This window comes from Grampus griseus, assembly GCF_964374135.1.
Source record: "Grampus griseus genome assembly, chromosome: 1".
Classification (NCBI taxonomy): domain Eukaryota; kingdom Metazoa; phylum Chordata; class Mammalia; order Artiodactyla; family Delphinidae; genus Grampus; species Grampus griseus.
In genome coordinates this window covers 34,243,622-34,531,979 of record NC_139017.1, presented here as the reverse complement: position 1 = coordinate 34,531,979, position 288,358 = coordinate 34,243,622, and the positions used below count along the sequence as shown (strand labels likewise).

Sequence of the window (288,358 nt, the reverse complement as noted above, 5' to 3'; positions counted from 1 at the left end):
ACCTCCCTGGTGGTGCAGCGGTTAAGACTCTGAGATCCCAATGCAGGGGTCTGGGTTCGATCCCTGGTCAGGGAACTAGATCTCACATGCATGCTGCAACTAAGAGTTTGCACGCCACAACTAAGGAGCCCACCTGCTGCAACTAAGGAGCCAGTGAGCTTCAATTAAGGGGCCCGCCTGCCGCAACTCAGACCCAGCGCAACCAAATAAATAAATAAAATATTTTTATAAAAAGGAACTTACTCTCCCTTGTCCTTTATTTGTGTTGTCAATGCTTGTTCACGATGCAGATATTTACTCTTACCTTAGTACTGATTCTATGAGTATTAGGGGATGATTTCTAAGGCTTTTCTTCATGCTCATCCACATCAATACTGAATGTCCTAGAGTAGTTTTTAAAAAATATTGTGATACAGAGTAAGAATATACCTAATGTATGTGTCATCTCACGTAACAATTCTTACTTTTACTATGTGTAAAATATGTTGTTTGACCTCTGAAACCAGTTCATTGATTCCCTAGGTCACCTGCAGTGAGGAGGCACCTACCTTGCACACATACAAGCGAGCCTGTGTGCCTCTGACCTTGGTGCTGATAATGACCAGGTAAGCCTGGCTGGAGGTGCCTTCTGAGAATGCCTCGCTCATCGCTAACAGGAGGCCACCCTCTCTCCCACAACACACCAAGGACAGCTTGGGGCCCAGATGCTCTCCCAGCAGTGGGGGCAGTGAGGGTGTGTCTGGGATTCACACACTGCAAGTGACACACACATAATCCACCTTACCAATTCCTCTTGCCATCGTGGAAATGGCAGCGAGGGAGTGGAAAGGAATCTGTTTTAGTAGGAGAGTCTGGGTGAAGGGTTAGTGTTACGGAGCCACACTCTTGTCCCACTTCACATGTGGGTCCAACATGGCTCTTGTCCTCTCACCTGCTTTTCTCAAGTTGACACACTTGACTTCCGTGGATGACTGAATTGGGGAAGGCTCCTGCCCTTTGAGGGGCAGTGTCACAGATTCCAGGCCTAGGCATGCAAACCAAAGGGAAGGCTGTGACGGAAGCGGCTGGAAGCGGCTGAACTGAGAGCATGTGACACACTGAGTGTTTGCTTCCTCAGTGGTTAATTTATCAGTAAATTCAGAAATGCTGTCTCAAGGGGAAACCTCTCCAACCCATTATCGTGAATGCTCGTGTACCCTGGGAAGTGATTCCTCTGCTATTTTCTACAAGCTGAGAAATGTGCATTTTATGCAAGCAGAGAAACACAGAAAATTGCAGTATGGTTCTTGGAGAAATCCCTATTTATCTGAGCCTTGTTCGATCAAAAGCCACCTAGGTTCTGTTGATATTTGTGTTAAAAACCGTGCTATTTAGGCTCATATTTAAAGCTGTAGCGAAATTTCAATTGTATAAACACCAAGTGTGTGTGTACACTTCCTGAGAAGATGGCAAACCTTAAAGGCAGACACTGTATCTCATTCCTACTTTCTACCTCCTGCAAAACCAAGTGCCGTGCTGTACCATTTCTTGCCGTTCAATAAATATTTGTTAAATGAATGATGTAATTTGTGGCTTAACTCCTACAAATTTTAATCTCAAACCAGCTTTTCTCAACACTCAGCCCACTCCCTGCACCCCTCCCTGACTTCCCCATCAATGTGTGCTGAGGAAATGCAAACAAGACATAATTAGGAAGGTAAATGTACTTTGAAATGCACACATACAAACAAATGTAGGCCAAAGGCAAATTTAAATAGTTTTTTCAGAATTGTCTGTGGTTATTATCCCTTACCCTCTGCTGGCCCAATTTTAACAGACAATCAGGTTAGAGCTGATATCGGTTCTGTATTTCCACTTTAGAACAGAGGGGAAAGGTAGGAGGATGCTGTGAGGATGGTTCAGGAGAAAATAAAGTTAGAAAAACCCCAGAGTTGTGTTGAGTCGAAGACTCAAAAACAAAAGGGATAGTATATTTATTTTATTTTATTTTTTTAATTAATTAATTTTTTTAACATCTTTATTAGAGTATAATTGCTTTACAATGGTGTGTTAGTTTCTGCTTTATAACAAAGTGAATCAGCTATACATATACATATATCCCCATATCTCTTCCCTCTTGTGTCTCCCTCCCTCCACCTTCCCTATCCCACCCTTTTAGGTGGTCACAAAGCACCGAGCTGATCTAAAACGGATAGTATTTTTCTTAGCTGAAGGCTATGTCAATTTATATTCAGGCTACCCCTCTGCAAGCTCTAATTCTATTTGTTCTCTCATCTATTGTTCGTCTCATCTCTCAGGGCTGAGGCTGGGAATGGGTGGCAAGTAGGGTTTGTGAGACCAGAGCAGTTTGTTACCCAGACTAGTGTCATCTCCTCTGGGGATGATAAAACTTTGCCAGCCGCCCCAGGGAGCAGTTCTGCTTTATGCTTTTGCTACCACCCAAGCAACTCTCCCAGAAATTTGGGTTGCAGGCGAAAATACTCCTTCCCCTTCAGAGGGCAGTTTGTAGAGGCTGAAGCCTGGAGGGCCAGGGATTTTTGCAAAATTTAGGTCAGGGCTCTGGCTGGAAATTGTGTACTCAGTCTGGACCATTCGGAATCCCTCTATCTTGTCCAGCATTGCAGGGTGCACGGCACATAACAGATACTGAAAATGAATGAATGAATGGGTGAGTGCATGAATGAACTTGCTGAAAACAAAGTACTCCTGCCTTTTTGTCATTGGCCTACACATCCAATGACCCAGTGTACTCCCATTTAGTAGAGATGACTTGCCATGTACTTGCAGTTAGTGGACTGTGATATATGTTAGGTGGATACGTATTTGGTGTAAATCGAGGGACAGAAGTTTTTAATCTCCTTCAAAATATTGGGTCATCTCCCAATGATCCATTCCTTCGACCTGGTCTGAAATTCCCACCATAATTATCACTTAGGGGTTAGATAACAAAGCTGAAGAATTGAATTTGTTTAGGAAGTCACTGGAAAAGTGTAACATTGATTTATTTAAGAAGTCACAGATAATATAAATACTTTACTTAGGATTGGACTTTTAACCCTCTCTCAGGTTAGCTGGTTGATCCCTTTGTTAACAAGTATATGAGAGGGACTTCCCTGGTGGTCCAGTGGTAAAGAATCCGCCTTCCAATGCAGGGGATGTAGGTTCGATCCCTGGTCAGGGAACTAAGATCCCACATGCTGCGGGGCAACTGAGCCTGCGCACCACAATTATTGAGCTCTCGCGCCTCAACAAGAGAGCCTGCGTGCTGCAAACTATGGAGCCCATGTGTCCCGGAGCCCATGCGCTACAACTAGAGAAGAGAAAACCCACATGCTGCAACTAGAGAGAAAACCCAAGCGCTGCAACAAAGAGACTGCGTGCTGTAATGAAAAGATCCTGCATGCCTCAACAAAGATCCCGTGTGCCAAAAAAATAAGGAAAATAAATAAATAAATATTTAAAAAAACAAGTATATGAGTTATAAGGCAAGAGCTTTAAAAGCAGAGAATCCAGCAGTGATGAGGAAAGATCTAAGGGTGGACGACAGCTCAAGGTTTCAGCTCAAAAGTTGACTGGACTCCGACTCTGAAGGGGAGACCTTTGCCTCTGCCTCTTTAGATAGAGGGTACTACTTTCCAATTTTATCCAGACCTTGCCCCATCCCCAGCTGGAAGTCAAGATCCTTTTTTTTTTTGCGGTACGCGGGCCTCTCACTGTTGTGGCCTCTCCCTTTGCGGAGCACAGGGTCGGGACGCGCAGGCTCAGCGGCCATGGCTCACGGGCCCAGCCGCTCCGCGGCATGTGGGATCTTCCCGGACCGGGGCACGAACCCGCGTCCCCTGCATCGGCAGGCGGACTCTCAACCACTGCGCCACCAGGGAAGCCCTGCAGGAACCTTCTTTATGGTACACTTGGAGGGGCAAAAAGTTGCATTTGTCCCAAGGGAAGATTGGAATATGGCACGAGAGAAATGGTAACTCGGATCTGCTTTTTCTTCTGAGTCTGACACCTTGCTGCTGAATGAAATTTCCTAAAATGCAGCTGTTATGATGTCATAATTCTGCTCAAAGACATCCAGTGGTTGTTTTTTGTCCATCAACTCAAACTCCTACTATTCTACTCCATGACTCCAACTTCACTTTTTTGCCTTATTTGGGACAGAGCAACAGGTAGGGGAAGAAGAGGCCTAAATGTCATGTTGGACATACTTAACAGGGTTTCAAGAAAACATGACAGTATGACCGAATCACTTTGCTGTACACCTGAAAATAGCACAGTGTTGTTAATCAACTGTGCTCCAATATAAAATTAAAAATTAAAAAAAAGAAAACATGACAACCACATTGAGTACATTTATATGACAAATTTCTTACAAGGATTCACAATACATGTAATTTATTTATTAGAATTGGGAAGCTTGGAAAGAATATTTGACTGGGATTGGGAAAACTTGAATATGAATCCCAGCTCTACTATATTACTCACAATAAATCCTTAAATAATTTAGTTTCCTTCTGGTGTCTCCGTTTCCTCAAAGATACCTAGTCCACTGGGTTGTTGTGGTGATCAGAGTAGATAGCTGCAAAAGAGTCCTTTCAAACGCTAAATTCTCAATTCAAAGTTCTTTCAAACACGAAATTTCATCAATTAACAAAAATTAGAGATTTCATTAATTTTTAAGTAAAGTGTTATTCAGTTTTTTTTTTTTTGTACTTAATAAAATGAGAAAGCTAGTAAAAAGAATTTGGTCTTCCTGAGACACCTCTGAATCCAGGAACTCTATTTCATGGAGGCTGTGGAAATTAGAGGGTGGAAGATGCATCCTGCATCATCTGCAGGCAGAGTCCACCTGAGGTGGGACCTGGGGTCTTGACTAGAATACCACCCTGGACTGGCATCTCTTTCTCTCGAAAGGGAAGCCAAGAAGAATGATGCTCTTGGTTATATTTTAGGGCAGGAATGCTAAGGGGTCAGAGATTGGTGTGCTTATTAAAACACACAGGGACATGGGCTTCCCTGGTGGCGCAGTGGTTGAGAGTCTGCCTGCTGATGCAGGGGACACGGGTTCGTGCCCCTGTCCGGGAAGATCCCACATGCCGCGGAGCGGCTGGGCCCGTGAGCCATGGCCGCTGAGCCTGTGCGTCCGGAGCCTGTGCTCCGCAACGGGAGAGGCCACAGCAGTGAGAGGCCTGCGTACCATAAAAACACAACAAAAAAAACCCACACAGGGACAGAGTAACCCGATGATTTGTAGAGTGTATGTAGGGGCGCTGTTTGGGGGGTCAGGCTGGGGTGAGCGGTTACACCTGCTTCCTTCCATTTTCCAGGGCAAATGGCTTCAGCTGCTGCCCGGCAACAGCCAGCTCATCAAAGCCTTTGAGAACAGCTTTGAAAATGTGTTAGCCAATAGCCGGGCGGGACTGGCCTGGCAGCTGAGGGACCCCCTCGCTGGAGCAGAGACTTCCGAAGGAACAGATGGAGGCCTTTCTCCCCCTGGCTGGCTCTCAGGGCTTGTAGGCACGCAGGACTCAGACGCTCAGACCAAAGCAGCTTCTTACCACGTTTTCGCCCTTGGCCCACGGCTCCGGAAGGAGTCTTATACACCACTCTGCCGTTTTCCTTTGTGGGGTGTGAGGTGCCGGATCTTATCCAGGGCAGTCACCCTGCAAAGGTTTGCTCTCCCATTAAATTTGCCTTGAGTCTTCTCATGTGTCATTAATCAAGCAGCTGAACCAAGCGGGCACTGCTGGAGCACAACATTCATTATCGTCCCCAAGGGATTCCTTTGACTAGATTCCAGATCTTTTGGTTCTTGGAATAGAGATATCCATGCTGCCAGGAAGACCCAAGCCTGCAGCACGTTGCAGGCCACTCCAGGGACTTTCCCTGTGTCCTTGTCACAATCCCCAGGGTTCTGTGAATCCCCATGGATTCTCAAGGTCCCTGCAGCAAGCAAGCTGACTTTGGGAAGCAGCAGCCCAGGGAGAAGAGCCTCCAACAGGGCTCTATATGGGAGTTTCTGAGGACACAGCCATATGGCACGTATCTAGCCTGTTTTGTAAAATATTTTCCACTTTCCCTGTGGCAAGTGCTGGGATGATTCTGCCCTTTTCTTCTTCAGGACTGGTGCAGTTTTGAACACTGGAAAAGGAGTTTGCTCAGTTAGCAAATTCACCCTCACCTAAGTAACATTGCTGATACTTTTTCATCTTCAAAAAGGAGAAATCTTGGGGAAAGGTAGATGTGGCTTTAATCTTAGAGGGAAAATAATTATGCATCAGGGAAGTACTTAGGTTTCTCCTAGGACTTTATGGAAATGTTTTTTGGCTTTCCAGAGAGAAGGGATCATTTGTTCTTCAAGGAAATTTCAAGAAGATAATAATAATAATTAATAAATAACCTTATTGAGCATTTCTCTCTGGCAGGCATTACCGTAAGTATACTTAGTTATGATAACTTTTATGGGTGTAAAAACTGAGGCACAGCAGGGTTAAGTCACCTGCCTAAAGTCACACAGCTTTTAAGTGGTAGAGCTGGGATTCAAGCAAAAGCAGTCTGGCTCCAGAGTCTGCACTGTAATGGACACAGTAAAACAAATAAACAAACAAAAACCAGACAAAGAAGCCATGTAATGATTAGATGGTGCCAGCTCCTTATTCAAAGGTTATCCACTCATCTGTAGATTTTCATGGCTTTGGCTTCTTGATTTTGTATTTTTCTCCATTCTGTTGTCCAGCAGCCCCTGTGCCAGAGGGAAGCAGGGGAAGGGAGAGACAGGGAACTCAAATCCATCACTTTCAATCATCATGAGACATTCTAGTAAATGTCAAGCGGAAAACAATCGGTTAATTTGTGTCATCCTTTCCAGTAGTACCTCTAATTCCCTGAATTCGAGACGATGACACGTTGAAGTTTTTGGAAGCCTTATCATTTCTGAGGCCTTACTTTTCCCTGACTTCATTTGTATCATTTTCATAAGCAATGAGGGGTGGTGACCCACAACAACGTTTTCTCAGTTGTAAGATTCCATCCCTTGATTGAAAGAGGAATTATGTTTTTAATATAGCTTTATATTTTGAGGGGCATTGATGGGAGTGGCGGGGGGATTACCAGTCTTACCACATTATATGTACCTGCTGATTGTAAGACAACTGAGCTACAGAAATGTCAAAATGTGAGAAAAAAATGTATTTTAGAATTGAGAAAATATATTCTATTCCTATCATTCAACAAGGAATAAACCTTGTTAAGGTAGCATGTTGTAAAGATTCTTCTTAAGTGATCTTTCCTCTCTGGGTATCAGAATTTTGATTACAGTTGTCAGCTGGAGTTCAGCCTTGTTCAGATATCTATTTTTAGCAATAGCTGAAGGTTTTTTTTTTCATGACAAGAGGAGGATTACTTAAGAATAAGAGAACTGACTCATGGAAGGGGTCTGAGTTTCTTTCTTGTTAGGAAGGGGCTGGCTTCAGGGGTTGCCCCCCTAATGGGATAGGAATTGAGTGGAGATTCTTATCTGAGGCAGAAGAGTTGGAAAAGTCGGAGAGGTGAGCCAGGTTTGAGATCAGGGAAAGCAGAGAGATTCAAACTCCAGAAATAAATTCAAGCACCAAGACTGCAGTAGATTTGTCATAAAAATGACCCCGTTCTTCTATCTTTCCCTATATTCGTGCCTTTCTAATGTGACTTTGCAGCTCCTCTCATCAAGTGTGGCGTCTGTTTATCTCGCTCTTGAATCTCTGCTGGCCTTGTGACTTGGTTTGGCCAGTAAAGTATGGCAGAGTAAGGTTGTGGCAGTCCCAAGCCTGGGCTTCAAGAGGTCTTTGCACTTCTGGTCTTTTTTGGGGGGACCTTACCTCTGCCATAAAAAGCTTGGCTAGCCAGATGGTTGATAAGGGACATGTGCCCTGTCACCCTAGCCAACAGACATTCAAGTGCCAGGCATGCTGGCGAGACCATCCTAGACCAGCCAGGCCCTGCTGACCCACCAGTTGACTTTGGATTCATGAGCCAGCCTAGTGGAGATCAGCCCAGCCTGGCTCAAATCAGCAGAACCAGCCAGATGACTCAGAGATACATAATCAATAACAAATGGGGGTTATTTTAAGTCACTAAGTTATTGAGTGGCTTGTTTCACAGCAATAACTAACTGACATAAAGACCAAATACCAGATTGAAATTAAGGCACCAGACCTAAGGGTTTAGAATAAGACAGAGACTAGGTTTGGAGCAACAGCTGTTCAAAAACAAAAGATGGGCTTAGAGGATCATTGTTGAGAATGGCCTTGGGATGTCTGTGACTTACCTTCTTGAGTAGCTGGTCGATTCTTAAATTAGACTTTTTTAAAATTTATTGTATTTATTTTTATTTTTGGCTGCGCGCAGGCTTTCTCTACTTGCGGTGAGCGGGGTCTACTTTTCGTTGCGGTGTGCGGGCTTCTCACTGCGGTAGCTTCTCTTGTTGCGGAGCACGGGCTCTAGGCGTGTGGGCTTCAGTAGTTGTGGCACGCAGGCTCAGTAGTTGTGGCTCGCGGGCTCTAGAGCACAGGCTCAATAGCTGTGGTGCACGGGCTTAGTTGCTCTGCGGCATGTGGAATCTTCCCAGACCAGGGCTCGAACCCGTGTCGCCTGCATTGGCAGGCGGATTCTTAACCACTGCACCACCAGGGAAACCCTAATTAGATGGGTTTTGTCACAGGGCAGAGGCAGAGTAGGGAGAATGAAAACTAGACAATAAATCAAGATTGTTTTGTTTATAGAAGTATCCCAAGCATTGGTATCCTTAGCACAATGCCTGGCCCTAGGAGGTGATAAATAAATACAAGTTGATTAGATTAATAAGTAAATCTTCTCTCTCCTAGAAATTTCATTTGTTCATTCATTCATCCTTTCAACAGATTTTATACTGAGCACTATATATGGGTGTAGATGCTCATAAGTGGGCAGACATATGGGCATGATTCTGCACAGGTTTTGAAATTCCATATCTACCAGACACGGAGTGTATGTAAACAGTGTACTAAACATTCATCTTAAGCATGTGCATATGTACATCAAACTGCAGTGTATTCTGCTATTTACCTCCAAATCTCTCATATCTAAGGACTGGGTGTGGACTAGGAAATGTCTCTTCTGTTCAGGCTAGAACTCTCTTATTCTTTCTTCGACTTCTGCAAAGTCTATTGACCACATCTGGGTCTCAGGACATTCATGTCAGATATTAGTCTGGGATGTAGGGAATGCTTTCTTAAATAGCTGTTTAAGAGTGATTGTAGGTAGTTCTGCAGTTGCACAAAATCCAAATAGGATTCCTGAGCTCCAAAAGCTGCACAGTTCTGAGTGTGCTGAAATGTAGGAAAGTTTGTTTGCCTTCAAAGTGCTCCGTAAAATGTGAGTTGTAGCTAGTTATTGCACGTCTATTTTTGTGGTGCTGCAAATGTGTCTCACTTGGATCTACTGCCAGTGATGGGAGGGGTCAGGACCTGCTCCAGGAAAGGTTTCCAGAGTCAATATGAAAAAGGGCTAATCCCTTTAGCAGAAGTAATGAATGCTGAGATATCTCCTAGGTGTTCTTATCAAACACCTTCTCTGATCATGGTCTTTTATTATTCTACCGAGTATTTGTTTCATGTGTGCAATGATGCAGGCCAGTGGTTCCCAAATCCAGTCCAACTATAGATCCCAGTCAAAGATAAAGTTATCTCTAACCACAGAAAATGAAAGAAAAAGCTAACATGATCCAGTGTGTATGTGTGCATGTGTACCTGTGCATATGCATGTGTATGTGTGTATATATTTCTTTATATCAATTTCTAAGTACCTAAATGTGGATGCAAAGTTTCCAACTGGGCTTGCACGGGAAGAATTATCCTTCATTCTCAGATTATGTCCTTCATACTCTTCTTGGCATTAAGATTATTTTATAAAATAATGGCAACAGGGCTTCCCTGGTGGCACAGTGGTTGAGAGTTCGCCTGCTGATGCAGGGGACACGGGTTCGTGCCCCGGTCCGGGAAGATCCCACATGCCGCGGAGCGGCTGGGCCCGTGAGCCATGGCCGCTGAGCCTGCGCGTCCGGAGCCTGTGCTCCGCAAGGGGAGAGGCACAGTAGTGAGAGGCCCGCGTACTGCAAAAAAAAAAAAAAAAAAAAAAAAATAATGGCAACAGTAGATAACCATTTTTAATGTTCTTGTTTGAAAACATAAAAATTGATGATCCTGTGGTTGCTGCCTGGGAATTTTATAAATTTACCAGGGCCATGATTTACAGGTCTGGAAATCGCTGAAAGGCTGCACTAGGCACTGTGAAAGACAAAGAAGGATGACTTCTTGCTCTCCAAGAGTAAGCAATTCCTGTGGGACAATTAGACATTAGGACAAAACAGCTGGCAAAAAGTTATCTTACAAAGCTGTGTTCAATAAATGGACTGTGTCATGATAGGTGAGTGAATTAACATACCTCTTATATTCAAGAAAAATATTAACCAATCTGAGGCAAAGAAGGGTTGACGAAGGTTTCAGAAGAAACAAACACAAATCAGCTTTCTCATAAAGCCTGGATTTTATTAGTTGCCAATGACAATTTTACTCATTGATATTAGAAATGAAGTTGGGGTGGTGGATACATTAAAAATGGCTAGTGTGCAAGGAAAGGAGCTGGAAGTACCCAGAGTGGGTTTGAAATCTGGGCTGTATGGGTTTGAAATCCAGGATGTATGAGTGAGCTTTTGCTGTGTAACAAAATATCCTAAAACCGAATGGCTTAAAACAACAACCATTTATTAGGTCATAATTATGTGAGTCAGTCGGGCAGTCCTTCTGATTTGTACTGGTTTAGCTAATCTTGTTTGGGCTTGCTCATGTGTCAGTAGACAGCTGGTGGGTTGGCTGGTGGCTGGATCATCCACTATGACCTCACTCACATGTCTGGCATTAACTGGCTATTGGCTGGTTGGCTGGTACAGTAGTAGTGACTGGGTCACATGTTGCTATTCATCCAGTAAGCTGGTTCAAGCTTCTTCACATGGAGAATGTAGGACTCCAAGAGCAACAAGATAGAACAAGCCCCAACTTACAAGTGCTTTCCAAGCCTACTTGCACCCTATTTATTTCTGTATCTCTACATTGTTTCATTCCTTAAGCCAAAGCTTCCCAACTTGTTTGCCTAGTGTATACTGCCATGTACTCAGGTATTCCTTCCCTCAGAATTTGGGCGGAGTGGCAGAGCCATGGACCTCACTTACTCCAGTGCTCCATAAAAATTTTTATTATTTTTATTTTTTAAAACAAAAACAAATATATGATTTATTTCAAATAACCTAGAGAAATTTACCAGTGTAACATAATCAAACCAGAAAAATCACTTGCAGATTGGAGATAGTAATGAAACTTTTCAGAAAGGAAATCCAAGAGAAAAGGGTTGTATTTTGAATGCAAATGTGATTCATTGTTCTCATAAATTGCTACTTAATCATGCAAAATCTGAGATTCAGAAGGAAAAAAGTCTTGGGAAGGTTATGAACTCTTTTAGTGATCTTTTTGTTAAATAGATCCATCTTTAAACATTTTTATTGCAGTATATCTGACATATAACATTAGTTTCAGGTGTACAAATAATGGTTCAACATTTGTATGTATTGTGAAGTGATCACAACAATAATAGTTTAAATCCATTACCACAAATAGTTACAGTTTTTTTTTCTTGTGAGGAGAGAACTTTTAAGACTTCCCCTCTTAGCACCTTTCAAATATACAATACAGTATCATTAACTATAGTCACCATGCTGTACATTACATCACGCGACTCATTTATTTTACAACTAGAAGTTTGTGCCTTTTGACCCCCTTCACCCATTTCACTCAACCCCTACCTCCCACCTCTGGTAACCACCAATCTGTTCTCTGTATCTATGAGACTTTGTTTGTTTAGATTCCACATACAAGTAAGATCATATGGTATTTATCTTTCTCTGTCTGATTTATTCCACGTAGCATAATGCCCTCAAGGTCCATCCATGTTGTTGCAAATGGCAAGGTTTCATTCTTTTTAATGGCTGAATAGTATTCCATTGTGTGTGTGTATACACATTTCCATTCTATTATGTGTATATATGTATATATATACCACATTTTCTTTGTCCCTCATCCATTGATGAACATTTGTTTCCATATCTTGGCTACTGGTTTTTTTTTTAAGTTTTTATTTTTTAAAAATTTTATTGAAGTATAGTTGATTTACAATGTTGTGTTAATTTCTGCTGTACAGCAAAGTGACTCAGTTATAGATATATATTCTTTTTAATATTCTTTCTATTATGGTTTATCACAGGATATTTAATATAATTCCCTGTGCTATACAGTAGGACCTTGTTGTTTATCCAACCTGTATATACTAGTTTGCATCTGCTAATCCCAAACTCCCAGTCCTTCCCTCCCCCATCCCCCATCCCCCTTGGCAACCACAAGTCTGTTCTCTATGTCTGTGCACATCTTAGCTATTATAAATAGTGCTGCAGTGAACATGGAGGTTCAGATATCTTTTCAAGTTATTGTTTTATTTCTTTCAGATAAATATCCAGAAGTTGAATTGCTGGATCTCATGGTAGTTCTATTTTGAATTTTTTGACGAACCTCCATAAATGTTTCCCATAGCAGCTGCACCAATTTACATTCCTACCAACAATGCAAAGGTTCCCTTTTCTCCTCATCCTCACCAACACTTGGTATTTCTTGTCTTTTGGATAATAGCCATTCTAACAAGCATGAGGTGATATCTCACTATGGTTTTGATTTGCATTTCCCTGATGATTAGTGATGTTGAGCACTTTCATGTACCTGTTGGGCATCTGTACATCTTCTTTGGAAAAATGTCTATTCAGATCCTCTGCCCATTTTCAAATTGGACTGTTTGGTTTTCTGATACTGAGTTATATGAGTCTTTGTATAGTTTGGATATTAACCCCTTATATGATTTGCAACTATTTTCTCCCATTTGGTAGGTTGCCTTTTCACTCTGTTGATGGTTTCCTTTGCTGTCAAAAACTGTTTTCTGTGTTTGCCATGATGTGAAAATCTGGGCAGTAATACTCTAAGCCAGTAGTTGTCAGGTGTGGTCCTAGACATGCAACATCAGCATTGCTGGGAATTTGTTAGAAATGCAAATTCTCAGGACCCACCCTAGACTTACTGAATGGGAAAATCTGGGGGTGGAGCCCGTAGTTTATTTTTTCAAACCATTTTCTCAATGGTCACCAATTCAGCCTGAAATTCAAAGTCTGCCACCATCTTCATTTCAGTTATCACTCACGTTGACTTCCCCAAGGTATTTGACACCTGCTTCTCAAAAGCTCATCTTTCCTGTCTTCTATTACATTTCATTCCTCTGGTTTCCTTATCACTCACTCTGATAATATCTGATTGACTCCTCTTTCTCTCCTCCTCTTTTAAATATAGTCACTTCTCAAGGTTCTGCCCTCAGCCCCTCTCTTGAGTGATTTCATCTACTCCCATCTCTTATCTTCAAGGAGAGAGCTCCCAGCTTTCCACGCTTTTGCTAAGATCCAGCACTATATTTCCATCTCCTCTTCGTCTTCTTCCCTGGAATAGTAACAGGGCTCAAACAATCCCAAACCAAACACATTAGTTTTCCTGTTACCAGCCTACATCTGCTCTTTCTCTTGGGTCCCCTAGCTTTCAAAGCCTGTTTTCAAATGTAAGATTATAGATCCCATCTCCCTCCCATCCTTCCCCATTCTGAACTCTTCCATCCCTCACTTCAAATCAAGACCTGCTGATTCAGCCTTCACAGATCTCTGTACTTTGTTCATCCTCTCTCACCCAGGGATTTACAATAACTTTGATTGGCTTCATTTTCCTCCAATCTCTCTCTACTCAGTATCTCCTTAAAACTCAGATCTGGAGATTGGTTCAAGATGATGGAGTAGAAGGACGTGCACCCATCCCTCTTGCAACAGCACTGGAATCACAGCTAACTGCTGAACAATCGTTGACAGGAAGACACTGGAACTCACCAAAAAAGATACCCCATGTCCAAAGACAAAGGAGAAGCCGCAATGAGACGGTAGGAGGGGTGCAATCACAATAAAATCAAATCCCATAGCCGCTGGGTGGATAACTCACAAACTGCGGTAAACACTTATACCACAGAGGTCTGTCCACTGGAGTGAAGGTTCTGAGCCCCACATCAGGCTTCCCAACCTGGGAGTCCGGCAACGGGAGGAGGAATTCCCAGAGAGTCAGACTTTGAAGGCTAGTGGGATTTGATTGCAGACCTTCGACAGGACTGGAGGAAACAGAGACTCCACTCTTGAAGGACACACACATGGTAGTGTGTGCATTGGGACCCAGGGGGAAGGAGCAGTGACCATATAGGAGAATAAGCCAGGCCTGCCTGCTGGTGTTGGAGGGTCTCCTGCAGAGGCGGGGGTGGGGGGCAGCTGTGGCTCACTGCGGGGACAAGGACACTGGCAGCAGAAGTTCTGGGAAGTACTCCTTGGTGTGAACCCTCCCGGAGTCCACGATTACCCCCACCAAAGAGCCTGCAGGCTCCAGTGCTGGGTCGCCTCAGGCCAAACAACCAACAGGGAGGAAACTCAGCCCCACCCATCAGCAGACAAGTGGATTAAAGTTTTACTGAGCTCTGCCCACCAGAGCAACACCCACCTTTACCCACCACCAGTCCCTCCCATCAGGAAGCTTGCACAAGCCTCTTAGATAGCCTCATCCACCAGAAGGCAGACAGTAGAAGCAAGAAGAACTAAAGTCCTGCAGCCTGTGGAATGAAAACCACATTTCACAGATAGATAAAATGAAAAGGCAGAGGACTATGTACCGGATGAAGGAACAAGATAAAACCCCAGAAAAACAACTAAATGAAGTGGAGATAGGCAACCTTCCAAAAAAAGAATTCAGAATAATGATAGTGAAGATGATCCAGAACCTCAGAAAAAGAGTAAGACAAAGATTGAGAAGATGCAAAAAATATTTAACAAAGACCTAGAAGAATTAAAGAACAAACACCTAGAAAAATTAAAGAACAGAGGTGAACAATACAATAACTGAAATTAAAAATACACTAAAAGGAATCAATAGCAGAATAACTGAGGCAGAAGAATGGATAAGAGATCTGGAAGACAGAATGGTGTAATTCATTGCTGCAGAACAGAATAAAGAATAAAAAGAAATGAAGACAGCCTAAGAGACCTCTGGGACAACATTAAACACACCAACATTTTCATTACAGGGATCCCAGAAGGAGAAGAGAAAAAGGACCTGAGAAAATATTTGAAGAGATTATAGTTGAAAACTTCCCTAACACGGGAAAGGAAATAGCCACCCAAGTCCAGGAAGCACAGAGAGTCCCAGGCAGGATAAACCCAAGGAGGAACATGCTGAGACACATAGTAATCAAATGGATAAAAATTAAAGACAAAGAAAACTTATTAAAAGCAACAAGGGAAAAATGACAAATAACATACAAGGGAACTCCCATAAAGTTAAAAGCTGATTTCTCAGCAGAAACTCTACAGGCCAGAAGGGAGTGGCACAATATATTTAAAGTGATGAAAGGGAAGAACCTACAACCAAGATTACTCTACCTGGCAATGATCTCATTCAGATTTGACGGAGAAATCAAAAGTTTACAGACAAGCAAAACCTAAGAGAATTCAGCACCACCAAACCAGCTCTAAAACAAATGCTAAAGGAACTTCTCTAAGTGGGAAACACAAGAGAAGATAAAGACCTACAAAAACAAACCCAAGACAATTAAGAAAATGGTAATAGGAACATACATATTGATAATTACCTTAAGTGTGAATGGATTAAATGCTCCAACCAAAAGACACAGGCTTGCTGAATGGATACAAAAACAAGACCCATCTATATGCTGTCTACAAGAGACCCACTTCAGACCTACAGACTGAACGTGAGGGGATGGAAAAAGATATTCCATGCAACTGGAAATCAAAAGAAAGCTGGAGTAGCAATACTCATATCAGATAAAATAGACTTTAAAATAAAGAATGTTACAAGAGACAAGGAAGGACACTACATAATGATAAAGAGATCAATCCAAGAAGAAGATATAACAATTATAAATATATATGCACACAACACAGGAGCACCTCAATACATAAGGCAAATGCTAACAGTTATAAAAAAGGAAATCAAAAGTAAGACAATAATAGTGGGGAACTTTAGTCAGACTCCCTGATTTTAGACTATACTACAAAGCTACAGTAATCAAGACAATATGGTACTGGCACAAAAACAGAAATATAGATCAAAGGAACAGGATAGAAAGCCCAGAGATAAACCCATGCACCTATGGTCAACTAATTTATGACAAAGGAGGCAAGGATATACAGTGGAGAAAAGACAACCTCTTCAATAAGTGGTGCTGGGAAAACTGGACAGCTACATGTAAAAGAATGAAATTAGAACACTCCCTAACACCATACACAAAAATAAACTCAAAATGGATTAAAGACAAATGTAAGACCAGACGCTATAAAAATCTTAGAGGAAAACATAGGAAGAACACTTTTTGACATAAATCACAGCAAGATCTTTTTTGACCCACCTCCTAGAGAAAGGGAAATAAAAACAAGAATAAACAAATGGGACCTAATGAAACTTAAAAGCTTTTTTTTGCACAGCAAAGGGAACTACAAACAAGACAAAAAGACAACCCTCAGAATGGGAGAAAATATTTGCAAACGAATCAACAGACAAAGGATTAATCTCCAAAATGTATAAACAGCTCATGCAGCTCAATATTAAAAAAACAAACAACCCAATCCAAAAATGGGCAGAAGACCTAAATAGACATTTCTCTAAAGAAGACATACAGATGGCCAAGAGGAACATGAAAAGCTGCTCAACATCACTAATTATTAGAGAAGTGAAAATCAAAACTACAATGAGGTATCACCTCACACCTGTTAGAATGGGCATCATCAGAAAATCTACAAACTACAAATGCTGGAGCAGGTGTGGAGAAAAGGGAACCCTCTTGCACTGTTGGTGGGAATGTAAATTGATACAGCCACTGTGGAGAACAGTATAGAGGTTGCTTAAAAAACTAAAAATAAAATTACCATATGACCCAGCAATCCTACTGCTGGGCATATACCCATAGAAAACCACAATTCAAAAAGACACATGCACCCTAATGTTCATTACAGCACTATTTACAATAGCCAGGTCATGGAAGCAACCTAAATGCCCATCGACAGACGAATGGATAAAGAAGATGTGGTACATATATACAATGGAATATTACTCAGCCATAAAAGGGAACGAAATTGGGTCATTTGTAGAGATGTGGATGGACCTAGATAGAGACTGTCATACAGAGTGACGTAAGTTAGAAAGAGAAAAACAAATATCGTATATTAACGCATATATGTGGACACTAGAAAAATGGTACAGATGAACCCATTTGCAAGGCGGAAGTAGAGACACAGATGCAGAGAACAAAAGTATGGACACCAAGGGGGGAAAGCGGGGTGGGGGGGTGGGATGAACTGGGAGATTGGGATTGACATATATATACTAATATGTATAAAATAGATAACTAATAAGAACCTGCTGTATAAAAGATAAATAAAATAAAATTCAAAAAACCCCCAAAACTCAGATCTGATAATGCAAATGATTTGACCAACACTCCTTTATTTAAATTTTTTTTTTTTTACCATCTGGTTGCAATGTACCCATTAATGTACATCCTCCACTGCGGCCTCCTATCACACTTTACTTTCTTCTCCAGCCTCCCTAGGAAGAGCACTCACTGTTCCCCAAACACCTGGGGCACCTCTAGACTCTGTGCCTTTGCCCAGGCTGTTCCTCAGCCTTGAATTCTCCTCTCACTAAACTCCGCTCGTCAAAATCCACAGGTAACCTTCACCGTGCGGGTCAGATGAGGCTTCCTGTGAGAGGACAGCTCTGCTTTCTCACGTGGACCTGGTCTCTCCTCCCCCCAGTGTTTCTGTGTCACTCTTTGTGTCCTTAGTTCACTTATCTATACACTAGCATCACTTATTTAAATCTCTCTCTCCTTGGATCACCCGAGCCATGACAAGGATGTCTCAGTCATCTTTGCAACCCCACAGCACACAGTAGGCTCCAACGATTGTTTGAATTGCCCTGATTTTGTTGAATTGGGACAGTGTTTGATGCTGCAGTGAAATGGTGATCGTTACCCTTTTCAGAGGCACTGTCCTAACTGGAGCAACCATCCCCTGAGGGTCATCCGGGGCAGCGCTCATCAGGGCATCTGAAGGCAGACCTAAAGGAAAAGAACTAGCTTGTAGCGGGGAGGACGATTCTCTGGAAGTCTGTCGCAGTTCTTGGCCCCTGCATCCCGCCCCTCCCTCCGGAGAAGGCCCTCATTTGTGAGCTGTTTCCCTTCATTAGCTGTGCTTGTTGAGTCTCCGCAGCTGCACTTCCTTTGGTCTTCTCTGGCTTCACTGTTTGCTTGTTTCCCAGTCAGCCTCTTTCTCTGGCTGTGGTTGTAAATAGAGCCGATGACTGTCAGTTCAGGGACCTGTGCGGTGAACCGGCCGCATGTGGGCGGCAGGTAGAGTAGACTGGAGAATCCAATGCGAAGGGTTGTCCCTGACGCTCAGAAGCTGCTGCAGGTGCTGGCCCGAGCTGTCCAAAAGGTTTCGCTCTTCACCATCCAAATGGAACTTTACAGACAGAAGCATCCCGTGACATGCTCTCTCCATCCCCTCCTGGGCCTCCCTCTCGTTCCTGTTTTTGCCACCTCACACCCGTCACAGGTTGGGCCATGGTAAGAGGGGACACTCAGGCTTGCCTGTGGCGTGGAGTGAAAAATAACACGAAACTTTTCATGCACTGTACTCTTCTAGGCCTGATTTTTGTCTCCTCGTTGAGAAGTTTGGAATTGTGCTTGGTCTACGTTGCCCAGCCATTCTGAATTCCTAAGCCAGAGTGGCCTGGCTTGTTGGCCGTGGCAGGAGAGGGACCACCTTGAAGCCAGAGCAGGAGCAGGGCCTTTGTCTCTCGTGTCCAACCTGGTCTGTTCTTGAGCCAAAGCAGGTTCTTCTCTCTCCCTGATGCCAGTTACCCTGCTTCACCCCCTTCCTCGGTGTGCGACCCAGGGGATCTCCTCCCTCCCCAACCTCCACCCTCAGACCCCTCTGGGCTCTGCCTCTCTCTGAATTCTGCAGAGTGTCGGCCCCTCGGAGGCAGCTGCCAGTGAACAAACTGTCAGCAGGAGAGCCACAGAGGCAGTGCCACCCTGCTCGAGTCTGCGGTCCTCCCCCGACTCTGCGTGGCAGTGTGCATCATCTGTCAGAGTGCCCCCTCCCCTCCCGCCTCTTCCCCACCCCCTTCCCCTGGCGCTAGCTGCATTCTGGTTCATGAGCTGCAAAGCCAGGCAGGAGAGGAGCTGAGCTAGTGGGAGCCGCGTGTTGCAGCCGCTCTGCTAGGGGCCGAGGTGTGGTGAGCTGCCCCTCGGCCACCCTCTCCCATGTACCAGGAGGTGGCCGACTCTGTCACCCAGGGCTTCACCGAGCCATGCCCAGCTGGGGCTCACGCCAGTCACACCTTCCCAGCTGCACTGCCCACCGCCAGACAGGTAAGAGAGAGCAGCTCTTCCAGCAGGGCCTGAGTGGGGCCCTGAACACGTCGTCCTGAGCCACGAGTCTTGCTGGGAAGTGCAGAACAACCCAAGGCAGAAAAGGCGCTGTCCGCCAGTCATAATCCTCCTTCTTTCTCTAACAGAGCTCCTCAGAATGGGTTAAGTCAGTCACCCTTGCCAGGAACAAGGGTGCAGGAATATGCCCATTCTTCCCAGGTAGTGGGCGCTAAGCTGTAAATGTCCTTTTTTTGTTCTTCCTCCTCCTCGATCCCAACTCCCCAGGTCCCCTGAAACCTGCCTTCTGATCCAAAGGGATGCAGTATCTTCCCTCAGATCCCTTCGGGAACTCTGCGAATATGGTAGGTTGCTGTCTGGACCATGACGCTGTCTCTGTTAGTTTCATTCATGTTTTTTTCTGCTGTTGTTTTAAGCGGATCACCTGCACAGTAGTCTGGCTGCCCACAGGATCTCTTCTGTTTCCAGACAGCATGCAGGTCTCCCGTGTTGCTGGTGACTAACACGGGTGACACATTCCAACGCAGGAGGACTCACAATCACAATGAGTTTGAGGGAGATCAAAATACACTGGAGGTCACCAATTTCTTTTTTTTTCAGCTTTATTGAGATGTAATAACAAATAAAATTATAATAGGTTTAAAGTGCACAATGGGATGATTTGATGCATGTATACATGGTGAAAGAATTCCCACCGTCGAGTTAATTAACACATCCACTGGCAGGTCACCAATTTCTAGTTTAAAAATATTATTCCACCTTTTTATTATTATACATAATGCTGAAATAACATCATAGTTAAAATTTTGTTCACATTCTGGATTGTTTTCTTAGACATATTCTTAGAATGAGACTTGCTTGGACGATGTTTTTTTAAAATTGATACAAGTGACATATAACATTATTTTGGTTTTCAGGTATACAACATAACGATTTGATATATGTATATATTGTGAAAAGATCACCACAATTAAGTCCAGTTAACATCCATCACCACACATAGCTGCAGTTTTTTTTTTTTTTTTTTGGCAGGTCACCAATTTCTAAGCAGTGAGTCGAGGACACAGTTACCACCTACAGGAGGTGATGAATCTTTGGCATCAGCTAACTGGGTCCTTCTCAGAGCTGTCTAGGGGGGCCATGGAGGAGGAAGGTGGCTTTTCTCTGTGTTAGAGTCACTCGGTATCCGTCTATTGTTTCACTCCATACTCAAAACCTGCTTTTCAGGTCCTCATAGTCATTATCTTGGAAAGCATTCAATCTAATGAAATAGGAAGGAAAGCCTACCCCATCCTGCAACTTGGGTCATTTTTTTTTTTTTTTTTTTTTTTTTTTTTGCGGTGCGCGGGCCTCTTACTGCTGTGGCCTCTCCCGTTGCGGAGCACAGGCTCCGGACGCGCAGGCTCAGCGGCCATGGCTCACGGGCCCAGCAGCTCCGCGGCATGCAGGATCTTCCCAGACCGGGGCACGAACCCGTGTCCCCTGCATCGGCAGGCGGACTCTCAACCACTGCACGACCAGGGAAGCCCCACTTGGGTCATTTTTGAATTATTTGTTCCTACAGTTTTGGAAAACTCCAGGGTTGTCTTGGAAGATGCAAGAGGTGCTGGAATGTGGGGGAGTGAGGTAACTGTTATCATGAGCACATCTAAGTGCTTGGGGAAAGTTCAAAGCTCTAAACATGCAATGTGGTATTATGCTGATGACAGCTATTATTTTTAGTTTGGGCACAATAGCTCTATGAACACTCAATCAATCTGGCAAACTAGTTTTTATTAGCCATTTGCTCTCTGCTCAATCCTTAGAGTAGGTGTCCTAGAGGAAAGTTGATGGGAGTGGGGTGAGTGGGGATTGGAGTGTGTTGGGTGACTCCTAGCCCACCATGACCGGGCAGAGATAAGCTGCTCCTGGGGACCAGGTCCTTCTGGCATTTTTTTTTTTTTTTTTTTTTTGCGGTACGCGGGTCTCTCAGTGCCGTGGCCTCTCCCGCCGCGGAGCACAGGCTCCGGACGCGCAGGCTCAGCGGCCATGGCTCACGGGCCCAGCCGCTCCGCGGCACGCGGGATCTTCCCAGACCGGGGCACGAACCCACGTCCCCTGCATCGGCAGGCGGACTCTCAACCACTGCGCCACCAGGGAAGCCCTGGCATTTTTAAAAAAATTTCACACAGTGCCTTACACACGAAGGAATCTGAAAACTTCCTCATATTCTTTGTCCAGTTGAATTAGACCCGCTAACGAAGCCAAGGTGTTTCCCCTATGGGTCAGTGAGCTCTGGCCTGAAGAGCATGGTTCTTCAGCCACAAAAGCCATTTCACAAATGCCAGGAACTCCCGGGGGATTGAACAAGAGTGTGGATGGACGGCACAAATCCATCGTATTTCCATTTAAAAAACCGTCCAAATGTGGGTCTCAGGGAGAGGTCAGCAGCAGCAGCATTGAAAATGATGTGACGTTGTATAGAGTGGAAGAAGCCCTGGCTGTCCTGGGTTCGAGTCTCCCTAGGGTCATTAATTGAATTACCCTGTGCCCTTCACTCAGGGCTCCTGAATAGTTTTCATTTTGTAATTTGTAAAATGGGCACAAAAACAAGTGCCCAACTTACCTCGAAAGGTTTTTGTGAGGATCAACTGAAAAAAATAATGACAGCTCCCAATTATCAAGATTGCCGGGAAACTTTGCTAGGTACTTTCCTTACATGCTGCTGTTTAATCCTCCCGAATTCCCCAAACTGAGTCTCAAGGAGCTTAAGAAACCTGATCAGCTAAAGAAGTGAAAGCAGTCTGTAGGCTGTGACAGTGCCATACAACTGTAAGTTTTGTTGTGTATCATGATTTCATGGCTTAGAATACTTGTCCTGTTAATCCTATCCCAGGCTGTCTGTTTTGTGCTTTCTCATTTCCCCTTTGTCCAAATACCTACAGCTCCAGAGTCCCTAGAATTGCTCCTTGTGTCTCCTCTGTGCCTGGAGGATTAGAATATTTTTTGCTGTCCAAGAAGCATCAGCATTCTCATCAGAACATTTATCAGTGTTCTCTGCATGGAATTTCCACAAAGCTTTTGAATTCTTCAATAAAAGGTCCTAGACAGAAGAGGGTCTCAGAGAAGCTGCATGGCTTAAGGTAGATTCCCACCAGGGCCTTGTCTCTCAAGGAGAAGTGTCAGAATTCGCTCAGCATCTTTGTGCATCAGAACACACCCACACAACCCTGGTCCCTCCTCCCGCCCCCAGTGCAGGCATTAATGTGCACCCAGCACAGGCTCGAAAGCAAGGCATCTCATTTCCCAGAGAGCTCCGTGAAGGTAGTAGCAGATCCCAGCGGGAGAACTGTCCCCAGTCTCCACACCACTATTTCCTGCCGCTGTTGCGACCAGCCCCCGTCCCTAGGTCTGATGGCTCGTGGAGTTTCCTTTTTGCACGACTCTAGGTGGCTGGCTGGAATGTAGCTGGCAGGGAGGACATAAAAGCCATTGGCTGAAGTCATTAAAAATGGAGGATTAGAAAGAGCTTATTTTATATTCAGAGGAGGGGGAGAGTGCTGAAGCTGCTTTCTGTAGACCCTGATGGCAAATGGTAAAGCATTTGTTACTGCCTACGAAGGTGAAGAGATTGGTACCCAGCACCCTGGCACTGCGAGAAAGGAGGAGAGCCACATTTCACTTGTGGCAGTGCCTCGTGCGCTGACATCTCAGCCCCAGGGCTTTGAAAGCTAGGTCCTGTTGCCCTTTCCTCCGCAGCCTCCCCTCCACCCCTATTTGGTGCTGGGCCTCTGTCTTCTATGACTCGGATGCTCTCCATGTTTTCATAAGGCTGAAGAATTTACAATCCATGTTTGCTTATATATCTATTGAATTTTTGCAGTAACACAGGAAGTTGGCGTTGCCTTAGTATTCTGATTTCAGAGATGGGAAAGCAAGGTCTTAAGCCAAGATGACCCAGCCATGAAGGGGTGGAGTTGCAGTTTGAGCCCTTGTTACCGGACGCGGGAGCCCATGCTGTTTCTGTGACTCCATGCTGCCTCTTCCAGCCAGCATCATGCTCCTAACATAGTTTCGCTCACCCACCTGACGGCTGGTTCAGTGAAGTTCAACGAACATTTACTGAGCATCTTCTTGGGGCCAAGCTCTGGGCTACGTGTTGGTGATGTAGAGATGAAAAAACATTTTTTACCTGTGTAGTGTACATAGGTCATGTGATGGACCTATGCTGCCCGGTACATTGCGTGACCCACAGGAGATACCTAAATGTCAGTTGAATAAATGAATGAAAGAACGAATGAGAGGATATACTTTCCTATCCTTGGTGAACTTGAGAGAGTCTGGTTAGGAGAAGAGAGTTGCAGGCACTTCATCGTGCCAGGTGCTGAGGTTAGGGAAGTATGTCTGGGAGCACAGAGTAGGGCACTTGCGGAACCTGGCTGTACAGGGGAAGCTGCCTGGAGGAAGTGGTCCTGAAGTGCAGCTTGAAGGGTGAGTAGGCAGAGCGAATGGTAGAAACGAGGCCTAGAAACTTGGGGCCGTGGTGTGTGCTCAAGACTGTGAACAGCGTGGAGTCACCGGAGCATGAAGCAAAAGCCACAGGGGTGGTGGGTGACTCTCCAGGTAGGCAGGACCCAGCTCTCGGGGAGTTTATGTGTCAGAATCTTTATTTTCTTTTCTTTTTTTTTGGCTGCGTTGGGTCTTCGTTGCTGTGCGCAGGCTTTCTCTAGTTGCAGCGAGTGGGGGCTACTCTTAGTGGCGGTGCGCGGGCTTCTCCTTGCAGTAGCTTCTCTTGTTGTGGAGCACAGGCTCTAGGCACGCAGGCTTCAGTAGTTGTGGCTCGTGGGCTTCAGTAGTTGTGGCACGTGGGCTTCAGTAGTTGTGGCGTGCGGGATCTAGAGCGCAGGCTCAGTAGTTGTGGCACGCGGGCTTAGTTGCTCCGCGGCATGTGGGATCTTCCCGGACCAGGGCTCGAACCCGTGTCGCCTGCATTGGCAGGTGGATTCTTAACCACTGCGCCACCAGGGAAGTCTTATGTGTCAGAATCTTTATTCAAGCTCAAACTTTATCCTTAGGCTAGCGGGGCTTATAGGTTGTAAGGGGAAGGGAACATAATCACATTTGTGATTTAAACAGGAGATTATGGCTGCAGAATGGAGTTGAATTTAAGGAGGAATCCTGGATCCCAGATCACGAGGACAAGAACTAGGGACCACGAGCCAGGACATGAACCAGAGCAGTGGTAGTAAGGATGGAGTGGAGGCAGGTGTAAAAACTATGAAGGAGATTTAATCAGTATGATTTGGTAACTGGTTGACTATGAGAGATGACAGAAAAGGTGTCATCTCTAATTACTTCCCTATTTTTGGCTTGAGTTACTCAGTGGATGGTGGTGCCAGAAACTGAAACCAGGGCTTCCAGAGGAAGCCAAGATTTGTGTGTGTGGCAGGTAGGGTGGGGCATAAAATGGGTCAGGAAAAGAAAGGGATATGGTGTGCTCGATTTTTAGATACATTTGCATTTGTCGTACCTGGGGAATATCTGAGGGGTATGTTCAGCAACCCATGGGCTATAAGAATGTTTACACCTGGCAGGGGGCCCAGAATTAGAAGAAAGTATTTAGAGATGGTCAGTATAGCCGTGTAGTTAGGACTGTGGACAAGAATGAGATTGCTGAAGAATCATTTAAGGAGAGAAGGGCAGGGAGCCAAGGTTAGAGGGCAGGAGAGTATCAACATTTATGGGGGAGGAGGAGGCAGCAAAGGAGACCAAGGGACAGGGCAGTTAGGAGAGTGTAAGGTCGGGGAGGTGAAGAGAGTAGAGATGCTAGAAGTGAACGGTCACCGTGGTGAATGCAGTGAAGAGGTTCTTAAGGACAAGGGTCATTTGACCTCACAGGATGGGAGTCGCTCTTTCAAGGGAGTGGTAGGGATGGATGCCAATTGTGAAGGATTGAGGACGGGATAGGAAGCAGGGAAACGGGAGATTCTCTCAGACAGCTTTGCTGGCAAAGAGAGGAATACCCAAGAGAGAATGTTTTTTAAATGAAAGAGTATTTTTATTTGTAAGTATAATGGGAGAGAGAGAGAGAGAATAAAGATAGAGGCAAGAGTTGATAAAGCAAGGTAAGTGGGGAAGGAGGGGCTCGAAGCTAAGGAGGAAGAATTTGCCCTGAATAGACACATCTGAGAGGGGTGGATGTGTGTAAATGTGGACAGACTTGTAGGGGAGGAGATGGGGAAAGAGGCTGAGGTATTTTGTTCCTGAGGCCTGGATTATCTTGATGAAACAGGAGATGAGGCTGTGGGCGTGTGAAGGATTGTGTTACATGAGCCCTCTCTGTACTGTGGCTTCCTGCCCTTCAGCTGCCTTTACAGAAGTCAGCTGGCCACTGGGAAGCTGATTTGTAAAAACTGAGTTCGCTGTTTAAGGCTGAGGTCATAATAAGGACAGAGAAGTGTTGGGGAGGTAAGCGAACAGATCATCCTTTGCATCCTCAGCTGAGATTGACTTACTGCCCTCCTGGATTCTGGGTGTGTAGGTGAGCAGGTCAGCAGCAGGAAGAAAGGAGGTAGCTGGATTCTGCCCCAGCAGCTCTGGGCTTGAGTCCTGGCTATGACTCTAAGAAACGTGACTTTGGGCAAAGTCTTTAAAGTTTAGTTTCTGTAGGTGATAGCTAAGAGTATACCCACTCTAACCTCGATGAATTTTGGCACCTACTTCCTAGGAGTCAAATAATAGTTTTTTTGGAAAATTGATTTATTTATGGGGAAGAAAATTTACAATGGAAAATATACAGGAAGTCAATTCCCATTTAAATTGCACTTTTCTTCCGTATTTTGATTTCCTTGCACTAATAGTTTACACATGGTATGCTCATTTTACTACAGCACATATTGTTACTGGTCACACTACTTAAAACATTTTTTATGCATAATATCAAATATACACGAGTCAAGAAAATAGGACAATGATCCCCTCTGCACCTACCACTCAGCTTCGACCCCCTTGCAGTCCCCACCCTAGATGATTTTGAAGCAGTTCCCAGATAGCATATCATTTCAATGCTAAATATTTCCAAGTGTATTTCTAAAGAAGAAGGTTGCTTAAGGAAAAAAAGTCTCAATATCAATATCACACTAATGACAATATCTAATCAGGGCTCACATTTCCATACTTGTCTCATTATATTTTTATGGTTTTAATACGAATCAGGATGCAAATTAAATTCCATATACTACATTAGGTTGATGTGCTTCTTAAGATTTTTTTTTTTTTTTTACCACCGATGATCATTGTCTGAGAGATAGCCCTGTTATCCTACAATATCTCCTGATTTCATGTAATTTCCCCCAGTGTCGGTCTGCCATTTAATTTTAGATCCAAGGCACAATTGCAGTTTAGACACCAAAGCCTCCAAAGTTTCATTGTAAAGTTCCTCTAGACACACTTAGAAGGAGAAGTATAAAAATAATCAATAAAGAAAAGAGGCTAGAAAGAAGAAAAGGTGCAGGGAGCGGTAAGGAGACACATGAAGGCGCGAGAGGAACAAAAGAAAAGGAAAAAAGTAATAGAGACTTATGTAACCCACGATCCACCAAGGTTGAGAATCCTTACAGTTGTGTTTCATACACTTTTTGCTGTCACCTAGATTAGCGGGTGGCAAACGTTAATCTTTAAATAATAACATCTATTTATTTGGTGTGTTTTCCCAAACAGCTTATCAAATAGCTGAGCAGGTATCGTCGAAGTAATCCTCTTTGTAAAGTAGGGAAGCAGTAGGAATTCTAATTCCCATTTTACAGATGATGAGACAGTTGGTACGGCTAATAATAGTGGCTCACAGTCATTTGCCATTTGTCAAACATTGTGCTAAACTCGATGACATTATCTAATTTAATCCTTATAACAAGCTGATGACATTGGTATAAGGATCATTATAAGCCTTATAACAAGCCGATGACATTGGTATAAGGATCGTTACAATCCTTATAACAAGCCGATGACATGATGAAAATAACATTCAAGAGGGGGAGAGTAACTTGCCCACAGTTACAGATCTGGAAAATCAAGGAATGGGGATGGAAACTCCGGGCTGTCAAACCCACTGTTCTTTCTTTCCAGGTCAGTCTACTAAGTCATCAATCTTGTTTTGCATACACTTGCTCACTGGCAAAATTCCATTTAAAGAGAAGCTCAGAACATCACTAAATATAATAACAGGGTACAGTGTGCTGGAATTTGCAGAGCATTTTCCTTCCCACAGACTGTCTCTTTTCTTTCTTTTAACCATCTTGAAAAATAGGGCAGGTGTGTTAATTTGTGTTTTACAGATGAGGAAATGGAAATAAATGCAAAGCTTTTGATTATGTTAGTAATCAGGCAGCTAGTAAGGGCAGTTAGTATCACGGAGCTAGTTAATGGCAGAGTTAGGACCAGAGGCCCTTTCTTCTGACTCCACAACCCGTGCTTCTCGGGTCCTCTTTGCAAATCTCATGGGCCCACACCTTTGGCTGCTACTTTTTTCCACGTCCCCTCTGATGTTCCTTGTGCGAAGTCAAGCAGGCTTATTACAAATTAAATATCTGGATGCTTGAACTGATGAACAGGAAATGAGGCTGCTAATGCTCAGAGGAATGGAATCGAGATGCATTTTTTTAGCAGAATTTTGGGCCAAGTGGCCTCTTTCTGTCCTTCCTTTCCCTGTGTCCTTCCAGTCTCCATGGAAACCCCAAATCAATGTGGCATATGTTGATTCATGTTTCTACTGTTACTAGGAAGCTACAAACTGGAAATTGCTTTTAAAAGATTTGTGGAAAAGCTTTAGCATGCTCACCAGAATTCAAATCTAATATCAAAATGACTTTTTAAAAAAGCTTTTAATGTGGTCCTATCCTAGGTGGTATGTTGATTAAATAAGCACACAGGGGGCATTTGGCAATAAACCTCCTCTTCCACTGTCGTGGCTTTTAAAAATATTATACTGCAGGCTATAATTCCCTTTATCTTCAATGTAATTACATTTCTGTGGCCTGTGTGACAATGGCAGGTGTCCTTTTGCTCTTGATTAATTCCACTCTGCCCTGACCAGGCTGTTGGGAACAATAGTTTGCAGATGCTGTAGGTACCTGTGCTGCTGCCCCTGGGTGTCATTAGCATTAGACTGACTTCCTTCTTGACCTGGAGACTGCAGAATTCTGGTGTGTTTCTGCCATAAGGAATCCTTGGTGATTTTCCACATTTTCTCATGCACTCAAAATCAAATACAGCTGACATTTATTAAACACCTGCTCCATACAAGGCAATGAGAATTTATAGCAAGGGGAGTAAGTCAGAGAGCCTGTCTGTGCGGAGCACACAGTCATTTGGGAGCATCTGAAAACATAAATCACAAGGATAAACTACAGGCTGTGATGCAGGCTGTCAGAGAATCACACAGCACAGCGGTGGTGTTGGGATGGGGGGATTCCTCCTGATTGAGGAAGTTCTGGAAAAGCTTTGGAAAGGAGAAATTTTAGCTTGGAGGTATTGGGTTTTGAGAAGGAGCTAGGAGTTAAGAAGCAGACCCAGGGTGGGGACATTCGGGGCAGAGAGACCAGCAGAGGAATCAGGTGTGTGCTTGCGTGCATGCGTATGTTCTCTCTCTGTGTGTGTGTGTGTGTGCACGCACACGTGTGTGTATACAATGGGATATGAGACTGGATAGGTAAATGAGACCAAATTATTGGACCATCAGGCCGGACAGAGAGCTACAACGGAGCCCATCAAAGACTATTATACTGATGACCTGCTTTATGGTATCTATTCAGTGGGCAACTCTCATGGAAGTGGAGTGTACCAGGACGTTTGTGGGGAATGGGGGTGATGAAACGGGGGCAGGAAGATCAGCTCGTGAGGAGTGGGTGGAAGGGCATGCATTGTACTGGGTGCTGATAACCTCTGACATGGCAGTGTCAATGGATGGGAGAGGATGAAACTGAGAAATATATCAGAAATACAATGACAAGGTTTAAAAACCAATTCAGGGCTTCCCTGGTGGCGCAGTGGTTGAGAGTCTGCCTGCTGATGCAGGGGACGCGGGTTCGTGCCCCAGTCTGGGAAGATCCCACATGCCGTGGAGCGGCTGGGCCCGTGAGCCATGGCCGCTGAGCCTGCGCGTCCGGAGCCTGTGCTCCGCAGCGGGAGAGGCCACAACAGTGAGAGGCCCGTGTACCGCAAAAAAAAAAAAATTCAGCAAGGGGAATGGAGGAAAAGAAACCCAAAATACCTGCACTTGTTACCCTGAGGGGCTGGAACAGAGTGACGTCATGAACACTTGGAGGGGAAGGTGGTTGTTTTGGGGGCAGTCGAGTCTGTGGGGTCTGAGAGGGGTGGGGCTGTCTAGAAGACCTCTGGAAATGCAGCGTGCAGCTCAAGAGAGGCAGGACCAAAGCACTGATTCTGGAGAGAAGCCGTGGCCAGTGCCTGAGAGGACTGGGTGTCCCAGAGTAAAAGCAGAGGGGGATAAGCAACAAGGTACAGGGCAGCCCGTGATGCCAGAGCAGGGCTTATCATGACTGTTTTCCTGGGAAAAACCATGTGTCTCGAACAGCGGCAATGTTCTGCGCCCAGTCTTCAGCCAGCAACTCAGGAGCAGTAACCAGAGAAGGATCCAGAGCTCTGCATCCCTGGACCAGAGTCCAAATAGCGAGTGCCTTTCTCATTAGCCCTCCAACCTGCTTGCCTTTTCCTGCCTCTCTCCTTCAGGAAAGAAGACCATGCCAGGATGGCATGCCAGAAGACCATGCCAGGACCCCTTTGGTCCGGCTTAATTCCACGCCCCTCCCCGACCCCAGGTGTTCTTTATGTACCTGCCTCTATAGGAAGGAAGATTAAGTTAGAGTCCTCCCTTGAGAGGGGCCTGTACTAGGTCTGTACTGCTCAAACTGGGTGCTGTGTGCTTACACCTTGGTGTTTAGGAGAGTTTGGGTAAAAAAAAAAAAGTTTGGAATGCTTTTAATTTTCTTTTTACTCATGCTAGAGGCATGTCCACACACACTCTCAACCCTCTGCTCTTTATATTCCTGTTCTTTCTTTTTTTTTTTTTTTTTTTTGGCTGTACACGGGCCTCTCACTGTTGTGGCCTGTCCCATTGCGGAGCACAGGCTCCAGACGCGCAGGCTCAGCGGCCATGGCTCATGGGCCCAGCCGCTCCGCGGCATGTGGGATCTTCCCGGACCGGGGCACGAATCCAGGTCCCCTGCATTGGCAGGCGGACTCTCAACCACTGCGCCACCAGGGAAGCCCTGTTCTTTCTTTTAAAGCTTTATTCATGATGATATCTTTCCTTAAACATTTGGGTTGGCTTATGGACTTCCTGGTTAATATTAAGCAGCTTCCGCTTGAGACTTGGGCCCATCTGCAGCCCTGCTCTGTCTCCTTGGTGCCTTTAAAATCCTGGATACAGGACTGGGCAGCTTAAGACTTGGAAGAGTCCCTCATCCTATCATTTCAGTGCCGGTAGAGGTCCCACGATGACGCTGCCTTTGTGTTAAGGCGAGAGGTGGAACAGAGGCTGGAGGTATGGAGTTTGGTATCGGACACCAGCTCTACCACTTATAAATGACTTGTCTCTTTTCCCATCTGTAAAGTAGGGATGATAAAGATGCTGGCCTTGTAGGTTTGTTGTGCGAGTTAAATAAGATAATGAAGTGTGATGTTTAGCACAGTGTCTGGCACGTACTAAGTGCTCATTAAACATTGGCCCTGGGCAGGGAATCCAGGGGGGACCCACCTTATAATATAAGCTTATCTTGGATTAGCGAAGTGGTTACCAGTGGGCTTTTATTCTCCAGTTTATCTGTGTACCTCTTCCTTATGGTGCAGTACACCAGGAAAATGCCCAGAAGTGAAGGAGTCTCTTTATGCTTTAATTCTGAACCCCAGCTAACCTCAGCGTTCAAGACAGGAATTCTGAGGAATGGAAAACATTTCTTTCGCATCTCCTTTTATAACGCTAAGCTCCTTTTGCCTAACAGAGGGGCACCGTGGACATTTTCAGAGAGAGACAATGAGTGACTGTAGAGGCAGCATCAGAATTTTTATTTCCTCCTGTCTTCAGGCAATGTGTGCTTGCAGCAGAATCAGCGCACTGTGAGAGTACAGGCTATGCACCAATAGGTCTGCCAGGAAAGACTGGGTCCAGGTGTGACATAGTAGGAAAAGCTCTGCTCTAAGAGTCATAAGAAAACAAATTCTGGTCCTTGAGCTGCCTCTGACGTGTTGTGTCACTTTGAAAAAGGCAGGTCACCTTTTCTACCCTCAGTTCTCTGATCTGTGACACAGGGATAATAATACTCTCTCTGACTATGGCATGGGGCTGTCCAGTGACAATACATGACAATGCTTTCTACATTGTAAAAGGTTCAACAAATGGAATCTAGTATCTTTATTAGAAAAGCATCACTTTCCATAGAGATGTCTGCTGCCTTTAGCAAATGCTGCCTTCTGGGTTTCAGAAATGATTTGCCGCAAAGTCTAGGTACCTTTGGAGCTAGGTCCTGGGCGGGAGCAAGAGGCTGTGTCTTAGAGACCTACAGCGGAATGGGGAGAAGGTAGGTAAGCTTTATCGCAGGGCAGCGGTTTGTAAACTTTAGCATGCATTGGGATCACCCGGAAGGCTGAACCCATCCCCAGAGTTTCCAATTCTGTAGGTCTGGGGGTGGGGCCTGAGACTTTACATTTCTAACACATTCCCGGGTGAGGCTGACGCTGCCGGCCCAGGGACCACACTTGGAGAACCACTGTACTAGGGCAAGCAGGAAGAGAGAGTCCTCCTTCTGGAACTGAACCGGGCAGTGTGAAGATCCATGTGGGTAAGGTGATTTGGAAGAAAAAACTACAGAAGACAGAAAAATAGAGATAACGTGCAGATTGGGCAGAACAAAGGGAAAAGTCTCATTCCGTAACAAATGCAGGTAGGGGGAAGTTGCTAGGTGATGGATGAGGGAGAGAGGTGCATTTCCATTGTAGGGAAACCCAGGTGAGAGGCAGGAGCATCGATGTGGAAATACATGTGTCTGGGGAGGTGGAGATTTCTCATTAAGAAGTGAGGAGTGGTGTGGTGGGTGCTGGGGAGCGGGCCGGGCTGGGAGAGGAGTGCCACTGCAGAGTGAGAGGGACAGCTGAGATGTGGCAGAGCGGGGTAATTTCAGGGCTGTGTGGTCTGGCTCGGTAGCGCAGCACAATAGACATGGGGAGGAAGGGGGTGGAATCTGTATGTGTGACCTGCCCCGTGGCTTTCTTGCTGTCTGCATTTATCACATCACGTCACACCCAACAAGACAGCCCCCTCCTCCTGGTTCATTAGGAGATCTGATTCGGCTTGGCTTCTGCTGTCAGCAGCTGTCTGAGGCAAGATCTTTATCCTCCCTGCTCCCTGAGCAGCAGCCAGCCTTCAGCCCGCAGCAGAGCTTATGAGAAGAGGCCCCCTGGACCCTTGATGTTCAGCGTACTGGTGGCGGGAAAGAGTTAATACCTCTGGCTTCGTTGCCCCCTGGGCAGCCTCTGGGTGCAGAGGAGGGCAGCTCTGGGCTGTGGGGACTTCCCCCTGAGCTGCTGAGCTCCGGCCAGAGGAGCAGGGAAGCACTTAGTGAGGCTGAAGACGAAAGTGCGGGAGGAGTGCCAGGCGAGCTCTGCTCAGGGGCACCTCCTGTATCCTGCCAATGAGGATGGGCGTGCAGACTGTGCCTGGGAGCTGAGCCGCCGCCCGCTGGGTGTAGGCTGCTTCAGTATTTACCGAATGTGACAAGCAGAGAGAAGAGCTTTCGGTGGGGCCGCTTGCTGCCCGGCTCAAGTGGTGGGAGGTGTGCTGTGCACGTATGCAATGTGAATATGTGTGTTTGTGTGCGTGTGTGTGTGCGTGTGCAAGTGTGCCTCTGTGTTCATGCACACATGCCCTTCACCCGCCAAGGATTTGATTGCTAAGAGAAAGATCTACTCTTTCCCCAGAGCTCCTTACCCGCAACCTTTCTGACTATCCCGTTGGCAAAGACCCGCAGGCCATGAGGACTGGTCAAAGACGGTGAGTGTTGCTTTGGCTTCTCTCTTTCCTCTCCGGGTGCCCGTGTGGGCTGATTGCATTATCCATATTTAATTAACCTGTCTCTCCATGCATATTGATTGCTTTCTTCCCGCTGAGGCTCTTAGTTTCTCTTCCCCTCTTTATCAATCTTTGCTCTTTGCTTTTAACCATTTTTTTCCCTTGCGTATCCTCGCTTTCCAATATGTCCCATCCTGTCTGCCCCAGAGTCACCTGTAACTTGATGCCCACTTATTAGGGCACAGGTAGCATGGTGCCAGCATGCCCTCTGCCTTCCTGGGCTCTGAGTAACCCCGAACTCTGTCCCCTAGAAGTCGAGGGCCAAATGGGATAAGAGCCCCTAGGTGCTGGGATGAATGAGAAAGGTGGGGTCAGAGTATCTTGCAGATTCTTACTTAATCGACTCTAAGTTAATATAAGGGGTGGTGGAAGGGCTGAGGGGCATTGATGGCCAGTGCTGGGTTTGGAAGAGAGAGAGGCAGACATCTCAGCAGCTCTGGGAAGCCAGCGCGGACTAGCAGTGGGATGGGAAAAGCGACAAGGCAGTGACAGGAGACCAGGTGATAACTGCCCCAGGTGACCTTGCCTGCTGTGAATGTGGGTGGTAGCCCCTGGTTCTGCTGAGCCCCAAGGTAATAGAGGAGGCTTCCCCCTCCTCTGAGGCTATATCCCACAGGTCAGAGAAAACGAGGCTAAGGTACCCCAAACAATGATTTCTAGAGACCCTTACAGCTGTAAAGGGCTTTGATTTCCCGACTTCTGGGCAAGCAGGTGTATGCACGGTTAGGACGAAGATTGAGGAAATGTCCTCGCTGTCAGGGAACACAGCCCTGGCTCGGTCTCCCAGAGATGAGCCTTTACACGAAGTCTAACTAAATTTTTTTTCCCAGTTTTAACAAAGCAATCTTTTAATTTGATTGATTATAGTATTATTAGAGGAGGTTTTCTTCAAAAGTATTTGTGAAATGTTCTAGGTAATATCAAAATAATGTCACCTGCATAGATCATGTGGGAACCTGATCTATCTAAATTAAGTTTCTTTTAAAATAGATTCTATGTTTGGTGTCACGGTTCCCCAGGGGAACCCTTTATTGATGGGCTGCTCTCCTCATGTGTTTCTTCCTATCAGTTTCTTCTGTGGGAACAAAGGGTTTGATGCTCTGAGAATGGGACCCTCAGGAGAGACAGATTATTAGTCTATCAGGCCTCCACCTCAAGACCCCCTTTCCCCGATGCCCTTCCTGCTTCGGGTCGGGAACAGGCCAGTCTGCAGAATGTGGAAGGTCAGGCAGCCTCCATATGGGCAGGAAAGAGTGACTTGCATATTCATTTCTTCAGCCTGTGCCTGTGATCCCCGCAAAGGAGCAAACCTGAGTGGTGACAGTGCGTGACAAGCCTCCCTTGGAGTTCTTCCAACCTTCCTCCCGCTCACGCCCTCCCCAGGCACCGGCACTCCCACCTCTGGGACACGTTCCCTTGGAGGGAGGTGAGAAGCAGCCAATCAAAGGATTCTGGAGCAAGTGCTGACCACTCCGCCCCCACCCAGGGCTGGCTGGTCACTTGGGTCCCACTCGAGTAAGGCACAGAGAACTGTAATTTTTGGCTTGCCACGCCTGTGCTTTCCTCCTCGGGGGCTCGTGTCCCACTTTACGCTGATGGCCAGTGGCTGGGGAAGCAGGACCTCCTGACCAACAGGCAGCAAAGTGAAGCCACCCAACAACTGGTCCTTGTTCACCCCCGGTTGGTCACCCTTGCTCAGGACCAGCAGACATTCGTGGGGAACGGGTGTGTGTGTGTGTGGGCGGGGGAGGTATTCCGTTGGCAGAAAGTCACCTGCGAGGACTTGTAGTGCAGTCAGATAAGAGAGGGGGCCCGCTCTTACAGCAGATTCTTTGATTTTAGGTGAGAGGACGTGAAAGGGTAAATCCCTGTGCCCCGCAGTCTTATCTCCCGCCCTGACGTCCCTGCACACCAGCCAGAGGGTTAACCGTAAGCGGGTGCCTGTATGGCCGCTTTACTGATGCCACGCAGGTAACTGATGCTAACCTCTCTTCTCGTCTCTGCCACTTTCCTCTTCCTCCGCCTTCCCACCTCCCCTGCTGTCTGAGCCTGCTCCAAGCCTCCTAATGCCGTGGGTGGGCCACTGGCGTCCGTCCCCCAGGCCTCCTGTGTGGACGGCGCTGTCCTTCCCCGGGTGCTCCTTGCAAAGTTGGGGCCTTGCAAGCAGCATCTGCAAGGCCCTCCCGTACCCTGCCGGGACTTATGGGGTGGGACTGTGCATGAGTGTGCATTGAGCCATTTAGGGGTCTCTGAGTTTCCGGGGTAGAGAAGAAAGATGAGGGCAAGTCTAGTCTTTTTCTTAAGTGACCTTAACCTTCGACTCTTGCTTCTGCTCCTATTATTTCAGGCCTATCTAAAAGGTTAAGTCTCAGACAAGATGGAAAATAGAACGATTTTGCCCCAAAGAATATTTTGTGGAAGATTTTTGCAAACTATTTGGGAGACTTACTGCTGTCTTGGTAACAAGTAGCACACTTTACCCGGATCCCTGCTAAACCTTGTTAAATGGCTTGCATGGATGTGCCGTGTTTTGAAATCCTCTTAGTTGATCTTTAGGGGCATCGACCTGACTCTTCAATGATTGATGTTTCTGAGGCACCAAGGGATGAACCGACTCACTCTAAGTCGGTTCTGGCCTGTGGTGCAGCCTGGGCAGGACCTGCACTTGAATTCATGGGCCCTTAATCAGTTGCTACAATAGCCTTGAGTCATGTGATGACTCAAGGGCCCTTAATCAGTTGCTACAATAGCCTAGTGCTGGGGCCCCCCGTGATTTGTAACAGTGGGTGGACGTGAGATGCTCACTGTCAAGGAAGGGAGAGTGGCTGTAGCCAATATTTTGAAATGCCAGGAAGTCGATGGCTTCACAAAGCACCTGGCTGAGATGAGCAGTAGGGGCACAGATTGTGCAGAAGAGGAGATATTTCTGAAAACTTGAATGTTCTGGCCTTAAAAGACTCCTCAGAGATGGACTGTGGAGTCCAAGTGTCGTCCATCCCCGCCAAATGTAATACCATCCCCGTAGACATTTGTTGGATAAGATTTCTGTGAACAATTCCCAGGGTCAGGGATGAAAACCCATTTGAAGTAAAAGAAAGAGCTTGAATTGGATCTAACATCTCTGCTCAGGTCCAGGATTTGAGAAAATGAGGAAGGGAAAGCCAGGCTGGAAGAACTTCCTTTCAACAAAGAGAATGACATCTTCTAGGATAATTTCCATGGCAAACTGTTACCAGTGTGCATGTGGCAGGCCCCTGTTATCAGTCACTCTTAAGTCCTGACCATCCCAGACCCCTCCCTCTTAGCTTTACCCTCCATCCGAGGAGTTGCCATGGTTAAAGGCCAGGGGTCAGTAAACTTATTCTGTCAAGAGCCAGGGAGTAAATATTTTTGACTTCATGGGCCGTACAGTGTGTGTTGCAACCACCCAACTCTGCCCTTGTGTTCAAAAACAGCTTTAGACAATATATAAACAAATGGGGTGTTGCATTCCAATAAAACTTTATTTACACAAACATGTATCTTGCAGGGCTGTAGTTTGCCAATCTCGGTGAAAGGTAAAAGCGGCCTAATATTGAGAGTCAGAAAGAGACATTAGCATAATTTCTCATTGGATCTGCCACAACAAAAAACTACTAAGTGTCTGGTCCTTAGGAAAATAAAAAATATGAGAAATTTAAGCATGCATGTTACAATTTTAAATATGTTGATCGAGATCAACCAAAATATAAGTAGGTGTATGAGAGCTTAGTTAGGTGAAGGTGCTGACAAGGGGCACCCTGGTTCTTAAGTGCTGATTGTACCCACAGCTTCTCCCCACCCGTAGGCATCAGTCCTCGCTGGTCTGTAGCCATTCCTGTATATCCTCAGGTTTGTGGGATCGGTGGGAAGGACCTGAGGTAGAACTGACCTGCCCTGAAGCCCCATACTTTGTCTGTGCTCTGAGATTCTATGACATGCATCCCTGTATCATGCAATCATCCCTCTGCTCTCCATATGGGTACCACTGGGGCTCTGTAATCAGGATTTACTGCTGCTGCTACTGCTACTTTGCCCTCCTAGTGGGAGAGCAAAATGTGGATTGTTATTATGTCATCGCTGTATTTCCTTTCCCCACAGAGAATCCTAATTTAGAAATTCTTCCAAGCTAACGACCTTCATTGACTTACCATCAACTTGCATGTCAGCTTTAAAAAGCATTAAGCCTCCAGGGGTAGGGGACCTATTACTATTCCGGTAGTCAAGATGGGGAGTGAGTACTGCCCTTGATCCTCTAGGTGTTTCTCCTCTTGTTTATGAGATCTTCAGGGGCCACCTGGGGAAGGAGGGGAGGGGGCACTGCTGGCTCCTGCCACAGCAACCCCAGGGGCGCTTTATGGGGCTGACAGTTATTATTATGACAGTTCCCCATCCTTCTGCCCCCGTGCTTGTTGCAGGAACAAAGGGATGAGGACTCGACTGGGATGCCTGTCTCACAAGTCCGACTCGTGTAGTGATTTCACAGCTATTCTTCCCGACAAACCTAACCGTGCTCTAAAGTGAGTAATACGGCCACACAGCATTCCCGGGGTGCCGACCATGGGTTGCCCACTGTGGGACTGTACAGCCTCATCTTCTCTGGTAGATGGCTGAACAGATGAGCCGAGTGACAAGAATTTCCTGCCTCTCGGCAGCTCCTTTTATATCTCTGAACATGAATGAAAAAATGTTATATTCCTTTTCGAAGGGTATGGCTTAACGATCTCAGAATAGGTACCCTCCTTTTTCTCCTAAGAAAACCATACCATGCAGCTCCCTTATAAAGCTGCAGTGTAGGATACTTCTTGGTTCTATTGAGTTGTCATTCTGAGTTTCTCAGTTTGGAAACAAATTACTCAAATCTACTCTAACATTCTGCTTAGGTTCAGAGAATCTGGATTCAGTGCCTATACTGTGTTAAATGATGTCACAGATGGTACCTCATTTAACCCTCCCGGGGCTCTGTGATGGGTGCTGTTATTCCCATTACAGATGTGAGGAAACTAAGGTGACAGTAAGAGATGGAGTCAGGAGCTCAGCCTAACTTTTTCTAAGTCCAGTTTCTTTCCATTGTTACTGTGACATGTTAATTAATTCATTAATTAACTAGAAGTATAGTTGGTTTACAGCGACATCTTTATTTTTATTTTTTTAGATTTTTTTTTTTTTGGCTTGTGGGATCTTTGATCCCCGACCAGGAATTGAACCTGGGCCCTCAGCAGTGAAAGCGCAGAGTCTCAGCCACCGGATTGCCAGGGAATTCCCCATACAGTGACATCTTTAAGTGATGCACTTTCTTAGTTTTGCTTTTTAGACTGAAAACCAACATATTAAACTTACAGAATTCCAATCCTGAGATTTTTCCATCAGCTCCTTAAGAACATATACATTTATAGCGACAGAATTGTAGGAATCCAGCTATGATCTTCATTTGCCCTCCATTGTTTTGATTTATTCTCCTGAGCAAATCTTAGTGGTGGCTGAAGGAGAGGAGGTCGTTCCAGAAATATTCAAGACAGACGTTTCTTCTTTCCTAGGAGACTATCCACGGAAGAAGCTACGAGGTGGGCAGATTCCTTTGATGTGCTTCTCTCCCATAAGTGTAAGTAGGATTCAGGTTTCATCATGTCTCGGCAAATCATTCATTTTGTAAAAGAGGCACCAAACACCTGCCATGATCCAGGTACTGTGCCTGGTGTCCAAGACAGCTCCAGTCTCTGACCTCGCAGAGCCTCCTGGCTAGAGGGCCCGTAGACAAGAAAACATAATTTAAATGCAGTGGGAAGAGGGCCCTTATTTTGTTTTCTGAGCTGAAAGGATGGTCCCAAGGAGCCTTTACGTTCTCAGCAACTTTAACAAGAAAGAATCTGGCTTAGGGGGTTGCAGTGATGTGCTCGATGGGAATGACAGTCTAGATTCCATCCAAAGCTTGTTTTATAAACCGAGATGACCTCCCCCCAAGTCGCTGGAGAGCCTCAGGTTACTCAGCAGTCAAATGAATATTCTGTGCGTTTTGTTATTGACTTGAGTTGGCAGAGTTTTGAGTTTTCTTGTCCCTCCTTATTTGGGGGGTTTACTACCCCAGCTGTACTATACCCCTCAACTTCCGACCGGGTACGAGTTTTATTGTACACACGTCTGCTATCCCTCCTCTTCCGTTTTCCCCTTTCCTCACCTTGTATGCCTTCTGTTTCCCACAAAGGCAAAAAGAGTTGTGCCTTTTGCAGCGTGGGAAGGGCATTTTGATGGCGGCCAGACTCTTCAGCTCTTGCTTTTTTCTTATCATAAGCAAGTCCGAGTTCATTGGGCTTTACATCCTAGTGGCATGAAAAACATGGGAGTGGGAGAATAGGAGTAAGGAAGTGCGTTTTGAAGAGAAAAGAAGGTTTTACACAGACATTCAGTGTTCCCCATAAATTCGTCTTGCTAATATTAGAAGTCCTGATTGATCTGGGAGCAGAAGGCCTTCTTTTAGTTTAGAGCATTGTTTCCACTTACTTGGGGGACATCGTTTTGATACAACAAAGTGAAGGGCATTGGCTGGTACTCACGCTTGTGTTCTCGATTTTGACCCAGCTTGGCTACCAGATAGTTGATGGCCTTGATGGAGTCCCTCAGTCTTCAGAAAATGTCTTCAGAAGTGATTTTGCTTTCATCTGGATGAGCAGTCCCCTCTTACTATGCCCCTCATCCTAGTACTAATTAACGAATGCTTTTGACTAGATTTTAAAACTAAATGCAAAATTTAAGAATAAGCACATATTGTAGCAAGTGATTTTGTGAGACAAATAGTCATTTTCGTGTTCTATGGATTACACTTAGGAAAGAAAATAAAGCAGAAGAGATACAGCACATATGACATATGGCTATACCCCCAAACAGCAAACTTCTGTGGCGAATCTGTCGAGGTAATGGAACATGTACGATAGTACTTAGGATTTGATAGTTGTTTTTTATGGGGCGATTCTGACTTATTTTCTGGAATCACATTAGGCTAAATAAGTGTCACTATCAAGTTACACCTTCTTTTCTGGCTGGATTTGATTCAAGGTCATCTTGAAGTTTGATTTCTATTTCAGCCTCATGATTGACTCAGTTTAAGTCACTGAGGCCGTTTTCTCATTCTTTTTTTTTTTTTTTTTTTTGCGGTACGTGGGCCTCTCACTGTTGTGGCCTCTCACGTTGCGGAGCACAGGCTCCAGACGCGCAGGCTCAGCGGCCATGGCTCACGGGCCCAGCCGCTCCGCAGCATGTGGGATCCTCCTGGACCGGGGCACGAACCTGCGTCCCCTCCATCGGCAGGCGGACTCTCAACCACTGCGCCACCAGGGAAGCCCCGTTTTCTCATTCTTAAATGGGGATGGAAATACCTGTGTGCTACCTGTCACCTGGGTGTGAGAATCTTCATGAGAGGACAACTTTAGATGATTTTGGGTTCTCTATGCAAAGGTGTTTTGTAAGAATATGGTGGAATTTTTCAAAAATGTTGCTTGTATTTCTCAAATGAAAAATAACTGTGGCTTGAGAATAAAATTGCAAGTTTTGCTGCCAACGATTAACGTGAAGCCTCTATAGACAGAGTTTATGATGGTAAAATTAGTGGATGGAAGCTTACGGTATGTTTGGATTGCTGCAGTGGCAAGACCGGTGATTTAGAGGTTTAACTGTATTTGTTTGACTCAATGACTTTTAGAGCTAAAGACACTTGGTTCTGCTTCTATCAGGGGTGCTTTGGGTTTCCAGGAATGCAATCACAATTTTCTGAGCTGGGGATTCCACTAAGGGGTGTTACAAGCCAACACCAGATTGCTTTGCTTCTTTGTAAAAAAAAAAAAACAGTACAGAAATAAGCTTTTTGAACTTTGAAGTTCTGTGCTCCTTCTTGGAGTCTGATGTTCGTTTTTATTTCTGTTTAGTACGGAAATAAAAAGCCAACGGAGTGAATGTCTTTGAGAAGCAAGGGGCTTTTATTCAGGGGCCTCTGGCAGTATTGCAAAGTTCCCGAGAAGCTGTGGAGGGCCAGATCCCAGCCTACCTCCAAGAGTGTTGACAACTTTCTGCAAGTCTAATTAATTTGGGTTAGTACTGTGACTCAGTTGGGGCTGATTGAGCTTTTCCAAAGGGATTACACGTGTGCTGGTCTCTTACGAGGGACAGCAGTATCAGAGGTGTGCAGGGCTTTCAATTAAAACAACAAAGTGTCCTAAAAGAAAGGAGAATGACTGAACGACTGGGCTATGGAAAAACGTGTTAGTCTAGAGCCCACTCGCTGGTAATTCTCCAGGCAGCTGTCCTCCCTGAGTTTTCTATTTTGGAAAATTCAGATAATTGTTCTTGTTCCCATTCTCAGTTTACAGAGCATCTCTGCCATCCTGCTCTGCCTGGATGTTTAGGGCACTTATTTACTCTAAAAAAGGTGTCCTGAGTCTTCATTACGGACAAAATCTATGCTAAGCAGCTGATGGGAGAGGGGCCCCCAGATGAACCAGACAGTCCTTCCCTGGTGGAGAATGCAGGTTTCTGAGAAAACAGACATAGATACAGATAACACAAGAAATAAGGCCACGTGCTAAGACTAGGGGGCCTCAAGATTTCAAATAGAATCCTGACATTCAGTGTTCCTCTTAAATGCCACCTTGTCGACGTTAGAAGTCCTCACCGATCCTGAGCAGAAGGGCTGCTTTTGGTTTAGAGCATTGTTCCATTTAATCAGGGAGTGTACTTCTGCAGAATTAGGAATGCTGACTGGTAGTCAGACCTCTCGATTTTGACCCAGCTCTGCTGCTAAATAGCTGGGCAGCCCTGATGGAATCCTTCAGTGTCTTGGAAAATCTGTTTCCTCATCTCTACAGTGAAGGATCTGGATCCAGGGGGCTGGATTGAGCTCTGCCCTATTGTTCTAGGATGCTATCTGTAGCAACCACCAGGATTGGCAGTCACTAGTCACCTACGGCAGGTGGTTTGAGTCCATGCTGCCTGCAGGGTTATGTAAAACTGCTTGAGAGCTGAAATGGCTTGAGCAACCAGATGAGAGGCGAAGGTACCTGTGTTATGAAGCTTTCTCCTCTCCTTGGCAGGATCCCACTGGGAAGGGATGCACCTCGCGGGTTCAAATCTCAGGGAAAAAAGAAAGCAACTTTTACTATTTTTTAGAATTAAAAAATCTGGAATGTAAATATTTGGGGAGGAATTTTATTTCCAGTTACACTTGCTTACAAGTGCAGTGCAGAGCTAAAGACGCCCCGTGGAGGTCTGGGAGATAACCACTTGCTAAGTGCTCTTTTTTTTTTTTTAACCAACAAATGAAATTGAAAGTGCTGATGGCTTCATTAGATAGGGAGGGATTTCTAATGTGTGTTATTTTGGCATCTTTCTCCTGTTCATCCAGTGACAATTATAGACTTGCTGTCTGTGTTTGTGCACCTAGTCTGTCCCCAAGGGCATGTGTGCGTGCGCCCACCTCTGCAGTTCATACTCGGGAGAATGAAGGCTCTCAGCTTGTGGGAAATCTTTTCTGACAGGTTGCTGGAGAGCACAGAATTTTGTGTCTTCTGCTTTTATTCCTCATGAGGTTCAGGCATGTGCTTGTTATTTGTCCAGCTTTTAGTAGGACGTTCAGTCCTTAACTCTGAATCAATTCTCCCTCCTTCCCTCTGCCCCTCCTTCCTTTTTTTTTTTTTTTGACGTAAAAGTTGAAATTCATTCCAGTTTTCAGGTGAAGGTGTAGACAGGGTCTCTTCCCTCTTTCTTTCAGCTGATCCCCCACCGGGATGACAGAGCCCTTCACCCTGGGCCCCCATGTGGTCCTTAGCTTTGTTGCATTGTTTGCAGCGCGTGGAGGGTCCAGGCTGACATGTCCCCGCCAGGCCAAGGGAAGGCTAGGTTCATGGAATAGTGTACTTGAAAGCTGTTTTACATTTGCAGAGTTAGTATTCATCTCTGAGCAAAAGAGAGCAGTAAAGAAGCTTTTAGTTTTAAAAAAATTAGCCCCTTTGGGAAAATGATTGAGCTATAGAAAAATAGAATGAAGTGACCTGGGCACATAGCAACCAAGCAGAAAACCCCACACAAGCCAACACTAAAATTATCAGCTCATGAAATTCCTCACTTGTTCATGCAAATGGTCTTCAGCTCTAGAATGTACCGTTTAATAAACAGATTTCCACCTGTCACACAGCTCTCCTCACATCCCTCTGCAAGCCGAAAGGTTCTAGAACAGTGTTACTCAAAGTGGGATCCAAGGAAGGCAGCACCAGGAGCTGAGCAGCCGATGGGAGCCTGTGAGAAATGGAAGTTCTTGGGTCCCATCTCGTACCTACTGAATCAGAATCTCTGGGAGTGGGGACCAGCAGTCAGTTTTTGCTCAAGCCCCCCAGTAATGTTGACATGCACTGAAGCTTGAGAAACACTGCTCTAAAACACAAGTATGGGAAACTATGAACCTGGAGCCTCCTGGCGGGGCAGGTGGTCTGTGCTTTCGAAGAAACACACTCAAGACTGTACTGCCATTCTCCAAAGTTCTCAGGCAACGCATCCCTTTAATGGGACATCGTCCATATATTGCAGAGTCCACACATGTAGCAGGCGTGGTGGAGAGTGTTCACAGTAATTAAACAAATATGGCAGGTGTGCTTTCTGGATAAAGTGAGGATAAAAGTTAGAAAGAGATACTCAAATTAGAGATGGATAGAAAAGAAACTTCTCCTCCTTGCCACCCTCTCTATATTGCTGTAATTTTTATTTGCACCCAGGAACATGGATGCATTTAGCCTTTATAGAAGGAGTGACAAGAATATGTAAGGCAGCTATTAAAAGCTTGTTGAAGGGCTTCCCTGGTGGCACAGTAGTTGAGAGTCCGCCTGCCGATGCAGGGGACACGGGTTCGTGCCCCGGTCCGGGAAGATCCCACATGCCGCAGAGTGGCTGGGCCCGTGAGCCATGGCCGCTGAGCCTGCATGTCCGGAGCCTGTGCTCCGCAACGGGAGAGGCCACAACAGTGAGAGGCCCGCGTACCGCAAAAAAAAAAAAAAAAAAATGCTTGTTGAAGAAGGTTTGAATGAAAGCATTTGGACACGCATTCTCTTGCTTACCAGCTGTGACCTTTAGTAAATTATGTAAACTCTATAAACCTCACATTCCTCATCTGTAAAAGGGAATGCTTAGACTTACCTTGTAGATTTGTTGTGACGATTAAATGTGACTACGGTTGTGAAATGCTAGGCATGGTGACTGGTACATGGTGTGGGGCTCCATGAAGGATAAATATTCTTATTATTTTTATTATAACCCAACATTAAATTCATTGAGAACACATGCATTTCATGACTCCTATATACTAGAGATGGTGTCAGCTTCTTGATCCCATAGGCAGCTTGAGGTTCAACTCTGGGGGTAGGGTGGGGTTCACGTTAGCATCACCAGTGGACTTATTCCAATTTCATAATACCTCACCCCCTTTGCCACATGAGGTTTTGGCATCCCTTCTTCATACTGTCCCAACTTCCCCTCAATGTATGTGAGAGCATCCATCTGTGATGATGTAGTTTTTTTTTTTTTTTTTTTGCGATGTAGTTTTTAAAAGCCCAGTAGGTGAATCTGATATGTTTCCTCTTTGAGAGTCCCTGCAGTGTTGTTATATCAAACCAACCAGAAAAACATTCCTAAACACTTAATTTTTGAAATCTTTTAGGCTCTGGACTGGTGTACATGGGATTTGATAATACTTCTCTTGTTTTAAAGGAGTCATTTGTGAATGCTAAACTTTCACCCTATTTGGGGCACATCTCCTTTGTCACCCCTTTAATAAAAAATCCCTTGTCAATTTCTTATAATAGTTGCAGATACAGGCTCGACCACGTTTTTTCTGTTACTTGACTCAGTTTCTGCTTGATAAAATAAGAAGGAACATTGGACTAGGAGTTGTAAGACCCAGGCTCTCCTTCCTCTTCTGTGACCACGTCCTAGGAAGAACAAGCCATGCCACCCCAGGGCCTCACCATTTCCTTGTGTTCCATGTAGGCCTGGATCATAGGATGTCCCATGTGTTTTCTGACTCAGAGTCTAGCAACCAAGTCCTACTACTATCATAATCTATCATCTTGCGATATATATACTAACAAAGTAGAGATCATTGAAGAAAATTACGCGAATCACAAGACTGAAGTACAATTAGCATACTAATTGCTTGCCAGTAAATGTCAGTAACTGGAAATAGTTTGTTCTCTAAATAATCTTCCTACCTAAATCTTCTTAGCCCCAGTTATTTGCTTAAAAACCTTCATTTTATAGATAACATAAAAGAAAGCCTTTGATCCTGGTGCTATTCTCATCACAAATTTCAAATTAGTGAGCTTAGTTTCGAATCAAAGAGGTTTTGACTTCGTCATTAGTATATGTATCCTAGATTTCATGAATGTGTTTTCCTCTCCTCTCCTTCGTCTGACCTTGGATCCATTAACCAGCTTATTTTTTCCCAATTGATCAGGGACGCAACAAGAGGACTGTGGTCTTTGGGACTACACTTTCGCAAACAGAAAGCTAAAAAAATATATATATGTATATATCATTCTTGTGATCTTTTCTTTTTTTCCAAGCCTGGGAACTGAACTAGGCTCAAGCCCACCCCCAGTGCCAGCTAAATCAGGGCTCCTGGACCTTGAACTGTTACCTAAGCCACCCTCCCTGCTGCACCAGCTGCACGGGCTCATTCATAGTGACCCAGTTCCTTTTCTTATGTAAGCACCCTGCATCAAAGCACTAGAGGTAGGATGCCGGCAGCAGGCAGCGTGTGCGGCCACGGGAGTGCTCTTGCAGATGCAGTGCATGCTCGGGAGGTTGCCAAAGTTCTGTCCAGTGTTCCAGGAATTCTGGACACCATCCTTTCCTTTCCTGCGACTCAATAGACACTAATCTCAAAAATGTCTGATATCCTTAGTGTCTTGACTTAGAAGGTCACGCAGAGAAAGCCAAAGTGAAATAAAAATGAAATGAAATGAAAAAAAAAAAGGCAGATCCTCCTGTTTCTCTCTCATTCTCCTGAACGGTTTCTCACCCATCATCTTTAAGTTACCAGGGTCGTGTTTTGGTATTAGGCAGGTTATGTTCTGTCCAATGATTCCTTAAGCCAGCAAAGTACAGGAGTAATGATCACAAACACATGTGGAGCAATCCCTGTCTTAGTGTCAGGCTCTGCATGCTGTTTACGTGTATTAACTCACCTCATCCCCACGGCCCCATGGGGGAAGTACTGTTAGCATCTGCATTTCACAGAGGAGAGAACTGAGGCACAGAGAGCTTAAGCATCTTGCTCAAGGTCACACAGAGCCAGGACACAGTCCCAGGCAGAATGGCTTCAGGGGTCAGAGAGAAATCACTCTCCAGCAGCCTGGAATCTGTGGGGGTGGTGGAGGGGGGTCTCTACTTCTCTGAGTAGTGGGGAGGGATCTGAGTCTGGGATACCCCAGGGGGGTGAGTGGGTAAGGGAGGGGTGGATGGTGCCTGGCAGGTGTGGGCAAAGGAAGCACAGCTAACAAAGCAGCTGACTCTGAGAGATGCCAGTAAATGCTCATGAGCCTTTCAGAGATGAACCGGCATCCTGCATTGTAACCAACTGCAGTTTATGGACAAGCAGAAGGGAAGGAGAGGGTCCTGGTGGACAGAAGGGGAAAAATGGAAGGAGGAGTGAAAAGGGACAGAGGACAGAAGAAAAGGGAGAAGAGCGGGGGGGGGGGGGGGAGATGCTGAGGAGATTAGGGAGAGGACCAGACAAAAGGCTTGCTGGGAGGAGGTGGGAGGTGATAGAAGGGGGCGGAAAAGATGTAGATGGGAAGAAGGAATCCTGCTGGAGCCTCATACAATTCCTTTGCTAGGTCACGTGAGCAGGAAAGTTGGGCCAGGTTGGGGACAAGTGGTCTGTACACAGAGGCCCGCCGCGGCCATCTGCTCTGGGGCAGGGGAGGGGCTCCTGCAGCCATGGGGCGGTGGAGGGGGACTCCCACCCCATCTCACTTCCATTGTTCCGGGATGAAGTTTCTCTTTGCACAGTGACCCTCCACCCTGCGTTGCTCAGAGCCCGCCCTGGAAATATGAAAGGATGGGGGAGGGGCTGAGAGGGGAGGGCAAGCAGAGGAGGAGGGCTGTGATCCCCATGGTCTGCGCAGGCCTCCATGAGGTTTTCAGTGTGTCTTTGCTGCGATGCTGCTTCTTGGGTCCAGACCCTCCTAGGCCTTTCTCCCCTCCTTCCTCATCTCTCCTCAAGCTCGTCCCTTGAAATCCTGGTAAATTTCAAGTGCTACATTTTGCTTTGTTTGCCCTCCCACTCCCTCTGAAACCCGCCCTGGAAATGCAGGCAAACACAGTTTGGATCAAGGCTGCCGGTGACCGGAGGCACCTTTACAAGGTCACTCAGCTGTGCTCTGTTAGAGTGTCCCCGGGCCAGGGTGGGGGAGTATGCCTGTCTGCTCTCTGAGGTGCCCCCTGCATCCTGGGAGGGACACGTAGGGTGGGTATCAGAGCTGCGGAAAAGAAGAGAGTTCAGACAGATTCCAGGTTGAGTGGTACCTAATGGCCTCCATTGTCGCCACAGAGGAGGTGATGGCAGGTGTTGTCCTGCCGGAGAATCTCCAGCTCTGTGAGCCCAATGGTGTGTTTGCCCTGCTGTGGCGTACTTTCAGCATACTGTCTGATTTGGGGTTATTGCCCACCCCTCCTTTAGAGGAAGCGATAACGTGGGGTCTGCCAATGGTCACCAGAGGAGAGACAGGCGGAGTGGGCTCTGAAGTCGCGTAGATGTGTGTGTAAGTCCACCTCCCGCCCCTTACTGTCTAAGGGACCACAGACGTTTCACTTAAACTCTCCAAGGTGAGAAAGCCTCGGGCTTTGAGATGTTAAGGTGTTTTCCCCAGGTCACACAGGATTCAAACGCAGGCTGTCTGACTCCAGAGCCTCTGCCTTGATAATAGGGTTGGTGTAAGGGTTACGTGAGTTGATATGTAGATTGGATACCATAGAACTTGGCCTGGGGTAAGTCCTTGATGTATAATGTGAGAAAGAGGATGGAAAACCATCGTCTGAGAGCTGTGTGTGATGCAGACACATCAAGGTTGTGATGGGGGCACAGAGCAGAGCGCTGACCCTACCTGGGAGAGTTCATGAGAGCCACCACCCTCACTTTCCAGATGACGATGCTGAGACTCAGTGAGGTTGAATGTGCTAATTATGGGCAGCCTGCCTGTGATCAGAACTGGTGCTTCTGGGTGAGACAGTGGTGCTCCCATCCCAGGCGGGATGGGCAGGGTCAGTAGGCTGCCTCAACGGAGCTGCCAGACAATTGCAATCTGAGTATGAGCTCACCACACATTTTACTCCAAATCTCCATCCCCACTGAGTCAGTCTGAGCTGCTCTAATTCAGTTGGGTGCTACTGCCCATGCCCATTCTTCTCTCTATGTTGTTCTACTCTCCGATACTCCTCTGCCTCCCTCGGTGACTTTTTTCATTTCCTCCCCAACTCATCTGTCGCCCTCATTCCTGGAAATGTCGTCACTATTGTGTTGTTGCTTGAGGCCTCTTTGTCTCGTGCTGTGCAATGGCTCTCCCTCCCCTGCTCTCCAGTCATCACCGGCGCAGGCGTTCCTCAGGCCCCACCGTTGTGCAGAGCTGGAGAGTGGACCACTGTCTCACATAAGAATGCTGGCTCTAATCCCACTACTGGGCATATACCCTGAGAAAACCATAATTCAAACAGTCATGTACCAAAATGTTCATTGCAGCTCTATTTACAATAGCCTGGAGATGGAAACAACCTAAGTGTCCGTCATCGGATGAATGGATAAAGAAGATGTGGCACATATATACAATGGAATATTACTCAGCCATAAAAAGAAATGAAATTGAGCTATTTGTAGTGAGGTGGATAAGACCTAGAGTCTGTCATACAGAGTGAAGTAAGTCAGAAAGAGAAAGACAAATACCGTATGCTAACACATATATATGGAATTTAAGAAAAAAAAAATGTCCTGAAGAACCTAGGGGTAAGACAGGAATAAAGACACAGACCTACTAGAGAATGGAATTTAGGATACGGGGAGGGGGAAGGGTAAGCTGTGACAAAGTGAGAGAGATGCATGGACATATATACACTACCAAACTTAAGGTAGATAGCTAGTGGGAAGCAGCCGCATAGCACAGGGAGGTCAGCTCCGTGCTTTGTGACCACCTAGAGGGGTGGGATAAGGAGGGTGGGAGGGAGGAAGACGCAAGAGGGAAGAGATATGGGAATATATGTATATGTATAACTGATTCACTTTGTTATAAAGCAGAAACGAACACACCATTGTAAAGCAATTATACTCCAATAAAGATGTAAAAAAAAAAAAAAGAATGCTGGCTCTGCAGCTTGGCATCCTTGCTACTTGCTAACTGTGTGACCATTGGCAAGCTATTTAACTTCTCTAAGTTTCATTTTTCTCTACTGCGAAATGGTGAAACTATCAGGACCTATGCTGTAGATTTGCCACGAGGTTCACAATGCATTTGGTGCTGCACCTGGCCCCAAGTGAGTGCTCAATACCTATTTGCAGTGGTTATTTTAAAAATGCCTTCTCTAACTTCAACTTTTCTTTACCTCCAGCTTGGCCTCTTCCTTTTTTAGTGTCCCAACTGCTGGTGCCTTCCTGCTCTCCAGGTTCCATTTGCCAGCCTGGAGCTGATGCTCCTGTCTTTTTTTTTTTTTTTTTTAAATTTATTTATTTTTGGCTGTATTGGGTCTCCATTGCTGCGCATGGGCTTTCTCTAGTTGCGGTGAGCGGGGGCTACTCTTCATTGCACTGCGTGGGCTTCTCATTGCAGTGGCTTCTCTTGTTTTGGAACACAGCCTCTAGGTGCGCGGGCTTCAGTAGTTGTGGCACGCGGGCTCAGTAGTTGTGGCTCGCGGGCTCTAGAGTGCAGGCTCAATAGTTGTGGCACATGGGCTTAGTTGCTCCGCGGCATGTGGGATCTTCCTGGACCGGGGATTGAACCCATGTCACCTGCACTGGCAGGCAGATTCTTAACCACTGTGCCAGCAGGGAAGTCCCTATGCTCCTGTCTTTGAATGACGGGCACACCCCAAAGCTAAAAGGTCTTGCTCCTTTCCTGGTGCATCGTAACACTCTCCAGGAACTGAAATCTAGGTCTTCATAATGGTTTGCCTACTTCCTACCAGGGTCCTATTCTTTTTTCCAGAGTAGCTGTTCCCAGACTCTTTTCACTCTCATAGGTGTCCCCACCACAGTACATACTACATTTGTAATTATTCAATTAATTATTTTAAATGATTGCTTAATGTCTGTTACACTAGACTAGCTTGCAAGTTCTGTGAGGTGGTGACTTTATATGATTTGATTCTACCGTATCTCCAACATCTGGCACGTGGAGGCAGACCACCTGCAGGGCCTTCATCCCAAATTAATAAAGAAGATCAAAGCTGTTCAACCATGACACATCTCAAATATGTCCCTTCCTGGACCATTTCTCTCTATTGCCATCCGCCCCCCTCTCTTTCTCTACTTCTTTTTTTTTTGGCGGTACGCGGGCCTCTCACTGCTGTGGCCTCTCCTGTTGTGGAGCACAGGCTCCAGACACGCAGGCTCAGTGGCCATGGCTCACGGGCCCAGCCGCTCCGTGGCATGTGGGATCCTCCTGGACCGGGGCACGAACCCGTGTCCCCTGCATCGGCAGGCGGACTGTCAACCACTGCACCACCGGGGAAGCCCTCTTTCTCTACTTTTGACTTTCAGGAAGTCAAGTTCATCCACTTCTTCTTGGACCCTTTCCTTCTTTAGAATCTGCCTTTAACAGATACTGTTCTTTTGCCCCTTTAATTACTCTCTTCCCTTGCTCTTTCCCTTCTGCTTGCAAACACACCTGGAAAGATCTTGCTTCAGAGTCATATGGACAGTAGGGAAACTTGGCTGTTCTTGCCAGCTGTGGACTGGAAAATTTATCTGACTTCGTAAGTTTTAGTTTCTTCCTGTGGAAAATGAGAGTGGATCATTTGTGCTATCTATGGATCAGAGTTGCTGTGAAAATAAATTGAGCTGCTGTTTGTAAAATCTCCAGCAAAAATCATGGCATATAGTAAATAAATAAAACTCCCTTCCCCAGATGCTAAAGAAAGAAATAAAAACTGTATCATTTCCCTTTCCTACCACTTTCTCCAGCTAATATCAGATGGGAACTCCTTCAACATCCTGCACCCACACGAGAAACTTTCCTGCATCCACACGCAGCCTTTCCTCTTTTTCTCCATCACAATGCTGTTCTCAGGCCTATTTCTCCTACCTTCCTGGAGGCAACATATTATCAATGAAACTTTCTTTTCGTTAACTTCAACTCCTCCAGCTCAACAAGTCTTTTCTGGCCAGATCAACGTTTAATCATACCCAAGGCTATCTTACAAAAACCCCACGACACACACACACACACACACACACACACACACACACACACACACACACACACACACCCCAGACCATTTTCCTGACTTCTTGTTTCCCTCCAGCTGTGCTGTCTGATCTCTCAACTCCCCTTCTTGCAAGAGGCATCTGAATTCATTGTTTCAACATCTTCCCCCCTCATTCCCCACTATACTTACCACAATATGACTAGGGCTCTCATCACACCACGAAGACTGTTCTTGCCAGTGGTTGCGGAACCTTGTCGCCAAGTCTAAAGACCATCGCTTCTCAGACCGTATCTATCTTGTGACCTCTGGGTAGCGCTGGACACAGTGGCCACTTCCTACCTGAAATGTTCCCTTCCCTGGCCTTTTGGAATGCTGTGTTATCCCTCTGTCTCTGGCTCTTTCACAGGCCTCTTGGTGTATGTCTATCCTACAGGTAGGCTCAATAATTTTAGCATTATTATTATTATTATTAAACACTAGTCTTACTAAACTATTTCTGGTTACTCAAATAAACCTTTCTTAATTGTAGGCCTCCGTGCCTGTGGTTCCAGCTTTCTGCAAGTCTCTTCTTCCTCTTTCCCTTCCTTTTTCACTTAGCTTCCTTCTCCTCAGCTTCACATCTCAGCCTAGAAGCTTCTTCCTCCTATAAGACTTCCCTCTCCTCCTCAGCTCTGGCTCAGGCGCCCCACTCCGGGTACTTTCACAGCCACCTACGCTTTCCCTAGCATATCACTTATCATCTATACCATAATTACCGTAATTATGTTATCTTGGCTCAAATTGCTCTTTTACTGAAAGTTCTGTGAGCACTTAGTTGTGCCTGTCCCTTCTGCCCAGGCTCCTAGCGGAATGCCTGGGTCACATAATGGGTGAATGAATGAATGAGTGGAGATGGCCTTACTGCTGTGTTGGATTGGTAGTTAGGTTATCTTTTGGGTTTTTTTGTTTGTTTGTTTTTTGCGGTACGCGGGCCTCTCACTGCTGTGGCCTCTCCCGTTGCGGAGCACAGGCTCCGGACGCGCAGGCTCAGCGGCCATGGCTCACGGGCCTAGCCGCTCTGCGGCATGTGGGATCTTCCCGGACCAGGGCACGAACCCGTGTCCCCTGCATCGGCAGGCGGACTCTCAACCACTGCGCCACCAGGGAAGCCCTATCTTACGTTTTTAAATGCTGCATATTATTACTTGCGTGAACTCAGCCAATCCACTTCTCTAAGCATGTTTTCCTCATCTATAAAGTGGGAAGAAGTAAAGCAACGTTCCTGAGGATACTCTGCAGGTGTTATCTCCTTTAATCCACACAAAGACCCAGCAAAGCTGAGATCTGATGCAAGGCGATAATGTCTGTACCTTGGGTAGGGTAAGGCCACACAGTTTCCCTAGCAGGGCGACCCTCAGTAATAGCATCGAGGAAGGCAGAGAGGTAATTTTCTCCATTTCAGCTTGCTCACAAGCACCCATTTTTGCCTGATGGAAAGCACAACAAAATCTAACACAAACAGCAAACGAAGTTTTCAATTCAAAGAATTTAGGCTCATCTGGTTGAAAAACAACAGACTCTTCAGAGTCCCTCTTCTGAGTCACTTTACATTTGCCCCTTTAGATAAACGCATAGTGTTTTAGGGTTCCCCCAGCCCCGCACCTTTTCCTTCCCACACCCTGACAGCAGCGGGAAGGCAGCAGGGGAGGGCCCCTGGCCCGTGTCCTCCCTGTGTCATGGATCGTGTCCCTGGCTCTTGTCACCTGTGGATTGGTCATTGCTCCGAGGCCACCTTGCGGAAGCAGCCCCGCCCATGCCCCTTGGCTCTCCCGGGCAGAGTCTCCTCAGAGGCTTCCGCAGCTGCAGGTGGTTTTCTCTCCCACCTCTGCCTGTAGCCTCTGACGGGCATGCTAGCTCTCAAACCCCTGTTCTTTTAGAGCCTGAGGAAACTTCTAGAGCTCCTCTATGAGAACTTGGAGGAGACAAGACATGGCAAAAAGAGCACCCACGAGGGATTTTATGGACAGCGATTTTATGATTTGTTTTCTGATGTATCCCAAGATTTTGAACAGTACTTTGTTCATGAGTAGTATTTTTTTAAAAAAATTGTTGAATTGAATGAATGCTTTTCAGAACATCTCTCTGCCTAATTAGTGCCACGCCACTGCTTCACACTCACTTTGATTCTTAATTTATCTTGGACTTCTGTGCCCTCCTCTCAGTGTTTTGAACCCAGTGCAGGAAGGAGGGGCAGTGGGGCACTGAGCAGACCTTTCGTATGAGTCTAAACTGTATTACTCTCCTCCTGCCTGGCACAGGGACAATTTTATTTCCAACCTGCCTGATGGGAAACAACCTTATATCATATTCTGCTTTCTCCAGACTCCTTGTCTTACTGTTAAGGTGACCATGTGTCCTGATTTTTGCCTATGGTGGTCATGGTTTATGTCTGTTGTCCCTGTGTAATTAACAGAAGTGGCCCCCTTGACTCCCAGAAATGTCCTGGCTGGGGTGATAGATTTCATGGCCACCCCTACTTTTGTTAAACACTTTAAGCTCAGGCCTCCAAACTTAGATTTCTTTGTGATTTAACGTTTAGCTTTGGGATTTTCATCAACACCCTTTTCTCTCCCAAGTTCCTGGCTCTTACAATTAAAAGTCTTGACTTTTATAACTATGGTTCTAGTGTGGGCATTACGATGTCTATTTGGAAAGATAAACAATGACTTTTTAATTAGGAGAAATAAAAATGTTTCAGAAAAGTAAAAACAAACAGTTAAATATGTCAACCACATGGCACCATCAATCCATGGAATGATGGTGGACAGTGCCCGGGCCTAGCACCTATGGATGGACCTTCGATGCTCAGGGGAGTCCATCACCCAGAATTAAGAACTGTTAACATATTGTCCTTCTAGTAAATTTTAGAAAAGAAATAAAACATTATAACCAGAGTCTTTTTTTTTAATTAATTAATTTTATTTATTTATTATTTTTGGCTGCATTGGGTCTTCGTTGCCGCGCATGGGCTTCTCATTGTCGTGGCTTCTCTTGTTGCGGAGCACGGGCTCTAGGTGCGCGGGCTTCAGTAGTTGTGGCATGTGGGCTCAGTAGTTGTGGCTCGTGGGCTCTAGAGCGCAGGCTGAGTAGTTATGGTGCACCAGCTTAGTTGCTCCGCGGGTTGTGGGATCTTCCCGGACCAGGGCTCGAACCCGTATCCCCTGCATTGGCAGGTGGATTTTAAACTACTGCACCACCAGGGAAGCCCCCAGCCAGAGTCATTTTTAACCAATGCAGTCACTCCTTTATTTTAGGCTGTATCTGTCCTTCCTCTGAGGACAGTTGGTAGAAAGCTAGAGCTCTTATTTGATTTGAGGAGCATGCGTTAAAGGTTAAGATAATTTATCAAAACTATTTTAAAATAAAAACATCAGCTGAATACATAGGCTATCAATGAATGTTGTTTCCCTTTCCAAATCTATGTGATAACACTGCTCATCTTATTCCGATTGGAAGCTCTGTTTGGCAGTATGCGTGACATTGATTAAGAAAAATGCAAGGCTATGTTAATCATTAACTCATTTAGTAGAAAAATTATAATTCATCTTAATTAAAATGTATAATTTGATAGGCAAGATCTTTTAAAATAAAGCATCCACGGAATTAATCATTAAACTATGGGGCCTCAAAAGTTTTTTAAAAGAGGCTGAGAACCCCTTCCATATAACCGAATGGTTTTACAGACTGTATTTCAGTGGGTGTTTACTTTCAGACATTTTTCTGATAATAGTGAAAGATTTGCCCTGAGGCATTCACTCCCCCCCACCCCCCATCAGTTTGTCTTGTGACAGATTGTTTTTTCAGGTTGGTTGACTTGCATTGGTGCAGGGAATGGATTACGTATATTACTTTGGCCTCATTAGAAACACAGGCTCACCAGTAGACCCAGGGGACAGCCAACTCTGCATTAGGGGACAGGCAGTCACCACCGAGGGCTGATTAGAAGCGACCAGGCCTTCCCATAGTCATTATTCCTATGGCTTCCTAAACATTTCTCCAGAATATCACTATGATCCTTGAATGAGAAGCATGGCTTGCCTCTGACGGTACCTGTGTGTTTAAGAGAATGGAGTCTTCAAGAGGATGTGGAGGAGAGCAGTGAGGGCTGGACAATCAGGGCCACTCCTTTGTTTTTTTTGCGGTACGCCGGCCTCTCACTGCTGTGGCCTCTCCCGTTGCGGAGCACAGGCTCCGGACGCGCAGGCTCAGCGGCCATGGCTCACGGGCCCAGCAGCTCCGCGGCATGTGGGGTCCTCCCAGACCGGGGCACGAACCCGTGTCCCCTGCATCGGCAGGCAGACTCTCAACCACTGCGCCACCAGGGAAGCCCAGGGCCACTCTTGTGTTATGACTACCTTTCTTTCTTCTACAGTTCTTGGACTTAAGCCTCTTCCTATTTCCCTTCCTTTCCACTTCCCTCCACGTCCACAGATGGGGTGGCTGCGTTCCGCGCCTTCCTGAAGACGGAGTTCAGTGAAGAGAACCTGGAGTTCTGGTTGGCCTGTGAGGAGTTCAAGAAGACCAGGTCAACTGCAAAACTTGTCTCCAAGGCCCATAGGATCTTTGAAGAGTTTGTGGATGTGCAGGCTCCGCGGGAGGTGTGTTGGCGGTGGGGTCTTGTCAGACCTCCATCCATTGCTCTCTCTCCTTGCTGGGGTTTGAGCCAGGTTTGATGGGGACTTTCTTCTGAAATGAACCTCACTGCTCTGATGGCTCTGGATACAAAAGGGATCCCTTTTAAGGTGCAGAGCCCAAGGATTCTATAAAAAGGAGCTCTATTGGGAGTATTTTAGCTGTCTGTCAGTTAAACATGTGTCAGCAGGAACTGTGTTTCTATAGGGATTCTGCAAGATAGACGCCAGTAAGCCCATGTTAGTTTTCCTAGTGGAACGCAGCATGACTTGATGGAGTGAGCATGTACTTTGGAATCTTGTTCCAATATCAGCTCCACTACTTACTCGTTGTGTGATCTTGGTCAAGTTACCTGGTCTTTCTGAATCACATTTTCCCCAATGTAAAAGGCTATAATATCACCTTTCAAGACCACTCTGAGTATTAGGAGTCAAACACCTATTCAATATTTGTCACTGCTTATTAATGAGTAATTATATCATTTATATTATTTTATGATCATTTATTATAATTACTTATAATAATAATATGAATTTCTATGTACTGCTATTCTGAGTTATAAAACAGAGTTTTACCTGGGAGAGTTTTATAGGAGACAAATATTTGTTGTCTATGAGTTTAGGCGCATTCTATACCTAAAACTCTTCAGTTATGCTTCGACTTGGGATGCAGGAGGTCTTTGGCCAGTGGTCAGAAAGCTGCAGGCTCCTTATACATGCGGTTGGAACAGAGATGTACATTCTGAACATAGCCTTTCTCCCTGGGGTATTTGTTTCCTTAGCAGCTGAGAAAGGACAAAAGAGCAAGCCTACTTTAGGGAACCCACATTCATGCTTGTCTCTGGTTTAACTCTGCCTGACATTGCAAAGACCCATGGATTAAGAGTTGAGTAATTTGGGGGTTTGCCTTGGCTGTTACTAACTTTCCAGAGTAAATTAGACCAGCTTTTTAGTATCCCTTTTCTTCAGTATCTTTATCTATAAATTGGGATGAAGACTATCTGGTCTTCAGACCTCACAGCGTTCTTCCTGGGATCAAAAGGGATGACCTTCAGGAAAGCAGTTTATTAATAATTATTAATATAACAATTGGCCCTTGAGGACCTGTGACCATGCTCTCTGTTTGTGTCTCCAGGTAAACATAGACTTCCAGACCCGAGAAGCCACAAGGAAGAACATGCAGGAACCGTCCCTGACTTGCTTTGACCAAGCCCAGGGAAAAGTACACAGTCTCATGGAGAAAGACTCTTACCCCCGGTTCCTGAGGTCCAAAATGTACTTAGATTTGCTGTCCCAGAGCCAGAGGCGGCTCAGTTAGACCTCAGATGGGGACTCTTGGAGATCACCGGCTTTCCCCTCCCCTTGCTGCCAAGACCATATTCTAATGTGAAATGTCATAGGTGTTCAAAAGCAGTGGCCTTTAGGTTGGGAGCCCGGGAGTGAGGAACGGATGAAGGGCCATTCCAAAGTATGATCCAGCCACCAGAGCTCGGACTCTATTCCATTAACCCATGTTTGTGTTTTGGTTAGTGGTAGCACCTTGTCGCTGTCACCCTTCTCTGGGTCGGCAACTTGCCCTCCATAATGCCTTGGGTCATCTCCACTGAGAAGGCAGATATGCCATGCTGGGCTAATCTGTAAATAATGCAAATGCAATTTCCACCACTTCCACACCCTCCTCAGTTAGGACTCTCGACTCTCTTAACTTGTCCTATACTCTTATGAGGAAGAGCTAGAAGACTCTGGCTTACGTCTGTGATTTGCCGTCACAATGTAATAGCCGGTCCCGCGTGCTGGGACCTCACGGTTTAGGAGAGAGGTCTCAGTGGAATCCCAGGTTTCTAGCACTGTCACTGATAGGTGGCCTCTGAGAGAAGGGGCACACTCCATGGAGTTGGCTGTTTCTTCCATTTGCATAAGACCAGTGTCACTGTCCATCTCAGCCTAGGAGATTCACAGGACTCCCATACCCTTGCCATTCCAGAAAGGGTCTTGGGAGATGTCCTTCACCACTTCCGATGTGGAACTGCTATTGAGAAAGAGACAGCTTGCAAGTCTTCCTCAGTTCTACCAAGAAGTTTTCCCGAAGTTGAATGAGCAGGGAATGTAGCACCAGTAGATTTTTGTGCAGTGGGCCACCATATAACCTCTCTGTTGCTTAACGTATTCTCTGCCCTCACCTCCCTGTGGTATCACACATCACTGATCTCTTAGAACGATGGATGGCTTGGTAAAGGGAGGTGAATTCCCTTAGCATGGACAGCTCTCACAGTGCCTAATACTTCTCCTGTCTCTCCCTCTTCCCCCCTTCATGCAGGTCATGTAATTCCGATGGGGGAGAATGGGAACTTAGGCTGTAATTCTCTTTCCAGCTTGCTTCCTGGGAGCATGCTTTTTTAGAAAGGTTCCTCTCGTGAGGGCCATCTTGGCTGACCAACAGCTTCCTTCTTGACTTTTTGGGATTGAACGTGGAACAGGAGGTGAGGCTAAGAAGATCACTGTGAACATCTGGTTGTAGAGAACCTTCCTAAGACGTCTTCATGGTATCCCGGTGCTGCTTTTGGAAATACATCAGGAAACTTTTCCCTGGAAGATGAGCAAGACACAGGAAACTTACTCCAGCTGCCCGGGAAAAAGCTGACTTTGGCCCAAGACTGCAGTGCCGAGGAGATGAATCCTCAGCAGAGAGACCAGAATGTGGAAGAGGAGCCTGGGGGAGGCTGGTCCCTGGGTGGACTGAATCACAGAGAACATGCTGGAGGTACTATTGGGGTAACTCACAGCCGATGGATTTGGATTCACTGCAGATCTCCAAAACTTTCAGCTTGACTAAATGAAACAGCACATGATTAGGTGTAAGCTCTGGAATGCAGGCGATTGACAATTGGGCTGAAGCAGGCTCCTCGTGCAGCGGGGATGAGCCGTTTTAGATGTGCGGGTGTTCCAGTGCTTGCATTTCTGTCCAGTAACTTTATGAATCTCTTCCTTCCTTGGCTGCAGCTAGACAAAGCCAAGAAGGCTCTTGAGTCCCGCGGGCTGTTAGGGTCCGCTGCCCCGCCGTGTATCTGTGAGTATCTGTTAGTGAGAGCTGACGTGTCTGTACGAACCATCGAGGAGAGAGAGAACACAGGCCTCCTGAAGAGACCTGTGGAATTTCACGTTCAAGAACTCTGCAGCCTCTTGTGGGTGTTCCTAGTTAGATCAGATAGTATTCCCCCGCCCCCACTGGTGAAAAACCATCCTTAGTTTAAGCTGCTAGAATTATTTTAATGATCAAATTCCGGAACAGGGTATTTTCAATGTTGTTTACATATGAAATGTACGTCTGCTGCCAACTCTACTGTCCACTAGGAGGTGCCTATAAATGGGAACAGCACAGAGTTATGGAGGCCTGAAACGTCCTAAGAGGGGCCTTTTTACCACTTCCACTGTCCCCAGGAGAAAAGTCTGAACAAGAGTGTTTTGCGGTCGCCTTCTCTGGGGCCTAGAGTTCTTGCCAACTATTGGTGGAACGAAGGATGCAGATGGTGGTGTCATGGCACCTGGTGACTTCCTCCCACGATGGGGAGGTGTGAAGGATCCAGCTTGGGTATCCTGAGATTTGCCGCTAAGTGAGCGTCTGTGGGCGTATGTTCGTGTGTAGAGGAACGTGATAGTTATGTTTATGGTACTCCCGTGGAGTGTGTGTGTGTGTGTGTGTGAGACAGAAAGAATTATGAGCACTAGACTAGTACACCACAGAGATGGTCTTCCCACGGGGGGAGCTTTTCTCACACCCTTTATGTCCTGCTTCCACCAGGAGGCACAGAGCTCTCTGCTCTGATGATACTTTCAGGCACTTTGGTCATGCCAACCGAGATTTTGGTCTGTGACGAAACAAACAGATATGTTTACAACATCTAGAGCAATATCTAAGCATACCTCATCCCTGACCTTCCACATCGCCCTGCCCCGCCCTCTCCCTCAGCCTCTCCACAAGCCGTACTCCGCCTCGTTTGGTGGGCACCCACAGTGGCCGCTTCTCCACGTCTTCCTGGGTTCCTCACGCCGGGCTTGTGCTCTGGACTGCCTTCAGGGCACAAGGCTTGCTCTGTGCTTGGGACCTTTAAAGGCTCAAGGCAAGCCATGCAGTAGGCCGGGCAGAGCTGTGACTTTTAGGATTGCTCTCCATCCCTGAGTGGCCTTTCAGCCCCACGTGAGTATTAACCCGTTTGGGGGCTGGTGTGAGATTTCCTGTTGCCCTTGGCAAGCCAAATAGAACACGATCAGTAACGACCCTTCATAGCCCTGGGCACTTCTGGGGTGAGGAATGTTCCCTGAGCAGCGTTTATTATGAAAGTTGAGGATGTGCAGGGATCACCCGGAAAGCCTGTTATAAGTGCTAATTTCCAGGTTCCACACCCAGAGATGCTGATCTAATAGATCTGGGGTGGGATGCAGAAGTCTGCATTTTTAATAAGCTCCCAGGTGTGTAGTGGCCTGTGGACCAGACTTTGAAAAAAAGATGGTCTAAGACAGTGGTCTAAGACAGAGGCTCTCACCCTTGGTTGTTCAATGGAATCACCTGGGGAGTTAAAGAAACCCGAATGTCTGGGTCCCGCCCCAGAACATCTTGGGGTTGGAACTCAAGGCATCAGTTTTTTAACTACTCCACAGGTGGGTCCAATGTATAGATGAGGTTGGGATGCTGGGCCTGAGGAGTGAGGAACACAGCTAAGGGTAAAACACAGCTGTGTGAGCTGAGAGGGCTGGAGCACACCCAGACACAAACAAGCACAATAACCAGGAACCTGCCAGCCCTGAATTTGACTCTTAGGGTGGTTGCCTCTATGCCCTCTCTGACTTTTGAGATAAAAATGTTTCTGCCCCAGCTGAATGCGTTGTCAGGCAGTGGGTCCGCCAACAGTGGGGGCTGAAGGGGTCCTTGGGGCTTTCCTCGCCTGCCGGGTCTTGTTCACAGGGCTTCCTCCAATCTCTCCTCCTAGGCTGCTTCGCTGTTTGTTTTCATGTGCTCTCGTGCTTGGTCATTCCGTGTTAGGCCGTGCCTCTGTACCCAAGGCCACGCGACATGGTAGCTGGACTCAGGTAGTGGGTGAGGGGTGTGTAGTAGTAATAATAGCGGTAGCACAACAACTTCAAATTTCTCAAGGGACGGTGTTTTACCCTCAGAATAGCAAGCTCTTTGAGGCTTTCTTCTCCAGGGCCACCACGGGGTTTTGGGTGCTGCCCTAAGCCCTCACCATTCCCTTTGGTGTTAGGCTGGATGGGCAGCTAGAAGGTTCGAGTTGATTTTACGCTCTGGTGCTCTCCGCAGAACTGGCTGCTCTGGATTAACCAAAGCTGTGAAATGGCTCTCTGCTCAGGCTGCAGGCCCAGCCTCTGGGTGCAGGCCCTGGGCGCCTGTCCTCAGCAGGGCCGGGTGTCCGGGCGCTCCAGGCCCTGGGCTGTGAGGGAAAGGCATGAACTCACTGTGCGGAGAGCCGGACTGGGAATGGGGAAGACTGAAGAGGAAGGAGCGGGGGGAAAGACACGCAGCTCCCGTGGCATCTGCTTCTCCATAAACCAGAAGGGAGAGGTGATGAGTGGTGAGTTCAGAGGCAGGATCGTCTCCCATCAACAAGAGCACCCAGAGCTCTCCTGACCCTGTCAGTGCCCACTTCCAAGCAAGGCAGACGAATTACAATTTTCCATCCGAGGCTGTCCTTCAGTCTGCCAAGTGTCAGCCCTCTTCAAATCGGCATCCTCCGTTTTAGAAGCAAAGGAGGTGGCAAAGTCCCCCCTGGCGTGGGGAGCCTGTGCCACTTGGCATGAGACTGTGAAGGAAGAAGCCAAGAGCAGAGATGTCTTCCTGTCCCTGTGACCTCTTGGGATTCACAAGATGCTGTGGACCAAGATGAGAGATGGCAGGATGGGGCCACTGGCCTTCCCTGGTGTGGGGTCCTGGTCTTCTCAATAAACCGTTCTCTTCTTGATTCTTCCTCCCTTCCGCCCCTCTGCTCCCTCCCCTCTGCCAGGTACAGAGAAGGCGGCTGGGCTGATGTGCCCTCCAGGCGTGGTAGCACTCACCGAGTCACACGTGGCGGCACAGATCTGTAGCAGCTCATCTGCTGTAGAAACGCTTGGCTGATGGAGTCCTCATTGAGTTGTTTCATTACCATGCAAAGTGGAATAATGTCACTCACCTCTACTATAAACAAGGCTGTGAGGACATAATAAACAGAACCTGAACACGCTGCCCTTTGCTCTCTGCCCACATTTCTGGCCGGCTGACTCTTTATGAGGAAACACTTCCCATAACACATGGACTCCCCGGGAGGGGGCACGCGGCCTCTCCCTTGCAGAGAATGGCACGGGGCTGGCCATCAGGAAAAGCAGCAGTGTGGGTGGAAACGGGATGGGAATGACTTGGGATGAGTTTGGGGGTGGAGGGTGACTTTGGGATGTGAGAGTGGCTTTGAAACTGTAAAGTGCTATACGAACACGAGGTGGTATTTTTATTGGTGCCCCCTACTGCGTGAAAACGCAGGGAGAGAAAAGGCTGAGGGATGGTTTATATATTTGTTCAGCTGGAGCAATCTGAAGATGGAGTGGGTTGACCTTGCTTATGCCCCTACCTCCCTTTGTACAATCAGCGTGCCCCTGAAAGGACTGCGTGAGTCATCGAATCTTCCAGAGTCTCTGATGATGGGCCCCATGGAGGGGACCACAGGAGAATGAGCTGGAGGGCCTGCTCACAAAAGCTCAGTTTTCAGTTGTGGTGATGAGACAGAGATATACAAAATATCATTCATCCAAAACAATTAAAATGTACCAGAGAAGGTCTCTCTTTAAAGGAAAGCTGATGTTTCTTCAAAGGTGAATGCTTTGGGTTAAATGAAGAAGGCTTTGCCATGCAAATGAACCCCCCTCCCCAATCCCGGTTTTGGGCACTGGTCATGGGAGTCGGCAGCAGGCGGCTGCAGACAGGAGGCCCGCCCCTGGGGAGGGGATGGCACTGGCTCCTCTCTTCCCAGCTTTGCCCTTCTACTCCTTCCTACCCTGATTGCCACCTGGACTTTCTGACCCCGCCCCCAGGCCTGAGAAGAGCAGGGGAGGAGGTGAGGTGAGGGCGCAAGGGGCTCAGACCTGGGGCTCATGCCTCCTGCGATAGGCCTCTGGCTCTCTGAACCTGGGAGGACTCTGGTGGGTCGTTTCCGGGCTCATGGGAGACCCTGTCTCTGGGGGATTCCTCCAGCTCTCTCAACCAGGGTGAATGCTTTCCACCTCTGGCTGGTGGCTTGCTTCTTCCTGGGAGGTGCCCCGGCGTCTCTCTGCTGCAGTCTTGTTTGTCCCTCCAGGACGCCCTCTTGGACAGCTGCTTGGATGACCCTTTGCTAGTCTCTTTCTCTCAGAGACCCATGACTGGCCCATCCATTGGAAGCACTGGGGCCTCATTTGGCCCTAGAATTACCAGGCAGCAGCTGCTCTGCCTTTTCTCTGCAGCCAGAGCCTCCAGCCAGCCCACTGCTCATCTTTTCAGTTTTCCAGGCTGGAGTCAGACCCCCAGGCATCAGGAGGCACATGTCAGGCTCTCCAAGGGACCCACCGCCCCTGCTGTCCCTGGGGGCGAGGTGAGAGGCAGGCATTCAGCCCTACTTGCGTGGGGTGGGACTCACACTCCTCTAATATCTCTCTCCAAAAACTTTCACAAATTCTCTAGGCCTGACCTTTTTCCCTTGGAGACAGGCTTTGAGTGCCGTCCCTGGTTCTCCACTCCCTCCCTGCAGTGTTTGCTTCATCTGGAACCCTTCAGATCTCCTATCCATCTCCTAGGCCTTGACGGAAGCCTCTTACACAGACTTAACACTATGAGGGGCGTCTCATTAACATGCAGTAAATGTGGAAGAAAACAAGCAAAGTCCCTTCTGGACCTATTGTTTACATCAACAAAGTGAGATCCACAGCCTGAGGGAGACAAAGCAGGGGACATTGAGATAACGACCTCCCGTGGATACACTTCTTGGTTGGCGCCGTCTGTCTTGGTCCCCTGCCCAGGAGCTGTGGGACAAAGCCCTCCTGAAGGCAGGAGGGAAAGAGTGGGGCTCCATCATGGGAGTGCTTCCCCCTGTTCAGGCCTCATTCTACAGCATAGAGGGGAGTCCAGGTCCACCAGCCCCTGGCACAGCGGCTCGTGCCCAGCCAAGGAAACAGAGTCCCAAGCTTGGGAGAACTGTCTTTGATCAGGGTTTCATCACACACTCCTCCTCATATCTGGGGCTCTGATGCAGATTCTGAGTTTGAATCCCAGCTTTCACTCTTATAAGTTGTGTGAGCCTAGGAAAGTTACTTCGCTGTGCCTCAGTTTTCTCATCTGCAAGACTAAAATAACAGAGCCAACTGCTTGGGGCTGTTGTGAACATTATATAAGTTGACATAGAAGAGTGTTTATTATGATGCCTGGCACGTAGGCGCACAGTGCGTGCTAATTGGCATCTTCTCTCACACTGGGATCACCAGGACTCAAGCCAGCACCCCCTTCTTGATTGAAAAAGGAAACCACTCAAAGCAAATGATATGACAGGTTCAATGTCTCTTCCTTCCCTGCTAAACCATAAACTCCCTGAGGGCAGAGACTGTTTGCTTTGTTCCCTGCTCTAGTCCCTGAATATTTATTGAAAGAATATTGTACCTACAAATGTTTCTTGAGCACCTCTTATAAGTGAGGCACTGGGATTGTTTGGAAGTGAAGGCAAGAAATCCACAACCTGGGCCCTCAAAGAGCTTACTTCACTGTTACAGGAGCTTAACCCTTCCCAAGGCCTGGGAGACAGATCTCAGATACCAAAGAACTTAACAAATGGGTGGTAAAGGAAGTTAAGTGGCTGCATAGTCACGGTGGCAATACTTATAGAAAACACCTCGGGGGAGCCTAGAACTTTGCAGAGCAATTTAGATGCCTCATCTAGTTGAATCTGCACAACAATTCTATGAGGTAGTGTATTGGTTTGCTAGGGCTGCCATAACAAGGTACCACAGGCTGGGTGGTTTATAACAACAGAAATTTATTTCTCATGATTCTGGAGGCTGGAAGTCCAAGATCAAGGTGTAGTCAGGATTAATGTCTTCCAGGGCTTCTTTCCTTGGCTGGCAGATGGGACCTCCGCACTGTGTCCTCACGTGGTCTTTCCTCGGTTCTTACACCATTGGTGTCCCTTTCTCTTCTTATAAGGACACTAGTCAGCTTGGATTAGGTCCCACCCTAACAGCCTCATTTTGAGTTAATCACCCCTCTAACCACCTATCTCAAAATATAGTCACATTCCAAGGTACTAGGGGGTAAGGCTTTAACAGATGAATATTTGAGGGAGGGTATAATTCATCCCATAACAGGTAGACACTGTTACCTGTTATTATCCCCATTTACAGATGAGGAAAGAGAGCTTAAGTGACACACCAAAAGTCACACAACCTGCGGGTGGCAGAACAGGGATTTAGAGTCCTGTAAATTCAGAACCGATGCTCTTAACCTCTGCTATGCCAGCGGGCCAGAAGGGAATGTGGGGTTGGGGGCATGGGGTGGAGTGGGGACCTGAGGAGGTATGGGGGAGGGGAGGGAAGGCTGGAACGAAATGCTCATGGGCTGGGAAGGATGCATAGGCACACCAATGCAGGTGAGGTAGGGGTGAGGGTATGGGTGGAAATCTGGGCTCCTGGAGAAGCTGGAGGCCTGGTGGAAAATGATGGTGTCTGAAAGACACACCGCAGAGCCTGCTGGAAATTGGATTAGTCAATTATCTGCCTGAGCTGTCCCCTGGCCGTGGTTTGTTTTGTTGCTGCCCTGACCTTTGTACTTTCTCTCCATTCATGCGGTAAGTCCGCTGCTGTCTCACAGCACCACTCGGCCGTCACCCCTGAGCCCACCACTCTTCTGGGGGAGGCTGAGTCACGGCCCCGCCCACTGCCTGCAGAAAACCTTTGGCTCCGTCTCCTGCATCTGCCATGGGGTGAGCACATTTCTCCCAAGGAGGGAGAAATAGCCCCATCTTCTCAGGCACTGAGACCTACCTTGCAGGCACCGAAAGGGACAGGGGGCTCTTCCCCCAGCCACAGGGTGGGAAAGAATAAGAGATGTGGATGAACTAGCCCGAGACTGAATCCTGACACTGTTGCTTATTCTGTGTGTGTGACTCTGGGGAACTTAGCCTCTCCTAGCCTCTGTTTTCTTATTAGCAAAAGTGGGGGTAATAATGCCTACATTTCCAGGCAGGGTGGCTGTGAGGATTAGAGGTGATACGTGCAAAGCACCTGAGGCAGGAGCTGGTACAGATAGGGACTCAAACAATGGCAGCTCTAAGTATTAGAGATCCAGGCCCAAGGTTGCGGACATCCTGGTGCTAGGTCTCTAACTTTTTCTGGGGGCCAGAACTTGTCATGGAGCCGTTGGCCGTGGAAAGTCTATCGGGTCGAATATAAGTTGTACTTGCAGGAAAACAGGTTATCTGTCAGCTAGAAACAAAACAAGGTGGCTTTCGTTCAAGAGGGCGCTCTGCCCTGGCCAAGAGATTAGGACCGATCCACGGGTGCCCTGCGAGCTAAATGTAATAGGCCTCACTCGTCACACAGGCTTTTCAAAGGGCTCTCAAAAGGCAACAAACTAATTGGACTTTGAACTGGCAGAGTTAAAAAAGAACAACCCTGTGTCTTTCAAAACCAATTTAACTGATCAGGCGCCTCCAGTACACCGTTTTCTAATTAACCCCGGGACCAGAATTATACTCTTGACTTGTAGCTTTTGCAGAAACTCAGGAAAGGAAACTGATGTGGATAATCTCATTCAAGGTGCAGAGTATGTAAGTGGCTCTGGAGTAGATTAAAATGGAGCCTACCTCGACTACAGAATAGCTGTGTGGAGGTTTGCTAGGATATTAAGGGAAATCATTTCAATCATGTGCTTTAAAAGTGAAATCGTCAGGGTTTTCCAGTAAGTGCTTTATCAGGTCAGTTGTAACCAATAGCAAGGATGATGTCAATCTACAAGCCGGCAAGGCCTAGATTGGCAGCAAGTCCCAGGAAATGGCAAGGAAGGGGTGAGGAGCTAGGAAGGGGGCTTCTAGAACCTAAGACATCACAGTCACATTCAAATCACAGAAACCCTGGGTTTTCAGTAGCACGCTGGGTCGAGGCCAACTTCCTCTCCCTGCATCACGGGGAGAAAGGGAGTTGACTCCTGGGGAGATGAATAGGGGGCAATTACCCAAAAGTAATATCAGTCCTCACTGTGGCCTGGCCTTGGGGAAGACTGAACCCAGGCCAGAGGGCAAACAGGTTTCCTTTCCTGACTCGGGGCGGACAAGGCAGTTGCTAAGATACGGGGACTTTGCAAGAGAAGAGGGGAGCTAGTGCTTGTGGGCAGCCAGGGGAGTCCTGGGACCCTGGCCCCTTTCACTGGCCAATGGCTCTTGGCAGGCAGCTCTGCGGAGGACTTGTCTCGGCCAGGAGGAAACATTCTCATGCAGAGGGGTGGCATCTGGGCCTGCTCTGCAGCCACAGAGACAGTCTTGCTCTGTGGAAGGAGCAGCTGTCGGCCACCTGCTCAGCAGCCTGAGTTAAGTCCTCTTTTGAGCAGGAGCGAAGGAGGCTGGCCTCTAGAATGAAGGGCGCGTTCAGTGCTGCCTGCCCCGGCCATTGGCTTCGGGAGGTGAGCCGTGAGTGGGGCACGTGGCCTATGGTTCCACCTAAGGCCCCACACAGGGCTCCCTCTGGACGCTGGCAGCTGTCCCATCTGCGGGCCTTTTTGTCTCAGTGCCACGTGCCCCTGCCCCTCTGTCCCTGTCCCAGAGGAGGTGTCTGTCCCAGAGCCAGACAGGCTGGCAGCCGGCTGGGCAGAGAGATTCGGGGGTGCCAGCCCTTCCACTAGAATAAGTGCAGCCCCAGAGCAGGGCCAACCAACCACCTATGGGGTGTCTAAGCTTATGTAGGGAGGAGGTTTTGGAGGGTAGAGGAGCAGGGACATGTTCTATAAACTGTAGAAGAAAATGCCATGTGTACATATTCACCACCAATCAAGAAAGAAAGAAACAGACCCAGAGGTGAGGAAGGAACACATCCTGTAACCCTAGAGTTTGAGCAGAGAACTAGATGTAGAAATCGTCGCTCTTCACGAAGCACTTACTATATGCCTTACAAACACGGTTTAATCCTCCTGGCAGCCCTAGGAAGCAAGCATCCTCCTCCTGTTTTTTTTTTTGTTTTTTTTGTTTTGTTTTTTGCGGTACGCGGGCCTCTCACTGTTGTGGCCTCTCCCGTTGCGGAGCACAGGCTCCGGGCGTGCAGGCTCAGCGGCCGTGGCTCACGGGCCCAGCCGCTCCGCGGCATGTGGGATCTTCCTGGACCGGGGCACGAACCCGCGTCCCCTGCATCGGCAGGCGGACTCTCAACCACCGCACCACCAGGGAAGCCCCATCCTCCTGTTTTATAGAGAGGGGCATGAGGCTCCGAAGGGCTGGCAGGAGGGCACTGCAGACTCTGGCCCTGTGCTCTTAGTCCTGGCCTTTCGCAACCTCCTGCGTCTGTGCTCTGCCTTCCGAGAGGCAAAACCTCTCTAGACACCTCTCCTAGGAGAGACCTAAGCCATTTATTTAACTTTTCATCTGTTGTTCATTTTCTCTCTTTTTATCCAGAATATAAGCTTTCCAAGGGCAAGAGCCAAATCTGATACTTCTTGGCAGGCAGCTCCTCTGCCCAGGGCACTTGGATGCTGCACACTGAGCGCCCAGATGCTCTCTGATGATCCAAGATCACACTGGCTGTCCTTCCCGCGTGAGATGATCGCCCTGACCCTCTCTCTGTAGGGCTTCAGTGTGAGATAGTTTTCCCAGTTGGGTCCCACACTCGTTCTCCTAATCACCTTCAGCAAATTCCATTGTAAGGTGAAGGTCTGAGCGAGGACAGGTCTGCAGCCTTGGGAAAGAATGAGGCCTCAGTCCAGAGAAACAGGATCTGTGCCTGGGGGCCCTGTGAGGAGGGTTTTTTTTTTTTTTTTTACATCTTTATTGGAGTATAACTGCTTCACAATGGTGTGTTAGTTTCTGCTGTGTAACAAAGTGAATCAGCTATACATATACATACATCTCCATATCTCCTCCCTCTTGTGTCTCCCTCCCACCCTCCCTATCCCACCCCTCTAGGTGGTCACAAAGCACCAAGCTGATCTCCCTGTGCTATGCAGCTGCTTCCCGCTAGCTATCTATTTTACGTTTGGTAGTGTATATATGTCCATGCCACTCTCTCGCTTTGTCACAGCTTACCCTTCCCCCTCCCCATATCCTCAAGTCCATTCTCTAGAAAACCATAATTCAAAAAGAGTCACGTACCACAATGTTCATTGCAGCTCTGTTTACAATAGCCAGGAGATGGAAGCAGCCTAAGTGTCCATCACCGGATGAATGGATAAAGAAGATGTGGCACATATATACAATGGAGTATTACTCAGCCATAAAAAGAAACGAAATTGAGCTATTTGTAGTGAGGTGGATGGACCTAGAGTCTGTCATACAGAGTGAAGTAAGTCAGAAAGAGAAAGACAAATACCGTATGCTAACACATATATATGGAATTTAAGAAAAAAAAATGTCATGAAGAACCTAGGGGTAAGACAGGAATAAAGACACAGACCTACTAGAGAATGAAGAGGGATTTTATGGGCCCTGCCATTACTTAAACATACACAGATCTGTGAATCCTGTAAGCCTGGAGCCAGCGAACAGCTGGCCTGCCGAGGGCATATTTGCCTGGTAATTCTAATTTTTATTTGAATGCCCATCTGCCCAATCGCTGACATCACAGGGCAGCTGCAGGTCTTGTTTTCCCTTCCTGTTGTCTGCGCCTGTGATGTGGCCTTGATCTGGGGATGATTAAATGGCTCTGTGGGTGGCCTCACCCCATAGTGTGTGAGCATGGGGTAGGGGTGGGAGAATACTCCTCATAACTCCTTTCCCCTACTTTTTCCTCACCTTCTGCTCTTCATAACAGTCCTGGATTCAAATCCTGGACCTGGTTATTTGCTAGTTGTGTGATCTTGAACAGTTTCCTTAAGCTCGCTAAGCCTCAGATTCCTTATCTGTAAAGTGGGCCCAGCATTTCCACCCCTAGGCATATAAATCTCAGAGACAGTCTTATCCGAGGACACCAGTGGACACAAGAGTGTTCTTAGCAGCACTGTTTGCAATAGCCAAAGGCTGGATACCACACACCAGGCCTTAGAAAGAAGAATGAATAAATTGTGGAACGGTCACACAGTGGAATACCATCTAGCTGTGACAGTGAACAGACGGCAGTGGTATTGCAGTAACCGTATGGATGAATTTAGCAAAACAACGTTGAGCTAAAAAAGAAGGTCCTTTTATTAAAATTTAAATATAACCAAAATAAACAGTGTATTCTGAGATTTCCATATATATGTAATAAAACTAAAAACGAGCAAGGGAATGATAGGCGAGGTGGTTGACTTAGGTAAGGGGAGGTCGGAGAGGAACGGGAAGGAGCACATGAGTAAATGTAATTTAGCATCAGTGTCTTAATTCTCGGCTTGGATGTGAGTTCAAGGGTGCTCATCATATCACTAAAATTAGTGATTGAAAGAATTAGAAAATAAATAAGTAGGGAACAAGCATGGATCAATAAGGATAGTATGAAATGAATCCAAAAATTGTAAAGATTAATTCAATTTTGCACACTGATTCCATTAAAAAATATGATTGCAGGATTCCATGAAATGAGATAATATTCATAACAACCACTGTCTGGCATCCAGTAGGTACTCAAGAAATTAAGTTAATCCCTCAATTCTCCCAGCCACCCAGGGATCTTATCTTGCTCCCCATAAGTAAGGATTCTTAGTGCTTTGATCCTCTATGGCTGAATCCTACATCACTCACTAATTTTCTTCTACTTCCTTCCTCCCTCCCCCTACTCTCCTCTCCCTCCCCAGAGCAAATAAAGCTTATTTATCCTATGTCACAGGGTTATGGGGATACTATATAAGAGAAGGCTTTGAGATTGTTAAGTGTCCCCAGTAAACTGTCACTTTCCTATGTGCCCTGCATTCTATCAGTGAGAGAAAACAACAAGACAGAACTCTTGAGCTGGGCAGCTTCTGTAAGTGAAATGGACCCGTGGCCATGCAGTTGATGTTTGGGGAGGAGAGAGACTGATGTGATCTCTAATATTCTAGGGGGATGCTGCAGGAGGTGGCCAGGCGTTGTCCCTGTAATGGCATCTGTGATTGAATGGAAAGAACCCTGGACTTGGACTTGGAGCTATAAAACCTAGGTTAGAATCCTGACCTTCCCACTCATTGGCTGTAGGTAGGCGAGTTACTCAGTATCACTGAGTCCTGCTTCCCTTATCTGTACAATGCACGTTGAATGTAAATTAAACAGACACACACACAGAATCAGTACAATGCTTGCCTGACACATAGCAGACATTCAAAAACTACTTGCTGAATCTGAATCCTATATCGTCTCCAGAGCCCAAGTTTCTTGCTGGGGCACTGGGATACTCACTTCAGCCAGAGTGAAAATGGCTTAATCCAGATCTGACAAGAAAGCATCATTTTGAGGTTCAGTGCTGATGAATTGGTGGGATAGATAGGTGACATTTATCAAGGGGTTGGAAGCAGTTCCTTGATCCCCTTACTTACTTCCTGAGCCCTAACCATTGGTGCAGGATGACTGGAAAAGATAAAACAAATCACATGTACTGGTGGCTCTTTTCTCAACTTTTCTGTCAGATGGAACCAAGGGAAGGAGACAACCAGAGGGAAAATAAGTTGCTGGATATCGATTCTGGAGAACCCTAATAGAGGTGGAAGTCGGGAGGAAGATTTAAGGGTACAGGTAATTTACATCCTATAGGCCTTTTAAAAATTGTTAAGCTTGGCCTGAGAAAGCTATCTCCTTTTTCCTCAAAAAAATGACTTAGCCCAGCCCAGCCCATGATTAATTCTAGGTCTGTGAAATAGACCGGAAGCCTGGGGTAAACTCTGAAACTTACTTTCAAAACAGAGGTTATTGAATACCTATTATGTGCTAGCACTGTGCAAAGCTTTTTATGTACTTCAAAAAGCAATCTTTACGGTATCTAGCCAATATGTCTCTAAATCTTCATTTTCTAGACTTGAGATGACTTCTTAGATTAGATGGGGTTACCCAGAGATAAGTAGTGAAAATGTGAGGGCAGAAACCAGGCGTCAGGGTGGAGGTGGCTGCCACAGACAGGAAGAGAGGGCATCCTGTATCTTAGGTCACAGCTGCCCGTCTACCTCAGAGACAGGGGTGATGTCTGCGGATTCTGACCAGAGCACAGTTGTGAGACTTGGGAGGGAGACCCTGGGGGCCCCTAGCTTTCCAGCTGGAACTATCTCCTGGCAATACTGACCTTTCCACACAGCCCATCTTGCCACACCATGTGGAGAAAGGAGATGAGTAACATTGGCCTGTCACCCCAGCAGAATCTGCATTTAACTGGGATGAAAGACTTAGCCTGAAGGGATAGAGCTTGGTGAGATTCTGAGCATCAGTAGGAATTTGGGGGGAGGGAGGGTTTTAAAAGGACCCCTTGGGTGCCCTTCCCTTTACTCCAAAGTGCAGAATTTTGTCCTATTTGGAAATGTGGCCAGTCTCCTCACTCCCCCCACCCTCCCATAGACTTGAAACTCTAGGGTATTTGCTTGTCTTTGTGAGTAGGGGCAGGCTTTTACATTTAGGAACATTTTTGTGGGGAGATAAGGTATATGAAAGGGTTTTATAAATAGTAAAAGGTTACATAAGCGTAAGGTGATGCTTTTCCTACTGCTTCCTGTGGAGACTGATGCAAGCAGAGGTCTCTGATCTCACTCCCACTGGGAGCCTTTCTCCCTTCCTTGGAGCCCGACCCAGATTTGAAGCCCAGGAATACATCTTATGTAAGACTTGGCTAAAGTGATAGAGCCCCTCTTCCCAGTTCAAATTTCGTTAGATTTTTATCAATTAAAGTTTTTAAATTAAGCGTTTACAGTGTGCCCAGGCACTCTGCATAGCTGAAAACATTAAGAATAATATATGCATGATTCCTGTATTCAAGGAACTTATAGTTCAGGACTGGCTAAATAAAGGGGAGGGGGCATGGAATCTTATTGTTAAATGAAATTTTAATTAAAAACCTCAATACGTAACGTGAAGAGGGGCTGGGCTGCTTTGATTGAGGTGGAGATAGAGGAAGGAAGGGGTGAAAGAGGTAGAAGGTCAGAGGTCATGTTGGCCGGACCTCACCATGTCCCCTTGAGGCCCTTCTAGGGTTTTTCAGAGGCCAGCTCAAAAGGCAATAATTTCCATAAGGCTTCTAGAAGAAAACAGAACACTTTCCTGGCTTGAAGATAGACCCAAAAGCCCTAAGTATAAAAGGAAAAAATGATAAATTAGAGAATATCGAAGTTTAAAACTTCAGCTCATGAAATGACAATCGCTAAAATAAATAGGGAAACCAGAGTGGGAGACCATATTTGCAATACTTATGTCGGACAGTAAATCTGTATCCAGAAAATGTGAAGAACTCCCACAACTCAATAAAAAACAAACAAAAAACAATATAAAACATTGGTCAAAAGACTTACACATACACTTCACAAATGAATAGTACATTACTGGCGGGTAAACCAAATTAAAAAACGAGTCAATCATTCGGGGAGTATAAATTGGCAGCTTGACAACAGTTTTCTTTTAAATAGCAGTGCCACCATTTGAAATGGCTTTGTGTGTGTCCTTAACAGTTCCACGGATTCCCAAGTGCTTTTTCTTATTTCAGTTATAAAACTTTTTCTCATATCCCTTCTCTGCCTCCAAATTATTTTTATCCATAGCACTAAAGTCATGAAGATACAGCTAGATGGCCCATAGATGTCAACGGTTTTGTAATCCTTCATTAATGGCCTCCGAGGGCTCTTTTCTAAGTTCAGAAATGACATATTAATATTTCTGTTTGCCAGGGAGCGATCTCCCAGTGGGCTGCAGTCACCATCCTCTGTAAACATGCAAACTCGCGTTACTACTAGTATAGCACCTTAACGATTTTCTCTTGCCCGTAAACAGCTACACTTGTGAAGTACAAGTGACACCCAAAAAGAGTGCTAAGAGACTCCTGTCCAGGGCTCTAACATGCTCTTCCAGGGACTAGGGAACACTTGGAAAAATTATGGCAAAACCCACAGTGATATACGCCCACCAGACATGTAAAATGAAAATCTTGGTCACACAAGGGTTCGCAAGGATGTGGAATAACTGGAATTCTTATAAAGTGCTGGTGTGAATGCAAAATGGTACAAGGCGCTTCAGAAAGCAGTTTGTCAGTTTCTTATAAAGCTAACATATGTAACATATATATAAGTAACTTATAACTTTCTTATAAAGCTAACCCTATGGCCCAGCTACCTTACTCAAGGAGTTTTCATATCTGAAAACATATGTCCACAAAAAGACGTGCACACATATGTACATAGCAGCTGTATTCACAATAGGCAAAAATTCGAAACAACCCAAATAAGCAGGACAATGCAGGATAAGCAAACCGTGGTGTAGTCATACATGGAAAATACTACTCAACAGTTAAAAGGAATGTACTATTGATACATGTAACAACACGGATGACTCAAAAACATACTGAGCTAAGGAAGGCAGACACACAGTACTCTATCCTGTATGATTCTGTTTATGTGAAATTCTACAACGGGCAAACTCATGTATGGTTTTTAAAAAATCAAAAAAAATAAGAGCCCGGTTGGGGATGGATGGAGTGGGATGGTAGCAGGAAACTGGGAAGGGCCACAAGGGAACTATCTGGGGTGACGGGAATGTTCTAGATCTTAATAGCGATGTGGGTAACATAGGTGAGTGCATTTGTCAATACTCCTTGAACTAAAACAGTTAAGATCTGTGTATTGGGTTGGCCAAGAAGTTTGTTCGTCCTTTTCCGTACCATCTTATGGAAAACCCAAACAAACTTTTTGGTCATCCCCAAATTTTGCTGTATGTAAATTACATCTCAATAAAAATGCGAGGCAAAGAAATCACTACTTTCCAATTTCGATAAGGCAGAGTAAAGACCTTTTTGTACCCCTCTTCTCTCAAAAACAACTCACAGCTAGGAAAACAGCAAACAGCAAAATAAACTGAGGCTCAGTGAAACTAGGTAGCATCTGGAACCCACAATAATACACAGAGAGCAGAGGGGGGAATGACAAGTGATTTAGCAGAGAGGATAGAAGCCAGATCTGAGCCCTGAGGGGTAGGGGTGAAGAGCAGGATGTTGGTTGATTGACAAGCGTCAAGTTCAGTGGCCTGCAGAAATCCAGAAAGGCTCTGGTGCTAGAGGAATCAGGAGGGGTGTGTGGAATGGGGACGCTGGAGCAGGACTGTTTGAGAGACTGGTGAGAAGTGTTTGCTACAGCCTCCCCACTACTGCCCTAGGACACCATCGCTATGAACCCACAAACTCCTCCTTTTACTTTTCTGTAATCCTGAATCCTTCTCAAGGTTTAGGGTCTGGGAAATCCAAAGCCAGGAAGATCAACGGTCTATTTCTATTTTCTTGCTCTGTACAACCCTCCTCTGACAAAAGAAGGTACAAAGTAGCTTATTTGCTTGAAGAGAGGAAGCGAGAGAGGAAATTTTTATTTTTTTGTTTTTTGATAGGTAAGAAGTGGATTTATTTAGAGAGAAACACACTCCACAGAGTATGGGCCATCTCAGAAGGTGACAAAGGCCTTGGGAGAAACACGCTCCTCAGACAGAATGTGGGCCATCTCAGAAGGTGACAAAGGCCGAAAGAGGAAATTTTAGGTAGGGGAAGAAAACCCCAAATTAATATGGCCAAGTATCCTTTAGCTACTTATACATGCACTTGCACTCTCTGTTTTCGAGTACTATAACTTATATTGTATTTCCTCTATAAGAGAATCTGTGAGGTAGTGAAGACACTAGTATTCCCCATCTAACTGATAAGGGAAACTGAGGCACAGAAGAATTATATGAGCCGTCCAAGGTCACATGACCTGTTACTGTCTACTCAGAACAACGGCCCTGGTCCCTTGGCTCCAAAATGATTATTCTCTCACTATTCAATGATGACTGTGTGCTGCTCTTCAAAAATACAGGCAAACAGGCAAAAGAAGAGAATATACTGTGATTCCCTTTATATACAATTCTAGAAAATATAAACTAATCCATACAGCCCTCAGAGAGCAGCTCAGTGGTTACCTGGGGAATGAGAGGGCAGCACAAAGTGAGAAGCAGAGATTCCAAGGAGATGAGAGAGACTTTGGGGGGCAATGGATGTGCTCACTGTTTGACTGTGATGATTGCACTGGGTTTACATATGTCAAAACATCAGATTTTACTAAATATGTACACTTTATTGTATGTTGATTACTCCTTAATAGAGCTGTTTACAAAAATATGGGCAGAAATGAATCAGTTGCTGGGAGGCCCTGCAATTACCATTTCTACTTTTCAAACCTCTATAAAACACCCACAAATATGCTAGACATACGGAATAATATACACCCTGACTTCATGGGGATAATTCTTAAAAGAAGAGGACTTCCAAAAAGGGAGTCCAGTGAATAAAGATTTACTGAGTGTCTGTTATGAACTGCGTGTTCAAGTCTCCCCCAAACTGATATGTTGAAACTCTAACCCCCAATGGGACAGTATTAGGAGGTGGGACCGTTGGGAGGTGATTAGGTAAAGATGAGGCCATGAGGGTGGAGTCCCCATGATGGGATTAGTTTCCTTAATCCCATTAAGGGATTAAGAGGGAAAGAGGCTAGAGATGGCTGCTCTCTGGGCCATGTGGGGACTTAGTGAGAAGGCGGCTGTCTACTGGGTCTGCCGGTGCCTTAAACTTGGACTTCCCAGCCTCCAGAACTGTGAGAAATACACATCTCTTGTTTAAGTCACCTAGTGTATGATATCTTTGTTATAGCAGCCCAAACTGACTAAGACAAAATCTAACACGTGATCTGTAAAAGTTTTCACTAAACCCTATGTGTTGGCTATTACCATCATATCCATCTTACTGGTAAGAAGTTCTCAACGCAGCAACAGTTGGGGTTTGGGGGACACCCCCTTTTCCCACTCGCTTTCTGAGTTCTGAACCCTTTGTCTGACTCAGGAGTCAGACACACAATGACGAAAATATCAACTTCATTACGGATAAAAGCTGGTTTGGAAGGCTTGCCTGAGAAGTGCTGCTAAATGGTTCTGTTAATAGGTTCTTCTGACCTGACCCGAACTCTCAAATTTCAGGCTTTCCCTCAGGCCCCACTCAACTTAGCAAAGAGTAGGGATTTCAGGCTTCCTGGGGACAGGCCACTTCAGAAGCTGCTGCTTCCATGGGTAGGACTGAATCAGGTTGGGGAGAGAGGCCACAAGTATAACTTTGAGGGAGTCCCTTAACATGAAAACACAAGGAATCAGAAATAAGTATTCCCCCCAACAGTCAGGTGGAATTCAGACACAGGTCCACATGCCAAAGCATTTACTACATCAGTGGGCTTCATTCTAAGAGTTGTGTGCAGAAATCATTTCTGTGCACTGAGTCCTGTGTTAAAAGGACTAAGGGAACTTCGATTTAAAGAAACCCAGGGGTAAACTTTTCATTAATTGGATAACTTTCTATATTCTTTCACTCACTTAAATACTTTCTGTGCACTTAGTCTGTAGGCCTTTGAGCCCATGACTAGGCAGGCTAAGCTAAATGTCATGGTCCCTGTCCTCAGGGAGCTCAAAGATTGACCAGCCATTCCTAAGTTATAGCTCCTGCCTCAACTTTCCTTTTCAGTATATCTCCCATTGATCGATTTTGCGCCTCCTGTTAAAAACAAACAGGATTTCTCCTTGGGGCTCCTATAGATGCACTCCATACCCTTCCCCATCTCTTGCCTTTACTTATGTTATTCCTTTGGCCTGGAATCCAATTCAATTAAGCATAAAAATTGAGCATCTGCTCTTTTAGGACTGTGGGAGCTGGAGCTACAAAGAGAGGAACACTATCTGGCTACTGGACATTGTAAAGCTTGGCCTTTAAATGTCTAAATCCTATCCACCCTTTAAGGTCCACTTCTTCTGTGAAGCCTTCCCAGGTTTCCCAACGAGCCGTGCTCTCTGATCTTTGCCTCCCTGGAAGTTTTTCAATTGTAGCTTTGAATGGTGCGTCTACCTGCCGATTGGTGACCCTTCAGCCACACTTACCTAGGGGAACACAATGGAAACACCCCATAATTGCGTGATCATCTCCATAGCAGAGTCCCCGAAAAGCTGGTATTTCATTCTCTTGTCCCCAAATGTTGCTGCCTAGCATATAATGGGCAGGAAAGGACATAGTCAGTGATGGCAAAGGCTACTACTGGTTGGCCTACCCCTGCATCTAGCGTGACCCACCTTTGCTTTGTGGCTACTGCCCCTCCTTCTTCACCTGGCTGTTGCCACGGCTGTCGGGTGTCCCTGCCTTCCCCTCACATCCTCCCACTGAAGCCTCTGCACTTCAAGTTTGAATAAACTCAGCCGCAGATGCCCTCACCTTCCTCCAGAGCCCAGGACTTCAGCCTTTTCTGTCCATCCTGAAGTCCAAGTCCTTCCCAGGAAGCCAGAGCTGCTCTGTCTTGGGCCCAGAGCCAGATTACATCTCAATGCAACCCTAGGGACTCCTTTGGGTTTTTCCAAGTTTAGACTCACCCAGTGTCTCACCAGACCAGGGAATATGATCAGATCTTCCTTTTTTTCCTGCTGTGTATACAAGAGCAAGGAAGACAGGAGGGCCGCCTCTATTACAAAAGAAATTTTGGTTGGCGACATAAATTCAACTCAAACCAGCGTGAATAAAAGGGGGACTTGGCCAGAGTATGGGGCATCCCATGGAATCTAGACGGGGATGCAGCCCAGCTGGCATCAGAAACAGTGAGCAGAGCTGTAGGGAGCCCGGAAGCCCTGTTTCTCCTCCCCTCTGTTTCTCTCTGTGCACCTGCCGCATCCTTTTCTCTTCTTGCAGACTGTTTTCCTCTGTTTCCCAGTTCACATGGCAAAAAATGGCTGGTAGCTGCCATGTTTACGTATCAGTCCTAACACCAAGACATGGAGAGGAGCCCATTCTGTCTCTCAGTCTCAGGTCAAAAAACCCCCAGACTGACTGGCCCAAATTGATTTGGATGTGCTCCCCTGGGCCAAGGAGGCAAGCTCGCTTTATCAGAACACAGCTTCTGCTGCAACTGTGTGGAAGCAGGAGGGGAAAGGGAAATTTTTAGAGAAGGGGGTACTGGGGCCACAATCCAGAAGGTGTCCCCCAGACCGTCTCATGGAGCACGTACTGACAGGTTCTCCCTCTAGGAAACTAGTCCCCTCCAATTCCGCATCCAGCCACCTGGACACTGGTGCTGGTAATATGCTTATTTATGGGTGCATCTTCTGGCCCACTCCCTACCCCCTCCTTAAGCTCCTGGAGGGCAGGGACAGGGTTAGTGGCAGCCCCCCCGCCCCACTGCCTATCCAGTGCCTGCACTTGGCAGATGTCCCTAGTGGTTGCTGAGAGAATATAATACTTACATGTACCAAGAATTGCCCTGAGCCCTGTACACATTAACTTATTTAATCCTTGAAATAACCCTACGAGGTAGGAACATTTGAGGAGACCGAGGGGGTAAGTTGCCTGTCCCAAATGACATAGTTAGTCGGTGGCTGAGTCAGGATTCAAACCCAGTTAGAGTGACGCTCAGGTTCGGGATCCTAACCAGCAGATCCTACCAACCTCTTCATGAGTGTTTGGTGAGTTTCTGCTTTGCTTCTCAGGTTTCTCAAGTGAGCCACATCTGAATACACACACTGGCAGCAGTGACCCCGGGTAAGGGGGGCAGGGGGGTAGAAGTCAGGAATTTCTTGGCCCTCCCTTCTTAGGTAGAATTGGCTACTCTCTTTTATGCCCATGTCTTACCTGTACACACGTAGCACCTGTAACTCTTTCCTGTACTGATCTGTTTATGTGTCTGTTTCACATATATGACCAGTGGGGCACATTTTTAATATTCACTTAACATACTTTTATTTTAAATAAAAATATTGCTGGGAAATGAGTTGTAAGTTATAGATGTAGAAAAAACACAATAGGGAATTCCCTGGCGGTCCAGGGGTTAGGACTCCGTGCTCTCACTGTCAAGGGCCTGGGTTCAATCCCTGGTCAGGGAACTATAGGATCCCACAAGCCATGTGACATGGCCAAAAATAAATAAATAAATACACAAATAAATAAGTAAATAGGCAAACATCATTATAAAAAAAAAAAAAGAAAAAACACAATAAAAACTGTCTCTTATTCCCCTCCCCTCTGCCCCAGCCCCCTTTCCACAGAGAAAACCACTGTCAATGCAGCGTTAAGTTCTTTATCTGGTGATTTCCTGTATACTTCTAACTCACGGCACTCCCTCTTGATTCATCAATTTTAGACGTCAGTTCTAGACTTCTCATTACGGTAGTGAGGATTCTAAACTCATGTACTTTCCCCTCTTGTCTTCTTCTAGGTCTCCCCAGTTTCTGGTTAACAATGCTTTTGTTATCATGATTGTATAGATATTGTTTACTGTTAAGACAATTAATATATTTTAATTACATATCCATTACTGCACAGTTCTTCCCCCGGGGATTAATAATTGCCTCAATTTTCATCTGTTTAGTGTTCTATCAACACCTGGTTGCATCTTCCCACGTGCTCCCACAGCTGTAAAACACTGCCCAATGACACCTCCACATTGTCCAGTCTGTCAGACAATCCCCACACCCCACTTCACCACCCTAACTGTCTCTCCTGGAGTCCTCTGACCCCCTTATTAGGGATCGGTTGCTGCCTCAGTCTGCCGTTTAGATGTTGTGGCCCTTTCCTTTGCTGACTTCCTGGGAATTCCTTTCACCTCTCTCGTCTCCTAATTCCCGTCTCCCAGCCCATCCTCTCTCTTCTTATTTTCTTATTTTTGTTTCAACAGATCACACTTTCCGGTAGTAGCTTTCTAAGAAAGGGTGCATGGGAGATAATTTTTGGAAACATTTTTTACTAAAAATCTCATCTCTGCTCACCTTTGATTTGAGTGGTACAGAATTCCAGGTTGAAAATTGTTTCCACTTAGAACTTTGGAGGCAGTACTCTTGTTTTCTGTTTTCAATGTTGCCGTTAAGAAGGATTATTTTGATTCCCGTGTATCATTTGTGGTCTCCTTCACCCTGGTTTCTCAACTTATAGGATCTTTTCTGTTTGTTTCAGCGTTCTGAATTTACAATGATGTGGGGCTTTTTCCATTCATGTGAGCACGCAGTAGGCCTTGACAATTTGGAGAAGACTCATGCTTCACTTTGGGGATGGTTTGCTTATGTTATTTCTTTGATGATTTCTTCCCCATTGTTTTCTCTGTTTTTTTTTCTGGCACTCCTATTAGTTAGAAATGACACTCCTTGGCTTTATCCCCTAATGGTCTTATTCACTTCTTTTTATTGTCCTTTGCTTTATCTTTTTTTCTACTTTCTGGGAGATTTCCTCAACATTGCCTTTGGACACTTTTGTTGGTTGTTTTTGTTTGTTTGTTTTGCTATTGTAGTTTTGATTGCCAAGAGCTTGTGTTTTTTTTCTCTGATTAGTCCTCAGAAAGCAAAATTCTGTTCTTATTTCCTGATGCAATATTTTCTCCTACTTGTCTGAGGATATTAATGATGAGTTTTGTTTTGTTTACTTTTCTTTCCATTCCCTGCATTGTTTCTGTTTCTCCCAGGATCCATGTTCTTATTTGTTTTAGTCTCTCTCTTTCATGTTTGAGACTTTGCTCTAAGGTCTGGTGATCCTTGGTTTTTCCCTCACATTTAAGAGTGAAGCACTAAGAATGTGACTAAAAGCTCTGTGTGCGTAAGTGGGGCTTTTTCTGTGGGAAACCCCAAATGTCAGCATCTGTAAGTCTCCTCTCTGGAGCAGTTTGACCTCTCCATTGGAAAGTGATTCCCCTGGGGCCAGGCCAGGAAGGAATAAATGGCTGCTGGGTCATCAAAGCAGAGGAGGCCTGGGACCTGTTCTCCAGGGGTGTCCCCAGGGAGGCAGCAAGACCCTGAGAGTCATGGCCGGGAGGGCAAGGGGTCCATAGACAGTACTTCCAAAGGTTGCTGTTCAGCAAGAGAAGTTACGAAGCAGCAGCTGCTGCTGGACCTGACTGTGGATGGGGATTGTGGCTGTCTGAGCAAAAACCTGAGCGGACAGAGGACCAAGGACAAGAGGGCCACTCACTCCCACTACCTGATGCCTCAGTGTTGTATGAAGGCTTATCCCCCTGGTAACATTTCAGGGAGAGGTACCTCAGTAGGTCTGATTCCTTGTTTTGTTTTTGCTTCTCTAGCAGTTTGCAGAACAGGTGCTTAAACTGAGAAATTAGGTTAACCTATAGGAAATAAAGAAAATAGTAAAAAAGAAAGAAAGAAAAAGAAAATAGTAGGTTGAGGACTGGAATTCACAGCAGGTATGTGTACATTTGCAGATAAATCAACACCAAGTGTACCACATAGTGATGACATAAAATAAATTCCTAGACCCCAAATGCAGGAGTTCTGGATAGGCTTCTGTTGGCTCCCTGGCATCCCTCAGCCTCTCATTGTAAGTCTAACCTGAATCCATCATTGGAGGAAGCTAAAGAATGATTCTACCCTGTACCATCCCACTCATGTATCATCAGGGAATCACCAACCCTCCAATGGGAAAGTCAGATCAATGCAGCTGAAACTGCTGACATATTTGGAGAGAATTTCAGTCCTGTAGCTTAGGAATCACACATGCGTGTGCACACATGTACACATGCATACACATATGGACTGGGTTCCTAACTCAAGGGATCGGGGGAGAGATGAGGGAACCATGGGGCTCATTTCCAGTCCAATTCCTGCCCAGAACTCTCCAGACAGAGCCTCAGTGCCTCTGGAGATGTAATCGCAGTCCCAAACAGGTGTCAGGTGCAGCTGGGGGCCAGCCCGACTTCTTAGAACCCAAGAACTTCTTGGGTTCTTAGAGTCTGACAGTTCCAGAAAGACAGGGTGGAGAAGAGAGACGGTGGCAGGGCATGGAGGCACACAAGAGGGCGGTGGTGGGGACTGGACTGGTGAGAAACAACCCTCCCTCCCTCCCCTCCCCCACTTCCCTGAGAGCCCCAGGGCTGAGGCAACGTGTCACCATATTTTTAGTTATTCTGCTAAGTTGTGTCTCGGGGAAGTGAAAGACAAATCTCCAGAGGTTTGCGTGTTTGATTCACACCTAACACGCCGCTGTCTACTGCCAGGGGAAGTACTGCTGTGCAGATTTCTAGCAGCAGACTGAGACTGAGTCTTCAACTTTATAGCTGTTTTGCCTGTCTTATTGTTGGGCCTTGCGGAAGAGTGTCGATGATGCAATGCCAGCCCTCCTTGCTAGGGATGACTCAGCACTTTGGGAAAATAGAAACCCAGGGGAGAGCACTTAGCTAAGAGTGGCAGCAACCTGTTCATCATACCCAGAGGTGAGATGCTGCTCTCTTAGATGTATGCAGTTGCATTCGAATAATACTTCGTGAGATGCTGCTCTCTTAGATGTATGCAGTTGCATTCGAATAATACTTCGTGCTCATCTCAAAGGGCCTTAACCAGAGAGCTTCATTAAAATCTCATGAGAGCCTCATGAAATATACAAAAACTCCGTGCTCTGTATTTCAAAGAGAGAAACTGAGTCCTGAATGGCCAGCTGGGTGGCCCATGAGTAACCAGCAACAAAAAGAGCAAGAAATTCATTTCATTCTCATTGCTCTCTCTTTCTCTCTCCAGATTAATTAATTTAACCAAATCACCCATTTTAAAAGTACTGATTTATTACTACACCTCTAAGTATATACATGCAATCTGATGAATAAAAACCAAGAAGAAAAAATCCAGTTCACAATACGAATGTCTTCGGGGATGATCTTTCTTATTAAAAAGCATTTTTTTTTCACTTAATAAGATGATTTCCCTTGGGAGTCCATTCATGGTGAGCTTCGCTGGTACACTTATTTCTTTATTTTTATTATTAATATTTTTTAACATCTTTATTGGACTATAATTGCTTCACAATGTTGTGTCAGTTTCTGCTGTATAACAAAGTGAATCAGCTATACATACACATATATCCCCATATCCCCTTCCTCTTGCGTCTCCCTCCCACCCTTGATATCCCACCCCTCTAGGTGTCACAAAGCACTGAGCTGATCTCCCTGGGCCATATGGCTGCTTCCCACTAGCTATTTTACACTTGGTAGTGTATATATGTCCATGCCACTCTCTCACTTCGTCCCAGCTTACCATTCCCCCTCCCCGTGTCCTCAAGTCCATTCTATACGTCTGCGTCTTTATTCCTGTCCTTCCCCTAGGTTCTTCAGAACTCTTTTTTTTTTTTTTTTTAGGTTCCATATATATGTGTTAGCATACAGTATTTGTTTTTCTCTTTCTGAATTACTTCACTCTGTAGGACAGACTCTAGGTCCATCCACCTCACTACAAATAACTCAATTTCGTTTCTTTTTATGGCTGAGTAATATTCCATTGTATATATGTGCCACATCTTCTTTATCCGTTCATCTGTCGATGGACACTTAGGTTGCTTCCATGTTCTGACTATTGTAAATACAGCTGCAATGAACACTGTGGTACATGATTCTTTTTGAATTACGGTTTTCTCAGGGTATATGCCCAGTAGTGGGATTGCTGGATCATATGGTAGTTCTATTTTTAGTTCTTAAGGAACCTCCATACTGTTCTCCATGGTGGCTGTACCAATTTACATTCCCACCAACAGTGCAAGAGGGTACCCTTTTCTCCACACCCTCTCCAGCATTTATTGTTTGTAGACTTTTTGATGATGGCCATTCTGACTGGTGTGAAGTGATACCTCATTGTAGGTTTTTTTGTGTGTGTGTGTGGTACATGGTCCTCTCACTGCCGTGGCCTCTCCCATCGCGGAGCACAGGCTCCGGATGCGCAGGCCCAGTGGCCATGGCTCACGGGCCCAGCCACTCTACGGCACGTGGGATCCTCCCGGACCGGGGCACGAACCCATGTCCCCTGCATCAGCAGGCGGACTCTCAACCACTGCACCACCAGGGAAGCCCCCTCATTGTAGTTTTGATTTGCATTTCTCTAATGATTGGTGTTGTTGAGCATCCCCTCATATGTTTGTTGCCAATCTGTACATATTCTTTAGAGAAATGTCTATTTAGGTCTTCTGCCCATTTTTGGATTGGGTTGTTTGTTTTTTTGGATATTGAGCTGCATGAGCTGCTTGTAAATTTTGGAGATTAATCCTTTGTCAGTTGCTTCATTTGCAAATATTTTCTCCCATTCTGAGGGTTGTCTTTTGGTCTTGTTTATGGTTTCCTTTGCTGTACAAAAGCTTTTAAGTTTCATTAGGTCCCATTTGCTTATTTTTGTTTTTATTTCCATTTTTCTAGGAGGTGGGTCAAAAAGGATCTTGCTGTGATTTATGTCATAGAGTGTTCTGCCTATATTTTTCTCTAAGAGTTTGATAGTGTCTGGCCTTACATTTAGGTCTTTAATCCATTTTGAGTTTATTTTTGTGTATGGTGTTAGGGAATGTTCTAATTTCATTCTTTTACATGTAGCTGTCCAGTTTTCCCAGCACCACTTATTGAAGAGGCTGTCTTTTCTCCATTGTATATTCTTGCCTCCTTTATCAAAGATAAGGTGACCGTATGTGCATGGGTTTACCTCTGGGCTTTCTATCCTGTTCCATTGATCTATATTTCTGTTTTTGTTCCAGTACCATATTGTCTTGATTACAGTAGCTTTGTAGTATAGTCTGAAGTCAGGGACCCTGATTCCTCCAACTCTGTTTTTCTTTTTTAAGATTGCTTTGGCTCTTTGGGGTCTTTTGTGTTTCCATACAAATTGTGAAATTTTTTGTTCTAGTTCTGTGAAAAATTCCAGTGGTAATTTGATAGGGATTGCATTGAATCTGTAGATTGTTTTGGGTAGTATAGTCATTTTCACAATGTTGATTCTTCCAATCCAAGAACATGGTATTTCTCTCCATCTGTTTGTATCATCTTTAATTTCTTTTGTCAGTGTCTTATAGTTTTCTGCATATGGGTCTTTTGTCTCCTTAAGTATGTTTGTTCCTCGGTATTTTATTCTTTTTGTTGCAGTGGTAAATGGGAGTGTTTCTTTAATATCTTTTTCAGATTTTTCATCATTAGTGTATAGGAATGCAAGGGATTTCTGTGCATTAATTTTGTATCCTGATACTTTACCAGATTCATCGATTAACTCTAGTAGTTTTCTGGTAGCAAATTTAGGATTCTCTATGTATAGTATCATGTCATCTGCAAGTAGTGACAGTTTTACTTCTTCTTTTCCAATTTGGATTCCTTTTATTTCTTTTTCTCTGATTGCTGTGGCTAAAACTTTCAAAACTGTGTTGAATAATAGCAGTGAGAGTGGACATCCTTGTCTTTTTCCTGATCTCAGTGGAACTGGTTGCAGTTTTTCACCATTGAGAATGATGTTGGCTGTGGGTTTGTCATATATGGCCTTTATTATGTTGAGGAAAGTTCCGTGTATGCCTACTTTCTGGAGAGTTTTTATCATAAATAGGTGTTGAATTTTGTCAAAAGCTTTTTCTGCATCTATTGAGATTATCATATGGTTTTTCTCCTTCAATTTGTTAATATGGTTTATCACACTGATTGATTTGCATATATTGAAGAATCCTTGCATTCCTGGGATAAACCCCACTTGATCATGGTGTATGATTCTTTTAATGTGCTGTTGGATTCTGTTTGCTAGTATTTTCTTGAGGATTTTTGCACCTATGTTCATCAGTGATATTGGCCTGTAGATTTCTTCTTTTGTGACATCTTTGCCTGGTTTTGGTATCAGGGTGATGGTGGCCTCATAGAATGAGTTCGGGAGTGTTCTTCCCTCTGCTATATTTTGGAAGAGTTTGAGAAGGATAGGTGTTAGCTCTTCTCTAAATGTTTGATAGAATTTGCCTGTGAAGCCATCTGGTCCTGGGCGTTTGTTTGAAGATTTTTAATCACAGTTTCAACTTCAGTGCTTGTGACTGGTCTGTTTATATTTTCTATTTCTTCCTGGTTCAGTCTTGGAAGTTTGTGCTTTTCTAACAATTTGTCCCATTTCTTCCAGGTTGTCCATTTTATTGGCATATAGTTTGTAGTAATATAGCTTGTAGTAATCTCTCATGAGTGTTTGTATTTCTGCAGTGTCAGTTGTTACTTCGCCTTTTTCATTTCTAATTCTGTTGATTTGAGTCTTCTCCCTTTTTTTTTCTTGATGAATCTGGCTAATGGTTTATCAATTTTGTTTATTTTCTCAAAGAACCAGCTTTTAGTTTTATTGATCTTTGTTATTGTTTCCTTCATTTCTTTTTCATTTATTTCTGATCTGATTTTTATGATTTCTTTCCTTCTACTAACTTTGGGGTTTTTTCGTTCTTCTCTCTCTAATTGCTTTAGATGTAAGGTTAGGTTATTTGAGATTTTTCTTTTTTCTTGAAGTAGGATTGTATTGCTATAAACTTTCCTCTTAGAACTGCTTTTTCTGCATCCCTTAGGTTTTGGGTCATAGTGTTTTCATTGTCATTTGTTTCTAGGTAATTTTTATTTCCCCTTTGATTTATTCAGTGATCTCTTGGTTATTTAGTAGTGTACTGTTTAACCTCCATGTGTTTGTATCTTTTACAGTTTTTTTCCTGTAATTGATATCTAGTCTCATAACGTTGTGGTCGGAAAAGATACTTGATACGATTCCAAATTTCTTAAATTTACCAAGGCTTGATTTGTGACCCAAGATATGATCTATCCTGGAAAATGTTCCATGAGCACTTGAGAAGAAAGTGTATTCTGTTATTTTTGGATGGAATGTCTTATAAATATCAATTAAGCCCATCTTGTTTAATGTGTCATTTAAAGCTTGTGTTTCCTTATTTATTTTCATTTTGGATGATCTGTCCATTGGTAAAAGTGGGGTGTTAAAGTCCCCTATGGTTATTGTGTTACTGAGGATTTCCCCTTTTATGGCTGTTAGCATTCACCTTATGTATTGAGGTGCTCCTATGTTGGGTGCATAAATATTTACAATTGTTATATCTTCTTCTTGGATTGATCCCTTGATCATTATGTAGTGTCCTTCTTTGTCTTTTGTAATAGTCTTTATTTTAAAGTCTACTTTTTCTGATATGTGTACTGCTACTCCAGCTTTCTTTTGATTTCCATTTGCATGGAATATCTTTTTCCATCCCCTCACTTTCAGTCTGTATGTGTCCCTAGGTCTGAAGTGGGTCTCTTGTAGACTGCATATATATGGGTCTCATTTTTTATATCCATTCAACCAGTCTATGTCTTTTGGTTGGAGCATTTAATCCATTTACATTTAAGGTCATTATCGATATGTTTGTTCCTATTACCATTTTCTTAATTGTTTTGGATTTGTTATTGTAGGTCTTTTCCTTGTCTTGTGTTTCCTGCCTAGAGAAGTTCCTTTAGCATTTGTTGTAAAGCTGGTTTGGTGGTGCTGAATTCTCTTAGCTTTTGCTTGTTGTAAAGCTTTTAATTTCTCCATCGAATCTGAATGAGATCCTTGCTGGGTAGAGTAATCTTGGTTGTAGATTTTTCTCTTTCAAGACTTTAAATATGTCCTGCCACTCCCTTCTGGCTTGCAGAGTTTCTGCTGAAAGATCAGCTGTTAACCTTATGGGGATTCCCTTATATGTTATATGTTGCTTTTCCCTTGCTGCTTTTAATATTTTTTCTTTGTATTTAATTTTGATAGTTCGATTAATATGTGTCTTGGCGTGTTTCTCCTTGGATTTATCCTGTATGGGACTCTCTACGCTTCCTGGACTTGATTGACTATTTCCTTTCCCATTTTAAGGAAGTTTTCAACTATAATCTCTTCAAATATTTTCTCAGTCCCTTTCTTTTTCTCTTCTTCTTCTGGGACCCCTATAGTTTGAATGTTGGTGCGTTTAATGTTGTCCCAGAGGTCTCTGAGACTGTCCTCAATTCTTTTCATTCTCTTTTCTTTATTTTGCTCTGCGGTAGTTATTTCCACTATTGTATCTTCCAGGTCACTTATCGGTTCTTTTGCCTCAGTTATTCTGCTATTGATTCCTTCTAGAGAATTTTAAATTTCATTTATTTTGTTGTTCATCGTTGTTTGTTTGCTCTTTAGTTCTTCTAGGTCCTTGTGAAACATTTCTTGTGAAACGTATTTTCTCCATTCTATTTCCAAAATTTTGGATCATCTTACTATCATTACTCTGAATTCTTTTTCAGGTAGACTGCCTATTTCCTCTTCATTTGTTTGGTCTGGTGGATTTTTACTTTGCTCCTTCATCTGCTGCGTATTTCTCTGTCTTCTCATTTTGCTAAACTTACTGTGTTTGGGGTCTCCTTTTCTCCTGCTGCATGTTTGTAGTTCCCACTGTTTTTGGTGTCTGCCCCCAGTGGGTAAGGTTAGTTCAGTAGGTTTTGTAGGCTTCCTGGTGGAGGGGACTGGTGCCTGTGGTCTGAGGTTGGATCTTGCCTTTCTGGTGGGCAGGACCATGTCCAGTGGTCTGTTTTGGGGTGTCTGTGAACTTATTATGATTTTAGGCAGCCTCTCTGCTAATGGATGGGGTTGTGTTCCTGTCTTGCTAGTTGTTTGGCATGGGGTGTCCAGCACTGGAGCTTGCTGGTCATTGAGTGGATCTGGGTCTTAGCGTTGAGATGGAGATCTCTGGGAGAGCTCTCACTGATTGATATCAGGACATTGGACCAAGAGAGACCTCCTGGGGTCAGGAGGTCCTTCTTGGTCCAATGTCCTGAACTCGGCTCTCCCACCTCAGAGGCTCAGGCCTGACACCAGGCTGGAGTACCAAGACCCTGTCAGCCACATGGCTTCTAGTGTTGGAGGGTGTACTGCAGAGGCAGGGTGTGGCTTTGGCTCACTGTGTGTATGAGGACCCCGGCAGCAGAGGTTCTGGGAAGTACTCCCCTGGTATATTTAAATGTTGGCTCATAGATCTTTGCTTGCCAAGAAAAGTATGAAGGCGGGGGGCAATGAAACTTTAAGCTGAAATACCCAGTTGTCAGTGCGTGCTGAAGAGCAGTTGGCAATTAACAATGATTTCTGAAATGATGGTGTAAGCCAATGAGTATATAGAATCAATTCACAAAAATGCAACTCACGTGCAGCTTTGGGGTCATATGTGTTTTATGAAAGTAAGCCCTGCCCATAGCAGTGTAAACCCAGATGTATAGAACCCCAGAGAAGATTTATGGAGGCCTGGTGGGCTAAGGCTCAGTGGGATGGGGACGTCTGCCTTGACAAAGAAGAAACCATAGATCCCTGCCAAATGGCCTCACAGAGCTTGGCTACGTGGGAGGCTGGGACAGCTGCAGTTCTGGGGTATCAAGAGGAGACATAGGTGGTTAGCAGGTAAAGAGCTGGAGCGCCTCGGTCCTAAATCCAGATGGAGTTTACTGTCCCCTCCCTCCATGGATCATGGCTGAGATTCAGCAGCAGGGATCTCTCTTGTGCCAAAATTTTGCCTGAATTTCAACCCTCCTAGGAGACAGTGTGTGTTCCTGTTTGTATAACGGGTCTGTGTTCTGTGTTCAAATCTGCGCTCAGCCATGTTCCAGACAAGATTCCTAATCTCTCTAAGCCTTAGATTCTGCATCCAAAAATGGAGAGAGTGAGTAGCTACCTTGCAAAGAGGTAGTAAGCCTGAGAGATGATGTCTGTAAAGGATTTGCATATAATAGGTGCTCCAAATTAGTAGCTATTATTTTTATTGGAAGAGAGGCTGAAATCCCATCAAGGGGAAAGAGAAAGGCTGCCATCAGCCAAAGTGTGTTTGGAGGGGGGCGGACTTCCATAAAGAGTGGATGGAGAGTCAGCCCTAAGCTCCGGTCTGCATACTCAACAGCAATAGGACCGGTGCCAGAAGCTGCCTGTATCTGCCCAGCACAGCTTGGAAATTTGCATCAGAAGCAGCAGGGTGCCAGTTAGGTACCCTCATCTGGGACTCTTGAGTCAGGAGCTGGTGATGCAAAGAAATGGGGTGGGGGAGACTCCACTTTGAGGTTAGTGGTGGCCGTGGCCTCTGTTTTCCAGGGGCAGCGGAGCCAGCGGGGGGGTTCTGGGGAGTTCCAGCGCTGGCTGTGGAGCAGGCTGAGACATCTAGCCTTCAGCCGTGGCCCCTTGCTGGTGCTCATCAGAGTGGTTCTGTGGAGGGATTTTTGGCCACCGAGCCTCCCTTTGTTCTTGTCTGTGTTCGGAGACTCCCCGAAAATTCTGTAGGCTACCCCAAACTCCCTTCAATAATTTTTTTCTCTTTAAGTCAGAGACAGTCCATTTCCATCCTTAGCAACAGAAACTTGACCAGGACATCTTTCCGACCACCTTACTTAAAGTACGCCCCCCTTTGCTCTCTGTTTCCTTTGTTGCTTTCGTCACTGTTCATCATTATTTTACCAACTTGATGCTTGTTCCTTATTTCTCTTCCCCTTCCGGATGGAAGCTGCCTGAGGGCTTCATCTGCCGTCCTCTGGGGTCCATCCACAGCCAGGCTCCTGGAAGCTGCTTGACATAGCATCCTGGCTATGCCCACAGACGCCGGGGCCAGCCTGCCTGGATCTGAACCGTGGCACTGCCACTGTGAGATTTCAGACCTCCATGTGTCTTGGCTTCCCTAACAGTAAAGCAGGGATAACAACAGTTCCTGTGTACAGCTGTTGTGAGGATTAAATGAGGGCACATATGAGAAGAGTGCCCGGCACAGTGTTCATGGATGAACTTAGGAGAAATCCAGATAAGAAGGCAGCTGCTTTTCAGGATTTAATGATCTTCGTCCCATTGCTCTAACCTTCACTCTCAGTGGAGAACCCCTTTCCTAGGGTTAGGCTGAGTTTATCAGGTTGAAACTTGGGGTCCAGAACCAAGGGCCCAGTCTTCGACATGCTCTCATCTTTTGAGTATTTCATGCTGCCCCTGTTTTGTTACCTAAGCATCCCAAACCTGGGTGCTCAGAGCCTGGGAAGCCAAGCTTCTCTGAACCACTGAGTCATGGCCCGCCGTCTCCTTCCTCAGAGGCCTCTCACTGTCTTTCCCCAGCCTGCTGGGGCTAGTGGGACAGCCACTGCTTCTAGGAAGAGCTGCTCCTTCTGGGATCCCCAGGCCTTGGATGATACCAGAACATCAGGGCAGAGCCTTTCACCCAGAAAGGCTGTGGCAGGGCAGCCAACTAAAACATCACATTCCTGGATGACTGCTTTTCTCCAGAACCAGTGCGTTACTTTTTTTTTTTTTTTTCAGTGTGTTACTTTTTCCATGGTCTTGGCTCTTCCGGCACAGAGGGCTGGATGCCACGTGAGCCATCCATTTCTCCGTGTCCCCTGCCAAAGTCCACCGATGGTGCAACCGAGCCTGGGGCTACGAGCCCAGATGTTTGCTGCTCTATTTTAAGATTCTTAGTTCTGTCTGTTTCCCAGAAGTTGTCAATTGGTCAGAGGAAAGGGAAAGCGGGGGTGGGAGAAGATGAGGGCCAAGCCACAGTGGCTCATTCCTTCCAGCTGGGTGGAAATTCCCATCCTTCAATGAACCGAAGCCCCGCCCTCCAGCCCCAGACAGAGTGACTCAGAATTCTTCACTGGTCCTGGCCACGACGAAAAAGTCTTGTTCATTTTAATAATAGAAATGAGGAGAGTACCGCATTATTTGTGTAAATCTTAGACTTCTCAGAGCACAGTCACACACTTTCCCAAACAGAGGCACAGAGAGGTTGGTCATTGCCCACGGTCACACAGCTGGTTAGTCACGGAACTGGTCACAGAGGCTGGATCTCCTGAGTTTTAAACTGTTTTCTGCCATTCAGTAAACAGCCATTTATTATCTTTCCCCATGCCAAGGCGCCTTCCCGGGCTTGTCAGCGTCCGTGTGACGGAGAACGTAGCCTGGGGGCTGGTCTATGGTAATTCCCAAGACTTCCTGTTCCCATGGCTTATTGCTTCTCAACCTCACAGGAGAGGACATCCATTCATGCAAATGAACAGTTATTGTGTGCCTGCTGTGTGCAACTACCGTGCTTTTGCAGGTTCACAATTTGCAGAAGAGAAAGTTGCTAAATGCAAAATTACAATAAAATGTAGTAAAGTGCTGTGTTGTTGGCAAACACAGAATGTTTAGGGAACACAATGAAAGAGGTAATTCACTTTGTTGGGGGGAATTCCCTGGCACCCCAGTGGCTAGGACTGCACGCTTTCACTGCTGAGGGCGAGGGTTTAATCCCTGTTCAGGGAACTAAGATTCCAGAAGCCGTGCAGCCAATAAACAAAAAAACAAACAAACACTTTGTTGGGGGCAATGAGGACAAATCATAGATGAGGTGGTTTTTCCCCCAACTTAAAAAAATTTTTTTATTGAAGTATAGTTGATTTACAATGTTGTGTTAGTTTCAGGTGTACAGCAAAGTGATTCAGTTATATATACATAAAGAATATATATACATTCTTTTTCAGATTTTTTACCATGATAGGTTATTACAAGATATTGACTATAGTTGCCTGTGCTATACAGTAGGCCCTTGTCTCCCAACTTTTAATTGTGAAAATTGTCAAGCATATAGAAGAGCTGAAAGATGATTATAACCACCACCTAGGTTCAACCATTGCTATCATTTGCCATATTATCTTTCTCTCTCTTGATATATAGACAGGTGGATATAGATACCTAGATACGCAGATATATACACACTTATGTAGGCATATAGCTGAATCATCTCGAAGTCAGTGAGGGATGTCATGACACTCGCTCCTAAACATCTCAGCAAGCGTCTTTGAAGAATAAGGACATTTGGAGAGGTGCATTTTGAGTTGGGTCTTGTCAGATGAATAGGAGTTTATCAGACAAAAGGGGAAGGTCATTTCAGGTAATGGCAATGACGACGTACGTGAAAGCAAGTGAACGGTGTGGAGCGTTTGGGGGAAAGGTTATGGAGCGTGACCAGAGCTGAAGGGGTTGGGGGGCAGGTAGAAGAGGAGTCTGCAGCAACGGGTTGGCACCAGACTGTGGAGGAACGGGAATGTCCTGCTGAGGGTTTCAGTGTGGCCCTGGGGGAGGTGGGAGACACTGGAGGCTTGAAGAGGGTAAGGACACGCTCCAATTTTTCTTTATCTGGCACCACAGTGGGTAGGATGGGTAGGATGTGAGAAGACGGCTTAGGATGCAAGAAGGTGGACAGTGGTTGTGAGGATGGAGAAAGGAGAGTCCAGAGATTGGATGAGAGTAGACAGGACTTAGAGGCTGATTGGAAACAGGAGGGATGAAAGTGAGGGATCATCGATGGTGAGTGAGATTCCTCTCAAGAGCAACTGAATGGATGCTCTACTGCCATTCATCAAGGCCATTCATCGAGTCACATGATGGTATGTACACCATATTGAATGAGTTTTGGACAAGTTAAGTATGAAGACACCTAATAAGCAGGTGGAAATATGGGTCTTGAACGCTAGAAGGGGTGAGAGAGATGGGTTCGGGAAGGCAGCAGTGTATAGAGAATGGTTGAAGCAAATACAGCTGACTCTGCTAGAGGCTGAAGTACCAGGAGAGAGGCTGGCCAGGGCACAACCTTGGACGGCACCTATATGGAAGGACAGATAGAAGACAAGAGGGGCAGCCTCGGAGGTGGGAGACCAGCTAGAGGGAGGCCCGCCCACCCGCCAGGTTCCCAGTGGGCATTAAATGAGCTCATATGAGTGAGATTCCAAACTCCAGGCTAGGACTGGGTAGGTGTTGGATAAGTGAAAATACCATTCTTTTTTTTTTTTTTATGGACCATTTTTAAAGTCTTTATTGAATTTGTTACACTACTGCTTCTGTTTTATGTTTTGGTTTTTTGGCTGCAAGCCATGTGGGATCTTAGCTCTCCCACCAGGGACTGAACCCGCACCCCCTGCATTGGAAGGCAAAGTCTTGACCACTGGACGGCCAGGGAAGTCCCGAAAGTACCGTTCTTAGAGTGGATGGATGTTCTAGGTGATGAGCGCGGCTCCAGGGTCAAAAGCTGCCGGGATTGAAGGGCTGGCTCCTCCTGAACTGAGCCTTGGAAGCTGAAAGCCCTGTTCCTGTTCCCAAGAAAGGAAGCCCAGACTGAATTAAAAGAGAAGGAAGGTAAACCTTCATCTCTCGAATCCTCTTAGAGCTGCGGATGTGAGTGTTTGGAACCCAGGGCAGGAAAGAGCTTTCTGCAACTCTGGAGGGGGCGAGGAGGGGGCTGTCTACACAGTGAGTGGGTCACTGCGTGGGTGCTGGCGTCAGACGACCCGGTATCAAACCAGGGCTCTGGCCTCTTGTCCCTTCTTCAATTAGCCTCTCTATGCCTCGGTTTCCCCATCTGTAAAACCACAATAGCAGGCATACCTTCCGCAGAGGTTAGCGTGAGGATGAGATGAGATGAGAAGAACCATAAATTTGGAGCACAGAGAATGCTCGCTTCACGTAGCAATTGTCCTCCCCATTGCTGCCGCCCGGGGGTTCGGGAAGCCTGGGGATTTGGATCCAACAGGTTCTCCTGTAGCCCACACCGGAGCAGCACAGCCACGTGGAGAGGGAGTGGCTCGCCGGGGCTCAGCCACACAGCCCAGCGCGTGTCTCCCCTGCGCAGATGTCCGGGGCCCATTAGGCAGAGCTCATTTCTTTCTCGGCCAAACATCACGCAGCCTCCCGCTGCGCTCTTCCCCCTGTCCACCTGGGCCTGTTTCTAGGACATCTGCTATGTCAGGAGCTGATGGCCGGGGAGCTTGTGAAAGGATCACCTGTTCCCATGGCTCCCCCCCGCCCCCTTCCCTCCCACCCCACCTCTGCCGGCCCCAGCCTCCCGTGGCTCAGACAGCTGGCCACGTTCCTCCCTTCGCTCGGGGAGCTGCGGGCACAGTGTAAGGAGGCACGTTTCCTCCCAACTTGTTACGGAGGGACAGCTACCGTTGATGCTTTGTCAAGCCTCCTGCTTTCCTACAAGATTGCTTTTCCTCTGTGCCCCTCCTTCAACCCTCCCCACCGGCCCCTATTCTCTCCCTATTGAAATGGGGGTTCATGCACTGTGACTCAAAAGAGGGCAGGTCCCAAACTCCCAGGAGATGGCAAACCACTCCTGTAGCTCCGGCCTGACACCTCTGCACGTGTGTGAGACATTCACGTGCCGGGGCTTGCTGTGTGAGCAGTCCTCGTGTGTCATCTGTGGCCTGTGTAAGCACCTACATATCCCTCTCTAGGGCAGCGTGGAGAAATGGCCTGAAGTGGCAGCCAGGGGCCGGGGGTGCTGCTCAGAGGCAAGAGGACGGGGCAATGGGTAGCCCTGCGTCCGGATCTGCTGGACAGAACTGGGTTTCAATCCTGGCACCTCTGTTCACTGGGTGGGTCACTGTGGGTAGATTACTTACCCACGCTGTTGGTTTCTCCATCTGGAAGGCACTGAGCTCAGTGTTGGCTCATGGGGGCCCTGCAAATGGCATGTCCCTTCCTCCAAGACAAGGTCTAGAACAGGGCCAGGTGTTAGCCAGCTGCAAGCAGCTGAAATCTGTTCTTACTACCAAACACAGCATCTCCCTAGCACCTGCCTCTCTGGAATACCTAGGAGAGAGGGAAAGGCGGCGAGGTGTGCCAGGAGCTCTCCTCACTGAAGACCTTCAGAGAGACGGGACGAAGTGGCACAGCTCCGTGTGTGTCTGGTGCCCTGTTTCCAACTCGAGCTGGGCTCTGGAAGGACGGATGCGTGTCAGACTTTCCCTGGCTTTGTGCCGGTTTGCCTGCATTGGGGGACTCCACCAGCCCCAGTGGGGGCCATGTGAGGGAAGTGCATGATAATAAATTTCATTGCGTAAGGCAGACTGTCTGCGACCCAATTCCAGAAAGTCATCAGCTTGGAGTTCAGCCAGGAGTGTCTGCGACCCCAAGGAGCCTGGAGAGGCCGAGCTGACGATGGCTCTCCAATGACATCCACCGTGTCCAGTGGGACGTACTCCTTCCTTCCTCAGCCAATATCTCATGACTGAGCTGACAATGGCTCTCCAATGACACCCACCGTGTCCAGCGGGACGCGCTCCTTCCTTCCTCAGCCAATATCTCATGACTATCTATACTATGCCCGACACTGAGCTGGGTACAGATTCCAGGTTCCAGGCCACCCTGAGGCCATTTCAGACCCGCCCAAGTGAGCACCTACATCTCAAAGGCAGCTTTCCAGCCGAGGAGAGCACACCAAGTGTCTCTAGGACCAGGGATGGACTGGTGTGCTGAGCTCCCCTAAGAAATGAAGGGGGGTGGGCTGGGACTTAAACTGCTGCTTGCAGAGGTTTCCATCTCTGAGGGTCTTTCAGTCCCCCGTCCGCCACCCCCCCTCCCCCCCATGTGGTTTGAGAGTAAAACAATGTTTCAGGTAGGCCATTTGCTTCCCAGAGAGCAGGGGGCCTTCTCCTTGCCCAGAGCATCGCCTATCAGTGTTGGTGGCTGCCCCGGCCGGTGAATATGGTAGAGGGAGTGAGTCGGTCAGAAGCCCCCTCTCCTCCCCAACCGGGGGTGGCATCTGTTAGATTCCCCCGGTGCTTGTTTCCTGCCTGGAGTGAGACACAAGCCGGCAGGCGATACCTGCCTCACGTCCCAGGTCTGGAATCCCAAAGTCCTCACTCCTCAGTCCAGGAAAGAACAGGGAATTGGACATGTAAATTTCACCTTGCAGTCATTTGCAAATCCCAGGCCTCACTTTTTTGCCCCCTCTAATCTGTCATTCTACGTGGCTTCCCAGGGCCTTGGAAGATTATGAAATGAGAACAATCTAGGTTTTTATAAACTTTGTTTCCAAGACTCAGTGAGTAGAAGTGAGATGCTCTCAGAAAAATGACATTCGTGACAAAAGTGAAAAAGGAGATGGGGAGGGAGGGTGAAAAGGAGGAAGACAGAAACCCAGGGCGCTTAGGTGACCCTCCTCTTTTGGAATTGGCAGTATTAGGGTGAGGGGGGGCCTCATTTATTGCCACTGATTTCGTTGATACTCTAGGGAATGAATCAATATGCGAGCACACGCATGTGAAAGCTGAGGCAGCGCGCTGCAGGGGGACCCCAGACGCCGGGAGAATTCACGATTCAAGGCAGGCAGACAGTCTGGTTGGGCTGTGGGGTAAAGCAGACCATCACAGCCAGACAGGCGAGCCCACCTGCATGGGGGAGACCACAAAACACCAAGCACGGGGCCTGTGAAGGGCCACGGCCCGCATGCAGCGGGGAAAGCATTAACCCCAGAGGCTCCATCTACCAGAAGAGGATGAACAAAGGTTTCCAGGGCCCACACATCCCAAAGGCTTTGGGAACTGGAGCTCTGCCTCCCTTGAAAGCTGCCCCTGGGCTCTTTCCAAGGTGGGAGCCAGGATCCTCTATGAGCAAAGAGGGCTTGGGAAGCACAGCTGGGAAAGGAGGCGTGGCAAAGCAGCTGAATTGAGTTTTCCTGAAAAGATAATAAAAGCCCAGATGTTAACCAAGGGATTTTAGCAGAGGAAGGAGCTCTCGGCAGTCACGTGTGGGAATTGCATACGCAAGAGACAAAAGAAGCAGACAGGTCCAGAGCCAGTGATGACACACAGCTGAAGGCAAAGACAGAAAGTGGGAAACATGAATGGCTGCAGAGGGATGGGGTGAGCAAAGAAGAGGGGTCGGGGTCGGGGGGATACAGGAAAGAAAACTACAGAAAACAGAGGATGAGGTGTAACGTCCTTCCCAAGCTTATGCTTCGTTCTTCTCATAGTGAGCAAACTCTGAGTTCTAGAAAACACCATACAGCAGACTGGCATGGTGTATGTTAGCAACACAGGCTCTGGAATTGGACTGAGATCAAAACCCAGCTTGACCACCCACTAGCTGTGTGATCACAGGCAAGTTACTTAACCAGCCTCTGCCAGAGTTCACTCAAATGTAAAATGAAGACAAGATAGAACCCGGCTTATGGGGTGATTGTGAGAACCGAAAGATAATTCAGCGGAAGCAGCACACAGAACAGAGCCTGGCACACAGTTAGAGTTCATAGCTATTAAGGTTTGTGTTGAAACAGAAGCCAGCCTGCCAGCCAACATTTACAGAATACACACCAAACTGGGCACGGTGCTAGGGGCTGAAGATAAAAAGAGGACCAAGGTTTGGGCTTCCCTGGTGGCGCAGCGGTTGAGAGTCCGCCTGCCGATGCAGGGGACGCGGGTTCGTGCCCCGGTCTGGGAAGATTCCACATGCCGCGGAGCGGCTGGGCCCGTGAGCCATGGCCGCTGAGCCTGCGCGTCCGGAGCCTGTGCTCCGCAACGGGAGAGGCCACAACAGTGAGAGGCCCACGTACCGCAAAAAAAAAAAAAAAAAGAGGACCAAGGCAATGGTTCCCTGCCCTGCAGGAGCTCACAGAGCAAACAGATTGGGAATCAATTCTGAGTTCAGGGTAACATAGGCAGGAACAAGTTCCAGGGATGAGAGAGCACTTGCGCCAGGCCTCAAAAATATGTAGAAAACAAACTCAGGATTCAATGTGAGTCCTATGGTTCTAGGACTCAGACTAGTGGTTGCCTCTGATGGGGGTGGTGGGGGAGGCTGGCTGGAAGGAGCATGAAGTTTTCTAGGGTGACAGAAGTATTCCGTAGCTTGATTGGCTCTTGATTAAAATGCCACCCAGCAAGCTGGCACGGTGTATGCCATGGTTACGTGGATGTCTACATTTGTCAAAACTCATCGAGCTGTATACTTAAGATCTGTGCATTCATTATATGCAAACTATATCTCAATATATATAGTTTATTGAAAATATCTTTTAAAATGAGTAGCACTGGGATTGGAGGGTCCTTCAGGCCTAGAGAACCTCGTGCTCAGGGCTTGTTGGTACAGGCAGCACGGTGCCTGGGGTAACCTGCAGCTGCTGAGGCTGGCTGGGTGTTAGGGTGTGAGGTGAAGGATGCGAGATCAGTTGATTAGAGCCTTAGGTGCCATGCAGAGGAGACTAGACGTGATCCTACTAGCCATAGGTGCTGCTGAAGAGTTTCAGCCTCTCCCAAGTGGCTGGGACTGCCCTCCTTGCAGGCTAGGGGTCCATTGGTCCAGTTGGGTAGAGAGAAGCAGGCCTCCCATCCCCTCAAAACTCTGCTCAGAGGGAAGGAGGGGAGGGAAGAGGAGAAATCAGAGCTGAGTAGTACAGCCATCAAAGTGAGCTACACCCAATGCCCTAAAGGATGATCAGGGGAAAGCAGTCATTTCTTGCACCCAGGCTGAACTCTGTCAACTTCCCCTGCCCAGGAAGGGAGAATACCCACAGTTCTTGTCATGATGCAGCAGGGAACTGACCCCCAGAGACTATTTCACGTCTGCTGGAGGTGATCTCTCCCTTCTCATGCAGACGTCTTAGGATATGTGCTGCCCCTGCTGTTTTTGTGCTTCTAAACCTAAAAGTGGCATCCAAGTGTGCACACTGCCAGCTTAAGCTCCTCTGCCTGTATGTAAGGAATTCCTAGATCTTTGTGCATCTTTGCTGTACCCCCAAACTACAACACGCATTTCCTAGTTGTTTGTCCCACCGAGGCATGCTTCCTCCCACATGCCCTGCATATTCTGACCTTCCATGGTGCTCAAACCTCTCTCACTCCTGTTTTTTTTTTAAACACTGCCAACGCTCTCTGATCTCTCCCTTTCCTGGACACTTGTTGCAACACCAGGCAATCATTTCCTATCACCTCTCCCTCTCCCCTCTGGTAGTTCTGTTTCCTCAGCTGGAAGGAAATATAAGGCCATTACAGTCAGAGAGGAGCCTTAAAAGCTGTTGTTTCCCCATCAACTTGGGAACATAGTACATTCTTTTTTTCTTTTTTAATTCTCTTTTTTGGGGTCATGTTTCTTTTATTTATTTATTTATTTATGTTTGCGTTGCTGCACGTGGGCTTTCTCTAGTTGCGACGAGAGGGGGGCTACTCTTGGTTGTGGTGCGCGGGCTTCTTAGTGCGGTAGTTTCTCTTGTTGCGGAGCACGGGCTCTAGGCGTGCAGGCTTCAGTAGTTGTGGCACGCGGGCTTCAGTAGTTGTGGCCCGCGGGCTCCAGAGCGCAGGCTCAGTAGCTGTGGCGTATGGGCTTACTTGCTCCGTGGCATGTGGGATCTTCCCGGGCCAGAGATCGAACCTGTGTCCCCTGCATTGGCAGGTGGATTCTTAACCACTGCACCACCAGGGAAGCCCCATAGTAAATTCTTAATAAATATTCATTAGTAGATTGATGACTGACTTTGGAAGGTCCAGACCGCTGTGGGGATCGTCTGTGCCAAAGTCGAGTAAGTATTTTCATTTCCTCTAACTGTTTTCAGCAGACAAAGGTCCTGTCTAGACCTCAGTCTCTGTGGAAAGAGTGGTCCTGGGGGGTCAGAGGGGCGGAAGGAGATGGTAGGCAATGTGGCTGGGATATTGTGGGATGTTGAATCCTGACCCCAGATGACCCAGGCTGCAGAGCTGTGTCCCCATACTCTCCACTAAAGAGAGCACAGCTGCACTGGGAGCGCTGGGCAAAAATGAGGTCAGGTTCTGTCAAAGCCAGTACGATTCACAGGCGAGCTCAGCTTGCTGGATTGACAGCAACTGTTGAGTCATTACTGCAATTGTAGACATGAACCGCTTTACCTGCTGGGAAGAGAATTTAGGATAAACCGTGAACTTCAAAAAGTTTCTGCCTGGAAACTGAAGAGGTAACCATGGCAACCGGGAGGCAGGCTGAACTTGGAGAGGGCTCTTCGTCTTGAGCAGGGAGCTTTGTGCTCTTGGCTTTGCCCATCTGTGCACCATGCATCAATTCCTTTGTCTCTTTCGCTTTCTTTGTCGAATGAAAAAGTACCAGCTCGGGAATCTGGAGATTCGGCCCAGGGTTCAGCTGTTTTCAGCTCCATTGCATTTAACTAAGGGCCTTTAGCACTGCCGTTTTGTTGTCTGCAGAATGGAAATTTAAAAGCTCCTCTGGTCTATTCACAGGGAATGCAGAAAGGACAGGAAGGTTTGAGGAGCTTTTCTGCCTAATCACTATTATTGTTGTCATGTGGCCACGTCCAGGCTGATTCCAACGTGGTACTACCGAGGGTAAGACCGGGGGTTCGATCCGTCCATAAACTTGCTCTTATTGCTTGGAGAAAAGCTGTCTCAGACACCACCCACGTCCCCATTCGGCAGCTGCATAATAAAAGCATATGCACTGGGGCAGAAGCAGCAGCAGGTGACAAAACAGCCCTCATCCCAGCTGACGAACTCCTCCAGCAGAAGGGCCTGCTAATGCTGCCGGCTGGGCTGCGTCATCGTGTGGACCAAGGGCTGTGCGGAGAAGCAAATGTTCAAAAAGGCATCCTTCCGTTGCCCCCCTCCCAACTCTTGCCCATCGCCCTGCCCCACACCAATCCAGCCCTGGACTTGTGAGAAAAGTAGAACAAGAGCCCAGGCGGGCCAGACGGGGTGCAGGTGGGAAGCGGCATCTAAGATGGCGCTACCAATGCATGAGCTGCTGCCTCGCCTGTCCCTGTGTTCCACTAACCACCGGGAGGCTGGGGAGGGTTCAGCTCTGGCTTCAGAGAGCATTAGGTTTTGACTAACTGGATCATCTTCCGCAGGCCCTGGCTTAACAAGGGAATCTGCTCTGACAAAAGACCCCCCATATTGTTCTGATTGGGGCCTCTTTTCCTATAGCGGTGCCTCAGTGGCTCTCTCACAGGCCTTCCTCTCCTCTTCCCCTCTGTGGTTTTCCCCTTTCCTTCCCTGACCAGCTTTTCTGGGACTTCTCACTGAGCTCTGTCAGGTGGAACCTCTTCACCTCTGGTTTCCGACCCTTCCTTCCAGCCCCCGCTGAGGAATAGCAACTCTTAAACGCCCCTCATGAAATAAACACCTAAACTCCGAGAGTCACAAAAAAACTTGCTACTTTTTCTTGTTGTCTAGCAACCCCTGTAACCCTACTAAGTAAACCTGAGAGCCAAGGTTGACTGAGCGCTGACTACGAGCTGAGCTCTGTCCCAAGCACCTTCCAGGTGTGGCTACAGGTGCTGTGGTGTGTCTCCCAGATCTGCGTTTGGGACCAGGCCCTTATTCCCCAGGGTGCTGGCTGCTGTAGGCTCACAGCCGTCTCTCCCTTAACAAAGGGAATTGCCTCGTTTAAAATTAGGCCGTCCAATGAACTGTTGATGAGGGATACAAAGGCCCGGCCCCTTGCTTCACTGCGGGTCTGCTCAGAAGAGTCATCCCACTCCAGAGCACCCCCTGGGACCAGCTTCCGGCATTCGTTTCCTCCCTCTGCCCAAGCCTGCTTCCCTCACACCCTCTTAGTTCCCAGAACTCTCCCCAGCAAGTCTCTGCCTCCGAGCAACTAAGTTTCCCGTCTCCTGGGGAATTCAAACTAAGAATTAAATTTCTTTAGTCCTCACAACAACTTTATGAAATAAGCGCATCATGTTTTCTGTTTTAGAGACAAGGAAATGGAGGTGTGGAAAGGTTGAGAAACTCGCCTAAAGTCTCCCATCAGTAAATGGTGGAGCCCAGATTTGAAACTGAGAAATCTATCCCTAGATGGTACACTCTTAACTTCAAGTGCAGCCTCTTAACAGCAATCCCAAAGGGAAGTGAGGGGCAATGGGGAGGCTGTGATGCCTTTATGGGAAAGTGAGGAGAGAGGCAGAGCATTTATTACCTTTATCTCAGAGATGAGGACGCCGAACTAGCTGGCAACTGCTTAAAGGCAGGATCATTCACTAGTTCCGGAGGTGGTGGGATTCTAATCTGCGGAGGGGCAGTGAAAAAGCATGGTAAATTCATATTTGACTTCTGGCAAAACACTTACTGTGTGACTTTGAGCAAGTTATTTAACCCGAGTCTTAGTAAAAAAAGTACACAGTAGGGCTTCCCTGGTGGCGCAGTGGTTGAGAGTCCACCTGCCGATGCAGGGGACACGGGTTCGTGCCCCGGTCCGGGAAGATCCCACATGCCGCGGAGCGGCTGGGCCCGTGAGCCATAGTCGCTGAGCCTGCGCGTCCGGAGCCTGTGCTCCGCAACGGGAGAGGCCACAACAGTGAGAGGCCCACGTACTGCAAAAAAAAAAAAAAAAAGTACATAGTAGATGCTCAATAAAGCCAGCCACCAACCCCAACCCTTGTCTGCTATTTCTAACTCTGATCTTGGGCAAGTCTCTCTAACGTTCTGACTCAGTTTCTTCATCTATAAAATGGAGGTGAGGATGACAAAGGGCTTACTTAGTTGACCCGTGGCCATTTGGGTAGGAGCACAGTAAATGGAAGTTATCAGTATAACCATGATGCTCTCTTGCCTGGCTTGCTTCCTGTGCTCCGGTCCTGCAGGACCCAACAGACTCAGGCTCAGGCTGTGCTCGATACCGTGCGTGCCTCCCCGAGGAGGCACCTCAACACCAATCCTCCTGGCACCGCTGAGTTGGTTTCCTGCTTTTACTAGCGGCAGAAGGTGGTTTTTTTTTTTTTTTCCCCTCTACTAAACTGGGTGTGCGCTTCTCTTCTCCGTGTGAGTTCTCTGCCGCTTCTCCCTCCCCACGCTGGTGTCCGCCAAGAGGAGGGGATTAGCCCCGTGAGCACCCCCGCGGTGTGAAGGTTGCACGAGGGTAGCGGCGCATCCCGGGCAGCGAGCCCCACCCCGTCGAGCTGCAGGCCCCTCCTGCGCCTTCGCCCGCGCTCAGTATCGCTCTCCAATTGGTCGGCGGCGCGCACCCCGCCCCGCCCCCTCCAAGGCAATAAAAGCCGCTGGCTCGGCGCAAGCAGTTGAATAAACCCAATCTGCGCAGAGAGGCGCTGCCCGCTGCTGCTCTGCTTCCTCGCGCCCTGCGTTGCCCGCTGGAGCCCGTCACCATCCTCCACACGACGTGCTGCCCTGCACCCGCAGCCATGTGCCGGACCCTGGCCGCCTTCCCCACCAACTGCCTGGAGAGGTAAGAGCAGCTTGTCCAGCTGCCTGGAGGAAGAAGAACAAGTCCCACCAACCTTAGGGAGTGCAGTGGCAGCAGGCTTGCAGACCTGGGTGGGCTGGAGAATGGGACGCAAGTGACGAGAGGCGGAGGTCAACTTGGTTCCACGTTCTCAGATGCCTCCTTAGAGTCTTAGAGAAGGATGGGCGACGAGAACGGAGAAGGCAAAGCAAAGGGAAGCAGAGGGACCACTGCTTACTGCCATTCCCCACCCTCTGACAAGTGGCGCTTCTGCTCAGGTGACCCAGCTTCAGGAAAACCACGGTGGCATCACCAGGCAGAACCGAGTCTTCCCCGGTTTCTTAAGCACTTGGTTTTCATTCTAAGTCATAGGTCTAGGGGCCCTCTGGCCCTGGAAAGGCAGGCAGGTGTTTTTCAGCAGCTGCCCCTGTGAGGGATGTGCCCGCTTCCCAGGGAGCTACTCACCCACTCCAATCCTTGCTGGAGCTGGGAAGGAAAAAGTAAAGAGGAAGGCAGAAATCAGCTTCCACACAGCTCCAGAGATACTTGTGACAAGTCTAAGAGACTGCTGAACTGCCTTCTGCTAATCAACAGGCACAGAGATGGATCAGTGGGACTTAAGTGGGCAAAAGCCCACGTGTGCTGTACTGTAGACCCAGAAAGTATAAGACCTACCGAGGCACAGCCTAAATACTGCTTTCATTGTTTCTGGGTTCATGATACCGCTGAGAGAGGCAACGTTTAGGCCCTGGGAACAGTTAACGGGTTCCCAGGAGCCCCAAGGCTGGAATTTGGGTGACACTAACCTGAGCTCTTCTGGGACCTCGTAAATCTCTCTGCCCTGGCTGAGCGAGTGGAGAATCCTCACAAGCTCGTGCTTTGTCTTCCAGAGCCAAAGAGTTCAAGACACGGCTGGGGGTCTTTCTTCACAAGTCAGAACTGGGCTCCGGTACTGGGAGTGTTGGCAAGTTCGAGTGGGACAGTAAACACAGCAAAGAGGGGTAAGTCCTGCTGAAAGCCTAGGGCCCCTGGAGGGAGGGAGCCAGATTCAGGAAAGGAGTCCTGAGAAGGAAAATACCGGGAGAAATTAGGACATGCCAGCGTGGATGTTGGTGACCTTTTCCTAGAGATTGTAATGGAGCTGGTCATAGCCGGTCTGCTATGGATGCCTGGCTCATGGGTGACTGCGTGGATGGCTCCAGGCTTCTAATGCCACCAACAAATGAAGATACCCAGGGCCTGAATGTCTAGTTACCAGACTCTCGCACCTGGAGATGTCATTGCACATGCAACCAGGGCAAGGGCAGGGTCCAAGGCCACTGGAGGGTTTTAAATTAGTGACTACTTCCACTGACATGCACTTTACCTGGAAGCCCTTTTATACTGACCATCAACTGTGCCAGGTGCTGCGTTAGGCTCTGGGGTTATGGGTAGACATAATCTCTATTCATAAGACCCTTATTTCCTTAAGAAAGTATACAAAACAAGCTCTGAGAGTCAGGGGGATAGAAAGAATTTTGGACAGTGAAGAAGACAGTCTTAGATACTTAATGAGGGCCAGAAGTTCCCTGCTTTGGTTTCTGGTTACTGAGCTGTCCTCTAGAAAACATAACTATTTCCCTGAACCCCAACTAAGAGTTTGAGGCATCAGCTCCAATAATTATCCAATTATACAATTGTGTGAATTATACAACTTCCATCAGCGTTCTGGCTAGGATTTGTGCTGTGCAGTAGTTTGTTGATTTTTTTTTTTTTTTAATTAAAATCCTGCCTTTTTTTTTTTTAGCAGAAACTTCTCAGAAGACGTGTTGGGGTGGAGAGAGTCATTTGACTTGCTGCTGAGCAGTAAAAGTGAGTGGGACCCTGTTGTGTCTGTCTGTGGATGGCACATGTGTGCCCATGTGCCGTGGAGGCAGCCTGAGGATGCTAAAAGTGTGGGCAAAATAGTAGTAGTAGTAATAATAATAATGATCCCCTAGTGTGCCAGCCTCTATTCAGAATACAAAGGCAGGTCCTTGTTGGAGAAAATTACATCCTAAAAATAGACCATTAACTACAATTGCTGTCTTTTCTTCTTCTATTCCCGGCTGGCTGTCCCCGCTGTCTGACCTGTCTCTTCCTCTCTCCCTGCAACCCCAGATGGAGTGGCCGCCTTCCACGCCTTCCTGAAGACAGAGTTCAGCGAGGAGAACCTGGAGTTCTGGCTGGCCTGTGAGGAGTTCAGGAAGCTCCGGTCAGCTACCAAGCTGGCCTCCCGGGCTCACAGGATCTTTGAGGAATTCATCTGCAGTGAAGCCCCCAAAGAGGTCAGAGCCGCGACATATGCCAGGGATCCTGCAGACCCTGCCTGCTCCTTCCCCACTGAGAATCGGGGATGGTGGGGGGCCAGCAAGGAAAGGGCCGAGTTTAGAAATACAGTGGCCTCATTTGTCACAGGAGGCTGGAGACTATAAAGCCAGGCTCCGGGCCACCCCTGCCTCCTTTTACCCTCATACTCACCAGTGGGACCGGAGGGGTTGGCAGGGGTTTTTTGGCTTCTGTCCATATGCACTTCTGTAAACGAAGCCCTTTTTAGAGCTCAAAACACTTACACAACTGGGGAGACAGGTCATCATAAGATAACCTGGCTCAGTCCCCTTGTTGACCTGCCTCAGGTCTGTGGTCTGCGGACCTTTTAACCTTCCCCCAGGCCTCCACTGTGTTTGATAGAGAGTATGGCGCCACCTTGTGGAGAGAGAGTAGTAATGCCTTGCTTTTGTATCTGTACAATATATTTTCTGAGCACTTTTATTTATTCCATAAAGATTTGTTGAGCATCAGTTACATGCAAGGCAGTATTATAGACATTGAGGATATGGCAGTGAACAAAAAGTCTCTACCCCAGTGGGAGAAGGTGACAATAACCAATTAAGTAAATATTGTCAGGGAATGATCTCTGCTCTGATAAAAACAAAGCAGGATATGGAAGGGAATACCAGAGTACGGGGTGGGAGGATGTGAGGTCTTTCCGATTTATAAAGGTAAGTGAGGGGTGGGCTGTTTGATAAGGTGACATGCGAACAGAGACCTGAAAAGGAGGAAGGAACATTCTAACACAGGAAACGGAAAGTGCAAAGACCAGAGAGTGCCTGTTGTGACCACAGACCAGCAAGTGGGTCCATGTGGAATGGAGCCTGAGGGAGAGAGAGTGGGAGATGATGTCACACAGGTGGCAGATGGCCAGGTGCCGGCCCAGGTGGCCGTGTGGGCTCATTGCACACTTGGGTTTTTCCTCTGAGTGACGGGAGACAACAGAGCTGCTAGCAAACTGACTTGGGTTTTAAAAGGCTCGCTCTGCTGGGTGGAGAATAGAGCCCGGGGTTAAGGGGAGAAGAGAGAGACACCAGGTAGCAGGCGCTGGCACTAGTCTAGGACAGAGGTGATGGTGACTTGAACCCGGGTTGTTACAGTGGAATGGGTGAAAAGAGGTTGAATTTGTACCCATTCTCAACATATCCTGGGTCGTTCTGAGAGACTGGAGGACAGACACTGGATCAAAGGTGGGGACAGGCCCAGAGTTGAAAAGCCCGTTGATGGTCAACTCTGGAGACCCCCGGTTCCGTGTTCGGAATCCAGTGCGCCTTCACTGCCCCACGTGCCAGTCCTCCCGTGCCTGCTGGCCTCCTGCCTCTGCCACCCCGTGCCCTGACGCCCACGCACTCACGTGCTTGCCCTCCATCCCACAGGTGAACATAGACCACGAGACCAGGGAGCTGACCAGGACGAACCTGCAGACGCCCACGGCCATGTGCTTCGACGTGGCTCAGGGGAAGACGCGCACCCTGATGGAGAAGGACTCGTACCCGCGCTTCCTGAAGTCCCCAGCTTATCGGGACCTAGCTGCCGAAGCCGCGGCCGCCTCCGCCTCTGCCTCCCCATCCGAGCCCTCGCATACCTGAGCCTCCAGGCTGGGAGGGGGCCGGCCAGGCAGAGAGGTTGGGTCGCCCGTAGCCGAGGCGCCGCCCCCGTGTGGGGGGGCGGGTTCTGCAAAGCCAGAGAGGACAGCGAAGGGAAACGCCCACCCGGTGACACCCTCTCCTCTAGACCCTGCGGGACTGAATTCCGTGCGTGAGAGGGTTCCCCCACTTCTAGGACCTGCGCCCAAGGGCTGAAGAGGAGGGTTGTGTGTGGCTCTCTGGGGGAAAAGAAGGATGGTGCAAGAGTCAGCATCGGCTCTGGCCCTTCTCAGCGGGGCAAGGGATATTCCAGGGTGCTTTGGGAAACTTGTGGATAAAAGGAAACTTGAAAATGAGTGAGGGAAAGACAAGCAGGTTAGCCGTTCTGCCTGTCCGTCGGTGGACACATCCTGGTTTCCTGGTTCCCAGACTGTCCTGGGCACACAGGGAACCGTGGATGTGGAGCCTTCCCATCCCGTCCTCTTCACCTGCCTCTGGGCTGCCCGGCGGGTTCCTTAGCTTGCATTTCTCAACACTCCTGTGTCCAGCCTGGCGGTCTTGTCAAGGCCAGAGAACCAATGTGATGCTTGCCCCAGATGAGATTTTTACCTCAAACACTGGCCTTCAAGCCCCTTTCCAGATCAATAGAGAGCCCTGAAAAGAGGCCATCTTGCTTATGTGAAATGAACCTTGGTGCTCCTGGTGGCCTCTTGCGGGTGCCCCGACCCTGTGTGTGCATCAGGGTCCACCTGTGAGCAGGGCCCGCTGAGGACCTCTTGCTGGGATGTGCCCTGTCTTAGCTCCGTGCTGCTGTTGAATGTGGGGCCCATCAGGAGAAGGGCATGGGGCCTCTTGGTGAGCGGCTAGTCCAGCTCTTTTGCCGGGCAGGGTGGAAGGAGGGAGAAAAGGATCCTGAGAAACAAATCTCTTGGCAGTTCCAGAGAATCCTCTTTAAATCAAGCTCATCTTTTATTTTTGTGGGTATGAGAACAGCGAAAAAGAGATTCCCCAGGATGGAAGGGGAGCCTCGTGTTTCTTTCCTGTGGATGTGAGGTAACGCTCACTGGGGTGTTGGGAGAAATGAGGCAGGGACCTCAATGAACTTGGATGGACCGTAGAAGCTGGGAGTGAGGCTGGGAAGAGCAGGACTGGGGGCAATCAGAACCCGCTGGTCACCTCATGGCATCACTGAGCACACGTTCCGTGGTGGGACTTCTGCCCGGGCCCAGGCTGGGGAGGTGAATTAACCGGGCAGCTCCCCTGTGCCCCAGGAAAATCCACACTGTTTTCTCTGCGCTATGAGCTCCTCCAGGAGACAATTATTTAAGTCTAACATATTGTTGGTTTTGTGACAGTGGTCATGGCACATTATTTTCACTGCTGTTGTCATGTTGTTGTATTGTTATTTATTGTCATTTGAGTTTGCCTCTACTGGAGAATCTCAACAGGAGCTGGCGGCCTGACTGTCTCCCTCTCCACTGGACTCTACCTCTTGAACATGCTGGGAACCTCTTAGCGCCTGTCAGGAACTCCTCCCTGTTTAAATATTTATTTATTGTTGACAGCTGGAACTGGGTTTCTGATGTGAATGATGTACTCGATCCCCATTTTCCTGCTTCAGCATGTTATTTTATTGCGAAATAAAATAAAACCCAAGTATGAGATCCTGTCTCCAAGGGCTGTGTGGTCAGGGGAAGAGGGAAAGGGAAGTACGGGCGGGAGTCTTGTGGGAGAGCTGGCGTCCGGAGATGCCACAGGATGCATGGGGAGCTTTCGAGGTACGGGCAGAGGTGACTGTTCTAACGGTGGCCACCAGGATGGGTGACTTCATTCAGCTGGTGACAGCCCAACTTGTGTCAAGCCATTGTGTCGTGTTGATTGGACCTGGCTCAGCTGTCATTTCAGAGCCCATCTCCTCTCTCCACCCGGCCCAGCACAAGCCATTCCCAGTTCTTCTTCGAACAGAGCAAGGGGTGGTTGCCCCGGCCAAGTAGCCACACATTATCAGTTGCGGGGGGACTTTTGTGCCATTTTCACCTTTGCCCATTTTCAATTTGCATTAGTATCCTTTTAAGATGTCATATAAATTCAGGGAGTTAGTATTCCTTATAATTTCATAGACGTCTCTGAGATGAGCCTTGGGAAGCCACTTGGTACATGGGACTGTTCCATTCCCGGGGCAGAGGGAATGAGAGGTTAGCGCTGGGCTGGAAAGAACTTTGGGGTAGGCTTGCAAGGATCCAATCTGCTCTCCCTCTGCCGATCACCTACTCGTTCTCCCTAAATTCTTCTCTATGTTGAATTATCTGTTTATATAAAGATAACTGAGTAAAGTGACCAGACTTCAGGTACATCGAGTAGAAAACCCCATGGAATCACATTCGAAGCCCAGATCTAAGAGGCGATTCTATGCGTGATGCCAGGAGGGATTCTGAGGTTAAGGGCCTGGAAAGGAAGATGGGAACACACACCGTGGCAGGCCCTGATCTCATTGAGTCCTTACCACAGCTCTGTGAGGTAGGTATGATAACCCTACAATACAGATGAGGAAACTGAAGCTCCTGGGGGCATGGGGGTGGGTGAGTGAGAGGGGAACATGCCCAGGGCAGCTGGCTTGAGAGAGTGGCAGAGATGAGATTGGAACCCAGTGACACCGTGTCGGGGCTGGGGGGGTGAGTCCAGTCTGTGAGGGATGGTCGAGGGATACGATGGATGAGGGAAGAAGAAAGATGGTACCCAGAGAGGTGGGGAGGTAGGAACCTTGTCCTCTTCTCACTACTTTCCTTCCATCTTTTTGCCTTTTTTACATGCATTTATTGCATCTAGTGCATTCTATGTGCCTGGCAGAAGACCAAACTAGTAGCCGTACCATCAGCTGCAGGTAGCCTCACTTTATGGTGGGTGGGGATTCTGGGTAACTTTAGACAAGGGCACAAATGTGTATTTTCTGAAGCAGTATGGGTGCCCGTAGGAAAACGTGGGTGTAATCGGCTAGTAATGGAGAAATGAATGGGGGTGACGGACATCCAGTGACTGGGGTGGGTGCTGGCAGGCTCCCCAATCCAGCAAGACCATCCTCAAGGCTTGTTCCCCTCTCCTAGCCCTTCTTCTCACATACAGGGTGGTCTTGGAGCCCATGGCGTGGCCTGAAGGCGGTAGATACTCATTAGAGATAAAGAAGAACGACTCTTGGCTGACCTATACGTCTCCCAGGTGTCAGGCTCAAACCAACACAGGACCTCTACTGTATTGGTTCTCAGAGTGTTTAAGGGATTTCCTGAAAATCACTCAGCCAGCAAGAGGTCTCCAAGATCTTCAAACTCACTGGCTCTGGTCCTCCCCCAGCGCACTTCAGGCTTTGGCTTAGCAGGCAAAGCACTTCCTGCTTCCAGGCAAAGCGGCCTGCTTATGCCTTTCCGGCCTCTGCTCCCAATCGCTCACCTGCCCCTTGAAAACAAACCTTTCACGGTTCCCAGATTCACCCTACTGTTCAAGCCTCCTTGCTTTTGCCTCCTGGACCCCCTCCCTGCTGTGTCCCCTACTCCCATCACTCCTTCATCAGCCTGGGGACGCATCTTTCAAAAGCCGGCTCAAGGGTCTTTCTGCGGCGCCTTCCCTGAGCCTTTGGGTCTGATCCCTGAAGCCTGTGCTTCATGTGCCCCCACTGCTGCGAACCCTCATCGGAGCACTTACATCCCTCCTTTCTGTCTCCCTTTACCAGACGGCAAACTCCTGGGGTTTAGGCATGTCCCCCTCTCCAATTTTCTACACCCAGGGCCTAGCATATACATGTTTAGCAGACGGCTCTTACGCTAATGATTAATTTTAAATCCAGCAGGAGAAACGTTTAGATGACCATTTCCAACTTCCTACCAGACTCCTCTCCCTGGACGTCCCACAGGCTCATCGTATGTAGCACATTCAAAGCCAAGGTCATCATCATCCCCCTCAGATATCCACAGCCTCCTGGTCCTGTAACCCCGATAGGGAGAGACGCTGCTTCTCCTCCCGGCTCACCGAGACGTCTTTATAGTTTTTTTTTTTTTAAATAAATTTATTTATTTATTTATATTTTTGGCTGTGTTGGGTCTTTGTTGCTGGACACGGGCTTTCTCTAGCTGCAGCGAGCGGGGCCTACTCTTCATTACGGTGCGTGGGCTTCTCATTGTGGTGGCTTCTCTTGTTGTGGAGCATGGGCTCTAGGCACGTGGGCTTCAGTAGTTGTGGCACGTGGGCTTCAGTAGTTGTGGCTCACGGGCTTAGTTGCTCCATGGCATGTGGGATCTTCCCGGACAAGGGCTCAAACCTGTGTCCCCTGCATTGGTAGGTGGATCCTTAACCACCGCGCCACCAGGGAAACCCTCACTGAGATTTCTTAGAGGAACCTTTCATCCTCTTCAACCTAGGCTATAAAAACGACTTCCCACCTGGTGCCCCTCCCCAGTGCTCTCCCCCTCCAGTTCATTTTCCATGCCATGTCAGTCTTTATCCATAAAGCACGGATCTGAGCACGCCATGGATGCATTTAAGCCCTTCAGTGGCTCCCCTTTGAGTATGAGAGAAAGTCCAGCTCTTACAATGACATACGAGGTTCGTGCTGACCTGACCCAAGTCCCTCTCCTGACTTCGTCCCTGCCCAGATGGCCCTTACACACATGCTGTTCTCTCTGCTTGTAATGCCCTCTTTGTCTTTCTTTTAATTAGGGGTTGGGGGCTGAGGAGGAGAATGCCCTCCTCAAAAGGCCTCCTGAAAATCTAGCAAAAACATCACCTCCTCAAGTGAAGCCTTCCTTCCCAGACATCCACTGCCCAGAGTTCATCTCTGCCACTTCCATGATTCTAGGACACCCTGTCCTAACCTTGATCGCCTCATGTGTGACATGGCACTGTCACTTGCCTCTTCACAGCTCTTTTTCTTTCACTAAACCACTCTCTTCAAGATGGGGAGCCACATTATTTGATAAGATGGGGCAGAACAGACCACGGCTGAGTGATACACAGCTCAGCTCGTGGGGTTGGAATGTCGGGGCTGGAACTGGCCCCTTCGCTGTATGACCTTGGGAAGCTACTAAGCCTCTCCAAGGCTTACTTCACTCATCTGTAAACGAGTGCAGTAAGAGTGCACCCCTCAGAGGGAACACGGAATGAAAGAAAAGTGGCACAGTGCTGATATCCCACGAGTATTAACTATTATTATTATCTGATTCCAGGTACTCAGCACAGTACCTTGTACACAGTCAATAACTATTTATTGACTTTTTGAAAAGAATGGAAGAGTCACAATTCAAAGCCAGGATTCCAAGTCTACTTTCCCAAGTGTAGTACAGCTGTTTCCATACTGTATTTTATCTGATATGAAGAGCATTCCAGAATTCCAGATGAGGAAATCAAGGACTGAGCCATTAAATCCAGATAGTACTCACTCAACCCAGGCTCGTGTATTTCCGCATCAGTGCTGTTGCTTCCGTGTTGGCTGTGGAGGGCTCTGGCCTATCCCTCACCCTCTGCTGCCTCCCTGTGGCCATGTCAGGTCAGGCTATACAAACTTTTCCCTTGGAACTGCTTAACTTTGCTTGGAGTTGGCTCCTTCCTTTGGAATTGTATCCAAGAGGTATAACTTTTAGTTTTGTTTATTAATGCAGTTTAATAAAGATGTGAAATTTCAATAGAACTGAAAATTATTAGCATAATTGCTAAGGTACCCCAGGGGGTACAGGGGTTAAAATTAGATTTCTTTAGCCAACAGGGCTGAAATCACCTTTAAAAACTGAAGCTCTTGGCGTGGATGTAGAGAGAAGGGAGAACTTGTGCGCAGTTCGTGGGATTGTAAGTTGGTGCAGCCAGGATGGAAAACAGTATGGAGCTTCCTCAAAAAATTAAAAATAGAACTGCCACATGATCCAGCAATTCTACTTCTTTTTTTTTTTTTTGTAGCTATATGAGATAACGGATGTTAACTAAACCTATTGTGGTAATCATTTCAGAGTGTATGTGAATCAAGCCATCATACTATATAACTTAAACTTCTAGAGTGATGTATGTCAATTATTTCTCAATAAACCTAGAGGGAATTCCCTGGCGGTCCAGCAGTTAAGACTCTGAGCTCCCAATGCTGGGGACGCAGGTTCGATCCCTGGTCAGGGAACTAGATCTCGCATGCCGCAACTAAAGGAGCCCACATGGGGCAACAAAGATCCTGCATGCTGCAACTAAGACCTGGCACAGCCAAATAAATAAATAAATATTTTAAAAAACCAGTACCTACCTCATAAAGATTAGATTATACGATTTTATATATATATATATATATATAAAGGGCTCAAAACAGTTCCTAGAGCATACTAAAGAGCTACATAAATGCTTGCTACCATCATCATTCTTCTTCTTCTTAACATTATTATTAGTTCAGGTAGCAAAAGTGGCATGTGCAGAGACATGGTGGTGGGAAACAGTGTGATGTGATGGGGAACTGGATGGTAGTAGTGGTGATGCCCATGAGGAATCAGGACAGTCAGGGACCATACCAGGACCTGAAATCATGTTACATATTGCATTTCTCCATTATTTATGATCTATTTCTGCCTACTAAGATGCAAGCTCCAGGAAGACCCCCACGAGGCACTTGTGTGATAAATCACTGTATCCCGAGCATTTAGAATAGTCACTGGCAACACTGTCAGTGCTCAATAAATATTAATTGAGCGAATGATGGGTTAAGGATTTTGAACTTTGTCCTGCACACTATGGCGAGTCAGTGAAGCAGGTAATACTAGATGAGAGGCTGAGAAGCAAATCATCAGTTTCTTCCAGTAAGCGATAGGAAGGGCTGAGGTAGTCATCCCCTTGCAGATGAAAGTAGGAGACTTGGGATTGGAATGAGAATGGGGAGTGGCATTCAGGGGCTGGTACCATTCATGGGGATGGAGAAAAAGGAAAGGAGCAGGTTTAGGGAGAGATGAGAATCTCTGTTTGGGACATGTTCTAGATTTGTGGGTCTGAAGTTCAGCAGAGAGGCTGGGGCTAGAGAGAGAGGCTTGGGAGTCACTGGGGTGTAAGGGGCAACAGAGGTCGAGAGTCTGGATGGCGTGCCGCTGGTGACCAACATGTCACCACACCTTGCTCACTGTTCATGACCCTCTAGGAAGTTTGTCTCCCGGCAAGACTGGATGTTCTTTGAGGACAGGAATACTTCCCATGGTAGCCTTCAGTATACAGCGTGCATCTCCATGCTAGGAAAATGGTCAGGAGCGGAACTTCTAGAGCAGAAAGGAATCTTAAAAACCATATTAACATGAGAGAATGAGGCCCAACATTGTTCAACCACTTGCCTGTGGTCACTCAGCAAAACAGCCACAGCTCTGGCTGCAGGACCAGGTCTTAAGACTGCCAGCCTTGTGCCCTTTCCAGGAGGCCACATTGCCTCAGGGTGGTGAAATTGACAGCACCCAGGTGAGTGAAGGAGCTTGGGCTTTGGGCTGATCTAGCTTCCTGCAGCCTCCGTTTCATCATCATCAGGATTGTTAGGGGTTGATCGGGTCCGAGTCTCTTGTGATGCAATGAACATAGTGCCAGGCACCCTGTCGGTGCCCAATACATGTTTATTTACCATTCATTTCCCTCAAGAAGATAGGGGGTTTGGAACAACGTGGTCAGGTTGGAGCTGTGACCTGAAAGGCTGAAGGCTGAGCAGCACGATCTTGGACATCAAATCAGCCCTCAGCAATCAGTTAAGAGCCACCGAATAAATACATGTATATGTATAACTGAATCCCTTTGCTGTACACCTGAAATTAACATATTGTTAATCCACTATACTCCAATAGAAAATAAAAGGTTAGAAAACAAAAGAGCCACTGCTTTCCTCTAGGAGGTTTAAAGGTGCTACTAGCTCAGGCCACCTCTGCTGAGTGTAGGCGTGGTCAGTGTCCCCTCCCTCCTCCTTTCACTCTCCTTTCTAGGCTCCGCCCCGCTGGCTCGCTTCTCGACGCTCCAGCCCCAGAAAGAACTGTTTCCTTGCTGGCTACAGTGTTTGAGGGTTAGGTGCTGCCAGAGAAATAACCAAGGAGGAGGCGTCTGTGTTTAGAAGGTAAGGTGGGCAGAAGGAGGAGAGCTGGGAAAGCTTGAGAAGTTGTTTTCTTTGAAGGATTCCTTGGGCTTTGGGGACTGGAGATGACAGTGGGTGTAGAACTGGAGGAGAGGAGAGAGCTCACAGAGCCAGCTGGTCAGCCCCAGGGGGCCCTTTGGGCCTGAGCCCACCTGAGATTCCCAGGGTTCTGTCACAATCCACACATTATTTATGCAAGTCATCTCAGTTTATCAGGCACATCTTGTCATGTGGAGAAAATGAAACTGAAAGCAGGACTCTTCCCTTGCAGTGTTTTTGATGGGTTATTTTCATTTTCTACTCTGATATTTCACTTGGGGGTTCTTTTATTATTATTATTATCGTCATTTTTATTTGCATTTCCTCAAAAGGAGTCCAAGATGTGGTATTCTTAAACGATTGTATTACACTGAAGTTAGCAGTTGGAGGTGGGCTGGAATAAATAAAAGACCGGAGGAGGAAAGAAGTTCGAAGAAACCCTGAGTCTTCCAGGTTTCTTCGAGATTCTTTCCTTCTCTGGTCCTTTATTCCAGCCCACCTCACACTCACTGTCACCGGAAGTGTTTACACAAACATTGGGTCCAGAGAGTTCATTACCGGGTGATTGTGCTTCCGCTGCACGTTTGATTAGACCTCTGAGGTAAGGGCTTTGACACTGTCGGAGGGGGTGAGATTGCTGAAAAATGGTTGCTCTGTGAATTTTGCAGCAGACGTAGTTATGTAAATATTCAGGTAACAGTTTGCTGCCATCTGCTGTTTGAATTGGGTCTAAATTGCTCAGAGCTGATCAAGGGCAGTTGGATTAAACTGACACCCCAGGTTCCCTGTTTGTGTAGTATGTATATGCACATGGGTGGGGAGACTGGGATTTGTTAACTTTTGTTTTCATAAACGGACGTAATTAGCTCTACCATTTATTGAAGGCTTAATATTTCCCCCTCTCCCTACTTCAATGCACTTTATACGGGGGACTGTATTTATTGTTGCCCCCATTTGAGGGAACAGAAAATCGAGACTTAATAATCTAAGGTTACACGATTAGGAAGTAAAAGTCTAGAACTACACGACCAGGGGCTCAAACTTCGATCTTGCTGAGTTGGGAGTCCGAGTTCTTAACCATACTCTACACTAGTTTGAATAGGACTGCACACATGCAAAGAACCAGGAATGTGCTGAGCGTGTTCAACCAGAAACACAAACTGATGAAAAACACATATTTTCTTATTAAATGAGGATTCTGTTTTTTTTAAAAGGCCATCTATTCCTAGTAAGAGTATGTTTATATGGCATTGGGAAAAAATGTATTAATACAGGTTGAGAATCCTAAAAACAATCATAGCCTTTGACTCGGCATTCAGTTCTTTGAAATCTATCATAAGAAATCTATTATAAGATCTATCATAAGAAAACAAGCTAAAGTAAGCTAAATTTGCTCTAACATTATTTCGAATTGTGAAAAAAATAATCATTTTGAAACTCTGTTTTAAAAGTTATTTTAAAAATTTGCTCCATAGTAGAGAACTGAAAAACCTCTCTGATGGCATATTGCATAGCCATCAAAATGTTTTAAAACACTTGTAGGGCTTCCCTGGTGGCGCAGTGGTTGAGAGTCCGCCTGCCGATGCAGGGGACACGGGTTCGTGCCCCGGTCCGGGAAGATCCCACATGCCGCGGAGCGGCTGGGCCCGTGAGCCATGGCCGCTGAGCCTGCGCGTCCGGAGCCTGTGCTCCGCAACGGGAGAGGCCACAGCAGTGAGAGGCCCGCGTACTGCAAAAAAAACCAAAAAAAATCCCACTTGTAATAACATAGGACATTATTTATAATAAGGCATTAAATGAAAGGAGGCAGGATACAAAGTTACTTACAGAGCATGAGCCCAACTATTTTTTTAAAAATCTATAGAAATATACTAAAATATTAACAATACCTGTTCCTGGGCAATGGGAGAATAAAGTAATAATTTTCTTGTTTAAAATTTATATATATTTATAATATTCTATAATAAAAATTTCTATAATAGATGTATTTTGAAAAAGTTGCTAGTAAAATTAATTTCTCAAATTCAAATGTTTTCGTTTTTTTATAAATTTATTTATTTTTGGCTGCATTGGGTCTTCGTTGCTGCATTCAGGCTTTCTCTAGTTGCTGCGAGCGGGGGCTACTCTTCGTTGCAGTGCACAGGCTCCTCATTGCGGTGGCTTCTCTTATTGTGGAGCATGGGCTCTAGGCGCGTGGGCTTCAGTAGTTGTGGCTCACGAGCTTAGTTGCTCCACGGCATGTGGTATCTTCCCGGACCAGGGCTTGAACCCGTGTCCCCTGCATTGGCAGGCAGATTCTTAACCACTGCACCACCAGGGAAGTCTAAATGTTTTCTCACTATTATAAAATTATGAAGTTCCTCTCTCATCTCCAGGTGGAAAGTCAGAAGACTTCAAGAGTATTGTCCTTCCTGATACTGGTGGTCTGTAGCCAGATAATTCTGATTTACCCTGACAGGATTTTCTAAGAGTTCCACGTCTCTTTGATCAAATCCCAAGGAGATAAGTTTTTCATTTTCTTGAAAAAAAGGCAAAAAATTTGTAACCAGTGGTATTTACCATCATGGAGACCAAGAGCCCTAACAATCCTCAGGAAAGACCCACACCCTCTACTAATGGGAGGGTTTCAGAGGAAGACAATCATTTGTTGATTAAAGCTACTAAAGAAGATGACATTGAGCTGGTCCAGCAATTGCTAAAAAAAGGGGCTGATGTCAATTTCCAGGACGAAGAATGGGGCTGGTCACCTTTGCATAATGCAGTACAAAGTGGCAACGAGGACATTGTGGATCTTCTGCTTAACTATGGTGCTGAGCCTTGTCTGCGGAAGAGGAATGGGGCCACTCCCTTCATAGTTGCTGGCATCACTGGAAATGTGAAGGTGCTCAAACTTTTACTTCCGAAAGTAGCAGATGTCAACGAGTGCGATGTTCATGGCTTCACAGCTTTCATGGAAGCCTCTGCGTATGGTAGAGTCGAAGCCTTAAGGTTCCTGTATAACAATGGAGCCAAGGTGAATTTGCATCGAAAGACAAAGCAGGATCAAGAGAAGATTAGGAAAGGAGGGGCCACTGCTCTCATGGATGCTGCTGAAGAAGGGCATGTAGATGTCGTGAGGATCCTCCTTCACGAGATGGGGGCAGATGTCAATGCCCGAGACAATATGGGTAGAAATGCTTTGACCTATGCTCTTCTGCACTCTGACAATGAGAAGGTGAAGGCCATTACTCGCCTTCTGCTGGACTGTAAGGTTGATGTCAGTGTGAGGGGGGAAGGAAAGAAGACGCCCCTGATCCTGGCAGTGGAAAAGAAGAACCTGGGTTTGGTACAGATGCTTCTGGAACAAAAACATATAGAGATCAATGACACAGACAATGAGGGCAAAACAGCACTGCATCTTGCTGTTGAACTCAAGCTGAAGGAAATTGCCCAGTTGCTGTGCCACAAAGGAGCCAGAACAGATTGTGGAGACCTTCTTGCCATAGCAAGGCGCAATTATGACCATGACCTTGCAAAGTTTCTTCGCCAGCATGGAGCCGTAGAAGATTTTCACGCTCCTGCTCAAGACTGGAAGCCACAGAGCTCACGCTGGGGGGAAGCCCTGAAACATCTCCACGGGATATACCGCCCTATGATTGGCAAACTTAAGATCTTTACTGATGAAGAATATAAAATTGCTGACACTTCTGAAGGGGGCATCTACCTGGGGTTCTATGAAGACCAAGAGGTAGCTGTGAAGCTATTCTATGAAGGGAGCACACATGGACAAAATGAAGTCTCCTCGTTGCAGAGCAACCGAATCAACAGTAATGTGGTGACATTCTATGGCAGTGAGAACTACAAGGGCTCTCTGTATGTGTGCCTCGCCCTGTGTGAACACACACTGGAGGAGCACTTGGCCAACCACAGAGGGGAGGCTGTGCGAAATAAGGAAGATGAGTTTGCTCGAAATGTCCTCTCATCTCTGTTTAAGGCTGTTGAGGAACTACACCTGTCTGGATACACTCACCAGGATCTGCAGCCACAAAACATGTTAATAGGTAAGTCCCCAGTGTTCTCTTAGAAACGTAGGGCCTTTTGTTACGAGGGGAAAGGATTTTCATGGCAGAACAGGGAAGAACTAGAGTCAGTGTGGATTGTTCAGTTTGAGGATTAATGTAACAAATCGATGGTGACAGTGCAACCTCTCCTGCTACCAGGTATAACCCGTATTCCACGTGGAGGTCGAGGATGCCAATGGAATAGCAGGCTAACCTTATATTGCCCTTGGCAAATACAGATTTGTAGGTCTTGGATGGAGCCAGCTCCAGAAGTTTGAATTCTTAGAGTAGTCTGCAAGTCAGGAAACCTAGAAAGTGTGTTCCTTCAGAGAAGGTGGCAGTTACAGTGAAACTTAATGGCAAAGCTGAGGTTAAAATTGGGATCCAGGTTAAGATGTGACACGGTGAAACATACTGCAAGCAGACCGAACAAGTCAGTGTCCACTGCTGCAAACCCAAACCAAAATAAACTAAAGCAACATTCAAGGATACAAGCAGAGCTGAGGGCTTTGCTGGTGGCGCAGTGGTTAAGAATCCGCCTGCCAGTGCAGGGGACATGGGTTCGAGCCCTGGTCCGGGAAGATCCCACATGCCGCAGAACAACTAATCCTGTGCGCCACAGCTACTGAGCCTGCGAGCCACAACTACTGAGCCCGTGAGCCACAACTACGCACCTAGAGCCCATGCTCCACAACAAGAGAAGCCACCACAATGAGAAGCCTGCACATGGCAACGAAGAGTAGCCCCTGCTCGCCGCAACTAGAGAAAACCTGCACAGCAACGAAGACCCAACACAGCCAAAGAAACAAACAAACAAAAAAACGAAGCAGAGTAGGGAACAAACGTATGGACCCCAAGGGGGGGAAAGTGGGGGGGCAGCAAGATGCATTGGGAGACTGGGATTGACATATATACACTAATTTGTATAAAATAGATAACTAATAAGAACCTGCTGTATGAAAAATAAATAAATAAAATAAAATTCAAAACTTCCCCCCCCGCCAAAAAAAAAACCAAGCAGAGCTGAGTGTAAAGTCCCAGGGGGCAAGGTGGGACAGTAAAAAGAGCCTTGGCTTCAGCCATATTTAAGGAGCCTTGCAGCCTTGTCCCACCACTTTGTAGCTTTGTAACCTCAAGCAAGTCGCTTAATTCTGTGAGCATTGGTTTCCTCACTTGAGACTGATAATACCTCCCTCATAAGGTTGTTATGAGGTCTAAGTGCAGTATGTCAAATGGACAAGTCATCTGTACATTGTAAGTGCCCAACAAAGGCCAGGTGCTTGTCTAGAGGGCTAAGCAGAAGCAGATACCTAACCTACAGACATGCACTGACATTTAAGCTTGGTGTAAGGGACCAGGGCAAAAAGAAGATGTGGGTACTGAGAGTCAGAGAACGGTACTTAAGGTCCTGGAAGAGAGAAATAGGTAGACGTAAGATCTGGTTTTAGTGTGAGGACAGGTGTTTGTGACACTCCTTCCTGGTTTTAAGCAACTTCGCTGGGGAGACTGACAAGGGCCAGAAATATGTGCAACTCTACCCAGTAAGGAAGTCTTTGAGGTTCAGCCAAAGGTGAGGTCCTTCCCAAGTTTACCTGCTGATCTTGATGCAAAAGGATCACATATCACGTTCTAAAGAAAAATAAGTTGTGACTACCTATTCTTTGAAATTTCTAGCACCACTTCTTCCATTCTTAAGCTTGAACAGTGAAGAACTGATTATATTTCTGCCTCAAGGTGGCGAACCTAGCACATACGGCAGACTCTTCCCTGTATTAAATCCCTCCAATGATGGGAAAAGATTTTTAAATGAATTCATAACTGAGATCAACATTAAAAAAAGAATTCCTAGAGGACAAAATCCTTGAAGAATCATGGAGAGGCTAAACATAGATAGGATGGGATTGAAGAATAATACAGGAGTCCAGGACAAATGCAGGAAGCCACAGATAAACATTACTTATGAACGTAGGAACAGTGTAGAAAAGTGCCACTCCAAAGTGATGGAAGCCAGAAGCAGGAGAGGACCAAGGACCAGCTAGCAGGCAGATTGCTGCGACAGTCGACACTAGGAAGATCAAACCCTGGGCTTCCCCTCTTCCCCAGGGACCAAGCATCTATGACAGACCTTTCTTCTACAGACAGGGGGACTGCTTGAGACACTGGGTCATTGGTGATATCAAGAGAAACAAAGAGCAGTTAAACATGCAAGATTTCTGCCAAAGCAGCTACTAAGTGGCATGTCCTGCTTACCCCCGAGCTTCACTGAATCAAATGCAAAGCAGAAGCTCTGACGACTGCCTCCATTCCTCCACTCTGTCGGGTGGCATTAACAGAAACAACTCACAGGACATCAGAGAGTCTCGACTGCAAAGTAAGGCTTACAGTCGAAAATCACTTAGGATATGCAAGAGGTGCCAATACCATGAAAGAGAGGCATGAAACAGAAGAATTTACACCCAAAGAAACATAGCTAACCAAATGTGTACGTTTCCATGACTGTTAAAAGAAATTGTCACAAATCTGGTGGCTTAAAACAACAGGAATTTAATCTCCCACAGTTCTGGAGGCCAGAAGTATGAAACCAGTTCCACTGGCACCAAATCAGGTGCCAGCAGGGCCAAATTCCCTCTCTACACTGTAGTGCAGAAACTGGGCATAAGCATTAAAACTTTTTATAGCACTTTAACAATATCTGTTGAAACTGAAAATAAAAAATTGGGGCGTGTAAAAAACAAATCAAATGTTAGAAGAGATGTGAGGTATTCCATTAGGTACTTTCAAATGTCAGTAGCAGAAAACTCGACTCCAAGTGGCTTAAATAAGTGAAGGGAATTTATCACTTCAAATAATCGAAAGTGGTCTGTGGTTTATGATCTGCACCCCATCTGCCCCTTCACCCTCATCACAAGCAACTTTCTGACTCTGTCCCTCCTCCCCAAGTGCACACTTGGGCCTTCCTTCTGCCAGAGTGGACTTCTCCACGCATTCCTAGCTGGAATCCTCTCTTCCCTCTGTTCCCCATTCCACTCACCTACCCAAATTCTACTTTCTGATCTTTTCTGTCTAGGCGTCTCTTGCATTTTTTTTTTTTTTTGGCCGCACCATGCAGCATGTGAGATCTTATTTCCTCAACTAGATTGATCCCATGCCCCCTGCAGTGGAAGTTTGGAGTCCTAACCACTGAACCAGCAGGGGATTCCCTAGGTGTCTCTTCCTTAAAGAAAACTTCTCCACCCTCCCCGCACCCCCACCCCAGCCATGTAGCTCTTCTCGTGATCCACTTTTAGGGCATCCTGCACTTTTGGCTAGCATTTTCAAAATGGCAATTCATTTAATGTTTATCCTCCTTTAGTATCGGTCCCCTTGCCCAGAGACTCTAAACTCTGTAGGGCCAGGACTGTGTTCTCCTTCCTCGCCATCATTTTTTTCCCCTCACTAAACACTTGTTGAATGATTTAGTGGGTTCCTTTTTGTTAGGCTCTGAGTTTCCTCACAACTGTGATGTCTAAGTTCATAATGAAAGGAGTTTGAGAAGCACACAGTTGTACTGGCCATCATCCTGTGTGGGGTTACCCAGCCTTCCTCTCAGACTCTTTGAAGCCACCTCTTCGAGGACAAATTACTGCCTCACCCACCTTTCATTTTGTTCCTGACCTCTCTCATCCATGCATCCCTCTTTCTGAGGACTTAGTGGCTTCCTTTAAGGGAGGAAGATTCTGAAGGGGGCAAGGAGGCAGTGACTCATTACCAGCACATGGTTTATTCGTGGTAACAGATTACAACGTCTTAGTGGGCAGTGACCAGTGGGCTTGATTTGGTGGAATGCTATGCTTAAGGTGGTCTTGGATTCGGATCCTTATTGTTTAGTTGTTCTTTAGCTATAGGATGAAACCTTAACTCCGGCCAGCAGCTTCTTTACAGATCTGTGCTCTTTGACCCCAGGAGTTGCATGACTGGGGAGCTGGTTATACTTATCCTCATGCTTCCCCACCCCTTGGCTTGGAACAAATAAAATGTAAGTCCTGCTCTTGGCAGATACCTGAGAGATCAAACGACACAGTGCACGTGACAGTGTTTTGAGAAGCAAACAGCAAAGCAGATGTGAGCTTATCATTGTCTTCCTCAGAGATGATAGGTTGTACATTGTGTTACAGACTTATTTAAATTAATTACAGCATGTGGAGAATGAGGATTTTCAATGCATCTCTACAAACCATCCCTTAGATTACAAGAATGGCGCTTACCTGGCAGATTTCGATAAAAGCATCAAGTGGACCGGAGATCCACAGGAAATCAAGAGAGATCTAAAGGTAATTTCTACAAACAATTTACTTTTCTATCTTTCTGCTTCCTTCTTTGTTCATTACTTTACTCCCTGTGGCCAGTTAGAGGATGTTCCTATTTCAACCAGAAGGAAAGACATTTCACGGCATTTCCCTGGTACTCACTGCCTTCACTCCCTTGCAGACAGCCAAGTGGGTGTGGGGTTGACCATCGCCGTGGCCCCTTTCTCTATGTCTTTAGATCTCTCTCTGACCCCACAGGCTGAATAGTAAATACACTGAACACGCCACAGTTCTTCCAGAATTACCGCCAGGAGATTTTCTCCAAAATAATTCCACAATTCCTGTAGGAGGTATTTTCTGCCTAAAGACAAAGTAAATGAGATTTCTTTTCCCACTCTATTCAAACACGTGTGCCAAACTCCTAGGAGGGCCAGCGACTAAGGCCCTCTCAAGCACAGCGGAGGGATGGGATCGATCCGCACCTCAAAAGAGACTAAACTTGGCCCCAAAGATTAAGATCCTGAAAGAACTGTTTCTCCAGAGAGGAGACAGAACAGAGACGTAGCCTCTGCAGACCACGGCTCCCAGATAGATTCTGAGCTTGTCAGCGCAGCTCTCGCCTGGAGTTTTCCAGGGCGCTGAACTTCCAACCCAATAGACGAGAACTCTCCATCCATGCCTGGCCTTTCTGGTTCAGCGGCTCCAGATTTTAGCTCCTTCACTGACTGGTGTCCTTCCCAGTGCAGTTTCTATGCTGGCCTCCTTCCTGGTCCTTCCTCCCTTGCTGTGCCCTGACTCCTGGGGCCTTCCCTCTATTCTGCGGGACCTGGTCTGGCTCCTTTATCTGTGGCCTGACATAGGCCCGACCCAAAGTCCCAGTTCCCACCTAGACTCTGAGCATCCCCCTTGTTTAAAACCTTCTCCCTTTCCCCTGTTTATCTAAATTCTATCTGTACTTGGAGGTCTAGCTCAAATTCCTCTTCCTCTAAGCAGTCTGCCCTGACAACTCTGGCCTGGGATTATCTTTTGTTCCTTATAAACCTAAACCTATAAACTATACTACCTTGAAGGGGTAGTATCCTAGACTATACTACCTTGAAGAGTTCTCTGTGCACAAGCCCATGCCTTCTCTCCCTGACCAGGCTGTGGAATCCCCTCGAGATTCTACGCGTTTTCCATTTGCTCATAGCCTGTGCCACACCCTCCAAAGTTCCCCAAATAGAGCGAAAATTCATAAGCGCTTTTGGCTTGATTTATGGCTTTTGTGTAGGCCCTGGGACTGCTGGTCCTGTACGTGGTAAACCAGGGAGACATTTCTTTTGAGAGGCTGAAGGATCTAAGACATGGAGAGTTGATTCAACTTTCTCCAGATGAGGAAACTCGGGACCTCATTCATCACCTGTTCTCCCCTGGGGACAATGTGAAGGACCATCTGAGTGGCCTGCTGGGTCATCCCTTCTTTTGGAGTTGGACGAGGTAAGGAAAACTGAGTGTATATGACAGGCCTCCAGGACAGAGACAGTGAGTGTATTAGTCAGGGCTCTTTATATATGTACAAAATAAGGAAATGCCTCATGCAATATTGGGGCTGAGAAGTTCCACTATTTGCCATCTTCAAGCTGGTGACCCAGGAAAGCCAATGGTGTAATTTAATCTGAATCCAAAGGTCTGGGAACCAGGGGAGCTGAAGATGGAGATTCCAGTAAGGGTCTGAAAGCCTGAGAACTGGGACAGCTGAGGGCAAGAGAAGAGCCATGTCCCAGCTGAAGCAACCAGGCAGAGAGGGGCGAATTTCCCCTTTCGTTCTAGGCAGGCCCTCCATAGATTCGATGATGCCCACTCACATTGGGGAGGGCCATCTGCTTTACTGAGTCCACTGGTTCAAATGCTAATTTCCTCGGAAACATCCTCACAAACACACCCAGAGTAATATTTAACCTGGGCCCTTTGTGGTCAGTGACATTAACACATAAAATTAACCATCATGGTGAGGTGGGCAGGAGTCAGGCTGGGAGTCAGCAGACCCAGGCTTTTCTCTCAGCTTGGCATTTCCTGGCTGGGTGTCATTGGAGCAGTGACTGAACTTCTCTGGATCTGGTTTTCTCCATTGAAGAATAGAAAAAGGATGAGGGAAAACAGAGAGAGAGAGAGAGCTCTCCCCTTATGCAGATTTTAGAGACATGCTTTTACTACTCCTATCAAAAGCCAAAATCTAATAGTTCTGTAAAGATTAGATGGAATTAGGATGGAACAACCGTGATGATTCTGTCATTCTCAGCCGCTACAGGACCCTTAGGGATGTGGGAAATGAATCTGACATCAAAACGAGAAATGCTAAGGGCAAGATCCTCCAGCTTCTGCAACCTGGAACATCTGAACTTTCCACAAGTTTTGCCCAGTGGACAACTAAGGTGCGAACAACTCCTATGGTCTGGGAGTTATTCCAGGAATAAGAATCTGTGTCATGTGTTATGTTGGTTTTCCTAACTGTTTTATACTACGGGCCTGGCCCAACCAAGTGGTGAGAAAGGGGATTTTCCTCTCCCTCCTCCCATCCCAGGTCCCCTCTGCCCTTTTGAGTCTCTGCTCCAGGCCAGGCCCTCCTGAGAGACTCATCCAGGCTCCTCTTTAGGATGGCCTTGTCACAGCCCAAGAGCCTTTTTCTTTTCTGTGACTCTTTCTCTCAAGCCTTGTTTTCTGAGCGAGGTCTGACTAATAATTCTATTTCCACTGTGACAAGAGCAGCTGATGAAATAGAGTTTAGCCCAAAGGAGGGACTCCCCCATGGGGCATTTCCATCCAGGGAGACTGGCTCCCTCTGCTGTCAGTGAACAGCCCTGCCTGAGCATCCGTGTACATAGACACACCTATTTTCTGTATGAGAGAACAGAAAATGAAAAAAAAAAAAAGAAAAGAAAAAAAGATGATCTTTCAAATTCCTCCTCTTCCAGAGAAGGTCCACTCAATATAGTGGAACATAAAAATTAATCACCATTTCAGTCTAGTCAGTACTACCAGAACTTTCGTGATTATTAATGAGCAGACATCTATCAAGTACCAGTATGTGTTAGGCCCATGCAAGGTCAGAGATATACAAAACAGAGTACAGCATCCATGTGGGGCGGAGAGACCCACAGAATGATGGCTGTGGGATACATGCTGGGTACCCCAGAGACATGGGCAAAGCATTATGGGAAAATCCATAGCTCTCAAGTCTTTGAGTGAGACCAGCAGCTTCTGTATCTTAAGAGTTGAAGAGTTCTTTCAAACCTCTTCATTTCTGCGTCTCCTTTTTCTTTCCTTCCCTTGCTTGCCTCTAGACCACATATCACACTCATAATTGCTGGCTTAACGTCTCTCTTTCTTGCTACACAGTAAGTTCCACGAGGGCAGAGACCATCCGCTGTCTTGTCTGTCATTGTATTCTTGGCATGGAGTAGGTGTGCCATGACTCTTTGCTAAATGAATGTCTATAAAAGTTCAGCTAAAAATTAAACTTGTAGAAACAAAGACATTTGAAACCAGAGCAGATGATAGTAATAGCTAACGATCACGTAGTGCTAACTACATGGCAGCTGTAGTTCTCAGGACTTTCCATGAGTAACCACAGTTAATCTTTACAACAGCCTCTGAGGCAATTAGCTCCATCTTGCAGGTGGGTAAACTGAGGCACAGACAAGTGATTTGTTTCAAAGGCACAGAATCAGTAAAGGGTGCAGCAGGATTTGAAGCTGGGCACTCTGGCTTAAAGGCCATGTGCTAACCTGTAGCTGATAGAGATTGTCATTTTCTTTTTCTTTTTAATGTCTGAGACAGAGAAACAGTACTACAGGCAATAGAAAGGAGAAATCCAACCTCAAGACTGAAGTGCTAGTAAAAGTGGTTGCAAAAGTAGAAATAAGAGAAGTATAGAGCACAAAGCACAGAAGAAGCAGGTGATGAAAGCTATTGTTTCCCTTCTTTTCTCACTCTCCACTCAGTGTTAAATGGAGCATTATTTTCAGACCATATAGGAAAGTCATTCTCTTGAAGGTTAATTATCTGGCCTTTACTTTCTGTTTGAAAGCAGAAGCAAGGTTTGAGAAAATGCAGTGGTGTTGGGTAAATTGTCAATCAAAGCCCAAAGGTCCAGAGGCACAAGAAGGAAGGACAGAATTGAAATGAAGAGGAAAGTACAAATAAGGTGCTAAATATCACTAGAGAGATAAAGGTTATGGAGGTAATGGAACGTTATCAGTCATCAGATGTGATGATACAGGTGGGTTCTAAGGTGCAAAAATGTAATTTTAAAAAGTGTGTCCAGGGGCTTCCCTGGTGGCGCAGTGGTTGAGAGTCCGCCTGCCGATGCAGGGGACACGGGTTCGTGCCCTGGTCTGGGAAGATCCCACATGCCGCGGAGCGGCTGGGCCCGTGAGCCATGGCCGCTGAGCCTGCGCGTCTGGAGCCTGTGCTCCGCAACAGGAGAGGCCACAACAGTGAGAGGCCCGTGTACCACAAAAAAAATAAATAATTAAAAAAAAAAAAGTGTTTCCAGAGAACAAGATACAACAACGAGGAACCTGGGAGACAAGGGGGTTGGAGAAAATGGGGCTGAACCCAAAGACGCAAGACTCTATCATCCAGAGAAAGGAGCCTCAGTTCTATTTATAAACATGAAAAATTATGGTAGAACTACTTTTTTATCCTCAGATAATTTACATAAGATTTTATTCTGATTGTACTACAAATGACAAAAGGATACCCAATCTACTGTAATAGAAGGTACAGAATTGAAAAGCGAATAGGAAAATAGAGATACAGAAAAAAAGATAATACAAATGAGACCAAATATTAAATGTGCCAATTCCCCTAGAGAAACATTTAAAACTGACTAAAAATAAAAATATAAAAACGTATTTAATCAACAAGGTCCTACTGCATAGCACAGGGAACTATATTCAATACCCTCTAATAAACCATAATGGAAAAGAATGTGAAAAAGAATATGTATATATATGTATAACTGAATCACTTTGCTGTGCCAGAAATTACAACATTGTAAATCAACTACATTTCAATAAAAAAATGGGAAATAAAAAAAAAAAGGCCACGCGCTAAAGCGGCTCACTGCACAATGTTATGATGCCATCAAGTCCACCAAATCATTTAATTGCCAAGGAAGTTGAGGCTCAGAGGTGGAACCCCAAATACTCAGGGCTGGAAAGCCAGAGGTTGGCAGAGCTGGAAAGAGAATTCTGTTCTTTTGTCTCCCAGTTCATTGGTTCTTTCCCTTAAATTTCATTGACATATGTTGAATTTTGATTGACTTCAAGTCTTATCTTTTCATTTTCAGCTTTGTTGTCCTGTTGATTTTGGTGACTTGCCCATTTTCCTGGGCGTGCAACCAGTTTTCCAGTGTGGACTCCACCTTCTTCACATGGCTGCCTCTTCTCGTACACATACATGCTCAGCATTTCTCACATGTGCTCCACACATAGTACCCCCAGGCAGGCTTCTAGTCACCAGTTACTCTTCCTAAGGGACCCTCTGGCTTCATGGTTGTTGCATCTTATTCTCTTACTCCAGACTCTTTCTACCTATCAGAGCCATCTACAAGAGTAAGGCATTATTATTATTATTATTATTATTATTTTATTTTTTTGCGGTATGCGGGCCTCTCACTGTTGTGGCCTCTCCCATTGCGGAGCACAGGCTCCGGATGCGCAGGCTCAGTGGCCATGGCTCACGGGCCCAGCCGCTCCGCGGCATGTGGGATCCTCTCGGACCGGGGCACAAACCCGTGTCCCCTGCACCGGCAGGCGGACTCTCAACCACTGCGCCACCAGGGAAGCCCAGGAAGGCATTATTAATATGACAGCAGCTGCCCTGGGACACCTAGGGACAAGGAGAAACATGTAACCTTTGGAAACATAATTACAAACAAAACAAAACAAAGAACAACCACACTCACTATGGCAATGGCTGCAACGCCTGGTTTCAGTCAGGACAACCCTCTTGAAGGAGGAGATGTAATCAAGTATGAAATTGGAAGGGTGGCCACAAGGACAGTGCTACTGTAGAGTATAGTGAGCAAATTTCCTCGTATAGTAGCCAACGATTTCCTAAACCATGTTTTAATGTAGTTAATTTCTATGAAAACAATTCTCTTGGAAAATAGATACACGAATTTAAAGTTATTTATAATTCCACATCCAAACACAACTACAGTTAGCGTTGTGGTGTACGGTGCTTACGTCCATTCTTTTCTTTGTATTAATTTGCTTTATCAATTAGTAGAAATTTTGACATATATTCAGATTTGTACTCTGCCTTTTTGTACTAACATTCAGGATTTATTTTGTGTTGCCACCACATTCTTGTGTAATGTTTTTTTAGATTGACAAATTTGTGATGGAAAAAATGAATGAGTTTTATAAAAAAGGCAACGTTTATCAGGACACCGTGGGTGACCTGCTGAAGTTCATCCGGAATTTGGGAGAGCACATCAATGAAAAAAAGAATCGAGAGTAAGTCATGTATGAGAAGTCATGTTTGAGATGAGAATAATTGAAAAATTCCAGTTCTAAATTTATATCTGCTAATTTGATAGAAAGAAGAATATTTATTTTGATGAAAGTCATTCCTCCTTCTGTGTGGAAAAGGGCCATCACAAGGGTCTTACAGTCAACAGTGGACATGCCCTGCAGGTTCTCCTCTTCCTTTTCATTTTTTGCTGAGCCCCCTTTAACAGTAGGCTAGCGATTCTTGTGTGAAGAAACACAGGGGACTGCGTGGCTGGGTAAAGCGAATGTAGCATTGGAAGAGTAGCCCCGTGTTAATCCAATTAGCTTTCGCTACCAAAATTCTTAGCTGTAAACTCACAAAAAACTTGCAGTTTTGAGGGCTTTTTTGGATTTCAGCATTGTAGATAAGGGATTGTGGGATAGTATTATGTTCATTTTATGGATAATAAAACTGAGGTTCATAAAACTTAAGTTGCCAAAGTTTAGTCCATTAGTTGAAGAGTCAGGAGATGAATCTTGCTCTGTCAGATTCCAAAGTCCTCATTTATTCTGCTATAGAAACCAGGGGAGCAAAAAAGGTTTCCAGGGCCATATGCTATAAAGGGGGGATGCAGAGTTTGGGGCAAGCATATCAAAATATTTATGTTTCATTTCAGGATGAAGTCAAAAATTGGAGCACCTTCCCAGTATTTTCAGGAGAAATTTCCCGATCTGGTCATGTATGTCTATAGGAAACTACAGAACACAGAATACACAAAGCATTTTCCAAAAACTCACAGCTAAATAAGCCTAGGTGTGATGGAGGTGGTGGTGGTGAGCAGGCTGGCCAGCCCTAGTGCCTTTTGAATTCAGGGAAGTATTTTTTTGCTGTGTAATCCTGGGCGAGTCACAACTCTCTGGGCCTCTTGACATTTTTTTTTTTTTTTGGCCGCACCACGTGGCATGTGGGATCTTAGTTCCCCCACCAGGGACTGAAGCCATGCCCCCTGTAGTGGAAGCACGGAGTCCTAACCACTGGACCACCAGGGAATTCCCTGAGCCTTTTGACTAACCTGGTTGCTTGTGAGCAATGAATTGGATAGCTGATGTGTCAGTTCCTGGTGCCGTGCTCAGCATTCTCCACGTTTATAACAAAAAAAAGCATATGCTCAAACTACTCTAGTCCTTTTTAAGGGTAAAGCTTAGTGGCAGGAGCTGGGAGAGCATCCTGCTAAGATTCCTCTTGTCAACTGCACCAAAGGAGTGAGTTCCTAAACCTCTAATGTTTTATGTTTTACATCAATTATCTCATGTAATTCTCCCAACAACCTTGCAAGATAAGATTAATATCCCCTTTTAGGAACTGAAGAGCCTGAGAGACTCAGGGAAATTGAACTACTTGCCCCAGATTATACAACTTGCACAGAGCGCAGTATAAATGGACGTGGTGTTATTGTTACCTCTCACTCGGCACCTTAGAACTTAATTACTAGCTCAGAGCTCTTCTACATGAGACCCAAAAGGTCAAATGGGCTCTGGGTGGCTCATTCATTCATTCAATATTTGTTGAGCACTAACTAGTATAAGTCTAAGCACCAACTGTATGAAATGCATTCCTTCTAGAATCACCTGTGTTGGTTTTCTATTATGTCAAGGCTGTATTTCTCAACTGTAGGCAATCTTGCCCTTCAGGGGCCATTGGGCAGTTAAAATGTCTGTCAAAGCTGAGGGTGGGGGGTTGTACTGGCATCTAGTAGATAGAGGTCAAGGATGCTGCTGAACATTCTATGATATGCACAGGATAGCACCCCCGAAACACAGAATTATCCGGAAGAACAGAATTATCAGTGACACTGAGGTTGAGAACTTCTGCCTTAGCGGGCTGTGCTACCTTTGAACTGGCTGGGAGCCCAGGACTGTGGACTGTGTGGCTCACCTCACAGAGGACTGACTTGAGTGTGATGTCTTGCTTTTCGATCTGCAGTGAGACAGTTCCAGTGTCACCCCCTCAGGAAGTCCTCTGAATGCCCTCACTTTCCACACCCCTGTCTGAGTGTCCTCCTCTCTGGCTTCCTAGCACCCATGGCCACACAAGAGCATGTTTCTCTCCACCCAGAGCATGATTCTTCCCCACTGGAATGATATATATATCATTGGCTCCTTAGGGCCCATGATAGATATATTTTTTGATGTGTATCGTACAGCCTAGCAAAATGTCTGCCACATGGTAATGACCAATAAATATTCATTGAAAAATGAATGATCCCTCTTCATACGTGAGTAATAATGCTAGGACATATTTTGATGGTGTTTTATAAGTTATAAATTACACCTGCATATTTTACTTCTTTTCGTTTTCAAAATAATCCTGTAAGATAAGTGTTGTGATCCTCATTTTGCAGATGAGGAAACTAAGGTTAGAGACGTGTTGATTTACTCTAATGCATAGGAAGTGTCACTGTCTGAATTTGAAAAGATTTTCTGGCATGAAGTCTGATATTCTTTCCATTTATCCTCACTGTGGTGGTGAAGATGAAGCTTTGTAATGAGAGGAGCTGTGAGAAAAAACAGTGTCTTAGGTTCTTTCTGAAAAGGAGATGGTCTTGACTTCCCTCGTGGTCCCGTGGTTAAGGCTCTGCACTTCCAGCGCAGGGGGTGCGGGTTCGATCCCTGGTTGGGGACTAAGATACCATATGCCACAGGGCATGGCCAAAAATAAATAAATAAATAGAATTTAAAAAGGAGGTGGTCTAAGAAGGGTGCCACTGCATGAAATTAACAAGTACTGGAAGAAAAATCTTAAGACTTCTCTTTAAGGTTTTAGGAGCAGCAAGGTTGCTTTAAGTTTTAAAAGTAAGATTTGTTTTTCTGACTTGTAGTGAGTACTTGGATATGACAATCAAATGCCCATTTGTAAAGCATATTCAATAAAACTTTGAATTACCTGAATGTCTGATTTTCTCTGAGTGACATTTCTACTTTAGAGAGTAGTGATATCTACAATAGAAAATGCTCAGTGATTAATTCCTGGGTAAGTTTTAAGAAAGGCATCCTGCTCTTTAAAAATGGGAAAAGGAGCCTGATTTCAGCCCTCCATTAATTCGGGAACAATACACACCTTGGGGGTCCTTGTAGAAAAAGAAGGGTCTGATCATTGTACTCTCTAATCCTCTAAGCGTTTCTGTGGACATACTGCAAATATTTCTTATTCAGTTGCCATTATCACAAACATTTAATTGAGCTTGTAGTTCATGTTAGGTACTGTGTTAGGCAAAGTGATTCTGTGCTTGGGCTTGTCAAGCAGAAGCGCCGGTTACACAGAGACGAGGGGAGCTTGCCTGCCTAGAATGCACTGAACAAGCAACACAGGAGAGGAAAATTATGGTAAGAATAATAGTTACCACCTCTTGAGCACCTACCGCTTTCCAGAGCCTAATGCTTTTATATGTGACATCCCATAACAAACATGACAGTGCCATAAGATGTAATTATTTCCATTTTACAGAAGAGGCAACTAACGCTCAGAAAGGATTGCTAAGTCGCCCAAGTTCGTATGGGTAGTAAGTGGAAGAGCCAGGGTGCAAACCCAGGTCTGCAAGTCCAAAGGGTGTGGCTTTTCTGGAGCGCCAAAGATGGGGAGTTCAGGTAGGCTGGATGGTCTTTGTGAGAATGTGTATCGGGGCTTTCATCCATTCCTTCCTATTAAAGCCTAGGAGGTCAAGGTTACCCATGGCCTTCATAGCAACCAAATCCAATGGTCCTTGGCTGTCTTCATCAACCTCACACCACAGTTGATTCAGCTGACTACCCTTTGGCTCTTGCACCTGTCTTCTTTAGCACCTGCAGCACCACACTTATTGCTTCTCCTCCCCAGTGGTTGCTCCTCCACAGTGTCCTTTGCCAGCTGCTTCTCTGCTCAACCCCTAAACCTTGAGTGCCCCCGAGTTAATCCTCAAGCAATTCACTTTTCCTCTTTTCTCCGTGGATGAACTTTTCAAGTGCCGTGACAAGTATCGTCATAAATAGACAGATGATATCCATGTTCTGAAATTTATCCACATAATTGCCTACGAATTATCAGTCTTGTTTGCTTCTTTTTTTCCCATACGCCCTACATCCAATCTATTAATAAGTCCAGTTGGTTCTCTCACCAAAATAAATTCTAAATCTGTTCACAACCTTCTGTGTCTGCTGTGCTCAAGCTACCGTCATTTCTCATTTGGACTGAAGCAGGAGCCTTGAGCTTTCATCCTCATGCCCCATCTTTTCTCCACAAAGTGATCTTGAAAAAATAGTCCATGGTGAGAAACTGAAATGAGCTCTTCCCCCGGTCCCTCTTTCAGCCTTGCACATGGCCAGACCCCCACTAGCTCAGTGTGAGTGAGGAAAGATGGTGACCAGTGAGATGAGTTGGGCCCTGATTATGCGGTGCTTTTGAAGCTAGGCACCAGACCCTCTAGGGACATTCATCAAGTGACATGGGATGGACACAGAAGTATGTGTACAATCCACAGATCAAAGTTACCCTCCATCGAAGGCCCCTTGCCTTCTATGGTCCCTAGCTGACAGCGATGTTCCCAATACATATCAATGTATTGAAGGAGGGAGGTGAGTACAATGGGCGATTTGTTACAACATTTTACTCAGTGGGATCTCCGGAATCTTAACGTTCCCTGGTTTCCTTTCTCCTTTGGCTAGTTGAGCTGAGAATCAAGTTGTCAAATCAACCCTAGATGGAAATCTTATTCATTCATTCTTTCAACAAATATTTATTATGTGCCTACTAAGTGCCGAGTACCATCTAGGTGTTTGGGATACATCCACAAACAGTACAAAAATCCCCGCCCTCAAGGAGCTTATACTCTAGCAGAGGAGAGAGACAATATACAATAAGCATAATAAATACATCCTCTAGTGAGAATGAAAGTTATAAGCATTACAGGAAAAAAGGAAAGGAGGACGTAGGGAGAGCTAAGACAGGGGTGGATGAGTGGGCATTGGGCCATCAGGGTAGCCTTCAATGAGGAGGTCAGAACTGCCCAGAGACTTGAGGTGAAGGGAGGTCCATGTGAATACATGGATGAGGAGCCTTCCATGTATTCAGCAGCGTGAACAGCCAGTGCAAAGCCTTGAACTGGGAATGTGTCCACTATGTCTGAGGAACTGCAGGGAGGCCAATCTGGCTGCAATGAGGGAGCAAGAGAGAAGCAGAAGATGAGGTCAGAAAGGCAATGGCGCCAGGTCTCTAGGACCTGGAAAGGCATTTTAGGGGCGCTGGATTTCACACTGAGATGGGAGCCATTGGTGGTGGTGGTGGGGAGGGTCAGCGAGCAGAGGAGTGACATGAACTAACGGATGTTTTAAAAAGCTCACCCTGGCTGCTGGGAGCAGAGAACAAGAGCAGCAGTGAGGAGACTGATTCAGAGATGATTTCAATAGCCAGGCGAGAAATGATGGTGGCTTAGGCCAGGTGATAACAGTGAAGGTGGTGCTACCTTTGATTCTGAACATATTGTGGGCAGTGTGGCCGTCATTAACTCTCTCATGTCTGGCTGCAGTGAGACAAACAGCCCCGCCCATCAGACTCCTGCTTGTTGCTCTTGGTTCCGATTTTTCAGCCTAAGATTTCGCCGCAACACAGCCTGAGCCAACCGTACATCTAAGGCTATGAAGGCAGCCCGTATTTGTACCTTACTGTAGGACTGACAGGCACGGGATGCTGTGCAACCTAGCTGCCCAGGTTTCTCCCCACACACACCCGCCGGCTTACCTCCTTCTGGGGACTGAACGAAACTGATGAACTCCTGACAGAGAATGTAATGGAAACACAAGTTGGTTTTACAGAAGAAAGGTAACTGGTATTTTTCCAACCAGGTCAATAATCCTTTGTACTTTGCAATCTAGAGTCCAAACAAACAAGGAACAGAAAAGAGAAATGGAACTGAATCGCTAAGAAATGCAGCTTAGTAAGGGCAATAAATAACCTCATGCTTGTAGTATTTGGCCCAGAGGAGAGGTGTGTTGATTAAAAATAGTATCTAAGGGAGGCGGAGACTGGGGTTGAGGTTCTCAAAGGACTGATTGGTAGGAAAGGAAAGGCTTGTTTTCTCATCAGAAAAATCTTTCTTATTCCTGGGTGAGGTTGTTTAAGAAAAGGTCAAAGTAAAGAAAAAAAATCTAAGTTTTGCTTGAGAGAAGAGAAGCAGGAGAGATTTTGGTCTGTTGTGTCAAGTCATAACTCTACTCAACTTGCTTCTTTGTAAGCACACTTACAATTTCTCACAAGCTCCCAACCCATATCACCTACACAACACAACGAAAACACACAAACACTCACACATAACATCATTTAGAATACGGGACGGATCCCTGAAGGATCTAACTACCAGAGAAAAGAAAAGAAAAGAAAATTTTAAGTCTTGGGGCTCTCGTAAGAAAACCAAATATAAGAATCAAGTGGAGTGTCTTTCTCAGCTCTCCAGATCCCAGAGAAAAATAAAACCTTGTTGTGAGCATGGCTGAGTGAGCTTTCTGATGCCACATGTCACAGGTAGGGCATGAGGAAGCCATTGGTGAGTCCAAGGTCTACAGAGTGGAAAAGGAGAACAGGAAGGGGGGAAAAGGAGACGAGAGAGACAGTGAACAAGGACAAGGAAAAAACATATAAAGAGAAAAAAAGATGGGAGAAAGATAGGTCTCATGGTCAAGCAGTCACTAGGAACTGTCGAGTGTCATCTTGACTTGAGCTACACCTTACAATGCAAATAATTGCTGTGTGGCCCATGGGCTGCACTGCCTATCTCACACCCATGGCAAGCATCGCAAACCAATTCCCAGACTCTTTCTGGCTTAGGTATGGCCTCTGAGTTCTTCTCAACACAGTACTCCAAGCATCTCCTACCCAACGACCACAGTGGACATGAGAGGTTAATCACTTTTGCTAACCATGGACTACAATATAGAGGAAAGAACTCACCAGCAGTTGCTTGCCCAAGTGGTAAAAATGCAAAAAGCAGAAATGTCTACCTGGCTTGATGCTGTTTGTCCTACTTACCTGCTTTACAGTTTCTTCCATAGTCACCCTCAGGAGCTCCTATCCCTCTCCCTGTCCGAATCCACACATCAAATTCAGCTGCCTCTTCCCCCATCCCAGACCATACACCATTCAAGAATCACACTCACCAAGTCATGGGGTATTTCTGGCCACAAGCTCCACTATGAATTTTCAAGAGTGTAAAATGGTGTCTGACCAAAGACCTGCAAAAGAAAGCTAAGAAACAGCCAAAGGGGTCTAGAGTTTCTCTTCATGAAAATGTCACAGTCCATCTGCAGCCACAGGCAAAGAGAGGTTCCATTGCTTTCCTATATCAAGGGACATTAATTCTTAACTTTATTGCACTGAATCAACTTGCTTTGTGCAAAACAACCAAGAAAGATTAAACTGCAAGATTCATTTACCTTTTGGCTCCATCCTGCCCCGACCTGGGAGTTATCTTGCCTGTGTGCAAAGGCCAAAGCTCATGACATTAAAAGGTATTTATTTTGTGTATTGCATTATTCATTTCTACAGGACTTAGAAAGAGCAAAGGCTTAAAGCCTTTTCATAAAGAGAAATACCTTTGGATTTGCCTAAATTCTTTAACTGGAGAAAGTAGAGAGAACAGAGGATGTGAGGATTAAAGGTACAAATTACTTAGGGGGGCATTAAGAGTGTCCAAAATTGATAGAAAATTCTAGGCTACTGTCCTCTTTTGTCAAGGAGAAGGGTCTGTGACCTAGGCAGTTTTGAGACTAATGTGAAAGGGCTTCTATGTTTACAGGTAGCTATGCTTAGCAGTCTCACTGTAGGCATCAAAATATCTCAAAGTGCCCCCAAAGTATTTGTGATAAACCAGAGGGGCTAAAGTGAACTCTCAGCACATCACGTCATTCTGACCATCTCCCCGAGACCGGCAGCCCCAAACTTTTGTCAGTCTGCGGCCCCCTCCGTCTCTTCCCTTTGTCCTTGGCTGTATCGATGGAAGGTGATGGTGTTGCCTGCACTTCACAAATATCGGTCTATGAAGGAGACTCAATCCTTAGTGACCCCTCCCTGCTCTGCACTCGGTGTTGGACAAGACACGCCCTGCCTGGCGTGTGAAGTTACCTTTATGGGATGTGCGGTGGGACTGTGAAATCGTGAGATTTTGTGGGAGTAGTGCGTGGGAGCATTTTCACCATGTGACATTTGTGCCATTCAGGGCCGGAGGCTGATGTGGAAAACATGCTGGTCCTGGAGCCACAGGACCTGGTCACTCTAGGACTGCCTCAGATTTGCCAAGTGATCTTAGGCAAGTCATTTAACTTCTGAGACCCATCTGTAAGGAGGGAGTGAGGTTGACCTGACAGAGTGATTATGGACATTAAATGGTAGAAATTTGTAAATTGACAGCAGCACTCAACATGAAATACCACTTTCTTCCTAAATAGACCACAGCGATCTAAATGGCCAGGACTCTCTCAGGATTCTACTTCCCACATTACGTTCGCCATTTCTATAACATTATTGCGGGCTGCATAATTAAGTTGACAAACTGATTAGCTAAAATGCCTTAAGGTTACTTCTGAAACCTTTCATTAAGACAGTGGCAGATGCTAGAGTATGAGTGCGGATCACCCCCAAACACCTGCTCTTCGAGGCCTTTTCCTCCTTCCCTTTTTTACCATGTCGCTGGTACCACCATCCACCCAGGCACCCACGCCTGCTACCCTGATCCCTCTCTTCTTGTTACCACTTCTCTCTGACATTCAGAGTGATAGGTCCTGCGTTTCGCTTTGTGAAAAATCTCTCCTATTTATCCATCCTCTTCATCGTTTTGCCTTTAGACTCTCATCGCCTCTCACCTAGACTCTTGAAACAATCTCCTGACTAGTTTCCCTGTCTCCACTGTGGCCCCCTGACAGCGCTAGCCATGGCCAGACTTCTGCAGAAATAATTTTCCTAGATGAAAGTCTGATCATGTCACTCCTTTACCTAAACCTCTGATGATTTTCTGTTGCCCTCAGAATGATGTCCAAACTCCTAAACTCGGCCTACCTACTCTCGGAGGCCTGGCTGTGCAGCCGCATCTCTTGCTATGTCTGCCTCTCACAACTTTTTCTTCAGCCTTAGAGGTTCCCCCAAGGTGCCATAGGACTGTATTCCGTGGTGCCTTTACTTACTCTGTCCTGTCCCTAAGGCCTCTGCTTCTCTTGATACTCAACCCCCCAGTCTTTTCCTCTTGCTTCTTTATCCACCCTTCCCTCCCCATCTTCGTCCCCAGACCATTGTCAGATAACTAGTCTTTCCAGGCTTGGCTTGTGTGACCTCTTCACTGGCACCTTTCTGACTCTTCCAGGTAGGAGTGGCCTCTTCCTCCAATGTACCCCACTGCCTCCTAGAGACTTCAGTCATGTCACTCACAACCATTTGCGCACTGGCCTTAAACACTGGTCTCTCACGTTAGACTGGACTTCCTTGAAGACGCAGATGGCATCATTAATATCTGTGTCCCCAGGACTAAGCTCAGCGTCTAGCACAAAGTGCCACCCAATAGGTGTTTGTGGAATAATAGTGTTCTTTCCTAGTTTTGTGAAATTTCACCTTTTCACAGGCAGCATCCATGGAAAAAGGTGCACTGAGATGAGCAGCTATTTATAAGGCACCAGTGCTCAGATGCAACCAAATATTTAAACCAAAAAAGAAGCAGGATTAGTGTAGGTTTGGTTTGAAGAATATTTTGATATTTGAGGTTTGTTTTATTTGCATAGATTGAGAAGATATATAAATTTGGTTTCAGTTAACAACTCAGCAATTGCTATCTGCCAAACACTGGGTGAAGGGAGTAGAGCAGAATGAATAATCCATGGTCCTTCTCCTGGAGGAATTCACAACTTCACAATCCAGTGGGGCAGATACACACATATAACACATGAAAGTTGCAAAGTGCCAAGGGGCACAGAGGCAGGGGGAAATAAGTTCCTATTGGGAGGACCTAGGAACTCCTTAAGCAGAGCAGGATTTAACTAGAGATCTGAAAAATGGTTAATAGTTTGGTGAGTGAAACTATGGAAACTAAGAACACAGCCAAGGAGAAGCATAGAGGTGGGAGAATGCCAGGTGTGCTTTGCAAGGGTAGAGCGGCCATCACTGCAGCACTGGGTACCAGCAAAGGGTGTGATGAAATATAACTGTGTACAGGCAAAGGTGATCAAGGAGGCTGGGGATTTAGGATTTCATTATATCAATAACTGGAACTCCTGGAGATTTTAGAGGATTTTCTACTTCATATTTATTTGCTCAAATTGAAATAGTTTTGATTTGGTAAGAAGTTTATTTTTTAAAAAATGCTGGAGAGGGTGTGGAGAAAAGGGAACCCTCTTGCACTGTTGGTTGGAATGTAAATTGATATAGCCATTATGAGGAACAGTATGGAGGTTCCTTAAAAAACTAAAAATAGTATTACCATATAACACAGCAATCCCACTACTGGGCATATACTCAGAGGAAACCATAATTCAAAAAGACACATACACCCTATGTTCATTGTAGCACTATTTACAATAGCCAGGTCATGGAAGCAACCTAAATGCCCATTGACAGACAAATGCATAAAATAGATGTGGTACATATATACAATGGAATATTACTCAGCCATAAAAAGGAATGCAATTTTGGGTCATTTGTAGAGACGTGGATGAATCTAGAGACTGTCATACAGAGTGAAGTAAGCCAGAAATAGAAAAAAAAATATCATATAGTAACGCATATATATGGAACCTAGAAAAATGGTACAGATGAACCTGTTTGCAGGGCAGAAATAGAGACACAGATGTAGAGAACAAACGTATAGACACCAAGGGGGAAAAGTTGGCTGGGGGTGGTGGTGGTGGTGGTGGGATGAATTGGGAGATTGGGATTGACCTATATAGACTGATGTGTATAAAATGGAAAACTAATAATAACCTGCTGTATAAAAAATAAATAAAATTTTAGAAAAAGGCACTTAGCTCAGTAAGAGTCACTATTCAGCTGTTGATGAAACATTTGGATTTAAGTCTGAGAATGCTTACTGGGAGAGAAAGAAATGTGTTGAAAAAATCAGCAAAGGTTTCATCCTCTAGCAGAATTATAAGACTTGTAGAACCAATTATCTCTATATGGGGAGAAAAAAAACCTCTCATAAGCAGGATTGCATTTAGGATGGGAATATTAAGCAATAGAACAGATCATTTTACAAGGGTAAATCTCAGCATGACGATGGCTTTTAGGGTCATCTAACTCAATTTCTCCCCTCTCCAGGACCCTCGTCTGCCACATCGCTCTGCTTAAACACTCCCAGCTGTGGGGAGCTCCCCGCCTCACAGGACTGCCCATTCCATTTATGCAGAGAGAAAATAGTTTCATAAGATCTTTCCTACCGTGAACTGCCTTCCTTTACCTTCTTTCTGTTTGTTGAAACTCTGCCCTCTGAAGCTTGATTGAATTCATCTAAGTCCTCTTTTAATGGACAGAGATCCCATATTTACAAAGTCATTACAACCTTCTGCCTACCTTCACCCCCTCTGGCTAGTCACTAAGCATTTCTTCAATTATTCATCACATGACCTCCTTTCCATCTGGTTCTCTTCTCCTTGGCTAGAGGGGCACCCACAACTCAAGCATTCCACATCCTTCTCAGGGAGGAGCATAAGACAACCATTACCCATGTTCTATGTTATATTAGCATGGTCGGAAACGGGGTTAGCTTTTCTCACGTTACACTATTAACTCCACCATCTTTAATATATGCAGTCACTTTTCAGAAACCAAGTCAAAATTCATCTTGTAGGTTTGGGCCCAACATTAAAGCCCCAAAAGAGGTTTTTTGAATATATCGGTAATGGAACATATTTATTATTTCTCTCAAGCTTGATCATTGTGCTGCCCAAGTTAATCTCAGGAAATAAGTGTTGACTGTCTCAAAGTCAAGCATAGAGACCACAGGTAGACTAGCTGGTCTCTCTAAGTTTACTCTAATTCACTGTATCTGCTTTTTAGTGTATAATGTCAACTCTTGAATAGTAATTTAATTGTTCTATCAAGGGCCCAGCATTTTCCCATCATACCTAAAGTGTATAATGAAAGACTTACAGGGCTTCCATGGTGGCACAGTGGTTAAGAATCTGCCTGTCAATGCAGGCGACATGGGTTTGAGCCCTGGTCCAGGAAGATGCCACATGCCGTGGAACAACTAAGCCTGTGCACCACAACTGCTGAGCCTGTGCTCTAGAGCCTGTGAGCCACAACTACTGAGCCTGCGTGCCGCAAGTACTGAAGCCCGTGCGCCTAGAGCCCGTGCTCTGCAACAAGACAAACCACTGTATTGAGAAGCCCACACACTGCAACAAAGAGTAGCCCGTGCTCGCCACAACTAGAGAAAGCCTGCACAGCAACAAAGACCCAACACAGCCCAAAATAAATAAATAAATTTATTTAAAAAACCCCAAAACACTTATAAAATGAGAAACCTAAATATTATACACTAGTCCTATCTCTCAGTCCAGCTAAATGTCTGGTGAGAAGAGTATGTGCCACTCCTCTAGGGTGAAGTTGTAATAACAAAAGAAAACTAAACAATCCCTTTCATTATTTTTCCTAATGACACTTTGGTGGTTATTGTCTTCTTATAATAGAAACAGAAATAGAAACCCAGACAATCAAACACTATTACAACAGAACTGATGCCAGTTCCTGCCCTCTGCTCCATAGATGTCTTTTTTTTTCGGTACCTAGTGTTGTAAACATTTATGTGTTTTTTTCTGTCTTCCTCCTCAGCCTTCTGCTCATCTTTTTATGAGAATTCCCTGATTCTTTTTTTTTAACATCTTTATTGGAGTATAGTTGCTTTACAATGATGTGTCAGTTTCTGCTTCATAACAAAGCGAATCAGTTATACATGTACATATGTCCCCATATCTCTTTCCTCTTGCATCTCCCTCCCTCCCACCCTCCCTATTCCACCCTTCTAGGTGGTCACAAAACACCAAGCTGATCTCCCTGTGCTATGCGGCTGCTTCCTGCTAGCTATCTATTTTACATTTGGTAGTGTATATATGTCCATGCCACTTTGTCCCAGCTTACCCTTCCCCCTGCCCATAACCTCAAGTCTGTTCTCTAGTAGGTCTGCATCTTTATTCCCGTCTTGCCCCTAGGTTCTTCATGACCATATTTTTTCCTTTTTTTTTTAAGATTCTATATATATGTGTTAGCATATGGTATTTGTTTTTCTCTTTCTTACTGACTTCACTCTGTATGACAGTCTCTAGATCCAACCACGTCTCAACAAATGACCCAGTTTCATTTCTTTTCATCGCTGAGTAATATTCCATTGTATATATGTACCAAAACTTCTTTATCCATTTGTCTGTCGATGGGCATTTAGGTTGCTTTCATGACCTGGCTATTGTAAATAGTGCTGCAATGAATATTGGGGTGCATGTGTCTTTTTGAGTTATGGTTTTCTCTGGGTATATACCCAGTAGTGGGATTGCTGGATCATATGGTAATTCTATTTTTAGTTTTTTAAGGAACCTCCATACTGTTCTCCATAGTGGCTGTATCAATTTACATTCCCACCAACAGTGCAAGAGGGTTCTGTTTTCTTAACAGCCTCTCCAGCATTTATTGTTTGTAGATTTTTTGATGATGGCCATTCTGACTGGTGTGAGATGATATCTCATTGTAGTTTTCATTTGCATTTCTCTAATGATTAATGATGTTGAGCATTCTTTCATGTGCTTGTTGGCAATCTTTATATCTTCTTTGGAGAAATGTCTATTTAGGTCTTCTGCCCATTTTTGGATTGGTTTGTTTGCTTTTTTGATATTGAGCTGCATGAGCTGCTTGTAAATTTTGGAGATTAATTCTTTGTCAGTTGCTTCATTTGCAAATATTTTCTCCCATTCTGAGGGTTGTCTTTTCATCTTGTATATGGTTTCCTTTGTTGTGCAAAAGATTTCAAGTTTCATTAGGTCCCATTTGTTTGTTTTTGTTTTTATTTCCATTTCTCCAGGAGGTGGGTCAAAAAGCATCTTGCTGTAATTTATGTCACAGAGTGTTTTGCCTATGTTTTCCTCTAAGAGTTTGATAGTGTCTGGCCTTACATTTAGGTCTTTAATCCATTTTGAGTTTATTTTTGTATACGGTGTTAGGGAGTGCTCCAATTTCATTCTTTTACATGTAGCTATCCAGCTTCCCCAGCACAACTTATTGAACAGGCTGTCTTTTCTCCGCTGTATACTCTTGCCTCCTTTATCAAAGATAAGGTGACCATATGTGCGTGGGTTTATCTCTGGGCTTTCTATCCTGTTCCATCGAACTATATTTCTGTTTTTGTGCCAGTACCATACTGTCTTGATTATTGTAGCTTTGTAGTATAGTCTGAAATCAGGGAGCCTGATTCCTCCAGCTCCGTTTTTCGTTCTCAAGATTGCTTTGGCTATTTGGAGTCTTTTGCGTTTCCATACAAATTGTGAAATTTTTTGTTCTAGTTTTGTGAAAAATGCCAGTGGTAGTTTGACAGGGATTGCATTGAATCTGTAGATTGTTTTGGGTAGTCATTTTCACAATGTTGATTCTTCCAATCCAAGAACATGGTATATCTCTGCATCTATTTGTATCATCTTTAATTTTCTGCATACAGGTCTTTTGTCTCCTTAGGTAGGTTTATTCCTAGATATTTTATTCTTTTTGTTGCAATGGTAAATGGGAGTGTTTTCTTAATTTCACGTTCAGATTTTTCGTCGTTAGTGTATAGGAATGTAAGAGATTTCTGTGCATTAATTTTGTATTCTGCTACTTTACCAAATTCATTGATTAGCTCTAGTAGTTTTCTGGTATCAGCTTTAGAATTCTCTATGTATAGTATCATGTCATCTGCAAGCAGTGACAGCTTTACTTCTTTTCCGATTTGGATTCCTTTTATTTCTTTTTCTTCACTGATTGCTGTGGTTAAAACCTCCAAAACTATGTTGAATAATAGTGGCGAGAGTGGGCAAGCTTGTCTTGTTCCTGATCTTAGTGGGAATGGTTTCAATTTTTCACCATTGAGGACGATGTTGGCTATTGGTTTGTCATATATGGCCTTTATTATGTTGAGGAAAGTTCCCTTTATGCCACTTTCTGGAGGGTTTTTATCATAAATGGGTGTTGAATTTTGTTGAAAGCTTTCTCTGCATCTATTGAGATGATCATATGGCTTTTCTCCTTCAATTTGTTAATATGGCTTATCACATTGATTGATCTGCATATATTGAAGAATCCTTGCATTCCTGTAATAATCCCCACTTGGTCATGGTGTATGATCCTTTTAAAGTGCCATTGGATTCTGTTTGTTAGTATTTTGTTGAGGATTTTTGCATCTATGTTCATCAGCGATATTGGCCTGTAGTTTTCTTTCTTAGTGACATCTTTGTCTGGTTTTGGTATCAGGGTGATGGTGGCCTCATAGAATGAGTTCGGGAGTGTTCTTCCCTCTGCTATATTTTGGAAGAGTTTGAGAAGGATAGGTGTTAGCTCTTCTCTAAATGTTTGATACAATTCGCCTGTGAAGGCATCTGGTCCTGGGCTTATGTTTGTTGGAAGATTTTTAATCACAGTTTCAATTTCAGTGCCTGTGATTGGTCTGTTCATGTTTTCTATTGCTTCCTGGTTCAGTCTCGGAAGGTTGTGCATTTCTAAGAATTTGTCCATTTCTTCCAGGTAGTCCATATTATTGGCATATAGTTGCTTGTAGTCATCTCTCATGATCCTTTGTTATTTCTGCAGTGTCAGTTGTTACTTCTCCTTTTTCATTTCTAATTCTATTGATTTGAGTCTTCTCCCTTTTATTCTAGATGAGTCTGGCTAATGGTTTATCAATTTTGTTTATCTTTGCAAAGTACCAGCTTTTAGTTTTATTGATCTTTGCTGTGTTTCCTTCATTTCTTTTTCATTTATTTTGGATCTGATCTTTATGATTTCTTTCCTTCTGCTAACTGTGGGGTTTTTCTGTTTTTCTTTCTCTAATTGCTTTAGCTGTAAGTTTAGGTGGAAATAGAAACAAAAATAAACAAATGGGACCTAATGAAACTTAAAAGCTTTTGCACAGCAAAGGAAACCATAAACAAGATAAAAAGACAACCCTTTGAATGGGAGAAAATATTTGCAAATGAAGCAACTGACAAAGGGTTAATTACCAAAATTTACAAGCTGCTCATGAAGCTCAATATCAAAAAAATAAACAAACCAATCCAAAAATGGGCAGAAGACCTAAACAGACATTTCTCCAAAGAAGATATACAGACTGCCAACAAACACATAAAAGGATGCTCAACATCACTAATCACTAATTAGAGAAATGCAAATCAAAACTACCTGTCAGAATGGCCATCAACAAAAATCTACAAACAGTAAATGCTGGAGAGACTGTGGAGAAAAGGAAACCCTCTTGCACTGTTGGTGGGAATGTAAATTGATATAGCCACTATGGAGAACAGTATGGAGGTTCCTTAAGAAACTAAAAATAGAACTACCAGATGACCCAGCAATCCCACTACTGGGCATATACCCTGAGAAAACCATATTTCAAAAAGATTCAGGTACTACAATGTTCATTGCAGCTTTATTTACAATACCCAGGGCATGGAAGCAACCTAAGTGTCCATCGACAGATGAATGGATAAAGAAGATGTGGCACATATATACAATGGAATATTACTCAGCCATAAAAAGAAACGAAATTGAGTTATTTGTAGTGAGGTGGATGGACCTAGAGTCAGTCCTACAGAGTAAAGTAAGTCAGAAAGAGAAAAACAAATACCATATGCTAACATATATAAAAAATGGAAGCTAAGGAAAAAAAAAAAGGTTCTGAAGAACCTAGGGGCAGGACAGGAATAAAGATGCAGATGTAGAGAATGGACTTGAGGACACGAGAAGGGGGAAGGGTAAGCTGGGACGAAGTAAGAGAATGGCATGGGCATATACACAGTACCAAATGTAAAATAGCTAGTTAGTGGGAAGCAGCCACATAGCACAGGGAGATCAGCTCACTGCTTTGTGACCACCAAGAAGTGTGGGATAGGGAGGGTGGGAGGGAGATAAAAGAGGGAGGAGGTATGGGGATATATGTATATGTATAACTGATTCACTTTGTTATAAAGCAGAAACTAACACACCATTGTAAAGCAATTATACTCCAATAAAGATGTTAAAAAAATAAAAATAAAAGCATAGTGTCTTAAGGAATGTGGGTATATATGAGTGCTGTATAGACCACTCTTCTAGGAAGAGAACTAAAAGAATTTCCTTTGTTATGATCTCTATTTTCCAAAGGAAGTGATAATCTAAGGAATAAAAGGTGATTATTAAACTATTCAGAGCTTCACCCTGAATTGTCTTAAGATGTGTGCATGTGTGTGTGTTACCCTGATTAATGAATGAGGTAATTGATGATTGAAGAAGCATGGTAGGCTACAAACTCATCTTGGAACACATGAAACATCAAGACACACATGCAAGTATATTGCACTTTTAAAAAAAATGTGTGCTATTTTGTGTATGTTGTTTTTTGTACAATAAAATGCTTAAATTTTGTTTTGCATTTTAAAATCTGACATTAAATTTACGAGAGCCTTTTTAAGTCCTTAGGAGAAAGTTCTTAGGTTTGTAAAACTGCCTTGTTAGGTATGTAAAGTATTTTTTAAAATCATATTTTCAGCCCATAATATGAAATGCCTAAGGAATTTTAGTTAACAAAATATGGAAGTGGTATCTGTTTAGGAAAATTTGATTTATCAAATGTATGATTTTATTGAAAAATAAGGAAAAAGTGAAAGCAATTTAAAATAAAATTACATTTAAAAGTAATTCTATATGCCAAGTTTAAAAGCTTAAAAATTAGTTTATATATATGTACCATAATATATTGAATATTGATTATAACACAGTAATTGCCAGTATTTTGTGGTTGGCACCTTGCTCCATTGGAAGAGCCCATTAATAATCTTCTACCTTTCACCTGAAATGCAAATTAACGAACTTTCCATAAAACAATTTGTGTGGTTTTTCCTTAGCCACCCTTCCTAGGGGGCAGGAACTCAAGAGTTTTCTCTGGTACCATCGAGCCATGAAATTCCATCACTGGAACTGCAGTGCTGGGCTTATGAGTACAGGAATGTATGACCTCAGAATGCCTGCCCTGAAATCCTCTAACAAACTCCTGTGTATCCCTCAAAACCCAGATCAGAATTAAATTGACATTTCATCCATGTTACACCTGTACTAGATGCTTTATTTACTCATTCACCAACTATTTATTGTATGCGTATGGGATGAGCTAAATGAACATTTTGATGATTTTTATAGAGTTGCTAAAAAACAGCCATTTTAACTCAAGCGTTTTGACACTGCTGTGTTTTTGAGACACACAAACATATATATCTATATATTTATGTATATACAGCTATCTGTATCTATATATCTATCTATATATCCATCTTTGTATCTGTGTATGTAGATCTGTACATATATACTTTATATCAATTGAATTTTATGCTTATTCATGTCCACACATCTAAGTTTAATAGGAAACAAACAGACCTTCATTATGCTTACTAGATGCTTGGAAAACACTGGCTTATGTATTTTTCTACCTTCCTCTTCATCCTTCCCTCATTTCTTTTAAAATTGATACCTCAGCACAAATGGAGAGCAAGGGCCCTTTCCTAGCTCATGCAAAGATGGTGCCCTCTGGTGGATGGTGGTAAAAATTACACCATTCTCTCCAGAATTCTGTTTGGGTTTTTTATTTTTCTTTTTTTCCCAGATTTATCTTCAGTTGATTTTACATTCCAGCGTCATTAGGATTACTGTCAGAGTGCTCATACCTACTGTGATATGAGGAATGCAGAAAGCTCCTTATCACCCAAACAGCAGCCCTGCCCATTCCACCATTATATCAGGCCTCAGTAATGATCCTTTGTGGCTTTGAAGGTCCCTGCTACTATTTATTATTTTACCTCAAAGGTACACATTGTGAGACATAATAATATTTTGAGGCATTAATTTACTACAAGAGATGAGCTCATCAGTATCTGATCTCAAAAGTACTCAGAAGCAAGACAGATCTGTCAAAAAGTGGCTGAGGTATCTCTTCTACCTTTGTAGAGAGAAAATACCTTAAAATAGTAATATTTTGTCTGTTCGTTTCTGCCCTTGTATATAACTTTTCTCCCATTAGTGAAAGGAATTGCCTCAAGATGAGGTCAGATTGTAATACCAAAAAATAAAGTCAATTTTTAGGTTAAAAAAAATCGAAAATATGCTTTTAATACGAAGAAGAGGAGGCCTGCATGAAGTAGAAAACAGAGTTTTGTCAAATCACTAGGAACGAATATAGAGGAAAACCAGACTCCCTGCCACCCCAAACTCAAGGCACTAGAGGAGTTCGAACGAGGCCACAGGAAGGAGGAGCTGCAAGGCTGGGCAAGGCCTGAAAAGGTACCCAAGGTTGCGGGTAAGAAACAAGGTGATGGGACCCAGAGGTGACAACCAGAAACAGAGAAGAACCTCCAGGGGAAAGTGCAGAGCTCCACAGTCACCAGGAGCAAGGAGAAGCACAGAAGCTGAACTACTGTCTAGGGAATATTTTATTTCCACCCCGGGGACCATGGCTCATCTCCTGTGGACAGCATCATTACCTGATCATCCCACTGGTGCAAGGTGTAAGCCTCCCGTGGAGAGCTGCCCGCTGCTCACACACTGGACGTTCAGCACATGCATGCCAGCCTGCATCCTGAGACACTGCTGAGCCCCCTGTAAATAACACTGGGTAGTACCTCCCTCCTTTGCAATCGTCAGAATGCTCACAGATCCCCAAAACCAGAGAGTAGAGGCTCTTAACAGCCAGACAACAATTTACCCCTGCTACACCTTAACTTTTGAACAAGAAAATTAACACGGAAGAATAGCGCCAGAACCAAAGGAAAAGGGTTACATCTTGTTTTCCTAGGAACTAGAAGCAAGGGGGAAACTAGAAGGATAATGGCTCTCTAGAATCCTTGTCCCAGCCTCACACTGTTCTAAGCATAAATATTTTAGCCGTGACCACAAGTAGGGAAGCTTAGATTCTCCACATCCTGGGGACAGCAAGGAGAAAGGCAGAACGGGTGGCATAAAAACATTCTTTTGCAAGATCCCAATACTTGAACTCTACCCGCACAGAATTCCATTTCCTTTGACTCGCAGCTATAGCATTATGTGACATGGCTAAATGTCTACCTACATTAAGCCACTTTGTTACAACTTTGGAGTTTTAGGTTATCATCTATAAGTCTACTTCATAGAATAGTAGTGAGGATTAAAAAGAAAAATATGCAGAATAAACAAGCCATTGGATTTTGTATTGGAGTATAATTGCTTTATAATGTTGTGTTAGTTTCTGCTGTACAATGAACTATATCAGCCACATATATATATATATATCCCTTCCCTTTTGGACCTCCCTCCCCTCCCATCCCACCCATCTAGGTCATCACAGCGCACTGAGCTGAGCTCCCTGTGCTATACAGCATTTTCCCACTAGCTATCTATTTTACACATGATACTGTATTTATGTCAAACCTCATGTCCCAATTCATCCCACCCTCTCCTTCCCCTACCCTGTGTCCACATGTCCATTCTCTACGTCTACATTTCTATTCCTGCACTGCAAATAGGTTCATCTGTACCACTTTTCTAGATTCCACATATATGCATTAATATACGATATATGTTTTTCTCTTTCTGGCTTACTTCACTCTGTAAGACAATGTCCACCCACATCTCTACAAATGACCCAATTTCCTTTCCTTTTATGGCTGAGTAATAGTCCATTATATATATGGACCACATCTTCTTTATCCATTTGTTTATCGATGGGCATTTGAGTTGCTTCCATGACCCAGGTACTGTAAATAGTGCTGCAATGAACATCGGGGTACATGTGACTTTTTGAATTATGGTTTTCTCAGGGTATATGCCAAGTAGTGGGATTTTGGGTCATATGGTAGTTCTATTTTTAGTTTTTTTAGGAACCTCCCTACTGTTTTCCACAGTAGCTGTATCAATTTACATTCCCACCAACAGTGCGAGAAGGTTCCCTTTTCTCCACACCCTCTCGGCATTTAGTTTGATGATGGCCATCCTGACTGGTGTGAGGTGATACCTCACTGTGGTTTTGATTTGCATTTCTCTAATGATTAGGGATGTTGAGCATCTTTTCATGTGCCTCTTGGCCATCTGTATGTCCTCTTTGGTGAAATGTCTATTTTGGCCTTCCACCCATTTTTGGATTGGGCTGTTTGTTTTTTGATATTGAGCTGCATAAGCTGTTTGTATATTTTGGAGATTAATCCTTTGTCCATTGTTTCATTTACAAATCTTTTCTTCCATTCTGAGGGTTATCTTTTCATCTTGTTTATGGTTTCCTTTGCTGTGCAAAAGCTTGTAAGTTTCATTAGGTCCCATTTGCTTATTTTTGTTTTTATTTCCGTTACTCTAGGAGGTAGGTTATAAAAGATCTTGCTGTCATTTATGCCAGAGTGTTTTTCCTATGTTTTCCTCTAAAAGTTTTACAGTGTCTGGTCTTACATGTAGGTCTTTAATCCATTTTGAGTTTATTTTTGTGTATGGTGTTAGGGAGTGTTCTAATTTCATTCTTTTGCATGCAGCTATCTAGTTTTCACAGCACCACTTATTGAAGGGGCTGTCTTTTCTCCATGGTATATTCTTACCTCCTTTGTCATAGATTAAGTGACCATAGGTGCATGGGTTTATCTCTAGGCTTTCTATCCTGTACCATTGATCTATATTTCTATTTTTGTGCCAGTACCATACTGTCTTGATTACTGTAGCTTTCTAGAATAGTCTGAAGTCAGGGAACCTGATTCCTTTGGCTCCATTTTTCTTTCTCAAGATTGCTTTGGCTAGTTGGGGTCTTTTTTGTTTCCATACAAATTGTAAAATTTTTTGTTCTAGTTCTTTGAAAAATGCCCGTGGTAATTTGATACGGATTGAATTGAACATGTAAATTGCTTTAGGTGGTTTAGTCATATTCACAATATTTATTCTTCCAATCCAAGAACATGGTATACCTCTTCATCTGTTTGCGTCATCTTTCATTTCCTTCATCAGTGTTTTATAGTTTTCTGAATACAGGTCTTTTGCCTCCTTAGGTAGATTTATTCCTAGGTGTTTTATTCTTTTTGTTGCAGTGGTAAATGGGATTGGTTCCTTAATTTTTCTTTCTGATCTTTCAATGTTAGTGAATAGGAATTCAAGAGATTTTTGTGCATCAATGTTGTATCCTGCAAATTTTCCAGATTCATGGATTAGTTCTAGTAGTTTTCTGGTGGCATCTTTAGGATTTTTTACATATAGTGTCATGTCATCTGCAAGCAGTGACAGTTTTTTTTTTTTTTTTTTTTTTTTGCGGTTCGCGGGCCTCTCACTGTTGTGGCCTCTCCCGTTGCAGAGCACAGGCTCCAGATGCGCAGGCCCAGCGGCCATGGCTCACGGGCCCAGCCGCTCTGCGGCATGTGGGATCTTCCCGGACCGGGACACGAACCCGTGTCCCCCGCATCGGCAGGCAGACTCTCAACCACTGCGCCACCAGGGAAGTCCAGCAGTGACAGTTTTACTTTTTCTTTTCCAATTTGTATTCCTTCTATTTCTTTTCCTTCTCTGATTGCCATGGCTAGGAGTTGAAGAACTATGTCGATAATAGTGGCAAGAGTGAACATCCTTGTCTTGTTCCTGATCTTAGAGGAAATGCTTTCAGTTTTTCACCATTGAGAATGATATTTGCTGTGAGTTTGTCATTTATGGCCTTTATTACGTTGAGATAGGTTCCCTCTATGCCCACTTTCTGGAGAGTTTTTATCATAAATTGGTGTTAAATTTTGTCAAAAGCTATTCTGCATCTATTGACATGATCACATGGCTTTTTATCCTTTAATTTGTTAATATGGTGTATCACATTGATTGATTTGTGTATATTGAGGAATGCTTGCATCCCTGGGATAAATCTCACTTGATCATGGTGTGTGATCCTTTTAATGTGTTGTTGGATTCTCTTTGCTACTATTTTGTTGAGGATTGCTGTGTCTATGTTCATCAGTGGTATTGGTCTGTAATTTTCTTTTTTTGTGATATCTTTGTCTGGTTTTGCTATCAGGGTGATGGTGGCCTCATAGAATGAGTTTGGGAGTGTGTTCCTCCCTCTGCAAATTTTTGTAAGACTTTGAGAAGGATGGGTGTTAGCTCTTCTCTAAATGTTTAATAGAATTCGCCTGTGAAGCCATCTGATCCTGGACTTTTGTTTGTTGGAAGATTTTTAATCACAGTCTCAAATTCAGTGCTTGTGATTGGTCTGTTTATATTTTCTATTTCTTCCTGGTTCAGTCTTGGAAAATTGTACCAAGACTGAACCAGGAAGTTGCTTGTAGTAGTCTCTTAGGATGCTTTGTATTTCTGTGGTGTCTGTTGTAACTTCTCCTTTTTCATTTCTAATTTTATTGATTTGAGACCTCTCCCTTTTTTTGTTAATGAGTCTGGCTAAAGGTTTATCAATTTTGTTTATCTTCTCTAAGAACCAACTTTTAATTTTATTCATCTTTGCTATTGTTTTCTTCTTTTTCTATTTCATTTATTTCTGCTGTGATCTTTATGATTTCTTTTCTTCTACTAACTTTGGCTTTTCTTTGTTCTCTTTCTAGTTGCTTTATGTGTAAGGTTAGATTGTTTATTTGAGATTTTTCTTGTTTTCAGTATCAGAAACAGAAAATGTATTCCTTTTTTCAGTTGTAATAGATACTGATAAATGTCCCATCAAAGTAGTGGTAGTAATTTTCACTCAACCTCACAGCCCATTAATCAACAAGTTCTCTAGATTCTCCTTCCTAAGTAACTTTTCTGGTCAGTTCCTTTCACTCCATCCCCACCCACCACCCTTGTTCAGGCATCACCAACCCTGCATTGTTGCAATATCTCTTAAAGAGGTTCCAGTCTTCATTGATTCCTATCCACATTGCAACCACAGTGAATGAAGACCTAATCTTGGGAATGAAGATCTAATCATGCCACTGGCTAATCTGATTTCTCTAGTGGCATCCCCTTGACTTGTGGATAAAATCCACGTCCTTAGAATGAGCTTCAAGTCCCCTCATGTTTTGCCCTGGCCTCATTTCCACTCCCTTCCCACATTCTCTCCAGGCATATCAGAAGCTTCTAGCTGGGTCTGAAATGGGCTTCCTATTACACATTTTTTCTCTATCTGAGAAACTCTGCCTTTCCTTCAAGGCTTAGCTCAAGCACTGCCTCCTCTCAACTGGGAAGGATATCTCTCCATGCAACTTCTAGTCATCTCTCTCGGTACAATTGCCACCCTGTTTCACCAGTCTTGTTTTACTGGGAAGTCTTTGAAGTAGGAAACCGTGTCCTGTCTTGTCTCTTTAGAATCTAGCCCTATGCCTGGAGGTGCTCAATGGATGTTTGTTGGATGAATGAATACATGAACACATAAACATGTGAGCTCCACCATAAAATGCTTATGTTATAAAGACAGAACAGATACATACAAATGATGCAAGTCACTAATGCTAAGAGTGAAATACCAAATGAGTGGGACAAATGACCAGAGCTATGCAATTACAAGGGAGAATTCACCCCAGCTGTCGAAGGCAGGGCAAATTGGATCATTCCCAAAGAACAGCTGGAGAGACTGACATAGGTGTGTTCAAAGTTTATCTTGACTCCTTTCTCCTCAATTAAACACAGAAGAGGCCGAATGAAAGGGTGTGGATGACTTGGCATAATTATAATTTCCCAGAGACTTAGACCCCTTTTGCGTAAATCAGTGTTTTTCAACCCTTTTTTCATTTTTGTCCTCCTTAAGGAAGATTTTTAACATATGTTCCCTTATCTCGTCCCCCCCGCCGCATGAAAATTTAATAACGAAATATACTATCTCTTTTATGTCCTATAGCCCTTTGGAAAGCCACACATCATTGTAATATCTAAAATCACAAATTTGTACTTCCTTGGGGGTCATAATGTCCCTTTTGAGAGCACATGGTGTAAACCAAAGGCAGAGTGTGATCCCAGCAAAGAGCTTGGTGATGCAGCACAGAGCTCATCTTCAAAAACACTGGTCTTCAATAAATGTATTTTTAGCAATAGGCAGTGAGTGTTCTTTAGTGAGAGGCAGACTAGATGGCCTCAGAGGCACTTCCAAATTCTACATACGGAGCTGTCAGAACCCAGAGATCTCAGGGGGAATGTCCTGGTATTTAATTAGAAAACTAATTTAATTTGGAAAGAAAGTAATTAGGAAATTCATGTTCTATTACAGGGACTTGAATGAAAATTGCTTTCCTCTTACTCTTCTCCAGTCAATAACCAGGGTGACAACTATAGGAGAGAGGGAAGTGTTATCTAAAAGGATGAAAGGGATAAGCATACCTCTGGTTTAGGGACTTGTAGCCCAAAATAGATGAAATGCAAATCAGGAGACTGAGCTTACCCCAATGTGGTGGAAGCAAGGAGCTCCCTTCTATTCAGCCACACATAGCACCGATGGGGCATCCAACGAGGATGGGGAGGGAGCAGCTGCCAAACTCACTACCTGACGCTCTGTGATCTGCAAGTAAGGCCTCCTCCGGAGGCAGCACTCCTGGTACCGTGGTGGACACTTGGCCATGCACTGGCTTACCCTCAGGGACAGGGTCTGATGGGCACTTGTCTCAACAGTAGAGTATGCGTCTTGCTGCACATCAGATTCATCTCAGGAGAGCTGTTCTAAAATACAGAGTACTAAGTTTTGTATGGCCCTACTAAATAAAGGCTCTGGGTTGGGGCCCAGGAATCTGCAGTTTGAATCATACCCGCTTCTCCCACCACTGGTGATCCCAGTGCAAGGGCATCTTTCACCTGATGATTGGAGACCATTGCATTTGACTGGAAAGCACCACCCTGGTTATCAGGTCTCACCTGGAAGCTATCTTCCTGCCCTCACTGACCCACAGACTCACACAGGAGTGTGGGGCAACATCTTTGTAAAAGCAGAACTGAAAAGGATTTCCCAAGAAAGGCTGGCATGCAGGAGGAAACGGAGGGAGGGGGAGGGAGGTGGCTAAGAAGGGGATGGAGAGGGAAGGGAGAAGGAAGGGAGGGTGGAGGAGAGAAAGAGAGATGGAGAAGGCTGAGGGAGAACGTGGAGAATTCCGCAGAAAGAAGACAAAGAGGGTGAATGCAGACCAGACCCTGGAAAGGAGAGGGGAGGAAAGGAGGAAACAAGGGAGCCAGAGGCCTGTGCTTTCTCTCTCAAGGTGGGAGAGAAGTAAAAAGTCCTCATGTCCAGGCCCAGGAGATAGTACCAGTTGGTGATTAAGAAAATGTGTGTTTGGCCAATTGCTAGGCAGGTGTTCTAAGACAAGGTACTTACCTTCCTAACATTCATCCTCCTCACAGGTAAGTGTGGAATTGTAATCGTGAGGACTCCATGAATAGTGCATCTTAAAGCAGGTTATCAATATAAAGCACTTTAAGTTGTTAATCTTAGGGCTGGATGAGACCACTGGCTCTATTTCCTTCAAATCCCTCTTTTCACAGAAGAAGAAACCGAAGCCCAGAGACAAGTGACCCACAGGGTGTCACATGGTGAGCGGTGCGTCAGTGACAAAGTATATGCTGAGATACTCAGTCACCAGCTGTCAAGAAGTACGAGAGAACTCCAGCCCACCCTCAGGCAAAAGGGGAGGTAAGTGGACGAAGGCTGTGAGTCCTCTTTCCCAATCAGCCCCCTCGGCTGACGGCCCCCAGGCCACAGGAGAGCACAGCACTCGGGCCAGCCCACGAGCTGGATCTTGGTCTGTCCCACCCTGCCCGCCCCCTCGCGGTCTTGTCAAGAGGAGAGGCCAAAGGAGGCATCCCCAGAATTGGGGGACGAGGAGAGTCAGCATCAAACAAGCAGAATTGTCCCTGCAGGAGCACCCCACCCTAAGAGGTACTGGGCACCACACACATGTCCACCATTAAAATGCTCACTTAAATGTACCCTCAAGACTGGAATGCAGCTGGAAAAAGCAAGAATAAAATCAGTTATTTTGAGGCTGGGCTCTGTGGTAGAAGGATGTGTTGGCTGAAGGGGAGTGGCTGGTCAATATGGAGCCAGAAACACATATAGTTAGAAGCAAGAATTTATCGTCTTCATCCAGTGCTAACCAAGGAGAAAGACTGTACTGGGGAGGAAATAAGTATTACAGAAATGAAATCCTTTTGGAGAAGGGGCAACTTGTCACGCTTTTCCTTTACCTGCTTTATTTTCCCCACGAGTACATTTAGTTATGTATGTTCTGAGCTAAGCTATCCCTTGCTACTTTGATCTCAGGTGAGGGGCAGGGTGGGGGGCGGAGCGTGGATGGGTGGGGGCGGGGAGCATCTCATAAGCAGGCACAAGTAATTCAGTCACTGCAGAGACATATCCTTTAAAGTTAATGAGTACACGGGGCTTCTGGTTTATAAGCATCGGACAGTCCTTCGGAACCTAAACAGACTGATAAACATGAGTTTCTGCATCTGTAAAGCTGAGGTCTTGGTCCTACTCAGGATTTATCCTGCCTTGCTGCGAGCCCCAAGCCCTGCCCCACCCTACTTGCCACCATCTCAGCTACAACAATACTCTAATACTGCCCAGATCACACACTTACATTTAAGAGAAACACCCCAGAAACAGCAGTGCCTTAACCCATTTCCCTTCAACAAATGTATTAACCAGCTATGATCAGCCAGACACTACACTAAAAGCCGGTATTACAAAGGTGAATAAGACATGGCACCTGCCTTCAGGGAACTCAGAGGCAGGACCTTGCCACTGCAAGTGTGGTCCATAGGCCACCAGTGTCAGGATCACCGCGGAGCTCGTTAGAAATGTAGATTCCGAGGCCCTATGCCAGACCTACTGATTCTGAATCTGTATTTCACTAAGATCTCCAGGTGATTTGTATGCATATAAAGTTTGAGAAGCGCTGATCTAGTAGCAAAGATTCAACTAAAGCCATCTTGAATTAAACTTCATGATGATGAAGTAAACTAAGTATGGTGGGAACATCGAGAAGGGTTTGGTTAATTCTGAGGGAGAAGTAGCCATTTGCACTGAAATTGAACTGGCCAACAAGTTGGGGCTGGGGGCAACTGAGAGTAGGTAGGAGCATTCACCTGTGGAAAAGGGCATGAACAAAGCTGTGAATGTGCATGTTGTGTGGGTGATGGAGGTGTGAGGGTGAGGGTAGGCCATGTGCAGAGCCAGATTGGGACAGACTGGAAGAAAGGTCTTTCAAGGGCTCCTAAATCTCACCCCAGGATGGATGGCTGCCCAGCCTATAGGTGCTGTGTTCTTTGCACTGCCCTTGTTACCAGCCCTCCATGCTAGGATCTGACCAGTGCATGGACAGGGAGAGGCCTCTTCCCAACTTCTGGCCCTCAGTGACCCCTTGGGGATGAGGGGCTGATGTTTGCAGACAGCAAAGGATGCCGAGTCTCAGATCTCACGCCAGGACACCTGGTCCCTGGCAACAACTCTGCAGAACGACCTTGGTAGGAAGTGGATGCACAGATTCCCACGGATCCCACAGATTACTGGCAGCCCAAACAGCCTCCGAAGAGAGGGCTTCCCCCTTATTCAGCTTGTAAGAGAAGCTGACTCTGGAGAAAGTTGAGAAAGTAATGACATGTTATGGAAGGGGATTGGGTCAGAGTCTGGAGGCTGGGTTCCAGTTCCGACCTGGCCTCTAGCTGTATAACCATAAGGAAGTCTCTGGGTCTCAGCTGTAAAATGAAGAAGATGGACAAGGTGATTCCCAGGTCCTTTCCAGCCCTGATAGTCTGTGATTCTGGAACCTTCCAGTTTTAGAAAGGTCTGCCATGTTCCCCTTTTTCAGACTACTTGGATTCTTGTGGAATTTACTGCTGAGTGTCAAAATAAAACATCCTGAGGACAGGATCTCCATCCAACTAACAAGGGCGTCTGGATTATATTGTCCATTGGATTACATTTAGAGGACTAGATAGATAGATAGATAGATAGATGACACACAGACAGATTGGCAGATAGATAAATTATGAAACTGACATTAAACCTCTACCATGGGTTGTGTTTGGCAATTGAGTTCAGCACCCAAAATGCAGAACCTTTGATTCTGGCCAAAATGTTGTCATATATATTTGGAGAAATATGACACATATTAACAAAGAAGAAAGCACTATATAATTTCATAATAAAGTGTTCTGTTAATGATAATTGTTAACATTTTACAGTGCTAAACACTTTATAGGAATTTCCTCGTTTATCTCCCTCAAATCTTAAGGTAATAAATCATGTAGTATGTTTTTGCCTGTAAATAACAGAAAACCCTGATGATGCTGGCCTAAGCATTAAGGAATTTATTCTCTCACTTAACAAGAACTCCAGAGGTAGTGTACCTCCAGAGCTGGTTAATACAGTGACTGAATGAAATCGTCAAGGGTCCAGTTTATTTCTAATTTTTCTCTCTGCCATTCTCATTGGCCTTGTCCTCAGATTAGCGACCGTAATCGTTTCAAGATGCGGTCACACTTAAAGATGCCATATCCTCATAGATTGTCCAGAGGCAGAAAAGACAGCTCTATCATATACATAAAATATTCCTTTATGATGGGGGAGCACTTTACCAGAAGAACCAGAGCAGCCTTCCCCTCGCATCTCCCTGCCTGGGCTTGCATTTCACGCCCACCCCTAAACCCACCACCAGCGAGGGAATCACTGCGGGGCTCAGCCTGCTTTACTGTTGTTTTACTCCTTGCCTGTGGTGGGCACGCAGGCCCACCTTCCTCGGAGAGGGAGGGGAGCTAGTGAAAAGAAAAGGAGGGGGTGTTCTATAGGAAAAAAGAAAGGCAAGTGGTTTTAAGGCAAAAAAAGAAAAAATATCATTTTACAGTATAAGAAATGGAAGTTTCGAGAATTAAGTAACTTGTTCAAAGGCATGCAACTTGCAAGCAGCAGAGTTGGGATTCAAAACAGAGCCCATACCCTGACACATTCCAAATCAGGTCAAAGTCACCTGCCTCCTGCAGCCTCCGCTGCATTCCTGACCTCAGCCCCCAGGCAGTTACTCACTCTGGGGTCAGAGGCTTCTTGCCCCGTCAAGGTCACAATGCACAGATGTTATTTGCTCTCCCAGCCTTCTCCAGGGCAGGGACTAGATTTCATCCATCTTTTTATTTCTCTTTTATCCCCACCCTCTAACACCATGCTTAGTTTCTTTTTTTTTTTTTAATTAATTAATTTATTAATTTTTGGCTGCATTGGGTCTTCGTTGCTGCGTGTGGATTTTGTCTAATCGTGGCGAGCGGGGGCTACTCTTCATTGCGGTGCGCGGGCTTCTCACTGCGGTAGCTTCTCTTGTTGTGGGGCATGGGCTATAGGCACGTGGGCTCAGTAGTTGTGGCACGTGGGGTCAGTAGCTATGACTTGCGGGCTCTAGAATGGAGGCTCAGTAGTTGTGGCGCACGAGCTTAGTTGCTCAGCGGCATGTGGGATCTTCCCGGCCGGGAAGTGGGATGTGGGGATTAAACCCTTCTGCTATGTTGCCAAACAAAGGAAGTCCTTGGACTAGCTGTTCAAGATAAGCTCATTTTCTAATTCATTTATGCAAATGAATTACTTTTTAGTGACAATAAAACCTGTTTATTTGCCATCAAGTTGTCTAGGAAACTGGAATTAAATTCGGCGTTTAGTTTCAGTTTTTAAAATAATTTTAGACATGAATATTGCTAAAACATGTTGAAACTTCTCTGCTGCCTTTAATAAGGGATGGTGAAAACAACTGAAGTTTTTATTTTTTATGGCTCAGTTAGTTATCTTGTTGCACCATCATATAGGAAGGAACACCATGAGGTGGGGGGGATACAGAGGGAGCGCTGTGATTATCTACACTTAACCCCAAACTGGTAAGATCGTTTAAGTTTTGCTTTGCTTGTCAGAGTTTCTTCTCTTAGGCTACCAGCTAGTTCTTCTCTGCTGTCATATGTCAATTTTCTCTTCAATTAACATACTGTTTCTAACTTATGACCTAATAAATGAATCAGGAAGATACACTTATTAACATTGCATATAAAAGAAGAGCGAGTTGGCGCTGAGTGAGGTTTCCAGGTGCCTCTCTGCGTGATTGCCACTGCTTGAACTTTAGAACGTTGATTCCAGCTGAAGTGTTTAAGGGGGCTCTTTTCTCTTGGACCTTGTCTGTATTCTGGATACTTGAGGTTTCCGATCTATAATCTTCCAGAAGTGAGTCAAGTATAAGTATGGACATTATTCTCAGAGATTCCACTCTTTAACACCTAACTCCATGTGTAAAAGTGTGGATTTGAGCACTCTTTCATTTTTCCTTTCTGTGTTCCCTCCTTCTCCCAGCTAATATTGCCCTGTCCCCTTCTCTCTAAGCATTCATGCCGGCAGCATATTGTCAGGAAATAAAATTGGCCTCTGAATTTGCACCACTCAGTCGAATTCCTAATTTTTCTTAGGATGTAAATTTGGAACGTCAAATGGCTGCTCTGAACCTCAATCACCTCATTAAAAAGAGTGATAATTCTTCTTAGATGGGAAAACTGAAGGTGGTAATTCTGTGAAAGCATTTCCTAAAAGTATTGTCATTCAACAGTGTAACCTTCTGACATGTCCTTGCTAACAATTATTGACAATTATTCTGTGACAGACACTGAATTAGGCTTCATAGATTTTTCTCATTTAATCTTCACCAAAAAATCCTAATTTATGCTGCAATAATGCTAATTTTATCCTCATTTTGAGAAAGAGGAAACTGATGCTTAGAAAGGCTAATTAACCCAGGTTGATGCAGGTGATAAGTGCTAGAGTTAAGGTTTAAGCTCAGGCAGGAGGACACCAGACCCCAAATCTGGGTCCCCATACAATGGCAGAATTCAGATATCTTGTCTGGTGGGGGGATCAGGGAAACAGGAGGGGTGAATTAGGGGAGCAGATTAGCAAAGGCCCCTCAGACCACAGCCCCACCGGTGGCTGTCTCTCCATCATTCTCCATTCAGGCCCAGGGCAGCCCTGGCCCCGCATTCCCACGACAGCTTTCAGAGTCCCACTTCAAGAATGATGCAAACTCCCTTCCAGGTAGAGGTCGGACCACCTCCCTCACAGGCCATGCTGAATTTCTAAGGATTCCTGTATGTAGCTGGCATTGCAACTTTTCCGTGGTGAAGTGGGGCAAGCAAGGCCCTAACACCCATGGAAACACATCTGTGTCTCCATCATGCCAGCCAGCACTTGCTGATCTAAGAGAAAGCTATAGCTCTATAGAGTTCTATATATCTCCAAGCTGCTGATGGAGCCCAAAGTCACTGGTTTACAAGCACTTTCTTTGCCTGCTCCTTCCCTCTGGCTATGCACCCGCCTAATCTCTCTATGTGAAAAGCCCCAGGATCAAAAAGGATATTGAGTCATTACCTAATAATCTAACAATCTAAAGAATTCAGCAATGAGTGCAGTCTCCTGTGGGAGCTTTCCTTGCAACTTGGACCATGGAAACAAAGTAGGATTACCAAAGAGGGGACTATAATCTGGGGCTAAGTGGGGTTTAACTAGGTGGAACTGGCACGTTCTGGCCAAAAAGTACTGGCGCTTCTCTCCCGTGGTTCTCCATTTACCCCATCATTTATTGACTCCTCACAACTGGATGGCATTGAAACATAAACTAATGGCATAACCCTTCTTATGCAACACGCTCTGTGGGTAGCAGATCCTTACAATAAGCGTCACCCTATTTGACAGATAAAGTAATTGAGGTTTCAGGACTTGTCGGAGGTCACATAGGCAGGAGGTGAAAGACTGGGATTCAAACCCAGGTTCAGCTGGGACTAAAGCCTGGTGCTTGCCCCTGGACCACATGGCCTCTTGCACTGACCGTCACCACTCATTCCCTGGGAAACTGGACTGTGCCAACCATGTCTGGTCAGAATCTGAATACCATACGTGATAAGATGAATAATCCTACCTCTAAAATACCCAGCCGGCTAGCAGTTTTCTCGCCCTGATTCATTGAAATGAAGAGGCATTGTTAAAGCATATATTAGGCCCCTGCCTGAGAACCCAGAGCCTGCTGCTAACAGGCAGCTGACAGTAGTGCCTGGCTTTCTGCAGACACAGGCTGTTTTAAAGCCAGCATCAAATGCACTCATTCAGGAGGACCCCTTCTTCCCACCCCTCCTTAGATCCCTGGTGAGTTTCCATTCCCCATTAATCTTTATCCCAAGAATTGTATTCCCAGGATGGCCCTAACTCAGGAAGGAAACTGAAGGTTGGATTAGCATAAAAATATGTGCTTTTCATTAGATTGGCGGCAGGCAGCATGAGTTGTAACCTGCCCAACTTCAACACTTGGAATAGAAGCATAGCTCACAGTCTGAGAAATACAGTCAGTGCTAGATTCTCACTATGCCCCTGACTGTTCGGGATCTCTGGCTCCCTACTGGTTCATCAGACCCAAAATAAATGCCACAGTCTGGCATTCAAGGTCTTCTGTCTGCTGTCTCCAGGGCTCCCTAGTCAACCCTGGCTGCTCCGCCCAAAGCTCCCCGGCTTGGCAGGCAGCTGCCCCCAGCTCCTCCCCATCGTGGTGCCTTGGCTTACGCCTGAAACACCCTCTCATCTCCATCCTCCCCCTCTAAGCCCATCATTCCTTTTAAGACTCACAAGTCTCCAGGAAGGTCTTCCTGACCAGCCCCTATGTCTGCATTTCTTTCCATTAGCCCTTACTCGGTAGACCTCCCATGGGTCATCAAGACCTTCTTTGGCCAACATTTTCTGAGCCCTTTCTGTGTGCTAGGCACTGGGATAAGTGCTTTGCATATGATCCTCTTGCTCTGCTCCCCTTTACAGGAAATCTCCTCAAAGAAGTTGTTTATACTCGTGTCTCAATTCCTGTCCCCTCATGCTCTTTTGAACCATCTTCAAACAGACCTTGTCCCCACCTCTCTGCTGAAATTGTTCTTTTCAAGGTCACTGATGATTTCTACACTGCTAAATCCAATGATCACTTTCCAACCCTCTTCCTCGTTGACATTTCAACAAGATTTGATGCAAGCATCGGACTCTATCATACCTTCTCATGTTGAGTAAGTTTTACTAAAGAGAAGTTAGATAATACCCCACCAAAATTGTCTATTTCTTCCTATTTGACCTTAAGAAATAAAGGCTGAATATAAATACACACACACCCCTACAATTACTATAATTGTTTCAGCTGCAACTGTAATGTCATATGAGGTGTGACTACTCAAATAATGGGTCTTGCTGCTAACAATGTATTTTTTCCCCCAAATGGTAACTTTCGATAATATTCTGAACAAAGCAAAGTACAATGTTCCTTTGATTTAAATGATTAAATATTAAGTGTATATTGCCATACTAAAAAGAATTTTTTTTTTTTTTTCTTTTTGCGGTACATGGGCCTCTCACTGTTGTGGCCTCTCCCATTGCAGAGCACAGGCTCCGGACGCACAGGCTCAGTGGCCATGGCTCACAGGCCCAGCCTCTCTGTGGCATGTGGGATCTTCCCGGACCGGGGCACGAACCCGTGTCCCCTGCATCGGCAGGCGGACTCTCAACCACTGAGACACCAGGGAAGCCCTAAAAAGAATATTTTGTAAAGTGGAAAGAGAGTCGAGTTTCAAATAATTCCAATAATTATACTTTTTTTCACTTCAGTGAATGCTTGACAAAACATTCAAAGTGGTGTGGGACATGAGATCGTTCTCTTTGTGTGATACTCGTCTCTCACATTGCAGGATATCGAATAGCCCTGGCTCCTGCCTATGAAATGCCAGTAGCACCCCCAGGCATTGCAAAAGCCAACAGTGCCCCTTCAGAATTCCACAATGCTGCTTCAGGGGTGACACCATGTGGGGAGACACTTGTCCTGCACTCCTGAACAGCTCATGAGCAGAGAAGCCGACTGGCTTTATTCCGGACTGTCTTTCCAAGGATCTTTGTGTAGCAAACAGCTTTGGAACATACAGATAGTGTCCGTCTCAGAGCAAAGGATAGGCGTGCCTACTGCCTGTTACAAAAGCTTCAGGCTCCCTCAGCCTGGGGTTCCTTTCCTGTCATGCAACCCACTGTGTGTATGCAGGCACCTCTGGCCCTCTCCACATTGCCTTAGGCAACTGAGACCCAGGGAACAGGGCAGGGAAGAGCGGGTACTCTGGCTACTGCTATTGCTGAGTGTAATAATGTCTTTTGTCTGTGACCCCAGGAACTCATGTTTTCTGCCAGCATCCGTGAGGCTGGGGTAAGCTGACCTTAAATAGGGTCAAACTCAGATCCTTCACAGTTCCTGACAATCACTCCACTGAAAATCAGTAGAACTCTACGCTAACTCCCATTTCTATATACTAGTCCTGACCTCTTCCTGAACTCCAGATGCTTATAACCAATTACCATCAACACTTGAATGTCCAACAGGCATCTCAAACTTAAAGTGCCCCCCAATACACTCCTTAACTCTCCCCCAAATCCTTTCCTTCCTGAAGCCTTTGTCATCTCAACGGAAAGCAAATTCATCTTTTCTTGCCTCAGGCTGAAAATCTTGGTGTTGGGGTTTGGGGAGGTGCTTTCCTTTCTCTTGTATCACACATCTAGTCAGTCTCTTAGTCCTCTTGACGCTACCTTCAAAAACCACACAAACTCTGACCACTTCTCACCGTCTTCACCTCTCTCACCCTGGTCCACACCACCATCACCTGCGATCTGGATAACTGCCATCGTCTTAACTGGTCCCTTCCCCAGACAGTGCATGACTCACTAGCTCATGTCACTTCTTTTAGGTCTCTGCTCAAATGTCACCATTATCGCACAGGTTTTCACGTATGACCCTATTTGAAATAGCATCCCCTTGCAGGCCTGGTGAATCCTATTCCCTTTCTCTGCTTTATTTTTCTCTCTAGACTTTACAGCATCTCATATATACATATATTGCTTGCTTATCTTTTATGATCTATTTCCTCCCATTAAAATGTAATTGTCTGTTGAATGGGTGAATCGATCAATACAATCTTCACAGCACACCCCTAGAATTCCAAAAGTAAAATTTGCAATAGTTGCTAGAACTGAACTGCTCATAACATGTGTGGAGGGAGAGGATGAAATGCCATGAAACAACTGACAAACAAAACCTGGAACCAGGAAGCCTAGGGTCAGATCCTAGTTATATCGGTGGCTAGCTCTGTACTACTGGGTAAGATAAGAACACTGACCTACAGTTATTTCATTTGTCGAACAAGTACATTCCCTGCTGATCCCATGGGTTGTGGTGATTGTCAAACTTAGTAAGTTATCCCCCAAAGCTCTGCAAACTGTAAAGGACTGTAGGATTTGTTTTTTGCTGTTTATCTTTAAAACATACCACATTTTTCATTCCCATTGTCACAGTTACAGCCTGTATGATCTTGATCGGCAAGCATTCCTGTGCTTTGTTGTACACCTGGATTGTCTCAAGCAGTTCTGTCTGTTTTACATGCCTTTGCCCCACCCTTGCCATTTGCCCTGACCCAGATCCCCTGCTACAAAGACTCCAGGTCCTACGATGGAGTGTCTTTCCCATCCCTATACTGCTTTGGAATGGTACTGTCAGGCTTCTCAGGGTGTGAGTGTTATTAAAGGTGTTACTGCTCCTTAGCAGCTCCTAGGTTGCAGGTATTGGGCCTATTCACCTTTGTGACTCCCTGACTCCTAACACAGTGTGGTTATAGCACAGCCTCTACTTGGCTGAATGAGCTCAACATGTCAGGGAGCAAGCTGGAAGCAATTTATGATTTCTCACTGACATTCTCTGTAAAGAAATCACCACTTTCCAATCTCTTATCAACCTCAACTTCTTACATGGGCTGCGTGATGGACAAAAGCCAGCAGCGTGACTCCAAGCCTCCCTTAGAAAGTCTTGCATAGGGGCTCCAGCACCTCCCCTTGGAATGACAGCAGGATTTCCCATCAACGGTTGTATTACTAACCATTGAAGCCTCTGCCGAAACTTAGAGACAAAAGAGTGAGTTACAGTGAAGATCTTATTTCAAGCATTTGTTGAATTGAATACCAAAAATTCAAAATGACAAGATATAGCTCCAAACGAGGTGTATTACACTTGAAACAAGTCCAGAAGACCTACTCTGCTAGGAACGGAGCAGCTGATGAATTCTTAAGCTCCCTTCCGGAAATGTCTTCAAACAGAAGACTGGGAAAGCAGTGAAGGAAATGTCTTTGAAAGAAGATCTCTTTGGTGATGCACATGTGAGAAGACACTTGGAAAAGATGCTCATGCCATCCTGCAGTATGTAACAGGATGGGAACTGTTATGTCCTGGACCCGAGGGCCCTTTGATGACAGGGAGGAACTACTTCTGCTGGGGACTGCCTGTGGCAATCCTAAACCTCCTCAGTTAACCCTCAGTATTGACCTGCCGATCCCTCCCTTTTTTGCCCCCAAATTCCATGTCCCAGTAGAAATTCCTGGGAATCTGCTCCTCACCAGCTTAGGGACTGCAGTGAAGGGGAGAAACAGAAACAGGCATGAGGGACACTACTATCATTATTCAGGCACATATAACGATCTACACACTTGCCTGTTTTAAGCCATTTAATCTTTACAATTATTCTGAGGAGTATACAGAAGTAGCCCCATGGGGAAGCCGAGGCTCAGGTTGCTGAAGACATTTTCCCATGAAAACACAGCTAGAAGAAACAGGGGAGGTACAATTTGCTGTTCCCAGAACCTTCCCTGGACTGCCCTGCTGGCGCTCACCCTGTGTACTCCACCTGAAAGACCACTGCTCATCTCTACTGGTCCAGATCCCACTCTTCTTAAAGGGGCAGCTCTCATCTAATTACCTGCATACAGCAGTCTTGGTTCCTTCCAAGGTGGAAGCAACGGCTTCTTCGTCCATCAGATGGAACTTTGTACGTTTTACATGTCATAGTCCCCCACTCCCGCCTCAAACGTGGCTATTTGTGTACACCTTAGTTCCTCTACTAGAAGAAAAAAGCCTTGTGGGCTGTGACAGTGTCTTATTCACCTTGGTAATACCTAAAGCATATAATCAAAGCATTAGAGCAAGTTTCTTGCTCATAGTAGGCATTCAACACATGTTTGTTGAATGAGGAACACAGAGGCATTGTAAAAGGTGAAATCTCAGGTATTCTGGTCCCAGAGCCCCTTGTTTTCAGCTCAGATGAACAAGATCTGAGGGTTCGCTGTCATCAAAAGCAAACGCTGGCCCAATTCCAGAGGGCATCTACCCCTTCCTGGCTTCTGCTTCAAAGTTTCCCCTAAGTCCCAGTCACAATCCTCTTGATCTTTCCCTGTTTGCTCATTAAAGTTAATTTGGGACATGAAAAGATCCAGGACTGAATATTTCACTCAGGCCAGGTCTCCTTAATACAGCAACTGCAGACAAAACGTACAAAGATGGCAGAGGTTATCAGTACGAGGCCAGTGCATGGAGCACCTGTTTACACCCTGGACCCTCTGTTCATGGATGTAGATCTTCAGTCCGCTTTGGGATGCTAAGAATAGCAGGAGAAGTAGATTGTGTCTCTTCATAGAGATGTCATGAGTCTTCAAGAAGTTCCACAGCTCTCCTTCTGGGAGGGATTAAGAAAATGTTGATTTGTGTGAAAATGGCCTTATGTTGAGTCCTGGGTATGGACGAAGATCATTGTTAAGAATATCAGTTATTGGGCTTCCCTGGCAGTCCAGTGGTTAAGCCTCCACACTTCCCTTGCAAGGGGGCACAGGTTTGATCTCTGGTTGGGGAACTAAGGTCCCCCACGCCTCATGGCACAGCCAAAGGGAAAAGAAGCAAAGGAATATCGCTTATCATCTTCCGAGTTCTTCCGGTGTGATGGGGATCGTGCTGAGTGTTTTCACATCGATTACCTCTTCCAATCCTCCCAGCCATCCTCCAGGTGGTATTATAACTGACCTTGTATTTCTTATGAGGAAAGCATGGCCTAGAGAAGTTCAGTTACTGGACTGAAATCTTACAGCTATCGGACGACAGGGAAGGTGACAAAGCTGAGATTCCAGCCATGGCAGAATAGACCCAGGGTCTGGACTACTAACCAACACATCCTATTGTTCCTTAGGATGTCTCAAAGTGTATTTTTTAGCAGGCAGAAAAGATACGAACCAATAACTGCTGCCTTAGAAGGTGCCGCTCTGAAGAGTGGGGTAAGGCCTTGGCTTTTCTTAAATTTCACTTATAAAATTGATTTATTTGAGGAATGAAAGGACAGAGGTTGTCGCATAAACGGTTGGTGCCGTGAGAACCCAAGAACGACTTTGCCTATGTGACATGCCTATAAGGCATGTCAAGGTTTCAGGATTCAACGGGATGGTCTGTAAAGTTTACAAAGCTGGAGCCAGAGGGGTGAGGACAGTGGACGAACACAGAAGCACAGTAAAGTATCGCCAGTCTCAAGTGCCCATCGCCTTTGATTCTAACAGACATATATTTGCTTTAGAAGAAATTTTAATTCTAGTCAATGTAAGTTACTCAGTCCTATGGAAATATTTTTAAAAGCGGAACTGGGGTCAGGACTAAAATAAGAAACAATGCAAGCATAAAATAAAATTCTACAACTACGTCCAAATATATCAATGATCACGGTAAATGTAAGTATCTTAAATTCCCGTCAAAGTAATAGATTTTCAGAACAGGTTAAAATACAAAGTCAAGCTATATGCTGATTATAAGACATATGCTTAAACAAGTGGGCACAGAAAGGCTGAAAACATAGGCATTATAGAAGACTAGAAAAATAATGAAAATAGATGTTATAATACTAACATCAGACAAAAGAACACTAAAGATGAGAATCACTAACATTAAAAGGGACAAATATATTTTGTCCTTTCTGTCACCTTCAAGTACAAAGAAGATATAACAATTATCAATTTTAATGCGTTAACACTGCAGCCTCTATATGCATAAAATAAAAACTGATAGAAATAAAAAGAGAAATGTTTTCCAGATAACTTTTGGGTTAAATAAAAAATAAATAAAGTAATAATGACAATATAAATGGAAAAATTATTCAGAAGTGAATGACAGTGAAAGCGCTCTATGTACCAAAACCCATGGATGCAGCGAGAGTGGACTCAGCTCAAAAGAAGTCACCTTGCCATTTCCTGAGCCTTCAGGCTCTTTACACCAGCACTGCACCATTTGCTGCAGTGGCCACTGTCCACATGTGGCTAGTTAAATTTCAATCTATTACAATGAAAAAGTCGCTTCCCTAGTTGTACTGACCACATTTCAAGTTCTCAGTAGCCACAAGTGGCTAGAAGTTACCATAGTGGACAGCACAGATTTTAGGAACTGCTCATCCTTGCAGAATGTTCTGCTTGGCAGTGCTTCTGCAGAGTTTGCCAGGGAAGTTCCAGTATGTCAACTTTGCCGACTGTAGGCCGCCATTGAGCCCAGGTTTCAACTGGCCAAACTAGCCAACTATCGATATTTATACCATTCCCAGATGCTCAAGCCACGTATTAACCCTAGAATCTCAGGAGAGTCAACTCATATGGATAAATGAGGCTCAATCAACTCTTCAGTTGCATTCTACATAGTCAAACACCTTTAGAATTCATTCACACCCACGTTCCCCATACTCTTGCCAATGCCGATGGGTGAGGTCTTGTTACACTTTGGTGGGTCGATTCCCTCTCACACCTCAGGGCAGGTCTTGTACCCCTTTTCTGGGCTGTGTTGGGATCTACTCTTGGTAGGGACATGCAGGTATTAAGAGTGGTGGGAGTAGGGCCTACAAAGACTGGCATCCCCTGGTGATGGGACCATCCCAGGTGCAGTCACTGAAAGGTGTTTATGCAGAGGAAGACGTTTTCTCTCAAGTGGGAAGACGGGTTTCCTCCATCAGAAAGAGAGGTCCTATGGAATTGGGGAGTTCAAACCTCAGCCTCCCCTGTTTCCCCATTCCAGATCTCAAGGTCCCATGCCTTCCTCCACAGGAGCCCTTGTCTTAGCGTTAGAGACTGGGGGAGCAGGTCTTCAATTGGCCCTGCCACTCTACAACACACCCAGTACAGCACTGGGTCCTTAGCCATGTTGGCCCTGCAACGGTAAGAACGGACGGATTCCTTTCAAGTTGGTATAAAGGCTTTTGAAAGTACTTGACACTAGAAGCTTCCCTGAGTTTCTGGCAGTTTTCTAAGACATACCCAGGGATGATTCTGACCAACCTTGAACCTCCCCAGGAACACCTCCTGTCAATGAGCTATTCTAATCTGCACTCGACTCATCATTCAGCATGACATTCTCTCATTAGTGTGCAATTTGAATATTTCCTGTGCGTGTCTGAGTCTACTACACCTTTAACTATATCGTAAGCTTTGTGAGGGCAAGATTATCTCACAACATTTAGTGAATTCATATGTACTGAATTCCTGAAGGCATTCTGGCTCATCCTGGCATTTCATGCCAGACAAGTGGCAGTGGCTGTGCCTGGGGCCCCTCAAGAACGTGGGGTGGTGGTCAGGGAGACAGGTCTGAGGGGGAGTCTCGCCGTGGAGCAGCCAGACCATGAAGGACGTCCGTGGGCTCCTGTGGTCAAGCTGAGTTTTCCTCAGGAAACTCTTTCGAGGCACTCGGTGTCCACAGACTCTGGAGCTGTCTGCCAGCTCTGCTAGTCATTCCCCATCTTTGGCTTCCTTCTGGTGACTGGTGGGCCGTGTCTGGTTTGGGATGGGTGATTCCTATCTTCAAAGTCTTGGTCAGGAGGTTCCTATTTTAATGAACACCATGCAGCCTTGGTGCCTGGCCAAGGTGGGGGCCAGAGCAACCCGGACGGGACCTGAAGTGGGGCCCCCTGTCCTCATGCATGCCACTTGCAAACTCACACTGCTGTGGGCTCAGTGCTGCTGTTCTCTCTCCTCCTCCGGCCACTGGCAATCAGCTGCCGGAAATGGCCAAGAGGTGGAGAGAAATGTGGTGGTCAGGAGATGACTGCTGTCTGCTTGCCCCTGAGTGTCCACTCTGTCCCTTAGATCTATAGCTCTGAGGTGCTGGACATATCATTAGGAGCGGCCTAAAACAGCCTTTTTTGACACCTGCAGTCCAATCTAGGTAGAACTGGGCTACCCAGAAACATGCACTGGCTCTGTGCTGATGGTGAGTACTCAGCGGAGCAATGGCCTTTGCTGCACAGAGGGCCACTTCCGCTCACAGCAGCTCAGCAGCTCCCCAGAGCGCGGGCAAGAACGAAAGAGAATACTGGAGATTTCTCCTCCCTGGTTCACTCATCACAGTGTCACGTGCATGGCTTCCCTTTGTACCTCCTCTCCCTGAGCATTTAGCTTTTTGAAGTTTTCTGGGTGTTTTGATCACTAGTTAATAAGGAAATACTGTGGGGTTACACAATTACTCCCTTCTAGGCAACAACCCCATGCTTCCCTCCCTCCTTCTCTCTCTCCCTCCTTCATTCTCTCCCTCCTTCTCTCTCTCTCTGCTTCTCTCTCTCCCTCCTTCTCTCTCTGCCTGCTTCTCTCTCTCCCTCCTTCTCTCTCTCCCTCCTTCTCTCCCTCCCTGCTTCTCTCTCTCCCTCCTTCTCTCTCTCCCTCCTTCTCTCTCCCTGCTTCTCTCTCTCCCTCCTTCTCTCTCTCCCTGCTTCTCTCTCTCCTTCTCTCTCTCCCTCCTTCTCTCTCTCCCTCCTTCTCTCTCTCCCTGCTTCTCTCTCTCCTTCCTTCTCTCTCTCCCATCATTCAAATGATGTTACATCATTTGCAAATATTTTCTCCCATTCTGTAAGTTGTCTTCTCATTTTTTCTTTTTTTATGGTTTCCTTTGCTGTGCAAAAGCTTATAAGTTTGATAAGGTCCCATTTGTTTATTTTTATTTCTATTGCCTTGGGGGACTGACCTAAGAAAACATTGGTATGATTTATGCCAGAGAATGTTTTGCCTATGCTCTCTTCTGGGAGTTTTATGGTGTCATGTCTTACTTAACATGTGTTTAGTTCTCACACTGCATGTTTCTGTTTCTGGAGTCTCTATTACATCATACTATGTTAATTTATGGGCATATGATACTTGCTTGCTCCTACACCACAGTTTTAATTATTGAATATGTATAATGTATTATGAAAATTGGTAAAGCAATTTATTCCTCATTTTTTCTTCTGGGAAAAAAAAAAAGAAAAAGACCTGGGTTCTTCTCTAAATGTCTTTCCCAGATATATTTTAGAATGGGTTTGCTGAATTCCATTAAAATTATGTGGACAATTTTTTTTTTGGATTGGGAGTGCATTTAATTTAAATATGTTTCTATAAATTCAGGTATGTTACCCAAAAGATATGTTTTATGAGGTATTATGTTGGTAGAAATTCATTAATTATCAGAGATTTGCCTAGCAGTTTAGAACTGGAGCACAAATAACTTGCTAAGAGCAAGGAGGAAGTGTTTTCTGAGTTATTTCATCATTTTCCATGGCTGTATTAAAAAATGGCGATAAAAAAGTGGCATCCCAGAAGAAAAATAATAGGAAAGAGCCAAGTAACTAAGTGTAACAGGAGAAACAAGAAGGATTTGAAACACTCTGACCTGTACCGAGAAAGGTAAGCTCCAGCCGGGAACGTGGAGGCTTCTTAGCCTCTCCACACCCTGGGGAACCTGGGGATAGAGACAGAAAGTATGATGTATACATACTGTTTAGGAGGATGAGGGATATTCTCACTGTTCTACTCATGCACACTGGGTCTCCTTGCTGCCCACTTTTTACCCATTTTGTTGTCTGATTAATCACCCCGTTCTCTGCAGAGAAGTCAGTGGAAGCCAGATGACAGAAGCAGGGGCTTGGCCTTCAAGCCTACCAGCTTAAATCCCTGTCCTATCCCTGACCAGCCATGAGTCTTTGGGCAAATTAACCTGTTGGAGTCTCAGTTATGGAGATTTCTGGAAAACCAAGAGGGCGTACTTTACGTAGAGATATTAAGCAACGATATACAGAGAAACTCTCTCAAAGTCAGTGGCGTGTTTTTACACACAGAACAGAAAGAGAGTGGACCCGCTGCTTAGATAATTCAGACTTTAGACCATTGATGCCTCCCTGAGAGTTCACAGGGCAATCAGACATTACATTGAGGAGAGACAGGAAAGGGAGGCGCTAGAAGCAAAGGAGACTTTATTAAGTATCAACTGTGTAGAGGACATTATATTCTTCTGGAACTTGCAGAGCAAATTAGGTAGCTAGGATATGACAAAGTCTCTGCTCCCTTTCTTTTTTTTTCTGGCCATGTCCTGTGGCATGCAGGAGTTCCCTGACCAGGGATCGAACCCATGGCCCCTGCAGTGGAAGTGCAGAGTCTTAACCACTGGACCGCCAGGGAAGTCCCACAAAGTCCCTGCTCTTAAGCAGCCTCCCTTTTAGTTGCTGAGGCAAAACCTCCCCCCAAAAAACAATGTGAGAAACAGGACAAGGCAGAATCCATCTGTCTAACAAAGGAGAGAAGAGCAAAACTCAGGAGGTCTCCACTCGCCTTCTCCCTGAGGGCTCCTCAAGTTTGGGGCCGTATGTACAGAGCTAACTTCTACCTACTTTTATCATCTCCCTCTGGCCACTGCTCCCGGGCAGAATGGAAAGTTGTGGACACGAGCCTACACGTCTGGTGAACTGGTTCTCACTGTTCCCTTCCATTCTAGCACACTGGGAACTAACTGCCTTCTGCCAAAGGAGGAAGGTAAACATTTCCCAGTGTGCACCTGCGAGAATGTGTGCACTCCTGACGTCTGTTTGGGCCTTTGAGATGCTTCTGGTTACACTTGTCCCTCTCTCCCATGGCCTGCTTTCTTCTGCTCCTGTCCAGTGCTTAGAGGAGAGGCGGACAGGTCCACAAACACGGAGACTATCCAGAAAAGGCCTGGGTTCCTCACAAACATTTGCACATCGTTTAAGATCCCTTACTCATATGTTTGGTCATATATTGAAAGCATGAAACCGTATAAACATTGGGGAGTGTACTCACATTATACATACTGAGCATCTATCCAGCCTCTTCATTTTTCTGTAACAGACACATTTGGGGGAGCACCTAGAAAGCCCCTCACCTGCCCCTAAATCTCTCTCCACTGGACAGTAGATGAACCTGAAAAACTAGCTTTTGAGATTAATTTTGGGACGTCAGGGTATCATTTCTTATTAATATCAAGATATGTTGTTGAATATTACATATTCAACATATCTGCATATGTATTGAGTATGAATTAGCTCATCAACTTTATTCTCTAATTATCATCTGCTGTGTGTCTAACACACAATAGGGCCTCCCCGCTCCCTAATCGTGAAGCCCGAGCAGCGCGGGCCTCAGTGGCTGAGGAGAGGGGGAGGAGGTCGCGGCGGCGGGAAGATGCTGCACTTTGGCGTAAATTGCAATCGATTAGGGATCGTTTCACAGACTCAAGTTAGAAGGGAGAGTTCAGATAAGTGAGGCCGCCATTGCTGCTTTGAACACCTCAGAAGGGGAGAATGGATTTATCAGGAGTGAAAAAGAAGAGCTTGCTAGGAGTCAAAGAAAATAATACAAAGTCCAGCACTGGGGTCCTCCTACCAAACGCAAAGACCGCTCTGATGGGAAGTCCAAGGATCGCTCTAAAGATAAGGGGGCCGCCAAGGAGTCCAGCGAGAAGAATCGTGGCGGGGATGAAACTCCAAAGAGGCGCAGCGCTTCCAGTGATAGCAGCAGCACCAGGTCTCGGTCCAGCTCGACCTGCAGTTCGGGCTCGAGCACCAGCACGGGCTCCAGCTCATCTTCAGCATCGAGCCGCTCAGGAAGTTCCAGCACATCCCGCAGCTCCAGCTCCGGCAGCTCCCCTGGCTCTCCGAGTCCTTCTCGGCGCAGGCAGGACAACGGGCGGCATTCCCGCTCCAAATCCAAACCACCCAGAAGAGATAAAAAGGAAAGGAAAAGGCGGAGCCCTTCCCCTAAACCCACCACAGGGCACGTTGGAAGGCTCACAAGGAATGTGACCAAGGATCATATCCTGGAGATATTCTCCACCTATGGGAAAACTTAAATGATTGACGTGCCTGTAGAAAGGATGCACCCCGTGGAGTCTGAGAATCCAGATGAGGCCGAGAAGGCGCTGAAGCACGTGGAGGGAGGACACATCGATGGCCAGGAGATCACTGCCACCGCTGTGGTGGCTCCCTGGCCTCGGCCGCCCCGCCCCCCGGCGATTCAGCCGTCCCTGGAGAATGCCGCCACCGCCTCCCATGTGGTGCAGGTCACCCCCACGGATGAGCAGGAGGTCGCGTTCCCCTCAGCACAGGTCCCCGGTGCGCCGGCGCCACAGGAGCCGCTCCAGCTTCAACTCCTCCGTATAAGCAGGGCCACGGAAGCTCTGCCCTGTGACTTGTATCCCATCCAACTCACTTCTGTCACTTTTCTAGCCGAAGGAGGATCGGTAGGAAAGAAATCCCTCACTCAGGGGCAGGCTTCGGAGGTGAAGGCAGTAATTGCTACGTTTCCCCTGGCGGCAGAGTTCCGGCTGCAGGGGCGTTGTTGGTTTGGGGGTCACGCTTATAAAGATGCCCTCCAGTTTTCTGGCTAGAAAGCTTCCACATTCTAGTTCCTGAGAGGCAGTTTAGTGGCAAAGTCAGCAGGGATGAGCAGGGGGCTCCAGGCGGTGGTACAGCCCCAGCCTGGGAGCATGTTTTCCCGTTCCACAGGTGACCTGGGGCCGATCTGGTGGCCTGCTCGTGCCCTAACCTGCTGGCCTGCAGGGTCCCACAGGAAAGGGTGTGCTTTTATGCAACTGCCGTTCCTGTTAGCCTGGCCCTGCGCCCCTGTTTGAGTCCTCTTCTGACCTCAAGGGCCAAATACCTTTTCACGTACTCATGTGAGTACGTGATATTTGGCCTCAAGGGCCAAATATCTTTTCACGTGTACTCATGTGCGTACACACACACACACACACACACACACACACACGCACATCTCCCTTTCTCTCTGAAACTGGTAAGTTGAGAGCCAGCTCTGTCGGGTCATCACAGAACTGCCCCCTCTCCCCCCCCGCCCCCCCCGTCCCCCCCCACCCGTTGTGTCGGTATTCATGGTGGTCGTGTAGGTTACCTTGGCAATGTGTTCATTGCTTTTTTGGCTTTTATTGTACAGTCAGTACTATACATTTTCTCTGTTTTCAGTTTTGTAACTTTGTAGCATTTTAGATAATATTGTGTTTGTACTTTGTTGTGTAGAGAAAAGAATTATGTTGAATAAACCTAGGATTAGAGTGCAAAAAAATAAAATAAAACATACACAGGTAGAAAGAGTTCTAGGCACTAGGTGACTTTCAGTTGCATTTGCAGGACTGTATTCAAGGCAAGAGTCTACATGTAAAGGGGATGGTGAAGAACAAGGTACAGGGAATGTGAGACATGCCCTGGGAACACCAGTGGTTCTGGATTTATTGTAAGAGGTACATGGAACCAAAGTTTCTCTGGGAGGGAGGGATAGGAGTGCTTAGAGGAGAGGAAGGCCATTATTCAACATGAATGATGCTGACCTCACAGTCTTCTGCATAATCATCTGTCCTTACCGTGTAAGCAAGGCTGTGGGGCAGAGAGGCAGCACTCATGTGCTGACAGCGCCCCTAGTGGAGAGGAGGAGAGTTTGCACCCAGGTCACAGCACTGCCTGTGAACCCTCCGCCTCAGCCCTCAGCTTCTCCGTTTCCTAAACTCTTTAATATCAGAAAGTCCAATCTGTCCATGCCCTTGAGGATGAAGGTCATTTTCTTGACTGTGGGACAGTGGGGATTTCAGTGTGAAAATGCTGTGGGAGAGAGAGCTTAAGATTGCTTTACGGAAGGGCTTACCTTCCTTATTCCATGTTAACTTCAACTTTCTTTTCTTTTTCTTGTGCAAGTGTGGCATAGATTGGCCAGCAATTCACCATATTCATTTCCTTTTCCTCTGTATGCTGATAAACTACATTTTCCACCTACCTTGCAGGTGGATGCAGCCTGGCAACTGGGTTCTGGCCAATGGAGTGTGAATGGAAGCGACATATATTACTTTCCGGTCACATCCATAAAATCCTGTCTCGCACACTCTTCCATGCTATTTTCCTTTCCTCTGGATTTATACAGAATATCACAGCTTACTTGAAAGCCATATGTTGCTGAGGATGGAGGAGCTGCAAGATGAAAAGGAAAGATTTCCTGGATTACACCTTTTAGGAGGCCTGTACATTGTTCAGGAACACTCATTTTAGACTACATGTGGTCAAGAAACAAACTTTTTTGATTAAGCCATGGAAATTTTTCACATTGTTTGTTATAGCAGCTAGTTCACCTGAGCTAAGACAAAACTAATATGGAGCCTTTAGAGGAAAATTTAGAAAAATCTGTAAGCAAAAAATGAGAGAAAAAATAAGCACCTGCAATTCTAAACCTGATGATAACCACTGTTAATATTTTGCTGTAGAATCCTAGCTTTTAAGAAAGCAGGGTGGTGAAATGGGGAAAAAGAATGACTGGAAATAGAGACACCAGGAATCTGGTCACCATTTCCCCCTAAATAGCAGAGCTTTGGTTTCTCTATGAAAAACAAGAAAGAGCTTTGTCACCTGTCTTGTCTAAGTATGGGCGTTGTGGGGTGGGGGGTTGGAAAGCAGAGAAGTGAAAAGAAGAGGGAGAGAGAGAGAGAAGGAGGGAGAGAGAGAAGGAGGGAGAGAGAGAAGCAGGGAGGGAGAGAAGGAGGGAGGGAAGCATGGGGTTGTTGCCTAGAAGGGAGTGATCGTGTAACCCCACAGTATTTCCTTATTAACTAGTGATCAAAACACCCAGAAAACTTCAAAAAGCTAAATGCTCAGGGAGAGGAGGTACAAAGGGAAGCCATGCACGTGACACTGTGATGAGTGAACCAGGGAGGAGAAATCTCCAGTATTCTCTTTCGTTCTTGCCCGCGCTCTGGGGAGCTGCTGAGCTGCTGGGAGCGGAAGTGGCCCTCTGTGCAGCAAAGGCCATTGCTCCGCTGAGTACTCACCATCAGCACAGAGCCAGTGCATGTTTCTGGGTAGCCCAGTTCTACCTAGATTGGACTGCAGGTGTCAAAAAAGGCTGTTTTAGGTCGCTCCTAATGATATGTCCAGCACCTCAGAGCTGTAGATCTAAGGGACAGAGTAGACACTCAGGGACAAGCAGACAGCAGTCATCTCCTGACCACCACATTTCTCTCCACCTATGGCCATTTCCGGCAGCTGATTGCCAGTGGCCGGAGGAGGAGAGAGAACAGCAGCACTGAGCCCACAGCAGTGTGAGTTTGCAAGTGGCATGCATGAGGACAGGGGGCCCCACTTCAGGTCCCGTCCGGGTTGCTCAGGCCCCCACCTTGGCCAGGCACCAAGGCTGCATGGTGTTCATTAAAATAGGAACCTCCTGACCAAGACTTTGAAGATAGGAATCACCCATCCCAAACCAGACACGGCCCACCAGTCACCAGAAGGAAGCCAAAGATGGTGAATGACTAGCAGAGCTGGCAGACAGCTCCAGAGTCTGTGGACACCGAGTGCCTCGAAAGAGTTTCCTGAGGAAAACTCAGCTTGACCACAGGAGCCCACGGACGTCCTTCATGGCCTGTCTGCTCCACGGCGAGACTCCCCCTCAGACCTGTCTCCCTGACCACCACCCCACGTTCTTGAGGGGCCCCAGGCACAGCCACTGCCACTTGTCTGGCATGAAATGCCAGGATGAGCCAGAATGCCTTCAGAAATTCAGAACTTATGAATTTACTAAATGTTGTGAGATAATCTTGCCCTCACAAAGCTTACGATATAGTTAAAGGTATAGCAGACTCAGACACGCACAGGAAATATTCAAATTGCACACTAATGAGAGAATGTCATGCTGAATGATGAGTCGAGTGCAGAATAGTTCATTGACAGGCGGTGTTCCTGCGGGAGGTTCAAGGTTGGTCAGAATCATCCCTGGGTATGTCTTAGAAAACTGCCAGAAACTCAGGGAAGCTTCTAGTGTCAAGTACTTTCAAAAGCCTTTATACCAACTTGAAAGGAATCCGTCCGTTCTTACCGTTGCAGGGCAAAGATGGCTAAGGACCCAGTGCTGTACTGGGTGTGTTGTAGAGTGGCAGGGCCAATTAAAGGCCTGCTCCCCCAGTCTCTAACGCTAAGACAAGGGGTCCTGTGGAGGAAGGCATGGGACCTTGAGATCTGGAATGGGGAAACAGGGGAGGCTGAGGTTTGAACTCCCCAGTTCCATAGGACCTCTCTTTCTGATGGAGGAAACCCGTCTTCCCACTTGAGAGAAAACGTCTTCCTCTGCATAAACACCTTTCAGTGACTGCACCCGGGATGGTCCCATCACCAGGGGATGCCAGTCTTTGTAGGCCCTACTCCCACCACTCTTAATACCTCCACGTCCCTAACAAGAGTAGATCCCAGCACAGCCCAGAAAAGGGGTACAAGACCTGCCCTGAGGTGTGAGAGGGAATCGACCCACCAAAGTGTAACAAGACCTCACCAATCGGCATTGGCAAGAGTATGGGGAACGTGGGTGTGAATGAATTCTAAAGGTGTTTGACTATGTAGAATGCAACTGAAGAGTTGATTGAGCCTCATTTATCAATATGAGTTGACTCTCCTGAGATTCTAGGTTTAATACATGGCTTGAGCATCTGGGAATGGTATAAATATCGATAGTTGGTTAGTTTGGCCAATTGAAACCTGGGCTCAATGGCGGCCTACAGTCGGCAAAGTTGACATACTGGAACTTCCCTGGCAAACTCTGGAGAAGCACGGCCAAGCAGAACATTCTGCAAGGGTGAGAAGTTCCTAAAATCTGTGCTGTCCACTATGGTAACTTCTAGCCACTTGTGGCTACTGAGAACTTGAAATGTGGTCAGTGCAACTAGGGAAGCGACTTTTTCATTGTAATAGATTGAAATTTAACTAGCCACATGTGGACAGTGGCCACTGCAGCAAATGGTGCAGTGCTGGTGTAAAGAGCCTGAAGGCTCAGGAAATGGCAAGGTGACTTCTTTTGAGCTGAGTCCACTCTCGCTGCATCCCATGGGTTTTGGTACATAGAGCGCTTTCACTGTCATTCACTTCTGAATAATTTTTCCATTTATATTGTCATTATTACTTTATTTATTTTCTATTTAACCCAAAAGTTATCTGGAAAACATTTCTCTTTTTATTTCTATCAGTTTTATTTTATGCATATAGAGGCCGCAGTGTTAACGCATTACAATTGATAATTGTTCTATCTTCTTTGTGACTTGAACGTGACAGAAAGGACAAAATATATTTGTCCCTTTTAATGTTAGTGATTCTCATCTTTAGTGTTCTTTTGTCTGATGTTAGTATTATAACATCTATTTTCATTATTTTTCTAGTCTTCTATAATGCCTATGTTTTCAGCCTTTCTGTGCCCACTTGTTTAAGCATATGTCTTATAATCAGCATATAGCTTGACTTTGTATTTTAACCTGTTCTGAAAAGCTATTACTTTGACAGAGGAATTTAAGATACTTACATTTACCGTGATCATTGACATATTTGGATGTAGTTGTAGAAATTTATTTTATGCTTGCATCGTTTCTTATTTTAGTCCTGACCCCAGTTCCGCTTTTAAAAATATTTCCATAGGACTGAGTAACTTACATTGACTAGAATTAAAATTTCTTCGAAAACAAATATATGTCTGTTAGAATCAAAGGCGATGGGCACTTGAGACTGGCGATACTTCACTGTGCTTCTGTGTTCGTCCACTGTCCTCACCCCTCTGGCTCCAGCTTTGTAAACTTTACAGACCATCCCGTTGAATCCTGAAACCTTGACATGTCTTATAGGCATGTCACATAGGCAAAGTCGTTCTTGGGTTCTCACGGCACCAACCGTTTATGCGACAACCTCTGTCCTTTCATTCCTCAATTAAATCAATTTTATAAGTGAAATTTAACAAAAGCCAAGGCCTTACCCCACTCTTCAGAGCGGCACCATCTAAGGCAGCAGTTATTGGTTCGTATCTTTTCTGCCTGCTAAAAAATACACTTTGAGACATCCTAAGGAGCAATAGGATGTGGTGGTTAGTAGTCCAGATCCTGGGCCTATTCTGCCATGGCTGGAATCTCAGCTTTGTCACCTTCCCTGTCGTCCGATAGCTGTAAGATCTCAGTCCAGTAACTGAACTTCTCTAGGCCATGCTTTCCTCATAAGAAATACAAGGTCACTTATAATACCACCTGCAGGATGGCTGGGAGGATTGGAAGAGGTAATCGATGTGAAAACACTCAGCACGATCCTCGCCACACCGTAAGAACTCGGAAGATGATAACCGATATTCCTTTGCTTCTTTTTCCTTTGGCTGCGCCATGAGGCGTGGGGGACCTTAGTTCCCCAACCAGAGATCAAACCTGTGCCCCCTTGCAAGGGAAGTGTGGAGGCTTAACCACTGGACTGCCAGGGAAGCCCCAATAACTGATATTCTTAACAATGATCTTCGTCCATACCCAGGACTCAACATAAGGCCATTTTCACACAAATCAACATTTTCTTAATCCCTCCCAGAAGGAGAGCTGTGGAACTTCTTGAAGACTCTTGACATCTCTATGAAGAGACACAATCTACTTCTCCTGCTATTCTTAGCATCCCAAAGCGGACTGAAGATCTATATCCATGAACAGAGGGTCCAGGGTGTAAACAGGTGCTCCATGCACTGGCCTCGTACTGATAACCTCTGCCATCTTTGTACGTTTTGTCTGCAGTTGCTGTATTAAGGAGACCTGGCCTGAGTGAAATATTCAGTCCTGGATCTTTTCATGTCCCAAATTAACTTTAATGAGCAAACAGGGAAAGATCAAGAGGGCTGCGACTGGGACTTAGGGGAAACTTTGAAGCAGAAGCCAGGAAGGGGTAGATGCCCTCTGGAATTGGGCCAGCGTTTGCTTTTGATGACAGCGAACCCTCAGATCTTGTTCATCTGAGCTGAAAACAAGGGGCTCTGGGACCAGAATACCTGAGATTTCACCTTTTACAATGCCTCTGTGTTCCTCATTCAACAAACATGTGTTGAATACCTACTATGAGCAAGAAACTTGCTCTAATGCTTTGATTATATGGTTTGGGTAATACCAAGGTGAATAAGACACTGTCACAGCCCACAAGGCTTTTTTCTTCTAGTAGAGGAACTAAGGTGTACACAAATGGCCACGTTGGGGGTGTGAGTGGGGGACTGTGACATGTAAAACGTACAAAGTTCCATCTGATGGACGAAGAAGCCGTTGCTTCCACCTTGGAAGGAACCAAGACTGCTGTATGCAGGTAGTTAGATGGGAGCTGCCCCTTTAAGAAGAGTGGGATCTGGACCAGTAGAGATGAGCAGTGGTCTTTCAGGTGGAGTACACAGGGTGAGCGCCAGCAGGGCAGTCCAGGGAAGGTTCTGGGAACAGCAAATTGTACCTCCCCTGTTTCTTCTAGCTGTGTTTTCATGGGAAAATGTCTTCAGCAACCTGAGCCTCGGCTTCCCCATGGGGCTACTTCTGTATACTCCTCAGAATAATTGTAAAGATTAAATGACTTAAAACAGGCAAGTGTGTAGATCGTTTTATGTGCCTGAATAATGGTAGTTAGTGTCCCTCATGCCTGTTTCTGTTTCTCCCCTTCATTGCAGTCCCTAAGCTGGTGAGAAGCAGATTCCCAGGAATTTCTACTGGGACATGGAATTTGGGGGCAAAAAAGGGAGGGATCGGCAGGTCATTACCGAGGGTTAACTGAGGAGGTTTAGGATTGCCACAGGCAGTCCCCAGCAGAGGTAGTTCCTCCCTGTCATCAAAGGGCCCTCAGGTCCAGGATTGAACTGTTCCCTTCTTGTTACAAACTGCAGGATGGCATGAGCATCTTTTGCAAGTGTCTTCTCACATGTGCATCACCAAAGAGATCTTCTTTCAAAGACATTTCCTTCACTGCTTTCCCAGTCTTCTGTTTGAAGACATTTCCAGAAAGGAGCTTAAGAATTCATCAGCTGCTCTGTTCCTAGCAGAGTGGGTCTTCTGGACTCGTCTCAAGTGTCATACACCTCGTTTGGCGCTATATCTTGTCATTTTGAATTTTTGGTATTCAATTCAACAAATGCTTGAAATAAGATCTTCACTGTAACTCACTCTTTTGTCTCTAAGTTTCGGCAGAGGCTTCAATGGTTAGTAATACAACCGTTGATGTGAAATCCTGCTGTCATTCCAAGGGGAGGTGCTGGAGCCCCTATGCAAGACTTTCTAAGGGAGGCTTGGAGTCACACTGCTGGCTTTTGTCCATCACGCAGCCCATGTAAGAAGTTGAGGTTGACAAGAGATTGGAAAGTGGTGATTTCTTTACAGAGAATGTCAGTGAGAAATCATAAATTGCTTCCAGCTTGCTCCCTGACATGTTGAGCTCATTCAGCCAAGTAGAGGCTGTGCTATAACCACACTGTGTTAGGAGTCGGGGAGTCACAAAGGTGAATAGGCCCAATACCTGCAACCTAGGAGCTGCTAAGGAGCAGTAACACCTTTAATAATACTCACACCCTGAGAAGCCTGACAGTACCATTCCAAAGCAGTATAGGGATGGGAAAGACACTCCATCGTAGGACCTGGAGTCTTTGTAGAAGGGGATCTGGGTCAGGGCAAATGGCAAGGGTGGGGCAAAGGCATGTAAAACAGACAGAACTGCTTGAGACAATCCAGGTGTACAACAAAGCACAGGAATGCTTGCCGATCAAGATCATACAGGCTGTAACTGTGACAATGGGAATGAAAAATGTGGTATGTTTTAAAGATAAACAGCAAAAAACAAATCCTACAGTCCTTTACAGTTTGCAGAGCTTTGGGGGATAACTTACTAAGTTTGACAATCACCGCAACCCATGGGATCAGCAGGGAATGTACTTGTTCGACAAATGAAATAGCTGTAGGTCAGTGTTATTATCTTACCCAGTAGTACAGAGCTAGCCAACGATATAACTAGGATCTGACCCTAGGCTTCCTGGTTTCAGGTTTTTTTTGTCAGTTGTTTCATGGCATTTCATCCTCTCCCTCCACACATGTTATGAGCAGTTCAGTTCTAGCAACTATTGCAAATTTTACTTTTGGAATTCTAGGGGTGTGCTGTGAAGATTGTATTGATCGATTCACCCATTCAACAGACAATTACATTTTAATGGGAGGAAATAGATCATAAAAGATAAGCAAGCAATATATGTATATATGAGATGCTGTAAAGTCTAGAGAGAAAAATAAAGCAGAGAAAGGGAATAGGATTCACCAGGCCTGCGAGGGGATGCTATTTCAAATAGGGTCATACGTGAAAACCTGTGCGATAATGGTGACATTTGAGCAGAGACCTAAAAGAAGTGACATGAGCTAGTGAGTCATGCACTGTCTGGGGAAGGGACCAGTTAAGACGATGGCAGTTATCCAGATCGCAGGTGATGGTGGTGTGGACCAGGGTGAGAGAGGTGAAGACGGTGAGAAGTGGTCAGAGTTTGTGTGGTTTTTGAAGGTAGCGTCAAGAGGACTAAGAGACTGACTAGATGTGTGATACAAGAGAAAGGAAAGCACCTCCCCAAACCCCAACACCAAGATTTTCAGCCTGAGGCAAGAAAAGATGAATTTGCTTTCCGTTGAGATGACAAAGGCTTCAGGAAGGAAAGGATTTGGGGGAGAGTTAAGGAGTGTATTGGGGGGCACTTTAAGTTTGAGATGCCTGTTGGACATTCAAGTGTTGATGGTAATTGGTTATAAGCATCTGGAGTTCAGGAAGAGGTCAGGACTAGTATATAGAAATGGGAGTTAGCATAAAGTTCTACTGATTTTCAGTGGAGTGATTGTCAGGAACTGTGAAGGATCTGAGTTTGACCCTATTTAAGGTCAGCTTACCCCAGCCTCACGGATGCTGGCAGAAAACATGAGTTCCTGGGGTCACAGACAAAAGACATTATTACTCTCAGCAATAGCAGTAGCCAGAGTACCCGCCCTTCCCTGCCCTGTTCCCTGGGTCTCAGTTGCCTAAGGCAATGTGGAGAGGGCCAGAGATGCCTGCATACACACAGTGGGTTGCATGACAGGAAAGGAACCCCAGGCTGAGGGAGCCTGAAGCTTTTGTAACAGGCAGTAGGCACGCCTATCCTTTGCTCTGAGATGGACACTATCTGTATGTTCCAAAGCTGTTTGCTACACAAAGATCCTTGGAAAGACAGTCCGGAATAAAGCCAGTCGGCTTCTCTGCTCATGAGCTGTTCAGGAGTGCAGGACAAGTGTCTCCCCACATGGTGTCACCCCCGAAGCAGCATTGTGGAATTCTGAAGGGGCACTGTTGGCTTTTGCAATGCCTGGGGGTGCTACTGGCATTTCATAGGCAGGAGCCAGGGCTATTCGATATCCTGCAATGTGAGAGACGAGTATCACACAAAGAGAACGATCTCATGTCCCACACCACTTTGAATGTTTTGTCAAGCATTCACTGAAGTGAAAAAAAGTATAATTATTGGAATTATTTGAACCTCGACTCTCTTTCCACTTTACAAAATATTCTTTTTAGGGCTTCCCTGGTGTCTCAGTGGTTGAGAGTCCGCCTGCCGATGCAGGGGACACGGGTTCGTGCCCCGGTCCGGGAAGATCCCACATGCCACAGAGAGGCTGGGCCTGTGAGCCATGGCCGCTGAGCCTGTGCGTCCGGAGCCTGTGCTCTGCAATGGGAGAGGCCACAACAGTGAGAGGCCCATGTACCGCAAAAAGAAAAAAAAAAAAAAAATTCTTTTTAGTATGGCAATATACACTTAATATTTAATCATTTAAATCAAAGGAACATTGTACTTTGCTTTGTTCAGAATATTATCGAAAGTTACCATTTGGGGGAAAAAATACATTGTTAGCAGCAAGACCCATTATTTGAGTAGTCACACCTCATATGACATTACAGTTGCAGCTGAAACAATTATAGTAATTGTAGGGGTGTGTGTGTATTTATATTCAGCCTTTATTTCTTAAGGTCAAATAGGAAGAAATAGACAATTTTGGTGGGGTATTATCTAACTTCTCTTTAGTAAAACTTACTCAACATGAGAAGGTATGATAGAGTCCGATGCTTGCATCAAATCTTGTTGAAATGTCAACGAGGAAGAGGGTTGGAAAGTGATCATTGGATTTAGCAGTGTAGAAATCATCAGTGACCTTGAAAAGAACAATTTCAGCAGAGAGGTGGGGACAAGGTCTGTTTGAAGATGGTTCAAAAGAGCATGAGGGGACAGGAATTGAGACACGAGTATAAACAACTTCTTTGAGGAGATTTCCTGTAAAGGGGAGCAGAGCAAGAGGATCATATGCAAAGCACTTATCCCAGTGCCTAGCACACAGAAAGGGCTCAGAAAATGTTGGCCAAAGAAGGTCTTGATGACCCATGGGAGGTCTACCGAGTAAGGGCTAATGGAAAGAAATGCAGACATAGGGGCTGGTCAGGAAGACCTTCCTGGAGACTTGTGAGTCTTAAAAGGAATGATGGGCTTAGAGGGGGAGGATGGAGATGAGAGGGTGTTTCAGGCGTAAGCCAAGGCACCACGATGGGGAGGAGCTGGGGGCAGCTGCCTGCCAAGCCGGGGAGCTTTGGGCGGAGCAGCCAGGGTTGACTAGGGAGCCCTGGAGACAGCAGACAGAAGACCTTGAATGCCAGACTGTGGCATTTATTTTGGGTCTGATGAACCAGTAGGGAGCCAGAGATCCCGAACAGTCAGGGGCATAGTGAGAATCTAGCACTGACTGTATTTCTCAGACTGTGAGCTATGCTTCTATTCCAAGTGTTGAAGTTGGGCAGGTTACAACTCATGCTGCCTGCCGCCAATCTAATGAAAAGCACATATTTTTATGCTAATCCAACCTTCAGTTTCCTTCCTGAGTTAGGGCCATCCTGGGAATACAATTCTTGGGATAAAGATTAATGGGGAATGGAAACTCACCAGGGATCTAAGGAGGGGTGGGAAGAAGGGGTCCTCCTGAATGAGTGCATTTGATGCTGGCTTTAAAACAGCCTGTGTCTGCAGAAAGCCAGGCACTACTGTCAGCTGCCTGTTAGCAGCAGGCTCTGGGTTCTCAGGCAGGGGCCTAATATATGCTTTAACAATGCCTCTTCATTTCAATGAATCAGGGCGAGAAAACTGCTAGCCGGCTGGGTATTTTAGAGGTAGGATTATTCATCTTATCACGTATGGTATTCAGATTCTGACCAGACATGGTTGGCACAGTCCAGTTTCCCAGGGAATGAGTGGTGACGGTCAGTCCAAGAGGCCATGTGGTCCAGGGGCAAGCACCAGGCTTTAGTCCCAGCTGAACCTGGGTTTGAATCCCAGTCTTTCACCTCCTGCCTATGTGACCTCCGACAAGTCCTTAAACCTCAATTACTTTATCTGTCAAATAGGGTGACGCTTATTGTAAGGATCTGCTACCCACAGAGCGTGTTGCATAAGAAGGGTTATGCCATTAGTTTATGTTTCAATGCCATCCAGTTGTGAGGAGTCAATAAATGATGGGGTAAATGGAGAACCACGGGAGAGAAGCGCCAGTACTTTTTGGCCAGAACGTGCCAGTTCCACCTAGTTAAACCCCACTTAGCCCCAGATTATAGTCCCCTCTTTGGTAATCCTACTTTGTTTCCATGGTCCAAGTTGCAAGGAAAGCTCCCACAGGAGACTGCACTCATTGCTGAATTCTTTAGATTGTTAGATTATTAGGTAATGACTCAATATCCTTTTTGATCCTGGGGCTTTTCACATAGAGAGATTAGGCGGGTGCATAGCCAGAGGGAAGGAGCAGGCAAAGAAAGTGCTTGTAAACCAGTGACTTTGGGCTCCATCAGCAGCTTGGAGATATATAGAACTCTATAGAGCTATAGCTTTCTCTTAGATCAGCAAGTGCTGGCTGGCATGATGGAGACACAGATGTGTTTCCATGGGTGTTAGGGCCTTGCTTGCACCACTTCACCACGGAAAAGTTGCAATGCCAGCTACATACAGGAATCCTTAGAAATTCAGCATGGCCTGTGAGGGAGGTGGTCCGACCTCTACCTGGAAGGGAGTTTGCATCATTCTTGAAGTGGGACTCTGAGAGCTGTCGTGGGAATGCGGGGCCAGGGCTGCCCTGGGCCTGAATGGAGAATGATGGAGAGACAGCCACCGGTGGGGCTGCGGTCTGAGGGGCCTTTGCTAATTTGCTCCCCTAATTCACCCCTCCTGTTTCCCTGATCCCCCCACCAGACAAGATATCTGAATTCTGCCATCGTATGGGGACTCAGATTTGGGGTCTGGTGTCCTCCTGCCTGAGCTTAAACCTTAACTCTAACACTTATTACCTGCATCAACTTGGGTTAATTAGGCTTTCTAAGCATCAGTTTCCTCTTTCTCAAAATGAGGATAAAATTAGCATTATTGCAGCATAAATTAGGATTTTTTGGTGAAGATTAAATGAGAAAAATCTATGAAGCTAATTCAGTGTCTGTCACAGAATAATTGTCAATAATTGTTAGCAAGGACATGTCAGAAGGTTACACTGTTTAATGACAATACTTTTAGGAAATGCTTTCACAGCATTACCACCTTCAGTTTTCACATCTAAGAAGAATTATCACTCTTTTTAATGAGGTGATTGAGGTTCAGAGCAGCCATTTGACGTTCCAAATTTACATCCTAAGAAAAATTAGGAATTCGACTGAGTGGTGCAAATTCAGAGGCCAATTTTATTTCCTGACAATATGCTGCCAGCATGAATGCTTAGAGAGAAGGGGACAGGGCAATATTAGCTGGGAGAGGGAGGGAACACAGAAAGGAAAAATGAAAGAGTGCTCAAATCCACACTTTTACACATGGAGTTAGGTGTTAAAGAGTGGAATCTCTGAGAATAATGTCCATACTTATACTTGACTCACTTCTGGAAGATTATAGATCGGAAACCTCAAGTATCCAGAATACAGACAAGGTCCAAGAGAAAAGAGCCCCCTTAAACACTTCAGCTGGAATCAACGTTCTAAAGTTCAAGCAGTGGCAATCACGCAGAGAGGCACCTGGAAACCTCACTCCGCGCCAATTCGCTCTTCTTTTATATGCAATGTTAATAAGTGTATCTTCCTGATTCATTTATTAGGTCATAAGTTAGAAACAGTATGTTAATTGAAGAGAAAATTGACATATTGACAGCAGAGAAGAACTAGCTGGTAGCCTAAGAGAAGAAACTCTGACAAGCAAAGCAAAACTTAAACGATCTTACCAGTTTGGGGTTAAGTGTAGATAATCACAGCGCTCCCTCTGTATCTCCCCCCCACCTCATGGTGTTCCTTCCTATATGATGGTGCAACAAGATAACTAACTGAGCCATAAAAAATAAAAACTTCAGTTGTTTTCACCATCCCTTATTAAAAGTAGCAGAGAAGTTTCAACATGTTTTAGCAATATTCATGTCTAAAATTATTTTAAAAACTGAAACTAAACGCCGAATTTAATTCCAGTTTCCTAGACAACTTGATGGCAAATAAACAGGTTTTATTGTCCCTAAAAAGTAATTCATTTGCATAAATGAATTAGAAAATGAGCTTATCTTGAACAGCTAGTCCAAGGACTTCCTTTGTTTGGCAACATAGCAGAAGGGTTTAATCCCCACATCCCACTTCCCTGCCGGAAGATCCCACATGCCGCGGAGCAACTAAGCTCGTGCGCCACAACTACTGAGCCTCCATTCTAGAGCCCGCGAGTCATAACTACGGACCCCGTGTGCCACAACTACTGAGCCCACGTGCCTATAGCCCGTGACCCACAACAAGAGAAGCTACCGCAGTGAGAAGCCCACGCACCGCAATGAAGAGTAGCCCCCGCTCGCCACGATTAGACAAAATCCACACGCAGCAACGAAGACCCAATGCAGCCAAAAATTAATAAATTAATTAATTGATTAAAAAAAAAAAGAAACTAAGCATGGTGTTAGAGGGTGGGGATAAAAGAGAAATAAAAAGATGGATGAAATCTAGTCCCTGCCCTGGAGAAGGCTGGGAGAGCAAATAACATCTGTGCATTGTGACCTTGACGGGGCAAGAAGCCTCTGACCCCAGAGTGAGTAACTGCCTGGGGGCTGAGGTCAGGAATGCAGTGGAAGCTGCAGGGGGCAGGTGACTTTGACCTGATTTGGAATGTGTCAGGGTATGGGCTCTGTTTTGAATCCCAACTCTGCTGCTTGCAAGTTGCATGCCTTTGAACAAGTTACTTAATTCTCGAAACTTCCATTTCTTATACTGTAAAATGATATTTTTTCTTTTTTTGCCTTAAAACCACTTGCCTTTCTTTTTTCCTATAGAACACCCCCTCCTTTTCTTTTCACTAGCTCCCCTCCCTCTCTGAGGAAGGTGGGCCTGCGTGCCCACCACAGGCAAGGAGTAAAACAACAGTAAAGCAGGCTGAGCCCCGCAGTGATTCCCTCGCTGGTGGTGGGTTTAGGGGTGGGCGTGAAATGCAAGCCCAGGCAGGGAGATGCGAGGGGAAGCCTGCTCTGGTTCTTCTGGTAAAGTGCTCCCCCATCATAAAGGAATATTTTATGTATATGATAGAGCTGTCTTTTCTGCCTCTGGACAATCTATGAGGATATGGCATCTTTAAGTGTGACAGCATCTTGAAACGATTACGGTCGCTAATCTGAGGACAAGGCCAATGAGAATGGCAGAGAGAAAAACTAGAAATAAACTGGACCCTTGACGATTTCATTCAGTCACTGTATTAACCAGCTCTGGAGGTACACTACCTCTGGAGTTCTTGTTAAGTGAGAGAATAAATTCCTTAATGCTTAGGCCAGCATCATCAGGGTTTTCTATTATTTACAGGCAAAAACATATTACATGATTTATTACCTTATAGATTTGAGGGAGATAAATGAGGAAATTCCTATAAAGTGTTTAGCGCTGTAAAATGTTAACAATTATCATTAACAGAGCACTTTATTATGAAATTATATAGTGCTTTCTTCTTTGTTAATATGTGTCATATTTCTCCAAAGATATATGACAACATTTTGGCCAGAATCAAAGGTTCTGCATTTTGGGTGCTGAACTCAATTGCCAAACACAACCCATGGTAGAGGTTTAATGTCAGTTTCATAATTTATCTATCTGCCAATCTGTCTGTGTGTCATCTATCTATCTATCTATCTATCTAGTCCTCTAAATGTAATCCAATGGACAATATAATCCAGACGCCCTTGTTAGTTGGATGGAGATCCTGTCCTCAGGATGTTTTATTTTGACACTCAGCAGTAAATTCCACAAGAATCCAAGTAGTCTGAAAAAGGGGAACATGGCAGACCTTTCTAAAACTGGAAGGTTCCAGAATCACAGACTATCAGGGCTGGAAAGGACCTGGGAATCACCTTGTCCATCTTCTTCATTTTACAGCTGAGACCCAGAGACTTCCTTATGGTTATACAGCTAGAGGCCAGGTCAGAACTGGAACCCAGCCTCCAGACTCTGACCCAATCCCCTTCCATAACATGTCATTACTTTCTCAACTTTCTCCAGAGTCAGCTTCTCTTACAAGCTGAATAAGGGGGAAGCCCTCTCTTCGGAGGCTGTTTGGGCTGCCAGTAATCCGTGGGATCCGTGGGAATCTGTGCATCCACTTCCTACCAAGGTCGTTCTGCAGAGTTGTTGCCAGGGACCAGGTGTCCTGGCGTGAGATCTGAGACTCGGCATCCTTTGCTGTCTGCAAACATCAGCCCCTCATCCCCAAGGGGTCACTGAGGGCCAGAAGTTGGGAAGAGGCCTCTCCCTGTCCATGCACTGGTCAGATCCTAGCATGGAGGGCTGGTAACAAGGGCAGTGCAAAGAACACAGCACCTATAGGCTGGGCAGCCATCCATCCTGGGGTGAGATTTAGGAGCCCTTGAAAGACCTTTCTTCCAGTCTGTCCCAATCTGGCTCTGCACATGGCCTACCCTCACCCTCACACCCCCCATCACCCACACAACATGCACATTCACAGCTTTGTTCATGCCCTTTTCCACAGGTGAATGCTCCTACCTACTCTCAGTTGCCCCCAGCCCCAACTTGTTGGCCAGTTCAATTTCAGTGCAAATGGCTACTTCTCCCTCAGAATTAACCAAACCCTTCTCGATGTTCCCACCATACTTAGTTTACTTCATCGTCATGAAGTTTAATTCAAGATGGCTTTAGTTGAATCTTTGCTACTAGATCAGCGCTTCTCAAACTTTATATGCATACAAATCACCTGGAGATCTTAGTGAAATGCAGATTCAGAGTCAGTAGGTCTGGCATAGGGCCTCGGAATCTACATTTCTAACGAGCTCGGCGGTGATCCTGACACTGGTGGCCTATGGACCACACTTGCAGTGGCAAGGTCCTGCCTCTGAGTTCCCTGAAGGCAGGTGCCATGTCTTATTCACCGTTGTAATACCGGCTTTTAGTGTAGTGTCTGGCTGATCATAGCTGGTTAATACATTTGTTGAAGGGAAATGGGTTAAGGCACTGCTGTTTCTGGGGTGTTTCTCTTAAATGTAAGTGTGTGATCTGGGCAGTATTAGAGTATTGTTGTAGCTGAGATGGTGGCAAGTAGGGTGGGGCAGGGCTTGGGGCTCGCAGCAAGGCAGGATAAATCCTGAGTAGGACCAAGACCTCAGCTTTACAGATGCAGAAACTCATGTTTATCAGTCTGTTTAGGTTCCGAAGGACTGACCGATGCTTATAAACAAGAAGCCCCTTGTACTCATTAACTTTAAAGGATATGTCTCTGCAGTGACTGAATTACTTGTGCCTGCTTATGAGATGCTCCCCGCCCCCACCCATCCACGCTCCGCCCCCCACCCTGCCCCTCACCTGAGATCAAAGTAGCAAGGGATAGCTTAGCTCAGAACATTGACTCAGAACATACATAACTAAATGTACTCGTGGGGAAAATAAAGCAGGTAAAGGAAAAGCGTGACAAGTTGCCCCTTCTCCAAAAGGATTTCATTTCTGTAATACTTATTTCCTCCCCAGTACAGTCTTTCTCCTTGGTTAGCACTGGATGAAGACGATAAATTCTTGCTTCTAACTATATGTGTTTCTGGCTCCATATTGACCAGCCACTCCCCTTCAGCCAACACATCCTTCTACCACGAAGCCCAGCCTCAAAATAACTGATTTTATTCTTGCTTTTTCCAGCTGCATTCCAGTCTTGAGGGTACATTCAAGTGAGCATTTTAATGGTGGACATGTGTGTGGTGCCCAGTACCTCTTAGGGTGGGGTGCTCCTGCAGGGACAATTCTGCTTGTTTGATGCTGACTCTCCTCGTCCCCCAATTCTGGGGATGCCTCCTTTGGCCTCTCCTCTTGACAAGACCGCGAGGGGGCGGGCAGGGTGGGACAGACCAAGATCCAGCTCGCGGGCTGGCCCGAGTGCTGTGCTCTCCTGTGGCCTGGGGGCCGTCAGCCGAGGGGGCTGATTGGGAAAGAGGGCTCACAGCCTTCGTCCACTTACCTCCCCTTTTGCCTGAGGGTGGGCTGGAGTTCTCTCGTACTTCTTGACAGCTGGTGACTGAGTATCTCAGCATATACTTTGTCACTGACGCACCGCTCACCATGTGACACCCTGTGGGTCACTTGTCTCTGGGCTTCGGTTTCTTCTTCTGTGAAAAGAGGGATTTGGAGGAAATAGACCCAGTGGTCTCATCCAGCCCTATGATTAACAACTTAAAGTGCTTTATATTGATAACCTGCTTTAAGATGCACTATTCATGGAGTCCTCACGATTACAATTCCACACTTACCTGTGAGGAGGATGAATGTTAGGAAGGTAAGTACCTTGTCTTAGAACACCTGCCTAGCAATTGGCCAAACACACATTTTCTTAATCACCAACTGGTACTATCTCCTGGGCCTGGACATGAGGACTTTTTACTTCTCTCCCACCTTGAGAGAGAAAGCACAGGCCTCTGGCTCCCTTGTTTCCTCCTTTCCTCCCCTCTCCTTTCCAGGGTCTGGTCTGCATTCACCCTCTTTGTCTTCTTTCTGCGGAATTCTCCACGTTCTCCCTCAGCCTTCTCCATCTCTCTTTCTCTCCTCCACCCTCCCTTCCTTCTCCCTTCCCTCTCCATCCCCCTCTTAGCCACCTCCCTCTCCCTCCCTCCGTTTCCTCCTGCATGCCAGCCTTTCTTGGGAAATCCTTTTCAGTTCTGCTTTTACAAAGATGTTGCCCCACACTCCTGTGTGAGTCTGTGGGTCAGTGAGGGCAGGAAGATAGCTTCCAGGTGAGACCTGATAACCAGGGTGGTGCTTTCCAGTCAAATGCAATGGTCTCCAATCATCAGGTGAAAGATGCCCTTGCATTGGGATCACCAGTAGTGGGAGAGGGGGGGATGATACAAACTGCAGATTCCTGGGCCCCAACCCAGAGCCTTTATTTAGTAGGGTCATACAAAACTTAGTACTCTGTATTTTAGAACAGCTCTCCTGAGATGAATCTGATGTGCAGCAAGACGCATACTCTACTGTTGAGACAAGTGCCCATCAGACCCTGTCCCTGAGGGTAAGCCAGTGCGTGGCCAAGTGTCCACCACGGTACCAGGAGTGCTGCCTCCGGAGGAGGCCTTACTTGCAGGTCACAGAGCGTCAGGTAGTGAGTTTGGCAGCTGCTCCCTCCCCATCCTCGTTGGATGCCCCATCGGTGCCATGTGTGGCTGAATAGAAGGGAGCTCCTTGCTTCCACCACATTGGGGTAAGCTCAGTCTCCTGATTTGCATTTCATCTATTTTGGGCTACAAGTCCCTAAACCAGAGGTATGCTTATCCCTTTCATCCTTTTAGATAACACTTCCCTCTCTCCTATAGTTGTCACCCTGGTTATTGACTGGAGAAGAGTAAGAGGAAAGCAATTTTCATTCAAGTCCCTGTAATAGAACATGAATTTCCTAATTACTTTCTTTCCAAATTAAATTAGTTTTCTAATTAAATACCAGGACATTCCCCCTGAGATCTCTGGGTTCTGACAGCTCCATATGTAGAATTTGGAAGTGCCTCTGAGGCCATCTAGTCTGCCTCTCACTAAAGAACACTCACTGCCTATTGCTAAAAATACATTTATTGAAGACCAGTGTTTTTGAAGATGAGCTCTGTGCTGCATCACCAAGCTCTTTGCTGGGATCACACTCTGCCTTTGGTTTACACCATGTGCTCTCAAAGCGGGCATTATGACCCCCAAGGAAGTACAATTTGTGATTTTAGATATTACAATGATGTGTGGCTTTCCAAAGGGCTATAGGACATAAAAGAGATAGACAGTATATTTCGTTATTAAATTTTCATGCGGCAGGGGGGACGAGATAAGGGAACATATGTTAAAAAGCTTCCTTAAGGAGGACAAAAATGAAAAAAGGGTTGAAAAACACTGGTTTACGCAAAAGGGGTCTATGTTTCTGGGAAGTTATAATTATGCCAAGTCATCCACACCCTTTCATTCGGCCTCTTCTGTGTTTAATTGAGGAGAAAGGAGTCAAGATAAACTTTGAACACACCTATGTCAGTCTCTCCAGCTGTTCTTTGGGAATGATCCAATTTGCCCTGCCTTCGACAGCTGGGGTGAATTCTCCCTTCTAATTGCATAGCTCTGGTCATTTGTTCCACTCATTTGGTATTTCACTCTTAGCATTAGTGACTTGCATCATTTGTATGTATCTGTTCTGTCTTTATAACTATAACATAAGCATTTTATGGTGGAGCTCACGTGTTTATGTGTTCATGTATTCATTCATCCAACAAACATCCATTGAGCACCTCCAGGCATAGGGCTAGATTCTAAAGAGACAAGACAGGACACGGTTTCCTACTTCAAAGACTTCCCAGTAAAAAAAGACTGGTGAAACAGGGTGACAATTGTACCGATAGAGATGACTAGAAGTTGCATGGAGAGATATCCTTCCCAGTTGAGAGGAGGCAGTGCTTGAGCTAAGCCTTGAAGGAAAGGCAGGGTTTCTCAGATAGAGAAAAAATGTGTAATAGGAAGCCCATTTCAAACCGAGCTGGAAGCTTCTGATATGCCTGGAGAGAATGTGGGAAGGGAGTGGAAATGAGGCCAGGGCAAAACACGAGGCAACTTGAAGCTCATTCTAAGGACGTGGATTTTATCCACAAGTCAAGGGGATGCCACTAGAGAATTCAGATTAGCCAGTGGCATGATTAGATCTTCATTCCCAAGATTAGGTCTTCATTCACTGTGGTTGCAATGTGGATAGGAATCAATGAGGATTGGAACCTCTTTAAGAGATATTGCAACAATGCAGGGTTGGTGATGCCTGAACAAGGGTGGTGGGTGGGGATGGAGTGAAAGGAACTGACCAGAAAAGTTACTTAGGAAGGAGAATCTAGAGAACTTGTTGATTAATGGGCTGTGAGGTTGAGTGAAAATTACTACCACTACTTTGATGGGACATTTATCAGTATCTATTACAACTGAAAAAAGGAATACATTTTCTGTTTCTGATACTGAAAACAAGAAAAATCTCAAATAAACAATCTAACCTTACACATAAAGCAACTAGAAAGAGAACAAAGAAAAGCCAAAGTTAGTAGAAGAAAAGAAATCATAAAGATCACAGCAGAAATAAATGAAATAGAAAAAGAAGAAAACAATAGCAAAGATGAATAAAATTAAAAGTTGGTTCTTAGAGAAGATAAACAAAATTGATAAACCTTTAGCCAGACTCATTAACAAAAAAAGGGAGAGGTCTCAAATCAATAAAATTAGAAATGAAAAAGGAGAAGTTACAACAGACACCACAGAAATACAAAGCATCCTAAGAGACTACTACAAGCAACTTCCTGGTTTAGTCTTGGTACAACTTTCCAAGACTGAACCAGGAAGAATTAGAAAATATAAACAGACCAATCACAAGCACTGAATTTGAGACTGTGATTAAAAATCTTCCAACAAACAAAAGTCCAGGATCAGATGGCTTCACAGGCGAATTCTATCAAACATTTAGAGAAGAGCTAACACCCATCCTTCTCAAAGTCTTCCAAAAACTTACAGAGGGAGGAACACTCCCAAACTCATTTTATGAGGCCACCATCACCCTGATAACAAAACCAGACAAAGATATCACAAAAAAAGAAAATTACAGACCAATACCACTGATGAACATAGACACAGCAATCCTCAACAAAATAGTAGCAAAGAGAATCCAACAACACATTAAAAGGATCACACACCACGATCAAGTGAGATTTATCCCAGGATGCAAGCATTCCTCAATATACACAAATCAATCAATGTGATACACCATATTAACAAATTAAAGGATAAAAGCCATGTAATCATGTCAATAGATGCAGAATAGCTTTTAACAAAATTTAACACCAATTTATGATAAAAACTCTCCAGAAAGTGGGCATAGAGGGAACCTACCTCAACATAATAAAGGCCATAAATGACAAACCCACAGCAAATATCATTCTCAATGGTGAAAAAGTGAAAGCATTTCCTCTAAATCAGGAACAAGACAAGGATATCCACTCTTGCCACTATTATTCAACATAGTTCTGGAAATCCTAGCCATGGCAATCAGAGAAGAAAAAGAAATAAAGGGAATACAAGTTGGAAAAGAAAAGTAAAACTGTCACTGCTTGCAGATGACATGACACTATATGTAAAAAATCCTAAAGATGCCACCAGAAAACTACTAGAACTAGTCCATGAATCTGGAAAATTTGCAGGATACAACATTGATGCAGAGAAATCTCTTGAATTCCTATTCACTAACATTGAAAGATCAGAAAGAAAAATTAAGGAACCAATCCCATTTACCATTGCAACAAAAAGAATAAAACACCTAGGAATAAATCTACCTAAGGAGGCAAAAGACCTGTATTCAGAAAACTATAAAACACTGATGAATGAAATCAAAGATGACACAAACTGATGGAGAGGTATACCATGTTCCTGGATTGGAAGAATCAATATTGTGAAAATGACTAAACTACCTAAAGCAATTTACATGTTCAATGTAATCTGTATCAAATTACCACTGGCATTTTTCAAAGAATTAGAACAAAAAAATTTACAATTTGTATGGAAACAAAAAAGACCCCAACTAGCCAAAGCAATCTTGAGAAAGAAAAATGGAGCCAAAGGAATCAGGTTCCCTGACTTCAGACTATTCTAGAAAGCTACAGTAATCAAGACAGTATGGTACTGGCACAAAAATGGAAATATAGATCAATGGTACAGGATAGAAAGCCTAGAGATAAACCCATGCACCTATGGTCACTTAATCTATGACAAAGGAGGCAAGAATATACCATGGAGAAAAAACAGCCCCTTCAATAAGTGGTGCTGTGAAAACTGGATAGCTGCATGTAAAAGAATGAAATTAGAACACTCCCTAACACCATACACAAAAATAAACTCAAAATGGATTAAAGACCTACATGTAAGACCAGACACTGTAAAACTTTTAGAGGAAAACATAGGAAAAACACTCTGACATAAATGACAGCAAGATCTTTTATAACCTACCTCCTAGAGTAACGGAAATAAAAACAAAAATAAGCAAATGGGACCTAATGAAACTTACAAGCTTTTGCACAGCAAAGGAAACCATAAACAAGATGAAAAGATAACCCTCAGAATGGAAGAAAAGATTTGCAAATAAAACAATGGACAAAGGATTAATCTCCAAAATATACAAACAGCTCATGCAGCTCAATATCAAAAAACAAACAGCCCAATCCTAAAATGGGTGGAAGGCCAAAATAGACATTTCACCAAAGAAGACATACAGATGGCCAAGAGGCACATGAAAAGATGGTCAACATCACTAATCATTAGAGAAATGCAAATCAAAACCACAGTGAGGTATCACCTCACACCAGTCAGGATGGCCATCATCAAAATAAATGCCGGGAGGTTGTGGAGAAGAGGGAACCCTCTTGCACTGTTGGTGGGAATGTAAATTGATACAGCTACTGTGGAAAACAGTAGGGAGGTTGCTAAAAAAAACTAAAAATAGAACTACTATATGACCCAAAATCCCACTACTTGGCATATACCCTGAGAAAACCATAATTCAAAAAGTCACATGTACCCCGATGTTCATTGCAGCACTATTTACAGTACCTGGGTCATGGAAGCAACTCAAATGCCCATCGATAAACAAATGGATAAAGAAGACGTAGTCCATATATACAATGGACTATTACTCAGCCATAAAAGGAAAGGAAATTGGGTCATTTGTAGAGATGTGGATGGATACTGTCTTACAGAGTGAAGTAAGTCAGAAAGAGAAAAACATATATCGTATATTAATGCATATATGTGGAATCTAGAAAAGTGGTACAGATGAACCTATTTGCAGTGCAGGAATAGAAATGTAGACATAGAGAATGGACATGTGGACACAGGGTAGGGGAAGGAGAGGGTGGGATGAATTGGGACATTAGGTTTGACATAAATACAGTACCATGTGTAAAATAGATAGCTAGTGGGAAAATACTGTATAGCACAGGGAGCTCAGCTCAGTGCGCTGTGATGACCTAGATGGGTGGGCTGGAGGGGAGGGAGGTCCAAAAGGGAAGGGATATATATATATGTGGCTGATATAGTTCATTGTACAGCAGAAACTAACACAACATTATAAAGCAATTATACTCCAATACAAAATCCAATGGCTTGTTTATTCTGCATATTTTTCTTTTTAATCCTCACTACTATTCTATGAAGTAGACTTATAGATGATAACCTAAAACTCCAAAGTTGTAACAAAGTGGCTTAATGTAGGTAGACATTTAGCCATGTCACATAATGCTATAGCTGCGAGTCAAAGGGAATGGAATTCTGTGCGGGTAGAGTTCAATTATTGAGATCTTGCAAAAGAACGTGTTTATGTGACCCATTCTGCTTTTCTCCCTGCTGTCCCCAGGATGTGGAGAATCTAAGCTTCCCTACTTGTGGTCACGGCTAAAATATTTATGCTTCGAACAGAGTGAGGCTGGGACAAGGATTCTAGAGAGCCACTATCCTTCTAGTTTCCCCCTTACTTCTAGTTTCTAGGAAAACAAGATGTAACCCTTTTCCTTTGGTTCTGGCGTTATTCTTCCGTGTTAATTTTCTGGTTCAAAAGTTAAGATGTAGCAGGGGTAAATTGTTGTCTGGCGGTTAATAGCCTCTACTCTCTGGTTTTGGGGATCTGTGAGCATTCTGACGATTGCAAAGGAGGGAGGTACTACCCAGTGTTATTTACAGGGGGCTCAGCAGTGTCTCAGGATGCAGGCTGGCATGCATGTGCCGAACGTCCAGTGTGTGAGCAGCGGGCAGCTCTCCACGGGAGGCTTACACCTTGCACCAGTGGGATGATCAGGTAATGATGCTGTCCACAGGAGATGAGCCATGGTCCCCGGGGTGGAAATAAAATATTCCCCAGACAGTAGTTCAGCGTCTGTGCTTCTCCTTGCTCCTGGTGACTGTGGAGCTCTGCACTTTCCCCTGGAGGTTCTTCTCTGTTTCTGGTTGTCACCTCTGGGTCCCATCCCCCTGTTTCTTACCCACAACCTTGGGTACCTTTTCAGGCCTTGCCCAGCCTTGCAGCTCCTCCTTCCTGTGGCCTCGTTCGAACTCCTCTAGTGCCTTGAGTTTGGGGTGGCAGGGAGTCTGGTTTTCCTCTATATTCGTTCCTAGTGATTTGACAAAACTCTGTTTTCTACTTCATGCAGGCCTCCTCTTCTTCATATTAAAAGCATATTTTCGATTTTTTTAACCTAAAAATTGACTTTATTTTTTTGGTATTGCAATATGACCTCATCTTGAGGCAATGCCTTTCACTAATAGGGAGAGAAGTTATACACAAGGGCAGAAAAGAACAGACAAAATATTACTATTTTAAGGTATTTTCTCTCTACAAAGGTAGAAGTTGAAGAGATACCTCAGCCACTTTTTGACAGATCTGTCTTGCTTCTGAGTACTTTTGAGATCAGATACTGATGAGCTCATCTCTTGTAGTAAATTAATGCCTCAAAATATTATTATGTCTCACAATGTGTACCTTTGAGGTAGAATAATAAATAGTAGCAGGGACCTTCAAAGCCACAAAGGATCATTACTGAGGCCTGATATAATGGTGGAATGGGCAGGGCTGCTGTTTGGGTGATAAGGAACTTTCTGCATTCCTCATATCACAGTAGGTATGAGCACTCTGACAGTAATCCTAATGACGCTGGAATGTAAAATCAACTGAAGATAAATCTGGGAAAAAAAGAAAAATAAAAAACCCAAACAGAATTCTGGAGAGAACGGTGTAATTTTTACCACCATCCACCAGAGGGCACCATCTTTGCATGAGCTAGGAAGGGGCCCTTGCTCTCCATTTGTGCTGAGGTATCAATTTTAAAAGAAATGAAGGAAGGATGAAGAGGAAAAATACATAAGCTAGTGTTTTCCCAGCATCTAGTAAGCATAATGAAGGTCTGTTTGTTTCCTATTAAACTTAGATGTGTAGACATGAATAAGCATAAAATTCAGCTGATAGATATAGAGTATATATGTATAGATCTATATACACAGATACATAGATGGATATATAGATATATAGATAGATATATAGATACAGATAGCTGTATATACATAAACATATAGATATATATGTTTGTGTGTCTCAAAAACACAGCAGTGTCAACATGCTTGAGCTAAAATGGCTGTTTTTTAGCAACTCTATAAAAGTCATCACAATGCTCATTTAGCTCATCACATAGGCATACAATAAAGAGTTGGTGAATGAGTAAATAAAGCATCTAGTACATGGATGAAATGTCAATTTAATTCTGATCTGGGTTTTGAGGGATACGCAGGAGTTTGTTAGAAGAGTTCAGGGGAGGCACTCTGAGGTCATACGTTCCTGTACTCATAAGCCCAGCAGTGCAGTTCCAGAATTTCATGGCCCGATGGTACCAGAGAAAACTCTTGAGTTCCTGCCCCCTAGGAAGGATGGCTAAGGAAGAGCCACACAAATTGTTTTATGGAAAGTTCGTTAATTTGCATTTCAGGTGAAAGGTAGAAGATTATTAATGGGCTCTTCCAATGGAGCGAGGTGCCAACCACAAAATGCTGGCAATTGCTGTGTTATAATCAATATTCAATATATTATTGTACACATTTATAAACTAATTGTTAAGCTTTTAAACTTGGCATATAGAATTACTTTTAAATGTAATTTTATTTTAAATTGCTTTCACTTTTTCCTTATTTTTCAATAAAATCATACATTTGATAAATCAAATTTTCCTAAACAGATACCACTTCCATATTTTGTTAACTAAAATTCCTTAGGCATTTCATATTATGGGCTGAAAATATGATTTTAAAAAATACTTTACATACCTAACAAGGCAGTTTTACAAACCTAAGAACTTTCTCCTAAGGACTTAAAAAGGCTCTTGTAAATTTAATGTCAGATTTTAAAATGCAAAACAAAATTTAAGCATTTTACTGTGCAAAAAACAACATACACAAAATAGCACACATTTTCTTAAAAGTACAATTTATTTGCATGTGTGTCTTGATGTTTCATGTGTTCCAAGATGAGTTTGTAGCCTACCATGTTTCTTCAATCTTCAATTACCTCATTCATTAATCAGGGTAACACACAAACATGCACACATCTTTCCTTAGATTATCACTTCCTTTGGAAAAGAGATCATAACCTGGGCAAAGAAAATTCTTTTAGTTCTCTTCCTAGAAGAGTGGTCTATACAGCACTGATATATACCCACATTCCTTAAGACACTATGCTTTTTATTTTTTTTTAACATCGTTATTGGAGTATAATTGCTTTACAATGGTGTGTTAGATTCTGCTTTATAACAAAGTGAATCAGTTATACATATACATATATTCCCATATCTCCTCCCTCTTGCATGCCCCTCCCACCCTTCCCATCCCACCCTCCCTATCCCACCCCTCTAGGTGGTCACAAAGCACTGAGCTGATCTACCTGTGCTATGTGGCTGCTTCCCACTAACTAGCTATTTTACATTTGGTAGTGTGTATATGCCCATGCCGTTCTCTTACTATGCCCCAGCTTACCCTTCCCCCTTCTCATGTCCTCAAGTCCCTTCTCTACATCTGCATCTTTATTCCTGTCCTGCCCCTAGGTTCTTCAGAACATTTTTTTTTTAGATTCCATATATATGTATTAACATATGGTATTTGCTTTTCTCTTTCTGACTTACTTCACTCTGTATGACAGACTCTAGGTCCATCCACCTCACTACAAATAACTCAATTTTGTTTCTTTTTATGGCTGAGTAATATTCCTTTGTATATATGTGCCACATCTTCTTTACCCATTCATCTGTTGATGGACACTTAGGTTGCTTCCATGCCCTGGGTATTGTAAATAGAGCTACAGTGAACATTGTGGTACCTGAAACTTTTTGAAATATGGTTTTCTCAGGGTATACGCCCAGTAGTGGGATTGCTGGGTCATATGGTAGTTCTATTTTTAGTTTCTTAAGGAACCTCCATACTGTTCTCCATAGTGGCTGTATCAATTTACATTCCCACCAACAGTGCAAGAGGGTTTCCTTTTCTCCACACCCTCTCCAGCATTTACTGTTTGTAGATTTTTGTTGATGGCCAGTCTGACAGGTAGTTTTGATTTGCATTTCTCTAATCATTAGTGATGTTGAGCATCCTTTTATGTGTTTGTTGGCAATCTGTATATCTTCTTTGGAGAAATGTCTGTTTAGGTCTTCTGCCCATTTATGGATTGGTTTGTTTTTTGATATTGAGCTGCATGAGCAGCTTGTAAATTTTGGAAATTAATCCTTTGTCAGTTGCTTCATTTGCAAATATTTTCTCCCATTCAAAGGGTTGTCTTTTTCTCTTGTTTATGGTTTCCTTTGCTGTGCAAAAGTTTTTAACTTTCATTAGGTCCCATTTGTTTGTTTTTGTTTTTATTTCCACCTAAACTTACAGCTAAAGCAATTAGAGAAAAAAGAACAGAAAAACCCCACAGTTAGCAGAAGGAAAGAAATCCTAAAGATCAGATCGGAAATAAATGAAAAAGAAATGAAGGAAACAATATCAAAGATCAATGAAACTAAAAACTGGTACTTTGCAAAGATAAACAAAATTGACAAACCATTAGCCAGACTCAACAAGAGAAAAAGGGAGAAGACTCAAATCAATAGAATTAGAAATGAAAAAGGAGAAGTAACAGCTGACACTGCAGAAATAAAAAGGATCATGAGAGATTACTACAAGCAACTATATGCCAATAAAATGGACAACCTGGAAGAAATGGACAAATTCTTAGAAAAGCACAACCTTCCAAGACTGAACCAGGAAGAAATAGAAAATATAAACAGACCAATCACAAGCACTGAAATTGAGACTGTGGTTAAAAATCTTCCAACAAACAAAAGCCCTGGACCAAATGGCTTCACAGGCGAAGTCTATCAAACATTTAGAGCAGAGCTAACACCTATCCTTCTCAAACTCTTCCAAAATATAGCAGAGGGAGGAACACTCCCAAACTCATTGTACAAAGCCACCATCACTCTGAAACCAAAACCAGACAAAGATGTCACAAAGAAAGAAATCTACAGGCCAATATCACTGATGAACATAGATGGAAAAATCCTCAACAAAATACTAGCAAATAGAATCCAACAGCACATTAAAAGGATCATACACCACGATCAAGTGGTGTTTATTCCAGGAAGGCAAGGATTCTTCAATGTACGCAAATCAATCAATGTGATACACCATATGAACAAACTGAAGGAGAAAAACCATATGATCATCTCAATAGATGCAGAAAAACCTTTCGAAAAAGTTCAACACCCAATAATGATAAGACACTATGCTTTTAGACTTGTCTTCAATGAAGTTATGTGAAGCCACCCTCTACTCCTAATCACTGCCCTGCTATCTTCCCTGCAGCTCAAAGAGGCTGACTACTGGAGCTATTAGCAACCAAATGGAGTGTTGTCACCCCAATAATAGCAAGGACTAAAAGCCAACAAGGCTGGCTAGAGGCTTGAATTACATGATGGTTAGATCCCTGATCCTTTCAAGACCTTCTAGTTCCCAAAGTGAAAGGGTACCAGATGTCTCCTTTACTTGTGTGATGATAAGAATCACCTGGGGTGCTTGCTAAACACATCCATTGGGCTTCCCTGGTGGCGCAGTGGTTAAGAATCCGCCTGCCAGTGCAGGAGACACAGGTTCAAGCCCTGGTCCGGGAAGATCCCACAGGCTGTGGAGCAACTAACCCCGTGCACCACAACTATAGAGCCTGCAAGCCACAACTAGTAAGCCCGCATGCCTAGAGCCCATGCTCTGCAACAAGAGAAGCCACAGCAATGAGAAGCCTGCGCACCGCAAGAAGGAGAAGCCCCCACTTGCCACAAAAAGAGAAAGCCCGCGCACAGCAACAAAGACGCAACATGGCCAAAAATAAATAAATAAACAAATAATAAAACAAAACAAACAAAAAACACATACATTACCATGTCCATGCTCTGACAACTCTAGCTTAGAAGAGCCTGGGTGAGGCTCAAGTGTTTTGTATATTTTACAAGTGCCCCAGATGATGATTATTATCAGGCAAATATAAAATATATTGTTTTTTAAAAAATTATACCTAAGTTCACGTCTCAGCTCTACCACTTACCAGTTGTGTGTTGGAGCAGATCTAGTGTGCAATGATTTCCCAAAGCTCTGGGCATCTCCTTTACTCCAGTGCACCCCTACCCTGGAAATGGCAGCAGATCTCTTTGGCAAAAGTTAGGAAGAGACTCCCAGGAAATACTTGCAAAAATATCGCAAGGTTCTTCCTAAGGGGCAAAATGCTTTCTTTTCATTTAAGAGCTTCTAGTTCTGACTCAGGACTGAAAATTGGATGAGGGGTCTGGAATTCTACCTGACGGTTCATTTTTGGTTCATATTCATATTAATTCATTCACTCAAATATTTATTGAGCACTTCCACGTGACAGAAACTGCTCTAGATGTTCGGGATGCATCACTTGAAAAAAGAGTAAAAAATTCCTGCCACCATGTAGTTTATGTTCTCAAGTAGAATCTCACTGAGCCCGCCACACAGTTTTTCCAAGGGACCCTATGATCATTTGCCACCACAAAGAATCTGTGTGTTGGATCATTCTGATATCCATACACCATAGCTGCTATTATGATATCCACATATACTTTGGTGGTTAGCACCATCTCCCATTGCAATCAAAGGTAATTTTCAACTACAGCATCTTCTTTCAGGCTTTGTGGACACCTCCACTGTGCCATTACTGCTGGCACCATCACCAATGAGCCTTTGCTGTAATAAGCACCACCATGCATAATCTCTCATTGCCCCTGAGCTTTTTCCTTTTGCTTTTTAAAATTATTATAATTATTATTGTTTATTGGAGTATAACTGCTTTGAGTCACCCCTTCAAGATGAAGAGCCCTGGATGGAGGATCTGACTGCTGAGTCTAGGACAGGTGCCCGTGTCCTTGCGGCCAGGACAGGAGAGGGACTGTCCGGCCCCTCTGGCAGGAGACAGTCCCTCCAAGACTCACACAATTTTTCAGCCCAAATAAGAAGGATGGTCAGAGACTGAGTGACCAAAACAAAGCTACACAAAACCCTAATAAATGCACTTGCCCCTGGCCCTCTCAGTGTTCAGGATCCTCTTTGGGCTAATTTACAGGGATCCTAGGACAGTGTAAGGAGGGATCTAAATGTGGCAAATCAGACCCAAACCCGGGACTACCCAAAATCATTTGCCTCTCCTTCAAGTGAACAAGAACTTACTCTTCAAACCCATTTGAAGGCAATAAAAAATGAGTATCAAAAGTTAATTTCCACATTAAAATCTTCTGAACACTTGTCTTATAACCAGCTGTTCTCTGTGAGTAAACTCATGCTGAGCTCCAAATTTCCAACTTGCTACAAATGTTTTAGACCTTGCTAGAAATTACTTCTGCCTCCTTTCTCTTTGGTTATTATTGTTCTTCATCTCTAAAACTCTTTCTATGTGGATCAAAAGTGTTCTGCTCTTTTCTTTGAGCTACTCATGATCCCAGAAGTAGGCCTGGCCCAGTTTACAACAGAAAATCATTATACCATCCTGAGAAAAATTAAAATGAAAGAATTATAACTTCTTTCCCATATTGCCTCTTGCTTGCCTCTAGTTTTCTGGGGTAACTGGTCTAGATGGATGAGGGATTGATCAGGATTAGAACATTTCTGGTCAAAATTGGTCACAGAAAATCTGCAGTTCTTTTGTATGCTATGATTTGATGAAAATATTAAATGACTTTGTCTCAGTCAAAGTTTTTACTAAGAATGGTAAAATTCTTAGATAGGTGGGGTACCTTTTTCTAAGTAGCTCCTTTCCATATAGATATTGTTTATGTCTTCCTTTATAACATCTGTGGGAAAGAAAGTCTAATTAAACATATAAGGATACGCACAAGAAGTGGCAGGAGAAATTATACAGAAAAACACATCATTGTGAGCAAGTCCAAGAGACTTATTTCTAAGCTCATTAAAACATGTTTTTCATGTGAAAGGGAGGTTTGATTTACTGGCACATTTGAAATAAGATGGGCTCTTGAATCGCGTAGGCAGAGTCCAATCTCAGTGTTGCACTTACTATCTTTCATTGAAAAGGAGGTGATGATAATCCCTATTTTGCATGGCTGAGAATGGAATGAGAATCAAGTATTAACACCTCATCTAATTCTTCCTCATGGAAGGCATTCAGCTAATGTTTATTCAATCTTTTTTCAAAGCCAGTGGATAGTAACCCACAGCCAACCAGAGGAAACTATTTGGGAAGGAAGAGAAGGGGTGGAAAACAGCATGGATATTAGGTTGAATTTTCCAGCTTCTCTGAGAGACAAGTCATTAGACATTCACTGTGTACCTGTTAAATTTCTAGCAGGATATTGGATCCAAAAGACACATGAGGAATGAATGAACAGATTCCTACTCCCTCGAAGCATAAAATCAAGTTAAAAAGACAGAACTTAAACTCAGGATCTAGAATTAGACAACAATTATAAAGAAACTGTCGAACCACACCAAATAGTATGGACTGAAGCCCTAAGTATGGGAAGAGTCTGTATGGTTAAGGGAATCCAGAAGATCAGGTAACGTAAAGACTTATTTTCAGACTGAGGTCTCTACCAGAGGTATCGAATCTGGAACCCCTAGGAGAAGGTGTCATTGTGCATTCATAAGGAGCAGTGGCAGGAAGAGCAAGGCCACATGAGCAATGCTGGTGTGAGTCTCTGAGAGGGATGTCTCCGCGGCTTTGAGCCCCCCAAGTAAGGCAAACCACTCACCTTCGTGGTTGTTAACAGGAATGGGTCATTCAGGGACACCACATGTAGATTTTATGTTATTCATACCAGTTGTTTTTCTTCTCTTTTCTCCCCTTAACCCACCTTATGCCACCACATCTTTTAGGATCAGATAGAGTCCCATTCATAAGACAACTAAGGCAACTAGGAGGGATAACTAATAGGGAAGAATTAAAATGCATATTGGCCCATTGTGTGTCATACCGCCTCCAGGGAGAAGGCTAGCATGAGGTTTGGGGTTATCCAACAATTTCTTTGTTACCACATCAATATCACTATTGTGTGGAACGAATGTTGAAAACCTGCTCAGATTATAATGAAGTTTGAAGGCAAAACAGGTGAGAATGGAAAAACAAGAATGGAGAAATAGGACAGGGAAGTGGAGGATATGGAGAGCCTTGTTCCTACATCCCATGAAGACTGTATTGTTAATGCCAAGCACTGCTCTCAGTCAAGCCCCTCGTCACCAACAGTATGTGTGACTATAGAAAACAATCGATTGAGAAATTTATCCAAAACCTTGCTTTCCTGCACTCAGATCGTCTCAATAATCTTATTCAGCAAATCCATGCCAGGATTTATGAATAACAACAAATGAACAAAAGTCCAAACGATTGAAGATCTTTTCTTGAAAGAACAATTCATTCAACATTTACAGAACTTAGACACTGTGCAAACACTCTTAGTGTCTAGAGGAATAAAGATGAAAAGACAAAAGTCCCACCTCTCATGGAGCTCAGTCTGTTGAGGAAGACAGTTGAGGAATACTCCTCCACTGCATAGGGGAGTATTGAGAGAGAGAGAGAGAAAAACAGAGCAACAGGAATCAAAGATGATTTTCAAGTTTCTGGTTTAGACAACTGGATGGTGGTTCCAGTAACTGAGACTGGGAAAACAGGAAAAGGAGAAGGTTGGGAAGGAAAATTATCAGATCAGCTTTGAAAATGTTGAGATGAAACTGCTTGACGGGTGTCCATGTGGAGATGTCCCATAGCTCATTGGATATTTAAAACTGGAGCCAAAGAAAGAAGTCTGGACTGAGAACATAGATTTTGAAATTATCCATGGGGAATAGATAAATTAAATCAGGGAATTCTCATAAAAAGATGAGCAGAGGGCTGAGGAGGAGGACGATAGAAAAAAACACATAAATATTTACAACACTAGGTAGCAAAAGAAAAAGACATCTATGGATCAGAGGGCAAGAACGGGCATCAGTTCTGTTACAATCGTGTTTGATTGTCTGGGTTTCTATTTCTATTTCTATTATTAGAAGACAATAACCACCAAAGTGTCATTAGGAAAAGTAATGAAGGGGATTGTTTAGTTTTCTTATGTTATTACAACTTCACCCCAGTGGAGTGCCATGTACTTTTCTCACCAGACATTTAGCTAGCTGAGAGATAGGACTAGTGTATAATATTTAAGTTTCTCATTTTATGAGTGTTTTTTTAAAAAATAAATTTATTTATTTTTGGCTGCGTTGGGTCTTCGTTGCTGTGCACGGGCTTTCTCTAGTTGTGGTGAGCAGGGGCTACTCTTTGTTGCAGTGCACGGGCTTCTCAATACAGTGGCTTGTCTTGTTGTGGAGCATGGGCTCTAGGCAGGCAGCCTTCAGTAGTTGCGGCGCGTGGGCTCAGTAGTGGTGGCTCATGGGCTCTAGAGCACAGGCTCAGTTGTTGTGTCTCACGGGCTTAGTTGCTCCGTGGCATGTGGGATCTTCCTGGATCAGGGCTCAACCAGCCTTCCCTGCATTGGCAGGCAGATTCTTAACCACTTTGCCACCAGGGAAGCCCTATAAGTCTTTCATTATACACTTTAGGTATGATGGAAAAATGCTGGGCCATTGATAGAACAATTAACTTACTATTTACCAGTTGACATTATACACTAAAAAGCAGGGGCAGTGAATTAGAATGAACCTAAAGAGGCCACCTAGTCCACCTGTGGTCTCTATGCTTGGTTTTGAGGCAGTCAACATTTATTTCCTGAGATTAACTTGGGCAGCACAATGATCAATCTTGAGAGAAATAATAAATATGTTCCATTACCGATATATTCAAAAAAGCCTCTTTCTGGGGCTTTAATGTTGGGCCCAAACCGACAAGTTGAAATTTGACTTGATTTCTGAAAAGTGACTGCACAAATTAAAGATGGTGAAAGCTAACCCCATTTCCGGCAATGCTAATATAACATAGAACATGGGTAATAGTTGTCTTATGCTCCTCACTGGGAAGGATGTGGAATGATTGAGTTGTGGGTGCCCCTTCAGGCAATGAGAAGGGAACCAGACAGAAAGGAGGCCATGTGATGAATTATTGAAGAAATGCTTAGTGACTAGCCAGAGGGGGTGGAGGTAGGCAGAAGGTTGTAATGACTTTGTAAATATGGGATCTCTGTCCATTAAAAGAGGACTTAGATGAATTCAATCAAGATTCAGAGGGCAGAGTTTCAACAAATGGAAAGAAGGTAAAGGAAGGCAGTTCACAGTAGGAAAGATCTTACGAAACTATTTTCTCTCTGCATAAATGGAATGGGCAGTCCTGTGAGGTGAGGAGCTCCCCACAGTTGGGAGTGTTTAAGCAGAGCGATGTGGCAGACGAGGGTCCTGGAGAGGGGAGAAATTGAGTTAGATGACTCTAAAAGCCATCGTCATGCTGAGATTTACCCTTGTGAAATGATCCATTCAAATTGCTTCATTTTCCCATCCTCAAAGCAATCCTGCTTATGAGAGGTTTTTTTTCTCCCCATATAGAGATAATTGGTTCTACAAGTCTTATAATTCTGCTAGAGGATGAAACCTTTGCTGATTTTTTCAACACATTCCTTTCTCTCCTAGTAAGCATTCTCAGACTTAAATCCAAATGTTTCATCAACAGCTGAAGAGTGAATCTTACTGAGCTGAGTATCTTTTTTTTTTTAATTTTACATTATTTATTTTTTATACAGCAGGTTCTTATTAGTTATCCATTTTATACATAATAGTCTATATATGTCAATCGCAATATCCCAATTCATCCCACCACCACCACCACCACCCCCAGCCAACTTTTCTCCCTTGGTGTCTATACGTTTGTTCTCTACATCTGTGTCTCTATTTCTGCCCTGCAAACAGGTTCATCTGTACCATTTTTCTAGGTTCCATATATATGCGTTACTATATGATATTTGTTTTTCTATTTCTGACTTACTTCACTCTGTATGACAGTCTCTAGATTCATCCACGTCTCTACAAATGACCCAAAATTTCATTCCTTTTTATGGCTGAGTAATATTCCATTGTACATATGTACCACATCTATTTTATCCATTCGTCTGTCAATAGGCATTTAGGTTGCTTCCATGACCGGGCTATTGTAAATAGTGCTACAATGAACATAGGGTGCATGTGTCTTTTTGAATTATGGTTTCCTCTGAGTATATGCCCAGTAGTGGGATTGCTGGGTTATATGGTAATTCTATTTTTAGTTTTTTAAGGAACCTCCATACTGTTCCTCAAAATGGCTGTATCAATTTACATTCCCACCAACAATGCAAGAGGGTTCCCTTTTCTCCACACCCTCTCCAGCATTTTTTAAAAAATCAAGTTTTACCAAATCAAAACTATTTCAATTTGAGCAAATAAACATGAAGTAGAAAATCCTCTAAAATCTCCAGGAGTTCCAGTTATTGATATAATGAAATCCTAAATCCCCAGCCTCCTTGATCACCTTTGCCTGTACACAGTTATCTTTCATCACACCCTTTGCTGGTCCCCAGTGCTGCAGTGATGGCCGCTCTACCCTTGCAAAGCACACCTGGCATTCTCCCCACCTCTATGCTTCTCCTTGGCTGTGTTCTTAGTTTCCATAGTTTCACTCACCAAACTCTTAACCATTTTTCAGATCTCTAGTTAAATCCTGCTCTGCTTAAGGAGTTCCTAGGTCCTCCCAATAGGAACTTATTTCCCCCTGCCTCTGTGCCCCTTGGCACTTTGCAACTTTCTTGTGTTATATGTGTGTATCTGCCCCACTGGATTGTGAAGTTGTGAATTCCTCCAGAAGGACCATGGATTATTCATTCTGCTCTACTCCCTTCACCCAGTGTTTGGCAGATAGTAATTGCTGAGTTGTTAACTGAAACCAAATTTATATATCTTCTCAATCTATGCAACTAAAACAAACCTCAAATATCAAAATATTCTTCAAACCAAACCTACACTAATCCTGCTTCTTTTTTGGTTTAAATATTTGGTTACATCTGAGCGCTGGTGCCTTATAAATAGCTGCTCATCTCAGTGCACATTTTTCCATGGATGCTGCCTGTGAAAAGGTGAAATTTCACAAAACTAGGAAAGAACACTATTATTCCACAAACACCTATTGGGTGGCACTTTGTGCTAGACGCTGAGCTTAGTCCTGGGGACACAGATATTAATGATGCCATCTGCGTCTTCAAGGAAGTCCAGTCTAACGTGAGAGACCAGTGTTTAAGGCCAGTGCGCAAAGGGTTGTGAGTGACATGACTGAAGTCTCTAGGAGGCAGTGGGGTACATTGGAGGAAGAGGCCACTCCTACCTGGAAGAGTCAGAAAGGTGCCAGTGAAGAGGTCACACAAGCCAAGCCTGGAAAGACTAGTTATCTGACAATTGTCTGGGGACGAATATGGGGAGGGAAGGGTGGATAAAGAAGCAAGAGGAAAAGACTGGGGGGTTGAGTATCAAGAGAAGCAGAGGCCTTAGGGACAGGACAGAGTAAGTAAAGGCACCATGGAATACAGTCCTATGGCACCTTGGGGGAACCTCTAAGGCTGAAGAAAAATTTGTGAGAGGCAGACATAGCAAGAGATGAGGCTGCACAGCCAGGCCTCCGAGAGTAGGTAGGCCGAGCTTAGGAGTTTGGACATCATTCTGAGGGCAACAGAAAATCATCAGAGGTTTAGGTAAAGGAGTGACATGATCAGACTTTCATCTAGGAAAATTATTTCTGCAGAAGTCTGGCCATGGCTAGCGCTGTCAGGGGGCCACAGTGGAGACAGGGAAACTAGTCAGGAGATTGTTTCAAGAGTCTAGGTGAGAAGCGATGAGAGTATAAAGGCAAAACGATGAAGAGGATGGATAAATAGGAGAGATTTTTCACAAAGCGAAACGCAGGACCTATCACTCTGAATGTCAGAGAGAAGTGGTAACAAGAAGAGAGGGATCAGGGTAGCAGGCGTGGGTGCCTGGGTGGATGGTGGTACCAGCGACATGGTAAAAAAGGGAAGGAGGAAAAGGCCTCGAAGAGCAGGTGTTTGGGGGTGATCCGCACTCATACTCTAGCATCTGCCACTGTCTTAATGAAAGGTTTCAGAAGTAACCTTAAGGCATTTTAGCTAATCAGTTTGTCAACTTAATTATGCGGCCCGCAATAATGTTATAGAAATGGCGAACGTAATGTGGGAAGTAGAATCCTGAGAATGTCCTGGCCATTTAGGTCGCTGTGGTCTATTTACGAAGAAAGTGGTATTTCATGTTGAGTGTTGCTGTCAATTTACAAATTTCTACCATTTAATGTCCATAATCACCCTGTCAGGTCAACATCACTCCCTCCTTACAGATGGGTCTCAGAAGTTAAATGACTTGCCTAAGATCACTTGGCAAATCTGGGGCAGTCCTAGAGTGACCAGGTCCTGTGGCTCCAGGCCTGGCGTGTTTTCCACATCAGCCTCCGGCCCTGAATGGCACAAATGTCACATGGTGAAAACGCTCCCACGCACTACTCCCACAAAATCTCACGATCTCACAGTCCCACCGCACATCCCATAAAGGTAACTTCACACGCCAGGCAGGGTGTGTCTTGTCCAACACTGAGTGCAGAGCAGGGAGGGGTCACTAAGTATTGAGTCTCCTTCATAGACCGATATTTGTGAAGTGCAGGCAACACCATCACCTTCCATCGATACAGCCAAGGACAAAGGGAAGAGAAGGAGGGGGCCGCAGACTGACAAAAGTTTGGGGCTGCCGGTCTCGGGGAGATGGTCAGAATGACGTGATGTGCTGAGAGTTCACTTTAGCCCCTCTGGTTTATCACAAATACTTTGGGGGCACTTTGAGATATTTTGATGCCTACAGTGAGACTGCTAAGCATAGCTACCTGTAAACATAGAAGCCCTTTCACATTAGTCTCAAAACTGCCTAGGTCACAGACCCTTCTCCTTGACAAAAGAGGACAGTAGCCTAGAATTTTCTATCAATTTTGGACACTCTTAACGCCCCCCTAAGTTATTTGTACCTTTAATCCTCACATCCTCTGTTCTCTCTACTTTCTCCAGTTAAAGAATTTAGGCAAATCCAAAGGTATTTCTCTTTATGAAAAGGCTTTAAGCCTTTGCTCTTTCTAAGTCCTGTAGAAATGAATAATGCAATACACAAAATAAATACCTTTTAATGTCGTGAGCTTTGGCCTTTGCACACAGGCAAGATAACTCCCAGGTCGGGGCAGGATGGAGCCAAAAGGTAAATGAACCTTGCAGTTTAATCTTTCTTGGTTGTTTTGCACAAAGCAAGTTGATTCAGTGCAATAAAGTTAGGAATTAATGTCCCTTGATATAGGAAAGCAATGGAACCTCTCTTTGCCTGTGGCTGCAGATGGACTGTGACATTTTCATGAAGAGAAACTCTAGACCCCTTTGGCTGTTTCTTAGGTTTCTTTTGCAGGTCTTTGGTCAGACACCATTTTACACTCTTGAAAATTCATAGTGGAGCTTGTGGCCAGAAATACCCCATGACTTGGTGAGTATGATTCTTGAATGGTGTATGGTTTGGGATGGGGGAAGAGGCAGCTGAATTTGATGTGTGGATTCGGACAGGGAGAGGGATAGGATCTCCTGAGGGTGACTGTGGAAGAAACTATAAAGCAGGTAAGTAGGACAAACAGCATCAAGCCAGGTAGACATTTCTGCTTTTTGCATTTTTACCACTTGGGCAAGCAACTGCTGGTGAGTTCTTTCCTCTATATTGTAGTCCATGGTTAGCAAAAGTGATTAAACTCTCATGTCCACTGTGGTCGTTGGGTAGGAGATGCTTGGAGTACTGTGTTGAGAAGAACTCAGAGGCCATACCTAAGCCAGAAAGAGTCTGAGAATTGATTGGCAATGCTTGCCATGGGTGTGAGATAGGCAGTGCAGCCCATGGGCCACACAGCAATTATTTGCATTGTAAGGTGTAGCTCAAGTCAAGATGACACTCGACAGTTCCTAGTGACTGCTTGACCATGAGACCTATCTTTCTCCCAATCTTTTTTTCTCTTTATATGTTTTTTCCTTGTCCTTGTTCACTGTCTCTCTCTTCTCCTTTTCCCCCCTTCCTGTTCTCCTTTTCCACTCTGTAGACCTTGGACTCACCAATGGCTTCCTCATGCCCTACCTGTGACATGTGGCATCAGAAAGATCACTCAGCCATGCTCACAACAAGGTTTTATTTTTCTCTGGGATCTGGAGAGCTGAGAAAGACACTCCACTTGATTCTTATATTTGGTTTTCTTACGAGAGCCCCAAGACTTAAAATTTTATTTTATTTCCTTTCTCTGGTAGTTAGATCCTTCAGGGATCCGTCCCGTATTCTAAATGATGTTATGTGTGTTTGTGTGTTTTTGTACACGTTGTGCTGGTGATATGGGTTGAGAGCTTGTGAGAAATTGTAAGTGTGCTTACAAAGAAGCAAGTTGAGTAGAGTTATGACTTGACACAATAGACCAAAATCTCTCCTGCTTCTCTTCTCTCAAGCAAAACTTAGATTTTTTTTCTTTACTTTGACCTTTTCTTAAACAACCTCACCCAGGAATAAGAAAGATTTTTCTGATGAGAAAACAAGCCTTTCCTTTCCTACCAATCAGTCCTTTGAGAACCTCAACCCCAGTCTCCGCCTCCCTTAGATACTATTTTTAATCAACACACCTCTCCTCTGGGCCAAATACTACAAGCATGAGGTTATTTATTGCCCTTGCTAAGCTGCATTTCTTAGCGATTCAGTTCCATTTCTCTTTTCTGTTCCTTGTTTGTTTGGACTCTAGATTGTAAAGTACAAAGGATTATTGACCTGGTTGGAAAAATACCAGTTACCTTTCTTCTGTAAAACCAACTTGTGTTTCCATTACATTCTCTGTCAGGAGTTCATCAGTTTCGTTCAGTCCCCAGAAGGAGGTAAGCCGGCGGGTGTGTGTGGGGAGAAACCTGGGCAGCTAGGTTGCACAGCTTCCCGTGCCTGTCAGTCTTACAGTAAGGCTGCCTTTATAGCCTTAGATGTACGGTTGGCTCAGGCTGTGTTGCAGCGAAATCTTAGGCTGAAAAATCGGAACCAAGAGCAACAAGCAGGAGTCTGATGGGCTGGGCTGTTTGTCTCACTGCAGCCAGACATGAGAGAGTTAATGACGGCCAAATTGCCTACAATATGTTCAGAATCAAAGGTAGCACCACCTTCACTGTTATCACCTGGCCTAAGCCACCATCATTTCTCGCCTGGCTATTGAAATCATCTCTGAATCAGTCTCCTCACTGCTGCTCTTGTTCTCTGCTCCCAGCAGCCAGGGTGAGCTTTTTAAAACATCCGTTAGTTCATGTCACTCCTCTGCTCGCTGACCCTCCCCACCACCACCACCAATGGCTCCCATCTCAGTGTGAAATCCAGCGCCCCTAAAATGCCTTTCCAGGTCCTAGAGACCTGGCGCCATTGCCTTTCTGACCTCATCTCCTGCTTCTCTCTTGCTCCCTCACTGCAGCCAGATTGGCCTCCCTGCAGTTCCTCAGACATAGTGGACACATTCCCAGTTCAAGGCTTTGCACTGGCTGTTCACGCTGCCTGGAAGGCTCCTCCTCCATGTATTCACATGGACCTCCCTTCACCTCAAGTCTCTGGGCAGTTCTGACCTCCTCATTGAAGGCTACCCTGATGGCCCAATGCCCACTCATCCACCCCTGCCCTAGCTCTCCCTACATCCTCCTTTCCTCTTTTCCTGTAATGCTTATAACTTTCATTCTCACTAGAGGATGTATTTATTATGCTTATTGTATATTGTCTCTCTCCTCTGCTAGAGTATAAGCTCCTTGAGGGCGGGGATTTTTGTTCTGTTTGTGGATGTATCCCAAACACCTAGAATGGTACCTGGCACTTAGTAGGCACATAATAAATATCTGTTGAAAGAATGAATGAATAAGATTTCCATCTAGGGTTGATTTGACAACTTGATTCTCAGCTCAACTAGCCAAAGGAGAAAGGAAACCAGGGAACGTTAAGATTCCGGAGATCCCACTGAGTAAAATGTTGTAACAAATCGCCCATTGTACTCACCTCCCGCCTTCAATATATTGATATGTATTGGGAGAGAATTATAAAGCATATCCGAAGTGAAATCCCTGGGAGATATAAGAAAAAATGAATCCAGTGTCTGATAGTCCTCAGTCTCTTGCCTTGCAAACTGCTACCCTCTCCATCAGGGATATCAGTGGGAACCCCAACCCTAAACAGGGAAGGGCTTGAGAGAGACCAGTTGTCCTGAAGCTGGTAGGTGCCTGTTCCTGAGATAGTACTTGTGAGTGAAGGGTGGCTGGCAAGAATGAAGGGGAATTGGGACAGGGTAATTGAATAGCTCCTGCACTTCTAAGCCTGCATGGCATGTTTTGTTTTATTTTCGTAGTTGGTTTGTTTTATTTTTCAATTGGGATTCTTGAGAACAAACTACAGTCCACAGGCCAAATGCAGTACATGTGGCCTAGGAGCTAAGAGTGTTTTTGTATTTTTAAAGGCTTAAAGAAGAAGACTGTGCAACAGAGACTATATATGTGTTACAAAGCATAAAATACTTACTACTGGCTCTTTACAGAAAAAAGTTTGCCAACCCCTTCTCTAGAACATCAGATTCATTCAAATGTATTTATTTACTAACTGAGAAGGTGTTCCTAACCCAAATACAAATGTGTTCCAGAAGATTCGCTGTTTGGGCTTAGTCACACTCCTCTTTATTCATATAGATAACTGAGGATTGATGACATTAAAATCAGGGCTAGTTGGGAGTTTTTCAATTTGTCCAGTCCAAACTCTTTCCTTCAGTCAGATCTAACTTTGAGAAATCCCATTCAGAGGTACATGTTTCCTGTTCTTGAACATGTTTTCGCGTACCTCTTGCTTTCCTTTACAATAACTTTCAGTAGTCTGAAAAGTAACTTGAGGAATCCCACGAAATGATTATTTCTCTGGGGAAGAAGGAAGGTAATCAGAGTAAGGGGTCACTGAGTGTTGAACAAACCCTAAAAACATGTTCACTATATATCTGACCTGTCTACACCCCAGGACACAAAAACATTTGGAAAAATTCAAAAACCTCACCATTCCACATCATTTTCATCCTTTATCTTTCTTTCCAGAGGCCCTTCTGAACCTTTCCGTCTGGCATCCCAACCAGTCAACCACCAGGAGGGAAATCCTGAGTCACAAGCAAAAAGTGGCTCTGTTCAAACTCCAGAGCTATTGGCTCCCAAACTTTTATACCCACGCTAAGACGATCATGGCCAAGGAGGAATCGTGCCAGGCTCTGATGCAGGAATACGAGACTCGCCTGTACAGTATCTGCTATACCCACGTAGGAGGGCTCCCTCTGAGTATGAGCATCAAGAAGGGGCACCACCCCCAGAAGCAGTACTCGAGCGGGAAGGCCAAGAGGAAGATGTGGCAGTTGACAGACCAGGGCTCTTGGTCTCTGGAAGTGAATACCAACCCAGATACCAACACTTTGCTCCCCCAGGAGCTGTTTCCTCAAGGCAAGTTGGTTATACAAATGCCTTCCCCGAAAGAGACCTCTTTAAAGGAGAGAATTATCAGTTTCCAGGAAGAGGATATTCTCTGTGCCAAGAAGTCCAATGTGAAGAACAAAGCCAAGAGCCACCTCCACATGGAGGGCCTCTTTGAGACATCATTCTTTACCCACCTGAGGACTGTCACCCCCATCATCAATTACTCCCCCCACAAGACAATTAAGAAGGCCGTGGAGCAAAACCTCTCCTTGGGGTACACCCACTGGGCCTTGTGTGCTGATGCCTTGCAGGGAGTCCCATTTGGGACCACCTGAAGAAGCAAAATTTGAAAGTGGAGGTCCAACTCCTGGACCTATGGCAGGACCTGCACGATTTCCTCAGTGTCCTGATGAGTAACAGGAAGACTGGGAAAGCCTTCCTGGGCACATGCTGGGCAACCGGATCTGTGAGCTCTGCCTTAATGAGCAGATTGGTCTACGCCTACCACTAAAATCCCAAACCATCAAAGGCCTGAAGGAGCTGCTGCCATCTGGGGATGTGAACCTCTGGATTCCCAGAGCCCAGAAGGAGATCTGCAATGTAGGCCATGCCTCACAGAAATGGGTTGGTATCTGGAAGATTAGGTCAAGACTGACCAAAAATCCTATCTGGTCATCTATCCTGGCTAACTTAATGATATAACTACCCACACAACACTTTCCATATTGAAGCACTCGTTGATCACTTAGGAGCAAGTTATATAAATTCCCAAGAAGCAGCCAAAACTCCAAAGTAGGATGGAGGCGGAGGAGTGGTCTTCAACTCCCCCTTATACGGAGTCACCCAAAACTGTGAACCTCGGACTGTTCTATTGAGGGAAGTTTTAAGAACTCTGTTCTAAACCTCATGTACTGAAATACAGGGTATCCGTTTCCTAGACTAGCCGTCACGGAAATGGCCAAATGAGAGGGTTTATTCTTTATTATTATTATTATTATTATTATTATTATTATTATTATATTTTGCGGTACGCGGGCCTCTCACCCCTGTGGCCTCTCCCGTTGCGGAGCACAGGCTCCGGACGCGCAGGCTCAGCGGCCATGGCTCACGGGCCCAGCCGCTCCGCGGCATGTGGGATCCTCCCGGACCGGGGCACGAAACCGTGTCCCCTGCATCGGCAGGCGGACTCTCGACCACTGCGCCACCAGGGAAGCCCGGGAGGGTTTATTCTTATCCCCAAACATTAGATAAAAGCATGGGACTATCCTGGAGACACAGGAAGTAATAGTTTGATGATTGTAAGTCAAAATCTTGGCAGAAAACAAATGGTGGAGCCAAATTGGGTAACAGATAAGAGCTTAATAAAAAGGCACTACTTACAAAGGAGGGTAGGGAAACCACAGTGGATACCCCGTGCAATACCCCAGGGCCAGTAAGGGTGGGCCACCTTCATCACTCTTAGGCCTGAAGAGTGGAAGAGAGGGAGCAGTTACCAGAACCAGGGGATAAAGAGCTGTGTAGAGTGGAGCACTGGTCAGGAGCTGTGACTGTCAGTAGAGGGACGTCTGGAAGGATCGGGGGGAATAGGTATTCCAAGCTCACTCTCCACCTTTTGTTTCCCTTTTCCTACCAGCTCCGGATATATCCAATGAGAGGTCAAGGGAGTGTGTTAATGTGCCCATACAGGTTAATTTCCCCAGGCACAAGCAGGGTGAAGAAGGGTAGAGAGTGGATCTGGAGGGCAATGGCTATAAACAAAAAGCTATTTGGGGGGCTTCCCTGGTGGCGCAGTGGTTGAGAGTCCGCCTGCCGATGCAGGGGACACGGGTTCGTGCCCCGGTCTGGGAAGATCCCACATGCCGCAGAGCAGCTGGGCCTGTGAGCCATGGCCGCTGGGCCTGCGCGTCCGGAGCCTGTGCTCTGCAACGGGAGAGGCCACAACAATGACAGGCCTGCATACCGCAAAAGAAAAAAAAAAAAAAAAAAAAGCTATTTGGTGCATTATAACATATTTACCTGATAAGCACACTCACTACCTCCTTTGGGCTTCTTAGCACCTCCAAGCAGCAGAGAGGGTAGTATTATTGACACTACTACGCAACTGAGGAAAATGAGACTTAGAGAGGGTGTGTGGATTATCCCAAAGGCATGCAGCAGACTAGCGGAGGAATCAGGGTTAGAACTCAGGAGTCTCTGGCTCTAAATCCAGCACGATTTCTAATGCACCTTAATTATCCAGGGTTGCACATCTGGGCAGTGTAAGGATGAGATTAGTCCAGTGGGTCCACAGCCAAAGCTGTTTGCACAGTTCTCGAGTAGTAGAAGCTCCAGAGAAGTCCTCCCTCCCCTCCCTTCCCCACCCTTTGTAGAGGCATTTGGGGCTAAAGGCTTAGATAGGCTGTGCTTTCTGGATCAGCAAGTCCACACAGTAAAGCTCCCTCTCTAGGCCTTTGGTCTTCAGCAAAGATATTGAAGGTATTTGTGTTATCGATAATGCTGGACTATCAAAGTTTCTAAGATTAAAAATCTGGATATCATCTATGACTCTCCTCTTTGTCTCATACTCACATCTAGTCTACCAGTGAATCCAGCTGGTTCAACCTTAAAAATATATCCAGAGTCTGGTATTCTTCCCCTCACCTGTTACAACCACTCTCATCCAAGCCCTGTCCAAACTCGCCTGGATCACTACAGCGGCCTCCTACCTGATGCCTCTGCGTCTGCTTTTGGCCCTCAGCAGGTTCATTTCCAGTGTGGCCACAGTGATTCTGCCGGAACATAAACTGTGTAATTTAACTGAAAGTAAGTAAAGTCAGTGAGGACCTTGAAAAGAGATGGCTGTCTCCAGTAAAAGCCAAAGCCCTTGCTAAAACCAACAAGGTCTACACTATCTGTCCTCTGCCTCTCCTCTCTGGCTTCATCTTCCTCTGCCTCTGTGCTCATCACATTGGCTAAGCCAGACACACCCCTAGCTCGGTTGTGCTGCTCCTGCTGTGTGTAACAGGCAGATTCCTGCACGGCTGAGTCCCCCACTCCCTCAGGTCTTTACTCAAGTCATCTCATGAGGCCTTCCCTGCCCACTTGATATAAAACTTCAACCCTATCTCCATTTTACTTTTCTCCTTAGCACTTACGCGATCTGGATCAATGCATCCATCCTTCCATACATACATACATACACTTTGCGTGCATTCATGTATAATACATGTATAATCCTTACAATGCACATGTATGCATTTGTATATACAATGTACATCTATCATATACACATATAATATACTTGTACTATATTTCAAATAAATACACTAAATATAAGTTATGTATGTTATATATATTGTGTTATATATATGTATATATAAATACATATATATTTAACTTAATTTGCTTATTTTCCTTCTCCCTATGAGGGCAGAAGTTTTCATCTGATTCGTCACTACTGTCTCCACAGCATCTAGAAAACTACTGGCAGTGCAGTGTTTAGTTCTCAGTAAGGCTGATAGATAGTCAAATGTCAACAGACATTTGTTGAATCAATCAGTCCTAGTTGGAGATGACCCTTCTTTGGGCTTTTCCACAATCTTTTCTGGTCTGAGACACCTGTCTCAGTGAGAACTCTGATTTTCATCCACCTGTTCAACCATCCTCCAATTATACAATCAGCTTTTGTTGAATGCTTAGAGCATGCCAGCTAATATGTCTATATCCTGACTTTTGACTCACTGATGTGGAAACAGAGTCCACGTGGAATAGAGGAAATTACTCTAGAATTTGTCCTAATTCTAGAGAATTGGGACAAAATCATATTTTGTTATTATATTTGTGAATTCAATAAGTTTATACTTATGTTGAGAATACTATACTGTAAAAGGTAAATAAGTAGAGAGAAAAGGGTGTGAACCTGGAAGACAGAGCATCAGGCTTAAAGTCTGCTCTTGCTTCTAACCAAAGAGGGGAAGATTGAGAGATGGTGCTGAAGATGTCTGGGGTATGCAGTTTCATAGATACTGATCGGAGACCAAGTAGGATGACAAGAAATTTAACTAAAATTTCCTTAATTAAATAAAATCTAATGGAAAATAGATTCATAGTTACCAGAGGCTGGGGGAAAGGAAAATGGGGAGTTGTTTCTTAATTAGTACAGAGTTTCCATTTGGGGTGATAAAAGGTTTTGGAAATAGATGGTGGTGATTGTTGCATAATGATGCATGTAATTAACGCCACTGAATTGTACACTTAAAAATGGTTAAAATGGCAAATTCATGCTATATATATTTTACAACAATAAAAAGTTTCTTTTGGAAAGAAAGTAAAAGATACAAAGGACATTGAGTTTTAGTGAGGAGAGCAGACAGCAGTGAATTTGAATTCTAGCTTCTCCACTTTCAAATCATTTGATCTTAAGCAGAAGGCTGCCGGGCCCCTTTGATCCTTGTCTCCTCATCAGTGCAATGGGGATCATAATGGCTCCCTCAAAGAAAGACACTGTGTGTATAGTGTCTGGCAAGTGGTAGTACACAAATGTTCACCTCTTACAACCCTTAATCAGAACCATAGAACCTTAGAATAGGACGAAGCCCTCGAGGTTCCCTCAGCCTCCCCTCTCATTGTACAGATGATAGAGCAGGGTCTAAGGTCCCACTGCTGTTTCCTGACAAGTTTGGAGCCAGTGTCCAGATTCCCCCAGTCTACAGCAGAGTCAGCAAACGTCAGTCCGGGAGCCAAATCCAGCTTACCTCCTGTATTTGAATAATCAGTGAGCTAAGAGTGGTTTTACATTTTTTAAATGGTAGAAAAATATCAAAAGAAGAATTCATCATGCCACATGGGTATTATAAGAAATTCAAATTTCAGTGTCCATAAATAAAGTTTTATTGAAACACAGCTATGCCCATCTGTTTACATGTTGTCATGTGCTCTGACTACACAGTTGAATCATTGCAACAGAGACTGTTTGGTCTGTGGCCCACGCAGACTAAAATATTTACTATCTAGCTCTTTACACACTGTTCTGAGGAGAGGCCAAGAAGGTTTACCAAGTGATGGACAAACACAGTTCTGAAGGAAACACTAATACATTCTAACAAAAAAGAATTACAGAAAAATAAAATATAGGGACTTCCCTGGTGGCACAGTGGTTAAGAATCCGCCTGCCAATGCAGGGGACACGGGTTTGATCCCTGGTCAAGGAAGATCCCACATACCACGGAGCAACTAAGCCTGTGTGCCACAACTACTGAGCCTGAGCTCTAGAGCCCACGGGCGACAACTACTGAGCCTGCGTGCAACAACTACTGAAGCCCGTGTGCCTTAGATCCCATGCTCCACAACAAGAGAGGCCACTGCAATGAGAAGCCTGTGCACCATAATGAAGAGTAGCCCCCGCTCGCTGCAACTAGGGAAAGCCCGCACCCAGCAATGAAGACCCAAAGCAGCAATAAATAAATAAATAAATTTTTAAAAAGAAGAAAAAGAAAAATAGTTCAAATTTTATTTAGGTCTTCTGCCCATTTTTGGATTGGGTTGTTTGTTTTATGGTTATTGAGCTGCATGAGCTGCTTATAAATTTTGGAGATTAATCCTTTGTCAGTTGCTTCATTTGCAAATATTTTCTCCCATTCTGAGGGTTGTCTTTTGGTCTTGTTTATGGTTTCCTTTGCTGTGCAAAAGCTCTGAAGTTTCATTAGGTGCCATTTGTTTATTTTTGTTTTTATTTCCATTTCTCTAGGAGGTGGGTCAAAAAGGATCTTGCTGTGATTTATGTCATAGAGTGTTCTGCCTATGTTTTCCTCTAAGAGTTTGATAGTGTCTGGCCTTACATTTAGGTCTTTAATCCATTTTGAGCTTATTTTTGTGTATGGTGTTAGGGAGTGATCTAATCTCATACTTTTACATGTACCTGTCCAGTTTTCCCAGCACCACTTATTGAAGAGGCTGTCCTTTCTCCACTGTACATTCCTGCCTCCTTTATCAAAGATAAGGTGACCATATGTGCATGGGTTTATCTCTGGGCTTTCTATCCTGTTCCATTGATCTATCTTTCTGTTTTTGTGCCAGTACCATACTGTCTTGATTACTGAAGCTTTGTAGTATAGTCTGAAGTCAGGGAGCCTGATTCCTCCAGCTCCGTTTTTCGTTCTCAAGATTGATTCGGCTATTTGGGGTCTTTATTTCTCCAAAGAAGATATACAGACTGCCAACAAACACATGAAAGAATGCTCAACATCATTAATCATTAGAGAAATGCAAATCAAAACTATAATGAGATATCATCTCACACCAGTCAGAATGGCCATCATCAAAAAATCTAGACAATAAATGCTGGAGAGGGTGTGGAGAAAAGGGAACACTCTTGCACTGCTGGTGGGGATGTGAATTGGTACAGCCACTATGGAGAACAGTATGGAGGTTCCTTAAAAAACTACAAATAGAATTACCATATGACCCAGCAATCCCACTCCTGGGCATACACCCTGAGAAAACCATAATTCAAAAAGAGTCATGTACCAAAATGTTCATTGCAGTTCTATTTACAATAGCCCAGAGATGAAAACAACCTAAGTGTCCATCATCAGATGAATGGATAAAGAAGATGTGGCACATATATACAATGGAATATTACTCAGCCATAAAAAGAAACGAAATTGAGCTATTTGTAATGTGGTGGATAGACCTAAAGTCTGTCATACAGAGTGAAGCAAGTCAGAAAGAGAAAGACAAATACCGTATGCTAACACATATATATGGAATTTAAGAAAAAAATAATGTCATGAAGAACCTAGGCGTAAGACAGGAATAAAGACACAGACCTACTAGAGAATGAACTTGAGGATATGGGGAGGTAGAAGGGTAAGCTGTGACAAAGCGAGAGAGAGGCATGGACATATATACACTACCAAACGTAAGGTAGATAGCTAGTGGACATATATATACTACCAAACGTAAGGTAGATAGCTAGTGGACATATATATACTACCAAACGTAAGGTAGATAGCCGCATAGCACAGGGAGATCAGCTCGGTGCTTTGTGACTGCCTGGAGGGGTGGGATAGGGAGGGTGGGAGGGAGGGAGACGCAAGAGGGAAGAGATATGGGAACATATGTATATGTATAACTGATTCACTTTGTTATAAAGCAGAAACTAACACACCATTGTAAAGCAATTATACCCCAATAAAGATGTTAAAAAAATAAAGATTATAGTCTAAACATAAAAAACAAAAGCTAAAAATAGAGTTGCCATATGATCTAGCAACCCCACCCCTGGGCATATATCTGGAGAAAACTATAATTTGAAAGGATACATGCACCCCAACGTTCATAGTAGCACTATTTACAACAGTCAAGACATGGAAGAAACTTAAACATCCATTGACAGATGAATGGATATAGAAGATGTGGTATATATATATATACAATGGAATATTACTCAGCCACAAAAAGAATGAAATAATGCCATTTGCAGCAACATGGATGAACCTAGAGAGTATCATGTTAAATGAAGTTAAGTCAGAAAGAGAAAGACAAATACCATACAATATCACTTATATGTGGAATCTAAAATGTGATAAAAATGAACTTATTTACAAAGCAGAAACAGACTCAGAGACATGGAATACAAAGTTATGTTTACCAAAGGGGAAAGGAGGTGGAGGAGGGATAAATTAGGAGTTTGGGTTTAGCAGATACAAACTATTCAATACTATATATAAAATAAATAAACAACAAACTCCTATCGTATAGCACAATATATGTAACATACACTCAAAATCAATACCCAGATTATATAGACAAAACATTAATAGGCAAACAAAAACACAACTTAGTACTAAAAAATAGTAGGATATATAAGTAACTATGACTCAGAAGAAGAGCAAATGATTAATAAAGATTAAAAATATGTTAACCTAAGGACTTCCCTGGTGGCACATTGGTTAAGAATCCACCTGCCAATGCAGGTGACGTGGGTTTGATCCTTGGTCTGGGAAGATCCCACATGCTGTGGAGCAACTAAGCCCATGCACCACAACTACTGAGCCTGCGCTCTAGAGCCCACGAGCCACAACCACTGAGCCCTAGTGACACAACTACTGAAGCCCGCGTGCCTAGAGGCCATGCTCCGCAACAAGAGAAGCCACCACAATGGGAAGCCTGTGTACTGCAACGAAGAGTAGCCCCCGCTCACTGCAGCTAGAGAAAGCCCGTGCGCAGCAACGAAGACCCAACACGGCCAGAAATAAATAAATAGGCAGACTGAAATAGAGCTGTTCAAAACACAAATAAAAAATTAAGTTTTTTGAATTTTATTTTATTTTTTATACAGCAGGTTCTTATTAGTCATCAAAAAATTATTTTAAAAAATGTTAACCTAAACAATTTTGAGAAAAACAGATTTAAATAAAGTAGGATCTTTTTTTCACCATCAGATTGCCAAAAATTGTCACAAGTTTTGAAGAAACAATATTATCCACTGCCGGAGAAGATTAGGGGAAAAGGAATATCATACACTGTAGGTGGAAATATGAATTGGTCTACATTTCCTTGAAGTCAGCTTGGCAGACTTTTGGTGTGCCAGAATTTAAAGTGCATATATCCTTCACGCAAACAATTCCACTTCCTGCTACCTGCAGTGGACATTTGTCATGTGAACCTAACAACATCTTTGAAATAGACTCCCAACACTTTCATCAGTTTCCACATTGTCAGGCCTGCCTTCCTGATAGATTTCTGTTTTTAACCCCTGACCTCCCTTGTAGCCAGCTAGGGTACAGGCATGTGACCAGTTAGACACACCCACTTAAGATTTCAACTGAGAATTGAGCAATGTAAGAAAACTGAATCTGCATGGGGTCTCTATTCTGTAACAAGAGTAGTGGCAAAGACGGCAGCCTCTGCTCATCACCAAGCTGGTTTGCCCTGTAGTTCTGAGGTCAGTGCCAGAAGCAAAAACCTAAACCCATCTGACAGTGAAGTCCTGGGCATTGGTCCTTCAAACTTAACCTGGAGCCTTTCTCCAGCCTTCCTAATGATTCTGTGAACTAACATCTATTTTAATAAATTTCTTTCCCTTAAACTAGCCAGAATGGATTCTTGCCTGTAGCTAAGAACTCTTTCACAGTGTCTATTCTAGAAATACTCACATATCTATACAAAAAACATGTACAAGAATAGTCACTGAAGCACTGTGTCCATAGGTAGCTTTATTTATTTTTTATAAATTAATTTGTTTTTATTTATTTATTTTTGGCTGCATTGGGTCTGCATTGCTGTGCTGGCTTTCTCTAGTTGCAGCAAGCAGGGGCTACTCTTTGTTGCGGTGCGTGGGCTTCTCATCTCGGTGGCTTCTCTTGTTGCATAGCACAGCCTCTAGGCATACAGGATTCAGTAGTTGTGGCATGCAGGCTCAGTAGTTGTGGCTCGCGGGCTCTAGAGCGCGGGCTCAGTAGTTGTGGAGCATGGGCTTAGTTGTTCCATGGCATGTGGGATCTTCCCGGACCAGGGACAGAACCTGTGTCCCCTGCATTGGCAGGTGGATTCTTAACCACTGTGCCACAAGGGAAGTCCCCATAGATAACTTTAAATAATAAATGTTCACCAGTAGGGGAATGGGTAAATAAATTGTGGGGTACTATGAACTAGTGAAAAGGAATAGGGGAGATCTGTGTCTTAAAAGATCTCCAAGATGCAGTGAAAAAAGTTAAATGCAGAAAATATGGGGCATATGATCCAGGTTTTGGAGACAGTTGTGTTCTTGTTAACTTCAGAAAGTCTTAAATTTTCTCCTTACACCTGTCAAGAATGGCTAGGACCATAGAGCAATCAAGAGAGAGGACATCTTGATGGGTGTGACTTGCTTTACTTAACATACCCTACAGCAGATTTTATCTCCATTTGAATAATGATCCAATTGGATTTTAACCTATAATTAATGTGACTATATAATTTATTATTTAAACTTGGACACAAGAGAGAAAAGATGCAAAATTAACTCTTCCACTGAAACAACAGGTAAACACCAAACTACTCCAGGCAAATCAGGATCTATGGTTACCCTACCATAACCTAAAAAGAGATGTGCTGTATATTTTCAATTTGCCCCTCCAAATCCATCTTTCACTTCCACCCTTCTCCCTCTCCCAGGAGACTGCCCTGGTCTGTAACACATCATTGAGCCCCCTTATCCTTTGGCTTCGGGCAGCACTTGGCCAATGACTAGCCCCAGCAGGAGGATGGAAAGAATAGTGAGATTAGGGTAGTATTGTCTTAGCTACTATCTCTGGGGTCACCTCAGGCTGGCTGTACCCTGCCACCACAACACCATCAGTATTAGTTTCCCAGGCTGCCACAACAAATGACCACAAACGTGGTGGCTTAAAACAACAGGAATTTATGCTCTCACAGTTATGGATGCCAAAGTCCAACATCAAGGTGTAGGCAGTACTGGTTCCTTCCGGAGGCTCTAGGAGGCTCTGTGCCATGCTTCTCTCCTAGCTTCTGATGGCTGCTGGAAATCCTCAGTGTTCCTTAGTTTGTAGATACATCACTCCAAGCTCTGCCTCCACCTTCACATTGCTCCTGTGTGCCTCTGTGTCTCAAAAATCCCTCCGCCTTTCTCTTATAAGCTCATCTGTCATTGGTTTAGAGCTCACCCTAAATCCAGGATGATCTCACCTCAAGATCCTTAATTATATCTACAAAGACCCATTTGCCAAATAAGGTCATGTTCACAGGTTCTGGGATTAGGACTTGGAAGTATCTTCTTAGGGGCCATCTTGCAACCCACAACACTGTACTTGCACATACCCAGGAACTTCGCTCATCCCATGTCCCCTGGGGCCTAGAGGTAGTAATAGCTCCAACGGTTACTCAACTATTCCTTGTGGTGTCCTTACACCGTACCCATGTCTATGTAAGAACCTTTATCAAACCTTCCTTGAACTATCCCAACTTGGGTTGCCATCAATTTTCTGTTGGGACCCTATCTGAAACACCAGTGGAGTACTTGCACAGGAGGCCATAAGCCTTAAACAGAATTTACTCCCAGATATTTGGAACAATGACAAGAGAAAAAAATTTACAACTGAATTTCACAAAAGTGCACATACAACGGAGATTAATTTGTAAATTTGCAGGTAATACATTAAGGAGGTCTTCCAAATTCAATCAAGATGACCAAATGATTAATTAATTCATTTAAAAAATCCTAAAATAGCTACTATTTTCCAGGTACTGTGAAGGTATTAGCAATATAATAATGAGAAAGATACAAAGATGTGCACAATTGTATTGCAACTTACAGTAATGAACAAAAAGGAGGATTGGATGGTCTGGTAAGCAGAATTCTAGATGGCCCCCAAGATTCCTGTCCCTGGTATACATACTCTGTACCCTCCCCTTGAGTGTGAGTGGGACCAGAGAATATAATGGAATATCACTCACATGATTAGTTACTAATCAGTTGCGTTATGAATTAGTGAAAAAGAAGATTGTCCTGAATGGGTCTGACCTAGTCAGGTGAATCATCTAGGAGATGTACTCCAGTTGGCCTGGAAGAACGCAAACAGCCATGCTGTGAACTCCACTGAGGGCCACATGGCAAGGAACTGTGGGCAACCACTAACAGCCAGCAAGAAATGGGAGCTTCAGTCCTAGAACAGCAAGAAGCTGAATTTAGGCAACAGCCAGTGAGCTTGCAAGAGGATCCTGAGCCAGACAACACCTTGATATTAGCTTGGTGAGAGTTTGAGCAGAGGACTCAACTAACCCATATTGGATTCCTGACCCATGGAAACTGTGAGATAATAAATTTGTGTTGTTTAAGCTCCTAATTTTATGTTAATTTGTGGCATAGCAATAGGAAACCAATTAGGTGGTATTAGTTTGGGGTGAAGCACTGGTCAGTGATGAGAAACACCGTATCTCATTAAGATGTGTGGCCCTGTTATTGGAAGATTGTATCCAAAATGAAGCAGAGGTCCTAATGAGAATGAGAAGCTTCAGGACCACCAAGATATTGTGCTCCTTATCCAAAATCATAAGGCACCTTTGTGAATTCACTTTCCTGGGCCCCAGAAGCAGTGGCTTGGACAGGGTATGTGAGAATTCTAGACTTTGGGATACTGGAGGCAGAGGAGGGAGTTGGATGGGAGTAATCAACTTAACCCTTCAGGTAGTTTACATCAAAGGTGATGGCCAAGAGTTGCATTTACATGAGCCCTCAGTGGGCCTGTTAGAGGCCTGGTAGACAATGTAGATTCATTACCTGATTTAAAACAGATAAACCCTTAAATCATATTGGCTTAACACAACAGAAGGTTATTTCTCCCACATTCATAAAATTAAATGCCAACACTTGTAGTTAGTAGGCAGCCTTTCACCTGGTCCTTCAGAAGTCAGACTCTTCCCATCTTGTAACTTTGTCCTCTAGTGCCTCACAATCTTCTGTATTCAGCCAGCAGATACAGAGAAAGAAAGGGTGAAGAATGAGGAGAGAGGTTTCTATGGGCCACGTCTTGAAGTGGTGTACATCACTTCCACACACATTCCACTGGCCCAGACTCAGTCACTGAACACGCAGGTAACATGGTCCCTGGCTAGGTGGCAACTTCCCAACAACACCCTACATTGTGGGAGGGGAGCAAGGATATTCAGTGGGGAGATAGATGTATCTCCCACAGGGAATTTTGAAATTTACAGTGGGGTTCCCAAATTGCAGAGTTAAGAATCCTGCACAAGAGGGCACAAAGGTTAACTCCTGATTTGGGGATGCAGATTCTGGTTTGGAAGAGGACTGATCTATGGAGAAACAGACTCTGGGTCCTTGAGTTCTCTCCTCAGCCACGGGTGTGAGTTAATACCATAGTCATAAGGGAAGAAATAGGTATAACAGAGGTAAGATGAGTATGTGCTTCCACCTTGCCAAAAGTTTCTAGAAGAAAAAGAAATTTGCAGCTGTTGAAATGTGATCACCAAAAGTAACTGAAATCTATTATATGAACTGTGAAACCTAAGTCATGGTTATGCAATGAGGTATAAAACTCCCATTATAGGAAATTTCAAAGAGGAAAATTATGAGCTGGTGTGCCAGGAGAAATAAAGCAAATATGTCCTTTCAAACTAAGAAATGAGAATGTTGTTTTCCATCTCTCATGAGCTTTGTTTTGGTAAGTTAGTGACAAACCCCAAGGCTTAGTAACCCCTACTTGAAATAAGATGAAAGTTTGGCACATAAACAAATGGGCTCTGACCTTGTTCTGATTCCATGGACCCACTCCCTGTGTAGTTCTGCTCAAGCACCTACCTCTGGCTTTCTCCCTTCCTGGGGTGTATTTCTGCCTAGCAACAAGGTGAGTTGTAATCATTTTTTGATGATGATGATGATAATGGTGCCCCTCCCAAACAGAAAGGAAGTAAATTAAAAGATGCTTTTGGAAAGCACCATACTAAAAGCCTACAACCATTAAGTTTATAGTTTAGCTGTCTAGATGCCATTTCTGAAGAAACCTCTACCTCCACCATGAACTGTTCCTTTCACTAAAACTAAAATTCACTCAACATGTCATTCTATACTGTCTAAATCTGTGTATATCAATATAGCAGCCACTAACCACATGTAGCTATTGAGCATGTAATATGGCTCTTCTGAAATGAGATGCACTGTACATGTTAAACATAATGCTGGTGGGACTTCCCTGGCAGTACAGTGGTTAAGACTCGGTGCTTTCACTGCGGTGGGCCCGGGTTCAATCTCTGGTCGGGGAACTAAGACCCCACAAGTCCTGACGCACGGTCAAAAAAAACCACAAAACATTGTAGTTTGTAGACTTAGTATGAAAGATGGAATCTAAAGTACTTCATTTATAAAAAAAAAAATACTTCATTTATAACTTTTATATTAATTACATATTGAAATGATATGTGGGCATATTGAGTTAAATATCTCATTAAAATTAATTTCATCTTTTTATGTTTTTAATGTTGCTGTTAGAAAATTTGTTTTTGCTTTTTAATTCTTTATCGAAGTATAGTTGAGTTATAATGTTGTGTTAGTTTCTGGTGTACAGCAGATCAATTCAGTTATATATATATTATATATATGTTCTTTTTCATATTCTTTTCCATTACAGTTTATTACAGGATATTGAATATAGTTCCCTGAGCTATACAGTACGAGTTTGTTGTTTATCTATTTTATATAGTTTGTATCTGCTAAACCCAAACTCCTAATTCATCCCTCCTCCACCTCCTTTCCCCTTTGGTAAACGTAACTTTGTTTTCCATGTCTCTGAGTCTGTTTCTGCTTTGTAAATAAGTGCATTTTTATCATATTTTAGATTCCACATATAAGTGATACCATATGGTATTTGTCGTTCTCTTTCTGATTTACTTCATTTAACATGATAGTCTCTAGGTTCATCCATGTTGCTGCAAATGGCATTATTTCATTCTTTTTGTGGCTGAGTAATATTCCATTGTGTATGTATATGTATGTATATATATACATGTATATACATACATATACATACACACACACACATACACACACACACACACCCTACATCTTCTTTATCAATTCATCTGTCAATGGACATTTAAGTTGCTTCAATGTCTTGGCTATTGTAAATAGTGCTGCTATGAACGTTGGGGTGCATGTATCTTTTGAAATTATAGTTTTCTATATGCCCAGGAGTGGGGTTGCTGGATCATATGGCAGCTCTATTTTTAGCTTTTTAAGGAACCTCCATACTGTTTTTCATAGTAGGTGTACCAATTTACATTCTCACCAACAGCAAAGGAGGGTTCCCTTTTCTCTACACCCTCTCCAGCATTTGTTATTTGTAGACTTTTTAATGATGGCTATTCTGACCATGTGAGGTGATACTTCACTGTAGTTTCAATTTGCATTTCTCTAATAATTAGCAATGTTGAGCATCTTTTCATATACCTATTGGCCATCTGCATGTCTTCTTTTGGTGAAATGTCCATTTTTTGATTGGGTTGTTTGTTCTTTTGCTATTGAATTGTATGAACTGTTTGTATATTTTGGAAATTAAGCCCTTGTTGTTCGACACATTTGCAAATATTTTCTCCCAGTCCACAGGTTATCTTTTTGTTTCGTTTATGGTTTCCTTTGCTGTGCAAAGGCTTATAAGTTCAATTAGGTCCCATTTGTTTATTTTTGCTTTCACTTCTGTTGCCATGGGAGACTGACCTAAGAAAACTTTACTATGATTTATGTCAGAGAATGTTTTGCCTATGTTCTCTTCTAGGAGTTTTACAGTATCATGTCTTATATCTAAGTCTAAAGCCATTTTGAGTTTATTTTTGTGTATGTTGTGAGGGAGTGTTCTCACTTCATTGATTTACATGTGGCTGTCCAGGTTTTCCCCACTTGCTGAAGAGACTGTCTTTTCTCCATTGCATATTCTTGCCTCGTTTGTTGAAGATTAATTGATCATAGGTGTGTTGGGCTCTCTGTCTTATCCATTGATCCATATGTCTGTTTTCTGTGCCAATACCACAGTGTTTTGATTGCTGTAGCTCTGTAGTTTTGTCTGAAGTCTGGGAGGGTTATGTCTCCAGCTTTGTTCTTTTTCCTCAGGATTTCCTTGGCAATTCTGGATCTTTTATGCTTCCATATAAATTTTAGGATTACTCGTTCTAATTCTGTGAAAAATGTCATGGGTAATTTGATAAGGATCACATTAAACCTGTAGATTGCTTTGGGTAGTATGGTCTTTTTAACAATATGAAATGTTCCAGTCCAAGAGCATAGGATATCTTTCCATTTATTTGTGTCATCTTCAGTTTCCTTTATCATTGTTTTATAGTTCTCAGCACATAGGTCTTTCACCTCCTTGGTCAGGTTTATTCCTAAGTATTTTTTTTTTTTGATGCGATTTTGAAAGGGATTTTTTTTTTTTTTACTTTCTCTTTCTGATATTCCATTATTAGTGTAAAGAAATGCAACAGATTTCTGCATGTTAATCTTGTATCCTGTTATCTTGCTGAATTCATTTATTAGTTCTAGTAGTTTTTGTGTGGAGTCTTTAGGGTTTTCTATATATACTATCATGTCATTTACATATAGTGACAATTTTACTTTTTCTCTTCCAATTTGGATACCTTTTATTTCTTTTTCTTGTCTGATTACTGTGACTAGGACTACCAATACTATGTTGAATAGAAGTGGTGAGAGTGGGCATCTTTACCTCCTTCCAGATTTTAGTGGGAAGGCTTTCAGCTTTTCAACATTGAGTATTAGGCTGGCCATGGGTTTGTCATAAACGTATTTTATTACGTTGAGATATGTTCCCTCTGTACCCACTTTGGTAAGAGTTTGCATCATGAATGGATGTTGAATTTTATCAAATGCTTTAGAAAATTAAAAATTACATACATGACATTTGATTTCTAGGGAACCAAGGTAGTCTAAATAGTTCTCTATATGTTGTGTGTTTGTGTATGTGTGTTTGAGTGTGTGTAGAGATGTGTGCCTTCAAATTGTAAGCCCTTTGTGGATAAGAACTACATCATATACTTTTTTATATGCCTGCTGTACTCAGCAGAATCCACAGCAGTTAGTAAATTCATAGGTACTGAATTCCTGAAGGCATTCTGGCTCATCCTGGCATTTCATGCCAGACAAGTGGCAGTGGCTGTGCCTGGGGCCCCTCAAAAACATGAGGTGGGGAACAGGTCTGAGGGGGAGTCTCGCCATGGAGCAGCCAGGCCATGAAGGACCTCCGTGGGCTCCTGTGGTCAAGCTGAGTTTGTCTTAGGAAACTCTTTCCAGGTACTTGGTGTCCACAGACTCTGGAGCTGTTTGCCAGCTCTGCTAATCATTCACCACCCTTCACTTCCTTCTTGGCTACTTGTGGGCAGTGAGTGTCTGGTTTGGGATGGGCGATTCCTATCTTCAAAGTCATGGTCAGGATGTTCACGTTTTAATGAACAACACGCAGCCCTGGTGCCTGGCCAAGGTGGGGCCTGAGCAACCTGGACGGGACCTGAAGTGGGGCCCTTTGTCCTCATATGTTCCACTTTCAACCTCACATTGCTCTGGGGTCAGTGCTGCTGTTCTCTCTCCTCTTCTGACCACTGACTCACAGCTGCAGGAACAACTGGGGAGAGGAGGATAGGAGCTGGAGAAAGCTCTGCTGCACCCACCTTACTAGGACCACAGCCTCGAAGTACTAGAAGCAACATTAAAAGCAATCAAATGTGGCTCCTCTTGAGGCCTGTAACCACATGCTTCCTGTCCTGGTCCTGCTGATACATAGAGGAGCGATGGACCCTGGGCCTCTCCCAGAGCAAATCCAAGAACCTAAGAGAATCCCTCGGGTTCTCTCCTCCTGACGACTTCAGAAGCGTCACTCAGATTTTCCCTTTGAATCTCCTACCTCTGAGCATTGAGCACTACAGAGCTCTCCCAGTGTTTTGGTAATTCACCAAAAGGGAGAAGACAAAAGATAAACATGTTCACTTCTGTGCAACCATATTCATGCCCTTTTATTTTCATTTTAATAGAAAGTTAAGTTGAACACTCAGTTTTTTTTAGATGAGGGGTATGACAAGCAGCAAATCAAGGGGAACTGGAGTGAGAAGGCAGATTTCTGACTTCCATCGATGCATTTTCCATTCTTCATGCTGCTTTCTTAGAACTGTGTTTCTACACCTCAGTGGTAACAATGGTCACCTCCAGATTGTGTAATGTTCTTCTTTTTGCTGATGCATTTTATCTGACTTTTCTATAATGACTGTATATTAATTGAATAAAAATACTTAACTTTAAAATTTAAAGTTAGAAAATTCCCCCAGAAAGCTGAATTAAGTTTCACTTTTCTAATTTCCCCTCACACTCAAATCCCTAGCCCCATCAAACCTCTAAATAGCAAGAAGAAATCTGAATTACCGTCATCCTCAAGGGCAGGAAGATTTAACTTTTTCTGGAATTAAGTGGACTTGTGGAAGTGTAGGTAGTTGGGTAGGAGTGAAGTCTCAGAGGCAGTGCTGTGACCTGTGTGTAAGTTCTCCTCCTCTTCACTAGGGGCACTGTCAGCATACAGGTGCTGCCTCTCTGCCCCACAGCATTACTTGTACCGTAAGGACAGATGATTATGCAGAAGACTGTGATGTCAGTACCATTCACGTTGAGCAGTGAACTTCTCCCCTCAGCATTATTATCACCCCCAGAGAAATTCCTATTCCATGTACCTTCCACAGTAAACCCAGAACCACTATGAGCTTCACATTATCTGTACTTTGTTCTTCACCATCCTCTCTGCCTTATACTCAGCTGGCTGTTACCCAATACCTAGGACTCTGTCTTCTGAGGTGCATTAGACGCTAGCAGAGTCATAGATAAATGAAGCTGATGGGCTAATTCACATTAAAATCCAAATGGCCAACACTAGCACACTGGAGTCACTCCTCTCAACGGTATCTACATTTTAGGGATTACACCTTAATGCCTTGCATCAGTTAGGGATAGATCATGGGAATATGGATTTCTTATGGATATTAGACCTTACACATTTGTAGTGAGGAAGTCTATGGAAGGCTCTTGCCTCTCTGTGTGATGGGGTGGAGGCCATTTCAGCTCAAATTGGCAGCAGTCAGGAAGAAGTACATTACACGAAGTTGGGGAAGAGCAAGGACAAACTGCAGCTTATGAAGATAGACTGAAGCCTCTGTCTTCCCCTCATCACCTCATACTTCAGTGGCAGGTGGCCTGCAGAAGCAGCTGGTGCCCTTCGCACAAAGAGCTGTAGGCCTGGCTGTCCATGCCAAGGAGTTGAGCCAGCAGATCAGTAACTGAATACGTGAACTGCAGTGGCGCCTGGTACCCTACACCTTCAGAGTGTCTTAGGTTGCTTCATTTCCATCTTTAGGTTCTCTTGTAAACTTCTCTTGCAGCCAACTCAATCTGGAATCATAGAGGGAAGGTAACTCTAGGAAACATGGCTCAAGCTTGGTTAGGTTGACACAGTACAAAATACCCACTGTTCCTGAAATCAGTATCAAAAGTTAGCTTTTCAGATCCATTTACTGGCCAGTAGAAATGCTGAAGTGGGGAGACAAAGGTGGGGAGGTGAAAAGATAAGGGGAGGAGAGGAAGGGACCTTTCTTGGTGATCCTCAGAACACGTCTATAAAAGAAGAAAAGCCAGATAGGTACGAAACATGCTCATATATCCAAATGTTTTTAAATATATGTGTCCAGAAAGAAAACTTTGTAATCAGGCCAAAGTTATGTCTGAGAGATACCAAAGGAAACCTGAGGATTTGTGAGTGCCCAGGCTTCCTCTGGAGACCATGGCAACCGCTAATCCCATCTCATGCTTCTGTGCCCTTCTCTGAGTGCTGGGCAGTACCAGGGGAAGGAAGCCATAGGAGAAAGGGACAAGTATGACCAGAAGCGCCCCAAGGGCCCTAGAGGGGAGCCCCTAAAGGCACATTCACCAGCTGTCTTCTTTGGCAGAAGCCAGTTAGTCCCCAGCGTCCCAGAATGGAATGGAGCAATGAGGCTTTACACCACCAAAGTCATAGGCTTGTTTCAAGAAGCATTTCCTCTCTGTGGGGGAGCAGTGGGTGGGGTGAAATGATAAAAGTTGGTGGAAGGCAATTCTTTCCAGAGTCCAGATCTTGAAGTGGCCCCAGAAGGTGTGGACGTGCCTTGGTTTTACTCTTCTCACCTTCTTTAGAGGGATTTCTAGTTCACTGGGAACCTTTATCGGTCATGCGTACCCAGGGCTGTTTCTACTCTCATATGGGCTGTATCAAGCAGTAGTGGTCTCCAAAGCTGTGATATTCAGTGACTCTTTCCTGTATCCTTCATCACCTCCCAGGAGTAAGGGGAGATGGGCCAGGCTGTGGAAAATATCCTACGGAGGTTTGCTGAAGACGCTGGCTGGCTCTGGCTTGTTAGTGTATGAGATAAGCTGCGTGAAGAGAGGGCTGATACTGATGAACAGGGAGCTGCCCCTGACAGTTATGTACGCCAAAGAGTGGCAGCACGTCACCATGTACATCCTTCTCACCCTCAACGGCTGTGTAGAGGTCGTGAGCAAGAACTTGCTGCCTCAGCACTGTGTGCCCCTAGAAGAAGGGACCTTGGTGCTGACTTTCTATGTGCTCCTGCTGTTGCTGGTGTCACATGTTCAGGACTCAGCAGGGGTGGAGCTGCAGGTTCACTCTCTGCTCATCTTGGTGGTGTTGCTGCTGATGCTGGTGTTGACCGTACAGCTGTGGGTTCCCGACACGTTTCAACTCTCAGTGATCGGGACCTTTCTGTTTCAGATCATAGGCTCCTGGCTGGTACAGGCCGGCTTCATTCTGTACAAACCAGGCACCGGCTACCCGGGGCAGGATGATGACATCATTGACATCACGTTTGTCACCACCTTCTTCTGCTGGCATGTGATGATCGATGCTTTGTGCCTGTTGGGAATCTATGGCGTCTCTTCCTTTTGGCATTGTTGTTACCGTCCCAGCTGGAAGCTAACAGGGTCCAGAGAAGCTCCATGTTACACGACCACCGTGGGACCCCTCTACAAATTGCTGCAGGAAGTGGATCAGTCAGAGTCTGGCAGTCTCTCAACCTCTAGCTGGGTCTTAAATGTCTGGGCTCAGATCCTAGTGAGGGCTGAGGATAACAACTGTTGTGACCAAGTTTTCTGATCCCTGCTATTTTCCCTTAATTCTTGGTTCCTAGACTCTTTCCAATTACCTTTGTTGGGGGAACTCCTTTTTTGTCTACCTCTCATACACACTGATGTCAGATGATGAAAAAGCACAGGTGCTGCCAGCTGCCCATTTCTAGTCATTTGAGGCCTAATTTTATAATGATAAACAAACCTCAAGTAATCAATTGATATCCCCCACACAATATCTCTAAAATATACAGTGTAGGTAATAAACTTGCATGCTATTAATTTACTATAGTATTTGAGATGTAACAGAGAAGCCCTCCCCTTGAAGGCCAGCCAAGAAAAGACTTCTCAAACACTCTTAAGGTTGGGGGGAGAAATTTGCAATTCTCACAAAATTCCACCAGAGGGCACTATATTCACATCACCCCAGCCAAGCCTCTAACTCTCCAACCCAGTAAAAAGTCTCCTAAGAACCGGTTCAAAAAAAGTGGGGGGAGGGGAAAGGAGGTCAGGAAAAATATAGAGCCAAGTTTACGTATTGTCCAAATATCCAGAAAATGTACCCAAGCGCTGTTTGCTTCCCGCTAATATTTGGCGTGGAAATGTGAAATAAACAAGGATTCAAATCAACTAATGGGATAGGAGTGAGGGAGGATAAGCTGTGGATCCAGTTGAGGATATCTTTGGGAAAAGTACCAACTCAAGGACACACTCTGATCCTAGTCAGTTTTTGACCACAATGCTAAATTTCCTAAACTTCTAAATAAGCTTCAATAATGTTCCAATCAATCTAGAGAACAAAGATAAATCCATACATACCTTGAGAATAGGAAGAAAATTTATCTGTGAAGATCCCACATTCACAAAACAACGAAACAGATTATTAAATACACAAAATGATCTCCAAAGATTCCTTTAAAAAGAACCTGTCATACAGCAATTTTTTCCCTGGTAATCTAGTTATTCACAAAGAATATATTGAATGTCCATTGTATGTAAGGTACTGGGTAAGCCACTATGCAGGATTCAGAGGTAAACCAGTTGGTTCCTGGACTGGGTACTTTCCTTAGTGGGTACAGTAGGGATTTCGGAGTTTAGAGGTGGTGGCCCAGGAATGCATCACCCACAGCCCGAGAAGGCTGAAGGAAGGGCAACAGAAAAAGGCTCTCAAGGGAATTGCACCTTGGAAGCATATTAGCCTGTGAAATGCTGCACTAAGGTGAATCCAGCTAGCTACTGCAAGTGAGCACGTCCTCAGCTTCCTCACTGGTCAGCTAGAATGATTTGAAGGTTCATTCTAGAATTATACAGCTGTAATTTTCTCAGTAGCACTTATTTTACCATGTCGTTAGCTAAGATGAACTGAATTCCTCCCAACTCTCCAAGCAGTTTCCTATGAGAGACAAGATTTGGGGTAGGGCTCAGACCCAAACCTTCAGTCATAAGGTGTAGGCTGGGAAACGAAGTGTTCTCTATATTTGAATGGTTTCCAGGGGCCTTCAACAAAACTCAAATCAGACAAAAAAAAAAAAAAAAAGCTGAGACTTGAATTTCTAATTTCCTAACCTGAGCTTAAGAATATCAAACAATCAGAAAAGAGATAAAGAACAATTCCTCTGGGTTCAGTGTTAGATACCAAATTGACGTAAAACCTGGTCTTTCCTTCTTTAATTGTGTACTGTGAAATTTGAAGGCTTGGTCAATTGCAGCTTTTCCCCAAAATGTGCTTTAAGAGTAATGACATCAACTTCCAAGGCTGTTTTTTTTTCTTTTGTTTTATTTTTGTTTTGCTTTAAGATATACAATGGTCTATTCTTTTGGAAAGAACTGGCGTTGGTTTATTGAAAAAAAAAAATTTATAATTCTGGGTTGGGTTTCCAGGGTGTTCCTCAAGCCTGAGTCTCAGCTATGTCTCTTTAGCCTAAGTTAAGGGTTTTGTTCAATGCCTACTGAAATCATTCAAATGTTGGAAAAACTCCATTTCCCAAACTACATGTTCTGGTTGAAGGTTTGAGTACGTTTGAGCCTTACCCCAAATCTTGTCTCCAATGAGTGCAAGGCAACCAACCACACAGGCCTTGGGAAGGCACGCTCAGATCACTAGATTAAGGGCTTACGACCTGCAGAGTGAGAATGGGTCCTTTAAAAGAGAGTGAAAGAAATTGAGAGAATTCACAGGTAAAGCCCAGCCAAGACAAGGCCTTTATTTCAAGCAGCAGAACAACACTGAAGAAATGCTTTTTTTCAGTCCCCAGTCATTTCTGCAGATTTGGAACCAAATTTTTACCTGTGATATTTCTCTCCCACTCCACCCACCCCTTGGACACAGCTGCTCTATTCTAAGAGAGAAAAACCTGACTTCAAAGCACACGTAACAGAATCCCCTGTGTGCTTTGATACTGGGTGTACCAGGAGACAGAAGAGTTCATCCGTTCAAGTGCTCTAATGCTTTTTAGGGAGCGAGTGGAGAATGTGGGCGGGTAGCAATTTAGGGAAGAAGGAGAAAGAGAACAAAGGGCAGCAGACACAGCAAAGTCAAACAGGATCAAACAGTCCATTCTACTTCTAACTTCTCTAAAAGTACAGTCTGGGTTTCTGGGGACGAACCAGTTAGTTTAAGGACTTTCTTCTGCTTTTTCTTCCCTCATACTCTTTTAAGGTTCCCTGAACAATCATTGGGCTCATTTGGGCCCTAAATCGGTTGAGTTAAGTAAGTATGGTGCTGACTAAGGGGGACAAGGCCTCTTGTTCTGCCTGAAAAACTCAGTAGTCATGTATTACCTTCCTAACCCTCACAAAGTATGCCCCGTCACGTGAATGGATCAAAGCAAATCCATTTCCATTCTTGGAAAAGCAGCTCAAAGCACATGTTCTCTTGATGGTGCCGCTGTCATTTCTGTGTGGTCAACAAACATCGGTTATTGGCCACTCACCCTGGACACTCCTGGGGGACACTAAGATGAATAAGCTGCTCAGGGAGGTTAAGACACCAGCAAGGGCGGCAGGCACCCACAGACTAGAAGCTTTAAGAACTGCACATGCTTCCTACTTTTCCATTTTCTATTCTGTGTGCCATCCCCGCCTCGGGTGCTGGTGGTGACGAGTACAGTAAAAAGCTCTGGTTCACTTCTGGCAGTTTGGCAACTGGAAATTAACATTTTCTAAAACAAGAACATGACTCTTCCCCTCCCTCACGCCCCCTCCTCAACAATTTAAACTCAAGACCTCACAGAAAGAAATGGAATGAAGACATCTCAGTTTGCTACCAGGTCTAAGCCCACTCTCATAAAACCAACGGTAGAGCATTACACGAAGTTAGGAAGTTGTACTTCACAGGTTGTGGTGGGGAAAGAAAGAATCCAATCCCATCAGATTATCTTGGCCTATAATAATTATTATTGCTCTTTTCTAAAAATTTACTATATGCATGTGCCTTCACAATTAATCCTTACAATATACAAGGTAGACGTTATTCTTATTTTGGAGGCAAGGAATCTGAGGCTCTAGGGCTAAGTACCTACCCCAACACAAAGCTGGTAAGAAGTAAAGCCCAGATCTGAACCTGCGTTGCCTGAACTGAAGCCCAGCTTTTAACCATCATATCGAAGGATCACATAAAGGATGGAATCCCTTACACTTGCAAGGCGACTTACCTGGTCCACAATGTTACCTGTCTGAAACATACCAAAAGCCCCTGTTTGAGGTGAATCTTGCATCTCTCATTTTAAATCACTACAGTGTTAGACACACTCTCACAGGGAAGGGATGTTGACCAAAGAAGCCAAGTTATGTGTGTGTGGTCACAGGCAACATTTCTTTTCCATATTTGTGGTACAAAAAATAACCAGAAGTGCAAACTTCTTCCCTTCCTCTTCCAAAGGCCCTGGAAACATGACTTCTTAGTCTTCAAACAGAAAACCTCGAAGTCTCAAATACTGGGGCTCTTGAAAGATGCAATAAAGGCTAGACACCATCAGATGGATTCAGGCAATAAAAATAGTATGATCAAGTAATAGCACTGGTAGAAATGAAAACATTATATTCACGTGTGTGTTGTGTATGTGTTGTATACATATATATATAGTTATTGTGTATCTGTTGACAAGCATCCACTTCAAGACTGTGTTCACATACACATACACGTTTTCTCAACTATCATAGTAAGGCTATAAGGAGAGAGGAGGAAGGGGTACTGATTCTCATTTTCCATATTACAAAAACGTGCAATAAATTACTTGACAAACAAAAACAGACAGAATTCGTTTCAGGAATTCTAAATTTTTGACATACCCTGAGCTTCGAAGAGGAGATGCCAAGACTTCACCTTCCTTTCAGCTGTCCTCGGGAAACAGTTTGCACACAGAATTTCAAATCTGATGGGCGACTCTTAAGGTCCTTTCTTGAACCGCTTTACTGAACAGAATTTCAAATCTGATGGGCGACTCTTAAGGTCCTTTCTTGAACCACTCTATTTATTTTATTTTTTTAATTAATTAATTTTATTTTATTTATTTTTGGCTGCGTTGGGTCTTTGCTGCTGCGCACGGGCTTTCTCTAGTTGCAGCGAGCGGGTGCTACTCTTTGTTGCGGTGCGCGGGCTTCTCATTGCAGTGGCTTCTCTTATTGCAGAGCACGGGCTCTAGGCGCGTGGTGTTCAGTAGTTGTGGCTCACGGGCTCAGTAGTTGTGGCTCGTGGGCTGTAGGGTGCAGGCTCAGTAGTTGTGGGTCACGGGCTCTGGAGCGCAGGCTCAGTAGTTGTGGCGCATGGGCTTAGTTGCTCCGCGGCATGTGGTATCTTCCCGGACCAGGGCTCGAACCTGTGTCCCCTGCATTGGCAGGCGGATTCTTAACCACTGCACCACCAGGGAAGTTCCGCTTTATTTATAGATGAGGGAACTTGGGCCCAGAGGCTGCGAGAATTGCCTCAGGTGTGGCAGAGGCAGAATCAGGTCTCCCGACTTGTGTCTCCGCCCGCCAGGATCCCTTCTATGGAATGAGACAAAACACAGCACTTTCACTACCAATGTGAGATCCTAGACTTCTGTTCACATCCCCAAACCCGCCGAGAGACCTCCGGCAGCCCCGTCTGCGCCGCCCCCTCCGACGCCTGGCCACGGCTGCGGCGAGCCCAGGGCTTCCCCCACCCCGCGAGCTCCCTCACAAACTTGACCCGAGGGCCGGGAAAGGGGGCCGGGGGTTCTCTAACAACAAAAGGCAAAAGTGGGTGCCCGTGGGTCAGAATTTCCTCTGGGAGCTCTGGGGCGTGCAGTGTGACCTAGTAAAAGAGAGAACTCTCCCGCAAAATATCCGACCTGAATGCAATACTGGGCTGCGGGGCCAGCCCCAGGCCGGGCGGGCGGGGGCGCCGCGTCGCTGCGCGGCAGCCCGGGCCGGCGGGGTCCTTCCCGGCAGGCACTGGGCCCTCCGCCGCCGCCGCCGCCGCCGCCGCCGCCCCGCCCTTCCTCGCTCCCCTCCCCCACACCCCCTTCCCCCACCGCCCTTTCCCTTTCTTTCTTTCCCGGGCCGGCTCGCCCCCACCCCGGCGGCGCCCGCTCGGCGGCTCGCCCAATCGCCGAGTTGCCGGGACGCGCATCAGCTGATCCGCCTGGGCTCCGGGCCTCTGGGAGCCAATCAGGGCGCCGGGGGCGGCCCCGACTGCAGATAAAGCGTGCGGGGCCGCAGACGGCCTTGCAGAGCCGAGAATGGGAGAAGAGCCGGCTGTGTAAGCAGTTCTTCTGGCCTCCTCGCCTCTCCTCTCCGCACCTCGCTCTCGCGGCCTGCCCACCCTGCCGCCTGCTCGCCGCCCAGGTAAGCGCCTGGCCGGCCCGGGGGGCTCGGAAGTGTCGCGAGCCGCCGCGCTCTGACCGATCGGCTGAGCTCGGTTCGGCCCCTTCCCACCTCCAGCCTCTACTCTGCGCCCCGGCCTGCGGGCCCTCCCGCTTGCTTCCGCCGCCCGTGCCTCCCGGCGGGTCTGGGTCGGCGATGGCGGGGCGCGCGAGTCGCCAGGGCTTCGAGAAGGGCGGGGAGTTGTTTTGATCTTCCTTCAGCTGCTTGCAGCCCCAAGCGCCGCCCCTGGATGTCGCTCGGCAGGGCGAGCTGTGGAGGCACTGCCCGGGCCCGGCGCCCTCGGCTCGGCCATGTGGTGTGCGTGGTGGATGGAGTGGTCCCCTGCTGAAGCCACGCTCTTTTCCTCCGCGGAGGCGGGCTCTGGGGCGGTCGTCGCGGTTAGCCGCCTGCGCGGAGGCGAGGGGCAGTGAGCGTCTGTGTTGCGGCCCGCTCCCGCCGCGGGCTCCCGGGGGCCTACCCCTGTGACTGAACAATGGGGAGCCCGGGATGCGGCATGGCCGGCGGGCGCGGCGGGTGGAGAGGACTGGCCGGCCGGACAGGGGCAGCAGCGGCACGCTGTTCCTCTGGCGGATGTCCCCATCCCCCGCCCTCCTAGCCCTGTCCTTGGAGAGGGATGGCCCCCTCGGCTAGGCCCTGAGATCCAAACGGGGGCCCAAGGGGCGGGGCGCCGACTTTCGGGACCTTTCTGTGGGAAAGGGCTGCTCTCAAAGTGGATTATCCCAACCACCCCGGGGGCGGGAAGCGGGGATCCTCCCCTGGCCGCAAATCCGTGAAGAAGACCATGAACGAAGGTGACGACCTGGAGTCTCGGTCCTCGGGGTCCCCCTCCAACTGCTTCGGCTTCGTCGCCTACTCAGTGAACGCCAGAGAGAAATTGCGAGTCAAGATCGAGACGTTGACCTACCAGCCTTCGCATTCCAGCTCGTCCCGGTCCGATCCCTACCGCTCTCCAACTCCCTCTCCCTCTCCGTCTCCCTCGCCCAGAAACCTCCGGTGCCTGGACCAGCGAGAGCCGGAGACCCACGAGAGGCGCGAACGCCACTCGGAAAGGAGAAAGGCTAAGGAGGGCATCGATACCGTTGACCTTATGTGGCTGGGGTGAGTGAGGAGCAGGGATGAGGACCCCGGCTCCCACTGCAGCTGCAGAAACAGCTAAAAACTGCAGAATCCCATCCTTCCCAGCACCCACCACGTAATCTTGGCACCTCGGCGGCACCAGTTGATATAGTAGACTAGGCTGTTGGCATTGCAACTCGTCACCAAAAAGAGCAGGATCCGAGGCTTAAAGGGAGACAGAGTGGTTTGAAATTGGAGGTGTAACAGGTTGGGGACGAAAGCCAGAGACCGGGTTATAGCTTTTAGTGGGAGCTGAAAGGGTCAGGGATTGCTCCCTCTGGCTTTTAAAGGCAGGATGGGCGTCGGGGGTGGGATTTGACTGACCAAGTCTTCTACAGGAGTAGGCAAAGGTAGTGGTTGTCTGCTAACACTGCTTGACAGACAGCTTCTCCGCTTTCGGGGGGGGGGGGGTGGGGGGAGAAGGGTGAGGCTGTTGGAGGGAGAAGCAGTTATGTTTTCAGCTGGGCAAACATGGACGGTTGCCCATAGAAACTTTGCCACTGTACTTCAGAAAGTTACCCAAGTCATTGGAGGAGAACAGTGTGTTCCCTTTCCAGCCACCCTGGGCTGTCGACAGCAGAGGGAGGGGTGGAACGTTTCCTCTTAATGTTGAGGTTTGGTTTTGTGGCTTCAGTGTCTCTTCTTTAAGGGGTTTGGTTTTGCGGTGGAGCCTCGCAGTTTTTAGCATGCCTCAGCTTTTGAAACCCCAGAGCTTTTTGATTTAGAAGTGGGAATTTCTTAATTACTTGAAAAGCTCTCTGGTGGAATCTGGTCAAACTTAAATCTCCTGTCTGAAGTGAGAACTTTGCCTCAGACTGATGCAAATTATGCCATCGTGTATCTTAGAATCCAACTTGGATTGGCTATTTTTACATCTTGGTAATTGTAATAACTGCTGTTCTTCTAGGAAGCCACCAGTCTCTTAAAGCTTCTAGCTAGCCCCCTTGTTTCATCCTACCAACTAAATGGGGGGGGTGTTTGTTTTTTGGAAGGGTGGAGGAATCTTCAAAAGCACTCTTTACTGAGATATCCTCTGGGGTGTAAGGAAAAGGGAAGACTTAACCCAGAGATCATAGTAGCCAAGCCTTTCTGTGGCTGGATTTTACTTGGAGACGATGTCTGTTCGGCAGACTTTCTGTTTCAGAACTTTTGTATCTTCATTGTGTTTTGGGGTTTTTTTCTCCCTCTAGTATCTTAGTGTGAAAAATGAAACAATTCCTCTACCTCTGATAAACTGCAAAAAGTAGAGCTTAGTGCTCACAAGTTTAGATTCTGGCTTGAGGAAGCTTATAAGGAGACTTTTGTCTAGTATAAAAGTTTAATCTTCCTGAAAGCAAGTTAAATAGGGAGGGGCCACCACTCCCGCTGCTTCTTGATTTAGTTGTCCTTATTGCGTCAGAGGATCTGTTTGGAGTTGGTGTTCTTATTTTATTTTGTCTCTCTCCAGAACACCTTCCACCATGGCCACCTCGGCGAGCTCCCACTTGAACAAAGGCATCAAGCAGGTGTACATGTCCCTGCCTCAGGGTGAGAAAGTCCAAGCTATGTATATCTGGATTGATGGTACTGGAGAAGGACTGCGCTGCAAGACCCGGACCCTGGACTGTGAGCCCAAGTGTATAGAAGGTGAGAGACTGAGCTGGCTGGGAGCAGCGTGAGGGTGGGCAGCAGCCTGAGACCAAGCCACTAGATTTGGCCTCTGTTTGTGATGCTTTTTGAAGGCGGGACTTTTCAGACTTCATTCAACCAACATTAAGCTCCTACACTGCCTCCAAGCATAACAGCAATGGACCCCTTCATTTAAATGAAATCTTGCGTGTAAGCCAGTATATTGAAGGAAAAGAGACAAAGTCTGGGGGCAAGAGGGGTTGGAAACTTTGTTTACTTGGGCAGTCCTACTTAATTGGCCCTAAGGTACCGCCAGGAACCCAGTTTGAAAACCACTGCTGTAACCTGACTGTGCCATCTACTTTACAAACTCTTTGAATGCTGTTTCAGACTCATGTGTCACTGAGGTTCTACATGCAAAACAAACACCCTAAAGTGGTCTCTAGGACCAGCCATCATTAGTTTTTAGTTGATGCCACTTCTGGAAATTCTTAAGCTGGCTGATTGCTTATCCTACAGGAGCTATTATATGAGTTGTGACAACTTCATTCTTTTGGTCTAGAACAAACCATAGCCACTCTCCTTCTGGAAAGGGACCGTGGTCCATCATCTTTTACCTGCTTTTAGGTTAGGTTACTCTTCTGATAATGTTCACATTTGAGCAAATGAATGAATGACTATAATATAAAGCATATACTGTGCACCTGCTATGTGGCAGGTGTTGGATAGGCCCTGGGAATACAAGATGAGAGTCTGGTCTCTGCCTTGGGAGAACTCATAGTCACCTGGAGTGATGAAGGAACTGGCCCTTAAAACATAGTGTGGATACGTGACATGGGAGCACCATTGAATAAGTCATCCGGCTAGTGTCTGTTTCCTCATCTGTTAAAATAAGGACACCACTTGAACTAGGACAGTCCGTCACACAGCGGGGGGAGGAATTAGAGAAAGAAGCAACACAGTTGGCTCTCAGAGAATCTTTATTTCTCCTATTTCAATACTTTAAATGAGGACTGACTGACTGACTGGTGATATCCAGTTTGTCTCCTTGGTGTCCAGTAGACTTATTTACAGAGGAAACGTCATTCTTAGGTTGTTCTTGTGACTGTTACGTCTTTTAGGAAAGTGATGCAGTGGTCTTACTTGGAACTCAGATAGGAAGGACTGTAGGGCTACCTGCAAACATCAGGGTTTGTGTGTTAATAGTGGCAGTCATGCATGCCTCACTGGCTTTCTGGACAAGAGAGTACAGATCTTGTGAAGATCTGAAAAGTTCCTGTGCGTTTTAACTATAATTTTCCCCTCTCTTTTTTACCCCAGAGTTGCCGGAGTGGAATTTTGATGGCTCTAGTACTTTTCAATCCGAAGGCTCCAACAGTGACATGTATCTCGTCCCTGCTGCCATGTTTCGGGACCCTTTCCGCAAGGACCCCAACAAGCTGGTGTTCTGTGAAGTCTTCAAGTACAACCGAAAGCCTGCAGGTGTGTATAGGATAGGTATGGATACCCCACCCCAGTCCATGAATTGTAAAGGTGGGCGGGAGAGGATATTCCAAAATCGGTATTGGAAAGACGAGCTTACCTCAGAACTGTCTTAGAAGTCTGAAGGATTGGACATGGACCTCTCCATCCTGAACTTCCTTGTTCAGAGAGGTTGTATGGTCCATCCTCCCATTGTTGGTTCCATAAAACGACATTGGATTCTTCTAAATCTGCTGGGGGAGTGCCGCATGTCACAGTCCTCCTGCCTGTAGATTTTAAGAACATGGATTCTGAAGTTAGAATGTTGGGTTTGAGTTCTAGATCTGCCACTTACTTGGTATGAACTTGGGCAAGTTACTTTTCTCCTATACTTTTCACTTCCCCGATTTTAAAATGGGGAAAATAATGAAATCTGTCTCATAAAGTTGTTTAGAGGATTAATTGAGTTAATATGTGCAAATGATTGAGAAGAATTGTATGTTATTGGTTGCCTTTTCATTCCAGAGAGCTTGTCTTCTTTCTCTGTCCACTGACTAAAATAAGAGCATCTTGGTTCACTGATAACATACGTTTGCCTTGAGGTTTGCTGTAACTGCACCTTTGGTTTTTGTCTGGTATACCCTTTGCTCCCAGTTCTCCACCATTCACCTTTTTAAGCTCAGCTGGAGTCTCACGTCCATGAAGTCTCTTGCTACACTCAGCCAGTGAGACTTTTTGGCAAGTCACTTAGTGACTCTGGACCTTACTTGTCTTTGTTTTGAGAGGCATTATCAAATTGTGGTAAAGGGCCTGAGCTCTGAAGTCGACAAGCAGGGTTTCCTGACCTTGCTGCTTGTGCTGTACCCTGGGCAGGCTACCTACCATCTCTGAGCCTCATTTTCTCATTTGTGAAAATGGAGACTTGTAATACCCACCTCAGGGCTGTTAGGAAAACGAAGTTGGGGGTTTTCTTTGATGTAACGTAGAGATCTTAAAATGGTTCCTGGGACATAGTGAAACAGCCATAATGAGTCTATAAAGTTCCGGTCTGGGTTAGAAATTGTTCCCAGTTGAGCTCGTCACATTTTATTTTATTTTTATTTTTTTGTACTAACCAGTACTATAGAACTTAGCACTTTATCTGCTCACCTGGAATGTAAAGCTCTTAATAGGCAAATGATTCTCTCAATAAAAATTGTAGATTTGGCTCTAAATGCTTGAGAAACTAGGAATAAGTCTGACAGCTAGAAGCAGTTCTTTTGTGAATAGAGGGTTTACGTGCCTGACATTTGGTATTTGGGAAGGAGCCAGCTTGCAGATAAGGTGAAAACTTGCTCTGTTCTGGATCCACTCCCATGTGACTCTGTTGTAACCCAGTTTAGTTATAAATAAAGCCTTTTGAGAGTCTCCCTGCAGATATATAATCATAGCTTCTCTTATCGTCCCCTTTTACACCGACCGACGGGGGCACAGAAAGGTTAACACTGGGTCAATTCAGCTTATAATCAACATCTCAAGTACCTGGAGTCCAAGGAGTATTTCCCATCAATGCAGGGATTCAGTACATTTGTCCATATGTCTCTAATAGTGTGTTGACTCTTTCTTTTTCCTAGAGACCAATTTAAGGCACACCTGTAAACGGATAATGGACATGGTGAGCAACCAGCGCCCCTGGTTTGGAATGGAGCAGGAATATACTCTCATGGGCACAGATGGGCATCCCTTTGGTTGGCCTTCCAACGGCTTCCCTGGGCCCCAAGGTAAGTCCCCTTGGTGAGGGGTGAATCTTGCTCCTCCCCAAGTGCTTAATTAGCAAGGAAAGTCTCTCTCTCCAGAGATGGGATTGAATCCTTGTGGATCAAAAAGCTAAGGGAGTATCCCTGAGTTTGGCTGAAATAATACCGTAAAGAAAGAGAGCCCTTGTGCTACCCAAATCCGGACGTGGATGTTGAGACATTAACATTGCGGGAAAACCTTTGGCCCTACTGAGAATGTGGCCAGGAGGGCCCCCTGCACTCCACTCCTGCACCTCCAGGTGAAGGCAGGGATGGTGATTCCAGAGAGCAAGTGTTGAGAGCTTTCTGACTTCTGACTTTGGGCCGTGCATCTCACATAGATAGGAATTTTCTTGATGTCCTGCCTCTTGACCTTCCATCTTGACGCCTCTGCAGGTCCCTACTACTGTGGTGTGGGAGCAGACAAAGCCTATGGCAGGGATATCGTGGAGGCTCACTACCGGGCCTGCTTGTATGCCGGCATCAAGATCGGGGGCACGAATGCCGAGGTCATGCCTGCCCAGGTAAATGGCTCAAGTCCGTCACCTTCCCCACCTAGAGGCGAGTGGAGACTTTGCTAGCAAGGGCTGCTATGGGGCCCCGCTCCTTAACCCAAAGTCCTCAAGGTGGCTTGGAGTAGGGGTGAGAAGGGTGCACGTGTCAGAGCTTCTGGGTTGGGGTGAGCAGTGGGTTTTAAAGGCCAGTCTTCTCGTTCTCTCTAGTGGGAATTCCAGATAGGGCCCTGTGAAGGAATCGACATGGGAGATCATCTCTGGGTGGCCCGCTTCATCTTGCATCGTGTGTGTGAAGACTTCGGAGTGATTGCCACCTTTGATCCTAAGCCCATTCCTGGGAACTGGAATGGTGCCGGCTGCCACACCAACTTCAGCACCAAGGCCATGCGAGAGGAGAATGGTCTGAAGTGAGTGCCGCCTCCTGCTGGGGCTGTTTCACTCTCTTTGCAAGAATACTTGCCAAGGGTTTGATGTATCGGGGATGAGTCAGCCGCCTTCTCAGTTCGTACCTTGGCCCTTGGCTTCAAAAATTGTCTTCTGATCCTGTCATTTTGTTTCTATTTGAAAAGTACCCCAAAAATACTCTAGGAGTAGGATTCAAGGATGGTGATAGGGGAAAGTTGACACAGATGAATGCATTTGAAAGTCTTTAGTAAGAACTAAATTAGTAACCGTACAGGCTTATGAATGAATTCAATGCCTGTGGGTGGGAGAAAGTCCTTGATCGGGATCTTTTCATTCAACAAATGCCATCTACTGCATGTCTAGCACTCTTCCGAGCACTAAGAGACACAGCTTACAAGGGAAAGTGCTGCCCTTGTGGAGAATTTGTTCTCCTGGGGCCATGTTTTGGTGAAGTAGACCCTGGACAACAGTCTTTGGTAGATAAGTCACTCCATTCTTGGATCCACACCTGCTCCTCTGCCCTTGAAGGGCGAGTTTCCTGGTGGCAGGTTGGACCCTCATCTTAACTGTCTCCTCCAGGTACATTGAGGAGGCCATCGAGAAACTAAGCAAGCGACACCAGTACCACATCCGAGCCTACGATCCCAAGGGGGGCCTGGACAACGCCCGGCGCCTAACTGGATTCCACGAAACCTCCAACATCAACGACTTCTCTGCCGGTGTGGCCAACCGTGGCGCTAGCATCCGCATTCCCCGGACTGTCGGCCAGGAGAAGAAGGGTTACTTTGAAGACCGTCGCCCCTCTGCCAACTGTGACCCCTTTGCGGTGACAGAAGCCCTCATCCGCACGTGTCTTCTCAACGAAACTGGCGACGAGCCCTTCCAGTACAAAAACTAAGTGGACTAGACTTGCAGCCGTCAAAACCCCTCCTAATCCTACATCCTGCTGCCACTCTCGCCCCTCTCACCCCTCTCACCTGTTATAATAGCTGTTAACTCAAAGGGCAGGATGTCAAGGTCTTTTTTTATTCCTCACTCTTGCTTTCTTTGGCCAGGATAGAGGGGTCAAGTTCTTAATCTCTTCACACCCACCTACCCCCCCACCATTTTTTTTCCTATCACTGAAGCTTTCTAGTGCGTTAGTCGGGGTGGGGTTGGGGAAACATAACCACTGCTTCCATTTAATCAGGTGTGTTTGTCCAATAGGCATAGCTATCCGGACAGAGAGCATAGTATTTGTGAAGGGAGGGGGAGGACTTTCTCTGCGTGGTAGCTGAGTGGGGGGCAGGGGGCTTGATTCTGTGGTAAGGTTAGGATTTCCCTTTCTTGGTGAGAAATTCCATTACTTATAAGGTTATAACCAACTTTCTATTAAAAGTGAGAATTAGGGGAGAAGGAGTGGTGGGAAATCAGGTGGGAAAATGCCCTAGATCTCCTAGTGTGGTGCTTCCCTTGCCTGGGGCTGAATGCCCTGACAAGCTCAGCATAAATGGATGGATAGCCCTACGTTAAAAGAAAGAGTTCCATGTTGTTTGGTCCTCCATTTATAACACAAAGCAGAGTAGTATTTTTATATTTAAATGTAAAAACAAAAAAATTATATATACGGGTGTGCAGATAAATGTGTGTTTTCTCCTTAGCAAGTAAAAACCATTCTGGTCACGGGGAGCCAAATTTGAGTTGAGTAGTCTGGTCTCCTTTTGCGGGGGGGAGGGGGGTGCTTGACAAGTTGGCTACTGGGCTCTCATCCCCTCACTACCACTTCAGGGCTTCTCTGCCCTGCTCACCCTTCTGGGGAGGCTGGCACGGGTTGGCTGTGTCAGCCCGCGGGAGCAGCAGCAGTCACCTGAGCCCTGGGGCTTTGGTTCAAAAGACACACACGTACTTGTACACACAGGGGTTTGGAAATATGAGTTGGCTGGTCAACTTGAGCATGTTACTGACAAGGGGGGTTGGGGGTTATTTTCTGGTGGGACTAGCATGTCACTAAAGCAGGCCTTTTGATATATTAAAAAAAAATTTTTTTTAAAGCAAAACAAGTTTAGATTTTAATTGTATTTGTAGGGTTTCTAAGCCTTTGTTTTACAGAATTGCTTGTTTGCTTCAGCTGTCTCCTTCCCATGTCTGCTGTTGGAGGAGATGAGGACAGGTCTGGAGTCAAAATACTTGTAATTTTGTGTCCTGGTGTCTATTCTCTGAGTGTGAAATATTCCCTTCCTTTGTTTAGATTCCTGAGGAGTTTTTTTTTTTCTTTTATAATAAAAACAAACCCCACCTTTGTCCCTACGTCTCCCCTACTGTTTCTGGCTGTTTCTGTGTTGGCTGCAGCAGGCAGGCTATGGTTTTTTCTTACCATGACAACTTCTAATTGCCATGTACATACAGTATGTTCAGAGTTAGATAACTACTCATTGTAAACAAACTGTGTTAACTGCCCAGAGCAGCTCTTATAAATCAACCTAACATTTATAAGACCTCTTCTGACTTGATTCTTTGTTATTCTTTTAAATCTCTATGTGCCTCTTCATTCCCTTTTACTACCAAAAAAGGGGAGTTTTTTAAAAGAGGCAAAGTAAGTTCAGGTTTACCTGTTCTTGGAATTAAAAAAAAAAAATCTTTCCTGAGTCTTGTTGCCAACCAGATCTTTCCCATGCTTTGGGAATTTGGATATGTGGGTTAAGGCATATCCTAGCCTTAGAATTTTGCAGTAGGGTACAAACACCAGCCGTCCCCTGCCTGTGCTCCAGAGCTTGCCTTTGACCTATCATGCTATCACATTGTTTTGAATACCCCTCTGCCTTAATTTTATAGCAGCCTGAAGTGTTTAGTGTGCTTTCAACTGGTCTCACTATCCCTACTGGTCTCCATTTCATCCTGTGCCCAGCTGCCAGTGATTCATCTAAATAGCAAATATTGACCACGTTGCTATGCTGGTTAAAGCCTTTTTTTTTTTTTTTTTTTTTTTGCGGTACGCAGGCCTCTCACTGCCGTGGCCTCTCCCGTTGCGGAGCGCAGGCTCAGCGGCCATGGCTCACGGGCCTAGCCGCTCCGGGGCACGAACCCGTGTCCCCTGCATCGGCAGGCAGACTCTCAACCACTGTGCCACCAGGAAAGCCCTGGTTAAAGCCTTTTGAGGTTACCTGTGCTGAGGGCAAGCCAGCCCCAGACATGCCTTGGATACGCTTTTCCTTGCACCAGACCAGTGAGCTGCTTGTGATACCCTCAAAAGCACTATGTTGACACCTCAGTGCCTTTGCTCCCTGTCCCTTTACCTGGAAATTCTTCCACCTCGTCCTGGCTTCTTCCTACCCTAGTTTCATTTCCACATCAGGCTGGGTAGGAGCTCCCTCCTGCTCTCCGGTGCTGTGCACATACCTCTAGCAAAAGCACTTATTCATCCTTTGTCCTTGTAAGGTACCAGGTATTGTGGGCAATCGTAATTATCTTTTTAAAAAGTAGTGTCCTCTATCAGTTTGGAGGTAGCTGGTGCCTGTTACAGCAAATTTATTATAGAGATGAGTTTTCTTTGGGCAAGTGCTTATTGCTCTAGTCTTAGGTGATCCTAGATATCTGCATTTTTTTTTTCTAAGTTATATCCCATTTTCAAAGTAGGATGATCTTACCTGTTGGTTTGCTGGGAGTGGTCCCAGTTTGCACCATGTTTTGGCATGATTTAAGAGTGCCCTCTTGCTCTTGGTGTTTTCCAGGTTTTGCTGATAAATTATTTATTTCAACTGAAGCTCTATTTCCCTCTCTCCAGCCGAAGTTGGCTTCCCTTCCCTGGGTGACCAGCACAGTTCTTGGTGAGGGGGTATTCTGCACAGCGCAAGCACTACATTAAGGAAATAACCTGAGCACTTTGCTTGTGTGCTCATTGTAAGCAATTCTCTGACAGATTACGTAGAAAGGAATTCTCAATGTGATCAGGATTTAGGTGGAAACAACTAGTATATTTCCTTCTCCAACCTCTTACATAGAGTTAGCTTTGACCTACAGGTCACAGTGCAATCCCCTTGTATTTCTAAGGTGTTCTTTATAGCTCATTTAGCAGACACTAGGTTACGTGATAACTTTATCAGTGATAGATTAAACAGAATGACGGCCAAGCCTTCAGCCTTAAAGAGACAGGCCAGTATTCACAAAAGGAGTTTCTCCATTTTAAACACGAGTTCCCTTAATTCCATCCTGCCAGTTATTGGATAAGAGCTAAATGACAACACAAGCTAGAAGAAGAACATCAAGGAGCTGATAAAGGATTCCAAGGAGTTCCTTGGATGGTTATTACTGGGATCATTTAACAAGCCAGATCTGCGCTGCTGGGTAGAATTTTACCCTAGTGGATAAAAGAACTTCCTAAACAAATACTTGGTGCTGGGGCTCCAAATATCTCACCAAAGCCTGCATTTAGGTAATTCCAGCTACTCCTTGGCCCTTACACCAATAAAAGTACAAAGTTTGAAAAGTAACTTGCTATCGCAAAGAAAGCCCTTCACTCACTAGACTTTTTGATTGTAAACTTCATGAAGGCAGGGATCCTGTTTTTCTTTCTCAGGGCTGTATCCTGACCTGTCATGGTGCCTGCAGGGCTTGTTTCATGAATTATTTTTAAGTACCAGTATTGCAAGCTTTAAGCCCACAGTTCTATTGGGTGGTGTTAAACCCATGAGGTCTTGGTGGTTTGGCTGTGTTTTAACTCTGGTCATGGCACTAAGGTGAAGTTCTGTTTTACTGAATTTTTAATGACTGCTGGCGTGGTTGGTTCTGGCTGGAGTCAGGCTGCCAAGAGCCTCGTGTTGCTTTATGAGTAGTGGCAAGTTACCGTGTCATTCCAAAGGCTTCAGGTAGATTGCTACTGTAACCAATTTGACTTCATTAGAGCCCTATCATTTTATAGGCTTTAGCTCAATCACCACCTACTCATTAAAAAAAAAAGGTCAACTTGATTTTATAATATGCAGATATATGCACATATATAAAATATAGACACATACCATATTGGGACATATGCATATATGTACACATTAGAACACAATCTAGGTATCTTACACGAACCTTCTGCAAAAGCTATAGCACCTTATAAAGGAGACAGGAACTTAAGAATATCTCTTCCAGAAGCAGTACATATTCAAGCAGATTCACTGGTCTGAAAAGCTGTCACTAGGAGTGGGGGGGCAGGACATAGATGCTATAATCATTCTCAAAGCATGGTTCTACCACCAACCCTTTCTAATTCTACCCTCTCCTGTGCTTAATGGACAAGAAGTTTTGGGGCACTGTCAACTAATTGTTTATCTATGATTCACTGCCTGGATCCCCTCTGATATAAAGGGGATGGTGTCCTAGTCCCATGTTACAGAGGAAGTGTCTATGCAGTTCCTATTGTTATTTGATGACTTTCTTTTGCAGGGCCTTGGACCTCAGCAAGTTGTCCTCTTTCTCATGGATTTCAGATTAAGTTACTTGCATTGTCTTGAGGTTGTGACTGTCTCAGCTTCCTCTACTCCTCCACCTTATGGCATAGTCAGCAGATCTATAGGCTTAACTCCAGTGGGTGCACACTCGTCAAATCTAAACTCCGCATGACAGCCTTTCTGCACTTGCCTTTCAAGAAAGATTCAGAATAACTCCTCCTTTATGACTATTATTCTGCTCTACTGATGTTAAATGGAAGAGGCATTCAAGATACCTCCAAAATTTAATAGATATAATGTGGACCAAATAGGCACTACTTTTTGGTGTTTTGGTGCAAACATAGGAATGAGGGTGTCAACTGAATAGAAATTCTTCCTCTTCTCCATGCCCCTCCCTCTTACAGCTAAAAGAGTGTCATTGGCGTCATGAAACAGTATGAGACTTCAGGACATATTGCTATGTATTCTAGCTTATCCTCAAATGATTTTTTGAGCTGTTTTGATAACTACTCAAATAATGCTATATAATGAAGTACAGTATCATACTGGTAGAAGGGAGGAAAGAGGATTGGGGGAGGGGCAGAGAAGTGAGTTGTCTGGTCTCTGGCAAGGAATTTGTGATATGTTAAGAGAGACAGTATAGTAGGAGAATCCACTTCCCCAGGGCTTTGTTTACAAGAGAGGATCATGAAATGAATGTACTGGGTTTCTCCTCCCCAAATAACCTACCTCCAGACTCATTCCTAGGTGGGCTTAGGAACCAGAAACTGCCACCCTATTTTAACATCTTTACATAAATACATTATGGCCTAACCTACTTAAGGCACTGTAGCCATGTAAGCCTTTGGTAAATGTTTGTCGAATTAACTGGAAAGGTCATTATCAGTGTCAGTGGCTAAAATAAGTGAATAGAGGGTGGAGGATGGGGGTGGGAGGGCAGTTTATCACAAGCATGAATCTTAGATGTTTATGATTTGTGTATGAGCTTCCTTACTCCTGCAGTTCGTCCCAAATTACCTGGTCCAGAAATAGTCTCCTCTCCCTGGTCCCAAATGCAGGGCCTTCAAGGATGTTCACCCCAACTGCTCTATCCTGGAAACAGCTGAGCCTTGCAGGTTCCTCCCTTCCCTAAGGAGGGAACAGCTGGGAGCACATTGATACCTAGACTATCTGGCATTAAATGATTCATTTGTACAGAAATTGACACCATCCTAATAGAATCAGCCTGAGATAAGCTATGGACATCCCTGAAATTCCTTCTGGATTTAGAATTCCATGCAGTGAACCATGTTCTACCGTGAAATGAAGCAGTTAAGGGTTAAATTGGCTTTCTTGGAGGATGACTGCTTTCAATTTACAGTTATTTATTTGTGATCAAGGTTCACAGCTAAATTCAGAAAGTCAGGGATGTTGGAGAAGTCTGAAAGAAATGAACAAGTCACACCTTGACACAGCGTTTCTTTGGGGGTAAAAAATATGAGGCAACATTTTAGTATGAGTAATGACAGGAACATTTAACCTATTTAAAACTCATTTCTTCTAGGTTAGAGAGAACAGTTTCTCTCTGTTTGAAGACTCCTGCTTCATGTACAGGAATCTTAAAGCTGGATGACAATCTTTCCAAGGGAAATTAGCCCAGTACTCTCCATCCCTGAGGGCTATATATAATTTGAAAGCATTGAAGTGTGTTACCCATCATTGCATAACAAATTACTCCAAAAATACAGCAGCTGAAAACAGCAAATATTTATTATCTGATACGGTTTCCTGGGGTCAGGAATCTGGGAGTGACGTAGCTGGGTGGTTCTGTCTCAGAGTTTCTTTGGAGGTTGAGTCAAACTGTCAGAGCTGCAGTTTATGAAGATGTGACTGCACTACAGGATCTGTTCCCAAGCTCAGTCACATGACTGGGCAGGAGGCTACAGTTCCTTGCCACACAGGCCTCTCCACAGTGCCACTCGTGACACATCTTTCTTCAGAGTGAGTGAAGCAAGAAAGAAAATGAAAAAGCAAGAGAGAGAGAGATGGAAGACACAGTCTTTTTATAACCTAATCTTAGAAGTGATATCCCATCACTTTTTTTTTTTTTTTTTTGCGGTACGCGGGCCTCCCACTGTTGTGGCCTCTCTCGTTGCGGAGCACAGGCTCCAGCCGCGCAGGCCCAGCGGCCATGGCTCATGGGCCCAGCAGCATGTGGGATCCTCCCGGACCGGGGCAGGAACCCGCGTCCCCTGCATCAGCAGGCAGACTCTCAACCACTGCGCCACCAGGGAAGCCCCTCCCATCACTTCTGCCGTGCTCTATATGCTGGCACTGAGTCACGAAATTCAGTCCACGCTTAGAGGAAGGAAAAGCTCCACCTCTTGAGCTTAGGCCAATCTTTAAATGTATCACGGTGAGCAGCTTTGGCCCTAAGACAATAGTAAAGATTAAAGTATTATCCTGGGGAGAAAGTCTTTTATTTACAGTTTCTGGTTTCATTTCTTTGATTCCTGTTTTTAATGATTCTCTCGTCTGTCGGAGAGTGGAATTAAGGATTTCCAGTTCAATGCCTGCACTTAATTGGGAGCGAGGAATAATTTGGATATGTCTTTCCCTTTCTCCATCCCAAACCGCAGGAAGGTCCTCTGGGAGCTATACAGGGAACACGGAGCAGGCAAGAAAATAGAGGCAATGTTTCCAGGGACCAAAAATGCCCCCAAGTGTGTGTGCATATAAAGTAAATTCCCAGACTGGACTCCTATAGGCCTTCCAAAGCCAGGTGCAACCTCTCCATTCATATTAGCTCCACTACAAGCCCAAACCTGCATGCTCCTCTGTGAGATATCGCCTTCCTGTCAAAGATGCCCTTGATGGTCATTGTAATCCACATTTCACCTGGATTAAAATGTTTGGAGAAGATATATACACAGTGTGATTGATTCCCCTTTAGCCTGGGCTAAACTTTCTCTAATCCTAAAAAATGACATTATGGATCAGCCCTTCTCCTGATCCATATACTTAGGAAAAAAAGGCGAGTCCTCAGCAGAATGAATACAAACCCAGAAACCGCAAAAAAACTATGTTCTTACCACAGCATTCCCAGGAGAGACCCCTGGGGGGGGCTTGCCTTAATATTTCTGCCTGAATAATCAAGATCTGGGAGCCAGGGACATCTCCCAGGGGACAAGGTTAACTTAAGTCACTTCTGGGAGCTTGAAACTATTGATATGGACTTGCCCTTTGTCTTCCCATCTATTGAGAAACCAAGAACTACATCTAGGGGCTAGTAAACTAGTGTGTATTGTGCAAAGTTTTCAGCAGAGAGGCCAACTTAGAATTCCAGAGGTGGTGACAGAGTATGGAAAGGATGGAAGGTTCCTGTCCTAGTTCACACTGTCTTTGCCACCGCTCACTGCAGCCCCACCTTCCCTTGTCTCTGACCTGTTCTGCCTCTGCCTTCTGGAAAGCTCCAAGACCTGACTGAGTTCATCTCAAGAGAGACTCAGATGTCTGGTGCCCTCAGAGCACGCAAGCCCTTTTCTGCTGACCCTCCTTGCGAAGAATCCAAGAAAACCCAGAAGCGCCGAGCACCAGGTTTTTTTTTTTTTCATCTGGGTTTCACCCAGCCTGGCATGGCAGGCGGCAGGGTTATTTTGCTTTCATAAGCCATGTTATGTAACTAAAATTTTGAATAGTGACACTGAGCCAACTGAGATGTCACACAGAAGGGGAGGGGAAGAGCAATCAAAGAAGTGGAGAGAGAATACGGAAAGAGAGTAAGAATGGAGGAGCAGAAAAGAGAGAAAAACTGGAAGGGAGAGTGGGGATAAGGAGACTATTTATTTCTCCTGCCTGTTCGTATGTTCTTGGTCTCCAGTGACAGGATATGCTACCTGAAAAGTTCTCCTCCCCTCATTTGAGCTGGGCTGGAGGCCTCCTTCAGGTCCCAGTCTGTGGAAAACCTTGCTGAGTGCCAGCTGTCTGCAGGCATCACCCCGGGGCCCACTGGTGTCCTATTGGAGGCTGCAGCTGCCTGGCATGGTGTAGCACAGAGTGTTCTAGGTGGAAGACAAACAGGCATGACACTGTCTCCAATCATGCAGCCTCCAAGACAATCCCAGGCTGACTGCCGGAGTCAGGGGCTGGTGAGTAGGAAAGCCTCAGAGGGTTCTGGAGACCTGAGGCCTTCTTCTTCTGCCATATTTCAGAAGATTAGAGTCTACTCTCAGCCGCTTCCAGGAGCTTGGGTAGACATCAGGAGCAGGTATCAAAGAAGGCTAAAGGGTTTTGAATTTGTACCCACAAAATGTCACTTTGTTTCACTTACTACAGATTAGATCTGAAGCCAAGGGAATTCCCTGGCAGTTCAGTGGTTAGGACTCCAAGTTTCCAATGCGGGGGGCCTGGGTTTGATCCCTGGTTAGGGAACTAAGACCCTGCAAGCCATGGTGTGGCATGGCCAAAAAAAGAAAAAAGAAAAAAATCTGAAGCCAAAAGTAGTGATGCTGAGGTAGGGATGGTCCACATCTACGTCCCAGGCATCCAAAGAATCCTCTTTTCTTGTCAATGCATGCTCATTGGAAGTTTCACTGACCTTTGGCACACAAAGATGTTGGTGCAGGAATTTCAATCCTAGAGTCAGAAGTGGAAGTCAGACTAGGGCAGTCACCCTAAACTTTATTTTGGGTTATTCCTTTCTTGGACACTCTGGTTTAAACATACGAATAGAAGCAGTTATGGATAGATACAGATGCCCCCCTAAAATAAGCTTTATTTATAATTTCAGTGTGTTCAGAGTCTGCCTGAAGCCTGCCCAGGGATTCAGGTTAAAAACTCCTGCCCAACGGCTGATTTTGTGCAGCCTTCCAGGTTTAGAAACTGTTTTTACAGCATTCATTATAGGCTGTCATGTACTTGATGCTCAAACTCTCTAGGGCAGGGAGATCTCACTATATCATAAGGAAGCCCTTTCCATTTATGCAATGCTTTATGCTTTTCTTTATGATGAGGTAGAAGTTGCTTCTCTGTAGTTGTTGTTTGTTCTTTCCTTTCTTTTTTCTTTTCTTTTCATCTTTATCCTCATTCTGCCCTCTGAAATTACACAGACCCAGGAGGCTAATCTTTCTCAGGTGAAAATTCTTCAGAGTTGAAGACAGGACTCATGTCTCCATTGAGTCGTTTCTTTTTCACATTGAACATTCCCAGTTACTTCTGTCCTGCAATGACTTCTAGATCCTTCCCCAGCCTGTTCTCATTCCTCTAGATATTCTCTGGATCACTGATCCAGTTCTAAAAGGCTGATTCTCTAGGACAATTCTAATGGATATGATTTTTAAACAGGTGTCTTGGACATCCCTGATGGCGCAGTGGTTAAGAATCCGACTGCCAATGCAGGGGACACAGGTTCGTGCCCTGGTCTGGGAAGATCCCACCTGCCATGGAGCAACTAAGCCCCTGCGCCACAGCTACTGAGCCTGCGCTCTAGAGCCCACAAGCCACAACTACTGAGCCCGCGTGCCACAACTACTGAAGCCCACGCCGAGAGCCCACACTCTGCAACAAAGAGAAGCCACCGCAATGAGAAGCCCGCGCATCGCAATGAAGAGTAGCCCCCACTCATCGCAACTAGAGAAAGCCCGCACACAGCAACGAGGACCCAACACAGCCAAAAATAAATAAATTTAAATTAAAAAATTTTTTAAATAAAAATAAAATAAAAAGCTTGCCAGTCTCACTACCAAAATTTGTATTTTAAAAAATTAGGGCAGCGTTCACCCAGTGTATAGTATCCTGTCTACCCTTGTGCTAAGGTTACTGAGGGTGGTTCCAAGAGCACTTTATCAGGTAGTCCTCCCCTCCCCCACCCCCAACTGACCCCACAGCTTGGCCACCGGTTAGCTGGGATTTTGTTTCTTTGCCTCAGGGGAAGGTTGGGTTGCTGGGTGGAAATCTGAAGCTACCGGGGAGACTACTTCCCCAGTAGTCCTCAAATGAAAGCTCAAACACTTTAAATCTTACTGGGGGAGGGCACAGAGGGCTCCCCAAGAAAGGGAGCCTCTGAGAAGACTTAAAGGAAATACTCCCCAAGACATAAGGGACATTGATATTGTTTTGGGGGCCCAGGAAGGTGACAGGAAGGGGGCAGGTTTCACCTGAAGAGGCTGGGTCAGAGTGGCGAGGAGGCCACCTGCTTCCAGGGTACCATGGGCAGTGACATCGCCAGCAGCAGCCACTTGCTACCTTTTCCTTGTGTTCTGGGCACCAGGTAATTCTCCTGAATTTATTTCCAGCTCTGGGCAGGGCCAGGGACCCAGCAATGCAGGCTCGGAGTGCAGCGAGGGCTCCATTGAAAGGAGGGGCACAGGGCAGCTCTTCGGTCATCAGGGCAGCCTGGAGACTTGTCCCTGAGTTTAGAGAATAGGGACACTTTTTACATAGCTTGTAAATCTATTTGGAATGGCTGAGTAGAGATTCTGATGGAGATTACGAGATTGCTGAAACCACCTCAATACCACTACTATTGGCTTCAGATGAAGTAAAATAACATTTTATGGGTGTAAATTCAGAACCCTCTACCTTATCTTTGGCATTCTTTCTGATATCAATTCAAGTTCCTAGTAGATACTCAATAAGTGTTGTTGAATGCATGGATAAATTCAGCGGTTTTTTGTTTGTTCTTTTTGGCCCTGCCGCTCAGCTTGTGAGATCTTAGTTCCCTGACCAGGGATCGAACCGTGCCCCCTGCAGTGGAAGCACAGAGTCTTAACCATTGGACAGTCAGGGAATTCCCATGTGGATGAATTCTTAAAGGAGCTGAGCTACTCATTTATATTCCTTTATCTTTTGAGCATGTGCTTTAAAAAAAGTATAAACTCAGGACTTCCCTGGTGGTGCAGTGGTTAAAATCTGCCTGCCAATGCAGAGGACACGGGTTTGAGCCCTGGTCTGGGAACATCCCATATGCTGTGGAGCAACTGAGCCCGTGTGCCACAACTACTAAGCCTGCATGCCACAACTACTGAAGCCCGCGCGCCTAGAGCCCGTGCTCCGCCACAAGAGAAGCCACTGCAATGAGAAGCCTGCACACCGCAACGAAGGGTGGCCCCTGCTTGCCGCAACTAAAGAAAGCCCGTGTGCAGCAACGAAGACCCAACGCAGCCAAAAATAAATAAATAAATAAATTTTAAAAAATATAAACTTTACAAAAATCTCTATAATAAAAGACTATCGGTAAAGGATTTTTTTTTCCCTATTGGTAATTACTGCATGCTAGGTGCTGTTGACTCACTTAACTGCACAACAATCCTATGAGCTGCTGTTGCTATTATTATTCCCATTTTGCAGATAAACAAGTTGAGGCACATAAAGATTAAGTCACTTGCTAAAGGCCACACACAAGTAAGAGGCATAGTTAGGATCTGATCCCAAACAGTCTAGTTCCACAGCTTCCTGGGACTCTGGTCTGTCATCCTTAAAATGGCAGTGATAGCTGTCCTGTGCCCACCACTACAGCTGCATGGACACAGTGAATGTGAAAGTGCTTTGTAACTTGCACTATGTGGCACTGGCGTACAGTAATTTTAGCTACGAGAGTAACAGAGCCCTTTCTCTTGTTTTAACTTCTTGTGATGTGGCCACAGTTTTATTTTAGAGCCTGTGTTCTTGGCTCCTGCTCCATTGCCTTTGTGTCTCAGAAAGGGAACATTTCTAACTCAGGTTAAGTTTGACTTCTTGGTTGCCTCGGTGTGTTCCTCTGAAACCTTTCCTAAGAAGTCGAGATGGTGTAACTCACAGAAGCAATCACCTTAGGACACATCTAAATTGAGATCAAGCACAGGTGCTCACAGACACAGTTCAAAGTTATGGCGGTTTGATGCTGAGATGCTGAGTGTGGTTCCCAGGAAATAGCTTGCTGGGGCCACTCTCACTGCTTGGGTGGGGTGTGTGCTGCTCTACAAAGGAGGCTCCGGCAAAACAAACACTGAACCCTACTTTCACTTTTCGACTTTTCTTGTAAAAGCAAAATTCCTCTTCGGATTTATTTCAGTTAGCAAAAACAGGTACTACCATAGGTCTTTCCTAAAATCGGAGAGGTGTAAAGGAATCTGAATAAAGTGAACTTTTTTTAGAAATTTTATTGATTGATTGTTTGATTTTTGGCTGCATTGGGTCTTCGTTGCTGTGCGTGGGCTTTCTCTGGTTGCGGCGAGAGGGAGCTACTCTTCGTTGCGGTTCGTGCGCTTCTTTTTTTTTTTTTTGCGGTACGCTGGCCTCTCACTGTTGTGGCCTCTCCCGTTGCAGAGCACAGGCTCCGGCCGCGCAGGCTCCGTGGCCATGGCTCACAGGCCCAGCCGCTCCGCGGCATGTAGGATCTTCCCGGACCGGGGCACGAACCCGTGTCCCCTACATCGGCAGGCGGACTCTCAACCACTGCGCCACCAGGGAAGCCCCGTGGGCTTCTTATTGCTGTGGTTTCTCTTGCTGCGGAGCACGGGGCTCTAGGCGCACGGGCTTCAGTAGTTGCAGCACACGGGCTCAGTAGTTGTGGCTCACGGGCTTTAGAGTGCAGGCTTAGTATTTTTGGCACACGGGCTTAGTTGCTCCGCAGCATGTGAGATCTTCCGGACCAGGGATCGAACCCATGTCTCCTGCATTGGCAGGTGGATTGTTAACCACCGCGCCACCAGGGAAGTCCCTAAAGTGAACTTTTGAAAAGTGGGGGATACCTGTATGTCAAATCCATTTAACTTTTCCTTTGTGATATGAAAAGACTAAGTGTAATGATAATACCTCTATAGTTTTTTTTTTTTTTTTTTCTTTTCTGGCTGTGCCTCACAGCATGCAGGATCTTAGCTCCCGGGCCAGGGATCGAACCCACTCCCCCTGCATTGGAAGGGGAGTCTTAACCACTGGACTGCCAGGGAAGTCCCTCTATTGTATTCTTAAAGAACTGCAACAAGGGTTAAAATGACCAGATGGATGAAGAAGAAAAACAAACAGCTTGAATTTTCCCCTATGATTCTCATAGTTTCCTGAGCTCTTCACACCTAAGGACATACTAGGAGCTAACGGGCATCCTTCAGGACATCCCTAAAAGGCAGGTGGACAGGAGGTTCAAGTAAAGAAAGGAGCAAGGAAACTAAGTGTGATGTCCCTGAGAAAAATGATTAATAGATCTACAATTGCTATACAGCTAGTGTATTCGTTGACCATATAATTCTTGCTTTCAAAAGGCAAAGGACTTATTTGTATGCTGTTTGTTTTTAATTGGTGGGGATACATGAGACTAAACTAGAGCCAACCTTTCACTTCTCCTCTACCTTTTCCTCACACATCACAATCATATAAAAGATGGTCCTGTAAAATTCCAAACTAACCAAAGAGTTCTGTGTTCCCAGCAGCATCTTCTTTCCACAACTGTAGTAATGGGGCAAATTATAAACTTTCAGAATTAGGGACCCCACCGTAGACCTAACTACATAATAATCTCCAGAGGAGGGAGAGAGGGAGTACATATTTTTAAGAACCATTCCAGATGACTCTTCTCAGTCAAGTTTAGGAAATACCTCTGAGCTTCGGAGTGCCGGGCCAAGCCCAGATTTTGGACTCAAAGGACATAGTTCACTCTCCATCTGGCATCAATTTTCTCAAACTCATCAAGTGTAATTTTCTACACTTGTAAAGTGGACTCATAATACCTCAAGCTGCACAAGGGAGCTTGTTGCTACAAAGCCTAATCTCCTCACTCAGACATTAGGAATATTCTGGAGTGTATTTTGAACTGATTACCCAATACGAATTCCATCCCTCAACCTTTATCGCAGGGTCTCTCATATCCATGCTGTCCCACACATTCCCTAATGTGGACCAATTTATTCCTCCCTTCCCCACATCTGACCCCTCCACTGTGCTTGCTAGAACGCCTGGCTTGTGATCAGCAGACTTTCTATACATATAGTCCTAACTTATTCCTTCCATCTCATTGCCTGGACCAAGGCTCCCCTTCAGGGCTAGTTGGATATGAGTCCGGAGCTCTTGGTTCCCAGATGTTTCTGTGAGTTCTTAGCCCTTTCTCATCCCCTACATCTCACCTGGCCTTTCCTTTTCAATCTCTTTCACTGGTTCCTCCTCCTCCCTTGACTGGCTCCAATGTCTACATTTTGGAGAGTTTCTAGGGCTCTATCCTAGACTCTTTTTTTAATGTATATCCCTCCCCTGGTAACCCTCAGACTACATGTCCCAACTTTTACCTCCAGCCTAGATCTTTCCCTTGAGCTCTTGACTTCTATATCCAACTACATACTTGAGAACCTCACTTGGTTATCAATAAGAATCTAAAACTCAAGTATGTCCAATAAAGAGCTCTTTATTTCAGAGCACCATTTCTAAGACTCTTCCTCCTCTTCTCTCTGGTACCAGTCATTGTTGCCCCAAACCTAGCAACTGATCTTGCTTCTTCCTTTTCATTTACGGCATGCTCTTTCCCCATCTTGTCTATCAGCAAATCCTCTATGTTTTATTTACAAATGTATTGTGAATCCTCCCATTTTTATCTATCTCCACCATTACATTCCTAGTCCAAGTCACCATCATCTCTCACTTGTCCTTCCACTTAAGCCTTGCAAATGGTCTTTCTCCTTCAACTCAAAGCTCTGATGAATGCATTTCCCAACAGCAACCAGGGAAATCTTTCAAAAACCCAACCTGGATTATGTCTCATCTCTTCTAACACTTTTTAATGGTTTCCCATTGTTGTTATGGAATTCAAGCTCCATTCTGTTGTCTCTTAGGTCTTGCTTTGATCTGGACCCTTCCTGCTTCTCCAACTTCACCTTAGACCAGTCCACCCTCACTCCCTCTGCTCAGTCCCTCCATTCTGCTTTCTGTGAACACACCAAGATGGTGACCTCTGGGTGTGCTGTTTCTTCAGTCAGAAGAGGTTCTTCCTCAAATTCCAAGCAGAGCTGTTTTCCGTAAGTCTCAGCTCAACTGCCACCTTCTCAGAAAAGCCTTCCCTAACCATACTCTCTAAACCCTCTACTCTGGCCTCTGCTTCATTCTAGCACATCCATCTTAACACTTCTTTCATCACAAGTATCATAATTAGCATAACATTATCATGCTAATCTATTTATTTGTGTGTTGATTATCTGTATTCCTTATAATGGTAATTATTATTTTCAATATGAGATACTAGAAAGAGTTTGGGATATGGAATTCAATGGAAGGCATAGCTTAATTTTAGGTCTCTTTACTTACCTACTATATGATCTTGGCAATTTACTTTCTCTCTGTCTTATTTTTCTCATTAGTAGATGGGATTAACATAGCAATATAAAGTCATTACAATTAATGAGCTAACATCCATGAAGGGCTAAGCAAAGTTTTTCCTGTTACTATGCACTGGACGTGGCATTTTTAAAGACGTTCAATTTCACAAAATTACTTCCCAAGTAAAATCATTTTAAGAATTACTTAAGGGCTTCCCTGGTGGCGCAGTGGTTGAGAGTCCGCCTGGCGATGCAGCGGACGTGGGTTCGTGCCCCGGTCCGGGAAGATCCCACAGGCCGCGAAGCGGCTGGGCCCGTGAGCCATGGCCGCTGAGCCTGCGCATCCGGAGCCTGCGCGTCCGGAGCCTGTGCTCCACAACAGGAAAGGGCACAACAGTGAGAGGCCCGCGTACAGCAAAAAAAGAATTACTTAAGAAGTTTTTTTCTATAGTTCACCTCCCATTTTTATGGTATGAATCAGGGAATGCTCTGGGCACCTGTATCTTGCAAACCAGTAGAATGGACACAAGGGCCCTCACTCTTGGAGAACAGACACTAGGGAAAGAAGGCAAAGCTTTATGGACCCACACAGTAAAAACTTCAGAGCCAGACAAGCCCAGTGAGGCCCAGGGAAGGTCTTGGAGAGATTCAGTGGAGACAAGGTAGTACTATAAAGTAGATAAATGCAAGCGCTGGACTTCTGAGGCTCAGAAAGAGGGCTGGCCATTGGACCTTCGGTTGTTTAGTGATTTGTTCAAAAGTTTGTATTGCTTTCTTTACTCCTAGGAGCTAAGCTCCAAAGGTAGAGACACTATCCCTTCTGTTTCATTTAAATTCTGACTTTCTCCCACCTCCTTTAGACTATGTCTATGTGGAAGGTAATTTTGCATAAAAGGAAAAATAAACAAATACTAGAATTAAAAACAGAAGTCCTGGGTCTGGGCACTGGTTCTGTCAGATACAATGTGGAAAGGTTCTGGGTCTTCTGGCAGGTTGGGAATCACCAGCAGTCTCTCAGACATTGTTACTGGAGGTGGAAGTTGGGACATCCTTTTGGGAGGGCAATCTGGCAATTTAAATTACTATTTCCCATACATGTACCACAGTGTTCATTGTAGCACTATTTATAATAGGCAGGACATGGAAGCAACCTAAATGTCCATCAACAGATGAATGGATAAAGATGTGGCACATATATACAATGGAATATTACTCAGCCATTAAAAGAAATGAAATTGGGTTATTTGTAATGAGGTGGATGGACCTAGAGTCTGTCATACAGAGTGAAGTAAGTCAGAAAGAGAAAAACAAATACCGTATGCTAACACACATATATGGAATCTAAAAAAAACAGTACTGATGAACCTAGTGGCAGGGCAGGAATAAAGACGCAGACGTAGAGAATGGACTTGAGGACACAGTGGGGGAAGAGGAAGCTGGGACGATGTGAGAGAGTAGCATTGACATAAATACACTACCAAATGTAAAATAGATGGCTAGTGGGAAGCAGCTGCATAGCACAGGGAGATCAGCTTGGTGCTTTGTGACCACCTAGAGGGGTGGGATAGGGAGAGTGGGAGGGAGGCTCAAGAGGGAGGGGATATGGGGATATATGTATACATATAGCTGATTCACTTTGTTGTACAATAGAAACTAACATAACATTGTAAAGCAATTATACTCCAATAAAGATATTAAAAAAAACTTTAAAAAAATTACTATTTCCAATGCACATATCCTTTTCACACAGCAAATATCCTTCTAGAAATATATATGCTTGTATATATGCATAAATACGTGTAAGGAAAGATCATTGCCCTATTGTTTATATTAGCAAAATATTGAAACCAAGTGGTTAGATAAGTAAGGCCCATTCATAGGTAGTACACAGCTGTTAAGAAGAAAGAAGGAGGTCTATGTGTACTGATAGGGAAATTGGACCTATATTGTTAAGTGAAAAAGCAAAGGTTGGAGCACACCAAAAGCAGACACACACACTCCCAGGCACAATTATATGCTTATATTCATAAACTATTCCTGGTAAAATTTTCAAGTACTGATGGTGACTTCCTTGAGACAAGGATAAGAGCGAATTGTTTGTGGTTGCTTTTCTCTGCAGTTTGGAGTTTTAAAAAAATCATGCATTTATCATCTTTTCAGAAGAAAAAGTGTACACTTTTCAGCCCCATGGCTGTAAGTCTACAGCACTGAGTCAGTGAAGGAGCGATGTCTGATCCTCTTACCTTTGGGCAAGTCATTTAATCTTGCTGAGATTTTTCATCACCTACAACATGTTTATAATGATATACAGCCCTCGGGATTAAGTAAGGTCACTCTGTGGATGTGCCAAAGCACACTAGTAGGGAACACAGCCAATGTCTAACAAATGCTCGTTAGCCTCCCTTTCTGTCCTTGCCACAGTAGGTAGAGCCGTGAGCACATCATCTCTTGTGGCTTGGGTTTCCTTTCTTAGGCCAGGAAAGTTGTGCGGATGCCACAGCTATTTAAATCAACTGACCTTTCCTGCTAAGGCTGCAGGGCAGCCTCTATCTTAGGCTGGGGATGACTAAAGTTGCTGATGATGGAGGCTGCTGATGGTGGGTGTGTTGGGAGGTGGGGCAGGGGTGGGGCCATTCTTTCCTCAGACCCTTCTGACCTACTGGCTCTCATGCTCTGCAAATTTCTCTTGACAGAGATGCCTGCCAGCCAGACTGGTAATCTCTGGGAAGATAGAAATAGCAGGGCTCGTGGCTCCACCTCCCATTCTTTGGGAAGGGGACTTTGGCCTCAAGTCTTTTTTCCCTTTTGCCAGAGTTTTAATTCCCTTTATTGCCTTGGCCGCCCCAAGCCCTCTCCTGAGGGTGATGGAGCTTTGTCAAAGCAGTAGGCTGGGCTTGCATGCTTTCCAGAGGGCACGATCTAGAGAAACACCCAAGAACATTTCATTGTCTCCTTAAGAGGTGCTGTGAGGATGTCATTGTCCCACCTGGTTCCTTCAAGCCAAGTGACCTCATTAAGGAAAGTCATGTGACTTAACCACCTCCACCCACAATTTCCATCAGCTCTACTGCGAACTCCTATCCTCATCATGCAATCTAAACAACAGCAGTGAGCTTGCTCATTCCAGAGAGTAAAGCGCTCCACGCACACTACCACACCTACTAGAGAACTCTTCCTAGAATTAAGTAAACTTGCCCAGGGTTCAGCACCTGGCATGATTTCCACAAATACCGTTATGGTATGAGAAGCAGCTTACACAGAGCTCCATTCGACCCTCAGAACTTTTATTTATAAAAATCTTTTACAAAGTGTTAATTTTTTTTTTTTTAATTTTTGACCACATTATGTGGCATGTGGGATCTCAGTTCCCCGACCAGGGATCGAATCTGCACCCCCTGCAGTGGAGGCGCAGAGTCTTAAACCACTGGACGGCCATGGAAGTACCAAAGTGTTAGCTTTATATATCAACTAGCCTGGGCCATGGTGCCTGCCCGTGGTTTCTGTGAAGGTGTTTTTGGATGAGATTAACATTTCAATTGGTGGACTTTGAGAAAAACAGTTTACCCTTAATAATGTGGGTGGGCCTCCTCTAATCTGTTGAAGTGGGACAAAGAGTAACTTCCCAGAGCAAGAAGAGACTTTGCTGTGACTCAAACTGGAACTCTTCCCTCAATCTCCACCCCCTTTGGATTTGCCAAGCCTCCATGATCCTGTGAGCCAGTTCCTGAAAATAAACCTCTCTCTCTCCCTCCCTCTCTCTCCCTGTCTCTGTCTCTCTCTCTGTCTCTCACTCTCATATATATATTTTATATATTTATATATTTATATTTATTATAGGTATACATATATATATTTGTATTTACAATTTTGTCCTAGAAGAAAATAAAACCTAATTAGGTTTTATCAGCATCTTACCAAAGTCAAAACCAAAAAAAAAGCACACATTGAAAAAAACTGGAAAAAATATGTTAAAATTAAATGGTAGAACTATGGGTGATTTTCCTACATTTTAAAATGTTTTGTAATGAGAATGTAGGACTTTATAATGAAAATGTTAAAAATTAATTTTTTAATAGGGAGGTTTATGTTATGACAAGATAGAGGTTTTAAGTAAAACAAAACAAAAAAGAGTGTGCTTCCTAAGCAAATAGAGCTTCAAATCAAATATCCCAGAGCTCTCTTTCAACCATGCTGCCACTAAGACCCTGTAGCTAGGAATCTTGCTGAGGTTTTCCCTGAGAGCTGGGGCTGCCCGTCTCCCAAGATTCAGATGTGACCAACAGTCTATGAAGGCCAACTACATGCCAAGCTTGAGCTGGGTGCACTTGCTCACTGCACGTGTTCATCTGATTCTCACAACTCCTCTACGTGAGAGGTAAGTTATTCTCAACAGATGAAGAAACTGAGGTTCCAGGACTTCCCTGGTAGCACAGTGGTTAAGAACCCGCCTGCCAATGCAGGGGACATGGGTTCGAGCCCTGGTCCAGGAAGATCCCACATGCCATGGAGCAACTAAGCCCATGAGCCACAACTACTGAGCCCGCGTGCTGCAGCTCCTGAAGCCTGCTAGCCTAGAGCCTGTGCTCCGTCACAGGAGAAGCCACTGCAACGAGAAGCCCGTGCACTGCAACCAAGAGTAGCCCCCACTCGCCGCAACTAGAGAGTCTGCTCAGCAACTGGACTCAACGCAGCCAAGAAGAAAAAAAAGAAACTGAGGTTCCAAGAAATGATGTGATTTCCTTAAGACCACACAGTTAGTTAAGTGGCAGAGCCAGGATCTGAACCCTAATTTCCTAACTCCAGCCTCAGTGCTCTTGCCTCTATCATGGCTGTCTTTCCTGGGATCCCAGGAGATGTGGGAGAGGGCAATACGCAGAGTCTGGCTCATTCTACAGTAGCTTTTGTACTGGAGGAGGTGTAATGTGAAAAAATGCATATGATCAAAGTTTTGCATACCATTTCCCCGGGCTCGTCATCCCCGCCTCACCAAGTCTCTAGGAAACCCACATTCCAACTTTCTGTTCCAAACAAGAGAGGGAGACGAGGCCAATTCACCCTAGGAGCTCAGCAGAGGCTTAGGCCTTGATCCTCGTTGGCTAATGCCTCAGCCCCTGCCTGGTCTCCATGGTGGCCATCTGCCCTTTACTCGTGCTCTGCCATTTTCTTCACACCACAGGAAACCAGCCTTCTCTCCTGCCTCTATCCGAACATGAACACAGGAGAAAGGCAAGGACATCCTATTGACATTGAAAGGAGATGGTAGGTGGTGGGGGTGTGGGGGTGTGTGTGTGGATAGTAGTGGCAAGGAAGTAGAGGGATGGGGGGGTGGAGGTAGCTTGGGAGAGTGGAGAAAAAGCTATTGAGGAAGCAAGGGAATAAAAAGTGGTTAAGAGAGCACAGACTCTCTGGAGGCAGATTATGTGGGTTCAAACCCCAGCTCTGCAGCTTACTGTCTCTGTGTGACCTCAGATGAATTACTTTGCCTCAGAATATCCACTTGATAGGGCTGATGTAAAAATTAAATGAATTAGTGGGTGGAAAGTGTAAACTTCCTGGTATATGTGCTCTGTGTTTGCTTTTATAATACCCAAACTAGCTGCGTGACTTGGGCGACTCACTTCCTCTCTCTGACCTTCAGTTTTCTCATTTATGAAGTAAAGGGGTTGGATTAGGTGGTCCAAATTCCTTTCTCACTTTCAAGTTTTAGGCTGCTGGCCTCTCTTTAGTCATTAGGAAATATTCTCAAGTTTCTATTGAGAGCTGGCTCTGTGTCTCGTGCTTTAAATGATCACAGTACCCTTGTCACTTGGCATTTACCATTATAACACGTCTTTGGACATTAAAAATGTTTCATTTTTAAGATTGTCTAGCTGAAGTTCAAATTCTCTAGGAGATCCTAAAAGCAAAAAAGATTAAAGGACCCTAAGAGCAAACAAAAGGATAGGAGGCACCCGAGGAGATGGGGTGGCAGCGCAGGCGTGGCTGCAGCCTGCCACCATCTAAAATTCCCACTCTGTGTGCCCCTTCGGTCCTGCTGGCTACCTCTCTTGCCTGGATCTCCCTTCTTTCCTCAACTCCACCGTGTTGTTAAAGCTGCTACCATATTTGTTTCTTTCCTCACTGCCAGACTTTAGGAAACAATGGCCAACCCCACCTGCCGACACGGCCAACTGGCCACACCACCATCTTCCCAGGCCTCTCTGAGTAGCTCCACCCAGTTGACTCCTTCTCAAAAGGCTCCTCCCCTTTCATGTCAGTGACTGACACTTTGGTCTCCTTTTGACATTCAAACAGCCTCCAGTCTAGTCTAGCTCTAGTCTGGCTGACCCTTGGCTGAGCCCAGGTCTAGGGTGTGGTCAGGCTCCGGGAAATCCCATCAGGGGAGATTTGGCCCATCTGAAAAGACTAAGATTGCCTTGGGGCATATAATCCATTTCAAGGGTGTGTGCCATTCCTTTCCCTTCTCCTAAGCTCTTTTTTTCCACCCCTGAAATGTCCCCTTCCCTTGCCTGCTTTTGAAATAAATGTTCAGGGAGCTGCCCAGGCAGGTTCAAAACAAACAGCTGCCTCAGCACCAGCTCTTCCCCCACACTTGCTGCTGCTATATGTAGAGTGGGATCTACGGCCCTAAACGCTGGAGTCAAATTGCAGGTACTCAGCTCTTTAGCAGCCTGTCCTTCTGCCCTGTGTTTTTGCTTAGGGGGATCTGAAACCCGTGCACCCCCGCCCCCTTCATTCCATGTTTCCCCGAGGCTTTGAGGGCTGTGGCTCTATCTGATGCCCAGTGTGTCTGGCACATGCTCTGGGCCTGGTGGTCCCAGGGAACCTTGGAGTGGAGCAGCAATTCTTTTACACTTTTAAAGCCATGCTAGACTAATGCCTTTCAGGCACCTCTATTCTTTCCCCAAAATGAACCTCTCCAGAGTCCCGTGTGTTTGTTAGACAACACTTGTCAGCATGGAACCTGACTGTGGGATTAACCAAAAGGTTTATTTTTCTCACAGAACAAGAAGTCATAGGTAGCGTCCCAGGCTATGCAGCAATGCCAGGATGTAACTAAGGTACCAAACTCCTTAGATGTTTTTGCTCCACCATCCTTAGTAAGTGGCTCTTCTCATGGCCTAAAAATGGCTTTTGCATCTCCCAGCATTATTGAGAAAGGATGCTACCTTCTCCTTTTCTCTGCTTTTAAGTATGAAAGCAACTATTTTAACTAAATGAGTGATTCATAAATTCACAGGCCTTGTAAAAATTTAGAAAATTACAGAGAAGGCTAAAGGCATCCCTTCACCATTCCTTTTCCCAGTCCCTGGAAGTGAATATTGTTATCACTTTTTGGTTTTCCTTCAGACCTTTTCCTGTATATTGCATACACGTATATGTGCACATGGAAAATACAAAGTTTTAAAATAATTTTACTTGTATCATATTGTATGGATAATCCTTCAACTTTATTTTTCTTTCCAATTCAACCATAAATTTTGGCAATCTATTCTTTTGTTACATGTAGCTTTCTCAAGTTGTCTTTTATTTTCTTTTTCCAAACTGCTTCCTGGTATTTCCTACTATGAATATATAATGCTCTAGTTTCTTTAGCCAGTCAATCCCCTATTAATTGACATATAGGTCATTTCCAACTTAGGATACTGCAGAACAATGATGCAAAGATTATCCTTATACATATGCCTCTTTTGTACATGTAGATACCATAAAATGAAATTTCTGGGTTTTAGGATGCAGGTATTTTTTTAAAAATATTTATTTATTTATTTGGTTGCACTGGGTGTTAATTGCGGTATGCAAACTCTTAGTTACAGCATGCATGTGGGATCGAACCCGGGCCCCTGCATTGGGAGCGTGGAGTCTTACCCACTGCGCCACCAGGAAAGTCCCAGGCATTTTAAATCTTTACAGGTATTGCCAAGTAACCCTCTCCTCCCCCGCAGAGAGAGCCATATCTAAGAATCTGGTTTGTTCACCTTTAACTCCGTTCTACCTTTGGGTCTAGCACGGTCTAAGCTCAATAAATGTCTGTTAAATTGCATGCTCCGCCAGGATTTTATATGGAGATTACGCAGGCAAGTAGCTACTTCTCCATTAGACTGCTTTCTCTGTTAAAAGTACATTCTGTTGAGCCTTATGTTCTCTCTCTCTCTTATTTATTTATTTATTTATTTTTGTGGGATCTTACTTCCCCAACCAGGGATTGAACCTGGGTCCTTGGCAGTGAAAGCATGGAGTCCTAACCGCTGGACCGCCAGGGAATTCCCCTCTCTCTCTTTACCATTATACTTTGGTTCTTTCCTATCCCTAAGATCCAGGGAGAACAAACTTAATTCCTGTTTCATGTGACGTGCCCAGCCTGTATCAGACTGAAGATTCCTGCTTCCCCCTCCCCCATGCCCGTTTTTAATTTTTCAGGGTTTTTGTGAAGATAAATGAGATAATCTTTGTGAAAGTAGTCTGAGTTCTCTTCAAGGCTGGAATGTAACTATGGCAACAACATGTCCCCAGTTTTTGAGGACAGATTCATTTCTATTTGATGAACTCTTATTTCATACATTTAAGTTTTTGAATATGAAATACATTCACAGGGCTCAAAAATTCAAAAGTACAAAAGGGTATACATTGAAAAGTCTTGCTGCCATCCTTATCCCCCCCCCCATCCTTTTAGTTACTGACTTCTGTCTCCATGCCCCCCACGTAACCACTTTAATTCATTTTTGGATAGCATTCCATAATTTCCTTATTTAAGTCCTTACAGATGTATGTTTCCCCACTGTGTCCCCCCATCCTGCTCCTCACTTCTTTCTATTCACATGTATATCTTGAAGATATTTCCACATGAAAACATAGAGTGCTTCCCAATGATTACTTTTGCCTTTTTCTATTAATAGAAAATTTTAAACAGTATATAGAAAATTTAACCTTTCATATAACCTCCATCCAGCTTCAACAATTATTGACAATTTGCCAATTTTTAAATCTACTCTTCTTTTAAAATTTTTGTTGTAGGATCCTAAAGCATATCATATTTCTATTTTCATCTTTATTATTTTTAATGGATACACAAATACTCTGATATAAAGATATGCACCATAATTTAATTTAGCAGTCCTTCACTGATGGATATTTGTTTCCATAGTATAATTCTTTTTAATAAATGGGATTATATCTACATATGTATATATATGTGTGTGTGTATATATATATATATAAATACAGATATAGATAAACACATACATACACATGTAGTATATTTTTTACTGTTTAAAATGTTCACATAAATTCACTACTCAGAAAAGGAAAATTTTTATCAAACCATGGCTTCAATCTGGAGTTCATAAAATAGAATCACTGCAGAACCTGAACAGCAACTATGGAGTTTCTAATCTGCTCTTCTCAAAATGCTGCAGTATCTTTGATTTTAAGTATTAAAATCATATTAACACTCTTCTCGCAGTTTCATGATTAAGAAAGCTATGGATTTCCTGAATTTTATTTTCTCTTTTTTCTTTTCAAGGCTTTTCTCAACTTACCCAGACTTTGTCCAGTTTCTCAACCTCAGCACTACTGACATATTGCATAACTTCTTTGCTTATCCAATTGTTCTGTGAATTGCAGGATGACCTGCATCATCCCTGGTCTCTACCCACTACATGCCAATAGCACTTCCCACCCCCCTCCATTTTAACAATCAAGTGTCCCAGACACTGCCAAATCAAGTGTCCCAGACACTGCCAAATGTCCCCTGGGGAGCAATTTCCCGACCTTGAGAACTATTGCTTCAGACTTAGAGCAAATAGAGGAAAATTGGACAAGATGGCCAGTAGCAGACATAGAAACACGTCATGCTCTACTAGCTGATATCCAAACAAAAACAAGTAAACTGAATTATGCTTCTGTTTCATTTTCCATTCTGAGCTAATTACTTCTTTGTTTATTTAATCAAAAAGTTCTAACTTAACTAGTTTAAACAACGTTTGAGAATATTATTAGAAGCAGAAGACTAATGAATGAATTTTCTTTTTTATTTATTTATTTATTTATTTATTTATTTATTTTTGGCTGTGTTGGGTCTTCGTTGCTGTGCGAGAGCTTCCTCTAGTTGTGGCAAGCGGGAGCCACTCTTCATCGCGGTGCGCGGGCCTCTCACTATCGCGGCCTCTCTTGTCGCGGAGCACAATCTCCAGACGCGCAGGCTCAGCGGCCATGGCTCACGGGTCTAGCTGCTTCGCGGCATGTGGGATCTTCCCAGACCAGGGCTCGAACCCGTGTCCCCTGCATTGGCAGGCAGACTCTCAACCACTGCGCCACCAGGGAAGCCCTGAATGAATTTTCTAATTCCTCTTTCCAGCCAGTGACCTTGGTTAATATTTCTTAGCAGTGACATGTCTCAAGTACTGTTTATCTTTTTACCTCTGATAAGTCATATTTTGTGTAGTTATTTTGTGATTTAATGCTGTGTTTTCCATTGAATGCCTCAAAGTGAACTCTATGAAGTTGAAACATTTTTTCTATGTGAATTTATATATAAGTCTTGATTAATTCCTGCATCAAAAGTTCTGTGTTGTGGTCTAGGTGGCTCTCAAGATGTGTATTCAGTTTTAGAATTGGATACTGACTTCAGATGAGAAAATGCAAGAGGAGTATGGAGTCTCCTTTGCCCTCCTTTTTGAGAAACAACTTGTCTTCTTTGCAGAGGGAAGAATGTAACCAAATTTTCTCAGCCTAGACTATAAACATGCTGTCAGATGCCTAGAAATCCTGCCTAGCTAGCCAGGGTCAGTTCACTTTCTTACTTTTCTATGAGTTCCTGCACCTGCTAAGCCACACTGGCCAGTCTCATCCTCTTCGCTCTGACAGTGTTTTAAAACTCTGCCTGACATCATGGTGAGGTGTGGACACATGTCCCATTTTTTGTTTGTTTGTTTTAATGAAACTGTGTGACTTTATTAATTTACTTATTTATATTTTGGCCATGCTGCACGGCTTGCAGGATCTCAGTTCCCTGACCAGGGATTGAACCCGAGCCACAGCAGTGAAAGCATCTAATCTTAACCACTAGACCACCAGGGAACTCTCCACATGTCCCCTCTTAACCTGTCACCTCCTCCATTTGATTGTGAGCAGCTTAAGGGCATGAACTCATTTATATGTATCCCTGATATGCCCAGTATCTGTTATCTTACTTGGCACACACTAATTGCCAAGCAAATCTCAGTTTAGTTTAAATTAGTTAAATAATTGAACCCTTTCCCCTCAAATCTTCTGACTGCTTGAGGAGCATTTATTGCTTACTCCTTTTGGAGTTTATGCCTTTGGGATATTCCTTCTATGCCCAGTGACCAGTGTTGCTGTGTTGCTATCAGTGAAAGATGACATTCATTATCATCATCATCATCATCATCATTACTATTAATAAGAGTCTCTTATGTGCCAGATATTTTACACATAATCTCATTTGTTATTTTGTAATTACGTTGCAAAGTAGGCATTCTTATACCCATTTTTCAGATGCATTAGAAAGCAGAAGCTGGGACTTCCCTGGTGGCGCAGTGCTTAAGAATTTGCCTGCCAATGCTGGGGACACGGGTTCGAGCCCTGGGCCAGGAAGATCCCACATGCCACGGAGCAACTAAGCCCGAGTGCCACAACTACTGAAGCCCACGCGCTCTAAGGCTCACATGCTGCAACTACTGAAGGCTACTGGCCTAGAGCCAGTGTTCCACAACAAGAGAAGCCACCACAATGAGAAGTCTGTGCACTGCAACGAAATGTAGCCCCCGCTCACCACAACTAAAGAAAGCCCACACTCAGCAAAGAAGACCCAACGCAGCCAAAAAAAAAAAAGAAAGCTGAAGCTCAGAAAAGTTAAGAAACGTACCCAAGGTCACCCAACTCATAAGTGGACAAGTTAGAATACAAACTCAAATGTCTCATCTCTAAATATTTGCTCTTTCCATGTGTCATTTCACTATGTGATCAAGGAGAATCTCTGGGGGAGAACCCATGTGGGGTAAAAGCTTTGGTCAAACAGGACATTCAAAACCTTGGTGGTCTCTTAGATTTCTCCTCCACAGGAGAGAGTCCTTTATCTGTTAGGGTTAGAAGGACGTGGGTCTCCTGCCTGGAGAATTAGTTTGCTCACAGTAAGGCAGGGATCCACTGGAAGGGTCATCTAGGGTCATAAGAATCCTCCGGCTTGTTCCAGCCTTATTCCTCCAGTCCTGTAGGTCATAGCTCTGGCATTGTGCAAGGAGGGGTATGAGCATTTTGGAAGAGAGCATCTGAGGCAAAGCCGGCGGGAGTAGCAGGGGTGGGGCAGACCCTGAGAACATCAAAGCCCTAATGAGGCCTTTTCCATGCCTACTGCTCAGTGACCTCTTGAGCAATTCTTTTTGTAGTTTTTTCTATTCCTTTGCTCCTGGTCTATCTTGGATAGGGTGACTATGCAACATTGTCCAAACTAAGACAATTTTGAGAAGAGGACAATATTAATAATAACGCTGGGATATCAGAACCTCCTGGGGAAACCAGGATGCATGATCTCTCTATTTAGTTTGTAATTTTTTTATTTTTTTGGCTGCACCGAGTGGCATGTGGGATCTTAGTTCCCTGACCAGGGATGGAACCTAGGCCACAGCAGAGAAAGCGCTGAGTCCTAACCACTGGACCACCACAGAATTCCCTGGTCTCTCTATTTTTGAAGTCCTATTTCCATAACATTTCAGAAACCTTTCAGAGGTGAATGTCCCTGACACCCTTGAACACAGAGAACACATTTGTATAGGCTTGATAGGAAATGTCATAAGGCAGTAAAAATCGATGGGGCCTTTTCCAAACTACATGACCTTGGATAAGCCACTCAACTTCACTGAACTCAGTTTCCTCATGTATATAAGGGCATAATGGTATTTACCTCAGGGGGGCTTACATGGAATAAGTAAGATATCATAGATACTATCTGCATAGTAATCCCTTTCTCAGCTGAGTTGGGAACCCTTGTGGCTTTGGGGTGATGGTGGGGACCCCCGAATATTTGGTCCAAGGTCAGGGGATCTCTGGAAACCTTGAGAGATGGTCTGAGTTTCACGTTCCTGTGATCTGAGGATTCTTGGCCCACCCTTAATTAATGAGAGTGGGGCCCACTCATTTTTACTGGTTAAAGAATATTCATCCACCAGCTGGGAATAAGAAAGGAAAAAAAGAAAAGAAAAAAGAGCTTCAAAAACGTGCGTTTTGTACTGCCCTGGAGATAGGACAGAGAAGGGTCTGGGGAGACTCTGACATGATCCCACCCATGACAATGTGGAGAGAGTATGAGAGTTCATCTTGGTTGCTGTGTTTGCAGTTTCTGTACAAATAGGAACTGAATAAATAGGAAGTGAAGGAAAGAGCTGAGATCCTAAGCTTAGGGCTGGAAACGACCTCAGTTTTGGCCTTTTACCTGTTTTCTTGGCCCTGACAAATAGGCTTGCAGTTTCCTGATTGGACAATGATCCCTCGGGCATCCAAGCTCAGGGAGCATTTTCCAAGACAAATTAGAGTTTAGGAGAGACTTTTCCTGGTAAAATGGCCTCCACCTTAGGCTTCCTTGTCCTGAGGGGAGGAGAGAGGGAGGCCTTGCTTGCCTGAGACCTACTAGTTTTGCTTAGAAGGGAAGACTGTTGAGTCCCATGCTTGCTTGGTCGGTCCTGACTTCATTAGTTTTGCTGGAACAGCTACAAGATAGGCCACATGACATCTGTTCCCTGAGAGTAAGCTGAGAACACCACGTAAATAATGGTCACGAATTCCATCCAAAGAGACAAGGACGCAAGTGACTCTGCTTACTGGGCTTCGAACAAAACACAGCGGGCCTGGGCTGGCACCCGGGGGTCGGGAGATTGTCATGAATTCTCATCTTCCCTACCTTTGAGCTCCTTCTCAAGGCCTGCGGCTGTGTCTCTGTTTTCAGCCCTCCAGGCTCCTCTGCTCTTCCAGTGGGATGAGGACCAGATGTGCTGAAATGCTGGAAGGCACATGGGGCGCTGCGATGCTATTTCTGGCTTGGGCTGAACTCACAAGTCCTAGAAAGAATGTTTCTGACACTACTTGCCTTCTGAGAATTCATGATGCTCTGCCTGGCTGTTCCTGATACTCATTCAGACAATAAGCTTGTGGACCATGGCATACAGAGGGGCCAGGGCAGAAGGGTGATGGAGGTGGTGACCCAGCACACACCGAAGCAGCTCTCTAGTGGCTGGCTCAGAGCAAGCCACACCCTTGGCTGCTTCATTTATTTATTCATTTGTGCATTTATTAAGCAACTATACTTGTCAGACATTGTTCTGGGAACTTGACAGGCGTAAGAGAAAAGATCAGACTTAACATTCCTGCTTTCATGGATTTTATATTCTAGCAAGGGGAATATAGATAGTAAATAATAAGTATCATAAATAAGTAAAATGTTTAATGTTAGAAGATGTTAAATGCTATAGAAAAAAGAAAGAGCAGAGCAAAGGAGACCAGGAGTGCCAGTGGGGAGGTTGCACTATTAGCCAGGGTGGTCAGATTAGATGTCATTGAGAAAGTCCTCCTTCAAAGACTTGAAGGAAGGGGTTAACTTAGGTTATATCTGAGGGAAGAGTGATCAAAGTAGAGTTAACTTCTAGAGCAAAGGTGCAAAGATGGAAGATGTCTGGACTGTTCAATGAACAGCAAGGAAACCAGCGTAGCTGGAGGGGAAACAGCTAAGAGGGGAAGAATAGAAGAAGGGTTCAAAGAAGTGAGGAGTATGGGGGGAGGCACTGACCTTACAGGGTCTTGTAAGCCATTGTAAAGACCTTGGCTTTCACTTTAAGTGAAATGGGAAGTCATTTCAGGATTTTTGAGAAGTGGCATGATCCGACATGATTCAAAAGGATCATTCTGGTAAGATGGCAGCAGCAGTGGTGGCATACTTTTTGGATGTTTCTGAATCTCCACATAAAAACAGACAGAGAAACTAGAATGAAAACTAAAAACCCTTGGACATCATTTAGCTCAAAACTAGATGACACTCAGCTTGGTGCTCTCTGATGACCTAGATGGGTGGGATTGGGGGGTGGAGGTGGGGTGGGAGGGAGGCCCAAGAGGGAGGGGATATACGTATG

The 288,358-nt window shown here is 45.0% G+C and overlaps 7 protein-coding genes and 1 pseudogene across 11 annotated transcripts; 7 read left to right on the top strand and 1 right to left on the bottom strand.

Moving 5' to 3' along the window:
• Positions 1-33,668: 33,668 nt before the first annotated feature.
• On the top strand, positions 33,669-58,216 carry RGS8 (regulator of G protein signaling 8; the record flags this gene model as incomplete). Of its 2 annotated transcripts, none has more annotated exons than XM_082657930.1 (5): positions 33,669-33,688; positions 38,203-38,304; positions 39,322-39,386; positions 56,699-56,865; positions 58,034-58,216. In XM_082657930.1, 5 exons carry the CDS (start codon positions 33,669-33,671, stop codon positions 58,214-58,216), a joined length of 537 nt encoding a protein of 178 aa, XP_082514056.1. The 2 variants fall into 2 exon arrangements, with proteins under 2 accessions (XP_082514056.1, XP_082514055.1); XM_082657929.1 differs by lacking the exon at positions 33,669-33,688 and adding an exon at positions 35,666-35,737.
• A 47,691-nt stretch (positions 58,217-105,907) lies between these two features.
• On the top strand, positions 105,908-109,918 carry RGS16 (regulator of G protein signaling 16; the record flags this gene model as incomplete). 2 transcript variants are annotated; one of them, XM_082667226.1, is made up of 5 exons in its annotated part: positions 105,908-105,983; positions 106,871-106,981; positions 107,770-107,831; positions 108,120-108,286; positions 109,706-109,918. In XM_082667226.1, exons 1-5 carry the CDS (start codon positions 105,940-105,942, stop codon positions 109,916-109,918), a joined length of 597 nt encoding a protein of 198 aa, XP_082523352.1. In that variant the 5' UTR covers positions 105,908-105,939. The 2 variants fall into 2 exon arrangements, with proteins under 2 accessions (XP_082523352.1, XP_082523351.1); XM_082667225.1 differs by having other exon boundaries at positions 107,767-107,831.
• Positions 109,919-117,881: 7,963 nt separating this feature from the next.
• Positions 117,882-135,815, top strand: RNASEL (ribonuclease L). The gene is given in 8 exon segments (XM_082649872.1): positions 117,882-118,001; positions 120,434-122,098; positions 126,323-126,408; positions 127,655-127,860; positions 128,663-128,795; positions 132,760-132,890; positions 133,544-133,665; positions 133,668-135,815. Coding segments are annotated over 7 exon segments (2,211 nt in total). The 5' UTR covers positions 117,882-118,001; positions 120,434-120,621; the 3' UTR covers positions 133,724-135,815.
• Positions 121,019-250,749, bottom strand: LOC309820800 (uncharacterized protein; the record flags this gene model as incomplete). Its single annotated transcript, XM_082651804.1, has 4 exons — positions 121,019-121,050; positions 248,122-248,817; positions 249,730-250,304; positions 250,633-250,749. 3 exons carry the CDS (start codon positions 250,747-250,749, stop codon positions 248,709-248,711), a joined length of 801 nt encoding a protein of 266 aa, XP_082507930.1. The 3' UTR covers positions 121,019-121,050; positions 248,122-248,708.
• LOC309821047 (RNA-binding protein with serine-rich domain 1-like) lies at positions 178,392-179,394 on the top strand (annotated as a pseudogene). Its single transcript has one exon. The product of its transcript is annotated as an RNA-binding protein with serine-rich domain 1-like (transcript).
• On the top strand, positions 188,473-223,883 carry RGSL1 (regulator of G protein signaling like 1; the record flags this gene model as incomplete). Its single annotated transcript, XM_082652015.1, is given in 8 exon segments — positions 188,473-188,533; positions 215,194-215,276; positions 219,115-219,153; positions 219,157-219,189; positions 220,469-220,598; positions 222,816-223,484; positions 223,487-223,621; positions 223,624-223,883. Coding segments are annotated over 8 exon segments (1,410 nt in total).
• TEDDM1 (transmembrane epididymal protein 1) lies at positions 240,080-243,859 on the top strand (the record flags this gene model as incomplete). The annotated part of the gene is made up of 2 exons (XM_082651929.1): positions 240,080-240,192; positions 242,884-243,859. The coding sequence occupies 2 exons, from the start codon at positions 240,080-240,082 to the stop codon at positions 243,857-243,859; spliced, it is 1,089 nt and encodes a 362-aa protein (XP_082508055.1).
• On the top strand, positions 249,493-258,844 carry GLUL (glutamate-ammonia ligase). Of its 2 annotated transcripts, XM_082649886.1 has the most exons (8): positions 249,505-249,639; positions 250,663-250,776; positions 252,242-252,420; positions 253,723-253,884; positions 255,477-255,623; positions 256,035-256,162; positions 256,361-256,560; positions 257,138-258,844. In XM_082649886.1, exons 2-8 carry the CDS (start codon positions 250,766-250,768, stop codon positions 257,454-257,456), a joined length of 1,146 nt encoding a protein of 381 aa, XP_082506012.1. In that variant the 5' UTR covers positions 249,505-249,639; positions 250,663-250,765; the 3' UTR covers positions 257,457-258,844. The 2 variants fall into 2 exon arrangements, with proteins under 2 accessions (XP_082506011.1, XP_082506012.1); XM_082649885.1 differs by lacking the exon at positions 250,663-250,776 and having other exon boundaries at positions 249,493-249,639.
• Positions 258,845-288,358: the final 29,514 nt, after the last annotated feature.

What these genes read in the sequence shown, in the direction of transcription:
- GLUL (XM_082649886.1), top strand. An exon ending in CCGAGGTCATGCCTGCCCAG is followed by an intron (nt 256,163 to 256,360) that starts GTAAATGGCTCA and finishes CGTTCTCTCTAG; the next exon opens with TGGGAATTCCAGATAGGGCC. An exon ending in CGAGAGGAGAATGGTCTGAA is followed by an intron (nt 256,561 to 257,137) that starts GTGAGTGCCGCC and finishes TGTCTCCTCCAG; the next exon opens with GTACATTGAGGAGGCCATCG.